The sequence below is a fragment of the Camelus ferus genome, chromosome 30 (assembly GCF_009834535.1).
Source record: "Camelus ferus isolate YT-003-E chromosome 30, BCGSAC_Cfer_1.0, whole genome shotgun sequence".
Taxonomy (NCBI): Eukaryota; Metazoa; Chordata; class Mammalia; order Artiodactyla; family Camelidae; genus Camelus; species Camelus ferus.
Genome location: NC_045725.1, coordinates 13739308 through 13999000, shown reverse-complemented (window position 1 = coordinate 13999000; position 259693 = coordinate 13739308). Strand labels below are relative to the sequence as shown.

The following is a 259693-nucleotide window of genomic DNA, read 5'->3' as shown; positions in this document are numbered from 1 at the left end:
ACCTTTCTCTAAACAAGTAAAAAAACAGACTCTTTTTTAAATGATAGATACTTGCTTTAATTGTTCCCTTATACAATTTCAGTTTAGCAAGAATACTCAATCCCAGTTCATTTTTTTAGTTCATCATTTTAAGTTTGGCCATCCTTCAACCTTTCAGTCTTACTGGTAACTGTTAATTCTCAGCAATTTCAAAGAGATTACATTTTTTTTAAATATATATTTTATTTTTTTTTAGTATTTTTGCGGGGGGAAGTAATTAGGCTTATTTACCTTTAGAGGAGGTATTGGGGATTGATCCCAGGACCTTGTGCATGCTAAGCATGTGCTCTAACACTTGAGCTATACCCTGCCCCAAAGAGATTACGTTTTTCAATGATTTTTTAAAACCTCCATGTTCGTGGTCATTAACCTTACAGCTGATATTATATGATATTCTTTATAATTAGAGGGACCAAACAAAGTTTTAAGCAGCGCAAATCCCCCAGAAGCCAGTATAAGTTTTATCTGTAGGTCCCTTTAAAATAAGACCCATGGCTTTAAAGCCAAGTAATACTGACTTAGGGGGATGGTAGTTTGGTCAAAATATTACCTACTCAAAAATATAAATGACAGCATTTTGCTTGCAATCCCAGAGTAAGGTTTTGCATAGCCGTTTTGAATAACTTTAGTGAAGTTAAGTGATTTGAAATTGAATGCAGGGGGCTGAGCTGGTGAGACAGCTGAAAGCCACTGCAGGTCAAGGAAATCACGGGAAGTGGAGTCATCCCCGATTTCAATCCCTTTCATTGTCGAACCGCCAGCACCATTGGACTCGGAGCGTGGCTGCATCTTGTTATATATATAGGAGTTTTAAAATCAATTTGATTTTCACTGGTATGATTCTCTGGTGTACTTAATATGCTTACGGACGGATTTCTGAGAATAGTGAGAAGCAGTTACACTTCTCATGAATATATAGCGGATGAGGCACTCTGATTTATTATTCCATTCTATTTTAGAACATGCTTATGATTTAAAAAAAAAAGAAGAGGAAAAATTCTAAAAAGCACAGACTAGTAGATCTGAGTTGTAATTCTCTCACTTACGAGATGACATTGGGTAAGGCTTTTAACTCTTTTGAGCCTCAGTTTATCCACCTGTAAAATTCCTACAGACATTTTGATGAGCAATGAATACTGAGATATTTAAATAGATGTAATCAGAACTAAATAATCCATATGTTTCAGATACCAGTTTTTCTTTATGGAAACCTTTTCCTTCTTGTGATTTTTAAAAATTTATAGGAAAATCAAGGAGACAGGGACAATAGAAAACTCCTCGGGAAAGAAAAATAGCATTAATTGACAACACAGTCTAAAACTCAGGAGAATTCTAAAGGAACTAACGATTGTATTTGATATACTGATTCAAGAAGCAACGTGTATGCAGCTCACGATAAATTTCGATCATGAATTGTGAAGTTTGCTCTTAGTTTACTAAATCTACCGATATTAATCTTACTTTTGTTCCTTTTTTTAGCTAATAATATTTAGTTAGTTTATTCTGTAGCATACCCTCCCCGGTGGTATTGATTTTCTTTTCTCTTCTGTTCTGTGACCTCACTACAGGGCCAGACGTCACAGGGGAAGAGTTTAATGTAGAATGTAACACCAAGAAATTAGCAGAAGTCCGTGTCCCACTGATCGAGGAGAAAATTACTTAACCTTGCTTTCTGTGTAATTGATTTTTTTAATGCCTTAACGCAACGTGTTCTTTAAAACCTCTCTAAACCATACATTGTGCTCCATTTTGGTCAGTGTCAAATATGCTCGTTGTATCAACTGTAGATTAACTATGACCCCATCCAAATTGTACCTCTAAGGTAGATTGCTAGGGAAAAAGAAAATAAAAATTCCAGAAATTTTAAAGCCCGATGATAAAACTGAGATTAATGATTAAAATTCAGTGTTTCTTTGAGAGTTCAACGTCTATAAATGCAGTCTCTCTCCTTGAACAGACGCCAAGGCCCTGTGCTGAGGGCAGGACCTCAGCCCAGCCCTGAGGGCATGACAGGGCCCTGGGAACTGCGGGCAGACACTGTGGCTTTGTGTGCAGATCGTGCCTTCCCTGCCAGGGTCTGCTCCCCTGCACCAGAACACACACACTGGTGGCACATAAGTCCCCGTGAATGATGGAAACATCTGGAATTGTTTTATTCATCCAAATGTTATCATGCATGTGTATCTCATGTAAACCAAATAGTTGCATTGACCAAATTTACCCTTCACTATGCATTTTCTGAAATGCATTTTCTCCAAATGTTTTTCATCGAGTGTCTTCAACAAGAATCCCGGGAGAACACAGAGTATCTTTCAAGGGCAAGCAACTTGCTAGACCCTGGGGCTGCTGGCTGGGGTAGTGCCCCTGAGTGCTGGTGGCAGGCTCAGAGGGAAAATTTAAAAGGGAGACAGCCAAGATAAGGAGTAGGAAATGGAGTGGGGTTGAAAGGAGGAGGAAAGGGTGTATTTCCATGGAAGGGATGGGCGAATGCCCAAATTGTTACTCTTCACCCAAATGTCAGGCATTTTGTATTGTACCCTATATGCTCAGATGCTCTGTACACAGACAGGATGTAATACTTAAATGATCTTATTTATTGAATTCAAGCTTAGCTTGAGAACAGTAGTATATATTTAATCAGCTTTTCCTCCCATCTCACGACCACTAACAGAACAGGTCATCTGACCTCTTCATGTGGCTCTTAAAGTTAAATGAGTTTTAAAAATATGTAAGGTATTTTTGCTATCGGAGGCCACAGCAGACATGTATGTGAATTAGTACTTTGATGTCTCGGTTAACATCCAGTGCTATGATTTTATTTGTCTCTGAAAGAAATTTTCAAAATGTCAGATAGGAACAGAAATTGAAACATCACAAACTTCCCCAGTAAACTGAGAATATAGAGTGAGTCTTAGAATAGACAGTGGATCAAAATGTGCTGTTTTCATTCATAGGAATGAGTTAGTGCTTTAAAAACCTTATGACAATTGAGGATTTATAGTAGCATTAGTTTGTATTTCTTTCACAAACTAGATTGGATTAAATGAAGCACAACGAGTGTTTGTGGAGTGTATCTGTACCCTTCCCTAGGGTGGAGGTGACGGGGATTATCTATATGGCAGGTTCTTCTGCCTTCAGAAAGCAGATTTTCTAGCTGGGGAAGACCAGGCTAACATAGGTAAAACGCTAGAGTACTGGGTACAAGTTAGCAGAGTGAAGATGATTAGGACTTAGAACTTCAGCCCAGGAAGGAACAGATCTGCAGAAGTTGGGAAAGGCTTAATGAAAAGGCAGGTGCCACTTGGATGGTATTCTGGTTCTGGCTGCACAGGGAGAAGAGGGGAGGCACCTTAGACAAGAGAAGCAGCATAAGGCAGAGCCAGCAGATGTGAGAAGTAAAGGCGTGACTTGGGTAAAGTGTTCGTGCTTCCTGACAGGTTGGCTCAGCCGGAGGGGACAAGGTTACGGGAGAATGTGGAGGCTCCAGGGGGAGGAATTGAATGGATTCTGCAGTGTAGACCATGGGGAACCACTGAAGCTTCTTGAGCAGAAGTGTGCCATGATGTTTAAGAGAAAGTAATTACCCTTGTGCCTTGAAACATAGTACTAATGAATCTGTTGGCTATTTCTTTGGGTTTTTTTTTTTTTTTTCCTTTGGATACTCCAGCCTCCTCCTCATCTGCTGTTTACTGCTTGTGTCTGCTTTGCCTTGATGTATTCTCACAGCGATCCCTCTTGCACTTCCAGTTTCTGATGGCTCTGTGAGGATAGAACCAAGGGTGGGGTGGAGCATTCACCTGGAGTGTGGGACCACCTGGTCCCGGAGGACCCTGGAGAGACAAGGGAAGCAGGAACCATGCGGCTCCAGGCTCTCTGGCCTCTGCTGTACTCAGCAAAGCTGTGGTTTCTCTGATGTGGCATCACACTGCCTCTACCCTCCTGGGACGAGCAGGATTCACGGCAACGATGAAGGTCACAGTTAACTGGCCCCTTGAACATGCACTTGTGGAGAACTGCTGTAGACTCATCTCTGAGCAGCAGCTCCCCGTCACATCAGTCCACAAGATGCATTTTAGGCCCTAATTTTTCATCAATTTCCAACTTAAAGCCACCCAACTAGTTTGTCTTACAGTCTGACTTAATATATACTTTAGATCAGGCCTCCAAGAAAAATGTTCTTTCCACATTTTAATTTTCTCTCCTATAGATCCACAATTAAGATCTCTATGCCCCCTGCCCCTGGCGTTTTTTGTTTTTTTAAGAGGGGAATATAATGAGAAGGAAAGTAAACATTTCAGTTTTAGGATGTCTCCATTCATTCATTTTAGAAAAGTAAGATGCATTTAACCTTATGGAATATTTATAAAAATGAGAAGCTCATTGTCAACTAAATCTCGTGTATTTAATCTAGTATTAGACTGCCTTTTTTTTTTTTTTTTAACCAGATGGAAAACATTAGCCGTAATAGTGAACAAACACATCCAGGCTCCCAGAGGTCATTTTTAACCACCATTAACAATCTGGTTCTCGCAGATTAGTAATACACAAAAGGCAACGGTCCAGTAAAAGACACACGAAAGGCAACTGAAGCGTCTGTGCGCCTTAGCTACCTAACAGTGATCCACTTTTTAAAACCCCTTGTAAGTGAGACATTTGAATCTTCTAAGCTCAAAATTGGCAGCTTTTTCTGGGAAGTTGTGGCAAAATCTCTGTTTGAAATAGACACTGGTGTAAAATATTAATAAAACCCCCACAAAGCTGGGGAAAAGAAAAGTTTATTATTAATGTCATCAGTAGATTCGCCTGTGGTTAATATAGTTTTCATTCACTTGCTATTTGTTTAATGCTTCATATCTAGGTAAACCTCCTAACTGTAAAGAGGAAAAAATGTATTTTTGCATATTATATATTTTTTTAATTGAAGTATAGTCAGTTTACAATGTTGTATCAATTTCTGGTGCACAGCACAATGCTTCAGTCATACATGAATATACATATGTTCATTTTCATGTTCTTTTTCACCATAAGCTACTACAAGATATCGACTATAGTTCCCCATGGTATACATTTTAATTGTTAAAGTTAATTATCTGGTTGAAATGTAATATAAGGTAAACAATCCAGAAAATACACTAGTAGATCCAAAAGAAGCTGGTCTATAATGTGACAAGGAAATAGCTCGTAGAGTTGCCTATTCAGAAACAAACTATCTCATTTAAATCATGTCTTGAGTGGTTGGGAAAATCATAGGATGATAAAATCTCATTACGCTCTGTAGATAGATGTGGAGATGTTTGCATGTGACTTTTCTTGTTCAACCTCAACATTATATCTGGGCATGAAACATTCATACATTTAACTGGTTAACTGAGACTAAAGTAAACATAGGCAAACTGCACATAATATACATTTAGCTTCATTTAAAAATAACCATTTTCTTGGTTTATATGTTTATGATTTGTTATCAACCTTCATGTTAATCTTCTTTTGGATAATGATAGTTTATAGGAATTACGTTGAGATCAGTATTTAAAATGCTTCACAGGTATTTCCTCCTTATTTTATTACATGGAGAAGAAAGCCAAGGCATTAATGTGCAAAAGTCTTGAGAGAAAGGGCATGTCCAAGCTGAGAGGGAGAATGAGTGTGTGCAAATATGATCTAGATAGTACACGAAATGACTGCCATCAAGGAACTCAAGGATGCCCTGGATATTATATGCTAACGGTGGGGAGCCAGAGGAAGTGCCTTCCCATAACTATGCACATGATTGGAAATATTTGTATGTGTATTCACATGCACACACATTTGCACACCTGCACATACATACTTCTGACAGTCTTCAGGTAGACTGTAGGATCGCTGTTTATAATATCATGTTAAGGATTTTCCTGCCTGTCCTTGATACTATAGGCTCCTGCTTTGGGAAATTCTGTTTCCCTCTTTGTAGAAATTTTTACTTTGACAGTGAAATTTCCCAGTATTCCTGCAAGTGCCCAGGGCCATTACTTTCCATTTCCTGCTGAGGAAGGGAAATGAAAAAATAGTGAGAAGAGGACTGAAGTGATGCATCTGGTCTGTGCTATAATTTAGAATTTATGACCTTCTAAGGTCCCTCCCTTTCAGTGACAGCTAAAGACACTTTACTGAGTACCTAGTGTGTGTCCAGCACTGCGCTAGGCACTGGCCATACAGAAAAAAACAGAGCCCCTGCCTCCAAGTAGCTGACTGCCTAGTAGGTTCTGAAGGCTAGAAGCAAACAGCACCAAAGACACAGAAGAGCTAACCTGGGGCGGGAGCAGGGGTGGGAGAGGGAGCCGGGAAACCTTCTCAGAGCACCTTTGTTTGTACAGCCACATCTTTTTTGATGAAAGTGGAAAGCTTACTTGAATTATGTAGGTAACTGCCAATAGCAAGTTGAAATTTTTTTAAAATTCTGATATTTGCATGATTACATTTCTTTGGTTTATTTATGTTTTCTGGATTATATAGACTCAATTTATGACTGTCAATATGTTCATTTTCTTAGCTAGCCATCATTCAAGTTAGCACATAAGCAAAATAGGTAAGAACAACAATCTAACTTCTACCCACAATGTAGTCAAAGATAGGTAGTTAGGAACCATCGTCAGCAAGCATGTGAACATTACAAAGTAATGTACCTTATTTCAAATCTCTTTTTGGTTGATTTCTTTTTAAACCAACTATCAATTATTAGGAAGCCACTCCAGGTTTATAAATTCTCTCCCAGGGACAGCTAAAGCCTCTTCCTACTTCTTTTTCAACACCCCACATTTTGGTGGCCCAAGAAGGCTGGAGGCTTTTGCTTCCAGTCTTGGGGGCCTTCCTGTTGACACCAGGCTTCGATACTTCTGGAAGGAGAGGGACTCTGATCAGGTTTCTACAAGAAATGTCAATTGTTCAACCTCCTCTTTTCCATTCTGGCCATTAACTTCGTTGTAAAAGATGGGTAGTGGTGAGGGCTGGGAGGAGGGCTGACATCAGGAAATTTGCTTTCAATGGAGCTGCCATCACAGTCTAGGAAGACTGCCCTCATCTTCCCCTCGTTGTTCCCCTCTGTGGGAATTATACACGAGTAAATGAGGACAGCATTTGACTCCAAGGACTTCCACTTTGAAGTTATATTAAACAAACTCTTTCGTAGATATTAAAAGATAGTGAAAATAAAAACTTGCAGAAAATAGCCTATCCAAAACTAATATTTTTTTCTCCTTTTTTTTTTCAAGGTGAGCACACGCAAGAGACGAATTCACCCCATTCACTCAAAAAGGATGTAGAAAATATGGGGAAAGGTAAAGAAAAGTTTTAATTCTGTAGAACTGCTCTTAGCTTTAAAAGACTAAAGAGATAATAGGAGGATATTTTTGTTCTACACCATATTTTAAGCTTGACAAGCAACATATGAATAATATATGGACCATTGGGTGGATATAATTGAGATTAATGCATACATATCAATCAATACATGACATTGTAATATAATACTTTAAAATAATATATTACATTGATTTATATTCATGGATTTCTGCACAAAATCTATCCTATGTCTATGCAACACTTTCTAAACTGGTAAAATATTTTGTCTTCTAATAATAAATTGCTATATATAACAGTTCCCTGGAGAGTTATTTGTAAAGATTAGTAAAATGACTCTTCTTTTTTTCTTTATTAGAAGAACTTCAGAAGGTTTTATTTGAACAAATTGATTTACGGAGACGACTAGAACAAGAATTCCAAGTGTTAAAAGGAAATACATCTTTCCCAGTATTCAGTAAGAAATCACTTTTATTTCATTGCATCATGAGATTTGATAACATTTCTATTATTTGGCTTTAGCATATGTTTCTAAGTATTAAGGGCTGTATGAAGTACCACACAGTCTTCCCATGGTCTTTAAGTATTTGGAAATTTTAGTCTATTATTTATGCTTTGAATCAGCTCGCAGATAAAATTTCTTACAAGAATCTTTTGGTATTGATTGTACTGGTATATGTGTATCTGTGCATATGTATTATGTATACTTAAAATGTATATGCAAATGTACCATTAAATATGCAGATATATTTAAATATTCAGATATATTTTGATTATATATTTTAAAACAGAAGAATTACTCAGGTATTTTTATTCTTGAAGGCAGGAAAAACAGAAGAACAATTAATTCCTATTCTCGGATAGTGCCAGGGAGCTGCGTGGTGCTTAAGATATGAAGATTTAAAATTTAACAATTCAATGTGTACATATTTTGTTAATTGAAATTAGTATAATTTTAGTAGGTTTGAATTCTCCACTCATATTTAATGTTAAAAATCCACTCCAAATTTGGTGGCAAGAGATATTATAGCATTAAAACCTGTTGGTTCTTCTCCCAGAGTCCTGGAATTTCAGAAAGAACTTGTGACAAGTTGTCCAGATTTCTAAAAATCACCAGTTCTGTTCTGAATCACATTTTGACAGGTATTTCACAGTAGTCTTTTTCAAGTTCTTTGGAGTTTTGTTTAGTCACATTCCTTTCTCCAGAGAGAGGAAAGTGGGAAAGAAAATAGTATGTTAACTTACATTTTAAATTATATACATTTAAAATTAATTTGGGGGTGGGGGAGCACCTTTTTAGAACATCAGTGTCCTTTGTTTATTAATCCAAGCATCACAAAACTCGTGTTGGCAATTCCTGTGCTAGACCCATAAACGAGCACGTGGAGAAAGGTGTGTTGGTAATTGTGGCAGGTTTAATAGTATGAGCATGAAGGTCTGCACTCACCAGGGCTTCCCAAATGTAATCATCAGCACAGGGGAAAGACATGCCCTCTTTGGTAGCATTTTTGAATAGTACTGTGTTCCTGGTAACATGTCAAACTAAGTCCCACCAGAACACTTAGCAGGGATTAAAAATAAGGAGGACTCATGATGGAAGAGAGTTCTGGCCACAAGGAGCAATAGGTCGGCCAAGTTTGTGATCTGTCAGTACCCACAAAGGAGATTTGCAGCTCGCATTGCTTCAGTGTTTTGAATTTGGAGGATGCCCACTGAGGCTTAAAATAAGATCAAAGAGAGGAGAATGGCCACTAGCTTTTGATAGTGTGTTAAGGTCATTATGACGTTTGTAGCTTCCAGAAAAAGAGAAGCATGTTAAAAATGTCTTTGAAACCTAAAAAACCAGGTGGTTTCAGAGGATCCAGGATTCTCTAATTTCTAAAATGGCATCTTAAGAAAGACTGCACAGTTCCTTGCGGCAGTGGGCAGACACTGAGAGATTTGTTCCCTCTAAGCTGACGTTAATCTATTAATTGAGTTTGCAGATCTAGCAGAGTGGGTCCCAGTCCTACTGAGACCCTGAAGTGCCCACCCAACTCCCTGAAAAGCCAGTATAGCCATAATTTATCTCATTAATAAAAGCTGATCAGGCATTGTAAGGAATTAAGTAATTTATAATAATTTATACATTTTCTTGCTAATTACTCTACGATACAACAAATACATGTTTCTGATTTTTAAGATATTAGAATGTTACAGTGCAACCGGCCGGTTTCCATTCAGATCCATCACTCATCCATTTGATGTGAATGAAAATGACTCCTCTGTGATGGCCATGTATAAGAAACACTTCAATGAACCAACAACAGAAAAGTTTTCCTCTCTTTTATCTGTAGTGTACTCCACTGACCAAGGAAGTGGTGGGTGCCCAAGTTTGAATAATGCGTGGTTTAGACACACCGCAAAGAGGCAGTTAATTTCACACCAATGAAAGTAGCAAGTGCCCATTATGTGCTTGTTAACTAAACGTGAGAGGCCGTGAGGCTGGCAGACAGATTTAGTTTCTCTCAGATGGAAAGGGGAGGACGGAACTTTGTAAAGCCACATCAGAGAGGAACCCCTGCCAGAGCTTTTTACCAAGAGGTGGACTCATGGCCAGGACACTTTAAATCCGGTTCACTTAGAACATGGGAGAGCTAGGCTAAGCTATGGTGTGTGACAAATAGAAATCCAGGCTCAAAACCCTCCAGACCTGACATATTTTGAGGCTCTGCTACTTCCTTGGTTGTAAGACCTTGGAAAGTGTAACATGGGCCAGATCATTCCTGTCCCGTAGGAAGAGGAGGGGACTAAGTGAGAGGCTCCCCAGGAAGGTCTGTGAGCATCCCCAGCACAGGACCAGCGCTCAGTAATGTCCTCAGCGTTGGTGATGGTGATGACGAAGCAGGAAGAGAAGAGAGTCCTAGAACTGAGTTCTAGAAAAGAATGAGTCCCAACTTCTGAGTTTCTCTTGGGCTTCTTGTTGTGGTTCTGGGGGTTAATAAGGACCACAGGAATGATCCTTGGCACAGAAGAGTGAGGATAAAGATTAGAGGAAGGAGAAAGAGGAAACCAAGGGGAGGGAGGGAAGGAGGGGGGAGAAGAAAGCAATTCTCCTTGCTTTGGAGGCAGAGGCTGGGAGAAGGAAAAAGAATAAGCAACTTCTCCATTTGCCAGGACAGAGGCGTCCAGAGCTGCAAGACCCTGATGGGGAAATACAGGAAGGATGACAGGAGCTAAAACAGCAGGGCAGCGGGGCAGGCAAGCGTGGACGTTAGTAGCCGGAAGGGGATGGGGGACTCTGGGTTTGGGCACTGACTCCCCCACTGAGTAACCTTAGGCAAGTTTCCTAACTTCCTTTTCAACAACTGCTACCTACCTCACTGCTTTGCAGAAAGGATTAAACGTATTAAGCATTTATGTGAGTTGTTCTAAAACACGGTACGGATCAAAAGTTTCTATTGTTGTTTAAAAGCAGTGATAACAAAATGAAGATTGTGGAAATGAAATAAGCCCCAAAGCCTATTGCCTGATGGCTAGGACCTACCGGGTCCTCTTACTTCTGGTACCAGGAATGTAGGCAGGATACTTTTTGGTGCTGTTTCAAAACCTCTTCCGCTTTTCAAACTGTCCACGTTTGCAGAGCACAGCCCTTGCCTTGAACTTCAGTGCTTTTCCCTATTACCTCCCTTTATGCTGTCATCTTCCAAAAATAGTTGGGTTTTAAGTGATTCTCACTAGAGAAATCAGCTTAATGATGTTTTCATCTACAGTTAAATTGTGCTTTCATTAACCTTAGAACATAGGAGGGAAAAAAAAGTAGGGTTTTTTTTTCCCTTTTGCCAATTAACAATCTTTCTATCACAGAAGCTATACGCATGCTTGTTGGAGAAAAGTTTAAATATACAGGAATATAAAGGAAAGAAAATTAAAATCACCTGTAATCTTGTCACCTAGAGGAAAACCAATGTTAACATTTTGGAATTTCAATTTTTTTAATGCCAATTAACTCATGCTTTCAACAAAATGAAGTATTATACACACCATTTTTTACCCTCCCTTTTTTCACTTCACTGAGCGGCTTTTCATGACTACACAGCAAACTATAAATATACTCTTAGGTTGGATATTAAAGTTTATCCAAGTTTTAGACATCATTGTTGCTAAATCTTCACACAAATCCTGTGATCATTTCCTTAGGATAAACTCCTAAGAGAATTACTGTGTTAAAGAGTATGAACTTTTCAAAGCTCCTGATACATAGAGTTACGTTGCTTTCCAGGAAGATTGTACTAATTTATACTCCCATCCCTGGAACACCACGCATCATCTTTTCTTTAGAGCTTTGCTAAGTTTGGTGGAAAAAGTGGTACCTCATATTATTTCCTTTTCTTTCGTTGCCAGGGATACGGAACACTTTGCATGTGTCTTTTGTCCATTGTAGATTTTGTGAATGCCTATTATATTCTCTTATATTTCTTTGGACATGTTCATTTTCTTATGGTTTATGTGAACTCTTTATGTACTAAAATATTAATTCTTTGCCACGTTGCAAATATTCTTTTGTTTGTAACCCTTTTTTTTAAAACATTGACTGTAGTGCTTTTGTATTTGGAGAGTTTAGTTTGTTTGTAGTGTATTGTCATACTAAAGTTTTAAATTTGTATCTAGTCAGACTTACTGATCTTTTCCGTTTGGTGTTTGTCTTTGATGCCTTTTCCCACTCCAATTTTATAAAAATAGGGCAAGTTATATGTCAGTGGTAGAGCGTGTGCTTAGCATGCACAAGGTCCTGAGCTCAACCCCCAGTGCCTCCGTTAAAAAAAAAAAAAAGATTCAATAAAGCAGATCAAATAGCAGATAGTAAAAAATTTTTAAATAAATAAATGAAGCAAAAATTTTTTAAAAAGGAGGAGTTGGGGTATAGCTCCGTGGTAGAGCACATGCATGCATGAGGTCCTGGGTTCAATTCCTAGTACCTCCATTTAAAAAAATTTTATAAAAATATTCACCATTTCTCTAATGCTTTAATGGCTTTTTTTTTTTTTTGGTTTTAACTTAAAGAATTGTATTGTGTACCATCATAGAGCAGTGAGCATGAATTAAGTAAGGACTAGTTATCATCGTTCCACTCTGAATTGCCTTTAGCTGTTTCCTCCTTCAAAATCAGACTCTCCTAGAATTCCAGGAAGGTACCACAGCCAGCTTCAGGCAGCCCTTCATTCCCAGTCCATCTCAGTGGCCACCCTGATCAGAGGCACTGCGGAGCCTGAGAAGGACAGAGAAGGCTGCCGAGGCTCAGAGGGCAGGTCTCTCCTTCGCAGACGGAGACCTGCTTGGGATGTGCGCTGGTGTCTGGAAAACATACTGATCTTCCTAGAGGTGGCCTGGCCAAGGGCACTGGAACCAGGGCAGTTTGTGGAGCACTGGTTCCTGTTGCCTTGTGCCCAGCCCATGGGCTTTGACCCACCTCCAGAGCATCCTGAGGTGGCAGGTGAGTGCCAGCCCCTCCTAATTGTTATCATTGTAAATCAAGATTACCCACTTCCCATTTTCCAGCACAGGAAAGACAGAACTAGGTGTACAGAGCCTACCCAAGTCTGTTTACCTTGTCATTATATCTTGAAGCACTAGAACAAGAAAGGACCTTTGCAAGCACATCGTTCCACACCCTTGTTTATTCAGATAAAGGTCCGAACCCCTAGAGTGTGGTAATTACTGTCCCTGGCAGAATCCAGGCCTTCTGGTGGACACTTCAGTGCTTTTTTAATTCCTCATTCATTAACTAACCCCTGTGGTGTTGCCAAGCACTGTGATGGGCTTTGGAAATTTAAAAAGTGTCTAAAATTTATCTTCCTGCCCTCCAAGAACTCACTGTTTAGTTGATAGACAGATGTATAACAACGAATCATAGTACAGATTATGGTTGCATTAATGGAGGTACATACAGCGTGCTGGAGGAGTACGGGAGAAGTGTGGCGATTTCGGCAGGAGGAGGCAGGAGAATCAGAGAGAACATCCCAGAAGAGATGACATTAGCGCTGGACTTTAAAGAAAAGGGAGATGTTTGCTGTAAGGGCAAAACCACAGCAGTGGCAAACACACACACAGTGTCTAGGAGCACAATGCATGTGTGAACGCTGGGGTGTGGTTTGATGGGTGGGGTCCACGGGGTGTCTTCCTCCCTTTTTGATGCAGTCAGTTGAGCCACTTGCTGTTGCCCACTCCTGCTCCCACATCGTAGGGAAGACAGCCGATCACATCTCTGCCCAAGGCTTTCCTCCCCCCACCCTCCAAGGGAACGAGGACTCCTCCCTTAACCCTTGCATCGTACCTTGCACGTGTTTATTATAGTCACATTAAATTTAGAGGTGAGGGTAGGAAATGGGTCTTTTAAAAATTTTATATACTGGGGGGAGGGTATAGCTCAGTGATAGAGTGAATGCCTAGCATGCACGAGGTCCTTGGTTCAATCCCCAGTACCTCCATTAATTAAGTAATTAATTAATTAAACCTAATTACCTCCCCCCAAAAATAAATAAAATATATATTATAAAAACCAAAGCTATGGAGACAGTAAAAAGATCAGTGATTGCTAGGGGTGGGATGGCGGGGAGGAATGAATAAACAGAGCACAGAGGATTTTAGGGCAGTGAAAATAGTCAGTATGCCATTGTAATGGTGGCTGTACGTCACTATGTATTTGTCCAAACCCATGGAATGTACAACACCAAGCGTGAATCCTAAGGCAAGTAATAGGTGATAATGAGGTGTCAATGTAGGTTCATCCTTGGTTACAAATGTACCATTCTGATGAGGGATATTGAAAATGGGGGGAGGCTGAGGGGGGCACAGAGGGTATATGGGAAACTCTGTACCTTCCTCTAAATGATGTTGTGAACCTAAAACTGCTCTTTAAAAAAAAAAAAAAAAAAAACTCCTAAAACTAATTAATTAAAAATACACACTTGATGCAGGGTTTTTACATTTTAATACAAGACTGTTTGGTAGTGTTTATCATCTGAAATCCAAACCATATCAGCTTTTTAGCTATGATACTTAAGATCTGTGTACTGTAAAAAAAATTCACACAGAATAAGAGAATACATTGAAATACTGTCACAACAGCACAGTGATGGGCCTTGTTGGGTTTGGTTTTGTTTTCTTTTTCTTTTCTGTAAAGCAACCCATAAATAATGAATTCACTTTATTCCCAATAAAAAATAGACACACAGGGTCAAAATGAGTATTTAACGGTGGCTAAATTGCAGACACTACTCAAAGCCGCCTTTGGACACGTGCACCTCATTACATTACTGGACCTTCTATTATAATGTTACTTACAATGTCTAGTGTGTACTTTATACACAACGTACCAAACATCTCCGGCAGCCAAATGTTGCTGCATTCTTAGAAAATAGGAGTGAAACAGGAAAAAACGAGCAAATTCACTGTTCTCAGGACCTCTTTTTTGCTTATTTTGATCCTCAGGTCACCTTGTTTCAAAAGATACCCACCTTCTTTCTTTTTTCACTGGAAAAAAATTTCAAGTTAATTTACAATAAAAAGTGAATAAAACAAAGCAAAACAGAAATATATAATTGAGACTGGGGAAGAAATTCAAATCATATAGAAAAGTGGAAGTCAAAAAAAAAAAAAGAACAGTATTTTTAGTTTCTAAGTATCCAGAATCTCATGAGTGGTAAAGGACGTATTAGCCTGAAAGTGATGGAAACCATCACAGACTTCCAAGCAGGAGAATGAAAGGAATTTGGAGGGGTAGGCACTGGAGGCCAGGTGGTCAGCTGGGAAACTATTCAGGGAAGAGGTGTCTACATTTGGGAGGTGACGATGGCAAAGAGAAAAGAGGATGGAGGTGGAATGTGCAGGATTCGCACCAGTTTCTTTCTGGTTTCTTTGAGCTGTTGCCCTGACCAGCCACCGCAGGTTCATATGAAATCATGTTAACTTCTCCTTTAAAACAGAAAAAGCCAAAGTTAGCCAAGCCCATCTTGTAAAGAAAGATCACACAGAGAAGATGCAACCACAAGATCTACCTTAGGAAGTCAGTCCTTTCCGGAAATACAATAAAAACGATCAGTACGTAGAATTTCAAAGATATTTTGCACAGCAATATCTCTTCAAGTTCATTCCTTCTCAGATGGAGGCAAGGTCTGTAGACCCACTGTGGCCCAAGGAGGAACATAAAATAAGGCTGATGCCGGGTGAGAGAGTTTGCAGGTTGGGAGAGTCTGGCCAGAATACATTTATCACTCTCCTAGGTGTGAGATGAGCTGCGGTGAAGCCAGGCAGGCATATCTAGCAGACTTACGTCTAATCTCCCAGAAGGCGTTACATGCACAAGGGTCCACGTTTCCTGTGATCAGCTCTCTCTGAGCTTCACTGCCTCCCTAGCACTAGACTTCCAAAGACAGTGGAAGCTGTGACTTGCTCAAGTGTGCAGAGACCAGTGAACGTGATTGCCCTCGACATTCCTGAGAGTTATTCACAAGGGATGACATTAGATGGCTGTGAGCTACTGTGAAATGTACAATCTAGACCTTAGCCTCTCCGAATTTACTCTATTCTGATTAAATTATAGTCTTGAAGAAAACATCTCTTCAAACAACCATATTATTTACTTAAAAAAAAAAAGAGGGATGCGGTTTTTATGGGACCATCAGTAATATTTTTGCTAAATATACCAAAAGTGGTTTTTGTGCTTTAATGAATTTCTTTCTCTTTCTCACTCCTACCAGATAATTTCCAGGATCAGATGAAACGGGAACTAGCCTACCGAGAAGAAATGGTGCAACAGTTACAAATTGTAAGATGCATTTCTACTTAAAAATGAGTGCAAAGGGGTGGGTTTGTCTGCAAACCACCTGTATGTAGGAAGCTGTTCGTGTTTTTGCCTTGAAATCCATTGGTCCACTTACCTCTCAGCTGGTTTAGATGCTAATTGCCAAGAGATTTACTTAGACACAGAATAAACAGATGTGTGGGTACGTTTCCTCTAAATGTAACTACTTACCATGTGTTAATAGACAGATGTGTACATTGTCCCCGTGGATGAACCAGAGGTACTTGCATTGTCTTCCACTGTGCAAACTTCCAAACACGGTCCTGGGCTGCACCAGCAGCTCGGAAAAGGGCCATAGTCTCCTGTCTTCCCCATCCTTTCACCACCCAGACCTGAGCCAGGCCCTCTGCTGTCAATAGAATGTAGTATAAACACAATTAATCAATTAAGTTCACTTGAAGGATGATGAAAAGAAATGAATTATCTCCAAATGAAGTATGTTACTCACTCTATCCTAATCATGTCTGAAAGTGGACACTAAGCTCTATTTAAACACAAGCAGGGAAACAGGAAAATGAGAAACGGAGTGAGGGGTTTTTTTTTTTTTTTTGGTTTTCATTTTTCTCAAAAATTTTTTTTTCTGAATTCTTCACCCTCTGTCCCCACGTAGATACATCTGGTATTATTCATTAGTGCTTGGAAAGCAGTCTCCCAAGCGTCCTCATTTTCATGAGTACAATGGGGAAATAATTTCTGCTCAGTATTTGTAGATATTTGTAATTACCTGGGTCAAGACATACACTGATCCTTAGTGTTATTTACAGCATGATTATTATAATTTGGGTTGCTTGGCATTTCTAGGCAGGTCCATGTGGTCCTCATACCATTAAATGTGTATCTGTGCCGACCCTCTTTTCTTGAGAGCCAGGCATCTAGCCTTCTGTCAGGATTATTCAAGAAAGATGGTTATTAATGTTTCCTTTCTGCGTGGGAGAAATCATACTTGTGTTAATGGAGATTGCTGAGAGTCATTTCGAAAGCGTCCTTGTATTTCACGATGTTTTCCCCCGCTTCTGGGGGCTCTATTAAAAGTGCTACTTCTATCTCTGCTGAGGCTTTCCTGGCTCTCAAATGCTGTAACAACTCTCGGTTCTGAAAATCATCTCAACATAAGACGCCTCTTAAACAGGATCTTTCTTCTTGTTTTGGTTTTATTCGTACCTAAATCCGCTGGGGAGCAAAAGGATTTTCTTAGTCAATTGATGACTAATCCCCTACCGAGGTTTAAAAAAAAGAAGTATCTACTATTCTTTGCTTTTGATACCTGAATAATAGGAGCTGCTCATCACTTGCTGTGAATTTATTTATTGTTTTATTCATCCAGAGGCAGGCTGTGAATATAGAATCAGAGGCAGAAGGATATAAAACTTTAAGACCTTACTTATTTAACATAGGATATCATTTTCAGACTCTTAAAACAAAAATTGCAACACATGCAGCCAAAAATGTGTGATTTCAGGGTGGTGACGAGCATAGCAAAATGGGCATTAGGAAAGGAACCTATTCCAGTGCCAGTTACTTACGGCCAGTCATGTAACTTTAATGTGTGAAATTTCTTTGCTATTTGGTTTCTTTAGTAGAAGAGAAAACGATATTACATCCATGTAATAAGCAGGCAGTATTAATAAAAGAAAAAATGTCTCATGTCTTTTGAGATATTTGGTACATGGAAGATATAAATTGGTATTACAAAATACCTTTATTATACTGTATTACTAAATATTTTATCATCATGTATTTATTCATTTATCTAGACAAGTGTTATTAATGCATTTTCCTCTAGATGGTAAATTTTCCTGGTTGCAAATTAAAGTCTCTGAGAGAAGCTAGAACTTTTTCCCCCAGCCTTCTCTCTACCTAATTCCTGAAATTCACAAAGGCACACCCGTGCTACTAACATGAAAATTGGCGAAATAGACATGATTTGTCCCTTCTGCTCCTTCCCCTTCTTTTGTGTCCCCCACCATAAGATGCCCAGGTCTTCATGCTGCCTTCAACGCCTAGCCTGGTGTCTAATATCAAATAGCTCTTAGTAGACATTGTTGAATTAATCACCACCCGTGGATGCCCCCGACCAACTCTGATACTCTCATATAGCAGCCGTCTGAATTCTTTTCCAGATTTCCCTGGCTTAGTCCTAATTTCCTCAAATGTTCTTTTGTGCTAAGTAACTACTACCAAAACTACTAAAGGAAGGCATACTAGTAAATTACCAGGAGCTTATGTATTACTGCACTGTCCTTGTGACTAACAGATAATAAGCTTTAAGGGTCTGCAAACTTGAGTTCAAGACTCATCCCACAGTTCATTAATGTCAGTTCCTAAACCAAAGGAACCTGTTGTAAGGTCCAACCTAGTACCCTGGTAGGGATATAATAAGGCACAAGTGTGTAATAAACATGAAATCACACGTAAATCATAAAATGCTATGCCAGTATGAGTAATCACTTTAATGGCGTGCTCCTCAAAGTAGCACTTCTGATAGTGGATCTGTTTAAGCCCTGCTGACCAGAGACATGTTTGTGCCGGAAGGGCCTATGTCCATACTATACCATTGCTTTAGATTTGAGGCAGCAGACTCAAGGTTACTTGAACAGAAACTTACCCCGTCCCTTATTCAGCTTGTGGTACCTGGGGAGAAACGTCTTTAGAAAATTATATCTGAAGATTATCAAGAAGTTGCCAGGTATCACAATTACTGACTTTCTCAATATTTTTAGTTGAATGTTCTGATTCATCAGTAAATATGGTTACATGCTTTCCTCCTTGAGAACAGAACGATTCACTCAAAATTATTTTATTCTTTTATGTTTAAATTATTTTATATTTAAAGTTTACAGAGTATATTACAGACTAGTCATTTCCCTACAGAATAGGCATTTTTTTCCTTCAGATGAAATAAAAACCCACTCTATCCTGCAATCAAGAAGAATTCAAATATATTAAAACCATCATATTTTGTAACAATTCCCATAGACCCACAATGCATTTATCCTATGCTGTTACACAGTGTTCTTATTCAAAAGATTATATCAAAAGTGTCTTGGGTATCATTGCCATAGAAAGAAAACTTATGAATTTCTTTGGCTCCTACATTTTTAGATTCTCTGCTGACTGTAATTTCTACACCATTGCTTCCTTCTCCAATTTGTTAAGTGCAAAGTTGTGAGGACTACAAAGTCGTATGAATGTGCATTTATCCCAATGCAAAGTTTAAAGTACATGCAGTTTATTTAACATTTGTACATGGACCACAAGCTAACATTTTTCACAAATAGCTTAAAATTAGAGTTTTGCAGTCCTGAACACAGTTTGTGTTAAAGTCCCCCACTTTTGCCCTGGGTTTTCAAATGCTTAAAATGTTTTCATTACCATTTCATTGATTTATTACAAGCAAAGAAATACATGCCTCTCACTAGGAATCTCAAATCAAAAGTCTGAGAATTTAGCAAGTTCACAAAGATGTTAGTGTTTAGTACAATAAAGAGCAAACGATTGCTCCTTCACAAGTGAATTGTGATTCTAGGGGAAATGTGTTCCATTTTTAAAACACAATCCATTACCCCTAAGGAGTAAGAAGAAGGTGAAAAAACCATTACAACGTTATGTGTAAATTATATCTCAATTTAAAAACTTTTTAAAGAAGAGAGTGAAAGTATTTTATTAAGTGTATAACCCTTTAAAGTTTTTCTGAGGACTGGAAATATAATATAATTTTCAACATAGATTTGTTGAAGGCACGTCATAGTTGAAGACATAGTTACTTAAGACATTGGTCATAGTTCTTGAAGTACATTACGAAGCTCAACAGAAAACACATGATAAATGGCTAAACCCAGATTCACATCCTTTGAACTTGCTGGATTGTTACCAAAGGGCGCATAGATTGAGAAAAACGTGCTAAAAAAAATGTGCTAGTCTTGAAGTGCCCTCTGCTGTCTTTCTAGAATGCTGCAGTCACATGCAGCCAGGGGGAACTGGTCTCAAAGTTCTTCATTAAAAGACTCAATTAAAATAATGTTCAATCAATAGATTTAGTACCAATGTTTCATTCACTGTGGACTTGTAAAAAAGCAGCTTACCGCTTTCTGATGGTGTGAGCACTGCGCTTCCTTGCAGGGAAAGGAGCGATGACAGGTCTTCACCGTTGCTGGAGGAGTGCTCTCTCTTTGGCAAGGGCACAGCTCTTCAGTGATATATGGTCTTTTCTTGGCAGTTCTCCAGTATTTATTAGGATGGGAACTTGCCCAGATTTCTACCATCTGAACCCAGAGAGTTTTTAAAATATGTTTTACATATTTCTTAAAAGATAGATAGAGCACTTTATTTTTAGGAAAAGTGCTGGGCCACTAGAGGATTTTGGTTTTGTGACTAAATATATAACAAAAAGAGGTCCCGGCAAGTCAGAGGATTTGATGTAAGTCTGAACTTCCATAGAAGCTGCTTTAAGATTTTGCAGGAGACAGACTTCAACCACAGTGGGTCCTTTTCCAATTATTGGCCTATTGCCTGGCATGCTGACGATGCAATCACTTGTTTCTCAGTTATATATCCTTTTTTCCCCTCATCTTCCTCCTTTTGAGGCGTTGACCCACCTTAATGTCTGAGCTCAGGCTGACTCTCTTGGCACAAACTAGGCAGTTATCTTTTTCGGTAAAAATCACAATACTTTTGATAGACTAGAGCCAACTGGATAATTCAGAAGTTACACGGCAGCTTTGAGGGTTTCTTGTCCGTGCCAATCTTGGTGATTTCCTAGCTGGTCAAAATGAAAAGAAACCTTTTGTAAGTTCTGTTATAGGACATTCATGTGGGATAATTATCTTAAATGGAGCCTCTGAGATCCTGAGCTCCCCAAGTTGGGAAATACAGAATTTGAAGCACCATCAATTGTAGGAGCCCTCATTATTTGATGTGTCACAAGAAAAAAAGCTTCCAACCATTAGTCTAAGATACCATCAGTTATAATACACCCAACTTCAGAAATGTTAAAATGTGAGGGAAAAAACGTACATCTTAGAATCAGTGAAACAGGATAGCGTCCATGAACCACTGGGCCATGTGCTAATATACTCTTTATTTATCATTCATGATTTAGGACTTAGAATTAATGATTCTCAGCTTACAACCTTTGCTTTTTTTGTTGTTGTTGTTGTTCAGCTTTTATTTCATTTTGTTTTAATGAAATAAACTCATCAATCAGTGTTCGATTGGGGAATCATTCTTCACACAGATTTAAATTTCAGTCTGGAAATTTGGGGGGGTCAAATGTGCTTATTTGGAAATGTGTTTTTTTCCCTGAGTACTTTTTTTATTTTCCTTATCAGCTTCCCATCTTAATGAAATGCTACATTGTTATTTCTTTAAAAAAAAGAAAAAGAAAAAGAGAGAAAGAAAAAGAAAAAGTAGTGCCCTTCCAGCAGTTTTCTTGGGTTTAGAATGAGTAGATTACTGGCTTTGATGAGATGGCTCATGATGATATTAACTTATCTCGTGTAGTGCGTGGCACAGAACAGACACTTACTTAATCTTTGTGGCATCTAATTTTGGTGTTGCGGAACGCTTTCTAAACGTGAGACTGGCACAACCACATTTCACTAGGTGATTCCTCACACCTCAAGGTTTACGTTGTTTCTGCTTGTTATCCTCGATAATAGAATTCCATTCAAAGCTCTCTTATGTCATGCATCTAAAGAGAGAGGTGATCCATGTGTTTTGCCATTGCAGCATACACCATAATGGAAAATCAAGATTCAGATATGTCTCTGTTAATAGCAGGTGTAGCATAACCCAGAGTGGAAAGAAGAGGTAACTAGAGTAGGTCCCAGTGTAACTGTTCTTGTCATAATTATCAGGCTGATCTCAGCTCTCATCCTAAAATGTGACATCAGGACACTGAACATTTTATGGTCCTCGATGAATCATTAATTTCAGTGCTGCTATTATGACCTTTATCAGGTATGTCCCTGTCAGGTATATCCGTGTTGTGACTGTGTATCAAAATAGTGAGGTGGTTGTTTTTGTCTTCTCCCTTTTTTTCCATTAAAAGGACTTTTTGTTTCAACTGGCCAGTTATGGCAAAAAGGTACAGCTAATCTTAGTCACTAGCATCATTGTAGATTTGCAGCTCCTCCCCATTAATAAAGTTTCATATTTATGGGCTGCTAAACCAGGAGAGAAAACATAAATATCCTGCGAGTGTGAGGAAGGCATCTAGCAGTATTCAATATATTGCCTAACTGAATGACAATGATTTTATTTCCTTTACTGCTTGTATGTAATATCAGCCGTATTTCGTGTTACGTTCTAGAAGGCTGAATATTTCTTTAAATATAAAATGGATTTATATCTTCCGCGTCCTGAAGTTCACCTTGTAATGATGAAGGTAAGTAACGTACCTGGGGTTAATGAAGAGGCAAATCTAAATAATACATGTGGTCCAGTTTCAACCATTTGAATTTTCCAATGAAAAGTAGCATACCAAATGCGATAGGCTTCCATTCAAAGCCCCAGTATTGAAAAGGACTTTTCAGATTTATCCAGGTCGAATTCCCAAGGGTCATATTTTCCATTCCGTGCAGTTATTTTATTGGGGAATTACCCAGAGTAACAGCTTGTGTTTAGATAGTTAGTCTTATTTGTGGTTTGTAATGATGGCATATTTCATCACTCTATCTGAATGAAAGATGACATCGCTCTGGTTTGTCACCACATTCTTATTTTGTGACCTTGGACATACATGATACCATCATGAGTTAGTTTTCATACCTAAATTAAAAAAATAAGAATACCACATTATTAAATACATTTAAAAAACTTCTTAAGTGAAATGTCACCAAGGAACCTCAGAGAGTAGCAGTGGCAACACCCTAGTGTCATTACCTGGTCTGTCCTTAACACGCTTTCTCACGGGCCTTAGGGAAGCTGGACCCCAGGAACCTCATACTGCTTCTCTTTTCAAGGCGGATCCACTGGCATTCAAATTGCTAGGCATGATGAAGGATCTCCATCACTCATCTGTCTCCAAATTTAGCTTACCCAGAGAGTTTTGCTTGTTTTTATCTTGCAGATCCCCTATGCAGCAAGCTTGATCAGGAAAGAAAAGCTTGGTGCCCATCTCAGCAAAAGCTAAAAGGTGAGCTCACCAAGGGAAACAGACTTTCCATAACTCTCTGAATAGCTATTGCTCAGCTGTATTCTCTGATGTACTTGAAATAGTCCAAGGGACTGGGGATGCTGCATCTTGTGTTTAAGCCAAGATGGTGAGAAATTTCATTCTGGGCCTGAGACTTCCTAAATGAAAGGGTAAGTGTGCCTGATAAATTCTGTGGAAAATTCCTGTAACTAAGAAAATCCTCGATTCGGTCTGCCGACATGGTCTTCATTCTGTTTGGAGGTTTTCTGCTCTTTCTTGGTTCTTCCTGACACCCTGGTTCCTGGCCCTCTGAAGGGACCATGAGTGTCAGAAGCCATGCTTATTGTGTCCCCTCTCCTCCTCTCTCCTTTGCTTCCAAAAATTTCTTCCTGAAATCTGACTTTCAGTGAGTTACTGACAGATGGTGCTGTAAATAATTGCTGACAGCGTAGACCTTTGAGAACTTCTACTGCAGGAGTAATCATTCATTCTTCCCCTAAGCCAATCATCGCTTCGCTACAGCTGAAGCCAGAGCCAATGTCCCACACCTGGCAGCAATTTAAAGGACAAATATTCAGGACTCCTAAGGAAAAGAAGACAGTAAAAATTCAATGACTATATTCAGAATATACCTAAACATTTCAAAAGCAACTTTTTGATTATATGGAAGAAGATATATATAATTGTTAGAATTGAAGGAATACAAAAACTAGAAAATTGCTGTTTCTGCAATAAGACATGAGGATGACGTAGCAATTGGAACTGCTAAATCAGGGGAAAACTCTTATGTTACAGAGGGAGCATTTGTAAGTGCTCATGGCCAACTAGGATTGCAGACATTTATCAGTTTTATTCATTCCCATCAGTACAATTCTTCCCACTCCTTCCCTCTGGAACATATTTTCAACTCAAGAGAATTTAATGGCAAAAAAAAAAAAAAATCCTGTACAGTGCAGGTTCACGGTTCCTTTTGTTCCCTTCCTCTCTTCCGTGGATCACAAGCCGCCTCTACAATGTGCACGCGACAGTCCTCCTTCATGCCATCATCTTTATTCGTGATAATCTTCAGGATTTCTCTTAAATAATTATATTTATGTCACATTTCATTAGGAGCTCAAAACTCTTTCCAAACCAGTCTCTCATTCATACGCTTCCCCTTAATGTTATTCACAGGAACTTGAGGAATCCTGTTTGTTTCAAATCCACAGGCAATCCACTTACAGTGCAGAGAGCTGTGATGTTTTGTCTCTGTTGCAAAGCCACGAAGAGATTCCAGGGCTCCTGACTTGCAGTGCAGTGCCTGCTTGCCCCTTATGCTTGGACTTTCCTGTCTTCTCTGAGCAGATATTTCACAGCAGAGTTGCCCAGATAATAAGTCATTCTGTTTTCATCTCCGTGAAGTCATACACAGATGGACCTGTGAGCTTGGCTTCATTAGAATTCTGTATATTCAAGTATTTTTCTTAAGTCTGAAGTTGACTTTGGGCGATTTCTTTCTCATTATTGTAGACCAGGTTTGTGCCAGCAGTGTGAAATAAATAATTTTAGAACATTCAGGCTCTAATATATCTTAACTCAGCATATCAAGGTAATCAAACAAGAATCACCCAAATTAATGCTGATAAACTCCTATGTATAAAAGTTTAAAAATGTCAAACTCGTTTTCTTTCAAATCGAAGAGTATATATTGGAATTTCTTTTTAGGTAACCTTTTTATTGAAGTCTTAACACCTAGTCACTCAAGCCTATAAATCATCGTCATACAAGCCATGAAGTCTGCAAATCAAAACTCAGCCAACTCGCTTAAGGTTTCCAACATCCAGAGAGTTACCTGTGCTCTTGCCCAGTTACTCCCCTGCCCCCAAAAGATTGGGTTTGCCTAGTTTTAAACTTTAGTAAAAGACGTTACATAGAACGTTCTCTTGTTATCAGGTTCCTTTTACTCCACTTTTGTGATTCATCCATTAGAATGCAGTTTGATTTATACTTAGGAACTTCAATAAACTCTTTTCACTCCTTCCACTTCCCCAGTTCATCTTCTCTGCTTGTCAGACATGAGCTGTTCTTGCACCTGCAAAATGAAGACTTACTGCCCAGAAAGCGTGCCTTCGATGGTGACAGAGTATACAGCGAGGTTGGAAAAAAAAAGATTGATTTGTGTTTAGTAACTAATGCTTCCTCCATGCTGATTTTGTTTCCATCCTTGCAGACAATAGGGATTTCTCTAAGTAGACCCTGGTGCTTTCAGAAGATTAGTGGTTACTTAAATGCTGAGCTAAATCAGCCAAGCAGAGAATCACAACCATATTGTTAGAGACAGTATTTGATTCTCAACATGCCAAGCCTGCAAGGAATTACCCCGAGAGAGATTACAAAATAAAAATCATTACACCAAGGGAGAGAGACAAATTCCGTCTTGCTGAGTGACCACAGGTTTCCAAATTAGGGACTGATGCATTAATGTCTTACGCAAGAGTGACCCTTAAGGTAGTGGGCTGTGTTCTTGCCACCCAGTGGATTCCAACATGACTCTTAAGAGGAGGAAGCTTTTCAAAACCACAGGCAATCCACTTAATAAGCTGAGCAATTACTGCCACATATCACTGCTCTACACATCTTTTTTGCCTACAGTAGGACGTAAGAAATTTCACGTTGAGTCAAAATAAAAGTCCACCCATCCCAGGGTCCTAACTGCAATTCCATGAGAAGAGCCAAACAGTTATTCTTAACAATCCCAACCTCAAAATGTAGACCTCTATATTGAATACTCTTAACTTTCCCTTGATAACTCCTTGAAGATCCATTATCCATGGATTTACTTAAACCTTTCTTCCACCTAAGCATAGTCCCCTTTGGGGCAATGAATCCTATTTGTTTAGCTACCAGCTGTGTAAACCGTAGTTTATTTTATTTATCTTCAAACTCCCCGCTAAAACAAGCCCTAGTAGATTAGAAATTGTACTGCTCTGAGTATTTGCTTCATCACGAGCTCACAAGTACAAAGGAAGTGATTTGAAAAAAAAAGTTTTTAAGAAAAGGACTTCAGAATGTTGTGTGTATTATCCTTTCGTCTGGAAATGTTTTTTTAAACACCAGGATTATTTTTCATGTTCTTCCTTACCTTTGGTTGTTTCTGTACCCCAGCTCCTACACAGACACTCCAGTATAATCTGTGCAAAATCTGCACCCCAAATAATAATGTCATGATGTTAACACCAATTTCATTATTACTTTACATTCTTTTTTTCCCAAGCGCGTTTTAACATTCTGCAAATGTCATGCCTGTAACTGGTTGAAGCATCTATGTCTTTCACAGTGAACGTGATCATTTTACATAAGTGGAAAGTGAATCATGGGATGTGAGTCATACAGAGTCATACAGAAACTTGTGGAACAAGCTGGAAATAAGAACTATCACTTATAGAGCATTAACTATGCCAAATACTGGGTTAAGTGTTTTGCCATGTTCTCTCTTTTGATCCTTACAATCCAACTCTGTGTGGTAGGTCCTATTATTCTCCCCATTTCATACATGGGAACACCAAGGTTCAGTGAGGTCACTTAGCTAGGAAGTGACAGTGCCTGGATTCCATGCAGGTCTATTTGACTCTAAGCCCGTCCTCTGTCTTTCTAGAATCACTGGACTGGTTTTAAGCGAGTCTGGCTTAAATCTGGCTTCTAAATCTGACACTACCTCCCTATGTTAAGAGATTACTCTTGGAGGCTCTTTCTTCTATATAAATGTGGATGGTCAAACCTGATCAAAGGCTTTGCTAGCTCAAATTTTTAAATTAAATTTCTTTTTTTAAGGGTGGGGTTGGTAATTAGGTTTATTTATTTATCTTTAGAGGAGGTACTGGGGATTGAACTCAGGACCTCGTGTGTGCAAAGCATGCACTCTACCACTTGAGCTATACTCTCCCCACCAAAATTTCAACCATCACTCTTTCATGCTAGTCTTCTGCCAGATTCTCCCTTCTTTCCCCAAAGGGGGTGCTTTTATTAAAGTCTGCTCAGAACCATCTATAACACCCAACGGTGTAACCCATCTACTTTTTGCCTTATGTCTGCATTTTCTTCATCACTAATTGCTACTTTGCATCCTTCTGGAGAGTTTGAAACTGCGATTTTTTTTTTTATGCTAACAATATCTACCTCTTTAGTAAACTCCTGTTATTCTTGTTTCACTTCTGGGAGAATTTCTAAGAGACAATAGCAATGAAAAGGGTGTGGAGAGATTCTCATTGAACACTCTTGTGTCTTCCTTTTGCAACGATAAAAGATAAACACGGGATGATGGTGTGTCCATTTCTCTCCTCTGCAGTCAGACAAAAGAGGACCAGTTTCTTTCAAGAGGCTCCAAGGGCAATGACAAGGTGCCCCCACACTTCTAAGTGCTTTACACCAGTTATCTTGTTTAATTTTCATAACCGCTCATTGAGAGACACACTGCTGCTGTCACAGTTCATCCACTGAGCAAACAATTGCTGAGATGAGTGAGTTGCATGTGGTCTGACTGCTAGCAAGTGACAGGATCTGGACCATGCTGCCTGGCCCTGCAGCCCACACTTCATCTGTCCTTCCCTGATTTGTCACCTGCAGTCGTGGCCTCACTCACATCTTCTGCTATCACTTAGAAACATGAAGTCAGTAACCAATCTGGTGCTTTCATTGATGTTGAATTGCAAAACCTCCAGTCACACTTCTAGAGCTGCCCTAAGACCCCAGGACAAGAAAAATAAGACATAACTTGGACCAACCGGCCAAAGCCAGCCGAGCATCAGTGCATGGAATTCTGTCTGCCCCTTATACTGCGGGCTGCCTTAATGTTTGCCCAACAACAAATCGAAGTTTCCAGAACCCAGCAAATGACTTGAACTGTAAAGAAGGCATAGCGAACCATCACACTCTGATTTAATAGTTCGGGTTTGGCTCAGTGTCAGCAGAGATGCATAACTCTAAGACAGCAGGCCAACAAATGTAAAAAGGAAGATGCTTTCGTGATCACTGTTTAAACATTTTTATCCAAATGGTACTAAAAATGTCTTGTCTTAAGGATATACTAAATATTACTTTCAGTACTTTTCAGTTATCCGATTATATCATGCTGAGGTTGTCATTCTGTGCTTTTTCGTCATATCCCAGGTGCCCAGAACCCCTTACTCTTGTTCTCCTGTAAGATACAGCCTGCCGCTGAGCACTTCTGACCCGCACAGAGACTGCAAATTGAAAGGGCTTGGGAATCGAATACAAAATCAGGTTTGGGAGAACCCAAGGACGAGTGACCTCAAAGCAGCATGGACAACCATGTAAAATGGACTGCAGCGGCCGTTCATTGGTGGGGGGAGGGGGGCCAACCAGAGCAGTCAATGCTTGTCGCATCTTTTGGTGGAACCAAAGTTTGAGTCTTTGTGTTTTTAAAGGCCAGCTGGACCCAGAGCGTGGGAGTGCTGTTAGCCAACCGGGGTGGGAAATCCATGGACGGTCCCAGGGCATCTCAGTGCCGCACACTTGGAAAGAGCAGCTCACCAAGACTGTCTTTTACATTTGAAGAAGTGATTCTCGGTGGAAAGAAAACACAAGACCTGTCCTAGGAGTGGGGGTCACGTTTCGATGGCTAGAATGGGGTCAGCCGTACGAACCTGCTTTTCACAGCAAACTGGACAGACTTACGTGTGGCCTCTTCCTCTCTGCTCCTTTGCCTGCTGTATGAATGAAGATTGTATTCCTCTGGAAATATTTTACAGTTTAATATTGAGTGTAATTAAGAATATAATCATGTTATCAAAAATGGTATTTAACTCTGTTGTAGTTTCTTTAACATTCATGTGGATAAAAAAAAAGTCTATAATAAAAAAAACTATGAAGTAATAGTTGTGTTCATGTAGTTAAATGCACATTTGCTCGAGAGTAACTAATAGAAACTTACTTTTAAGAATTATTTTGGCATAAAATACTTGAATAAATTATTTTTGAAAACGGAATTCCTCCAAAAATGATTATTAATGTCCAAGTTAGCCTTTGGCCATTGTCAGCAGCTGGAGTCCTCCCATCATGGTAGGATCTTTGTATGGGTAAGGGAAGGTCCTAAATTCCTGCTAGGTCTTCTAACAGTACTGGTTAGGGAGTTGATAATATGCCTTCCTCCTCACTGTGATGTCAAATCAAAGTCCATGATTATTTTATGCCAAAAATCCTGCCTCTCAGATGAGATAGAAGAGCCAAAATGGGATTTCTAAAGTAATGCTGGGTTGGGCAGAAGTCCACTGTGGATAATCTACCCTGGAGCTACCAAGGGCCATCCTGACATAAGAGGTATCTCTCCAATGCCAGTTTCTGAAACTGACCGTTGTGCTTGGCAGGGGGCATGGCTGGTCAGTCCAAGTTGGTGGAGCATTTTGTTTTATGTAAGCTTTAAATTACAGGTAGGGATGGAAGCCTGAGCATCCTTAGCTTTGTACTCAAAGCCGATAACACCAAGGGTGACAGAAAATTACCAGGGTGGACATAACCCTGGCTTCATGACTAGCCACCAGGGGACAGCAGAGGTCATTTTCCGCAGAACCCAATACAAACTCAGGGACCAGGTAGCTTCTCAGAGCGAGGGCAGCAGCTCTGGAAGGAGAAAATAATTAAAGATTTGCAGATGAATTTAAGGTCTTTGTCCTGCAGCTGCATCAACTGACCATTAACAAGCCTGAAAGGTTGTTCTTTACTTTCCAATTGCAACTTTAAATGTCTCAGAGTTCTTAGTGCTAAAACATCAGCAAATGATTTTGAGCAAAAGAAAAAGGAGAGCCAGATAACTTGACAAGTAGGTCTGAGAGCCTAGAGGAGTTAATCGTGGCATAGCTGTGAACTGAGTTCACAGCCAAGTTCAGTGTGAAAGTCCATTTGCGTCTGCTGCTAGAATGTTGAAAGTACATCAGTGCCTTCCTGTTCTCCACCTAAATCCCAGGCTCCACTGAAGCCCCTCTGTGCACCTTTCCCTGGAGCACCAGGCGACTCCTGTCATCCTTATTGTCATGGCCTTAGCACCTCCCCATTTCTTGAGGTATTTTGTCAGACTGAGTCTATTCCTTTACAGCACTGGAGCCATTCAATCCTCCATGCAACCATGAAGTTACACACCACAACCCAAAACCTTCAGAAGGAAATCCAGCATACAATATGGAAGTGTCACTGACCCATATATTTTCTCATTGAGGGGAGGAAAGACCTCTTCTCTATTCTAAGGGATGCTTGATGCTTCTAAGTTGGAACAAAAAGAATTTCTCCCTAAAACTGGACGTGATTGGGTTATCTGACCTGCTGTGTAGAAACAGACAGGACATTCATTTAGAGCACTGCATGGAGCTAAAAATAAAGCCACTCTTTAGAAGGACAAATAAAATTCTTGGCTCTGTGAAATGACAGCAGAGAAATGCTGTGTTCTTTCCTTTGGTTGTTTTATCATTCCGAGGCTGACCCAAGTATCAGCTAATGAAGAATATAAGCAATACAAATAGAATTTTCTATTTTAATTCCAAATGAAATTGTAAGGTGAGAAAGGGCCAAAGCAAATCAAAGCAGAAATCCAGGCCCATCCTGTTGGGATTAGACTAGACATTTCAGACTGATGCTTTTGACCCTCAGAATGCCTGAGTCACTGCTCATCCCTTTGCCACAGGCAAGGAGGGTGAGGTATCATGTCCCAGTTTCCATAGATTGTGCAGTAAGTGTAGCCTCAGCTCTTTGGAAAACAGAGACGAATTCTCTCCCAGTTACAGGGGATATAATCAAGCAGAGAGGAATCACTTTCATTTAAGGGTAAGGGTTTGAAACAGCCTTGGTCAGCAGTAGGAAAGTTCAGAGAAGAGAAACACCACTGCCATGCTAAAGATGTGTAACCGTGTCATTCAGTGGGGGACTTCCAGTCAATTCCAGCCCCGACAAGGAAAGCTCCTTTGTCTCCCTCTACAGAGTTGAGTTCACAAAGTTCAAGTGTGACCTTCTTGCAAGATTCTCCATATACTCACTCCACTACAATATGTAATTATACCCTCTTTTGTGGGAAGGAATACACTGTAAACTTTATGAAGGCAGGAGATGTTTGTCTGAGCTCACTACCATCTCCCTCGTGTTGAGACTGGTCCCTGGCATGCACTAGCTAGACAAAACAGTTTTGTTGAATGAGTGAGTGAATCTCATTTATTTTATTTGGGCCAGTCGTTAGAGCAGCTCATTTGGCTGTTATCCCTTTAAACTCTCTAAGAATGTTGACATTTCGTTTGATTTCACATGACTATCCGTGGCAAGTTGCTAGTTGTCATCCAACAGTATCCACTCTCAGGTGGCAATACCCCGTGAATAAAAGACTACATTTCCCAGGCTTACTTGCGCTTAGATGTGGCTGTGCGACAATGCTCTGTCCAATAAGATGTGTGTAGGAATATGTGGGACTTTCAGGAAGGTCACTTCAAAAGAGCTTGACTTACACAGTGTTTCTCTTTTTCCTCCCCTTTTCCTTTTTTTTGGGGGGGGGGTAATTCGGTTTATTTATTTATTTATTGAGTGATTGATTGATTGATTTTTAGAGGAGGTACTGGGGATTGAACCCAGGACCTCATTCATGCTTTGTGTGTGCTCTACCACGTTGAACTATACCTTCCCCCTGCCCTTTTCCTCTTTTCTGGTGTCTGGACTGTGGGTGGAGCCTCAGAAGTCATCTTGGACCGTGAGGTGACTTTTAGGACAGAAGCCATACGCTAACACAGCACAGAAAGATAATAGAAGCCTGGGTCCCTGACAGCTACTGAGACACCATTCCAACTCTGAACTGCCCAATCCCAAACTTCTTCTATATTGAAGAGAAACGAGGTTCTATCTTGTTTGACCACTGTCACTTTAGATTTTTCTGTTAACTCTAACTGATTACAAAATCCTTTTTTCTATTTGGGGGCTCTGATCAGCCAACAGTAACACACCTTCCTATTTGTGTGACAACTTTCCAATGCATATCTATGCTGGTCACATTATTTTATGTTGTCATTAGCCCTGTGATTTAGCTAAAGGAGGTCAGTGGTTATGAAATCTATTTAGTTGCCAAGTCAAGCCTCACATCCAGTTCTTACTGCCACCGTGAGCTTATCCTACTCAACCTCTTGGCCTCATCATCACAACTGAGCCGGTCTGTAACATCTCTGATATCCCCCACTGCAATGTAGACAGGTAAAGGTGGGGGAAGGGGCTGGGCCTGAACCTGATCTGCTCCCCAGAGTAGGACAGAAACTGAGTCAGAAAGGTACACTGTCCAAAAGGCAAGCAAAGCTGTGACCAGGTGTACAGCCTGGATCCCACAGGGAACAGAGCCCAGTGGCACAGGCTTCTTGGCATCAGGAAGTGGTCAGTCGTCATTACCTGTGGTAACAGGTGCCTGCTGCTCACCTGGCGTTCATGGGCAGGTTCCAGCCTCGGGAAAACACACCACTGAGAGTAAGTAGTGTGGCGAGAAGCAAGCTCAGTCCTTGGCTCAGGGATGTGACAGGCAGAGAGGAATTTGGCTCAGGAACCCATATGGGCATTGGCTCTACCAGTCAGTGGGAGAGAGCAGCAAGGTGGGCTTAGGAGATCACATGGTAGCCCCGGGACTCCCAGACTTGGGTCAGAAACCATCACACAAGACTAGAAGAGGGCTAAAGCTTTCTAAATGCCTCTTGACTCCAATCTTGATTCCAGCTCTGAAACAGTGTTGCAGCTTTAGGAGGGGGAATGGAAAGAGGACTGGTTTTGAGCTGAGAAAAGGTCAGAAGAACCCTAAGAGCTGACAGTACTTTTCCATAGCAGGCCTAATATACAGACAATTTAGAAGTAATAAGCTCAAGTTACCTAAAGGAAATAATCATGCTGAAAATTCACGTCTCTGTACTAAATTAAGAACTTCCCTGAAAGCATTGGTAACGTCTGGAGTTTTCAAATAATCAAATTCATTCTTCTCATCCAACTTTTATATCATCTCACTCTTAAGGGCAGTGGCTTCCTGGATGATTGTTAATGATGGCTTTCTTTATTATATTTTAGACCATTTAGCAAAGTTTATTGATTTATACTTCCTTGTAATTAGTTGTAGTGATTAAAATAGCTTTTATGGCCCTCTAGAGATTGACTTTATAAAGAATCAACATTTCCCCCAAATTGTGTGCTTTAAAACATGGTTAAATACTGTTTGAATTCAGTACTAAACCATCATTGGGGAAACTGTGATTTTATATGCAGCCTTCTCATCCCGCCACTTAATACAGCGCTATCACCCAATTACTTGGCAGCCAATAATAATCACAACAGCCAACTTTCAATGAGTGATGGAGCCAGACATTGTGCTAAGTGTCTTAATGCATTATTTTATTTAATTCTTTTAACAACCCTATGATGCCAGGACTGCAGTATTTAACTATTTAATTGAAACTTGAAGAAGTTAAGTCACTCTGCTGATAAGTGAGTGAATAAAGAATTTGAACCTTCAGCCGTTGTGACTTTGGAACCTCTGCTTTTAACCACTAAACTCCACTGCTCACTGCCACGTGAGCCGAGCAAGACCTCTTGTACACCTGAGTGAACTGGCAGTCCTTCGACTGACACAGATTGAAGGGTGCTGGAGATCTGTCTTAAAAATACCTCCCCTCACCAACCTCATTTGAAGCTGAAATTCCACCGATAGTATGATTCTTTGGACTAAGGTATTATGTTCCTGGAAAGATAAGTGCCCAGAACTTGCATCTGTCACTGCTTCCACATTCTACTAGTCAAAGCAAGTGCAAAGGCCAGCTCAGATTCAGAGTGGAAAGAGGAGCAGCAAGGCGGTTGTGGCCAGAATTAATCCATCACACATACCACATCGTGGCATCACCTCTGAAATCCAGCTCTCGTCATTGAAATGTCCTTTCTAACCTCAGTCACCCTTCTTTCTGCATTTGTCTTCAAGACTTCCATTCCCTGACCTCTCGATTTTCTCAGTCTCTTCCTAACCTTTCTTCTCTCTCAGGGTAAGTGGTTGATCTCCTGAGCTCTCTTCTCACCTGCCCCCATCATTCCTACCCAGGGGATGGGAGGGTTGGGACTGACAGATTTGCCTCCCCTAGTCTTAGAATCTCAGCTCTCAGTCCCACCTCACAACATGTTCACCTGTTTTTGGTCAGTTCCTCTCCAACCATCCTCTAAAGCTAGTCCAGCCCTCGACTGCACTGTAAGCTCCTTACACAAACCTTCTCCCACACTCTCAGCAGACAATGCTCCTTCTCCACTAAGGAGACATAAGTCATCGCATATGACCTCTCTCAGCTTCCTGCTCCCGACTCACAGCAGTATCTACCTCACCTTCTCCCCTTCCATCTCAGAGGATGAGGTTTCCTCTCATTCAATTCAAATCTCAACTCCTACCTCTGCCCTTGACCCCAGACCAGCATTTGGATTCAGGGAATCTAAATTGAAGACATACAGAGGAGTGGCTGATGGCAGGGGCCAGAAGCCAAAATAGAGAGAGAAAAAAAGGTAATAAGCAGAAGTCAGGGGGCAGTAAGAGTAATTAATAAGCAACGAAAAGGAAGCAGAGGCTATGAGTAATCAGAAGCAATAAGGCAAAGAAAAGGAGAGTTGAGAGAAGGTGGTTGTCAGAGGCAGGAGCAGTAGGAAGCAAAGGCAGCAAAAACCAAAGTAAACCCTTTTTTTAAAATTTACTTATTTATTTTTTATTGATGTATAGTCAGTTACAATGTGTCAATTTCTGGTGCACAGCATAATGTCCCAGTCATATGTGTGTGTGTGTGTGTGTGTGTGCGTGCGCGCGCATATATACATATATACTTATATTTGTTTTTATATTCATTTTCATTAAAGGTTATTACAAGATATTGAGTATACTTCCCTGTGTTATACAGAAGAAATTTGTTTTTTATCTATTTTTATATATAGTGGTTAACATTTGCAAATCTGAAACTCCCAAATTTATCCCTTCCCACCCCCTTTCCCCTGGTCACCATAAAATTGTTTACTATGTCTACAAGTCTGTTTCTGTTTTGTAGATGAGTTCATTAGTGTCCTCTTTTTTTTCTTTTTTTTTAAGATTTCACATATGAGTGATATCACCAATTTTTCTCTTTCTGGATTACTTCACTTAGAATGACAATCTCCAGGTCCGTCCATGTTGATGCAAATGGCATTATTTTATTATTATTATTTTTTGTCGCTGAGGAGTATTCCATTGTACACAGATACCACAACTTCTTTATCCAGTCATCTGTTGATGGACGTTTAAGTTGCTTCCACGTCTTAGCTACTGAATATAGTGCTGCTGTGAACACTGGGGTGCATGTATCTTTTCAAGTTAGAATGTAGTTTGGTGCAGCCATTATGGCAAACAGTATGGAGGTTCCTCAAAAAAACTAAAAATAGACTTACCATATGACCCAACAATCCCACTCCTGGGCATATATCCGGAGAGAACTCTAATGCAAAGTCAAGTCTTAATCAAATAAAGAGGCCTGTAGACTGGTGTGGCTCTCACACTTTGGTAGCTTACATCAGCAAACGAAACCTAAGCCAGTGTCAACGCACTTGAAACCAAGAGAGTGAAACATAAGAACAACCACAAACAGTACTTTTCCCAAATAAGGCAACTGCTTCAGCTATAGCCAATCAAATAATTGCTTTGCTCTTTTCAGCATCTTCTCTGCAAAAACCTTGGCCTCTGTCCTGGAGTACTCCTAACCACCTTGGTTTGGCACTGCCCTATTCAAAGCAATGTCTGGTCAAATAAACTCTTGAAAACAAATTTTAATGTGCCTCAGTTTACCTTTTAATACAACATAACAGCCAAGCATTGAAAGAGGGAGCCACAGACCCACTGCTGGGCTGGAAACTGAATATCCAGGTCACTATCCAAGCTCCATCCCTGTCTTTGTGACAATTGTGCAGCACTCCAGGGTCCTTGTGAGGCCTGGGTGCACAGACAAGATTCCTGTTCTCATTATTGCCAGGTATAAATCCTTCAGTCAACTCCAGGTACCTGAAATTACTTGGATCGGCCTCTACCAGTAAAACCTACAAACATGCTTAGCCCACTCTCTGTGTTGCTTTCTTATAGTCCTAATTTACTTACATTTATGTCTAAAGACATAAAAGACATTTTCTGGATTCCTTGCTCAAGGAAATTACGGTACAAGAAAACCATGCATTTTTTCTACTACTTAGAAAAAGGAAAGGCATCCCCTAATATAACAGGTCTTCAGAGCCCTGCCAGTGCCATATCCTATCTAACATCTGTAAGGCATCCTTCCTGATATACTGTGGCTTCCCTGCCCTCCCCGCCTGTCCCATCTTTCCTGAGTGTATGAGGTTGATTCAACAGAGATTAATAAGGTAATGTTTGTAAAGAGAGCTCTTTTCTTTAATAAGCTACATAAATAACAACAGGCATAGGGAAATCCCTTGGGAGATACTAATTAATTCTCAGAACGCCTAAGAGGTTTCCTTCCTTTAATATTAAGTAACAAAGAAGGAAAAATCTTGGCAATAGCAGATGGGTGTTCCATCTTCCGGAACAGAACTTTTTATTCTTAACTCAATAAGCCAAGGCTAATTGACCCTTGTGGCTGCCCCAGAACCAGACTGAACTGGTATCATATTCTCAGATATCTGAAGGCTTAAAAACTAATACTGGAAAAATAATACAGTTTAAGGTTTTGTACCACCGCTCTTACCTTGAAAATTTTTGATGCAAAATAAATCCCAAATCCTTACCTGTTGTTCAAGGCCCTGTGTACAGGCAGACTGCCTTGCACTGTGCTTCACTTTACTGCATTTTGCAGAGATTGGGTTTTTATTTTTAAAAATGGAAGGTTTGGGGGCAACTCTGCACCAAGCAAATCTGTCAGCACCACTTTTTCCAACAGCATTTTCTTACTTCATGTCTCTGTGTCACATTTTGGTAATTCTTGAAATATTTCAAAACTTTTCATTATTATTCTATTTGTTATGGTGATCTGTGATCAGTGATCTTTGATGTTACTATTATAATTGTTTGGGGGGGGCACAAATATGCCCACATTAGACAGCAACAGACAGAAACAAAATAAAAGACATAGATATTCATTGCATGTATTCTGACTGCTCCTCCTACCAGCCATCCCTCCATCCCTCCCCCTCTCCTCAGGCCTTCCTATTCCCTGAGACACAGCAATGTGGATACTAAGCCAATGAATAATGGCCCCTAATTGTTCAAGTGAAAGGAACAGTTGCCTTGCTCTCATTTTAGAGGCTAGAAATGAGGAAGCTTAGTGAGGAAGGCAAGTTGAAAGCTGAGACAGGCTAAAAGCTAGGCCTCTTGTGCCAAACAGTTAGTCAAGTTGTGAAGGCAAAAAAAAAAAAAAAATTAAGAGAAATTACAAGTGCCACTCCAGTGAACACACAAATGATAAGAAAGCAAAACAGACTTATGGCTGATACGGAGAAAGTCTGAGTGGTCTGGATAGAAGATCAAGCCAGCCACAACATTCCCTTAAACCAAAACCTGATCCAGAGCAGGGCCCCAACTCCCTTCAATTCTGTGAAGGCTGAGAGGTGAGGAAGCTGCAGAAGAGAAGTCTGAAGCCAGCAGAGTTGGCTCATGAAGTTTAAGGAAAGAAGCCATCTTTGTAACATCAAAGTGCAAAGTGAAGCAGCATGTTCTGATGTAGAAGCTGCAGCAAGTTATCCAAAAGATCTAGCTGAGATAACTAATGCAGCAGGCTACACCAAACAACAGATTTTCAATGTAGATGAAACAGCCTTCTATTGGAAGAAGATGTCATCTAGGACTTTCATAGCTGGAGAGGAGAAGTCAATGCCTGGCTTCAAAGCTTCAAAGGACAGGCTGACTCTCTTGTTAGGGACTAATGCAGCTGATGACTTTAAATTGAAGCCAATGCTTATTTACTATTCTGAATATCCTAGGGCACTTAAGAATTGTGCTAAATCTACTCTGCCTGTGCTCTATAAATGGAACAAAAAGGCCTGGATGACAGTACATTGCTTTACAACATGGTTTACTAAATATTTTAAGCCCACTGTTAAGACTTACTGCCCAGAAAAAAGATTCCTTGCAAAATATTACTGCTCATTGTCAAAGTACCTGGTCACTCAAGAGCTCTGATGGAGAGGTACAATGAGATTAAAGTTGTTTTCATGTCTGCTAATACAACATCCATTCTGTAGCCTGTGGATCAAGGAGTAATTTCTACTTTCAAATCTTATTCTTTAAGAAATGCATTTCATAAAGCTATAGCCGCCATAGATACTGATCCCTCCAATGAATCGGACAAAGTAAATTGAAAACCTCCAGGAAGGATTCACCATTCTTAAATGCCATTAAGAAGATTCATGATTCCAGAGAAGAGGTCAAAATGTCAGACTTAACAAGAGTTTAGAAGAAATTGCTTCCAACCCTTTTGGATGACTTTGAGGAGTTTAAGACATCAGTGGAGGAAGTAACTGCAGATGTGGTGGGAACAGCAAGAGAATTAGACTTAGAAGTGGAGCCTGAGGATGTGACCGAATTGCCACAACCTCATGAGAAGACTTTGATGGATGAGGAGTTGCTTCTTACGGATGCGCAAAGAAAGTGGTTCCATGAGATATCTGCTCCTGGTGAAGATACTGTATAAGATTGTTGAAATGACAACAAAGGATTTAAACTGTGACATAAACTTAGTTGATAAAGCAGGAGGAAGATTTGAGAAGATTGACTCCAGTTTTGAAAAAAGTTCTGCTACGGGTAAAATGCAGGCTACAGAGAAATCATTCATGAAAGGAAGAGTCAATCAATATGGCAAACTTCACTGTTGTCTTATTTCAAGAAATTGCCACAGCAGCTCCAACCTTCAGTAGCCACCACCTTAAACAGTCAGCAGCTGTCAACACTGAGGCAAGACCCTTCAGCAGAAAAAAGATTACAACTTGCTGAAGGCTCAGATGATGGTTAGACATTTTTTAGCAATAAAGCATTTTTAATTAAGGTATATACACTGTTTTTTAGACATAATACTGTTGCACACTTAATAGACTTCAGTATAGTGTAAATATAACTTTTATATGCATTGGGAACCAAAAAAATTTGTGTAACTCACCAAACCCACAATATCTCTGAGCTATTCCTGTAATTTGGACCCAACCTGCATCTGCCATCTCACAGCAGGACTCTTTTCCTATGCTGGCCCTCAATTCCTACCTTCTTGCCTTGGCTGACACCATTTCTCCACTTGGAATGCCCTTCTTTCTTCCTCTTTTCTTGCCTAAACTCTGTCCAATCTTCAAGGTTCGGCAGCTGAAGTTCATGCTTGGATCTGGCTCTAAAACTTTCCGATTTTCTCCATCCTCTAAACCCTACAAAGGGAGTTGGATTTCTGCACCAGTCACCTGGCCCTCCTTATGTGCTGCCTTGGGTTTCTCATTACTCTTTTCTTAAGCATTTAAACTACTCAGTACCCACGGAGTCTTCTCAGTTTGAACATTCATGCACTTGTCATTTCTGAAATTTTTAATTGTTTATTATTATTTCTTGTGTCCTTCATTTCTGTTCTTATGAAACCCTCACTTTTCCTGTTTTCTATCTTTCTGTCTCTATTTTCTTCTATATTCTTGAATATTCCTTCAAGTGTATCTTCCAATGAACCTTTTTGGAGGGCTACCATATTTTAACTTTAAGAATTCATTCTTTTTCTCTGATTCTTCCATTTTAAAAGAAATTTCGGGGGGGGGGGGACTGTTTAAATGTCTTTCAAATCACTTTCATTATCATTAATTGGCCTTTTTTCCCCCTGAATTATCACTGTCCTCTTCTGAAGTCAGTTTTACTGATTTTTTTTCATCTTAATCTTTCCTCTCCATGTTGCTGGTTTTCATCATGTGTCCCGGTTACCTGTTAATAATGAAGCTGAGTGAATATTTGTATAATGGTGTGAGGAGAAATATCTAACTGGAAGCTCTATGTATTTGGAAAAGGATGTAATCAACAACCTAGCTGTAGACTGGACTCGTAAGGAGTGAGTAATCAAGCTAACAGCCTCCTCCATGTCAGAATAAGAACGGCCCTACCCTAGAGCAGCCCTATGCACACGAGAAGCGTGTAGCTCTCCTCGGATAGTTTAATTTCTTAAGAGGAAAGTACTTTTAGTCTTGCCTGGTGGGAAATGCATACTGTTTGCTATATTGTCCAAGTAGTTTGGGAGTCAGGGTTGGGAAAGTTGACTATTTCATAAGCAGATCATCAATCAGTCCACCTGTTTTCAGCCCCGATTTCCCTTCTGGATCTCTGTTGTACCTCTGAATCAGGAGCTTTCATGAAATTCTTCAGGACAATAACTTCCACTTGCACGCAACCCCTTCGTGGTTCATTCTGGGCTACAGTTTTAACCACTGAGTGTCATTTATTGCTATGCTCTCTTCCCTTTTTTTTTTTTTGTCTTCCAGAAATTGTTGAAATTTCTTATGTTCCTCTATATCTTTACTATTAGAAATGTATTTCACATTTTTATTCCTTTATAATTTAATGGAGTCTTAGGAAATAGAGAAGAGAAATACATGTTCTTGATGTGCCATCTTTTTTTAAATCAACAAATATTTTTATTTCAGTAATGTAGGTAACAAAAAATGGAAGTAAAGTAGGTGACCATACAATTTATCATCTGAACTGGGACGATTTTGAGAATGAACGGAAGAGCTGTTAACAATAATGCAAGGACATCACATATAAACCAGAACTGTCCATGGAAAATAGAAATGTTCTCTATCAATGGGAAAGTGGTTAAATGAATTGTATTATATCTAAGCAGTGGGATTTTATATAGCTAGAAGAAAGAAGATCTAGGTAACTACCAACAATTTATCTATCTTCGTAGAAGCTGCCTGTATACAATTTTGATTGAAAAAGAGACATGGAGCCATATATACAAATACAAACAGGCTTGTGCAAGTAGCCATTTCCAAAAGGATAAAACCTTAGCTCTGGGACATGGGATATGGAGGGAAAGGAGAGAAGAATTTTAAGTTTTTAAATGTTATATTGAATTTTGGAATTTGGGGCCATAAGCACACACAATAAAAAGCTAAAAATAAATCTATTCTTTATATATTCTGGTCTGCATTAAGAAGATCCCATTGAATGGCTCCTACATATTTTTTCCCTTTTGTCATCTCATAGCTACTGGCTTCCTTTCCCTTCTGCCAAGAACGTGTATTTTAATTTCACTTCCACTGTCTCAGGTCAATCAAATAACACTTAAAAAATACAGTGGAAGCTCTTTAAAATAATATCCACTTAAGTGGCTTAAATTATCCAAGTTTTCCATTTTCTTAGTAAAACTGGATCTTACTGCTTGCAGGCAAGGTAAGCCAGTTTCTAGTATACATTGTGCCCCCTTGATCTAGAAGAAAAGCATATATATTTAAAAGCTCCCAGGCGATTCTGATGATCTGCCAAGTTTGGGAGACACTGTTCCAAACCATCTTTTGTTCTCACTTTCCCTTTATTTTAAGCACTGAGCATTTACTGCTTTGCAACTCCTTGCATTCTATGGCTCATTTTCCCCATTAGCTGATAATTTTCATCAGAGCAGGATGTCTGATTACTATTCGTGCTTAGCCTACTGCATCTTACCCCACCCCTTGCACAAGGTACGGCACATTTTAGAAGTTCAGTAAATTCGCCTTGAGTAAAAGAATGAACACATGAAGCAATGATATGCATTTGAGTAAGCAGTTTCTCTATTTTTTTTTTAAATTCTGCTTTCATTTACTCAGATTTTTTGAAAATAGAACTAGTCAACTATATGTAGCCATTTAGGATTAATTCCCTTTAAAAATAGTTACAGCGACTTATTTTTATTTTTTTAAAGAAACTTTCCATTTTTAAGAGCCCTATTTCCAGAAACACTTTATAATGCACAAGCTTTCAGCTTACAAATGGTTCCATTTGAGTCTCATACCAGGAATAGCTTGTATGAATCCATAAACATGAATGAGGCTCATCTTGTGGGATTTTCCTATTTTAGTCCAATGCTTACCTCAAATAGAATCCATGTGGGTGAATTCTGCTGCCATAAATGCATTGAAACTGAAGGTAGCCATTGTAAATAACAGGATTAAAAGCAAACATACCTCAGTCATCACTGATTCATACCTCACACGTAGACAATAAAATAAATATATCTATGAAAATATATTAGGCTAAACATGTTAAAACCCAATCATCCATTTTTATTCTTCATGGTGAGTCTAAATATTTAATAAATACTATGCCTAATCCTTATCATAATGAACAGTTTTTTAATGAATGCAGAAATAGAAATGCTGAAATTTAAAAAAAGGAATGGAAAAAGAGCAGCTAACACATTTATTAAAGAATTATTCTAAGAAAGATCTGACTTGTGAAATTTGTTTCCTTACAGTGTACCTGTTATTCTTCATTGAGTCAGTAAAAGGTTTTAGCTTTAAACAGTGGCTGTTATCTTCAGTCAGCTGGTGTTTTTCCATTTTTGCAGGTGATTCAGATACTACGCCTAGCACTTTAGCCATCCAGGACAAGGGGGATGCAATCAGCAAAATCCACAATGTGGGAAGTTCTCCAGGACAAATGACCCAGTTCTCTCAGCGAGTAAATTGTTTTTTTTGCTTGGCCTTAAAAGAAGTACTTGAGCTACTCTGGGGAGAATAAGCTTCAGAGAGGCACTGGTGGAAACACAGAGACGTGTTAGGAGCTTTTGCAGTACTCTGTGCAAGAGGTGATCGTGAGTTGGATCAGGGTTTTAATGGTAGAGAAGGTGAGAAGTAGTCAGATCTGGACATACTGTGTGTTGAAGTTTAAGTCAAGAGAATTTGCTAATGGACTGACTGTATAATGTGAGAGAAACAGCTAGAAGAATGGAGATGTGATTACCTGAAATGGGATGACTGCAGGAGAAGTAGGGTTCAGAGGGAAACCAGAAGCTCAGTTTGGGGCAAGATGAGTTTGAGATAATCTATTAGACACCAAGTGGTGCTCAGCTGGAACTGCCGGCCAAGAGTTCACAGGTGAGTTCTGGGTAGGAGATATAAACTTGGGAGTTTTCAGAGTAAATAAATGTTTTCAAGCCATTACAGTAAATTAGATCACCAAGGGAGTAGGTAGAGTTCCTCTGTTCCTTCAACAACAATGTGGAATGAGCAACCCCAAAATTTAGTGACTTAAAACAACAATCATTTATTCTCACCGATCTGTGATTGGATGAGGGTTTGCTGATGTAGGCTAGGGTTGGCTGGGATGACTTTGTTCTGTTCCAAGTGCCTCTCATTCCTTCTCCTAGAACTGGTAAACTAGCTGAGGCTTTTTTTTTTTTTTTTTTTTCATGATAATGTCAGAAGCACAAGAAAGAAAGCAGAAATATGTAAGTTCTTTTGAGGTCTAGGCTCAGAGTCGGCGCGGCATTCTATTGGCCAGAATAAGTCACATAGCTGAACTCAAAGTCAAGGACCAGCAAAATGGTAGGCAAAGGCATTGATACAGGGAAGGGTAAAATTTTGAGTTCATTAACACAGTCTCTCAGAAGTCCAAGGACTGAGTCCATCCTCGGTCATTTGAACTTTAAAAAATAAGTTTGAATTCTGCATCTATTCTGCTCCCCACATCTAATCAGGGGCCACACATAAAAATTACCCTAGACATAATCTTAACCATTACTCCCCCTGGCCTGAAGGAACTTTATTGAAGACATCCAATTTTTTATTCCCATCAAAGGAATAAAAACACTGGCTCCATATTACTAGTTACAAAGAAAGTCTATAGCAAGATGGTCCAAGATGCTAAGGTGAGTCATCTAATAGAAGAGAAAAAAAGCAAAACAAAACTTGAGGAAGCAAATGATAAGGAGACATCTGTGTCTAAAATTGGAAAAACAGTTTCATCCTCAATAGTAGTTAGGACATCTGACATGAATGTATTAAAATGTATCATACACACATCAGAAGCTTGGCCAGTTCTAATTTTAAATAGGCCATAGCCAGTAATTTTTTTTTCAAGCTACTAAGATGCAGAATATACATTTTACCCAGTTCTTTGTTTGGAGACAGCTTTTTTTTTTTTTTTTTTTTGCCTGAGATAACTATTTTATAAATATATTTTAAAATTCCAGAATTAAAAAATTCTGGAAGTAAGATCAGAGGGAAAATTCTTTTTTAAAGCCACAATCTGCTGTTACCAGCTTAGGCTACAAACCTGGATTTTTGAAAAGTAATGAATCAGATAACATGGTACTAGTACTTGTACACTATCTTATATTTTAAGCTGCTTTTGCTACATCTAGAGATTTTGGGGGGCTGAAGCAGCCTTAGAGATCATAATCACCTAATTTTATAGATGATGTAACAGAGGCCCAGAGAGGTTAACCTGATTCTTTTGACAATAGAAGAATCGGATTATGTGAGCTGTAACCCAGCGGTGGGTGGACAGAAAGGGGTGACTCTAAGGTGCTTTACTCCCACCTCCACTCCATCCGTCCGTATAATCCAGTCATCCCTCGTTACCCCCTCTTCAAGAAGCATAAATCCAGTAAAACCTGATTCACTGATCAAGCAAAGCTTCTAGACAAGGCCCCCAGGGGCCCCCTCACTGACCCCAGCCCAGTGTAGAAATCCTGGAGTGGTCACTGTCCTTTTACAAGAACAATTTTCCTTCTCTATCATCAGTGTCTATAGAGCCTTGTGGGCCTTGAAAAACTGGAGAATTTGTTGGCATCCTGTTGTTTCTTTTATTCCCTTACTTTATTTTCTTGTGTTCCTCCCTACCTGATTTGCACTAAGGCCGATTCTGGAGATAGTGTTTATGTGTATCTGTGGGAAATGGTACATCTCTTCTTCCCTGTAGGCACTAACTAGTTGTCCTCTTTAAGCTCAATCTCTTCTTGGGAGTTTAACTAATTATTCTTTTTTTTTTTTTTTTTTTTTTTGCTGATGTCTCTTCCAGCAGCAGCAACATACAGGCTTCCAAAATCCTTCCTGAGACTAATGTGCTGCTTTTTCCTTTTTTTTTTTTTTAAGGGAACCTGAGAAATTCAGGAAATGATTATTTTGCATACTTGCTTTCAAGAAGTATCTAAAATTTGCCATGATTGAACTCAGCCTCTTACTGCTGCTGTCAAAGATAAACAAAGCTGGGCATCAGTTACAGTGGTAAAGACAGACTGTAATCAATAATATTCTATTGCAATTTTCATTTGTGCAGAGGTAACTGGGCGTTTTAAAGGGAGAATGAGGGAGTACATAAGGGAAGTGAGCAGGGCTCAGTAGAGTCAGGGAAGTGAAAAATTACCAATGCGTGGTCAGTGTAAATGCTGATTAGGCCAGCGGTGTCTGTCAGGGGGCAATCATCAAAACTAGGATTCTTCCCTCCCACAGAGGCTGGGAGACGGAGGCCTTTCTCCTTCCTCATGATTACACTTCAAAGGAAATGCTTTCAGGTACCCGAGAAAGACACTCAGTGAAGTGTAGGAGATGCATATACATCTCAAAGAGACAGAGGAAAGATTCACAATTGTAAACCCATTTTTTAAATGGTGATTAAATCACCAAGACCTCCGCACTCTAACCACTGAGCTATACCCCCATCCCATGTGAACTCATTTTAATAAGTGCTAATGCTCTAAGAAAGGGTGGGCAGGACCCTATTTGCAGGTCTTTACTATAACGAACAGTAAATTCTTTGGGAGCCTTGAGCTTTCTCAGGGAGGCACTTTAAGGGGGGCTGGGGCCATCCTAGGGATGACTTGAGCTGTTAGAAACTATGTTAGGTTTAAGCTTGTTAATATGGGGTTAAGGGGAGTGGATGATATCACTGAGTTGAGAATCTGTAGTTTTTATAGTCCAACGCTGAGATCTAATCGAGAAGAGGGCTCAGAGGGCCTGCTAGAGTTTGATCAAGGAGAGAATGTTTCTCACTGAGTAATTTTAAGACATACTAGTTTACTTTAAATTTCTTTTAAGGTTTATTTGCCAAAGCCTTCCTTTCTTCATCTGTGAAACAGGAATTACGTATTGACATCTCATACAGTTCTAGGGCACATCTAGTATAACACTGTCCAACAGAAGTTTTGGACATGCCTCACATGTTTTTATCAGTATCCTCATAGCCACTTTTTAACAAAAAAAGTAGAAATAAGTAGTAAAAATTGATGTTAGTAATTTATTTTACTTACCTAATATATTAAAACTATCATTTCAACATGTAGTCAACATTTGTAAGTTATTGGGAGATTTTCCCGTTCTTGTTTTCATCCTGTGTATTTCACATTTCCAACACCTACATTCGGGCAAGCCACAGTTTTGAGTCTTCAGTACCCATTCGTGGCTGCTGCACTGGCCCGAGCAGATCTGGACCACTAAGCAGCCACGCCTTGCTGACGTCAGCGCAGGGCGGGTCTTAGCCGGGTGAGGGCGGGTCTTAGCCGAGAGCGCGTTTTGGGCCTCACTGGCTGCCGTAGCAGAGCGGCGGCGGCGGCGGCGGCGGCGGCGGCGGCGGCGCCACGTCCCCGGCCGCGGCGGGAGCGGCATCCGTTGGGCCTCGGGGCGGGTGACCATGGCCTTTACGCTGTACTCGCTGCTGCAGGCGGCCCTGCTGTGTGTCAATGCCATCGCCGTGCTGCACGAGGAGCGCTTCCTCAAGAACAGTGAGTAGGGCCGCGGGGTCGGGCTGAGGGGCGGCAGGGGCGGCGCTCCGGGGGCGCGGCCCCGGCCCCGAGTCGGGCCGCGCGAGGGGACAGCCTGGGCCGGGAAGGAGGCGCGGCCGAGGGCTCTCCGCCTGGGGCCCTTCCTTGGGTGGGGAAGCCGAGCCACTTCCTTCTCACCAGGTTTGGGCTCCACAGTGGGGTGAAGATTGTCCAACAGACGCCCGCTGTGTGCCGGGCCCTGGGGGCGGGGCGGGATGGGAGGATGTGGAGATGAGCCAGGGACGCCCCTCTGCCTGAGACCAGTTCAGGTTACGAATTTAATGCACTTTTCCTCTTTGACGTAGTCGAAAACCTGGGGCATGAGTTTTCAGTTCAAGAGGGAGGGGCGTGGCTCGTTTTGGAGCATCGGTAATTAGAATGAGGTGGTGGAGGACCATAGGGGTTCCTGGGCTTTGGGAATAAGAGGAAAGGGAAAGTGTTGGGAGTATCACGACATCCTGCCATCCACGTTTCAAGAAAAGCTTATTCAGCACAGTTTATTGGGTGCCTACGATGTGCCAGGCTAGAATCTAAGAATACAAAGAGGACAGAAGTTAAGCCTACCGGCATCCCAGAATCTAGAGACCTCCTTGCCTCCTGGGCAGCCTGCTTCGTTCCGTACGAGGCACAGTTAAGGCAGGATACTGCATGATGTGTATCATATGTCACAGCTTACCAGATATGCCTGTGGGGGTCACCGAAACTCAAACCCATGAACAAGATTGTTTTATTTCATTTATTCCTTTAAGAGAGATTTTTTGAGCACAAATTACGTGCCAGGCCCACGTAATAGGAGCTGAGGGAGGCTACCCTGCCCTTCTAATAGAAGTTAATCTAAAAAAAAACTGAACAAGCACCAATAACAAGTATGCAGAATGTTATGGAAGAGAGGTGCTGGGAGATAGTAACTGTGAATCTTTGGAAGCTTGGAGGAAGTGTGTCTAACCCCAAATCTGATAAGTAAGTTATATGAATGAAGTGAAGGGTCAGGAGGTGAGGAGTAAGAGCTGATGTGAACACTGGCATGGAAAAAGCAGGGCAGTGACAGGACCAGATCTGTGTTATTTGCCAGATCATTCTGGTTACTGTGTGGAGCACAGATTGGAAGTGGAGAAGAGTGGATGCGGAAAGCACCACTCCAAATTGGGCAGGGAGAGATGGTGGATATAACCTAAGTTGAGTGCATATAATAAAGTAACTAACACCTAGCACGTTCCAGGATCTGCATCAAGTGCTTTACACGTATTCATTTGTGTGACCCTCACAACAACCCATGAGACAAGTCCTGTTTTCATCCCCGCTTTAGTGATGGAAAACCTGAAGCACAAGAGTAGATGACTTTCCTGAGATCACACAGCTAGGAAGTGGCAGAGGCAGGATTCAGTCTAGGCAGCCTGATGCAAGAGTCCATCTCTTCACCACTACGCTGTCCAGAAAAGTAGAAGGAATCATGTCGTGTGTTGAACTGTATGCCCCTAAAAGACATGTTAAACTCCTAACCCTTGGTTCCTGTGAATGTGATCTTATTTGGAAATAGGATGTTTGCAGGTGATATCAAGTTAGGATGAGGTCATACTGGATAAGGATGGACACTAAACCCAATGAGGTGTCCCTGTCAGGAGAGAGATACAGAGACACACACACCCAGGGGGAAGAAGGTCTTGAGACAACAGAGGCTGAGACTGGAGCGATACAGCCATGAGCCAAAGAATGCCAAGGACTGGCAGTAACAGCCAGAGCTAGGAGAGAGGCATGGACAGGATTACCCCTCAGAGCCCCCAAAAGGAACCAGCTCTGCCAACACCTTGGTTTTGGACTTCTGACCTCTAGAAGTGTTAGAAAATAAACTTTTGGGGGGAGGGTAATTTATTTATTCATTTTTCTTTTACTGGAGGCACTGGGGATTGAACCCAGGACCTCATGCATGCTAAGCATGCACTCTACCACTTGAGCTCTACCCTCCCCACGAGAAAATAAACTTTTGTTGTGTTAAGCCACCCAGTTTGTGGTGCTTTGATATGGTAGCTCTAGGAAACTAATACAAATCAGAAGATATTTTAAAGTTTGAAAAGACAGAATTTACTGATGGACATTGGAATGAGGAGAGAGGAAAAAGCAAAGGTCTTTCTTGGTTTTCTGGTGTAAGCAAATGAGTGACGATTAGTACCTTTACTAAGGTCAGTGAGCCCTGGAGGAAAATTGGCGGGGTGGAGGTAAGAAGGTGAAGAGATAATGAAATAAGTTTTGGACATGCTGAGTTTGAGATTTCTGGGAGATAATGCAAGTGGAGATGTGGACTAGCCAGTTGGACTTGAGTCCGTAGACCAGAAGCGAGAGCCAGAGTGGAGACTGAAATTTGAGATTGTCAACCACAGATGATAAATGAAGCCATATGAAGAGATGAAATTGCTCAGGGAAGGAGTAGGGTACTTTGTTCATCAGGGCAGTCCTAAAATCTCCAGTGTGTAATGTTTAGGTAGAGATAGGAGAGCTGACAGGAGAAATGATGCGAGAGCGAAACAGGGAGATGGGGAAATCTAGACAGTGGGGTTTCACAGAAGCGCCAAGGAGTATTTGAAGGAGGAGTGGAATGTTCTGACAAGCCAAGCAAGATAAAGACTGAAAGGCGTCCTAAGGGTAGTAGAGGTCGTTGGTGATTTTACAAGAGCAGCTGCAGCAGTGGGCGAAATCCACATTGGAATGGGGTTGAGTGAGAAGTGAGTGGAAAGTGACAGAATGGAAATGGGAGGATCATCCAACTGCATCACTAAGTTCAAGGAAATGAAGAAAGGATGCTGGACGGGGATGCAGGGATATGTTTTATGGTGGTTTTGTTTTTAGGTAGGAGAGCTTGAGCATGTCTCGGCAGTGACAGAGCCAGCCAGGTCTCTTCAGCAAATCAGTGCCATGAGAAAAGTGGGGAGGAAGTGACCACTGAGGCAAATATACAAAATACGAGAAAGACAAAAAGAGATGTAAGGGAGATATTCATATGCAGCATGTGGGCCTTGATTGAATTCTGGCTTAAACATATCAACTATAAAAGATGTTGGGAACATTTGATAAAATTTGAATATGGACTAGCTACTACATGATATTAAGGAATCACTGTAAATCTTCAGTGTGAGGAAGATGCATACTGAAATATTTAGAAGTGAAATATTATAGCACCAGCATTTTATTTTTAAAATATTCAAGCAGAAAAAAGATGAAGCACATAAGGCAAAAATGAACAATTATTAAATCTAAGTGATAGGTATGTTTTAAAAGTTAAGTAATTAAAAGTAAAAAAAAAAAAGAATTGCTATGGAAAGGATCTAGTAATGAGAGAAAAATGAAAGATGTAGGACAGAAGTGAGATATTTGGTAGTTCAAGGTTTCTAAGAAGGTGGATAGGGATGGGTTCTAAGGCACAGATGGAGGAGATGGCACCATACTTTCTTCACTGAAAAGGAGGAAGGATTAGCTGATGAAGTGGGAGGTTTCTAGAGTTGGTGGCAGGCAGTTTTTCTTTTCTCCTTGTAACAAATAGGCCAGTCACTGTGACCTCGGTGGGAGAGAGGTCGCAGTGAGCATGACACGGCGTCTTTGTTTTCATAGCTTAGAGTCGGATGGTAGAACAGTCTAATGGCAGAACGCAAACAGTTGAGTCTAGGCTAACTTGTTTGAAGGAAGAGAATTGGGTAAGAACCACGGGAATGTAACCTGGTTGAATCAGGACAGTGTCAGTTCCTAGGAAACAACATTAAAAGCTGAGTCCTGAAATAGGAATAGAAATTAGCCAATTTTTAAGTACCTTTAACACTTTGAAGAGGTGACACGTGGGCACTTGCATATACAGGTCTGGTGCCCAGAGTGGCGATCTGGGAAGGACTTACATGTGGGGACAAAGTATAGCACATGTATTCTCCTTTACAGATACAGAAACTGATCTCAAAAGATGCTGAGACTTGCCAGGGTCAGCCAGTTCTCAAAACTGTAGCAGATACTGTTTTTCATCAAAGTGTATCTAGCTGAGCATTGTTAGCTGAACCTGGATGGATTGCCATTTTGTGTGTGACTTTTTGAAGTCCCAGCAGTGGAAGAACGTGTGTGGTATTTGCAGTTAGTAACTTCTATTTAAGTTCATTCCTGAAATTACGGCAGCAACTACTGCTGCCTGGTCTGATCATTTGTTCTCTGCTAGGCCCTCTAGCTGTGGGCAAGAAAGCTGAAATATTTCTCCTTAAAAAAAAAGAAAAGCAAAGCTCTTTAAAGGTTTGGCCAGGTTCCTTGAAAAACAACTGAGACTCCCTAAGTAGCAGTTGGAGAGAAAACAGATAATTTACTCTCTACCCAAAATTCAGTTTTCTTTTTCATTCTACTGGCATAAAAATAGAGAGGCTAAAATTAGCTAATAACTCTTAAAATTATTTCAATGCTGATGCTTAAATTATGGTACTCCCAATATTGTAGAGTTTTATCCTTTTTTTGTTGAAGCGCAGTTGGAAGATAAATTTTTTTCTGGGAGTCACTCCTCTCCTTATGTAAAAATATAATTTGACAAAAATATATTTAAACATCTTTTTGGAATGGGTCTAAAAGAGAAAAAAGATTGTTGGAAATCAACGTCTCTATTTAATAAAAATTGAGTGCATAATCTACAAAGTACTTAAAACAAGTCCTTTAACCATCTAAGAGACTTCAGCCACGGAGGGAAAGGATTGGTAATTTGAGCAATGATTAATTTCCAGAAAGTAAGTAAAGGAAAGGAAACCAACAATACCATATAGCAAGGTGGTTTTAAAACAGTTTTAAATATTCAAAGTGACTCACGGTGGAAGCCCCACACTTGAGGAGCTCATCCCTGCCCTCAGGCTGTGCCTGTTCGGGAGAGGAAGGCCTCATTCCAGAGGGGTTTCTCCAATAGAGGAGCATCTCTGTAGGCTTTTTTTTTTAAAGTCGTTTCTCTTTTTATGGAAGCAGGGTATGTATGTGGTTTTAAAGTCATAAACCTCTTCAGTTTATAGAGAAAGAGAGAAGCCTCCTGCCCCATCTCCTCAACCTCTCCCATTCCTCAAAAGCAATTATTTTCAACTCTTCCAAGTTCTAAGTCATGTACTTACTCCTGTGGAAGTGTTTAGCACAATTATATGAGCAGCAGCACACTCATGGTGTGTAAGCACAAGTGCAAACATACCTCCCTTCTCCCTTTCCCCCATCTCCAGCAGACTTTCATTCCTTCCACCTTTCCTGGACATCCCCAAGTCCAGAGCTCCTGCGTTCCGTGTGTGCTGAGAGTAAACCCCTGTCTTCTGAGGGGGTGACTCTTCCCATCGGTTCAGTCTAGGGAAGGGGCTGGGAGGGGAGGGGGGAGCAGCACTCACTACCCTTGTAGAGACTTGCAGTTAGTCCTCCTGTGTTTCAGCTGTGTCGTCCTCACTGGCGTTTTAAAGTTTCTCTCAACTTTCCAAGGTTCTCAGCACGACTCACCTCAGTTTTTTGTTGTGTCCTCCCTGAAAGTTTAACCTTCAGCTTCCCCTGCTACATCAGTTACTCTAACATTTATTTTTTATTCTCCCAGTTTTGCGTGGAGTTTTGCCTGGAGACAAAACTTGTTATCCTACTCGTGACATTAAAAGAGGAGATAAAAGTGTGTATCCATTGATGGAGTTCAGGACACACTACCCCAAAATAAGGCACCTTGGCATATTGAATATCTTAAGCTGTAGGAGTTTGAGAAAACAGCAGAAGCAGAGATCACTGCCCCTCTCCCTCCCTGGCCCTTCTTTTCTGAAAGCAGGAGTGAATCTCCCACGTGAAAGATGCCTTCCTTGTACCAGGAGGAAGGGAGACATTTTTATCACTAGAGATGGGGAATTTAGGGCCTGGAAGTCTGTGTTAACAGACTGTACTTTTTCCCCATTTACTACCCATAGTGTACACTCCTTTGTATTGTTAATTCTTCACAAATTTATTCCTTTGTCTGAAATTCATAAAAGCTTCCTGCTCTAGTCACTTTTTCAGATCTTTATTCTCTTGTGAAGGCTCCCAGATATATTTAAAAGCTTAATAAGCTTGTATGTTTTTTTTTTCCTGTTACTCTGTCAGTTTAATCTTCAGACCTAGCCAGGGATCCTAAGAGGGTCAAGGAAAAGTTTTTCCTTCCTTACAGTAACCACTGTGTTTAACCAGAACCAGGCTACTTTCTTATTGTGCAGAGCTGTCAAATAGGTTTATATGAGTAAGACTAAACTAGCTTAGAAAATGATACAGCTGGTGCTGGTGGTCATTTGGGGTTTTATGTCTGTCTAGTGACGCTAATATGAAATAGTTTTGACCACATTGTAAGTAGTTAAAGGCTGGTGCTATGCCTTTGAACTTAGATTATAAAAACAGGACTGCCTTGGAGTGGAAAATGCTGATTGAGCTGCCTGGAGGAGTGAGACAGATGTGTGGAAGGAAGAAGTTCTAGTAGAACCTGTGATACGGTAAAAGTAAATGGAGAAGCAGCATGAGTATATTTGCTCGAGGGAGAGAAGCAGATCTAGTAGGAAGAACGAGGCAGGTGGACCAGCTGGAATTGTTTCCAGCTTCTATAGTGGTGTGCACGTAATCCTGGAGGATTTCTTTTCCCCTCCCCTAAAACTGCAGTTGAATGATTGGTTCATGTTATACTTTATGTGTCTTAAAAGTAAAGAAATAGGGTTCTTTGCAAGTTTTATCTATGATCGTAGAATTTACCCTAATTTTCTTTATCCAAGATTAACTCTGTCTGCTATAAATTCACCTTAATTCCACAAACATTTACTAAGTATTTGCTCTGGGGTGGGGTAGAGGGGAAAGTGAAGACGGACTAAATTCAGTTCCCATCATCCAGGAATTTATAACTTTTAACTTACAATCTAGGAGCAAAAAGAAAGGTCTATTATGGCATGGGAGGGACTTAGGAAAGGCCCTGACATTGATGTCAGACAGACCTAGACTGAGAAGCTGCGTTTAACATGTACACCAGTTAGTGGGTAACTGAGTGTAAGGGGGAATACTTGGAGGGTTGCGGTATGATACGAGACTAGCCTGTCAGTTTAAGGAGTTTTTTAACTCCACTCAGTAGGAAGTGGGAATCATCACACATTGTGAGCTAGAAAGATCTGACCCTTGAAGGGAGAAAACTCAAGAGGCTGAGGTAAGACTGCTGAGGCCTCTGTTGAAATAGTAGAGACAGTAGAAGCTGTGACAGTAACCACTGTGATGAAGGCTGCCCCACAGGGGCTCGAAAATTGTCCACCCCTGTGGGCGGCCGGGAAGCTAGGCCTTGAAGGGTGAGTTGGAGTCAAAACATATCAACTCAGTTGTGAATCTGAACTTTAAATTAGTTTTATACCACAACATACCTCAGTGTTGATGTGACAAAAAAGCAAGCAACCATTATTTAACCTTGATTTCAAGCAAGCAGAAGCTGATTAAGCAAAGTAAAATCTTGTTACCTCATACTTGGTTCTTTCATGTACAAAATTAAGGCTTGTTCTCTGTCTTCAAGTTTAAGGGTTAGCATGTCAGGAATTAATTAAGCCCTGTAGTCATATGAGATTAAAAAAAATACAGTCATATGAGATATGGAAAGTGGACCTGAAATGAGGACAAGAGAAAGACATTGCCGAAACGAGGACATGGCAGCCTCTAGAAGGATGTAAGGCAAGAAGAAAAGAACTAGGAGATAAACGTAAAGAAATAATGACTCTTAATATCAGGAAAATGATTTAGAAGAAGGTAAAAGACTCATTTACAGGAAATTAAGTTGGGTAGTAGGCTAAGTTCCTTACCTCAAAATTGAGAAATCAGGAGGAATGATCAAGTTGAAAAGCTGTGCATCTGCTGGCAGGTTAGAGCGCGCCGTGAGCCTAACCAGGCTGCGACCAGGTTGACATCACCGTGCCCCCAGGAGGTACAGACGGTGGATCTCAGCTACAGTGCTTTTACACTGATGCCGATGTTGGATTTTATAAATTCTGAGTTGAGCTCGTTAATTATTCAACTTGACAATATTCTGTGGTTTTCAGTTCTCACCTGAAAAAGATGTTTTGTTTGATAGTTTTAAAAAAAGGAGAAAGAAAACAGTCAGGGTGTAACAAGTCATCTCTGAACTAAATGCCATGGAATAATTTATTAGACTAGTTATTTTGTAAAATCAAAGTAGAAATTAAATGAGTTTATGCTACTTGTCAAAAGTAAAAAAATATACTGTAAAGTTTTTAAGTCCTGTGACTTTATTTTATGTTTTTAACAAAGACTCAAGATCGTCTTTCAGAAGGTAACTAATGAGAGAGCAAGGTGAGTACATAATACATTTTCACACAGCTAATCATCTTTATATTATGCAGTTGGCTGGGGAACAGACCAGGGAATTGGTGGATTCGGAGAAGAGCCAGGAATTAAATCTCAGCTAATGAACCTTATTCGATCTGTACGAACTGTGATGAGAGGTAAGAAGAAAAACTAGTGGAATACTCTTAGGTTTTAATTTTGTGGTTTGATTTAAGTAACAGAGCTTCCAAGTGTGACTGCTGTCACATACCATTTTTGTAACGGGAACTTCTCTTTAACTTGGCTTTACTGCTTAAAATTTCCTGGTTTCTTTCCTAGCTTGCCTCTTCTCTCTGTCTAAGCTGTTTGATGCCCAGTGGCGTAATCTGTTTATATGTTACCTCGCAGTTGAAAGACAGTGGTGTTCTTGCCTTTTGGAAACTATTGCTTCCAAGGAGTAGAGTCATCTAGAGTCTTGTAAGGCTTTCAAGAGAAAAACTAAAGGTCCCATAAGTCCCCTTTCAGATAAGTTTTGGATTTTATGATCTAGTGCATGTTTGAATGTTATAAGGATTTGCAGTGTGATTATGATGACATATTATTAAGTATTTCCATCCTTCCTGGATGCTAGTAACTATGACTTAGTTTTTTTTCTGATACATTCTTTATAATAAAAAACTTTTTTTTCTTTGCAGTGCCATTGATAATAGTAAACTCAATTGCAATTGTATTACTTTTACTATTTGGGTGAAGATCAATGGGGGAAGTGGAGACTCAGAAGAAGAGCTGCCAGAAGTTACTACTTCAGTCTTTATTGGAATATACATATCTTATTTACCTGGCTGTCCTTGGACTTGACAAAAATCTAAACCTGACAATAAAACCCACGTCCCTATTTATCTGATTTTTTACATGTTGCACTTACAGTTTCGTTACAAAAAGATCAGATCATCAGAGGCAGTAACTATCCAGGATTGGATACATTTGATTGCTAACTATTAACAAGAGTTCATGCTATGGTAAAGATTGTTTAAAGGGTACAGGACTGTCACTTCTGTGTTTTTAGAGATTTTTCTCTTTCGCTTCTCAGGGATGAATTTTTTCTTTCAAAGTTTTGAAGTTCCTTGTGACTTAGCCATGATGTAAGAATGACTGTCCTCCTAGGTAAAATTTAAAGGATTTTTAAAAAGTAATTCCTACATATAAAATGATAAATAGGTAATTTGGATTATTTTATTTTAACTCTTTGGTTAAATACTTTATCTGTATACTGTCTCAGCCATGAAAAATTCAAATTTGTAGTAACTATTGAGGAGCAATACTTTCTGACTTCAGGGAGATTCCTAATTTTGTAAGTCAGAGAGTCACATGATGATTGTGTTTTTATTTTTAAGTTCTTTTCATGTGTTTGTTGTTTTATTAATTGGCCTGAATGATGAGCCCAGATCAGTATCTACATATTTCCATTGGTAAAAAAATCTATGTGGAAAAGTCTATGCCCTTTTAACAATGATGACTTATTTTATAAAATCAGCATAAAAGCCTGCAAGAGCAATCCTAAACAATCACCATTGAACCATACTGTGTAAGAAGACTTTATTGTCATATGTTTACTCCCCCAAATTATCACGTTTCCATTTCTTGGAGTAGCACATTGAGGGGTGTGATTTGTAATTCTTCATTCTGTCAGTCAATAGAACATTCATGGTAGATAAATTGTTTTTTGTTTTGTTTTTATGTCTTAGACCATCCCATGTTTGTTTATCTCATAATACTGTTTTATACAGAAAGATTAAAACTATGTAAATGGTTTTTCTGGAAATTAGTTATAATATGTTAAAGGGGATGGAATGGCATTTTTGTTTACAGGAGAACATTTGTAAATAAAGTTAAATTTCCAACTCAAGCATTTGTTTTTGTACCTTAGTACATACCTGTCAGTGTTAACTGAATTAATCTCATTTTGTGTGTAATACTTCATATATGTATTCTTTGCTATAAAATCACTGAACACAGATTTAAGGGAAGTAAACATTCATATTCCATTTTTTTCTTCATGAATTAACTGAATTGCTGTCATCATCAAGAAGACTCATGTCAACTTTTATTCTGTGACTTAAATTCCTTCTGAAACGTTGGAACAGGTATTGGATGCCTGTTGGCCATGCCTCAGCTGGAGGGGTGGAAGATCCCTGGGCCGTGGGGTCCTTGCAACTGAACCAGAGAACTGTACCGGGAACCCTTAGTTGATTACTTGGCTCATGTGAGTAACGTATTTGGCACTTACAGGCAATGTTCTTCTGGCCTTACAAAGATCTGATGCATGAGTCTGAGTTTAAGCCACTAAGAAGATTTAAAAGAAGCAGTTAATTGAGGGCACTCCCACAGTCCATGAGCCAGACAGAATTTTAAAAAGAAAGAAAAGAGAGACCTTGGCCTGATATTTTCATGTGAGCCATTACAACACACCTTCATGCTCATTTAGTGTCAGGATACTGTTCATATTCCAATGGGGAACAGTCCCAGCAGGGCAGGATCAGAGAATTCTGTAGCAAAGCGGTTCTAAGCAGTGAAACATGAACATCAAAATATTTTATCTCTTGAGACCACTTAGAAAATTGTAGCTTTACTGTGCCTGAAGAGAGGTCTGTAAGCTTTCACAGGTTAACCATGGTTCCCCCAGAGCAGTTGCGACTCTAACTACAGCACCGTATTTTAGTAGATAGTAACTTAAGTGCCTGCTTGCCTGCCCACATCCTCTCCCTTAGCCATTCCTAGGATTAACAATTTGTGATCGTTCTGAACTCCAAATATTCATGATGTTAATGGTTTTATGTATTCCTGAACGGTATCTATATGCCTCTCTCCTGTGGTGAAGACTCTTTATCAGTGTTAACCAGATTAATACCTTAATCCGTAATCAAGTACAGTGGTTTTCAAACTTCGATTGTTAACAGCAGGACCAGATTGTCAAAGGAATAGTGACAACTGTAATGCTCCAATATCTAAAACAGATGAGGCAGGTCAATTTCTTTATTTCAGTTGAATCAGGGATAAGGCCCAAAGACCCACTGTTCAGCCTCCCCCTCACTTTGATCAAGCTTCCTAGAGTGCTTCCACAAAACCCTGAGCCTTCAAAAACATGATTAAATAGTAATTTTTTTTAATCCATGCTTTATATAGAGTAGGCAAGGTAATCTGTGTTCTATAGGTGTATATAGTGGCGTGTGTATATGGGCTTGTGAAATGACTTGAGAAAAAGCAGTATGTTTAAGTACAATAGGCAGGATATTGCTGAAATGCCAACCAGAACCTTCTGTCATGTAACTTAAATAAACTTCCTAACTCCTCCTCAGTTCTTGGGTGCTTCATCTGTCAATAACTGTTTCAGAACAGAAGTCAGCTCCAGGTGATATATGTCTTATCTTTTCCAGGTCACCTTTGATTCTAGATGTACCCCAACCAAAGGGATGTTCTCTTGAAGTAAAATGTTTTTGGTGAAATGAATCATTTTCTTACTGACTTACAAATTTATTACCAATAATAAAATTTTGATACCCAGCAAAATGGAGTTCTTTTTGCTAAAATTTTCCTTGGCCCTTGTTTGGTCATTAGACGTCATGTGTTGTGAAGACATTCTGTGCAAGGACCTGGGACCTTGAGTTGGGCATTGTCCATGGGTACTAATGATCAAGATAAGTTTTGGACTCCTACTCTTTGTTTCAGTTCTGATACTGTTTTCTTTACATGTCCACTCCCCTGGGGTTTTGCCCCATATTTTTCTTTACTGAGTTCCCCTTTTGAGGTCCCATCCCATCTTTACTAATCTTGCTCTTTGGCAAACAAAGCCATTTGAGTCTTGTTGAGGAGGAAGCCACCAGTCCTATTTCATTATCCCACATCATAGTGGATGACACCATCAGTTACAGTGCCAAATTGCCCAAACCTGGGACCTAGTAATTATCTTGAAGCCTTCCTGTCCCTTACCCTTAATCTAATCTACCACCAATTTCTGACTCTTACCTCCTAAAGACCTCTTGAATTTGTCTTGTTTGCTTTGCTTCCCACATTTTAGTTTAAACATCTCTCTTGTAGCCCTGCAGTAGTTTCCTATCTGGTCTCATAGACACTTAGGCACCTCTCCCGTCTATCCTTCACATTGCAGCCAGAGTAAGCATTTAGAAAAATGACTGTATTAATGTTAATACATGCTTAAAATCCTTCAGTGGTATTTTAATCATGTCAAAGACATGACTCCTAGTTCTGAAGTGGAAACTAGAAGCAGGTTCCTTTTCCTTCAACCAAATAGGCCCTCACACAGAAAACTTAGACTTAAACATAAAACAAAACCTCCAGACCTAGTGAGGAGGAAAAGCAGAGGGTCTCTAGTCCGGGGGACAGAAAGGGTTATAGCTTACAACATGGCTGACTGCAGCAATGGGCAGAGGGGGTATTGGTGTTCTAGCAGCATTTAAGTCCCCAGTCAAGGGCGAAGCAGCAGTTTTGTCAAAGGGTTCCCTATGTGTAAACCAGAATGTGTATTTTGTTATGTCAGACTGCTCCTGAAGGTTTTTCATTTAGTCATTTTCATAGAGAGTTCATAAGATGACCATTTCTGCACTCAAGGGGTTTAACTTATTTGGACCAAAGGGAGACAAGTAGAAATTCCCAAGATGTGTGTGGGAAAGGAGCCGTGAGAGAGGTGGTTCTGTGCATCCCAAGATACTTATCTCTCTCAGGCAGGCTAGGAAACTTGACAGTGTAAATTTCCTTTCCAGCGTCGTAAGGGATAGCTGATGCAGGAAGAGAAGGCTGATGCGGGAAGAGAAAGCTGTTGCTGCCAGTGGGGGTGGTTAATAAAACAGCAATAAGTATGCTATTAAAGTAGTAAAGCAGGAAATGATGGCTTCAGAGATTGGGTATTTCAAGGAAACTATCAAGGACACACTTCTGAGATAGCCCTTAAGAATAAGCGAGAAGTGTAACAGAGAACAAACCTGAACAAACCTGACTCCATATTAGAGCTATTCTTTTATCTCTAACCTTTGTGCTCTGTTGCCTGTGCTTAGTCATGCAGGCTCTGCAACTTTGTAAAGGAATGTTGCCTATAGCCTGAAATACACATAATGGCCCGTTCTCAAGGCTCTGCCTCCCAGGCTTGACTTAAAGATACAACATTACATTCATACATAGATAAAAAGTTAAGAGTACAGAAAATAACACTTGTCTCGTTGGAGGAACATTCTTACAGGACCTATGTAGACAGGTGAAAGAACAGAGGATCATCACATCCATTTCAGGGTCTGGCCAGCACGGAGAAGTTTGCAACAACCAGCCACAACCTAACCGTAACCCTTTCAATGTAAAATAAGTCTGAATTATAACTCAAGTAAGATGGTTCTCTGGGACACCAGTCCACTCTCTTCTCCATTTGCTGGTTTTCCAGATAAAATCTATCTCTAATCCTCGCCCCAACACCTGTCTGCCTCTGGCTTGTTCTGAGGCAAGGAATACAAACTTGGACTTGATAACAGAAGTGATGGAACGAGGGCGGATGGCAGCAAAGAAAGTTGATAATAACTTAGTTTAGCGACACTGTTGTGGAAAGACAAACAGATGCCGAGCAAAGGCAGAAGCTTTTGTTTTCCCTCCTGCATCTAGGCCCAGTAGGCCCCGCCCTCGAGGAAGCCGGTTTTAAAAACAACTCAATCTCCTCAAGGGTGGTGAAGGAGTAGCAGCTGACCTAGTAGTGAGCGTCCTAAACCCGGAAGAACTCTAGGCGGGTGGGGCGGAGACGGGAGCGGGGAGGCGGGACTTCCGGTGCGGGCCGGGCCATTTCCGGCGTCATCAGGGAGCTGCCCAGGCTCCCTGGACTCGCGGCAAGGACGCCGCGGAGGGCGCGGTTTTGCTGACTGACTTCCCTGCTAGCGGGGCCTTTGCTGAGGACGGCGTGCGGAGTCGGGGTGAGGAGCCGCTCCGAGGCAGGGGAGCGCCCGCCTGTCTGGAGGCTGCATTCCTTTGTGAGCAGGCTGGGGACATACCCGTTGTGTCTCTAGGCCACCACCCTCCTGGGGCCTGGACCAACCCGCGCGCTCGCTCCGCGAGGACTCACACCCCTCTCGGCCGGGGCGGCTCCTCGGCCGCGGCGCTACCGCGCGTGCGCGGAGCGGGGCCGGAGGCGCTTCTGCGGGGCGGAGGATGCGCGGGTCTTCTTGTAGCCCAGGGGCAGGTGGCAGCTGCGCTGCGTTAGTTCTTCCTGGGGACGTTCCTCTGGGCTGCATTTCTTAGCTGGCGTCCCTTCTGGGCAGCCGGGCGTTTGCCGGGCGTTGGAACTTGCGCAGGGACAGAGTGCGGGACCGGTCCTGAGGTCCCTGCACACCCAGGAGAAGGAGTGGGTCTCAATTCGGTTAGATTGTGGACGCCTTCCAGTTACAGAGACGAATTCAAGAATTGAGTTAATTCAGAAGTCTTTATTGAGCGATCAGTAGTACAGGTAACACAGCCCCTTTCCTCACAGAGCTCCGCAGAGTGGGCAGAGTGATGAGTGATGGGGGATCCTGGCCCAGCCCTGGAAGGAAGGGAGTTGGACTCAGGAATGCCAAGGAAATGATAATTTGTATGAGAACCACGGACTGAAGGGGTTGACCGGGGAAAGGGAGGATGTAGGGGGCCGGCGGGGTAGAATTTAGGGAGCAAAAATGATTTCAGATAACAGTCCAGGGATGTGGGAGGTAAAGTGTAGATGGGACTTGTGGGCAACCGCAGTGCCATTGAACTTTAGTGCAGGAGTGGAGACAAGTGAGTTGGAGAGGGGTTCTGGGCAGCAGTGTTCATTGTTCGTAATTTATCTTGGGGGCATTGGGGAGTGACTGCACAATAACATTATTTATTGAGTGTTTGCAGTGGTTGCAGACTTTCTGACTGGAATCATGGGGAAGAAAAGAGAATTTGTGCTCGCCAAGGAGTTTAAGAGACATGCTCTGAAGAGCCCTAACCTAGGAGAAGTGATTTTTATTGAACTCTTTTTTTAAATATTTATGCAAGTTTTTTTATTTTATGCCACAATATATCCTTATTTTGGTTTAAGATGTTTTCTCAAATCCAAGTTACACTGATGCCTTAGGATATTGCATCATATTTATCCTGTGATTTTTGTAACCCTTGATACATCCATCATGTAGCCCCCCAGCTCCCAGTACATACATAACCCAAAGCCAGCATCTCTGTGTGTGGAACACTGTTCACGGCACTTTACATATATTACTTCCTTTAATCCTCCAATCAACCATTATACATGAGTGTTATTCTTTCTACTTTAGAAATGAAGAAACTAGGCTAAGAGGTTAAGAAAATTGCCCAAGTTCACATAGCTAGTGAGTCGAGGTTCAAGTCCAGTCATGTACAACTCCTCAGTTCTTGTACTTAACCACTGTGCACTGTTGCATTTCAGGGAATGGATTTGGGACTAATAATAGGGAGAAGTTTCGAAGCAGAGAGGACATTTGGGAGGTATTGAAATCGGCTAGGTGAGAAATGATGATTTCAATACTAAGATAGTTTGAGCAATGCAGAGAAGTGAGTGGATTCAAGACCATACCGGAGCTAGCACGTGATTGGTCCCTTGATTGGGTGCGAGGAAGGCGAGGCAGAGGCTGGTGGGTACATCTGTGTTGATGGTGCTGCCATTCACTCATAAAGATCGCAGGTTGAAGAGCAGCTTTGAGGGTCATGAGAACTTGTTGGATTGAGATACCCCTGGGATATTCAAGGAGAGATGTCCTCTGAAGTATCTTGAAGAGTTCCTTTGGAAAGGAAAGAGAATTTACTTTGTTCTTTGCATTGAACATGTGTCAGTATCAATTGTTTATGACTCTTCCGAAGTGTATCCCACGTAAGTTGTCCAAGCCATGGGAGGTGGTAGGACATGGACTCAGTATAAACACACGCGGACTACCTCTGAAGCCTTCGCAGTTCTACTGGGGGTGATACTAATATTTTACAGTTATAGTTTATCAGCTGCTAACTTGTAGTTCAGGTTACAAGTGCTATTAAAGATTCAGACTAGAAAAGAGATCATGGTCCAAGTGGTGAAGGCCTGCAGGGGGCTAACTGAAGAAGTATATTTTGAGGTTTGAGGGGGCACCTCAGTAATGTTCTCCTAGGCCTCAATTAATCTCTTTCAGATATGCTCCAGAAGAGCATTTTAGGATTTAAAAGTGCGTTCTATGAAACTGGCAAAAGTAAAAATAAAGGCTTTTTAAATGCTTTGGTAACATTAACCCTACATGGACACTTCAGTGAAGGTTAGAATTATCAATATTTTTTATGACCATTCACTGGTTCTAATTGGACAGTTTTGTTTTATTTTAAACAGTACAATTCTTTTGTTGTTTTTCCAGTCTTGTTTATATTTTGTTCTTTAATTACCTCAGGCAACTTTTTTTTATTGAATAGTAGATGTCTCATAAAAGTTAAGTTTTGAGAGAAGCAATTTTAGGTTCCGCGATATGTAAGAAGAGAATGCTTTGTCTACATTTTGCATAGCCTTACCTTTTGTGGCACAGTGTGTTTTAAATTAAAGACTCTAATCGCTACACATCCGCATGGAGCTGCTAGAAACAGGTATTCTTTTGACTAACAAACTGCCCTCTCAGGCAGATAGTGGTTGGTACTACTGTTGATAAAGTACTCCATTTCAAGGTCACAATAAAGATCTGAAATAGAATACCATATGAGAACTGTTATAAAAGAGAGAATTCTGTAGCAGAATCTTTAACCAGAACTCTTAATATCTTTTTTTTTTTTGACTCTGCTCTTCCACCCCCTCCACCCCCTCTCCCTCCAGCAGCTACATTATGAAAGACAAACAGAACTAGGGATTTATTTTAAAATCAAAATACTTGATTAAGGTTATTATACTGATGTATAATGATTGGACTAATTTAATTTTTTATAACTATATTAAATATATGAGAAATGACTGACTAAAACGTAACAGGACTAATTTTTACTGTGAAATATGTCATCTACACAACAGTACGTAAAACGTGTATGAAAGTTTTAAATAATTATTATAAAATAAAAAACACCCATGTACTCACCATCTAGGTCAAGAAGAAGTTAGAGGCGTCCCTGTGCTCCTGGTTTGCGTCTCCTCCCTGCCCCCTGGAGGAGTCACTAGCCTCGCTCTCGTGATAATCATTCCCTTGCCCCTCTTTGCAGCTTGATCACCTGTGTGTGCGTCCCTGTTCCTAAGTGCTGTAATATGAAACCACGCGGTGTGTGTGCTTTTGTGACTTGCTTCTTTGACTCTGTAGTAGATTTTGGAGGGTTATCTAGGATGTGTGTAACTGTAGCTCGTTCATTTCCACTGCCTTTTATATTCTGTGTATGAATATACCACAGTGTAATTGTCCATTCTGCTGTCCGTTGATAGACATTTGTATTGTTTCCAGTTCCTGGCTGTTACAAACAGTGCTGCTGTGGACGTTTTTGTTCATGTCTGACAGTACAGTATGAAAGAATCTCTGAAGGCTATGGTGCCTGGGAGTGGAACTGCTGGATGGTAGAGTATGGGGATTCCAAACTGGTTTCCAAAAGTATTGTAGTGGTTTATTCTCTCACTAGCAGTAAATGGGAGTTGCTTTTGAAAACCTTTGATATTTTCTGACTTTTTTCCTTCCAATTCTTACACCTTTTTCTTGCCCTGCTGCACTAGCTGAAGCATCACTTGCAGTGTTAAATAGAAGTGGTGAGAGTAACATCCTTGTGTTACTCCCTCAGTGCTTTCAGTGTATTACTAAGTGATATCACAGTATAAAATACAAGTTGTATACTGATAAATAAATAACCAGTATATTACTGTTAAGTCTAATGTTGGCTGTAGGCTTTTTACAGATACTCTTTTATCAGCTTAAAGAAGTTCCCTTCCATTTTTATGTTGTTTGGAGTATTTTAGGGCAGAGAGATGCTGAATTTTATCAAATGCTTTTGTGCATGAATGGATTGACATGATCATAATATCATTTTCTTTAACCTACTAAATACTTAATTATTAATTACTTTTTAAATCTATTAGTATGGTAAATAACATTAATTGGTTTTCTAATTTAAAACAGCTTGGTAGTACTGAGGTAACTCCAACATGGTCATGGATTTTTTTTTAATATATCCCTAGATTGACAGTTGTTTTTTCACCACATTGAAAATATTACTCTGACGTGTTGTGGCTGTCATTGTTACTGCTGTGCAGTCAGCTCGCAGTCTGTTGTTCCTTTGAAAGTAACCTGGTCTTCCTCAGCTGTTTTGAAGTTTTTCTCTGCCTTAGTGTACAGCCAGGGTGTAGGTGTGGACTTCTCTTTATGTTGCTCAGAATTCTTTGAACTTTCTGATTCTGTACATTGGGAGTCTTTCATGTTTTCTGCATACTTTTTGTATCTTTTATATTTTAAACAGGCATTTTACAGTAGTCTGGTGATTCCATTATCAGGAGCCTTTACAGGCCTGCTTTCTGCACTATTGTTTCTGCAGGATCTCTCTTACAGCACCTGGTTTCTTTAGGTTACTTGCTCATTGTGCTTAGAATTTTATTTGATCTTATTTGTGGGATTTCTTTGCTGTTTGGACTGAAACTAATACCTTGGGGAGGGTTTATGTTTGCTTCAGCCAGGCACCTGCTAATCAAGGTCACTCTGATTAACATTTTGAAGTTTGTCTGAGGACTTATCTTACACAATGTGAACTTAGCTTGCATCCTGGGTCCAGGGCTGGCTTACAGTTCTGAATTTGCTAAGGTGCTTCCTTCCTTCCACCCCTTCGGCCAAGTTTGAAATCAGTTGATCTTGTAATGAACTGAGACGAAGTGGGCTGCGGTGCCGGCGGTGGGCTTATTTCTGGTTCGTTCTTACAGTGAAGTCTCAACGTTTAGGTTGGGAGAGTGTTTCCTCATGTAGGCCCTGAGTTCTATCTTATTCCCTGAAGGGGCCAAGGAGGCGGCAGGGGAGAACCTCAGTCATCACCTAGTGTGGCAGGTGCTCGTGGGACCAAACCAGGCTGCAGTGTGCTGCTCATCTCCCAGCTTCTTGCTTTTACTGAGATCTAAGAATTCCTTATTTTCTTCTCTGCCCCTGGAAGATACAAATATATATATATTAATTTAGTATTGCTAGGGTACCTTTGGAGAGTTAATTTGATTATAAAAACTAAAAATGAAGTCCCATCCTTTTCTTTTTTGGCTTCTATATTGTTCTTACCCACTCCCTTATTGTCTTTAAACCATACATATACCTTATACTCCACTATATATGTGATACAGCTCATAGTAAGCTTATTTTAAAAGGAAAATGTGCCAAAGGAAAGTTGGACATTCTAAGGTAAGGAAAATGTCTCCTGACCAAAATTACTGTGTAACTTGAAATTTCCTCCTTGTGACCTATATAATTCCTGGTAGCCCTTGAGCCACACCTGCCACTTCAGGATGTAACAGTGTAGATGGGCGATTAGAACATTTTCATTGTCTGTAACCAAAGATGAAAAAAATTTTGCCATTGGTTTAGGGCTTCCGTCCATCTACCCATTCTTCAGAGTACACTTTCTCAAATTCAAAGATAAATAAATGAGTTGTCCCACCAAGAGTTATTTTAAGAAACCTGAAGTAACATTTCCTTTCCTCTGGTTTTAATTTAAGACTTTAAAAACAAACAAAAGAAAGACACTAACCATTATAACGTTTTATGGAACAAATTTGGATTTTTTAATTTTTAAAGCACGTTTTTTTCTAAGAGAGAAATAGCTTAACACTAAGCAGTATCTTTCTAGCTCTGAATGATATTTTGAAGACTTACCAGTTTTTAATTGTCCATTGTTTCCTAAACTGTATTTTTAATTTCATTTGCTCTCTCCTAGGGAATGAAGGATGGCAGCACGCCGCGCGTTAAAAGCTGTTTTGGTAGATCTCAATGGCACACTTCACATTGAAGATGCAGCTGTGCCAGGCGCACAGGAAGCTCTTAAAAGGCAAGCTATCCTCCAGGTTCAGCTGACAAATATGTTTGTAAGTGCCATTTTACCAAGGCAGATCATTAGCTGAATGGCTGGCCTGAAGATGGCATTTTACCAGTTTACCATGTACACGGGAGCTGCCTTGGGCTTTCCTGGAAGATGTATGCGTTGTTACATCTTCCAGACATTGTTGTCCCAGCCTTCATTAGGTTTGGCTTTTCAGTCTCGGCTTTTTGTTCTTTATGTGTGTGTCTTTTTCTAAGTCAGTAATGTAAATTTGGGAATGAAAACTCAAGATTCTAAAATGTGGAATAAATAAGCACTGGAAAAATCACAAATGACTCCTGGAATCACACAAAATGACACACACACATGCACAAAGGCAGTTCTGCCTGCTCCTCCTTCACCTAAGATCTAGCACTGAGTGCGCAGCTGCTCAGATAAAATTTAATTAAGGGACTTGAAATTTTAGAATTATTTCCATTAAGTAAATTGAATGCTCTCGAAAGTTAGAGACTGTCATATTTCTGATGCACTGCTTACCACAAGTCTGGATACGAACCAGGGATACATAGTAAAAGCCTGTTACAGTGAGCTGAATGTGAATGTTTATTTCTGAGTATCCTGAAAGAAAAAATACCCCTCAGTACAACAGAACTAATAATGTTATTAAGCACCTCATCCTAAAGTAATTCAGAGGGTTTTTCAAAATCAGCAATACCTAGCATGTGGTGCTTTATCATTTTCAGACCTTGAAGTATTCATAGTATGCTGTCATTCAGGAAACCTAGTGACTAGTGTCGCGGTGCCAGGTGTTAGGGTAAAGGATCAATCTAGACTTCGCGCTCGCTCAAGGAGCTTACTCTCCAGTTGGGGCATCAACAAGTATGAAGAGATTTGTAGGTCTGGTAGCCCTCAGTGGGAAGCTGCCAGTTTAGCCAGGAGTCCTGATCATTTCTCAGGTGGACACCATGTGGTTTAAAGCCAGAAGAAAGTCAGCTGGAGAGCTGGACTTCTGGCCATGGTCTGCCTCTCTCAGGCTTTCTTGGGGAAAGATGTCTGTTGATCTGTCTGCTGTCCCATTGGACAAGAGCTTCTGCTAGTTTAAAGACACACTTTCTACTTTGGATCAAAAGAAAAATCTTGAGTGACATCTCTGAGTACCTGTGTAAGCCGTGAGCCTGCCATTCTCGGGGGGCAGGAGCCTACAGAGTGTTCTCTCATTGGCCCCGGTAGGTTTAGAGTGTTCTCTCACTGGCCCCAGCGGGTTTCCATCCCAGAGAGTTCACTGTACTGTCCCTGCCAGTTTCGATTTCTGTAGAAACAAACAGACTAAGGGAAGTTGAGGGACTAGTACAAAGAAAAGTTTTTTTAAATCCTCGTTAAAAATATGATGATTTCGGTACTTAACACTTACTCATTTTTAGGTTAATAGTTACATTGAAGTGATCAATTTCTTTTGAGAGATAAACCATCAAATTTAATGTTTTTCAGAAAAGCTACCATACAGATATTATAGAGATAATCAGGATTATAGTGAACTATGTAATCATATAAATTTATTTAATGCTCTTTGAGTGAATACTTAAAAAATCTCTTTTCTATGTTGCTTGCTTATTTTAAATTGTGGATAGTGCTTTTATGCCTTGTGTCCATTTGGGGCAGGCATAAAATAAAAAGCAACAGGGTATTAATATAAAATTTTTTTAATTGTAACTAAATTGCAATTATTTTTAGAGTAAAAATCTCTGGACCAAGAGAATATTTTTTGTTTTGAAAGAAAGCTAGACTATCATGAATTCTTCTCTGATTGCCAGTTTAGGTTCCAAAAGCAGATTATGGACTCAGAACAATCCTATATGTAAGTAGTTAAAGAAAAAACATATTTCAATCTGTAAAAATGGAATGTTTCTTTGAGCGCTCCAGGTGGTTTCTGTTTATAGACTTAGTAGCACATTAGGGTTTAGCCAGTGTCTAATTGGCTAAGAAGAAGGAAGAACTCCTCAGGTGCCTCCTGTTCTCTTAGTTAGGGGGTCAGCCCTGTCTGGACACAGGTCGGGGTTCTTGTCTCAGTCCTGCCACTGCTACCCAGCTGTAGAAAGCTGAGCCCAGCCATCAGGCCTGAGTTTTCTCATCTACGGGTAGAGAAGGTTACACTGGCAGATAATCCCTGAGGTACCTTTTGCCTCTCATGTTCTGTGAGTGTGGTGGTTACTAAGCTTTGGTTTTGTTTTTTGGTTTTGGGTTTTTTTGGTTACACTTTTTTACTAAAACCCTGCAGTAAAATTCAGTTAAAGTATAGAAGGCCCTTGAAAAGGTAGACTTTACAAGCCTTCGGAGATGCAGTGGCCTACAAAGTGTGGACAATTTGTAAGCAATTCTGGGTAGATTATAAACCTGTTGGCCATAAAAACACCTAAACTTGGTGACTTATCCTTCACTTTCTGACCTTTGGCAAGTGTTTCAAAATCAGGAGGTTTTATGGGGGCTAGAATGTTAAAGCTGCCTACTGACACCTGGACTTTACTTTTGCAGGTTACGTGCCACTTCTGTAGTGGTTAAGTTTGTGACCAATACAACCAAAGAGAGCAAGCAAGACCTAATGGAAAGACTGAAAAAACTGGAGTTTGATATCTCTGAAGATGAAATATTCACTTCTCTGACTGCAGCCAGAAATTTGGTAGAGCAGAAACAAGTCCGACCCATGCTGCTGGTTGATGATCGGGCCCTACCTGACTTTAAAGGTGGGGGCAATTTGGAAAGATTTAAAAATTGGTTCTTAAAACTAGATCTTTAAAAATGTTTATTCAGATTTCTTCATATTATCATTGAAAGGTCTGCTGACCTTATTGTAATAACAAAAAATTGGAAACAACCCAAATGTTCATTGGAAGAGACTAAAACTATGATATACCCACAAAATGAAATGCTTTGTAACTGAAACATAAGTGGTGAATTCTGTCTCCTGATAAAGAGTGATCTTCATAGGATATTAAGTGAAAAAAGTAAGGAAACCTTATGCATTTTCTGTGTAAGAAAATGAGAGGAAAATGGATATATATGTATTTGTCTTATGAAAGGAAACTGAAGGAGGATAAATGAAAAACTAATGAAGACAGTAGTCTAAAGGGGAAGAGTGGCTCCGACAAAGAAACAAAAGTCTGTCCTGCCCCTGGGGCCCCTAGATTAGGCATTCAGAGATTTTTACTCCCTAGTAGGTGGGGTCAACACCCCCACTCAGCCTGGAAGTAGTTTCAGAAGATGACCATCGCCCCTCTGCAACCCCATAAGATTATGGGAGTAAAATCTCTGAGGGGGGTATGAGACAGGAGGGAAGGGGGCACAGCACAGCCATTCAAGGAACAACACAATAGTCAACATCAGGATAGCTGAGGATTCAACCCCCAGTTGGCCTTGGGGCTCAAGATGGTGGGAGATTTGACTTCTAGTAGAACTTGAGCTTCATTACATGACTATTGTAATATATTAGCATGGTGAGTAACACACCCACAGGCACCATGGCAGTCCCAAGGCTAGCCACAGAAGACCAAAGAGTGGGCAGTGGCCAACTTCCTGGGAATCCCAGCCCCTTCCCCAGGCTACTTAGACTGGTCCTTCCACTTATTAGCATATGAAACTACCGAGCCCATAAAAACTGGCAACACAGCGCCTGGCAACTGCCCTCCCTCTCCCCGCTCCCCCTTTGGCGACGGCCCACACTCTGTCTATGGAGTGAGTACCTACTTTTACTCTAATCTGAGCACCCAACCCCCACACCTCGTGACCTCTCTCTTGCCTTTCAGTGTATCTCTAAATAAATCTACCTTTACTCAAAAAAAGGAGAGGGTTAGGGAGAGGGCGGGAGGAGGAGAGGTGATTTCCCTAAAAGTACTGTATTATCTAGTTTTGACTTTGGAACCACGTAAATATTTTATATAGTTAAAAAAAAAAAAAACAAAAACCAAGCCCTGAAAACAAAAAACAGATCGAAACAAATGAACTCTGTAGAAAGTTGGTGACGTAACCACTCAGAGAAAATAATTACTTCAAATGACTTTAAAATACAGTATTTTGACAGTTCATTCATAGTGGGATAAGTTCAAAAATAAAAGAACTGCAGAGAAATCTAAAACTGCATTCAGTGGTCTTGGTGTTATTAGCAGTGTTGCTTTATTTTATGATTCTAGATACAGGATAAAGCAAAGCCGTGGTTATGCTAGGATTGTTAGTAGTCCAGATTTTAAGTGTAAGTGAAAGAGATGCAAATATGAAATAGATTTGAAACACACTAGGTGAAGAGTTGATGGGGAACTTCAAAATGCAGGGTCAGGCAGACACCACTTGAACCTGCTGATCAATCTGAACATCACTAGAAGTGCAACAGCCAGGACTCTTGTGCTTCGTGATGTGTTGTACTAGGAAACTCGCAGCATTGCCTATGAAGTAATCTTGCCTAATAATTCATTGTGAACTTAAGAAGCCTCTAGATCCAATTACTAGTTTACAGGAAATAAGAAGAGTAAAGGAACACATTAAATAATATTACAGTCAGCCAAATGCAGAACGTGGGACCTTTTCCAGGATTGATGATCTAGTTGCTCGAGTAAGTGGGAAGGGATGCTGCTGTAGCAGGAGATGTAAAGGATAACAATCAAGAACAATGTTGGGTGCCAGTTACGTACCAGATGTGGAAAGACATTTTGAGACATTTGGAGAAATTCAGATGTGGACTTGGTACTGAGTAATATTAAAGAACTTAACTTTGTTGGTATAATAGTGTTAAGATAGTTATTTTTACGTCTTGATCATTAAAGATACATACCAAAGTATGAAGGGATGAGATGATGTGATATCTGGGATTTACTTTAAAAAATTTAGAGGGTGATAGATAAGATTGGCATCATGTTGGTGACTGCTAAAGCTGGGTGATGGGTACATTAGGGCTCATTATGAGCTAGTCTTTCTATTTTTTTTTTAATATTTTTTGAAATGTCCATGACAGAAAAAAAGGCTGTTTGGGTAGCCCACGGAACTGCCAGGGGGAGCTGGATTAGCGTCAGGCACTGGGCTGTGCGGTGAGCAAGGAGCAGTGTGCACCATCCCATGCGAGAACTGACCGGGTTTCCCTGACATCCCTGCTGAGCGCTGACCTCCCAGCTTGCCTGTTGACCCCAGTGCCGCTGGAGATTGGGTGTTCCGGCTAGCACTGCTGCCTCAGAATTCCCAGGGGGGTTCTCCCTGCTGCTTTGTGTCGCTAGCTCCTGGTCTAAAGCCCTGGGTGGGTGCTTTTGATGGGCAGAACCTCTGTCTCAAGCCAGTATCCGTAGCTGCAGGGAGGCTGGGAAAGTGAGTCTCTGGTGTTTTCATCTTCTTAGGAGAGGGTAAGCTCTGCTTCTCACCAAGCCTAATGAACTAGTGGATTCCCTAGTAATTAAAATGCTATGCAGAAACCAAAAATAATGACAAATACATTCTATAATCCATATGTATATTTCTGGGTTAGCTGAAGCACTGCAAAACAATTTATTCAGATTTTTTACTTTATTTTGAAGAAAGTTAAGATTCTAGTTGTGTTAGCAATGAGCTGGAGTTGGCATATATAAGCAGAATCCCTGGTCTGAAAGAAATCTTTGTTATTTGGTGTAGGACTAAACTTGCATCATCTTTATATACATGAAAATACCCAAACTGGATGGGTTTTTGAAGGGAATGGAAATATCTTTGCTAATATTGAATATCTTTGCTAGCAGTAGATGGAGAGAATAAAAAGAACACAACTTAACTGGAGCCATTGATTTTATTTTCTTCCTTCAACAAACTTTAACCAGTTACTCAATACACTGGCTGCTGGTAAGGAGGAAATTGGAAATCTTGGATATCTGCTCTTTCTGTTTCTTCCCCTCACATTTTGGTAGAACTAATAATGAGAATGCTTAAAGGCAGGCAGTGAGAGAGGCAAATAGGAATTGGCAGAGAGATAATACACAGGACCTTCAGTCAGACCTGTAGTAACTGTGATGGTGAATGTACTTGTTTGGTTCTGTATCTGGAGTCCTGTCATCATGTACCAAGACCTTAAAACATGTTTTAATTGTAAAATAATATTTGTGAAACTAAAAGTGGAATAGACATTATGTAGAAAAGTGTAAAATCTATGGTGCGTTCTGTATTTATCATGAATGTGTTAGCCTTAACGGTGTCAATTAGAGAGTCTAATTTCTTTTGCCTCTTAGCTTTTCAATCCCTCATCAGGTGCTATTGATCTGATGGCTTTAACTCAAGGCTGCTGATTGTAATCAGTAAAGCTTTTGAAGTTAGAAATTGTTACTTGTTAGCATCAGGTTACAAGTTTCAGATCAAATCTTCTAGTTACTAAGGAGGTGTAAGACTATGCAAAAGGAATACACAAAAACACTAGCAGACCTTTTTTTTCTTCTTTTAAGGATTGACTATACTTCCAAACTACACTGGGCAGGATAATCTCTTAAATTTTAGATTATGGTCATAGCAAAAATTTGTACTTGATTGACTAAAATTACTTTATTATAAAATGTGACATTACTGTTAATTGCATTTCTCAATAATTTTTTCTTTTCATTCCCAGGAATACAAACAAGTGATCCTAATGCTGTGGTCATAGGACTGGCACCAGAACATTTTCATTATCAAATTCTGAATCAAGCATTCCGGTGAGTCTTTAGCTATTTATTTTTTATGTGATGACATACTCTCTTCTTCTTAAGTCTTTGTCATGTAAGATTATACGTATTTTACTTTTTGGCTACCTAGATTATACATGAGGACAGGTATCTTATAGATCACTTCAAGATCAAATAATATTTATTACTATCTTGCTTAATTTTTAAAAAATAATCAGTGTATTAAAATATGATTGGGAGGCAGGACCAAGATGGCGGAGTAGAAGGATGCTTGTAGCTCATCCTCTGCCACAAATACACCAAAACTCACATCCGGGGACCCACCCAGCCAACCAGAGCACCTGCAGAACTCTGACAGAACATCGCCCTCTTCAAAAGACAAAGACACCACGAACCTGATAAGAAAAAGGAAAAAAGAAGAAAAAGCAAAACAGTGTGGGACGGTCCCGCGGGGAGGGAGTGGCAAAGGAGGACTGGTGCTCGTTCGCTGGGTCTCCTGCCTCCAGCGGAGAGGCCAGCGGGACGGAGGGGAACCTCCGAGGCTCAGATCTGCACGGAGCAGCCCTTGACCGACAGAACTAAGTTAAACAGGCACAAGGGGTCCTGAGACTCGAGCCGGCAGCTGGGGGCCAGGTCAGGCCGCCCGAGCTGGGCGGAGGACGGGGGCGGCTGCACTGAGGCAGCCCCGGGGGACGGCAGGGTGCTGCTCGCTGTGGCTGGGAGGGGATACGGAGCAGAACAACCTGGGCCCCCCATAAATTACAAAAAAAAAACCGCAAAGCAACAGTGCTGGTGTACCCTGGGGGGAGGGGCACCGTAGCCTTTGTCTCCTCAGACCTGCGCCGCCATTACTGGCGCTTCTTACAAGAGGAGAGGCGGGGCACAGCCACAGCCGCCATCTCCTCCTATGCACAGCGCCCCGGCAGGGGTGGGGCCGAGCCCTGAATCTGCACCCAGGGGCTCTGCAACCTCCTAGGCAGGACTGAGGCTTGTTTATAGCCCGAGGCAGATAGGGTCCTTCTGCCCTGGCACCTCAGACAGAACTGCTGCCAAGACAAGCAAGGAGCTGGGTTTTGGCACGGAGCAGGGGCATGGCTGTTCCACGGTCTTCCCCGAGCCCGCCTACAGAGTGCTGACCTGAGGCCGAGTGGGCAGCTGCACAGAGCAGTGGAACAACCACTGGGAGAGGGCGGTCGGCCACCCGCCTTCCCGGCAGGAACGCAGCGCCTGACCACGGTGCTGGGAGGGGGCGCGATCTGCTTGCCGACAGGGGGAGCAGCGCAGACCAGCACAGATGAGGGCGCCAATGGAGGGCCTCTGGAAACAGCAAGCTGAGTTCACGAAACAGGGCGAAGACAGAAAGACTCCTCGATAAAATCATTAAGAGCATACAGTCTTCTGGAGAACACATCTTTTTTTTTTTAATTTTTTTTATATCTGTTCTATTACCTTTTTAATTTTTACTTTTTTAACAGTTGTATATGTCTACAGTTTTAATTCCTTTTGAATTTTTCTTTTAAAATCTTTTTATTATTACTATTTTTAAAAAATCCACCTCATTTCATTGTTATTTCTCTTGGTTTTGAGCTCCTGTTACTGATTATACACAGGTTTCAAATATTGTTTTCTGATTTTTTTCTCCTTTTTTTAAGGTTTTTAAAAGACGTCTCAACTCAATTGCTATTCTGCTTCAACTTGCTCTTCTATTATTGATCCTACACTGTTTTCAAACCTTTTTTCCCCCCATTCTTTTAAAATTCTCTTTTTTTTGAAGTTTTATTCCTGCATAGGCTTTAGGTAGATAAATAAACTCCTTAAGGACCACAATAGATAACTGATACTCCTTAAGCCACAGTGCCAGAGAGATATGAGCAATATGAAGAAGCAGAGGAACCACTCCCAATTAAAAGATCAAGAGAAATCCCCTGAAAGCACGATCAAGGAAATAGACACTGATGGCCTACTAGGTCAAGATTTCAAAAAAGAAGTGATCAAAGTACTGAAGGAACTAGAAGAGATAGTGTTTAGAGATATAAAATATGTCAAAAATGAAATTGAAACTATAAAAAAGAGCCAAGTAGAATCAGTAAACTCATTTGCTGAGATGAGAGCTGACCTAAAGGCTGTACAAAGCAGGTGTACAAGTGATCTAGAAGACAGGACAACAGAAAGCACCCAAGCAGAACAGCTGAGAGAAAAACAAATAAAAAACAATGAAAACAATATAAGGGACCTATGGGATAATACAAAGTGTGCCAATCTATGTATAATAGGGGTTCCAGAAGGGGAAGAAAGAACAAAGGGGGTTGAAAAGATATTTGAAGAAATCATGACTGAAAACTTCCCAAATCTAAAGAAGGAATCAGATATCCAAGTACAGGAAGCTCAGAGGGTCCCAAACAGGAAGAATCCAAACAGACTCACACCAAGACATATCATAATCAAGATGGCCAGAGTCAAGGATAAAGAAATGATCCTAAAGGCAGCAAGAGAAAAACAAAGAATGAGTTACAAGGGAACCCCCATAGGGTGCTCAGCTGATTTCTCTACACAAACACTACAGGCCAGAAGGGAGTGGCAAGATATATTCAAAGTCCTGAATGAAAAGAAGATGCAGCCTAGTACTCTATCCAGCAAGGCTATTGTTTGGAATAGAAGGAAAGACAGAATTTCACAGACAAGCAAAAACTAAAAGAGTTTAGCATCACTAAACCCATGCTAGAAGAAATATTGACAGGTCTACTCTAAATAGAAAAGAAGCAGGATGCTACAAAAATGAGAAACTCATAACTGGAAAGGAGATAACTATCATGAATTACAAATAAAACAAACATGAAATTGTGAAAGAAGACATCTAAATCATTAAGAGTGGGAGAGGGAAACAAGGAAATACAGAGTTTCTTTTTTCTTTTTTAAATTTTTTGTTCTCTGTAGGATGGGTTTGAGATTATATTACTATTTGTTTAATACAAACAGTTATAGTAATGGGTTAATAGACTTACAAAAAAGGGTAACCACAAGCCAAAATCTTACAAGTGAGTCACAAAAACTAAATAAAATCCAACATAATACAAAGGAAAATTACCAAACCACAAAAGGAAGAAGAAAGGAACAAAGAGGAAATACCAAATCAACTGCAAAAATAAGTTCAAAATGGCAATAAACACACATCTGTGTTTAATTTAATTACTGTAAATGTTAATGGTCTAAATGCTCCAGTCAAAAGATGTAGAGTGGCAGACTGGATAATAACGCAAGAACTTTCAATATGCTGCATACAAGAGACCCACTTTAGGGAGAAGGAACCCTACTTCAAAATGACACCTGTACCCCAGTGTTCATAGCAGCACTGTTTACAATGGCCAAGATATGGAGGCGGCCTAAATGTCCATCAATGGATGACTGGATAAAGAAGGAGTGGTATATTTATACAATGGAATACTATTCAGCCATAAAAACCGACAACATAATGCCATTTGTAGCAACATGGATGTTCCTGGAGAAAGTCATTCTAAGTGAAGTAAGCCAGAAAGAGAAAGAAAAATACCATGTGAGATCGCTCATATGTGGAATCTTAAAAAAAAATAAATAAATAAATACAAAACAGAAACAGACTCATAGATATAGAATACAAACTTGTGGTTGCCAAAGGGTGGGGGGTGAGAAGGGACAGACTGGGATTTCAAAATGCATAATAGTAAACAAGATTATACTGTATAGCATAGGGAAATATATACAAGATCTTGTGACAGCTCACAGCAAAAAAAAAAATGTGACAATGAATATATATATATGTTCATGTATAACTGAAAAATTGTTTTCTACACTGGAATTTGACACAACATTGTAAAAAAATGTTTAATTAATAAATAAATAAATAAAATGTGATTAACATTGGAGCTTTTCTGGCTTATAGGATCAATACTTTGGTGCCAAAATTTTATAAAATTGCAACTCTCAAGCTAGCAGTTTTAGGGGGAGGATGTAGCTCAGTGGTAGAACACAGTGCTTAGCATGCACGAGGTCCTGGGTTCAATCCCTGGTACCTCCTTTCAGAAAAAAATAATTATAATAAATAAGTGAATAAATAAACCTAATTACCTCCCTCCCAAAATAATTAATTTTAAATAAATAAAGCTTGCAGTTTTATTATCACTCCTGTGATTCTTCACTGACTGTGATCTCTGAAGAAAACAGGATCCAGGCTAATGCACCAAAAACGGTAAATGCAATTCTTCCTCCAGTGAGAATCCAGGCTGTTGAAAAAGTTGGCACATTTGAGTACTCTAGCACAGAAATTATTTGATGAGTGATAATGGTAGTCTGAACTGGGTTAGTGGCAGCAGGGATGAAGAAAATCAGGTTCAGGTAGCGTCAGCAGGACCTGATGGACCGTTGGTTTGAGGGGTGAAGAACGACAGTGAGTCAAGGAGGATGCCCATGTTTCTGACCTACGCACACACGCTAGAGAACATTGCCTGTGCAGGGCCCGGGAGGTGATAAGTTTAGGGTGGGGCTGTTCCAACTGGGGGCCTTATCAGTAGAGATGTTCCAGTGGCTGTTGGTAGAAATGGGAGGAACCACAACTAACATGTAAAACGTTACGAATCTTCACTTGTGTGTGCATTTTACTTATATGAACTTTTTGCTGCTGCTTCTAAAAATACTGGTTATCATGATTCCTAAATAAATTAGACCAGAATTTATTCGCAGTTCTGCCCTAGAGTGAAATTGTGATTTTTCTTTTCCCTTGGATTTTTCATTTTTTACTTATTTTTCACTTTTCATCTTGCCTTTTATTTCTTGTTGAACGTTAAACCATGTAACTTGCCTTTAAGTTTATGACAAGTTAAGTAGTTCTAAATACTGCATGGGCATACATTGAACTAACTGAAAAAACATTTTTTTTAATAGCTTGATAAATTTTTGGTATTAAACTGCAAGAATGCTATAAAAACAATATATTCTTACCAGTACAAAGGCCTGCAAGAATCATTCTAACTTATACTTGATGTAGAATTCATTTATTGATGTATATACCCTAGAATCAGAATGTTTATGGGAAACTTTAAAACTCCTGCAAGGTGCACGCATCTGGGCACAGTATTTGATACTGAAGATGGCTGTCCTCGTGTACAGCCCCTCTGACCAGGAATAGCACTCTGGGAATGGTCACCGTTTTCCCGTTTGCACATTAACTTTATATCCTTGGTTACTGAAAACTGTGGCTGCTTAATGCACTTTCATTTGTGGCTCTTAGTCACTGTGACAGTCAAGCCTTTCTTTAAATAAAAACAAACTTGCTTTTTTGTAGCCGCTCCTAGACATTATTTCCCAGAGGTCCACTGCTGTGCCAGATTGCTTGAGTGTTAAAATTTCTTGGCTTCACCAGCTTCAGTTACATGCGCTCGCTTCTTAAGGGACAGGGGGATTATCTCACCTGCTCCTTAGGTAAGGTTTCCAACTGTACCAAAATTACTTTTCAGTTGAAATAGAGAACCTGCTGTTACTTCTTACCTCTGAATCTCCCCCTACTACATTTTATTCATTTCTTGAACCGCAGAATTTAAGGAGAAGGTATTGATTGATTTTAGCTGGTAATTTGGGAAGGACATATTTAATAGGAAGTTGGGAGGTCTCTGTCTTAGATAAATACTAGACTCAGGGTAATAAAAATGTGTGTTGACATAATACTGACTTTGTAATTGCTCGGATGCTGCCTAATTAGTACACTTCCCTGACCATATCGATTTTTTTAAACACTACATTTGAGAGCATTACAGTGCACTTATAGGTCAGCTTTAATTTCACAAATGCACTTAACAGCTGGTGGAGAGTTAACAGAAAGATTTTAGGCCTCTCCCTTCTTTGCATATTGATGTCTCCACAGAGACTACGTGTTCCAACCAATGACTGCAGCTCTTTGGACTGTGAGTGGCAAGTAAAGACATCTCAGATGAACCCCCGGTTGCTTAAATTACTATTCAAGTTCATAATGAGAAGAAACATTGGATTTTAAATCCTGTTGTATTGCTGCCTTGAATACCAGCTTTAGGGGCATACCGGCCTCAGGCAGATATGTCAGCCTTCCACATTACACTGCTTCTTAACTGTATTTGGAATGGGTGGGCCCCACTGAAATGCCCAGTACAGTTTGTCTACAAATATGTCTTAAATGTCTGAATGAAATTGAGAACACTGAATTTTAAAGAATTGATTTGAGGGAAGGATATGAACCAGTTACAGAGAACAGACATGATTTGGGTTTGAATTCTATTAAACATTCTCATCCTGAGAGCCATTGATGGCTTTTTTCTTTTTACCCAATACTAAAAGATACAAAGTGTAATATAATGAATACCCATATGCCTATCAACCAATTTAAGAAAGATAGATTATCAACCTGTTTGATATCCCCTGTGTAGCCCTCCCCAGTTTTATCAAGCACGACCCCAAAATAATCTGAATTGTGAATTTTGTGTTTATCATTGTCTTGCATTTCTCTGTACTTGAAACACATTTCTAGACAGTATATAGTAGTTGCTTGAGTGTTTTATACTTTTTGTGTTCATCAGTTTGCTTTCTCCCTCTAGAAATAAGATTCATCAATATGAATACCTATAGCTCCAGTTCATTTATTTTCACAGTTATAGTAGCTTGTAGCAAGGTCTTTTTTTTTCATCTTCTAACCTGTTAGAAACCCAAAGGTTGAATATTTTAGTAATGGACCAATTTTAATTAAATTTGATGTTCTCTGTTAGGAGAAACGCTACCTGGGCAAGCAGATCACTTAGTCTAACTTGAACTAGAAAGACTTAAAAATAGCTACCCTCAAAAGTAATATGTCATCATTGTGGAAATTTTTAAATGCTCAAAAAGGAAAAATGCATAAACAAAATTACCTGTAATCCTGCACCTAACAGAAATACAGTTAACATTTTGGCACATAGCTAGTTTGTTTCCATGCACATATGTAGTTAGACAAAACAGAGGATTTACATACACTGTGTGGTAACTTGCCATTTAAAACCCCAACAATATAGTGTGCATGTTTTTCTGTATTCTTAAATATTCTAAAACATGTTTGATTCCCAGAGCATATTCCACTTCTAAAAAGTGCAGTAAATTTTGTAGCCATGTATTTCTAATTGTTGGTTATTTCCAGAATTTTAGTTAGTTTAAAAAAAAAAACTGAATGTTTGTTAAGCAACATTTATGTTTTCTTAAGATGTTTTTTTCAGAAGTACAGCTGCTGGATCAAAGGAATTTTGGGGAAAAACTGCACAGGACTGCTAACCTAGGAAAAGTTCACAGAAATTTTTTTTTTTTCTAAATTAAGAGCAGCTGCTCTCCAGCTTCTAGAGGAGCCTATTAAAATGTTGTTACAACTGAAGACAAGTACATCATAACTTTCACATTTACATGCAGAGATGAAGTCTGCTTACGTATAGTGTTTTGAAGCTTTGTTAATGGCGTCTTTCCTGTAATTGTTAACAAGGTACAAGAATCCTCCGAAAGTCTTAGCGGTGCGCATAAATTAGTTTCTTGTGTGTTTTGGGAGGAGAGTCTTATCCCCATAAATGGTTTCTGTTGAATGTTGGCTTCCTTTCTTTTCCCCATCTCATTAAGAAAAAAATAAAAAGTTTTCATTACTCCAGTATATTCAATTCCTTAGAAAGGGAAGAAGAGAAAGGAGGGGAGAAAAACCAACAGTAATGGCCTTGGTTATGACTGCATTTATACAGTAACTCCTGAACCTTTACTAAGAGCCCTGGGCATGAGGAATTCTAGACATGTGTGTGGCAGCAGGGCTCAAATTAAGTATTTCTGTGGACTCTTTCCATTTTGGAAGGATTGACTGCTAAGCAGTCTTTTTAATTAAAGTCCAGACTATAAAAACACTCTGGAGATGAGAAATTGTTGAAGACTTACTAACTTGAGTTATTTAAAGTGTTCCATTAGTATATGTGGGAGGACAACTTTCTGTGCCAATTTGAAAATCACAGAATACAGAATTGAGTTTAATATCACACTACTCATTTTTTAATTAACTAGGGAGATTCTTTTATGGTCAAGGCGACTCTTGCTACTCTAAATAAAAGCTTTAGGTGAATAAACCACATAAATACATTGTTACTGATTTTTTACAATTGTCATGTAACATATACAGTAAGATGTACAAATTGTCAGTATATAACTCAATGGAAATTTACACATTGATATACCCGTGTAACCCCTGCTCTCATGAAGATACAGGACATTTCCAGTGCCCTAGAAGGCTCCCCGTCCCAGTCAGTACAGTCTCTTCCTCAAGGTAACCACTACTACGGCTTTATCAATATTGGCAGTTCTTGATCTTCATATGAATGAAATGACAGTTACAGCATTTTTTGTCTATTTTTGAGATTTATCTAAGTTGTTGCATGTAGCAGGACTTTGCTTTTGTTTTTTTGTTGTTGTTGTTATCCTATTGTATGTATATTCCACAATTTATTTATTTATTCTATTGTTAATAGGCATTTGGATTTTTCCGATTTTGGCTCTTACGTTTAAAGCTACTATGAACATTCTTCTGCATGTTTGGGGGGAGGCGGGGACATACCCACTCATTTCTCTTGGATCTGTGTCTAGAAGTGAAATTACTAGATAATAGGACAAGTACTTACCTTTAGTAAATATTGCCGAACAGTTTTCCACCGTGATTATGCCAAGTCCTACGTTCCCATCAGCTGTGAATGAGAGCGCCGTTTGCTCCGCGTTCTCACCGGTCTCTTGTCAGGCATTGCAGCTGTTTTTTCTGGTGTGTAGAGCAGCTTCTGACTGAGTTTCAATTTGTATTTTCCTTGTTATAATATTGTTGAAGCATTTTCATGTACTCATTGGCCCTTGGACAACTTCTTTTGTGATCTGCCCAGTCGAGTCCTTGACCTTTTCTGATTGGGTTGTAGTTTTCTTAGTCATTTGTTGGTGCTCTTTATGTGTTACGTACAGAAGTCTTTGGTTGACTGTATGTACTGCAGGTGTCTCATCCCTCTCTGGGTTGCCTTTTCATTCCTTTAACAGTATGAGAACATGAAGTTTTTGATTTTGGTGGAGTCCAATTTGTCAGTGTTTTCTTCTGTTCTGCTTAAGAAATTTATGCCCACCTCTGGGTCATGAAAATGCTCTCCAGTGTTTTCTTCTGCAAGCTTTGTTGTCCTACCTTGAACAGTTAGTTCTGGGGTCTGTTTTGAATTAATTTTTGTGAGTTGTGTGAGGTAAATTTCATTTTTTCTTTGCAGATGTCCAGTTGTTTCTGCAACATTTACTGCATAGCTCCACTCTTTCCCTTCCAGAATTGCGGTGGTGTTTTGGTGCTTTTGACATAAATCAAGTGACTATATAGGTGTGGCTCTGTTTCTGGATTCTTTATCTATGTTTGTGCCATTCTTCACTGTCTTGAATAGTGTAGCTTTATAAGTCTTAATATCTGGTAGTGTAACTTCTTTAACTTTTTTTTTTTCAAGATTCTATATCCCTTCTATATAAATTTTGGAATCAGCTTGTCCATTTCCACAAAAAAAAAAAAAAGCCCACTAGGAGTTTGGTACTCATTAAATTTATAGTTTTGGATAGAATTTGCATCTGAACAATAATGTGTCTTGCAGTCTATGAAAATGGAATACAGCTTCATTTATTTAGATTTTATTTTTACATTCAGTGTTTTTCAGTTTTCGGAGTATAGATCTTAGATATTTTGTTAAACTAATTGTTGTATTTCATGTTGTTTGATGATTGTAAGTGGGATTTTATTAAATTTTGTTTTTAATCGCTTTTTGCTAATACATAGAAATGTAATCGAGATTTTCTGTGTTAACTTTGTATTCAGTGACCTCACATTTACCTGCTAATTCTAGTAATTTATTTGCAGAATCTTTAAAATTGGATTTTCTACATAGACAATTGTGTCAACCACAAATAATGGCAATTTTATCTCTCCCTTACCAATCTTCGTATTTTCATTTCTTTTTCTTGTTTTATTATGCTGTCTGGGCCCCCAGCTATAGCACTAAGTAGAAGTGGTGATAGTGGGTAGCCTGCTGTCAGTGAGAATGTCGCTGCGTCAGTGTAGCACTGGAGACGTTCTTAAGGCTTCAGTTAGTGACACGTTGGTAGGATTTCCCCTTGATGTATTTCATGATTTGTTGTTTTAATTTGAACTTTGGTGGTTTGTGTTTGTCTGGTTGATTGGTATTAGTTTTAGATGTATTGATGTCAAAATCTTGGCTTCATCTGGGTCACTGGTTCTCAACTGGGGATGCTTTTGCTCCCCAGGGGACATTTGGCAGTGTCTGGAGATGTTTTTTGGTTGTCACGGCTGGAGGAAGAGGAATGCTACTGGCATCTAGTGGGTAGAGGCTGTGATGCCACTCAGCGCCTGGCAGTGTATCGGACAGACCCCATGATAAAGCATTTTTCAGTAAAAAAAAAAAAAAATTGTCAGAAGTGCTGAGGGAGAAAAGACCCGATCTGACTCAGCCCCTTTATTTGGTAGAAAGCCGAGGCCCGCGCACGTGAACTGATTTGCTGTGACCTGTTCTAAGTAGCATAGGTGTGACACTTGCTATATTTGCAACAGTTGTCATTACTGTCAGATAATGTGAAAAAGTTTGTATATATCATCTCTCTTCCCCAAGAAGATAAACATTTTATAGCTCAAGACACTGAAGCATACGGTGCTTCATCCAGAATTTATTCAATAAATATTTAGTGAGAGCTACCAGGGTTTGGTTTGGTTTTGGGGGTTTTTTTTGTTTTTTTTTTTTTTTTTGAAAGAAATTCAGTGATGAGTAGAGCTGATGGGCAAAGTGGAGATGATATCCTAGTGAGGAAGACAAACCAAACACAGTTAAATAAGCGTCACAAACTGTGGGAAGTGATACAAAAGAAAAAGGGGGGCGAGGCAGAGGTGAAATGTGAGGAAGTCCACTTCACAGGGGACGCTGGGAGTGGCTCCTTCAATGTGCTGACATGTAAGCTGACACCTGACAAATGAGCGAAGACGGCTGTGTGAACAGCGTGGGGGACTGTTTCAGGAGGAGGGAACAGCGTGGGAGGGGTGGGGGCTGAAGCAGTAAAGAACTTGACCTTTTTTAGGAATTGAGAAGACTGTTGTGTCTGGAACATAATGGCAGGGACAGTGACTTGGGCTTGGAGGTGTAGACAGTGGCCAGACAAGGCAAGGCCTTCCAGGCTGCAGTGAGGCCTTTGCATTTCATCCTCTTTGTGGTGAGAGGTTGTGGAAGGTTCTGAGCAGGGCAGGGACATGATCCCATCTGTGCTTCTAACCCTCCTGCTCTTGCCTGAACCGTGGATTGAAGTAACAGGGCAAGTGTAGAACGTCAGACTGTCTCAGAAGTTCAGCAGAGAGTAAGGCTGTCTGAGATGTCTTTATTTTTGTTTTGAACTTGGAAATGACTGGATTTGCTGGTGAATGAGGATGTGGGGCAGTGAGGGACTTCCAGGAGGACTCCTGGGTTTCTGGCCTGAGCAACGGGGTGACTATTGATTTGGGAAAGATTGGGGGAGGGTTGTTTTGCGGAGTGGGAAGAAAAGGACTCAACATTTAATGTTGGACATTTGGGAGGTTTCTGACAGTTACTTAAGCTTCTGTGTAATTTCATTTCCACATGCACCGTCTTCAGCAGAAAAGGTGAAAATTTGATCATTTTTCTAGAAAAGTTAGTTTATTTGGAAAAGTGTTAGACTGGCTTTCAGGAGTCCTGGGTCTGGCTCTCGCTGGTCTTGGCGGGCGTCGCCGGCTGTTCTCCTGGACTATAAAACGGGGCATGTTGGACTGAGTGTTCTTTAAGGTCCCTTTCAATAACGTTCTGTGGCTCTGAATTTAAGTTATTCCATAAGCTTTTCTCTCACTGCTCTCTGCCTAAGACTTTTTATATTCTGTCCCCGCTCCCTGGCTAGGACTTTTTATCCTTTTTTCCCTTTGCCTACGTGGAATTCATACCCAGAGATTTTTGCATCAGGCCTTCTTTGTGCCTCTTTTATCTCACTTCTTATGCCTCAGTGGGCTTATAGTTAAATACAGACAGAAAACTCTCAGATTTCCTGCCGATGCATTACTTCTGGTAACAAAACAACCAACCTTCTGTTGCCCTGTCTAGGAGGTATGAAAAACACTCCCAAGTATTGGGGTGTCGATTTTTGCATATTTTTTGAAAATGTTTAACTATGAAAAATCTTTTAATCTGTGTCCTAGAAAACATTTACCTTTCAGTCCATCCTGAACATGCCTTGGCTCTTCAAAGCCTCAATAAAGCTTATGCTGTGCGGAGGAGAATGACAGAAGCAGGAACCACTTCCGTGAGAGCTGCCTGTCTCCCTCAGCCTCCTGGAGGACCAGTTCCCACTTAGGGAAATGGAGAGGAGCCCACAGGTTCCACCCTTCCAAGGAAGGCACTCCAGTGCTGCCTGGGAATTAAGTGCACACATCAATCAAGCTGATAAGTCTTATCCCCAGTTAATACATTATAAAATATTAACAAAGTTAAATCAAATGAGTTTTTAGTTTAGCTATGTAAGTGGAAAGCAATTTTGAGGTCTGTTGCATAAAGAATTCCAGTTCCGTGGCAGAGCAGCAAATAAATGGGATTGGGGGCGGCGGGGAGGTTGGGGGAGAGGGGAGACGGTAAACCACCTGTCATTCTCTCGTTGCTGCAGCTGTGGTTCTTCAAGGCCAGCATGGTGGCTTTATCAGGTTTCCCAGCAGTTGGATTTTAAGATCTGCTTTAAGAAATAAATTTATGTTAATATTAGTGAATAAATTTTAAGGATCTGTCTTGTGCTGTGAGCAATTTTGTAGTAACTAACAATAAGGCCCTGTAATAATCCAGTATTGGTTTTTACTTAATAAAATAATCATAAATGCCTGAATTCTGCATCTCCCACAGGAAGGCATTTCCATGCCCACTGACAAGAATAATTTAGCAGTTTCATAGTTGAGCGCTTAATTACTCATAATTGTGAAGGGTAAGATGTGATGAATTCTTCCTCGATGGACATACTAAATATTTTAACTAAGTAGATGGCTTAAAGTAAATTAAGCTAGTGAGATCATTTATCACATTGGATAAAAGCAGTTTAAGACGACCGTCATGTCCCGCGTTCCATTAGATGATAGCACGTGCGTGACTGTCCCTGCTGTGTGACTAGGCTGCGCTGTTGGGCTGGATGGCAGACTTCTTTGGGTGGGGTTTGGGGATTTGTTTTATTGTGTTTTGCCTGAGTCACTAACAAGGGTCCTTAGGTATGTGTAGAGTTTGGTTCTCAAACTAACGGGAAATTATGGCGTTTCGCTTGGTCTGAGAGCATCTGTCCTACGTCAGGACAGAGGGCGGGACTTGAGACATGGGCTGTCCCTTACCCTCCCCGTGTGCTCCTCAGGGAGGATGGCCTGATTTGCAGAGTAATGTCAGAAGCAGCCAAAAGGTAAAACGAAGAGGGAAGGAGATTCAAGCAGAAAGTGTCTGTACAGCGCTCCGAGGAATTTCTGAATCAGAGGGAAGCTTGTGTTTTGGAGTCGAGGAGAGAGGAGTCCAGGCCTGTGAGGGGTGAGCTGGCTCGTCCCTGCAGCAGCAGGTGTGCCGCGGCATCAGAGGCTCAGGAGCCACCTGCTTGCCGTTAGGGAGGTTGAAACAACTTTCCTCATTAAGTTAAGCTGCTTCCCTTGAGCGTCTTATTTGGCTTTACTTCTCTTAATTCTCTTTCCCCGGCGATTTGGGTAAAGTGTCTGAAACCACTAAAGGTAAAAGGTTGAAGCAATCCCAAATTTAATAATCTATCACCTTTCTTTAGTGTATCTGAGTGTAATTCCCAGCAGTTCCTAGCGAATTCATTAGAAGACAGCAAGTCATTAAAAGTTAATAAGAAACTATTTGTTTCTGTGAGTGTGACTAAAACCACTTTGTAAGTCTGACATTCTTTCCCAGTCATAAAAGCCTTGCTTTTAGCCAGTTTCCATTTTCTCTGTCTCTCTAGGTTACTCCTGGACGGGGCGCCTCTGATAGCAATCCACAAAGCCAGGTATTACAAGAGGAAGGATGGCTTAGCCCTGGGGCCTGGACCATTTGTGACTGCTTTGGAGTTTGCCACAGACACCAAAGCCACAGTCGTGGGGAAACCAGCGCAAACGTTCTTTTTGGAGGCATTGCGGGGCACTGGCTGTGAACCCGAGGAGGCCGTCATGATAGGAGATGTAAGTAGACGAGCCCAGGAAGTGCCCCGAGCTCCCCTGTCCTGCTGGGAAGAGCCAGCTTCAGATACTTTGAAACTGTAATTGGTGGTATCAGATGGGATTAAGTGGCTGCCTGTGAAACAGGCTTCCCAGTACGTGTGGACTGGTGCTCCTCTAAAGAACTGAAACGCTGGTTATTTCTGACATTCTTCATAGTGTGATGAGATATGCACAGTTCAAGAGACCGTCAAATGCAAGTCACTGAAATGCTTTGTATGTCTTTTTGAAGAAAGCTTCTACACAAATTTAATTTTTTTGAATATTACTTAATTCAGAGAACACCTACCTGTTCCTAAAGAATTCTCCCATTCTTGATTTTTTCCCTCCCCAGTCAGTGTGCCACAGATAGCTGAGGATATTGATGGTCTCGGCCCTCTGAGCGGCAGGGCTGGACCTGGACGACTGGGGGCCCCGAGCCGGTGCCCTCCAGCTGTGGCCCCCTGTCGGTTTACCCCTGTGTACTGGGAAAACTTTATTTTCTATGTGCGCCATGAGGGGGAAAGAGCTAGAAAGCGCACTGCCTTGTGGTAAGGAGGTGGCAAGGATTATATTTCAATTTTAAATAATAACGCATTAGGCTGGAAGGGACCATGGAGATTGTCTGGTCCAAACCCCCATTTTATAGACTGAGAAACTGAAGCCAAGAGAGGTGGATCTCCAGGCCGGCGTCCCCGTAACTCATTAGTGGCGCAGCTGGAGGTAGAACTCGAGGCCCTGGGCTGCCTCCCAGGCCAACTACAGATCCCGTGCCCTCTTAGCTCGTGCTGGGTGAGCTGTGTCACGGTCCTCCTGATTCCACCTTCCCCTTCATTCCACGTCATTCACCTAAAACCCAGTGGGATAATTGCTGGACTCAATACTGTTTTGAAAAACCATCTTTTCGGGAATGCCTTTCCCCCTTGGCAGGCCTTGAGCTGACTTTCCCAGGCAAATGTGTGTTTGGGAAGGTGGATACCTTAGCCTGGGGACTCCAGAATTCTTCATCCCTGGAGATACTGGTCCTGGGACAGAATGGAAGGTGGGAGGGCACACAGCAGCAGCGTCCTGCTGCGGGGAGGGTCGCTATCGGGAGAGTGGTCGTTTCTTCCCTCCCTTTCCTTGTCCACGTGTTCCCACCTCCCTTCTCTCTCCCTCCCCCGTCTCCACAGCTTCAACAAGGCAAGTTTTGACACAACAGAAAACATCTTAAGTTAGACCCTGAATGAAGATTTTGACATTCTAAGACTCATTCCCCAGGGCTGTTGTTGAATAATACGCATGCTTTTTAAGGGCATATTATGGGGCATGGTCTGAAGGAACCCTACTTCTAGACATGAGATGGCAGGATTGATTTTTTTTTTAATGTTTTCTTCCAGTTCTTGGATTTTTATTATGTTGTATTTGTCATCACCGTCCACCAAGTATATTCTCCCCTATCTTGTGTAAGAATTGGAAAAGAAGACTTTCCCTTTCAAGCTGATCTGTTATCCCCTAGTGTGAACTGAACATCAGATAGTCTCACAATCTGTTTAAGCAGCTGATCTGACTTGATTCCGCTTGTGAGGGACGATTCGATGGAAAGTAAGGAAAGTATGTTACACGGGCGGCAGAAAAGCTGTCTTCTGAGCCTCGTTCATTCACTGCCCTGCAGTTGGATCACTCGCCTCAAAAGCTGCCAAATGATAGAATCCTTTTTTTTCTGTGATCTCTTTTAAAGGGAAATAGATGTACATGTGGCAAAACACGAAGCCCTGTAAGTGTGCTTTTCATGTTTGGTTACTAGGATTATTGCTCTGTTACCTCTGGGACGCTTCCCTTTCCAAATGGTATGTTCCCTCAGACTGTTACCTGTGGGGTTGCCCTTTTCTTTATACCTTCCTCTCTTTCATTTTAAGAAAAAAACATGGGGTTACAGTTGGCCATCCCAGCCTAGTCAGTCAGTCGGTAGGTTTTCTTGGCGAGCTGACGGCACTGGACTCAGTGCCTCTTTGTGCTTTTCTAGGATTGCAGGGATGATGTTGGTGGGGCGCAGAATGTCGGCATGCGGGGCATCTTGGTGAAGACTGGTACGTATCTTCTGTGTAAGCTTTCTCTCAAACAGAACGGTAGGATACACAGTTGCTTAAAGAACAGTCTTTGCAAAGCCCACTGGGCATTTTAATTCTCTTTCTGCCACAAAGCAAAAATAAAATGGGCTTAGGATCCACAGGGGAGAAAAAGACAATGTGAGAGGACCTGCACTGTACAAAACCGGGAACGTCCGAACCAAGTTGAGAGGTGCTGTAACACTTCCCCAGAGGTGACCGTCCCAGCTGACAGTGTTTATGGGAGCTTCTGGGTGTACAGATCACCCGTGGGCCGAAAGACCGGCGGTTGTGGGGCTCTGTCAAAATACCTTTTTTTTGCACCAGCTGTAAGATGCTGGCGTGGTCTCTTCAGGAACTGGCTGAGTGATCTGATAAAAATTTTGTGTCAATGTCTAATGTTTTAAAAAAAACCTTTTCTTATCTTTTCACTTACTGTTTTAGTAACTGTTTTCTATACCAAAATTAGGTATCCTAAGTGTGGTCCCTCAAACAAATTTAAGGAAAGGGAAAGGACTTAATGGGAAAGTCTCAGCTAATAGAGTATCATGGCAGGGGACCAGTCGGGTGTCCTGGGTCTCGGTCTCAGCTCTGCACCGTCTGTGTGAGACTCTGGCCAAGGCCCTTCACCTCTCTGGGCCCTTTACGAATGAAGGGGTTAGACTGGTCCCTTCTCACTCTTGGTATATGAGTCTGTGCAGTTTTCCTATGTGGCATGTGATTAATGAAGTCCTTTCAAGGTAAGGACAGAGCAGGTATGAGAACTGTGTGTGGGAACTTAATGAGCCTTTCCGGATAAAATGGAGAAGTCTGCCCCCAAATGGCACCTGCTAAGCTTGGGACGGACAGCACAGGTTTGAGGACGGCAACCAGGAGTCTTGTCCAAGAATTGTCATCAGCTCCTGTCAGTTCAGTAGCAGATAAATGGTTCCGTAGTTGGTTCTGTGAGTTCGTATGCCTTTCGGCGATAGTCTGGAGCAATTTTGTTCCTCAGTGAGTAGCACATGATAGATGCTCAGTATATATTTGCTCCATGATTTGTTAACAGGCTTTTGATTCACTCTAACCAGAATTTATTTCCCGTTGAGCATGTAAAGCAGCCACCTAGAAGAGACGGGAGCCCCCCGGTCTAATGTCATCACGTGGCTTCCTGCATGCGCCCTCCACTCACCATGTATTCATCCAGGGAAGTATAGACTGCCACGCTGAGTCAGGCCTGAGTGATGGGGGCCTGCCTTATCCACTCAGCCAGCATTATTGAGCACCTGCTGCATGCCAGACGCAGGCGAGCTGCTGGAACTGTCACACGTACCTGAGCCTCTGTGTCAGTTTGTACCTTGTAGAAACCCCACTTGTGTTCTGCATGCCCTTGTCTCTGTGGCTCAGGACCTTGATTTTCACACATTTGCCCTTAGACCTGGATCCAGGAAGTGGGCGGTACAGCAGTAGTCAGCCATTAACTTACCTACGCGACCAAGCAGGAATCTTGCAAAGGAGTTTATACTCAGTAGGATTTAAGCTTGAAAAAAATTTAAAAACTAGCAATAGAGTTTGCTCTGTGGACCATCCCGTGGACAGGTGCTTTGAGGACACTCAGGTGAGTGAGGCGTACATTCACTGCCTTTGGACATTTGACGCTGGTTCCCTTCCTGTAGGAACTCAGTCAGGACAGGGCCGGGAGCAGAGGTGTGGGGCAAGGGGTTTTCAGGCTTGGTGTTTGCTGGACAAAGGCTCTTAAAGAGGTAGTTGTGGAAAGTAGAAGGAAGTGTAGAACATGGTGGGTCTATTGCTGGGGAACTGGATGGAGGCAGAGGATACTGGGAAGTGCAGGAGAGTAAACAGTAGGATCACAGAAAAGGGGATGAGAGGGCGAGGGGGCCGGGCGGGCGCAGACGCAGCGCTGCGGCTGCAGGGCGGCTGGCCTCTTCCCCAGCCTCGGCTGAGGTGTGTTCTGCCTGTCCGTCCATCTGTCCATCCCGCCTCCTTCCTTCCATCGTTCTTAAAGAAAATACTGGGAATCGGGTGCTGGGAGTACACTGGGGAATGTCCCGGGCCTGGTCGCTGCTCTCAGAGAATTTATCATCTCAGCCGTGAGACCAACATTAAACACACGTGATTACAAATTGTCATAAATACGGTGGAGACAGAGAACAGGATGCTGAGAGAGAGAAACAGGGAGGGAATCTCAGTTAGATGGGAAGGTGGGTCTGACCCGAAGCGTGAGGGACAGAGTCAGGTGGGAAGAATGTTCCAGGCAGAGGGGGTGGTGGGCGTCCGGGAGCGGCCTGCAGCCCGTGAGAGCGGCACGTGCTTAGGAGAGAGGGGTGCTGGCTGGGGGACCGGGGACCTGGTAGGCAACAGTGGAGACTTGAGGGTCTTTCTGAAGGGAGTTGGGACAGATGAAGGGTATTTAAATAGGGACCATGCGTCGTCTGATTTACACTTGTGAGAGCTCTCTGGGATCCTGTGCTTCCAGAATGGGCTGTTTGGTTGTGGGTCCTGAATCCCAGAGTCCGGGAGAGTTAAGCGGCGTGCTGGGCCCAGGCTGTGAGCACTGAGCGTCCATCCCTCCCGCCCGCCCTCCCCTCCCCAGGCCGCTCACTTGCCGGCTCACGGCTCCTGCTTGGGAACAGCACGCGCCATTCCCGGTCACCCCCGGGATCGGACAAGGCCTCTGCCCTGTGGGGTCTGGGCTTTCGTTTAAAAGCACTGATTTAGTAACCATTCCTATCTAAGGGCTGGTGGGGAGAGAAAGTGATTCCACCAGCTGTGGAGATGTGAAGGCAGCCTGAGCTGTCAGGACAGCCAGACCTGTGACCGGCCCTGGTGACAGACCAGAGGGCCTGGGAGATGCTGAGCACGGTGTTTCTCTGACTTGCCTCCTTGCATCCTGAAGCCTCCATAAAAGCCGACTCTCTGGTCATTGTCAGGGTGCGTCTGTGGTGGCCCCGGTGTGATGAATGTGGCTTCTGAGCAGTGGCCTCTGTTCACTGGCTTTACTTTCATTTCAGGGAAATACCGAGCAGCAGATGAAGAAAAAATTAATCCAGCTCCTTACCTGACTTGTGAGAGCTTCCCTCATGCTGTGGACCACATTCTGCAGCATCTGCTGTGAACCATCATGCGAATCAGAAGCAACCTGAAACGCAGCTTTTCATCATCTGGAATGAGTCCCTGTGCTGTGAGAGCCACCACAGACAGACAGACCCCTCAGCGCTGGTCGCGATTGCGCCGTAACTAGGAGGGGTATTGAGCTGCAGCCCGGCACTAAGCCTTGCTGGTGCCTTTTGTTTTACTTTGTAAAAGAAGATGAGACCCAAAGAAAGGGAGAGCTGAGATTCTGTGCCATTCTTTCTAAAATATTCATCAGGTTCACAGGGCTGGAGGGAGAGTCTGCTGCAGGGAGCCTTACCCTCTGCTGTCTGCTCCCTGGTAAAGTGGGGGTGGGGTGGGGTTCAGGCTGTGAATAAAACTGCATTAAAGGGTGCATTAGGCTATAGTTTTAATGTTGAGTTCAACTGTGAGATCCATTAGAAGTGCCAAGTGGGGTGCAGGACAGAAGCAGCAAAATGAATTGTCCTTTAGCCCAAGCCATCAAGTGAATTTGCTTTAACAGATGTTGAAAACTAGATTAGCTACTGTGTTATTCCCAGCACGGGTGACTTCTTTTTCTCTTCATTAGCCAGAGATGACTAATTTAAATTTAGAACCTGATTTTAATTTAAAATAATATTTCCATTAATAACCTATTCATTGCAGATACCTATTACACTGTGTAACAGTTGTTTTGGAAATTTTATGTAAAATTAAAACTATCAGTATTTTACAGATGTTTTAATTAGACATTGTTATTAACAGGAACAGTGCAGAAACTAAAATCAAGCTTTTAATGTCTTATAGACCATGCATTTTTGAGGTTAGTGTCCACCAGGGTCCAATTAACTGTACATTTGCAGGATTTCATTATTTTTGCCTCTGACACTGTGGGAGAAATCTTTCAGAAGCTACTGGGACAGATTCAGGCTTTTATGCACTTGGTTACTACAGCTGTAAAATGAAATCTCGTCCTGTAGCATGGATTATTCTTCTCGTGTCAAGCCCACCAGAATGAGGGGGACTAAGTAAGTAATGATTTTCCCAGTCATTTGCATACCGTGATGATCCTGGGCCTTTGCAATTGTCTTACAGGGCTCGTGGGCATTGAATTGTTAGCACGTGACTGTGCATCGCTGTAGTGTTCACCTTATTGAAGTGCACGGTGTTAATGAGCTTCGGGTTTTGATGCTTGTTTAGAGATCAGCTTGGTCTTGGATGGGAGGGAGCAAAGCGAAATAAATGGCAGCTCCCTCTTTTTGGTCGTTTGGTGAACACTGTTCTTGTTTTTGCCCCAACTTAGTATTTATACCTCCTAGAGTGGGAAGGACAGCTGTGGTGGGACCACCACCCCGATGGGAAGATGAGTACAGGGGGCAGAGGGCACAGGTCCGGAGCCTCGCCGGCACCTGGCTTCCGTGACTGTGGGCCTCCCGTGCCTCCCTCCCCTGACCTGTGCCGTGGAGATGATGCTGGTGCCCACCCCACAGGCCTGCTGAGGGGGCCAGATGCATAACCTGTATGTTAAGTGCTTGGAGTAGAATCAGGCGGATGCTAAGTGTTCCATGTTTGCAGTGATGACCGTGCAGAGGTAGCAGGAGTGTCGCATTTAACCGCCTGAAAAAGGCTGGTGGGACTCATCTCAGTTCAGTAGGGAAAGACTTCCTGAGAATTTAAAACAGCCACGTCCTGCTACATTTTACACTCCCTCAGGCCAGCCCCGGCAGAGAGCAGCCCCTGGCTGCGGACAGAGGGGCTGGCCGCGCGGGGCCTGGTGCTGCGGGCCGCCCTCAGCTCAGTGATTCCTCGCGAGCTGCTGTGTGCAAGTGCCATGCTGCAAAAGAAGCATTTAAGAAAAGGATTTTTGCCTTGAGGGGCCTTACTAGTTGAGCTGGTGAGAAGACCCCAGGCGGCATGCAGATGCCGTGTCCCCGCTTCTGTGACGCCACCCTGACCGCAGGATGGGGTGAAGTGCTCCCTCCTCCCACATAGCTCTTGTTGGATGGCACTTAGGTCTTCATACCTCTCTTGTCCCCACAGCACGGGCACTCAGGTGGTCACCGAAGCCTGTAAAAACCAGCTGTGAATGTTACAGGAGTTTAATGCTGTGGGGAGGGAGGGTAACAGTTTCATGTTAGACCTACTGCCCGTAGGGGAGGCCTTAGACACTTCAGTAATGGCCGGGGTGCCCTGGAGACAGGTTAGAGCTAGAGCCACGCAGGAGACGTCGCAGGTGGGTGAGTGGCGGGAGTGGGCGAGCTTGCCCAGCCAGGAGAAACAGCTCCTCCGCTCTTCTCCACTCTAGCCTGGCCCTGTAGGCCATTAAAATACTTTTAATTGGGTATTTTATTTATTTAACAAACAGTATATAGATCTTACTAACTGACCCGTCCACAGTGAAGTTTGTGAGGATAAATAAAAATCTTGGTTTAGATCGAGGTTACTGAAAACCTTCCCAGCCCGGCTGGCTGGTCTGCCTTGGGCCTCATGAGGGAGATTTAACAGCTGAAGAATGTCAAGGACTTCACTTTCTAGCCATTTCGTTTCAAGGGCTGCCTGGTGGTATTGACCCAAGGATAGTGTTTGCTTCAGCTTTTCTGTAATCCTGTCCTGACCCCAGAAAAGGGACCAAGTGACATCTTAGGACTTAGAAAGGGCCTTAGAGAGGCACCCACTGTCAGGAGATGGTTGTTGAGCATCCGCTGTGAGGCAGGTGCGCACTGGTGAGGAGGGGGGCGGAGGCGGGCAGAGGGCCAGTCCAGTGGAGGAGGCACGGTTGTTCCAGCCTCTTCACTCTCACCTCCAGAATCAGCTGGTTTTGCGGTGGCTGTGCCCCTGCCATTCTGCACCTGTCAGAGCTGATGTAATGCCTGGGAGGGAAGAGGGGGCTAGCCCATGTCTAAGTGACGGCTCCATCATACACCTGTAGCTGCGGATGTCAGCAGTTCCCTTGGAATGATGGTGTTGTCACCTCACTCTTAGTCCCACGTTTAAAAATTACTGAAGCAAGTTGGACAGGAAAGTCAGAACTCACCCGCGCTGGTCGTGTTCAGCTGGATCAGCGGCGTTCACGGAGGATGAAGCCGCAGCCCTTGGGCACCGACAGTAAAGAATTTTGACAACTGCAGTCCTCTGTGTCTTGAACACACCGACCTCACGCAGCTGAGTCCCTTATTCCTGGCACCAGTTGTTTGCACGGAGCCGGGTTTGTATGATGGGGTTTCTCCGACATAAGTCACAAAAGCCTTTCTCGGCCTGAGTGCACAGGGCCTTTGCTGACTTCGTGTTCCACCCGCCATCAAGGCCTGCACCCCAAGCGTGCTGCTCTCCCTAGGAGGCGACCAGAGCAGGGTGCCAGAGCCCCAGACATCATTTATCCTAGTCCAAACTGCTCATCTGTTCAAATCAAACACACTTTGAGACCTTTTTCCAGTGCTCACCCCAATGTCATACACATCTCAGGGCCTGCTTGTTTCCCTGGCTCCTGTGCCTCAGAAAATCAGACCATTAAATGCCCCCGAGGGTAAAGCACTAAGGGCGACAGAACAGACTGTATCCCGTACTCCTAAGGTGTGTTCTGGTTGGAAAATTGAAAAATAAAAATACATCTTAAAGTCCAAAGGGCTCTGACAGGTTAAAGATGACTGTGTAAAGAAATCCTCTCAGAGAAGAGGGCTGGCGTGCAGTGAGCGAAATACTGTGGACCGGCGATCACGACTTGTAGCCACGGAGCTGCGGACAGTGCTGATGGCCTTTGTCTGCGTCACTATAAGGAGTGTTTCGCTCACTCCACAGCAGGGAGAGAAGTCCCACAGCCACGGCGCTAACCCTGGGGCAGGGTCAACAGACAACACCCACGCAACGCAGGTAGAGACGCTGATGACTGACGAAGACGGAGAAAGCCAGCAAGAGTGAGGGTGCCATCATCTTAGGTAAGTATGGTGCACCCGGGAAAGCCCGACGGCCAGGACGGAGTGCGGGAGAGCGCGGGAGAGCGAGCCGCGGGGGAGGCGGGGGAGGCGGGGGAGGCGGGGGAGGCGGGAGGCGGGGGAGGCGGGGGAGGCGGGGGAGGCGGGCGGCTGGCCTCAGTCGCCAGCATCTGAGTGTCAGGAGGTGGCGAGTGCGGATCAGCGGCTGGTTTTCCTAGGACGGACGGGCGATCTGGCAGAGTCGGGTCTGACTGTCCACATCCCGCTGGAGCTGGGTCAGGTAGCCCTGGCCTCTGCAGCTCACCACGGCCCCCGCCCCTTCCGTGTCTTACTTTCCGTGTGTTACTGTGTTGCAGGTTCCCACAGGCGTCTGAGTGCGACCTCTGCTTCAGACGAAAATACCACATGTGGGGTTAAAGTTCCACCAACAGCTAATGGGTCAATGTCCTGTATCCCTTAAACTCACATACACTTTTAATCTGCTTAAAGAAAAAAATAACCAGAGACTAAAACAGTAGATCAGTCACTCGTGTTTGCTCATCTCTCTCAAAGCCCCAATGAAATGAGAAGGAACAAAGACGGTATAAGCCCACAAGGACAACCCAGAGGAGAATGGTAGAGGAGACCCCCGTGGACGAGAAGCTGCAGTAAGCTGGGAGGCGGAAGGTGGATGGAGTGGCAAGCGGGACTTTGGAAGTTAAGGCCTTAGAGACAGCACGCAAGGTGGTGGGCCGCAGTGAGACACAGGGTGAAGATGGAATTCAGCAAATCTCTGCTTACTCTGCGGCAGTCCTGGTCCCCTTCCCCTTAACACTGCCAGGACCGGAGAGTGCGGGAATGGCACTGAAAGTTTATCTGACATGTTCGGCCATTTGGAAGACAATACTGGTGGGTATGTGACGGATCTGAGAGTGTTGCCAAATAAAGATAAGAATAAATTCTTAGAAAATTAAGCAAATGAAAAAACAAGGCAGTTGTTATTTCTAAGAAAGACAAAACAACAAGAAAGGAAATGTAATCCTAATTCACTAGTTGGCTCTGCAATGAGCAATGTCATAATAATACTGATTATTCCGTTAACCTGAAACTGTAGTAAACCTATTTGGGGATGGTAGGGAAAGAGGTGTCTGTGATGGGACAAAGGGGTGAAAGAACTACATTTCGTTTCATCCAAAGCAGGAAGTCCTTAGAAAATGTATAAAACTAACAAGCAGCCACCAAAATAAAAACATGACCTAAAAACATACATGCATGAGTATTTACAGACTTCCCAAGGGAGGGAGGAGAGAAGGAGGGGCTGTGTGGTTGGATTTAGGTGGAGTGTTGCGGAGATGGAGGACGGACGTGGAGGTGGCTTTGAAAGTGGATGGTTATGGCATTTGCCGTGAGGGATGGCCAAACCACACTGGTCCCGAATGGAGCCAGAACTCCCAGGCAGTGAGCTAAGAGTGCCCAGGCCCTGTCGGCACAGAGCGTGCTGTCCGCTCTTAAGGACACACACGGTGCACACTTACCTGTTTTCCAACCACAGCAAATGAACAATAATTGAGGTTCCGTCCACTTGAGATTTTATGAAACCAGAAAGGATGACAAAGGCCATGAGCAAATGGGCTGACAGCTACAAGAAGTGACAGCTGACAGCCTGACAAAGATAATGACCCAAAGGCACAGAAGGCAGATGCTGGAAACTGGTAACGACAGTGGTCCGAGGCACTCGCGCTTAAGAGACCCTGACACCCCGGGTGTCGGCAGTGCTGCGCAGGGCAAGCCCCAGTGGTCACGAAGTTTCAGTTTCGCTTACACGAAGATGAAATGTCCTTTTGTTTATTTTAAATTTGTTGTATAAGGTATATTTTCAATTTGACTACATTTTCTGTGAAATGACATTTTATGAGGCATTTGAGAATATTCTACTCTAATCAGTACCCCAAAATGTTTTTGCTTACAAGGGTAAAATCCTCTGGACTGTTTAGCCACCCTGAGTGTCCCTTTTCCTGGAACTTTGTCTTCTCTGGGGGAGTCTGCCTTGCAGGGATGAAGAAAACAAGGCGAAGGAGAGAACAGGTGACTTATGGTAGGAAAGTTCTAGGTGGGGAGGGGGTGGCATGACTGAGTGGAAGCCTTCAGAGTTTACCAGGAGTTGAAAGTAGATGCCTGAGATTGTGGGTTTCTGAAGGAGATGCTTCTAGCTGTGGAGGAAGGCACCTAAGAGCAGGGGAGATGGGATGTCTGTTCTAGAAGCTCAGGTACCCCATCCTAAGCTTTGGCTCCACCGGGGAGCTGTGGCAATGGAAAGAGAAGGGAAGAGCACACGGGATGTGAGATGGGAACAAAGATGTTAGTAGGAGCCAGAACCCAAAACACTCCAGCTGGTAGCTAGTGGAGGTGGTCTCCTGGCCCCCACTGCTCTTAGCTCATCCCTGGAGACGGTCGGGGACATTCCTGAGTGGGGCTAGTCTGGGAGGGGTTTGCTGCTGATGAAACTGGTTAGGGTTGGAATCGGGGAGAACTGATGAGATTCAGAATACTGTCTACAGAAGCGGACTCCGTTTCCTTCCCCGTCTTGAACTGTCAGCTGATCAGATGGTCTGTCAGGCTTAGCTTTCCGTCGGCCCCCCAACGCCGAACCACCCTGTGCATCCCAACCCAGCTTCCCAACCACATCCTTCCCTTCCAAATGAAAATACCAGTTCACAAACAGGGAAACTCACAAGAAGTTGTTCATCAACATTTTATGGCCTCTCACCGTGAGAAAAGTCTCCACTGCACGGCCGCACAGCACATGGGCCTGTAAATTAGAATCCTCGATATTTCACCAACATTGACCATGAAAAAACAATGAAACTACTTCCAAAATGATACAGCTGTCCAAACCCGTCCAGTCTTCAAGAGTAGTTTTCTCTTTTCTATTCCAAGTATCACGTCCTTCTATTTACACTAATAAACAGGGCGGCCTCTGCGGTTGTCTCTGTGGCCAGGTCAGGGTACACGTGATTTCAGACAGACTCGAACTCACTTTGCCAGGCTGCGTATCTGTGAGTCAGGTTTTTTGCTGAAGGCTTGCTGTGAGCCAGCACGTCCAGAAAGTCGGCAGTGGTCACTGTGTCCAGCTGGATCCCAGGTAAGTGGCTGCTCTCTAGATAAAAACACAGGCGTCACGGCACACGGATCGACCTAATGGTGATCGATGCTCTTGAAACGCTAATAGACCTTCTTTCAAGACAATGCATAATGCAGCATTCTTAATGGTTAATGCAGCAAAAGGCAAGACTAAAGAGGGCTGAAGCCCATACACACAATGTGACTTAAATATATTGTTATAAAGTATTATTTAATATTTATATAGGGGCCGCAAATGGATCCAGCCCAACGCCATAGTGTGCCAGAGAAATAAAAGCCCGAGCCCAAAGGAGTTTATCATCTCTAGGGGCAAAGTTGATCCAAAACAGAACAGCAGAGGAGGAAGGAGTTGAGTGCAGGAAGGTTTTTGCCCAAGGAAGGAGTGCGCGTGTAAAGAGCCACCAAGAACAGGAGCAGGGCGCCACCTGCTGGTGAGAGTTGAATTTTAAAACACATTTCTCTCCCGGAGCACATTTGCTGTCATCCCAACCATACCTGACTGGTGATTTTCAAGGGCACTGAAGATCTTCCTCACAGGCCGCATGGCTGCCTCCCTGCAGACTAGCTTAATGTCCGAGCCCGAGTAGCCCTCGGTCTCCTGAAACAGCCGCAGACCCAGCCATTAGGCACAGCCAGGGCGCCAGTGGTGGTTACATTCTTATGGGCAGGACCCAGTATCAGAGCCCCTGTTTGGAGTCTGTATCTGTCACCCGTGAACACTGTATGAAAGCTCCCCAGGTAAGTAATGTTTGGGGGGAGAGAGGCTGCTAACGTGTTTGGATAACCTCAGAAGCTGGCTAATGAACACCTGCCTAACAGCATCCACGTGCAAGGGGCAAGTAGCTGGTGAAGGTCTGGACCACCCAAGTCAGCCTGACGGGGCCCTTGTGCCCAAGTCCAAGAACGATCAAACTTGGTAGGCACTTTCCTTCTTGTATGTGAGATCACACCCGCTTCGAGGAACATCAGAGAACATCGTGTTCCAGTGTCCACTCAAAGAGGCAACGGTACCAGTGACAATGGGGGTGACAGGCAGGTACCTAAAGCTTCTCCGTCTGTGAAAGACTTTCACTGAACCGTCACAGCATCCCTGCGGCATATGTGTTACCCGGCTTGCAGGTGAAGAGGCTGAGGCTCAGAGAGTCAGTGACTCCCCTGAGGTCACACAGCTAATAAGCAGTGGGGCCAGGATCTGACCTCAGTTTCTGTAAGTCTAAACCCCATGCTATTTCCACATCATCACAGCTCTCTCTGCCCAAATGTTTCCAAGGGACAGAGCTCACTGTTTCATGAAGGAGAGGCCCATTGCGTTGTTGGGATCTTTTCTAAGTGACTCAAGGCTCCAAACAGCTCACGAGAAGACCCTGCCCCTCAAGAAACTGTCACGTGGCCAGCCCCCTGCCGGCAGAGGCCCCGGGGAAGCTCACCCGGCCCAGCACGCTGTACTCCAGCTCAGCGCGCAGCTCCAGGGCGCTGCTCCTGCTCACGGGGGGCAGCCAGTGGTGGATCATGGCCTGCCTGGCCTCCCGGCTGGGGAGACCGACCAGAATCCGCTTCTCCAGGCGGCGCAGCATGGCGCGGTCCAGCTCCCTGAAACCACGCCAGAGACGCGAGCTGCCTGGGGTGGTGGAGGACTCACTTCTTAAGCAACAACTCTATTTGAAGAACAAATTTAGCATCGCAGGAGACAGTGCCGCCTCTTACCTGTGACTGCGTCTATCCTGGGTGGATGGGGCTGTCACTGCATGCTGTTTGGGAGAAGTGGTTAAAAAGAAGAAAAAAAGAGAGGAAGGAGGGAGGAAGGAGAGAGAGAGAAACAGAGAAAGAGAAAATACCTCCCCCAAATACCCCATGTGAAGGAGGTAATTTTAGGCGACAATTTGAGGGGAAATAAATCGCAACCACCATGCCTGTAAGCGTCCTCATTGCACGTGTCACATCAGTTATTCAGTCTGATCCTGCCAGCGAATGCATTCTTGTTGGCAGTCACTCGGGCACTCTGGGAAGTGCGTGAATCCTTCGCAAACCCATGGGCGCTTCCCATTCTGGCCTGAATGGCTACCTCACGCCACTGCTTTGGTGAACTCAAGAGTGAATGCGCCTTCCGGGGTGCCCAAGGCAAATGCAGCCCTTTGAGACCCTCACTCCTGCTCCTCCCAAAACACTGTCGGGCCAGGTTTATGCACTTTTGCGTCTGCAGGCCATTTCCTGAATGTTCTTAGTACACAAATTTCAAGCAAATAGAAAAGTAGACTAAAACAGCGAATGTCCACATACCTGCCTACCATCCTGATGCAACAACAGTTAACATTTTGCCATATATGCTTCATATCTATTTATCTTTTCCTGCTAAATTATTTCGGTGTAAATTGCATCACGAAACCCCACCCCCAAATGCCTCATATGCATTTCCCCAAGAGGACATTTTCTTACAGAGCTACAATACCACCATGACGCTAACAGAATTAACACTGAGTGCATAATATGTCTAATGCTCATTCCGTAGTCAAATCTCTCCAATCACACCCAAAATATCTTTTCCAACCAAAATTCCATCAAGGATTATGCACTGCATATGATTATGTCTCTTAAATCTCTTGTAATCTAAAGCAGTCTCCTTGTCTCGGCTCCTTTTTGAAACAACAAGGCTAGTTGTACAATGTCCCAAATTCCGGATTCACCTGAGGTTTTGCTCACGGTATCAGGTAAACTGGCTCCTCCATCCCCTGTCCTCCAAGATGGAAGGCTCGATGTAAAAGCTTAATTAGAATCAGGAGAAACATTTTTGGCAAGTATATTTCATAGATGATGATGTTTTCATATTCGTTACATTGGGATCCACATATTGGTGTAGTCCCAGTTAGTGATGTGGTGTTTAATTACTGAGATCATCTGGAGACCACAGATCTGTTCATTGCATGATCTCTCATTCACCTCTGTGCAAGTAAGTAACTATTCTACATATAGTATTTTGGCACCATGTGAATACCTCGCTTCCCATTCCCTTTCAACTAGTTCGTGGTCTTTGAATCAGTTATTTCATGAGAAGGATGCAAAACAGCAATTTAAAATTGTTTCCATTCCAAATGTGTTATTTGGAATTATTATGTAAAGTAGAGTTTTTCCTCATTAACTGGGGCTCTTTGGTTATCTTGAGTTACAATTCCTATTAAAAACAGATTTATGTAGGTATACGCAAGACTGGGACATTGTGCTGTACACCAGAAATTGACACATTGTAACTGACTGTACTTCAATTTAAAAAAGAAATCATTTTGTGCTGGAGAGGGTGTGGAGAAAAAGGAACCCTCCTATCCTGGTGGGAATGTAGTTTGGTACCACTATTAATGGAAAACAGTATGGAGATTCCTTAAAAAACTGAAAATAGACTTACCCTATGATCCAGCAATCCCACTTCTGGGCATATATCCAGAGGAAACCCTAATTCAAAAAGATACATGCACCTCAATGTTCATAGCAGCACTATTTACTTGCTTGGAAGCAACCTAAATGTCCATCGACAGATGAATGGATAAAGAAGTTGTGAGGGGTGTGTGTGTGTGTGTGTGTGTGAGATGGAATACTACTAGTCATAAAAAGAATAAAATATTTGAGCAACATGAATGGACCTGGAGATTGTCATACTAAGTGAAGTCAGTCAGAAAGAGAAAGAAAAATACCATATGATATCACTTATATGTGGAATCTGAAAAAATAGAAAGGACACAAATGAACTTATTTACAAAACAGACAGACTCATAGACATAGAAAATAAACTTATGGTTACCGGGGGGGGAAAGGAGGTGGGAAGGGATAAGTTCGGGATTTGTAGATACTAACTACCACATAAACAACAAGGTCCTGCTGTATAGCCCGGGGAACTATATTCAATACCTTGTAATAGACTATAATGAAAAGGAATATATATATATATATGCAAAAATGAATCACTGTGCTGTACACCAGAAGTTAACACGACATTGTAAATAGACTACACTTCAATTAAAAAATTAAAAATTAGTGAAAACATCATTTTGAGTGTGTCTGTGAACTCCTTATATGTTAAATTTTCAAGTCCCAAGATGGGAGGGAAATCCTTGTTTGATTTTCTAGTATGGAAACTGGAGGTGCCTATGTGTCGGTCTGGCTTAGCCTCTAATAAAGAGGAGCAGTGAAAACACTGTAACCAGATTTTCTCGTTCATGAAGATACCAGGAATTTCCCCAACACCCTCCCGTTTCTCTTACTCTCACCCTGGATCTATGTCGTGATATTTCCTTTTAAACTGAAAACATGAAATCACCTTTCGAGGTAGCGAATCTGAACCCTGAATTGGAGTGGCCAGATTTCTTAAGAGATTGTGACTTTTCATTACTTATTATTCCTCCAATCCTGAGCGAAGAATCCACATCCAAGAGCTTTTTTTTTTTTTTTTACCAGCAGTAACGATTATCCTATTTCTTTTTCCCTTTTGCTTTGTTATCTCTCAGCCTCACCCTGTTGAAATTCATCTCACATCAGAGACTCAGCCACCTGCACCACCACGACCCCTCTCAAGGCCAACATTTATATTGCAGACACAGGGTCAAGGGAACTTTGCAGACCTCTGGGAGATTATTTTTTTATATTTCAAATATTAATAAAAGCTGATGCTTAAATAGCACTCACCGAGTGACAGGCACTGTTTGAAGCATTTCTCAGATATTAATTAATTTGCAGAACGAACCCTATGAGGTAGGTCTCCTATTGTTACCTCCATGTAAGATGAGGAAACTGAGGCCTAGAGGTTGAGTAGCTAGCTTGCGGTCAAGGCTAGTGAATGGCGGCTCTGAACTTGAACCGGAACAGTGAGGTTCTGCAGCCCGTGCCTGTCACAGGGGGCAGTCACCACGGCAACTGCAAGGAGACTCAAAGTCACATCACGGGGCAATCTCAGAACCCTGAGAGCAAACGGAGGCTCATAAAAGCTTCCAGAGAGAAAAAACGGGCTGCACACAATGGATGGAGAAGACTTCTCATCAGCAGTGTGAGATGACCAAAGAAAATTGAGCAACACCTTCAGAGTTCTGAGGAATAATACTTTCCAACATAGACATCTGAATCTTGATCAAATCATCAATTAAATGGAAAGCTAGAAAAAAGAGATTTTCAACATGCAAAGCCTAGAAAGATTACGTCCCATGTCCCTTTATCAGGAAAGTAACCAATGGGAGAGAGAAACCAAACCAAAGGGCCACAGAAAGAGAAGGAAGTCTCCAGGACGACAAGCGGGGTCCCGGGAACAGAGGACAGCCAGCTCAGTCTGGAGCCGGGAAGGAGGCTCTGGAAGACACGTCTCCAAGAAGATGACACCAACTGGACGCCAGGTACGTCCAGTGGGAATCCAGGCTGGCTGTAGCAGCAGGGAGCTGGGCCTGAAGCAGCGGCAGGAGGCGGTGAAGTGAGTCGTGAAGGGCGGGGTGAGGAGAGAGAGGAGAAACCATGAAAGTCACATTTAGGGACTCAGTGCAGAAACGCCGACCACCTGCCCAGGTGCACTGTCACTGCGACATCTCCAGCACACAGGAACGACGACGACGACAAACTCCCTGCTTCTAAGTAAACAGAGGAGAGGTTTGGTCCAGGGGACGGCATGCATGTTGGTCCCCTAAACTCCAAGGATGAAATAAGACTTGAGAACCCCAAACTGAAAACCAGGGAGGAAGAGAGAATAAGGTGAGGAAATGGCAGAGCTGGGGTGACAAGCAGGTGCCGTATTTCTTCCAAGGCCTTTCCTTGGACCAGCTGCCCCCCCAGAAAGGGCAGAGCTGCAGAAGCGGGGCTGTTTGGTAGGAGCACCTTCAGGTCTCCCCATTCCAGCCAGAGTGACTTCGTATTGAGAGGGAGACCAGATCCCCGAACGCACTGGGAAAATGGGAGTCCAGGTGGGAAAACGGTCCCTCACTGCAGATGGTCGTATTGATCAGCTAATGCCCTAAAGCAAGAGATTTACCTCAAAACTGCTTGTGGGCACAAAATAAGTGCAACTCACCGACAGCGGGGCCTGATGAATGCACTTTTAATGACATCAATAACAGTAGAATCATACAGGGGAGGAAACAAAGGGCAAATGCAACGTACCCAGGAATCATTCTTTATGTCAACATGTTTATGTGAAAAATTTAACCTCCGGCAACCAGAAAACAGTCCCTGTAGCTGCTACACTTTGATTCTGAAACGTTCATTATTCTTTTCTCTCATCTCCTTTCGTCATTTGGTAGTTCCATCACCTCAGAGGTCAAAAGCAACCAGCGAGAGTGACATGTGACACAGGGAAGGCTCGCAGACCTCACCACGGGCCACTAGACCCACGCCCACTGCTCTATACAACGTGGCAGCGCCCACTGGCCACCGAGGCAGCCCGCATGGACCACTGAGCACCTGGGATCCTGCCCTAAGTCTTTGGGCCCCTCCCTCAGCCCCTTGGCCCAGCTCCCCTGTTAAACCATGTTGTTCCTGGAACAGTAATCATGCCAAATCTGACAGAATTTGGAAACCAAACACAATTCTCGTTTGTTCATTCTGTAGTTAAAACACGAAGTTCAAACCATCTGAGTGTGGGAAGAGAAAAGCAACCTCCAGTGCTGTAGGCAAAGTCTTTGCAGGACGTCCACAACCAGCATGGAGCGAGTGACCGTGGCGATCCATGCGGAGCAGGTTAAGGAACTGTGGTATCCTCTGGTTGCTGACAGGGAGCCAGCGAAGACCGCGCTGAAGGTTACGGCGTCTCCCACAGTGAGCCCCGCAGAGGCTGGCTCCCACCTCCACCGCCCGCGTGGGCCAGGCGGCTCTGTTTGCTGTTGTCTGAATCCGTCCTTTGCCATCACAGCTGAGGATCTACTCAGGCCTCTTTCTTCACTGGGAACTTCCACTTTGTCTGCCAAGAGCCAGGGGCTTTCTACAGGCCCCGTTCAAGTGCTCTCTGTGCCTTCTTCGTGAAACTTCTTTCATTGGAAATGGCCTCTTCCCAATAACAATTTCATTCTACTTATTGTCGGTACCAGTGCCATGGCCGGCTACAGCCTCACGTCACAGTGATTTGCGCTTGTATCTCATCCACTGTCCCATCAGAAGGTCAGCGTCTAGAGGCCAAGGATCATGGACCATGTATCTTGGGTTCCCCCTTCCCTCCATGAGGCAGAATACTTCCAACGGGGGCTCAATAAATACTACTTAGGTGAATGAAGGAACTTGTGGTGCAGGGTGGCTGGCTTCATGCTTCCTTAAAGCTCAGGCTCTACTGAGGAAGCTGATTCGCTTGGTTGAAAATTAGCATCCTATACGCATCATTCGTTTGAAGTAACAGAGAAAACCAGCATCGACTTGGGCAATGGGAATGAAACATTCTATTTTCATCTTTAGTGAAAACAATGAAAATGATGATTTTAGGGGATGACTCATTCCACTCACTTGGCTGGGCGGTGCTTTTGAAGAGGAGGTGAAGGACGTAGTCTCTATGCGGGGACTGTCATCTTCAGAGATGCCACTTCTCATTCTGAGAAGCGAGCTCACAAGCAGAAGACAAGCTTCAATAAGATTAGCCTTGCAGATTAGAAGTCCCCATCGTGCACCGATGCCATGACACTTCTGATTCAGACTAAATAAGGACAGAACTCCATCCTCCCTTCAGGAAGGTGGAGTCGGGATGAAAATCAGGGAATATGACTCCAAACCCTTCCCTCCCCAACGAATATTCCGCTCGTTCATTTTTGCACCCTATGTAACAACTTGCCAAAGAAACTCAGGGCAGCTGCTCACCTGAGCCTGCCCGCTCTCTACACCCTCACTTGACTTTCTTAACCTCCCTGTCTCTTCTGTGACAAGTCGAGAACCTAATCACCGGCAACACAGTCAGTCACGTGTCTGCCCCGTTGCACCTACGAAACCCTGTACCACGCACTTCTTTCCTGGTTGTATCAGAGTCACTCACCAACCACGTGTGGGGATCACGGACTTAATATTACTGCGTCGGGGAGGGGAGCTTTGTAAGGAGAGAAGCAGTTCCATCACCAGTACGCACAAACGTGCCATTGTTAAAAAACAAAATTCAAATGAGTAAAGGTAAATACCTATTTGACTTTATTCAGTGATTCAGGAATCCAAGAGCATCCCGTCCAGCAAACTGAAAGGAGCTCTATCTGAAACGCTGCAGAAAATGGAAGCCTTTTATAGGCAGAAGGAAGTTATCAGCAAAGAGTGGACTGTTTCAGGTAAGGTCACCTTCCTTTGGGGGACAGCGGGAGTCCTTCGATAGATTACCTCACTAGTGCCCACCAGGTAATTCCAGCCTGACTGGTTAAGGCTACACTCCTGGGGAGGCTGAAACGGCAATTAGATTAGGTACTGAGTCTCAGTTTGGTGACGCAGGCTTAGAACAAGTGACTTCATTTGGGGCCTCTTGTCACTTTTTAAAAAACTATAAAAGATTTTAAAAGCCTGAAAGCCTAATTGAATGTAACTGCATTGAAAGATGCAATCATCAGATCAGAGTGAATTAATGCAAACCAGTTTCCCAGAAGGTTTTCAAATAGAACACCGGTCTGATGAAATGCTCCTTAAGGGAAGCATTCTGGGGTCAAATAAATATGGAACATACTGCTTTCTCATAGCTTTTCTTGGAGAGTCACAACAACAGCATCTTAAAGACAGTGAGAAGTCCTGCCACTGAGGAAATCAGCTGAACTCTATTTAACTCAGTATCTCTTGAACTTATTAGACATTAGACCTATTTTTTGGACTATGCTTACTGACATGTGGGAGACCACTCTTGGAGAAACATTAAATTAGAAGTTAATGACAGTCAAGGCAGGAGGCTAAAAGGTAGGACCTCAGAGAGCACAGCTTCCCCCTGGAGCCCAGGAGATGCATGGAGTTGTTGTGGAAAAGCCCGGGGTTGTACCCGCTGAGCTCTTCAATCACATGTGTACCCTTCTGCAGACATCTCACGCCGGACAGGAGGGAGCTCGTATGGGAAGAAGCAAGTTTACACGGTACATTCCTGCCCATTTCCAGTGCAGTAATCTCTTGGATCTTATGCTTTCTTCTCCATATTAAGTTTTTTTTTCAATCCAGACTTTGGTTATACCAGGCAGGTGATTTTTAAGAGGGACAGTGAAATGTCTAGCCCTTTTGCAAATAGCAAGGAAAAGATGAGTTTCAACACGCTGCACACGTAACAATTTTTGCACCTTATTTGTACGAACTACCATCAAGTTAAATAGACGTCTAAAGATGGCATTCACTTTAATGGCCCTGTTCAGTATTTTGTTTCCCTCTGGACTCCTGGGCCTGAGTTTGTGAATACTCAACAATTGAGACGGGTCAAATTAGTCCTGATTGTGCTTGTTAAACGCTCCTTCCATGGCTGTTACTCTGAGTGGTAATATTAAAGATGCAATCTTTGTTACTCCTCTCATTGCTTATTTGCACATCAAATGACACAGACGGGCTGTTAAATCTTGCTTCCTTCTCATCCTCTCTGTGATGCTATAGATCAGGGAAGGGGCTCCTCAGCGGAGAAGCACTGAATAAACTAAGACACTGCACGCCGTCCCACTGCTGAGAAGGGAGACGATGGCTAACCCTTTGGGACAGAATGGATTTGTTTAGGGGAAGTGATGAGTTAACAAGCAGTAAATGATGGTCAAGTGCCCTGGAAGATGCTAGATGAGAAACACCACTAACCATCAAAAATTTCCTTGGGGATTGTAGGACAGGGTTCTACATAGTTTGTATGACTGAGTTATTTCCCCAAGAAGGACAGAGTGCTTGAATTAGGTAACTTTATTCCCTCATCTAAGACCCTGAAGCCAAAATAAAGGTCTGTCCCAATATTGATAAAAATACACTCTATTTCCTATTAGAAGTACTTGGACAACACATAGCATGGGACTTTAAATAAACATCTCTACCCTTTGATACAGCACTCCGACTTTCAGAACTCTGTCCTGAAGAATTAACTAGATTTTGGTCAAAGATTTTTATTCAAGGAAGTTCATTTCAGTGTTATTTATAATAGAGAAAGTTATATATGTTCAACAGGAAAAGAATGTTTAATGAAATTGTGGTATATTCACATGTGGGAATTTTGGGCAGCCAGTACAAAATCCAATTTTCAAGGATTATGTAATGACATTGGAAATGTTCTTTCTATAATGTTAAGTAGTGAAAGCGGGACACTGGCGGGAGTACAAAATGTACAACCTCTACGGAGCGAAGTCTGGCAGCCTTTGTTACAACATCATGCACACGAACCCTCTGACCCAGCAATTCTACCTCTGGAAACCTACTCCAAAGATGCACCAGCAAATACACTAAGTGACACACACACACACCGTTACTCACACAACATTTCTTGTAACCGCAGAAGAGTAGGAACAGCCCAAACGCCCATCAGCAGGTGACTGGGATAGACTATCATATGAACAAGACGGAAAACACGCAGCTAAAAAGGGAGGGAGGGAGGATGTTCTGTCCTTATTTGGAAAGGTCTGCAGAACATACTGTTCTGGAAAAAATCAAAATACAGCACAATTTCTATAATATGCCACCTTGTGTGTAAGTAAACCAAGTTCAGTCGTTTTATGGAGTTCTTAAAAAGAAAATTGGAGCCTATTAGTGGTGCTTGTGATAGTTTGTCTCCATATAATGTCCGTCATTCCTTCCATTAGTCCAAGAAGTCCCAACTGGGGGTGACTTTGCCCCCTCCCCCAGGAACGTCTGGCAATGCCTGGAGACATATCTGGGTTGTCACAACTGAGGGTGATGTGACCAGCATCTGGTGGGGCGAGGCCAGGGATGCTGGCTCACCGGGGCCCCCACACAGCAGAGTTATCTGGCCCAAAATGTCATGAGTGCTGAGGCTGAGAAATCCCGAGTTAGCTCTCCCATCTCAGTTACGCCAGGTCTGTACCACTGTCGTCATCAAAACGTTTACTGCCATGATCGAGCTGGTACTATTTCTGAAAACTCTTGTTATTGACACATAATCAGCATGGTGGGAGATCTACATAATCTGCATATTAGGATAAAGTGAATAGTAATTATATTAATGTTGTTAAGAACTAAAACCTTCACAATTAGAGAACAGATACAAATATAAAATCAAATAATTTAATTAAAAACCTTGTCATCTTAAATTTGAACGGGACATATTAGCATGAACTCATCTTTAAAATGACGTATGTATTTCCTAGCTCTGCCCAATCAAAAAGCCAAGAAGCAATGATAATCCACGAGCAAGGAACACCCGTAACTGTGAGACTGTGATCTCTAAAAACAGTATTTCCCATTGAAGGGAAGGAGGGCTCTGTAAATCAGTGCCTGATTCCAGGTCTGGGGCAGAATATTCAAACTGAGCCTGCGTCACCTCGTTCAAATAACAAAGAAGCCTGGCCTTGCCACACCTAACAGCAGGCGAGGCTAAAAAATAGAATCCAAAAGTTGGGGTTCTATTGTTAAATTAGGAGGACGAAGTGAACACGGGGAGGCAGTTATCACCCTCTGTCACAGCAGCATGGGGGCAGCTAATTGGCCTCTGGGTCTGCACTGCCCGACACGCTCGCTACCAGCCACGTGTGGCTGCTGGGCACTTGAAACGTGGTTAGTCCCAACTGAAACATGCCCTAAATGTAAAATGTACACCGATTGCAAAGATTTCATATGAAAAAAACCCATAAAATATCACAATAACTTTTATATTGATTCATATTGAAATGATAATATTTTGGCTATGTTGGGTGAAATAGGAAATGTTACTAAATTTTATTTTATCTGTTTCTTCTCACATTTTGAATGTGGCGACTAGAAAATTTTAAGGTATGTGTGTGCCTCATATTATGTTTCTGTTAGACAGCACTGCTGCAGAATAACCAGTTACAAGGTCTTCTGAAAGGCTCGGAGATTGGGAAGCAGAACAGACATGGGACGTTTAGCAAAGGCAGAAAGAGAGAGAGGGACAAAAAATCCAGAGAGGGAGGGAGGGAGGGAGGGCTGACCAGTGGCCACAGAATGGGAGAGCAGCTCTACAAGTCATATATCTTACAGTGGACTTGCATATACATAAAACAGAATATATAAAACAAATCGTATAACTCAATAATTGTAAAGTGGACGAAGGATTTGAAAAGACATTTCACCAAAGAAAGCATGCCATCGGCCAATAAGTACGTGAAAAGATGCTCGGTATCATTAGTCATTATGCAAATGCAAATCAAAAAGACAAGACACCACTTTTCATCCACTAGGGTGACTATAATCAGAAAGACAGACAACAAGTGTTGATGAGGATGTGGAGAAATTGAAACCTTCATCCGTCGCTAGCAGGAATGTAAAATGGTGCAGCCACTTTGGAAAACAGTTTAGTAGATCCCCAAATGATTAAATACAGAGTTTTCATAATGATTCCACTCTTAGGTATAAAAAGAGACGAATCTATAGAAACAGAAAATAGATGAGTGTTTACTTAGTGCCGGGGATGGGGATTTGGGGGTGATGGCTGATGGATATCAGGTTTCTCTTTGGGGTGAAGAAAAATGTTCTAAAATTGATTGTGGTGGTGGTTGTACAACCATAAAAAATATAGCTAAAATTATTCAATTGTACACGTTAAATGGGTGAATTGTATGGTATGTGAACTTTTTACCAATAAAGCTATGAAAAAAAAAAGAAACGAGGTTATAGCAAACAAGTCATGAGATCGTGATAAGACGGAGGTGGGGGGTGGTGATTCACTGGTCACCACTGGAGATTGCTAGGGCAGCAACTCATGAATCTAAAAATCAAAGAGAAGGAATCCTACTTTTCTGCTATAAACTATATTTCAGGGTAGCCAAACGACCCTATTGGATGGGGGAAAGTTCTGTGGTAGAGAGTAACTCCAGCTGTCAATCAGAAGGAATGACAGAATCACACCCCTAGAGAAATATGTGATTTAGGCAAAGTCATCAATGGATGCTAAACCTATGGATGGGAGCTGTGCACTGGAGGAGCCTGACACACCAAAAGGGGGCAGCAGGGCGTTACGTACTTCTGCATGCGACGCAGTGTGATGCTCACGGCACCCCCTATGAAGTATGTTTGCTAAAACACTATACTGATCCTGAATCTAATCAATCTAACTTCTAAGTCTAGAGTAAGCACATACGTATTTACCATTTGACATGAGCTGCAGTTCCTTCAGAAAAGCCTTCCTTCATTTCATTTCTTAATTTTGATTGTTTACTAGCTTTTTTTTCCTTCTCTGAACTATTTTATTTGAGGTTTACCCAAAACTGATCACCTTAGGGAAACTGCGGCAACACAATGGCTTCCTCAGCGAAGACCTAGCTATTCCTGGGGGGGGGGGGGTCCCTCTGTCCCTCGTCGCCACAGCCCTTCCCAGACCCATGCACCAAGCCTTCCGCTTTGCACACACCCTCCTCAGCTGACTCTTCCGGTCCCCTGGCACAGAAGTAACGTGGTTATGCTCAGCTCTGTTTCAAACAGGGGAAGGAATGGAGATTCTTCCTCTAAAGGATTTCACGGCCACATTTAAATGATGGTTCTTTGTTTGGATTCAACTTTCGCCTTGTGTGTAAACACCTCTATCTTCAAAGTGTAAAATGCTGATCACGTTAGCACATTAGAAAAGCCTTCTAAACTTGAGAAGCGGTGGAGCCAGGCTGAAATTATGAATACAGTTAAAATAATAGATTACACACGGAGATCCTATCTCTTTTGAGGGACTTCTTTTTGGGGGGACCTAGAGGACCAGCAAGCATGGACAAAAGAATGTCTCTTTTCATCTTTGAACGTGGAAACAGAAATGGACAGGACAGGGGACGGGGGAAAGGTGTCAGGAGTCCCAGCTCCGTCAGTGTGCTGTTGACTTTGTGTGGATTGACCTCTTCTGACCTTGGTCCCCCTCTGCGAATGGTTTCCTTATCTGTCTCCTGTCTCACCTGCAGCTCGAAAGAAATGATGTATGCGAAAATATTCTTGGAACTACAAAGGGATTATAATTATTTTTTAAAATATTCTCTCCGAGTAGATACTGTTTTTCTCTAGTCAACATCTCTTATTTCCCAGTCCTACTTCTAGAATTGTTCCTACACCACTCTGGGATACAGTCTGAATAAAAGACTCTAAGAGTAGATTGTATTTTCAATTAGAAATCAGTTAGCTTCCTATTTACTGTGCAACATTACAGGTTTTTCCTCCTAACTTAAAAATAAAAGTTTAATTTTAACACTGTTAAAATCCGTATTATTTCTGGAATAGTCTTTAAGTCCTGGAGATTTTAGCATTTTGTAGTTCTCTGCCAAAGTCCTGCTTAAACATAGTAAATCATTTGGCTTTCAGCTCAGAATGTCCGTTTTAAATGTTGTCAGTGGCAACCCTGGCCTATGTAGCTTCTTTCTAGGCAGATCCTTTCGCAGTACAGAGAGCAAGGACTGAGGACTGGACCAAGGCTGAAAGCCAACGAGGAGACTTTGCCCAAAGTGGTCAACACGGTACCTCCATCTGTACTCAGAGGCTCCCGGAAATGTATTCCAAACGTACTCCCTAGATCTCTTACCACGGTAGGTTGGAGGCTGCTAAGACAAACACGAGATCTTCAGAGCGAGCTAGCCCATCCATCTGCACCAGCAACTCCGTCTTCATCCGCAGGCTCCCTTCATGCTCTCCCCTAGAGGAAGACGAGGAGGTGAGGTTCTCCCGAGAGGCAGGGTCTTTGCTTCCGTGACAAGAGTGACACCCACAGCAAGGACTCAGTGACTGCAGCCTGGGTCTACCTCCTGACAATCAGCCCCTTCCCCGCCACCTTCTCGGGAGCTACTCGTCCCAGGGTTGGAGAAAATAAGAAACTGGTACTATTTTCAAACAGAGAGTAAAAGAAAGGAAGTAAATGAATATAATGAAGATATTATATAAAAGAGCACCAAAGATTGGCAGTGAACCAGAAAATAACTGAAGGGGAGACAGTGGTGCTGGTGGGTTAAAGGCAGCCCAGGTGTGTCTACCTGCAGTATTATTTACCCTTTTTAAAAAAATGACTTAATTGAAAATAATCCTTTTTATTTATATAGCAGGCACGAAAGTATTTTACACACACTATTTCTTTTAGCCCAATTTATGGATATAAACTACTCCAGAAGACAGATGAATAAATACCACACAGAATCTGTTTCATTCTCTTCTAAGAGGCAAGAAAATGATGCAGAAACTATGCTTTCCTCACACAGCAGATTAGAAGCGGTTTTCTGTGCAAATACACCCTCCAATTTCCCCGCTGCCACCACTGCCACCACTGTCTGTGACCCTCCCGCCAAGGAACAGCTCCCTACACCACCGGACCCGCACAGCAGAAACTAGCTCTAAACACTGGCCACCTCCAGCAGGCCCTCCTTCCTCTACACTCGTGTAGACTGAGTTAAAAGGACCAAAAATGCCTTTCTAGCACAACACAGTATTCAAATTCTCATCTCTCCATGTATACAGTAGCAGCCCAAGGTTTTGGGTCTTTTAAGAAACGGTACCCGTTACTATCTAAGAGAGAAGCCCGTCTCACAGTATAGTTACATATTTATTTAGCATTTACAGTAATTATTATTCTTTTAACATAATATGACCTCGAAAGTCTTCAGAGCACCTGCTCCTATGCTCTGATCCTTTGAAGACTCTAGTTTTAGTGTGAAACTTCCGGACAAGGAAACTGACACACGCCTGGGTAGCAGATGAAGAGTTTCCAAATTAGCTCAATCAGGGCTGTGGAGAACCCCGGGGACGGAGACGGATAGAGGGCATCTAAGAGCGAGTGTCACCACCGTAAGTTAAAGCGGGCCAGGTGCGCGGGGCTTTGCAGAGGGAGTGACCACCGCGGCAGTGCGGCGGGCGACCAGCCTGGCCCCCGGGCAGCTGCCTGCTCCCACCAGGCCCGGTCTGGAGGGGCAGAGCGCCCAGCCTGGGGCTGACTAGCACCCGTTAAGCCACAGAAACTGTCGCGTTTCAATCACCGACATGAATCCCATGCATCCTGGGTGCATTTCAGTGGTTGTTTTCCCTGCTGGGAGAATGATCTTTAATAAGTAAAATTTCATAAACGGCACTGTAGTTATACTTCCAATGAGATAATTATTTGCTTTTTATTACTATGACTTCTGCCTTGATGACAGGCGTTTAGAGGCCATCAATACATGCAGCTGTGTTGAGATTACCCAGAGGTCTGTTTTTTCAAGCCAGGGACACCAGGTTTAGTAAAAAGGTTCAAAGAACACCCCTGAGGAAGACAGAAAGGCACTCTTAAAATACACACGCGCACAGAGAAACTTACTAGTCTGCGGCATGTTCTCTCCTGCTGGGGACATGAGCGGACACTTAATCTTTAGAGGTAACACATGTGACATATTTAAAATCGAGCAGGCTGAGCCACAACCTGGTGTCACAGAGAAGTGGTGACTTCCCTGGCCTCACACACCCTGTCGAGAACTGCCTCCCGGGACTTGGCCCTTGGCAGCCCCGTCCCCCGCAGGCAGCCCCTCTGGCTCCAGAGGAGGCATTCACGGGCAGCTGTTTTGAGCCGCCAGGACCGTTCCGGCAGCCGGGAGCGTGGGGCTGGGTGATCTTCAGGCCTGCAAACCACTCTGTGGGGAAGGGGGGAGGGGGCAGGACATTTCCTCCGGTTATAAAAACTACTTAAATCAGCTATTCAGTTAACAGGATCTAATTTAAAGACCTTTCCGTGTGTCTGCAGAAAATTTGTGGGCTTATTAATAGGCTCATTCTGCTGGTAAATGTCGATGGGCTTCCGACCATCAAACACACTTACAAGAGGGGAGAAGTGATGACCAAAAAAAACCCTGTCTGTTACCCAGGAGCCGTGCCTCTCTGACTCATCACCGACTCCAGCTCGTCCAGGAAGATGGTGGAGGGGGCGTGATAGCGGGCAAGTTCAAATAACACCTGGTGGGGGAGAAAAGCAACCACATGTTCAAATTCACCTACTTAAAGTCCTCAGATGCTCCCAGAGATTAAAAGCTTACGATGGCTGCCATATTAAGCATTTATGCTGCACTCTGTTATTTCATAACAACTTTATAATCATTATGATTATTTCTCCCTAGCACCACCCCATGGGGTTGGATGGTCCAATTATTCCCATTTATCACTTGATAAAATTAGAGCCAGAGAGAATAAGGGGTTGGCTCAAGGTTACTAATCATAAATGGGAGAGCTTCAGATAAAACTCAGTTCCTGAGCTTCCAATTGGTTAGTTAACCCCTGACACGCCCTGCTAATGACATGTTCTATATGGACACAAAAGCACATGTAAAATCACTTAATGATTTTTTTTCCCTTTAACACTTAGGAACAACAAGAGGGTTATTCTCAGAAAGAAGAATGGCAGGAAGAGGGTGCAGTTTCGGTCATGGGTAGCGAGGCCGAAGAATTTTGCCCTTTTCTGCTCCCCAAATTACTCCACGGGGTCCCCAGCACTGCTGCTTGGTAGGCATAAGTACCTGAAGGCAATTCCCAATTGAGTAAAATGTTCCATCCCAGAATAAAACATTATAGACTGAACAAGAATAGGAAAGCAACCAGCAAAAGAACAGACATATAAAAACAAAATAAAGAGCTCTAAAGGGAGATGCGGTGGTGATGAAAAGAGTATAAAAAACATACCTTTTTTTTTTTAACATTGAAACTGATCTTTTGAGCACCATATACAATTCTTCACCGGTTGATCAGCAAAAGCATTAGAGATTTAGAAAAGAACAGGTGTCCTTTGATAGGCATAGGCGACCTACTCTCCACATCACTTAGCACTAGCAAAGCGTCACAGAGTGAGTAAGAGGGGAGGGGCTCACGAAAGGCCAGACTGTGGTTTTCACGGTAGGAGCAGGTCGTCCCTTCCAGGCCCGCCTGCGGGAAACACCTCGCCTTCCCCCCTGCTTATGTGTGTGGTGCCTCTGTGCTGAGGCCCAAGTGTTTTCCTTTCACAGAGTCCTGTTTCATTTGGCCAAGACAACTGGCTCAGCCTAAGCAGCTCAAGAGAACAGTGTCAGTGCTGGGACACTCATCACCAATGCCTTTTTTTTTTTTTTTTTTTTTTTTGGAGTAAAGGTAGATTTATTTAGAGGGATACATCGAAAGGCAAGAGAGAGGCCACAAGGTGTGAGGGTTGGGTGCTCAGATTGGAGTAAAAGTAGGTACACACTCCGTAGACACAGTGCAGGCTGTCTCCAAAGATGGGGAGAGAGGGGGCGGCAGCCTCACCAATGCCTTTTTGACACAACAGAGATCACCTCATTAGAAGCAGGTAGCTTGTCTTCCCATCACAAAAAAGAAAAGCTCAAAAAATATATATAAAAAATTTATTTAAAAAATATATATACACAAAAAGAATATACCTGTTATTAAGAATAATTACAACAGCAGCAATCTATCCAATGAAAAATGGGAGTATTAGAATTCTTTTAGAATGATACACATTTTTAAGGAGCTCCCTAAGGTGCAGAGAGACCAGGAGACTCTCTGAGACCAAACATCCTGCTGGAAGGAGACCCACACCTGGAGCCCACGACCCCATATTGAAGACACTGCTCTTCCCACGGCCCGAGAATGTAAGTGGGTAAGTGGTAAGTGCTCTGGAAGCATTAGTCTAAAATTTTCGAAAGTACTTAGAGGAAGTTAAATCATACAACTGGGGGTTGGAGGGGGAGTGCTGAAAGACGTAAGCACCAACAGGTGTGTGCATTTGCTAAAGACACCACTCAACTATTCAACAGCATCAACTCCTAAGAGGCACAAACATTAGGGACGAGGGAGAGACATAACCGAAGGGTTCCCTATAAATAACCCTTTAATTGCAATAGAAAGAGAAGCAAATGGTAGGAAAGCTTCTCTGATTTAGGGGAAGGTCTTGAAGGGCTTTACCTGAAAGCTTCACAATAAGAATCTTGACAGCATGACCAAGGTTTTCCATCTAAGGCTCTTTCTAAGGGCTCAGAAAATAGAGTAATTTCTGAAAGGATAAATAATAAGATCCTTCAAGGTTAGCAGAAGTTAGCTGTTCTCCCTTTGAATTATTTTTTAATGTCCAAAGTAAAACTGTATTTCACAGAAAAAAAGAAATACGAGTATCTTCTAAATCTATAAAAAGATGCTCAAATTCATTCACAATTAAAGAAATGCATATGTGAGCACTGAAATATTACTTTCACTATCAGACTGGCACAGATTTTAGAATTTGGGTACCACCTGGTGTTGGCCAGGGTGCAAGGAAGCAAACACACACACCATTGATGGGAGTGTAAGCTGGTACAACCCTGTTGGCAGGGAACTTGGCAATCAGTGGTTTTCTTTCCTTCTGACCCAGCAACTCTACTTCAAAGAAACTAACTGCCCTACACTACACTTATATGCAAAGACCCTTCAGCGTAGTTTTGTTCATAATAGCAAGAGACTGGAAACAACCTAAATGTCACATTAAGAAATGACTGGTTAATCACGTTTTGGTATACTCATGCAATGAAACGCCACACAGACATAAAAGACATGTTCTGTCTATCCACAATAGTGTGGAACAACATTCAAGTTATGTTGTTAAGTGCAAACAGCCCACAAGGTCTTGAATCAATGCCCTGGAAGGCTACACCAGCAACTGCAATAATTTCCTCTGGGGAGAAGGCTCAGGGCTCTATATACCATTTCGTTCTGTAAGAAAGATTACTTTTTAAATATATGGTAAGGGAAAGAAAGAAACTGGGGGCAGAATCATTTCCTAGACTTAGAAGTCTAACAAAAGAATACTGAAGCAGAGGAAAACTTTATATAAAATGCTGGCACAGAATGAAGCATTCTAGTTAAAAGACTTCCCTGGCTATTCAACATTAAACAAGAAAATCCATTTAGTTTAAATCTTTGTTAAGAATAGGCATAAAACATCTAAATTTCTTCTTCTGCCTAGGAAAGTCCTGTCCAGGGGACATAAGGAATTCTTTCTCTGGGCACCTTGCATAGTTCTAAACACCATTTTTCATAATAGGAGATGAATCTAAACAGATTCTGGGGAACTCTTGTAAGTTTTGTTGTTTCTCAGCACACAGAAAAGGAATGTTAAAAAAAAAAAGTCTTCAGGCAGATAAGAATTCTAGTTAGTTAGATTTAAGCTAACTGAAATCTAGCTAACCAGAATCACGTGGAGCAGCTAAGTGTAAACTCCATCTGGCCCTGAGTCAGACTCAAGAACAATGAAATAAAAGATGTCAGCATAGATTTCCACAAATTACAATCTGCTAGGGGTGATAAGAATTTAGAAAAACTTAAATATTTGAAGTAACTTGGGAACAATATCAAAGTAATAAATAATAGACTGTTTTAGGTAAATTAATCCTTTAAAAATATTTCATTATCACTTCCAAATAAGCCATAACATTTTGAAAATGAGTCTATCCAAGGCAGTGTAATTTAAGCAGAATTTTAGAGTAATTTCTTCTCAGAAGATGTATCAGATTTAGATTCTCTTAGTATTGATGACTTATCAGTCACCCTACAGAGCGCGAGAGTTTAACAGGTTTCTGAGAAGGATCCACATTACACTGAGGCATAAATCAAAAACAGGTGTCTCATAAGGCGACTGGAAGATAGAGTTAAATTTATAATATACAATGTACTATATACTATGAAGGAGATATTGCAAAGATGGAAATAGTCTCTGAAGGGAAGAAAAATCCCTGCAGGCTATGGGCACCGTGGAGGAAAGCTGCTCAGAGCATCTGAAAGAATAACGAAGTTTTAAGTTTCTTGATCCTTCCTTGGAGTAGCTGGTATAGGGACTAGCACACCCTCTCAATAAATGTTAACTGAGTAAGGGGCGGAGAGCTTCGCTCAGCGGTAGAGCGCATGCTCAGCATGCATGAGGTCCTGGGTTCAATCCCCAGCAGCTCCATTAAACACAAATAAGTAAATAAACCTAATTACCTCCCCCCAACACACAAAAATAATAACTAAGATAAAAAAGAACAATCCTATTCAGCTTTGCTTTAATAGGAAAAAATGCATAAAAAAGAAAATACATTAAAAAAATTAACTGAATATACTGCACATGCTTAATAACAATAAATGCTTCTTGAACGAAGGAAAAATAGGCCACTTCAGGAACAATCTTTTCCAGCTTGCATTCTTAAGTTGCATCAATCAAAAAAGAGCTGTTGGTCAAATTCCCAAAGGGAGGGAGATCATGTTTGCTGATGGGGGCACGACTGATACCCGCATAGAGCAGTCAGTCCACCTCCCGGTCTCTGGTAATTAAGATCTAGGATGTCGAACATGTAAGTCATTTAAAAACAGATACGACGTAACATCATTTTGTACCACTGTTTTCGGCCGGCACTTATTTGAAAAAACCCAAATCAAGCACCCTTACCCGGACAAGTTTTTCCGAATCCCCTCTCCATTTGCTGACGATGGTAGAGGCAGAGATATTGAAGAAGGTTGTTTTGCACTCTGTCGCCACAGCTTTGGCCAGTAAAGTCTTTCCGGTACCTAGAGACACAGGTGGATAAAAGACGAGTCACCCTCAAACTCCATTCCTCTGCTTACAGACAGAAGTCAGTCGCACAAGCCAAGAACGAGGTGCTTCCTCAGCGGTCACTGAAGTGAGGACAGATGGGGCAGCTCATCCTCTGCACGCACGCTTAATTCCACGGCCAGAACAGAAAGCTTCGTTTACCTGGAGGTCCGTAGAGCAGCAGTCCTTTCCAGGGGGAAAGAATTCCTGTAAACAGCTGTGGGTACTATGGGAACAAGGAACAACGATGAGGTTTGGCACCTGTACGGCAGCCAGCCCGCCCTTAGCCCACCCCGGCCAGCTAGGAAAACCAGAGAAGCGCTGCATGCCTCTGGGTTGGGCCCTCGTTTGTTGAAGGCTGGCTTTCTCTCGATCTCTATGTATACATCTTATTTATCCCAATTTTACCTTCACATTTGATGGGATGCATGGCTTTTTTTTTTTGTGGCATTTCTTTTTGTGTGGGGGAGGTAATTAGGTTTATTTATTTATTTTTAATGGAGGTACTGGGGATTGAACCCAGGGCTTCTCTACCACTGAGCTATACCCTCCCCCCTTTTCGTAGCATTTTAAAAGAGCATTTTAAGGAGAAGAAAGGCTTATGTAGGTACTTTTCCTTTTCATCATTTCTTGCATGCATATCATTTTTCCCAGAGTTCTATATGCAGAGCACTGGGCAATCTTTTGAATGATGTGAAGCAGGGATGCTCTTTAAGATGCACACTAGAACCAACAAATAAATAAAGGTGCATGTGAATGAAGCTCAAAGCTCTGGTGAAGCCTGATTTGGAAGCTTGAGACCATCCAGTGCAGAATATATTATGAGACACTGACTCCAAACAGGACACGCATGGAACTTCAGTGAGTCTCTCCCATTAGTTCAAATTCAGACAATCTGGAGGGAAGGTAGAGTTGGTAGAGAAGGAGGGAGAAGGGAAAATAACAGTAAAATTATAACTAGATGTTTTTAGCTTCTTGCTAAAGTCAAATTCTCGACATCATATGGTACTTACAATACTACGGAGATAACACATCCAGAGAGATTCAGTGAGATGGTCTAGCCTTTCTAGAAGACTTGCACAATAGAGTCACTTGGAGGAAACAGGGAATACACTGGTGCTCATTCTGCACCCCAGTATATTTCTCATCCCCATGTCGGGACACAGGAAGTAAGAAAGGAAAGAACAATCCAAATGTATTGATCAGAATAACTCATTAGAATAGAAGCAACCAGAAGTCCGGGGCTGCAAGGGCTCAGAGGTGAGCATAAATAGATTATTCAAGAAAATCAGTTTGTAACCCTGACTGCGGGAGATGACCAAAAATGGCCACAACTGTTTGCTGCTCCTTCCACCAAGAGGCAGAGTATATTTCTCCACCACCTGAATCCGGACTTGGCCTTGTGAATTTGGCCCATGGGACCTTAGTGAATGTAAGAAGAGACTTGAAAATCAAGACTAGCAAATATGAGGAGTAGAAGAGGAGACGAGCTGGCCCCGCCGAGCCCAGCCCAAAGTGCCTACCCCTAGAACTGCAAATGAACACGTGACTGTTGTTCTGTTGCACTCACTGTGGGGCAAAAGCTGTGTGGTACACTGACCTTCCCATCATCACTGCTGTAAAGCAAACATGCAGAGTCTCATTTTTCTAGTTTTCTTCCTGTTTAGTGAGCCGCACTGCACAAAGCTTTATTAAGAATGAGCAATGAGAGCAACACAATGGCTCTCCTGACTGATGCCCTGGAAGGGGCTGTCTCGTCTGTACAGCCAGCCCACAGCAAAGCCCCAGATGATAGGGGTGTTGGGTGCGGGGGGAGACCCATGCAAACAAAGTGAGATGCTCCCTCCTACGGGGTTATTTCTATATAAGTGTATTTTCAGGGAGGCTGTCTGATTTGAACCTATAGTAACTGACAAATCATATATACTAGAGTCTTAGATCTTAAATTACCACTTAGAGCAGACACCTGCCTTCAGCCAATACATAACATGGTGTCAAATTGCCTAGAATGGACTGGGCCTTGGTGCTCCGGTGTGGACAAAGCGTTGTGATACAGGCAAAAAGTTAACTTGTGGACAGAAAACCATCCTTGTCCTCCTCTTCCTGGTGGGTGTGTGACCTACAGCTTGTCCAATGGAGAATGAACAGAAATAGCTCCCCAGAGGCTTCCCATCCTTACCCTGATGGGATACACAACGGCTTCTTTGACTAACTGCTTGGCTGCATCCAGCCCAATAATGTCATTCCACTTGATGTTCGGATTATGGAGATAAATGTCCTGCAATGCAGATTTCATCATTTTGTTAAAACTAATGTTCTCCTGCACAGCTGTAATAAACACAGGAACAGCAGAATACTGGACTTACAATAGGACACAGAGTGCTTGTGATAAAAACTTTTCATAGCAAATATATGTGTATATACATATAGTACATATGTGTATATATACTTGGAGTTAGTTCAGTAAAGGGATGCCATGAAAATATTCAGTGATTTTCCCTGAAGAAGATATTGCTGATATAATATGGCACTTTTAGGGTGAAAAAAAAAACCATCTCCTAACGACAGACTAGACCTGTCTTCAGTCAATAGCAAATCATGCTGATTTACGACCCTAATCAAACAAGCTGCAGAAGGTGCCTTCAAATTACATTAGCTTTGACTTCAAAACATGGTTCCTAGCTGCTGCCCGGCCTCTCTCTTGCTCCTTGATCTCGAAAACACTTTCTTAATTTGTTGCATAAAAGAGATAATGCTCCTCTGAAACCAATTTCTCTTTTTCCCCAGTGATCGCTCCCTACTTCCATCAGGCGTGATTGCTTCAACAAAATCCAAGGACGCCAACAACCAAGCAAAAGTACAGTTTTCCCCTCGCAGAGCAGAGCCTTGCAGCAACCACCGAGGATAATCAATTACGGTAGCTTTTACTGATAAGTAATTTACAGTTGCCAAACTTCAATTTCAGAAGATGCTCAGAAGAGCCACTCAGGGGCCTTTTTCAGTAGGAGCTATTTCGGGCAAACTGAATATCTAGAATGTTACAGCAAAAAAAAAAAAAAAAAAGAAAAAGAAAAAACTCGCCCTTTTAAAGTCATTCTGAGTGACTACAGAACAATCTGGAAAATACTTTTATGTTAATTTAATTTTTAAATAAGTGATACAATCACCTGGTTCAAAAATATAAAAACATATTTTTTAAATCCTGGTGAGCTGTTAGGCTCCCACTCCTGTTCCCTCAACCTCCCGGTTCCCTCCACCAGGGGAGACACTTTTTATTAGAGAAACTATTTATGCAGGTGATTTTGGTGGTGCAGAATATATATGATCCATTCCTGGGTGAGACGACAGAGAAAGGGCTCAGTCTTCCAAAATCTTGGGAGAAGCACCCTGTCTTTAAAGGACAGACCTGCATGCCGGCCCACTCAACACTCATTACCTCACTTTCTTAGGGAAAGCTTGGCACACAATGGGGATTCAGCCACCTTGGAGTTCAAGGTCTCAGTATTTCTTGCTCTCTCCTAGAGTTGACATTGAGTTCCACATGGGAGTGTTCAATTTCCCAATAGCAAGTTCCTCCTTATATTGATCAAAAGTCATCAGTCAGAACTCAGTAGGGCTGCCTCTCAAGGTGGTGAGCTCCCCGTCACTGTCAGCATTCAAGCAGAGGCTGGCTGGCCGCTTCCCATGGTGCTCTAGAAAGGATTCCAGATGGAAGCATTTCCGGCCACTTCCACTCTACAAGTTCATCATCACTAGTCATGCTATCCTTTTGCAAACACAGTAACAAGACTATTGACTTGGGATTATAAAAAATATTTTTCTCTGCTCTCTTATGTACCCCAGTTACCAGCCTGGCTCAATCCCTCATCCTTGCTCCCTGGTGATAACTTCAGAGCTGGTCTCCCTGTCTCAATTTCTTTGACATCCTTCGACACTGTCATTAGAACAAGCTATCTAAAAGGCACATTTGATTATCCCATTCTCCTGATGGATGCCTTTCAAAGGTTCCCCGTCCCCTACAGCCTGATGCAGCCTGGGCCCAGTTCACAGCGCCCGCACTCAGGAATCCTGGGCTCTCCCTCCCGCCCCATCACCCACCACCCCTTGCGTCCCTCTTGGCTCATTAGAAACACTGCATGAGCTGTGCAATGTCACACACAGGTGTGTACCTCTGCCCAGACTGCCTCCCCTGCCCTCTTCTAGTCTTTTTCACATGGCTATTTCCTGTGTATCGTCTTTGCTAATGCCCTCCCCACTCTTTGGCACAACAAGAACCATCCTTTACACTCTCCAAGTGCACCTTTCTGGTGGGACAAGAAACTCTTGCGGGCAAGGACTGTGTTGGTTGGCTCACCTTTGTGCTTCCAGCCGCCAGCACATGCCTGACACATCAGAGGCATGCAGGGGACAACTGCTGGGCTGCACAGAGAACCAGGGAACCCTTCGTGACCTCAGAGCAGCTCTGCAGTTTTTCTGCATCATTTTAAACATCTGTCTGAGCCTGCCTAGGTTTCAGTCCTTCATTAAATAGGAGATCGCTGGAAATTAGAGAAATCTCCTGTAACTCAGGAATCTACTCTCTTCCCAAGGAACCTGCCCAGAGTCACACAGAGGAATATCTAGACATCAAATCCAGGTCAACCTATTCCAGAGCCTCTGTCATTAACCATTAGACTTCACTGCCTTTAGGTTCTGGGGGCAGCTTGAAAAATCAGGAGTCTGGATGGTAAGAGCTTTCCTGCTAATCTGTTTTCTCATGGAAACTTCCAACTATGAAATCAGACTCCCAACATCCCTACTTCTAGGCTTTGACTATTTCAACAAGACGCAGACGGGCTCTTTCCTTCTCTAAGAGGCTTTCTTTCCTTAACTCTTGGCTCAGCTCTAAAACCTTTCACCTGTCCCTTCCACTCTATGTCTTTTTCTCTTTGGGTTTTCTTGGCCTCTGTAGTGAGATGGTGGGCTTTTTGTATTGTAATTTTATGATTCTATAATTTATTTATCATGCATTATTGTGCCTCTAAACAATATGAGTGCCTTTGCAAGTGGGGGCACTTTATAAATAAATGATCATATTTATTGTTATTAATAAAAGAAGCAGCCCACAATGCTCCAGGAGCCCCAGTCCGCCTCCGTAAATTTGTGAATCGAATATCAGATCTTACCCGGCTCACCACGGCTGCCAATTCTCGCATCTCACTGTTCATGCCAATAAATGCACTCAGAGGCTTCAGCAGCCGTTCCTGATGGTGGGAATAGAAAGCCTCGCATTACAATATGGCTCCATCACTTAGGAAGAAAAACAGGGCATGGATCTCTGTGACACAAACCCTGGCAGGTTGCTATGACCTTTGACTTGATCTCAAGGTTTCTCGGGACTCAAGATTCTATTCCTAAAGTTCGTCTGGATTTTGGCAGTTTGCAAGGGGAATGTCACACGCCACTTACTGAGGGGTCTGGGTTGCAGTTGAAGCTGTTCAAGCCGAGTTCGTTGGTGGCTCCTTTGATGGCATCTGTGAGCAGCCCTCGGAAGTCAATGATTTGGCCCTGAAAGGGAGTAAGGGTTATTTACACCATTAAAACAGGAGACGATCCTTAATGGCTCGGCTTCCTTAAAGCAAGACACATGCATGGACCTCGGGAAGAAGGGCGAACTTGAAGGGAACTTAACTCTGTGCTAATAATGAACAAGACGATTTCCTCAAGCCAGGGCACTCTAGGAAAGAAATACAATTGTAAATAAATTCTTCAGAATGACGTGGGTCTGAATAAAAACCCCCCAGCATTTTTCAGCCCCTGACACACCATCTGTTCCCCATACTGTCTCGTCCTTTACAACGTTTCACACGGGAAGAACTCACTGGCAGAAGAAGGATGACAGTTCCTATTTACTGATTATACCGTACACCCACCACCCACTAGAGTGCCTGGCACAAAGCAGACGTGCGAGGGACCTCGTGAGGATTATTTCCAATTCTTCAGACACTTCTGCTCATCGGGAGTGCCATCCTAGTTTCAAAGATGTGAAGGTTAGGCCAGAGAAGTTAAGTGACCTGCCCAGGGCCACACAGCTAACAAGTGAATTAAGACCAGGATTGAAACCCAGATATCTGTCTCCCATACCCATACTCCGTCCGATGCCACCTGTCTCCCCTAGAGGCAGAAGGAACAAGCAAGGATGCTGTGTAAAAAATAACAATAGCAGAAGCCAACATTTATTGAGTGTTTATTATGCTCTGGGCGTGCCCCACTGTACTAATGCTCTCTGTTCATTATGACACTGAACGTGGGCACCAGTGGTTATTTCCATTTCACAAGTGAGAGAAGTGAGGCTTGGAGAGACTGAACAACTCACCCAAGGTTCACAGCCAGGAAGGCCTGACCCGGGGGTTTGAACCTGGCCAGCCTGACTCCAAAGCATGTGCCTTTAAGAACAATACAGCTACTAAATTTTCAGGGGGACTTGAGAATCATGAAGCCAGGGGCTCCGAGATGGCGACTAGAGACCCATCCTGGAGATGGGCCCCTGATCAGACACCCTCATTCAGCTTATGAAACATTAGGGAGAAAACTCTGCCACATTGTACCCTGAGGACATTTCTGCTGCAAAGAGGATTTATAGCCAGACTCTTTCAAAGGTTAAGTGCTGGGTTAAACAGCCCCTTCCTTGACCTGATCAGGAAGATCCATTCACATCAGTGTGAGATGTTCATGCCAGCAACTGATGCCCCAACACGGCTGGGCACACACGTGACCAGCAAAACAGGACAAAAGTAGGTGACGGCGAGCAGGGAAGGACTTCTCCATGGGAGGTGCTGATTCAACTGTGCCACCTCCAGTGATCACCCCCGAGAGGAGCCAGCTCAGGCCAATGAAGCGGCTCCCTTTGACCTCCAGGGAGACACTCCCAGTGCCCTTAACACGAGAGTTCAGTTTGCCTGAGGCTTGCTGGCCAGAGCTAAGTCAGCAGTCCCGTGTGATGGAAGAGAGACGGATGACTTACAGAAATCCAACCATTGAACTTACAATCAAGAGACACACACTGGTGTCGATGTTGCTTTTTATCTCCACATGACATGTTTTTACCCACCTTTGTCCTACAACCACCCAATATGGGTCTTTTCTGTTTGAGAGACTCTTATTTACGAAATTAGGAAATGAGATTCATTAGGAAAGGGGGAGAAATAACTATTGAAGGTACGATGTATGTTCAGCTGAGGTTTCATGGTTCACATTAAATTACATTCAAGGCTGGAGCCAAGTCTCCAAGGAGGATGGGACACCACTGATCCATTACCACTCTCAGGGCAGGAGAGAAAGAGTATGAGGTCACAGCTCCTTAAATAATGCAGAACAGGTTATCATTGTCATCACAGGATTTTTAAGCCAAAAGGAACATTAGAAGCCATCTCTCCCCAGCCAAACCCTGCAATTTACAAATGGGACACTGAGCCCCTTAGAGATGCAGGCCATTCATTCAAAAACAACAACAAAAAAAACTCCATCTATCCAGAAGCAAGATCCAGACTAGCCCCAGGGTTCTCATCCTCAGCCAGCACTCTTCCCAGTTCACCTCGCAACTAACCTTTGATCATCACATATTAACTTTCCCGTGTGTCAAAAATAACATTTAAAAATGTTCGTTTTCGAAAAGAAAAAGGAATTTCCCCATTCAGTGTAAGGCTCACGAGTTCCACTTACTTTTTGCGGGCGCGCGTTTTCTTCTCTGCTGGCTTTGCTGAGTCCTGATACGCTTAAGCCAAAGTCAGCACTTCCCACGTAAGTGTGATTGACAAGCTGCTGAAGAAAGAGGAAGACGGTGAGAAGTCAGCTGTGGCCAGCAACTCAGAGATGCTGGTTGTAGCTGCCCGTCCCATCTTCCCAGATTGTTCTGTAAACAGGGAACCCCATGTGTGGTTCCATCACTTCTGGGCAGATCCAACAAGATGAATAAACTGCCGGTGCCACTGAGAGGAACCGCCCTAGGAAGCCACGGGCTCCGAGCAGAACAGCCAGTGGAGGAAACTGTTGGGCCTCAACCCTTTGCCACTCACTGGCTTGTCTGTTCTCCTGCGGTCAGGGTGGCTGAGTTTGGAGACACAGCAGAGTCAACAGTCAACCAGCCTCCCGTGCGATTCAGCCTCCCTGCCCGCTTCCCCTCCCTTCCACCCGAGTCGGTCTGCAACACTCAGAAGCACACAGCCTCCTCAAATGCGAGATTCCTTCTGACTTTGCGATGCTGTCTGTCTGTCCCACCGGGCACTCTGACGCCCCTTCTCCCCGGCCCTCTCCGCCATTCCCGTTGGTTCTCTTTCCTGTGAAAGCTGGTATGTTTTGCCCTAAAGCTGCAGGTTCTCGGCAGGGATTGCACGCACCTGCTGGGCTCTCTCCTCCTGCTGCCCATCTCCTCGCACAGGGAGTCCCATGTGGAGGTCTGGAGTGGGGACCAACCATGTAGGCCTTGCAGAAACCCAACAGGAGACTCTGAGCCCAGCCACACCACCCCTGGCTACACTTAGGAACCTGGGGACGAGCTTTGGGACAGGAAGGCCTGGCGCCCACAGTTCCCTCGGGCAGGAGGATTGAGTTGTGCAGCAAGCTGGCCCTCCTGCTCTGATGGGGCCTAGGACTCAGCCCTCAAGGCCTGTCACCCAGCACTCAGACCAGGAGCAAGCCTGTGGGGAGGAAGGAATCCTCCTGCCCAGTGGAAGGAACATTTGGAAGCCCGGGGATCTGCCTGTCACTTGAACCCAGTGTGCTGGATAAAAATCTACAATCTAACACAATCAAATTGTCCTCAATAAACAAATAAATGTGACGTTTTTCTTGGGTTTGCTTCTTAGCCACGTGCAATTTTACCAACGCCAAGCAAAGCCATCCCGACCTGGTTAGGGTGCTCCTTGGGGAGGGGTCTGGCGTCGCCTGTCTTCCCCACTGTGGTTTTGGACCGTGGCCTCTGCTGGTTGATCTTGGGAAGATTTTGACAACTGTCACTCATCACCCTGGGGGAGGGAACAAAGACCTTGGAGGAAATAATTCTAACAATATGTAAATAAATTTAATAATTGAGTAGCTAATCACCTTGGGTAACATGCTTCAAGAGAGTTCTGAGAAGATTTACAGGTGCAAAACCATCTGCACTGTCCTCCCACCCTGCCCATCCTGGCCCCGGCCCTCATCAGTCTACCCTCTGGGTTCCTCCAAGACTGGGCTAGAGGCTTCACCTCCTCCTGGAGGCCCCCCAGCTCCCTCTCTTCATTTCCCTTCACACCACCTGGCCTCTGCAGATAGCTTTATGTCCCCAGAACACACTGCCTTATAAGAATTCTGCCAATGTTTCTCCCCACCTTCCTTAAAGACTAGCACTCAGGCCAGGGGAAAGGTGCAGGAGACAAAGGAGTCCTCTGGCTCAAATGAAGAAACATTAGGAAACCGAGGGATTTGTCTGTCGTTTTAATCTGGTCTGCTTGGGTGTACCCTGCCCACTTAAAGTACCTCTCGGGCCGTGTATAAGAACCATCAGAGGGGGCTCGTGGAAGGAAAACAAAACTTACCTCATCTCTGTTGTCACAGATCATTCACATTTGCTGAACAAGTTTTCACCAAATGTTGTTCACTTAAGGCAAAATGAATTGATGGGGCTAGAAGTCAGAATAGCCAACTGCGGTGGAGATGGGGAGTACTGACTGGAAGGGGGCCTGCTGAGCGGCTGGACATGTGGTGATTACAAGGGTACATACTGAAGAGAGGTTAGAGCTCAGTGGCAGAGCGCATGCCTAGCATGCACAAGGTCCTGGGGTCAGTCCCCAGTACCTCCATTGAAAAAATAATAATAAACAAATAAACCTAACTACCTCCTCCCCCAAAAAAGAACATATATACATTTGACTGTATTTGTGTCATACATCAATTCAAAGGTAAAATAAATCTGTTCACTACATCCTCATAAGTCCATATGAGATTTAGTATTGGAATTTATTTTTTGGGGGGTTTTTTGTTGTTGTTGTTCGTTTTTTCAGTATTGGAATATTCTTAGATAGGAGATGACATCCAGAAAGAGGCAGACATGTGCGGGGGACAGAACCTGAGCTTCCCCAAGAGGAGCTGTTTGGTTCTCTGGTCCTTCACATGTAGTGCATTTATAGGATGTTTGCTGAAAGAATTTCTCCCCGTGTTCTAAGCGGTCTCACAGAGCTGCTATTTCAACTCCATTTCTTCGTGGGAAAGACAAAGTTGTTTGTGTCTAATATAAATGCATAGTTACTTGGCCAGCAATCCCACCACGCCAATACCACCACCCACGTCCGCCCGTGGTGACCCAAGCGTTGGGCACACTGGGGTGGGTGTCATAAAAGGCAGGCACCTGGTGGTGTCTCAAGGCATCTGTTTTTCATCTGTAAACTAAGAAGAAGAAGGTCCGTCCCTCAGGGCTTTTGCTGGTACAGAAATGAAATATCTATGAAACGAGTACCAAGCATTTCACAAGCACAAACCCTTATAAACAGCTTCGAAGCATTGATTTAAATGAAGTAAGGAGATCTTTGCGAAGCTGGCAAGGAGCTAGGAGTGTATTCTCCCACGTTGATTTCCCCCTGGAGGTAACTGACTCACAGACTTACTTCAACGTGACCAAAGGCAAGTGCACTAACGTGCAAAGCAATTCAGTTCATTTCCAGTCAGCTCTATGAGCTGTGAAATCCTTCCAAATACGACACCAAACTCACCCGGCTTTAACTTTAGTCACCAGTCCTTGGAGTGCCCTGCGGAATTCTGCAAAGCAGGCCCAATGCTCCTTTAGAGAGTGAGGACCACGGCTGTGCTGCTGTAGGCCACGCCCACCCTCGCCCCAACACAACCTTCTGCTCTTCAAGCTAAACAGTTGCTCCAAGCAACCCTAAGGTTACCTGGCGCCCAGATGCTTCCTCATCCCCGTCATCTTCTCTTTGTCCACTGTCATCCGACCAGAACAGAGTCACCTCCTACTTTTTGGACACTGTACTCCTATTGATGAAGCCCAAGACCACAGTAGCAATCACATCACACTGTCGACTCACTCTGCGTCTGCTGTTAACTCAGACTTCCAGGTCTTGGATTTTGTTATGACAGAGCTCTCTGTTGTGATCTTTGGTTGGAGCTTAAATCTTATTTCATTAAATTTCATCTTGTTATTTTGGACCCGTCTCCCAAATTGTCAAGATCTTTTGGTGTCCTGATTCTGTCATCCATCACACCGGATGACTTTTCCTCCTTTGGGTCATCTGCAAATCTGTAGAGCGGGAGCTTGCTCTCTGGTGTGAGATGCAAGAATTAGAGAAAAGCCCTTTCATTTGCTAATAGCCAGTCTCACGACCCAACCTCTCACTTCAATAATTATCTCTGAGTATAAAATTAGAAACAAACACCATCCACCACTTTCCTAGTTACCCTTCCTGACTCCAACCACTTGCTAACCAACCTCGATGTGGCCGCGTACAAACAGCTAGCCGGAGAGGGGCTGGAGAAACCCCGAGCTGTCCTGAGCCCCCATTCCCCAGCCCCAAAGGGCAGCAAATTGCTCCACTTGTTCACAGAATGTTCTGCTGGGGAAGGAATGCTGAGGAAGCTCCGGGCATCAACGTGTGCCTGAAAAGCAAGCAGAATCCAAATGCGCTCCAAAGCTGGCCTCTTAAGATGCTCCTCACTGTTAGTATTCACAAGTAGTTCTCATTTATTACTGGAGTTTGACTAGCTTTACGGAAACTATAAATAAAAGAGTAATGCTTTGGTCAAAAAGATGGAACAGTTCCTCAAGAACAGCACAAAGCGAAGGCAGCCTAAGGCCGAGTGTCACTGGGGGTACTATCACAAAACAGGCCGGGCCCCACGACGCTTCTATGAGTGATGCCAAACCTCGTGGCTCGTGTAAGAGGTAAGGTGTCTCCATCCCTTCCTTCTTAGGCTACAGGCCCGGGGCTGGAGTCGCAGAGCAGGGAGCCCAGTGGGGCTCCCGGGATTCACGACACCTCTTGAGGGTCTAAGGAGCTGCTTCCATCACAATCAAAGTTTTCTTCTTTCAATTGCATTCTAAGATTTTTAAAAATTTTGTTCACTGCCAGAATGGTTGTGGGGCCCCTCCCGGAACCCCACATCCCCCTTTCCCTGAGGTCTGGGCTTTATTAGCTGTTTTTTGAGGGGGGACAGTAATTAGGCTTATTTATTTATTTTTAAAGTGCTAAGCACACGCTCTACCATTGTGCTATAACCTCCCCTCCTGGCTTTATTGTAACAGCAAAAACTCACAGGCCTTGATGTCAGAGCTGTGCCGTCCTGGGCATCTCTGAACAGGCGCTGACGACAGGGGTGTGGTCAGAGTGGGAAGAGGGGAACGGGATGGACACTGAGATAAGAGTGGGGGAGACTGTGTCAACTCAGAACAGTCAAGAGACGGAGGGGCTCCAGTCAGATGCCCACAAATCCCAAATAAGATTTGGATTTGAGAAGCTGGAGAAAGAAATAGAAGGTGAGTGTAAGAAAAAAGAGAGGAAAAGACAGACTCGCGTTCCCTCGGACAGTCAGGACAGGTGATCTGGGAGTGCACAAGGTAATGACAGGTACGATCTGAAGAGGGGAAATAATATTTCTTGGATGCTTACTAGGTGCCGGGAACACACCATGTGTCTCTTGCTCTAAACTTGTAAGTAGCAGAGCCGGGAATTGAACCTGGGTCTTTTAATCTCTGAGATCCATACTTTTCGCACCACCCAGTCTAGAAAGACAGAGCATCGGGGATGCAAATACGTGTGGTAAAACCAGAGAGGTGACAGCCATTGGCCCAGGTCCTGGATATCTGTAACATGAGGGGAACCCGTGGTCACATGGCCACAGGCTGGTATAGCTGGTGGGCAGACATGGAGCCGCACTGGAGAATCTTCTGGAAATGGATCTCACAAACTCCTAGAGTTGAGTTGGTCAAGATGAATTACCATTGACTTTACCTTCTGGTCTTCCCTCCACTTCTTTGTGGTAAATTATTTTCTGCTGTGGCAAAACAGATATTGGGAAGAAAAGGAAAGATTAAATTTGTAAGAGAAAGTGATTTTTTTCAGGTATATTTGTCTTTTGCCATTGTTCTTAAAATCTGTGCTATAGCCTTTTAGAATCCAGAAATTCTAAGATTCTGTTCTCACCTAGAGAGGAGTGGAATTACCAGCGAAGGGAAAGAAGTCCGTGTTCCCTAAGCATTTCCACACAAAGACCCCGAAGGCGTCAGATATTAAACGTGTTGGAGACCACAAACTCGGTGGCACCTCCAATGTGGGCTAGCTTTATAGTTTCCATTTCATTAAGTTTTCATGAAATTGACACCATTTTTCTGTGGTCCTTGGGACACCAGGATGATTGCATGAGTCTGGCAGGGAACACTTATCAGTTGCCGGTTTACCTTAAAAGAAAGACATTGCAGTCCAGCATCCCAGGAGAATGTGGTTCCAAGCTAGAACTAGCATTCTGGAAATCAGATCATGTCAATAATCTGATGTCAATAGTCCTGGTGGCCCAGGGGTTAGGAGTCAGTGTTTTTTTCTGCCAAAACCCCGATCCAACAACCAGCCAACGATGTGGAGCTTTGAACCCGGCACTGGAAGGGAGCTCAGATAAAACACCTCTCTCTCGGACCCCTTCCAGCTCAGAGATTTGGCCCTGGCTATTTTTAATTGATGTTCCTCTTGGTTTCCTGGTCCCCACATGAAATGTTAAAGTCTGTGGCTTAACAAGTGCCTTGTAAACAGGACAATGATCTCCCTTGGTTTATAATTACTTCCCCCACTTACAGACTTCTAAGTCAATGTCACTACAAAAGAGGGCCCTAACTTTAGATCTTTCCTCCAGCCAGCCTCCCTGACTGCTAACCTATACTGGGTCTTTGCATTATATTGATCAGTATCTGGATTGATGGCTTTCAAAAGCATTTCATTATCTATACATGAGCTATTAGCCTCACCAATACTCATTTTCATGTTATTTTCAAGATAGATAATAGGTCTTCCTAACAAGAAAAAAGTCTTCTGTCATTTATTGTCTTCCAACAGCTCTTTTCACCTCTCAAGAAACAGTAATGTTGATCTTCTAAAAAGTACCTGTGATACACTGGGGTTTTGCTTTCATTGACCCAAAATATTCCTCAAACAAATGCCAACATGACTAAAAGGATGTCAATGTCCAGACAATCGTGTTTAAATTTTCCTGCACTGGATCTAAGAGCGGCCACCCAGTCCTTCTGGTCTATTCCTTCAGTGCCGGCTAAGGGTTATCATCTATCTGGGAATAAAATGAGGAAAAAACACAAAATTAAAGATGAGATAAAGCCTTATTTCCGGAAAATAGCCATGTACCTGTGTCTGATGCCTTTTTGACAATTTTGGGGTATTTCTGAAATTTTACAAAATAATAGCTCTCGTATTCCATCAAGATAGTTTCAAGATCGACGTTGTCACAAACTTCAAAGCGTCGTAGCCCAAGTTTCGTTTCTTGCTCCAAAGCATTGGCTGCATCAATGTATCTGGCCATTTCACAGAAGGAAAAAAAACAAAAAAATTAACTCTAGGTAAACAAAAGAAAGGCATTAGAAGTCCAAAGAGACCCAATACAAATAGTAAGCTTACATTAAATAGCATGTAAGATGAAAACTACAATGTATGAGTTTTGCCTACAGAATAAAGAGCCTCATGTATGTTAAGTATAACCAAATATTATCTTTCGAAACATTTTGGAAGGACTTACAAGTCAAATACATGAGTCAACTAAGAAAATGTCTTGTGATTCACACTCATTTCTTTTTCGACAAAATGGTTATTTGCCCAAGTTGATCACTTCTTTCTCCACCAGTATTCACTTCAGGTAACACTTGGCAATTGAGAAAACCCAAATTCAACCCCAACAGGCAAGATTTGCCCATCACTGAGGCAATTCAAAAGAAAACATCATGAGCTCTGAAGGGAATTCCAAAACAACGCAGATCGCCATCACCAAGGATCTGCAGTGGAAGACGTCATCTACTTGGATGTATTATTTCTGGTCATTTCTTCATCACTCGCAGACTACACTAGCAGGTACCTCTGTATGTAAGAAGTGTCTTCACCATGGATTCTTGGCTCACTTTTACCCTGCTCCATCCTAAGGCTGTCTGACTCAAGTGGTCTTAGCAGTAAAAGCAAGCTCCTTTCTCACAATCCTCTGAAAGTGGAAAAACTCCCCAGGTTTCAATCTGAGTTCTTAACTTCTTTTAAAACCAAAAACTCTCTCCTGAAAAATGTGCCGATATGCACAAATTAGCATACAATTGCAGGCGCTTATCCAAAAACTTCAGATTAAGAATTCTCCCTGCAGCTGGAGTTTTTTCTGTTTGATTTTAAATCTAGGAAGGTAGGGGAGAAAGCTTTCTTTTTTATTATGCTTTCTTCCCTGCCCCAGATTCAGATCAGTTAGAAGATTGAACTTTCTTCAAAGAGTTTGCCATAATTATTTCCAATGATTTGGCTAATTTTAAAGAATTTGCAAACATCAATTGTCAGTCAGCTTCTATACTTAAGAATGGCTCACTAGGCTTCTGCTCTATGTCTTAATCCTCATTTTACAGAGAGAAAAACAGAATCCATTTTTATTAAAAAATTTTGTTTAGTATGATGTAATACATGTTCATTTAAGATAAACTAAGTAATAGAAAATAGAAAATACAGATAAGTCCAAAGACTAAAACTAGAAAATAAAAAGTCAGAAGAAATCCCATCACTCAGATAATGACTGTTAACCTTTTCCCTCTTTCAAAACATTTTTAATGACTAAATACCATATACTTACTTGTATGAACTTGTTAAAAATAAAAAGAAAAGGAAGACGGGAACATACAGTACAGATTGCTTGTATATGAAGATCGCTTTCCTGCCATCACTTTGTATTCTGAACTTTTTCCAGAATCATAGAATTCTGACTTAAATAAAACTGTAAAAGATAGATGATGGCAGCTGCCGTATTTCCTAACTGACCGACCAGGGAAACAAAACCATTTCTGTGTGTTTCTGTTCCACTGTCTGAGCTTGAATGAGGTCTGAACTTAGTAAGATGACAGGACAGGACTGCAGGAAGAGGCATGAGCAGTTATGAGAAAGACACGGTAGGAGAGATGGGAGGCTGTTGACAGGCACTCAAGCCAAATGAGATGCATGTGCGGAACTAGAAGAACCCACATGCATGAACTTCCACTGTCTGATCTCACCCATTCACCCTCGCACATTTGGACTCTGGTCCTTCTGTGTACCTGACTGTTCCACTTACACTCTGCCCCTTCTTTCTTGGTGCCCCTGCCTTGAATGTCCTCACATCTTTCCATCACTTCTGTCTATCCATATTCTACACGTCTTTCGAGAACAGCTCACGTCACCTTCCCTACAAAGCCTTCTCTTGGTTTATTCCAGTCCACAGTAATCGATCCTCTTCACTGAATTGTCAGTTTTTCATTAAAGGAAGGTCTATTTTTCTGACAGTGATATGCCCTTAAAAATACCTAGAGTTGACTTTTCATCTTGAAATAATCCACTCATAAGTCCCTTTCCCAGCAGGTCTCAGGAAAATGATCAACTCTAGTAGAATTGTCATTGATTTGATGTGTAAGAGGCCATCTCGTGGCTGAAAGGGGAAGTGCATGCTTTGTAAATACACAGTAGACTCCTGAGGCCATAAGAGGAGAAGGGGATAGCTTTGTGATTTTTCTTTGTCTTTTTGTTTTGACAATTCTCCTTTCTGACACAGTTTCTGGAATACACAATACATTACAATAAAATCAGGAATTACCTGTGTAAAGGACTGTGTCTTGTTCTCTAATTATTCTACCCATCTACATGCTAGTGAGTTCCTCAAAGCCTATTCAAGCAACAGTTATTGAGCGTCTATTAATACAATGTTCACAGTGTTCGGGTCTTGTAAGCAGAGTTCAGGTTTTACAAAGGTCAGTTAATCTGTGAAGGCAGCATTTCTCAAAGTGTTCCATGGAAAACTAGTCTCTGAAGATGGCCTGAGGGTGAAAAAAAGGTTTTCTTCGGCCAAACTGGCTTGCAAAACCCTGACTCCTGTGACTTAAGGACATATACTCCCATTGCACATTAGTAAATCGATGATCTGAGAAGTCCTGAAGTGAGGAAACCTGCTTAACTCAGTTTAACCCGATGTTTGCCAAGCTTACTTGACCATAAAGCTCTTTTAAAGTAACGTCAGTTGACACTCTGCAGAACGATTGATTGTTCCAGTGTTCCACACACTTCAAAAACACTTCCCTGAAGTAATTTAGCTCAGGATTTTTTGAATGGAGCTGAGATTTTATCAGTAGATAAAGTAAAATGGGCCAAACCCACATTCCAGCTGCTTTAAGTCCTTAGCTGAACCAGGTTAGGTATGAAAAGAACAACCAAATCCTACCCCCTCCATAGTGAAAACAGCAAGCACTCATATATGCTTACTTTGTGGCAGGCACTGTTCTAAGCATGTCACATATTTAATCCTCATAATAATAGTGTCTAACTGATACTTAAACACTATTTTCCATTACTCCATTTGACAAGCAAGGGAACTCAGGGGACAAAGAGAGTAAGTAACTTGCCCAAGGTCACTGGCTAGCAAAGAGTAGAGTGGGCATTTGAACCAAGGCAGGCTGGCTCCTGAGTCTGTGTTCTTCCCCAGGAAGCCCTCCCTACCGCGCCAACCCACCAGCCCTTGTCTTAGAGCAGACACTCGGCACTATGCTGCCCTTGGAATTGCTTTCCACGGATGGATGGTGAACAGTGCGGGGCAATCCACCGCCCACATGCAGAATGCCAGGCTCGTCAATCTCAGGAACTCTCTCATATCCCATATAGGGAAACTGAGGCACAGAGAGGACCGAAGTCAGCTTTGCTCTGCTCTGGTTCTTGTTTCCACCTGTGTGTGGACGCAGAGATTTAGCAGTTGGGCATCACCTGACGGGCCTGCTGGGGGCCAGCTGGGGAGGGGAGGGGCACTCATTTCTCTGGTCGGAGACTGGTGGTGATGTGGAAAGAATGAGCCATTTTTTCAATAAAACTTAAATTCCCAGCACCAAAAAGAGGAGTGTCTGATAAAACCCTGTGTTTCAAAGTAAATGGACCAAGAAACATTTTTGTGTTAAAAATGAGGTAAGTTCATCATATTTACCAGTGGGAAAAGGCCGTTTCCAAAACTGCGATGTTAAGGTATTATGAGAAAGGCCACATGTTGTAACTGCAGATCTTACGTGGCCAGGCCAGGGGAGAAAATAAGTCACATTACTCAATAACAAAGCTTGTTCAAACGTGCAGTGTTATAATCTGTCACCAAAAGGCATGCATCTGAAATTCTGGCAGAAAAACAAAAAATACAAATCGTTCAAAGACTTAAGTAATAAAAGAATGCTTAAGTCCAGTTGTAGAGATTTCATTTTCTGACTTTAAAAAAGCCATTAAGAAAAAAAACTCCAAAAATATGCGTTACACGCATTTTGATTTTCCCAAGGTGATCCTCAAATAAAGACAAGTCTTCCACATCGGAGCAGAGGAATGGGACGCTGGAAGACTTTGGGGCTGAGACGGGCCTAGAAAGTGCTCCCACTTAGAGCCAGGAGACTTCCAGAAAGTTCCTTGACTCTTTTACACCTCAATTTCTTCAAATGTAAAGTGGGGACCCTAACAACTACTTCCCTTAAATTTTCAAAGAAAAATTCCTCAAGGTCTCTAGAAGAGTCATCCCCCTCAAGAGGGCGCTGGATTTATTTAAAACAGCTGTTGCGCTGGGTGGGTATAGTTCAGTGGTAGAGTGTGTGCACAAGGTCCTGGGTTCCATCCCCAGCCCCCCCATTAAAACAGATAAATAAATAAACTTAATTACCACCCCCTCAAAAAAAAAGCTTAAAAAAATAAGAAATTTAAAAAGTAAAATAAAACAGTTGTTGCCAGCACAGTTCAGTGAGACAATCATAAACTCTTACTTCTGTCCTCGCTGCCTCCCACCCTCCTTATCTCCTTCCTTCCTACCTCGACACTAGGGTTACCAGATGCTTAAATCTGACTTTCAGTTACAGTAGATCTCCAGAATCATTGACAGCTACTATGTTCATCATAGGAAAAGACGCTCACTCAGCCTTTCAGGAAAACGCCAGCTGCTGGCTGATTCCTCCTGCTCTAAGGAGGGTCTCTCCATCCTACTATGATTGATGTTTGGGGCTGTTTCATGCACTGAAGGCTGTTTAGCAGCATCCTGGCTTCTACCCATCAGATGCCCGTGTGCTGCCCAAAAGGTCTCCAGACATTGCCAGAGGTCTTCCCAGGGGTTCTCCAGGTTAGGAACCACTGCTCTAACTTGAAAGTTTTAAGCCCTAAGCCCGAATCCTGACTATTTTCTTTCTGGCTAAAAATTGAAAAGAAAGGAAACTCTAAAGCAAACGGTAGCCTTTAGATACTTAGTGGGCTCTCTTCCTCTCAACACAGCAGCGTATCAGCAGCCTTCACTGTGACTGCTTGTACATTTTTATTTTTTAATTTTTTAAAAAATATTTATTTATTATTTTATTTTGGTAGGGGGGAGGTAATTAGGTTTGTTTTTATTTTTAGAGGAGGTACTGGGGATTGAACCCAGGACCTTGTGCATGCTAAGCACATGCTCTATCACTTGAGCTATACCCTCCCCACTACACTTGCACATTTTTAAATGATGTAGGTGGCCACCTCCAATACTTTCAATTTTCCTCCCCTTGCCAGTTATAGAGTGGGCATTGCTGAGCACAGGTGGTCCAGGTAAACGCAATACCTTCATATTGAGGGAAGGGAAACTGAGGAGTCACAACTTTATCATTGGGTACATTGGCCAGCATTGGGACCTCGGAAACCCTACTTGAAATGCTTACACTATCTTCAAGTCTGAACCAGGAAGGGAAAGTATCTCATGAATTGGGTAGCTTTGTTTAAAAAGTTTTCAAATGCATAAAATGTAAAAAAATCTATGCAAATGAGGCGATAAAATATGTGTCCAGATTGCTGGGGTGGGGCGAGGGCAGGAACAGGTAAAGCACAAGAGATTTTTAGGGCAGGGAAGCTATTCTGTACGATGCTAACAGTAGTGAAGACACGACATTATGCTTTTGTCAAAACTCATAGACTGTACAGCACGTGTGAACCCTGATGCAAACCAGGACTTTAGCTAATAATAATTTATCAATATTGGCTCATCAATTGCAACAAACATACCACACCAGTAGTAAGACCCTTAGTAACGGGAGATGGGGCAGGGCTGAGAAGTTGCTGGTATATGGGAGCTTTCTGTACTTTCTGCTCAATTTTTTTGGAAATATAAAACTCCTCTAAAAAATTAAATTATTAATTGTTTTTAAAAGCATGTATCTATTACTAACTACCATATATAATATAAACAAGCTCCTTCTGTACAGCACAGGGAACTATATTCAATATCTTGTAGTACCCTATAATGAAAAAGAATATGAAAATGAATATACGTATGTGTATGTATGACTGAAACATTACGCTGTATACCAGAAATTGACACAGCATTGTAAACTGACTATACTTCGATTAAAAAAAAAGTGTGTATCTGGAAAAGTGGAGGTCAGAGAAAGAGAGGAATCATCTCTGTAAATATCCGTAATGTAACGTACCCTTCTTGTGTTAAATAATGCAAGATCAAAATAAGAAGATTTTTTCGTCGTGCTTCTGTCCTCATTTCGCACTGTGAAAAAAAAGGAAAATTTAGATGGAATGACAATGAAATATAACACTCCTCTTAGAGCAATAAACCCTTGAAGGTAAATGTAACCTGTCAAAAGCAAGAAGCATCACTTAAAGGCTGGAAGGCAGTTTGATGTCTCTAAGGATGTATAAAGTTGTTTTCCATTGTTACCGTCTTCTGGAGCTGCCTTCTCAATTGTAAACTGAAGGCACAATGATTTCAGTTGGGATTGATTGCACTTGACTAGTTAACTTCTTATTGCCAAGCTAATTGGCATGTTATTGCTTATAACCACAAAGAAAGAAATATACATGTCTATTTGGACCAGGCAAAGGAAAGTGATGATAAAGATAAACTTGTGAGCCAGAAATCAAGCTTTCACATCACAGGTACCTACCTGCTGCTCCGTCTTAAATTCACTCGGAGTCCCACCCAGACTCTGCACAAGAGAGATGAGGTCCAGTAAACCATTTAGGGGGACCGCACAGCCGAGCATATAGAATACCCACTGAGTAGCAGGGGACTTGAAGGGGAAATTCCTGCATAATGATGTCCTTATTCAACCTGGATGAATTTGTACTTTTATCCACAGTGTTAATGTGCTCCATTACGTTATCTGGTACCTCAGATTCCCTGGAAATGTGTTCATAAAATATTTACTTTCTATAACATTTCCCTTATTTGAAAATAACTTACCTTTATCTAAGGAGAACACTGGTAAGAACTGAATAAAAGCAAAAAAAGAGTGCTAAGTGGCCCATATTATGTCATAAAATCTATCCACAAACACGCTGATGACACACATAAAAACTTTTCAGGCATTCATCCAAGCTTTCTAAAACTTAATGTAATAAAAATTTTAAATGCATAGTTATTTAAAAATCAAATGGTACCATAATGTTTTTCTTTTTAAGTTGCTTTCTTACTGTGATAAAATACACCTAACTTAAAATTTACCATTTTACCCATTATTAAGTGTACAGTTTAGTGGCATTAAGTACAAATTGTACGACCATCACTACCATCCATCTTCAGAACGTTTTTTATCTTCCCAGCTAAAACTCTGTATTCATTAGATAGTAATTCCCCAACCCCATCGCCCGAACCCCTGGCAACCACCATTCTACATTCTGTCTCAGTAAGCTGCCTATTCCAGGATCCTTGGACAAGTGGACTCATACAGCATTTGTCCTTTTGTGACTGGCTTATTTCACTTACCATAATGCCATCTGTGTTGTATTATGTGTCAAAATCACGGTTTCATAATATGTGAATATTAGACATTACACTATTCACTTCTCGTTAAGGTAGACGAGAACTGAGCTGCCTTACACATTTCTCACCCTCTCCTCTTCTTAGAGGTATAAGCAGTATTCAGTGATTACATTATTATGACCATGTAAATACGTTCACTGCTGAATCAAAAAATACTACGGTTACTTTACCATTTCTGTACAACATTATTTACCCTGGAATGAATAATTGCCTTATTTAAAAACTCTGGTTACTTTTCTATATACCTAATGCTAACTTTCAAACACCAATGTACCTCTAAAGGCCCCTCATATCACTTTCCATACCATCAAACACATCAGATGACGCATCAGTTACACTCCCGCGACCCACGGCTCCCCTGAGCCCTCCAGCCTCCCTCTCCACTCCAGGTTGCTGTGGATGCTCATCTGGGGGTTTCCCTTTGAAACTCTGCTGCATTGGATCCCCTAGAAAGCAGTCTTCTCCTTCACTGGTCCCTGGCTTATTTAACAGCACACATCCTCTAAAGTAAAGGTACGTAGGGATAAAGGTGGTTGAGAATTTACACGCCTGAAAATGTCTTTTTTCTACTTTAAATTTGATAGTTTGAAAGGACATAACATTCTTATTCCTGATCCATTGCACGTAAAGGATCTCTTCTTCCCCAGAATCTTTCAGAATCTTATTTTTAACTCTGGCATTCTGAAATCATATAACTTCCTTGGTGCCAGGCTTCTTCCAGTCACTGTGCTGGCCATTGTCAAGCTGGGCATTCTCATGTTTCCATTCTCAAAGTAAATTCCTTTTATTAATTCTTTGTTAAATCACTCCCCTATGTTTTCTCTGGTTTATTTTTAAGAACCTCTACAAACTGAACGGGGCATCACCTGGATTGATCTTTTAAGATTTTTTTGCTTTCCTATAGTGTCCCATTTCTTGGTCCCTTTTTTCTATTTTCTGGGCAATTTCCTTGGCCTTGTCTTTGAACCATTCTACAAAACTTATTTAGACAATGATAATTTTTAACTTCCAAGAGCTTGTTCTTATTCTCTGATTGTTCCTTTTTCACAGTATCTTGCTCTTATTTTTTGAATGTACTATTCTCTTATGATTAAAAGGCAGTTACGTCCAATATTTGCTGTACATGTAGGCAGGTAAAACACTATTTTATAAAGGTATCCATCCAAAATGATTCAAATAAAATTTTGCTGCTTAAGGTGATACGCTTTTATTTAGATTTCCAAAAAATACAGAAAATAGAGCAACTTGTGTTTCAAAGAGCTTGTGAAGGAAGCACAGTTAAGTACCACCTTTCCAACCAAAATTTATTTTGTTTTCTGCCTATTTCTATTTTGTTTTCAAAAGATAGTAACTGCTTTTTTAAAAAAACTAATTTGCATTTTATCACATAGCTTTGTATACATTTGGGGGTTTTTTGGGGGTTTTTTGGTTCTTGTTAGTTAAATGTTTTGCTTTGAGTTCAGGCTAAAATAAATAAAATCAGGGATATCAGAAGTCCAAGAGAAAAGGAGATAAAAGGAAAATTATAACATAGTAATAAAAGATAACACAAAACGTAATGACTTGTACTGGGAGAAAATGTTTACAAATGACATAGCTAATAAAGAACTATTATTAAAAATATACAAAGAGGGGGAGGGTATAGCTCAAGTGGTAGAGCACAAGCTTAGCATATAAAAGGTCATGGGTTCAATCCCCAGTACATCCTCTAAAACTAAATAAGTAAATCTAACTACCTCCCCCCACCAATATAAATAAATAAATAAATAAATAAATAAATAAATAAATAAATAAATAAATAAATAAAAAATATACAAAGAGTTCTTTAAAGTCAACAATAAGAAAACAAACAACCCAATTAAAAATGGGCAAAGGAGATGAAAAGACATCTCACAGAAGAAGATACACAGATGGCAAATAAAACACTTGAAAAGATGCTCAGCATCATATATCCTCAGGGAATGGCAAATTAAAACAACAAGATAGCACCGCTCACCTATTTGAATGGTGAAAATATAAAACACTAACACCACCACGTGCTGGTGAGGATGTAGCACTGGGAGCTCTCACTCCTTGCTGGTGGGAATGCAAAGGGCTACAGCCACTTTGGAAGACAGTTTGGTGGTTCCTTACAAAGTTAAGTATGCTCTTTACCATATGGTCCAGCAATTGCTCTCCTGGGGATTTACTCCAAAGAGTTGAAAACTTATGTCTACTCACAAATCTGCACACTGAATTTTTGATACAGCTCTATTCATAATTTACAAAAGCAACCAAAATGCCCATCAGTGGCTGAATGGATAAATAAAGTGTGGTATAGCTACAGCATGGAATATTAATCAGTAATAAAAAGAAAAACTGTCAAGCCATGAAAAGACGTATCGGAAACTTAGATACACATTACTAGGTGAAAGAAGCCAATGTGAAAAGGTTACAAAGAAATTTTCACAGACCGAGGTATGGGGAAGTCATTCTGGCTTGTATATGATTTGGCTTCATCTAGGATACCCTGCTCTGTGGCCTACCACACATACATTGTACATCTGCTTTAACCATTAAAGATAGGAATGCAGTTAAAAATCAAAAAGGAGTAACTGTGGTTCAGGCATTCAAAAATGGAGCCTGGTGGCCATTGTAGATGTGGTTTCAGACACGTTCCTGCATCCCTGAGAACTTGAATTTCTGAACTATATCAGACTCAAGGATACAAACAGCCATTCTCAAAACAATGTCTTCTATCAGATGCAACCACTTTGGACCCCAACCAACCCTTACTTAACAAGCTCCCTTGGAGAATTGCTTGTTTAGGTCTTCTGCTCATTTTTGGATTGGGTTGTTTATTTTTTTCTTATTGAGTCATATGAGCTGCTTATATATTCTGGAGATCAAGCCTTTGTTGGTTTCATTTGCAAAAATTTTCTCCCATTCCGTAGGTTGTCTTTTTGTTTTACTTCTGGTTTCCTTTGCTGTGCAGAAGCTTGTAAGTTTCATTAGGTCCCATTTGTTTATTCTTGCTTTTATTTCTTCTAGGAGAAAATTTTTGAGATGTATGTCAGATAATGTTTTGCCTAAGTTTTCTTCTAGGAGGTTTATTGTGTCTTGTCTTATGTTTAAGTCTTTGATCCATCTTGAGTTGATTTTTGTGTATGGTGTAAGGGAGTGTTCTAGCTTCATTGTTTTACATGCTGCCGTCCAGTTTTCCCAACACCATTTGCTGAAGAGATTGTCTTTATCCCATTGTATATTCTTGCCTCCTTTGTCGAAGACTAGTTTAACAAAAGTTTGTGGGTTCATTTCTGGGCTCTCTATTCTGTTCCATAGTTTTTGTACCAATACCATGCTGTCTTGATGACTGTAGCTCTATAGTATTGTCTGAAATCTGGGAGAGTTATTCCTCCAGCCTCTTTCTTTCCCTTCAGTAATGCTTTGGCAATTCTAGGTCTTTGATGGTTCCATATAAATTTTATTACGATTCAAAAGGCACATGAAAAAATGCTCAATATCACTAATTATCAGAGAAATGCAAATCAAAACTACAATGAGGTATCACCTCACACCAGTCAGAATGGCCGTCATTCAAAAATCCACAAATGACAAATGCTGGAGAGGCTGTGGAGAAAGGGGAACCCTCCTACACTGCTGGTGGGAATGCAGTTTGGTGCAGCCACTATGGAAAACAGTGTGGAGATTCCTCAAAAGACTAGGAATAGATTTACCGTATGACCCAGGAATCCCACTCCTGGGCTTATATCCAGAAGGAACCCTACTTCAGGATGACACCTGCACCCCAATGTTCATAGCAGCACTATTTACAATACCCAAAACATGGAAACAGCCTAAATGTCCATCAACAGGTGACTGGATAAAGAAGATGTGGTATATTTATACAATGGAATACTACTCAGCCATAAAAACTGACAACATTAACGCCATTTGCAGCAACATGGATGCTCCTGGAGAATGTCATTCTAAGTAAAGTAAGCCACGAAGAGAAAGAAAAATACCATATGAGATCGCTCATAAGTGGAATCTAAAAAACAAAAACAAAAACAACAACAACAACAGCAAAAAGCATAAATACAAAACAGAAATAGACTCATAGACATAGAATACAAACTTGTGGTTGCCAAGGGGGCGGAGGGTGGGAAGGGATAGATGGGATTTCAAAATTGTAGAATAGATAAACAAGATTATACTGTATAGCACAGGGAAATAAACACAAAACCTTATGGTAGCTCACAGAGAAAAAAATGTGACAATGAATATATATGTTCATGTATAACTGAAAAATTGTGCTGAACACTGGAATTTGACACAACATTGTAAAATGATTATAAATCAATAAAAAATGTTTTAAAAAAAACAAGCTCCCTTACTTCTTGCCAGCTCCAATTATAATTCTTGATAAACACTCATGTAACTAGTTGTAACCTTGCAGTTTCTGCCTTTATAAGCCTCCCCATTTTGTAGTCCTGCAGGATACAATTCAAATGCTTCTTGAATCTGTGTCTCCTGGACTCTAGCCCTCAGTTTAGCTCAAATAAAACTCTTTTCTATTCCTACTATAGATTGTTTCTTGATTATTTGTATCAATAGTTTGCTACTGTATGATTCCAACTATGTGATATTCTGGAAAAGGCAAAACTATGAAGACAGTGAAAAGATCAGCGGTGGCCAGAGTCCAGGGGAGAGGGAGGGAGGCAGAGCACAGAGAATTTCAGGGCAGTGAAATTATTCTGTATGATACTATATTGGTGGCTACATGTCACTATACATTTGACAAAATCCATAGAATGTGCATCAAAAGTGAAGTCTAATGTAAACTGGGGACTTCAGGTGATAATGACGTGTTAGTGGAGTTCCATCTGATGTAGGATGTTGATAATGGGGGAGCACGTGCATGTGTGGGGCAGGGGGTTTGTGGGAATCCTCTGTACTTTCTGCTCAATGTTGTTGTGAGCCCAAACTGCTCTAAAAAATAATGTCTATCTTTTTAAGTATTAACTAATTTTTAAACACATACATCAAACCTAATATATTTAAATGGAGTTACCATTCCAAGTAGTCACCTTAGCAGGTCATGCTTTTATTTCATTGCTCAAAACATTTCTGAAATTCCTCATTTAAAAGTATCTTCAGTATAGGTTAATGACCACAGTCTTTCCCCAGCCCATATTTACAAAAAGTATATGTGGCTCTGGAGAAAACTGGCACACTGCATAAAGGCACAAGAAAAAAATTAAATATTTTAGTCACATTCTTTCCACCTTCTTACAAAATAGGCTTCTCATGTGTTTTGATAACCTGTGTGCTTTTTTTCTTAAAAAGACTTTGTAAATATTTTACCAAGTCTTTAAAAGTTTTTCTAAAACATGACTTTTAATGACTGCACAGAAAGCACAGCCCTCAGCTGTGGAGAGTCCTGTTATGTGAAATTATGCCTCATCAAATGTTATTAGTAGATTTGACTGTTTCTAAAATCCAGATTTGCTCTCAAGGACAGATCAGATAATGTGAGAACTTTTAAAAGTGTATGACAGACCATTCTTTAAAAATGACCCTGGGAGCATTTCTACCTCTGTCCTTGAAGAAATCCCTTTAGTCAGGGTGAGTTAACAAACCAGAAGCAACTTACCAAGACAAGATAAAGAATAAAGAAGGCAATTATATAGTAATCTTTGCTGTGTTTTTATGGTATTATGAAATATATAATTCATACAGAAGAGCGTATAAAACATCCATTTAAAATTTTTTTTGTTTTTTTGGGGGGAGGTAATTAGGTTTACTTATTTATTATTATAATTTTTAAATTTAACATAGGTACTGGGGCTCGAACCCATGACCTTGTGCACAGTAAGCATGCGCTCTACCACTGAGCCATACCCTCCGCATCCATTCATTTTTAATAATAATTATGGTAATAATAACAAGCATCCTGGCTAAGCCCCAGAGCACGTTCAACATCTCAGAAACTCCCTGGTGTATTCCTTTCAGATGTTTCCTCTCCTTCCTCCAGAGGTAACTTCTATCCTGAATTTTATGCTCATCTTTACTGTTTTCTTTATGGTTTGACCAACCATATATATACTATACATCCTTAAAAAACATATTGTTTAGTTTTCACATTTTTGAACTTTATGTAAATGGAATGTATTTATTTTTCTGACTACTTTGGTTTCACAGTATGTCATTTCCCCCCAAAAAAGTTCATATCAAATTAAAAGCTTAGATGTGATCCAGCTATTCCGGAATATCTCCACTTGAGTTATCTGCTTCCGCAGTTACTAGTTTCCTTGTCTGTAGGCACAATTTCACAGCGTCTTACAGGGTTGTTCGCTAATGTCTCTCGACACGTAACTCTTCTCTTTCTCAGAAAACAGAAGTACACTTAACTATTTCTTTAAGTCTCCCAAAGTACCTAGCACGGTGCCAAGTGCTAAGCAAAGGCTGGTATTTCTCCATAAGGTCACCAGATAATTGTTTTTTTTAAACTACAGAACATGAAATCAATTTACTGGGTCACACGCTTCATAGTTCAATGCAAGAGAATTATCACAGAATGCACAACAGGTAAGAAGGCTTAGTACTGCTTCATGAAACTTCTGTTGCTTTTGTGTGTGTATGTGAACTGGATCCCAGTCTAAGACGTCTTACAGTTGGTCACAGGAAAAAAGAAGAAAACCTTGAAAGCCACTACACAAAATGACGTTATCCTATTAAGATGTCCAACACTGGCAGCTTTCCCTCATCTTGCTGAAGATGTTGACACAACTCCTCTTGGTGAAGACTGAAGCTTTTCTAATTCTCCAAAATTGGCGCTGAGAGTCCAAGTCTTTTTCGGCAAATTGATTTGCCTTGCCTATAGTGCCATCTAGTGTATGAGGAGGGGGAAATGAAATGTAGGTGTTTCCAAATTACGATTTCCATGATAAAGACGACAGTCATCACAACATACAGTCCAAATCAAGTTTGCAAAATAAAAACAAAACTGCATATTAAGCAGGCAGTAATAAGATGGATGATATATATTTCTAAATGTACACATTCTCAAACTCATGCTCGGGGGTTGGATTCAGAACCTAGGTCTCTGGCTTCCAGGCCAATGCTCTTCCTTCCCCCAATTCCTCCCCTGCACTTACCCCTCCTCATCATTGTCCACGCCCATCCCTGCATATTCACAGCAGACCAGAGAGAAGCTGCTGCTCTAATTTACCAAAAATTGTGTGCCAAATTTGCCAAAATTAAATAACTGTGGTTACCAGTCTCTCTTAGCTGACCTCACATAGCAACGAATGGTGTCTCTTACAATTCCTCAAACCTAGTATCCTCACAATTTTAGTGACCATTTCAAAGCAACTACCGGCTCAGCCTCAGTCAGTCACCCAGCTGCACCTGGAGTAGTGTGTCTTATAGGAGATCGTGCCTTTAATTCCTAAAGAGTCACAGTCCTGCTGTACAGAAAGCCAGTCCATCTCTTTTGTATGCAAAAGTCTTTGGGAACAAAGAAGTTGGATTAAAGAGCCCTGAAAGCCATGAACATTCCCAGAGGGACGGCACGGATGCTGAGCAGGGACATTTCTACCTGCGCAGTGTTTTGCAAACTGTCGGGTGCTCTGCCAGCATCATTCTCAGTGATTAGCAGGTGCTCAACAGCTGTTCGTTGCTTTGTTCACACAGTTCAGAGTCCCTCCATCCTTCCATCTGGAAGCGAGTGCACTAATGCAAATGTTCCTATGACTAGGACGCTGAAAGAAAACAGCCAGGAGTGTTTTGTTTGTGTTCCTCAGTAGGAAACTTACTACACTGGGTTTGGCTGAGAGCCCTGAATTTCCTAAAGATCATCTGGGTAGAGTCAGAAAATTTTTAATGTAGTTCCAGATTTATACAATCACCACGATAATTTTAAAACATCTTCATTACCCCAAAAAGAAACTCTGCACCCCTTAACTGTCAACCCCTGCCCTTAAAAGCCATTGAATTGTACACTTTAAATGGATGAGTTGCGTGGTATGTGAATTATATCTCAATAAAGCTGTCTTAAAATTAAAAAAAATATGGTGAGGTAAAGGGGGGAAAGGGCTAAAATGAATGTAAATAATTTGAGTAATTTTTTGCCCTGATATATAAAATAAATGATATGACTGGTAATAGAAATAACTCCATGAAATCTTCTGAAGTTATTCAAAATGGTAATGGTGGGGGCGGAGCTGCGTATCACCCACACAGCCACCCTGATGGTAAAGCCCAGTCTCATCTTGGGATGTAGCAATGATGCTTCTTTACTTGCTCCGATGAATTGACTGTAAAACAAACTTGCTGGGTCAGTGTGGCTACAGGGTAGGACTTATCGGCCAGAAAAGAAAACACAAAATCATCTCGGCAGATGTTCCCTTTCTACTTTCTCTTTTCAGTTTTATCCTAACTTGCAATGCACAGAAAAGCTGAAGAAAGCACTTGAATTAGTACTGTTAATATTTCTTCAGTTCACCTGGACAAAAATAAGTTTTTTTCCATAAGAATCTCAAATTTTAAAAAATGTAGAAATGAAAAAAATGTACCCATATAATATCGAGTTGGCAAGGTGTGAAAGAAATGTACTCAGATATAATTGGTCGAAATGTAAACTAGCACAACCGTTTTACAGAGCAAAATGAAAAAGGCACATGGCTACTGAGCCTGCAATTCCACACCCAGCAATTTATGCTAGATCAATTACACTATATTATAGAAGTACTCCATGTGTGCAAAATGCCTAATGTTCAAGGATGTTTAATAATGCATTATGTGTATTTCCCCCCAAATTAGAAATAGCCTAAAATGTCCATTGGTGGTTAAGTAAGTTATGATACAGCCTTCCTATGGAACATGATGCCCCAGTAAAAAGAATGAGGTGGTCTAACTACACTGATGAGGAAAGATTTTGACAAAGCCGTATTGTCTCTCCACCCACTCACCACCCTCTCCCACGTATTGTGTCACTCAGGGATAGAATGTTTGAATTAAAGATAATGTTTAAATTTGACAAAGAAAAACTTCGATTAGTACAAAAATTTAAAAAGTTTCTCTCTTCACTCTATGCGCCATTGTTAATTTCTCATGTAATAGTTCTGAAAGGGGTTTATGAATATATCAATATATACACAAACTTTTTTAAATTTGCAAAAATGGAATCATTTCGTATATACTGTCGGGCATCTTGCTCCCCCACCCCCCCACTTAATTAATAATATGTCTTGAACATCTTTCTATGCGAACATATGCAGATCTACCGAATGCTAAGACGTTGTAATACGAGAAATCACAGCAAGACACATCCACACTCCTTCGCTCATAGAAAAAGAAAGAAATAAAAGCCTAGATTATGTGGTCACCTTGGGGTAGAGGAATGGGATGGAGCACAGCAACTTAGATTTTTATCCACAGACTTCTGAATTGTTTAATACTTCGGCAAGTAAAAAGCAAAGAGATAGGTTGACTTGGGTCAACTCTTCACAGATCAAAAAATTTCTAGGCTAAGGAATTCCATCATCACCTTGGCAGATGAGCCGCTCTGACATCCGGGTCCCCTGCTCCTGCCTCAGTAGGTATGTCCTGACACTGATGCTGGCCTTGGATGTTCCATTCACTGGAAGGATCCATACAAAGTCACCCCAAGGCACCTCCTCCACACCACACTTCCTACTCCCACTGTCCCCTGACCTCACCTCCCTGCCTCCATGTGCATAGACACCAATGCAGAGAAACCCAGGAGCCTTATTGTCCATAAGTAGAGCTTGGGTTTCATAGCTGGCCCTACAGAATTTGAGCTGGAGGATTTGTCAGAATAATCTCCCTCAAATTCCTTTTAGAATCCCTGGAGAATTGCTTAAACAGTGAACCACTGACCTAGTGAATCATGGTACATCAGGGTGAATGGGCAATACTCTCATTCTTAGGATGGAGGGACTTCTGGATCCTGAGCTGATCTGAGCAATGTTGACCACATCCTTCAAAGACTATAAATAATCTATCAGAAGGGCTTGTGTGGGGTTTTTATTATATTCCTGGAAAATGGTAGTTGTCCCAACTCCAGTCAAGAGTATTTCTAGGGTTTTTTCTCTGGAGTCACATACTTTGGCAAACAGTCCTGATCTCTATGGCAGATGATGGGGAGTGAAGGACACTCTTTGGGCCAGTGACTTAGAATCCTGTTTAGTAATGAGGCTACTTCAGCAATGGCTTTCTCACTACGCAGCTTATACTTGGGAGCGCCCAGGCCTTGAAAGAATAATGCTACTTTTTCTTTGAAATAAGTTTGATGGAAATTCAGAATTTGGTAAGAATAGAAAAGAGAGATAAGAAAACTCTATTCAGTATCTAGTACTAAATATTTGAGATGTATTTCAAGATGTTACTTGAAACACAGAATATGGTCTCATAAATTTGTTAATTTAAAGTATAAAGTTGGCCAGATCTATAACACCTTTCTACTCATGCCTTTCAAATTAGCATAGCAAATTGTCTTCTGAATTAAAAAACTAATAACCCAGCACCAATGGTCAATTTAAACTGTAAAGATGGCACTCCCCTGAAGTGGACACAATTAGATGCTCAATTAATTTCTGTCTACCCAAGAAAGGAGGCCCAGAAGTGAACGTCTAACGGAGGCGTCTCATTTGTCTCTGCTTCAATAATCTGGCTGTTTTCTACCTCCTTCATTTCCTTTGTGGGCTATTGTGCGACAAAAGTGCCTCTATTATCAGATTCAAAATTGAATCCTATGATACTGTAGCCTGAGGAAAAGGAAGCATTGAATATCATTCCTACTTTTAGACCCAGAAGATATTTAGGAAATGTTACTGTATATACACCACATGCAGCATTAGTGCTTTTAATTTCTTTTTTACGGGTGCAATGGAGATTAATTTGCATGAGCTCGTTTCAATTTTCTGTAATAAGATCCAAATTTTGCATTAAGCTTTCCATCTCAAAAACAAACAGTTAAAAAGGACACATTTCTTCTTTTCAAATGTTTTTATTGTAGTTCTATTTTACAGTCCCTGCATCTAATACTCACTTAAAAGCTTGACTATATATACCCATAGGTTCTAATTTGTTTTTTGTTCATTTCCTGATTACCTCCGGTTTCTACCAGGAAACTTCCTAAGTTTTCAAATGCTGCACAACTTGACAAAGCACTAGAATTACCGAAAGGGGTGTCTACAGATCCAGGAAAGGCATTCACTGTACTTAGTACAAAGTCAGAGCGGGTCAACTATGCTCAGGAACAGTGTTCCAGAAAGGGAGGCGTTTGTTAACCCCAAGTATGAACTAGTTATAGAATTTGGGATTTCAAAGAACGATAAAGCTTACTGAAATACAGGGGACTTTGCATACCAGGCTATTGTTATTAAACACCGAAGAACTAGATGATGGGATTATGACATTTATGTTCTTTTCAGAAGCCCTTGCTCACACAGGCTACTTTCTAGTTGCAACACAGCTACTGATGGAGAGATCAGACTGCCACCACACCACAGTCTCCTGACGTGTGCAATGTGAACTTCCCAGTATCACCTATGAGGTCAATTAAACGGTTTAACTTAAATCCATCAAGCCTCTAGTACCAAGTTCCAGTTCACCAGGAAGAGAACAGCAGGTGAACCCTCAAGGAAGCAGTTAGACAAATCTAGATGGGGAGAAGTTCTGCAGAACAACTGGCATGGTTTCATGAACAGTGTCATTAAAAAGAAATGAAATGAAATGAAATGAAATGAAATGAAATGAAATGAAATAAGAGTAGCCAAGGTGGCGGAGTAGGAAGACCTTGGCCTCACCTCCTCCTATGAGCACATCAAAATTATAACTATTTACAGAGCAACTACTGATGAGCAAGATTGGAAGACTAGCAGAGATCTACAACTAAAGATGTAGAGAAGGAACCACGACGAGACAGTTAGGAAGAGTGGAGATGCTGTACAGACAAGACATAACCCCCCCAGATGGACAACCCACAAATGGGAGGATAATTACAACTGCAGAAGTCCTCCCCAAGGAGTGAGGGGTTTGAGCCCCATATCAGGCTCCCCGGCCTGGGGGTCCTGCATCAAGAGAGCAAGCCCTGATTTCAAACTATACTACAAAGCTACAGTAGTCAAAATAGTATGGTACTAGCACAAAAATAGACACACAGATCAATGGAACAGAATAGAGAGCCCAGAAATGAACCCACATTTATTGGGCAATTAATCTATGACAAAGGAGGCAATATTATACAATGGGGAAAAGACAGCCTCTTCAATGAATGGTATTAGGAAAATTGGACAGTTACAGGCAAAAGAATCAGATTGAACTACTTTCTCACACCATGCACAAAAGTATATTCAAAATGGATTAAAAAGTTAAATGTAAGACCTAAAACCATAACACCTCTGGTAGAAAACATATGCCCTATGCTCTTCGACACTGGTTTTCTATTTTTTTTTTTTTTTTTTTTTTTTTTACTATATCTCCTCAGGCAAGGGAAACAAAGGCAAAAATAAACAAATGGGACTACATCCACCTAAAAAGCTTTTGTACAGTGGAGGAAACCATCAACAAAACAAAAAAGGTCATCTTCTGAATGGGAGAAGATATTTGCAAACATTATATCTGGTAAGGGGTTGGTATCCAAAATATACAAATAACTCATGCAACTTAACATCAAAAAAAAACAACCAACCAGATTTAAAAATGGGCAGAGGATCTGAATAGATTTTTTCAAAAAAGGCTGCCAGAAGGCCAACAGGCACGTGAAAAATTTAAATATAAAAAATTTTCTCTCCCCTTTGCCCCCCTCAACATTGTTCATCTGTATTTTGCATCAACCAAAATTTCCCCATCTGCAGAAATACCTGCTCCACCATAAAGGGCACTATTCTCCTAGTATCGTAAGACAACCCCTTAAAGATAACATTCCTTCTCGATCTCAGGAGTCACATGGCGCTTAGATCTGGATTATGTAAACTGCCAATTATAGGTCATCTGATGTACAGTCCTCTGTCTCAAAAAGCTTGTGTAACTGCTCATTGATTTCTAATGAGCAGAACAGTTCTTGGAGCTTTCTGAGTTGCTATTCCTAGATTATAATCCTCAAATGTGGCTCAAATAAAACTTCCATTTCTTTCATAGATTGACTACTGATTAATTTTCATTGACAGGTAACTCCTTAGTGTATCTGGGTTGTAGGACTGTGGTGGTTTTATCTTCTTACTCTGCTACTATCATTTCTTTAAACTTGATTTAGAATTATGTAAGTAATCATATGCTATTAGAACTGCCAATTTATACTATTGAGAACATTGAAAATAAAAATAACTGTCAAGAATTCTTAGATCTAATAAATTCTAAGACTTTGGATATCTTTAATCCTAGAATGATGGTGGGAAATATAGATTATTCAATAAAAATCTGAAGACAACTGGGGAAAGTTGAAGGAAAAATTGATACCTCAGATTGTATAACTAAAGAATTGTTCAAGAGGTCAAAAATGTAAATATAGAAAATAAAGAAAGAGCAACCACTGGGTTTTTCTGATTTGGGCAAGAGGTCAGGCCAGGTGCATTCTTTGAGATCTATCTAGGACGGAATTAGCTCCTGATCTAACCAAAGGAGATGCAATCAATACTGGCATTTTAAGTCAGGTCTAGTTGTTATTTTTAGTAATAATAGTAATAAATTTAGTAATAAATAATAATAAAAATGAATCTAGTTCTTCTAAGATAAATTACCCTCAAGGATACCTGGGGTGTTTCAGACTGATGTGACTCAGGTCCTACTGCTGCTGTTCAGGTAATTAGAGCAAATGGCCATTCGATCATTATCAAGAATTACTGAGGGGGAGGGTATAGCTCAGTGGTAAAGTGCATGCCTAGCATGCACGAGGACCTGGTTCAATTCCCAGTACCTCCATTGAAAAAAATATACAAATAAACCTAATTACCCCCCTCCCCCCAAAAAAGAATTATTGAAGACTTTGTCAGACACTTTGAGGGCAAATCAGACACAGGGACTATTAATGAGGAGGCTAAGCTGTTTGATTTCAGACAAACCCCTTTGTCTCTAATTGGCCTCAGCTTCCCGACCTAACAATAGGCGTGTGCTCACAGTGGGCTTAAACCACCTCCACTCAGATTCCGACTTCACCTCTTCCTGTTAAGTGACCGCATACAAGTTACTTTGTCCCCCAGCCCCCAAGAAGCCCCAAGGTTCCTCAGCCAGTAAAATGGGGATAATACACCAGTCTTTGGTTGTGTTGAGGCTGGAATTAGTCGACGGCAGACGCACAGCGCTCGGGCGGTCACTGTGAGGGGCTCCCACTGCCCGCGGACCCCTGACGGCAGGCCGTGCGATCCGGACACCGCATCGCGGCCGCCACGGTAGGGGGGCGCTGGGGCTTCCTTCCGTCGCGGACGCCTCACTGTCCCCCCAGCGGGGGGCGGGCCTGCCGGGTGGGCGCGGCGCGGACAGCCGGCCGGGCCCGCGGCGTCGGGGCACCGAGGTGCGGAGGAGCCGCGGCCGCGCCCACGCTCGGCCGCCCACACCGACCCGAGGGGACGGTGGGAGGACGCGAAGCGCCCCTGGCCTCGCCGGGCTCAGCAGCCCTTCCGGCGGAGGGCCGGGTCCGCCCGACGGCAAGTCGCGGGCGCGAACGGCGGCGCCGCGGCGGGCCCGGCCAGTGGAGGCCCCGAGCCTGCTGAAAGCGCGACGGCGATTCCCGAGAGCGCCCGAGGGCCGCTCCTCTGGAGGAGGAGGAAATGGAGGGAGAGGACCGTGGGGACCAACCGCGCGGCCCCGAGCACAGACGGAAGAAGCACAGAAACCCCTCAGAGATGGCCAGGTCCCACCACAGGTCCCGCAGCCCGGAGAGGGGCGAGGACAGAAGGCAGCGCCACAGGGTTTCTCCAGCTTTTTCTTCGAGGCCAGGATCTTCTGGTTACGGCCAGTCCCCTCCATGGTCTACGCGTCCTCGTCTGATGACCGGGGACCGTCACAGACGCCCTGCCGAGGCCGGCGCTGCACACCGGAGGCCCGGAGAAGGCCCCTCTGATGCCCCTCACCTCAGACGGGGGCTCAGTCAAGACCACCGCCTGGGTGCATCCCACGGCAGCGGGGCTGGGAGTCAAAGCAGAGGGCACCAGCCTCATCATGGGGACAAGCGCCCGGTGGGTGCCAAGGGACACGAGACGTCCTCTGCTTTGATCAGCAAGAAGTCAAGCCTTGACTTCTCCAGACAGAAAAGCCCAAGGCCGCCTCTCTCCTTGGGCCACACGAAGGAGAATCCGCCCTCTAGTGGTGTCAAGAAGGAGAAGGAAAGAGAAGGCCACGGCATCCAGTTTTCACCTCCCTTCTGGCGACTTTCCCACCATCTTAAAAAGCGAAAGCACGAAGACTCTGTGAATACCAAATGGGACAAAAACAAGCGAAGTCTCGACCGCTTAGACGCAGCCGAGTGTTCTGGAGGCCTTTTGCCCAAGGTGAAAGAGAAGATTTCTAATAACCAAAAGATTCAAACAGGAAAAATGAGACCTCCTGTTTCGGATGGAAAGCCAGTAGGGGGCTCCCTCTCTGAAGATACGGATAATGAATTCAAAGCCGCCCACCATGTCTTTGGAGTCACACCTCAACCACGACCAGCCCAGGGAGAAAAAGATTAGGAAAACTTCAGCCACTGCTCTTGAAGAAAAAGGACTTAAAAAAAATGATTCAAGTGAAAACCTGGACTCGGTTCAGGAACTATCTAAGGTGAATAAAAACAAATCAGGGAAGCTGCCGCCACCTGGAAACGACTGGGCCAAACTGAAAAAGGTGCCCCCTGATGCATTACCAGTATGGCCAGACCTCCCGTTACCCAGGGTCCAGGCCAAGTACCGTCCACTTCCAGCCTTTGAATTGATGTCCTCTTCCGGCCAAAGCAAAAAGCACTGCCCTCACCCCAGAAAGAGGAAGCCGTTGGATTTACTGGACGCAGAATGAACTCTAAGATGCAGGTATATTCTGGTTCCAAGTGTGCCTATCTCCCCAAAATGATGACCTTGCGCCAACAGTGCATCTGGGTACTTAAAAACAACATCAATTCAATCTTTAAAGTGGGAGGAGTCCCATATTCAGTTCTTGAACCCATTTTGAAGAGCTGTGCACCTGATCAGCTGTATCGCATAGAGAAATACAATCATGCACTAGTCAAAGAAACAGATAAATTATGGAAAATTCACTGTCACCAAAACTTTAGGAAAGAAAGGCCAAAAGAGGATGAGTCATGGCGAGAGATGTACCTGCGGCTTCAGGATGCCCGAGAGCAGCGGCTTCGAGCGCTGGCAGTGAACATCCAATCTGCGCACGCCAATAAGCCCAAAGGCCGACAAGCACAGATGATCCTTTTCAACTCTGTGGCCAGGCCACCTGCTGACGTTCGAAGGAGGCAGAAGTTTGAAATAGGAGGAGCAGCTGTCCCAGAAAAAGTCAAGATCAAGCCAGCCCCATACCCCACAGGAGGCAGCCATGCTCCCTCCAACAATAGCCTTGACCTCATCCACGAGAAGCCGGCCTATGCCTGCCCAAGCACCACTAGTACCCATTTGATGCGTGTGGTCAGCAGCAGAAAACCTGCGAAAAAAATTGCCCCAATGATGGCCAAGGCCATTAAAGATTTCAAGAACAGATTCTCCCGATGATAAATTGAGGCCTTGCCTTGGAGATGGAATTCAGGGAAGAGGAATATAGAGGCATTGGGGGTTAGGGAATGGGACTTCCAAAGGAGACCAGAATCTTTTGCTTTGTAAAAACTTTTGGACTCTGACTCCTGTAGTTTTCAAGTGTTGTACCTGTGAACGTTCATGCCACAGCCACGGTCTCCCTGCCTGGAGAACACTTTAGGATTCTGAAGATGAGAAGCCTCATTCTCACTGAGGATTTTAAGATCAACTGTGCTTTTGTTGTTAACTAGCCTCTTTGTAAACAGTAAGGCATAGTCTTAATAAATATTATCCCCAGATTGTATTTCTATAATTAAATAAAAGTACTAAACGTGAGATTTTTTTTTTTTAAATCTCTTGAGTAGATGAGGCCTTCTTGGACACAAACCCAGAGGCCATTAATTTAAAAGACTGATATATGTGACCGTATAAAAATTTAAAAATATACAGGGAAGGGTATAGCTCCAAGGTAGAGTGTGTGCTTAGCATGAATGAGGTCTTGATTTCAACCCCCCAATACTTCCATTAAAAAATAAATAAACCTAACTACCTCCCCCCCAAAAATTTAAAATATATTAAAAAAAAAGGTCAAAAGATAAATAAACTGGGAAAGATATTTACAACTCAGTTAACATTCAAAAGGTCAATTCCCTAATTATATATAATAAGGGCCCACAAATCAATGATTAAAATGACAATAATTTACTATAAAAATGCGAAAACATAGGAAAAGATGGTTTACACAAAAGGAAACACAAATGACTCTTAAATATATGACAAGATGCTCAGAAATAGACCTACAAATATATGGTAACTTGAATTTTTACAAAGTTGCCACTGTAATTCAAAAAATGTTTAAAAGGTGCTGGAGCAACTGGATAACCAAATAGGGAAAAAAGTGAAGCTTAACCTCTATCTCACAAACACACAAATTAATTGAACAATCTTAAATTTCTATGTACCTAATAACATGACATCAAAATAAATAAAGCAAAAATTGATAAAATCAAAAGGAGAAATAGGCAAAAAGTATAATCAGTGCGAGATTTTCATATGCCTTCCTCAATAATTAATAGAACAAGAAGAAAAAAATGTGTAAGATATAAAAGATTTAAACAACACAGTTAAGAAATTTAAACATACACTAAGCCATAAAACAATTCTGGACAAATGTCAGAACTGAAATCATGTAGAATATTGTTACATAAACACAATGCAATTAAGCTAGAAAACAGTGTAAAAAGGTACCAATAGACTTCCTATACACAAATAATACGCTTCTAAATACTTATGGATCAGACAAAAATCACCATAGAACTTAGAAAATATTTGGAATTGAATGAAAAGGAAAAAATTAAAATGCTACATATTAAAACATGTGGAAGCAGGCAAAGCAGTGATTAGAGGAAATTTTATATCTTTAAATGCATCTGTTAAAAAAGAAAAAAGGTAAATATTAATAAGCTAACCAACTATATTAATTAGAAAATAATAAAATAAATCCAAGGAAAGTATAAGGTCATAATTTTAAGAATATAAAAGCAGAGAAATAGAAATCAAACTTACAATAGTCAGGATCAACAAAACAAAAGTTGGTTCTTTGAAAAGACCAATAAAACTGATAAACCTTTGGTAATCTGATGGAAAAAAAAAGAGAAGGCACAAATAACCAATGTTAAGAATAAAAAGGGAAGATGGTTACAGATCCTCCATATATTTATTTTTAAAAGCTAGGATATTATGAACAATTACGCCAATATATTTGAAATTTTAGATGAGATGAATAAATTCCAAGAAAACACAATATACCAAACTGACACCAAAAAAATTTTTAAAGTATCAATAGTCCTGTTGAAAAGAACTTGAATCTGTTTAAAAAAAAAGAAAACAAACAAACGAACAAACAAAACCCTTTCTATGGGAATTCCATACCTAGGTTTCTTTTAAAGCAAATTCTACCAAACATTCAACAATAGCAACACAATGCCAATCTTCATGATTTCTTCTACAGAATGGAAAGAGGGAACATTTCTCAATTAATTTTATGAGGACAGCATATCCCTTACATCAAAAGCTGACAAGGACATTTTAAAGAGAAAAGTAATAGGCCAGTGTCACTAATTAATACAGACGGGAAAACCCTAAGCAAAATATTAGCAAAGTTAATCAGCATTATGTAATACCAAACTTCAGGGGCCCAGGAGTGAGGTAAGGTTGTTTTAATATTAGAGAATCAAGCAATATAGTTAATGCACCACATTACAAAATAAAGAGAAGTCATATGATTACTTCAACAAACATAGAAAAGTGTTTGATAAAATTAAACATCATTTCCTTGATTAAAGAAAAAAAAAACAAAGAGCAAACAACTCAGGCCGACTAGGAATAGAAGAGAGCTGCCTTAACTTGACAAAAAGATATCTACAAAAAAACTTCACAGTAAACATCGTAGAAGAGGGTGAAATGTTAAAAGCTTTCCCTTTGAGATTGGGGAAAAGACAATAATGCCTCTTATCCCCACTTCTATTCAACATTACATTATATTGGATGTCCTAATCAGTAAGAGTAGGCCAGGAAATAAATGGCATCAAGAATCGAAAAGAAGGGAGGGGATGGCTCAAATGGTAAAGTGCATGCTTTGCATGCACAAGGTCCTGGGTTCAATCCTCAGTATCTCCATTAAAAAATAAATAAATAAACCTAATTCCCTCCCCCCAAACAAATAAAAAAATTCTTTTAATTGAAAAGAAAGAATTAACTCTGTCTTTATTCATGGATAATTTGATTGAGTATGTAAAGATATCTAAAGAATTCACAGATAATTATTAAAAGTAATCAATGAATTTAGCAATGTTGCCAAAATAAGGTCAATACACAAAATCAGTTGCACTTCTACATATCAATAACAAACATAAAATTAAGTTTAAAAAAACAAGAAATGGGGGTGGGGGGAAGGTTATAGCTCAGTGGTAAAGATCTGGGTTCAATCCCTAGTACTTCCATTAAAAGAAAAAAAAATAGTAATAATAAATAAACCTAATTACCTCTTCCCTTCCCCCCCAAAAAACAAGAAACCATTTACACTGACATGAAAACCATTTAGAAAGTATCAAGAAACAAAAGGTATTTCTAACAAAAGGTGGGCAAAACCTCTATGCAGAAAACTCTAAATCGCTACTGAAAAAATTAAGGAAGCCAGAATAAAGAGACACTATATTCTTTGATTGGAAGACTCATTATTTTTAAACTGTCAGTTCTTCTCAAATTTATCTTCAGATTCACTGCCTCCCCAATCAAAATCCAGCAATCTTTGTGGATTCTAAAACATGTAAACAGATGTTGTCAAAACTAGTGGCCATTTGACAAAAAAGAACAAGCAGAAGTCTTTGCTCAAGTGGATACTGAGAATGGATACAACTACAGTTATTAAGACAGTGTGGTATTGGCATAGGAAATAGACAAATAGACCAGTGGAACAGACTTGAGGACCCAGAAACAATTCTGCCTCTTTTTCAAGTCTCTAAGTTCCATTTTATTCTTCTTATATCTTCTGTTTTTCTCTTCTTTATAATCATGTTTTCCTAAATGCTTAAACATATTTATAATAGCTACTTTTAAAGACCCTGTCTGCTAATTCTGTCTTTTCTCATATTTCTGGATCTTCTGTTGACTGATTTTTGTCCCAGTTTTGCCACATTTTCCTGTTTTTTTTAATGACAGCTAGTAACTTTTTCTTGGATGCCAGTCTTGTGAATCTAGATTTTATTGCCTTCTTTTAGGTGTGTTGAGGGGTTCTGGAGGGCAGATAGTTTAGTATTTGCAGGTAAGTCTGATCCTATCAAGCTTTGTCAGGAAAGAGGTTATCTCAAGTCACCAGTATTCTACAGTTTTAAGTTTAGCTTTCTCTTAAGGCACTGCCTTCCTGGAATCTCTACAAAATGCTCTGCTGTTCCACAAGGTGTCTCCACTCGGTTTGGTTGGAATGAAATTGTCTCTCAGTGTTAATGTGAGCACTGTAGTTGTTCAGTTTAGAGAGTTCCCTGGTAATTGGTTTTTCCCCAGTTTCAAAACGTTTTCACTCCATGTATGCACAGCTTAGTATTCAGCCCCAAACTCAGAAGTATGGAACTGTTTGCAAAGCTCCCTCCTTTCTGGTCCTCCTTTCCTCCCAATTCTAAGCACCTAAGTCCTCCCAAACTCAACTCTCTGCCTTATCTCTGCAAAACTGCTGTGCTCTGCTTAGATATTCCTTGTGTGCTGGAACCCATCAGAAGACCTTCTCTCATGATCACATTGTCCATTGTCTGAAAACAGATTATTCATATATTTAGTCCAGTTTTCTAGTTACCTAGAGCAGAAAGGCTAGTCTGGTACCATCTACACTATCACATTTGAAAGCAGAAAGCCATACCAATTTTTTTTTTAACATTTACAAGATTTATCTCTGTAGTGAGATATATACTTTCTGTACTTAAAAATAAAACCTAGTATAATTAATGTTATTTTTACAAAAGAAAGGATCTTTAAAACCCAAAACATCAAATATACAAATTCATAGCTGTAGATTCTCATATTCTCAGTTAGTAGTTAAAAAGGAAAAAAAGAAAGAACAAATCTCTAAATGTAGCAATGTGACACGAGCAATATGTCCCAGGTTTTCTGATCAGTTTCCTTTTCTTGGTCCAGGCACAGGAAGAAAGTGGTTCAACAGCGGCCACAGTATTTTTAAAGACGCCCACAAGGCTACAGCAGTGGTCAGCAGTGAAGTGGTTAATCTTTCTTATGTAAGAGAGAACTGATCACTTAAAGCATAAGAGTTACTTAAAATTCAGCTTAGCTTTATGGTGATTTAGAGTTTGTTTAATTAGTATTTAGAACTGCACATTGTTTATAGCTATTGGTATTTCAATAGATCCTTTAATGTTGGATAATTTAAAGTTTAATAAGCCTTAGTTCTCTGAAGAAAAACATAGATGTAATTAAATTTTCAATTACTCTAGTTTTTTTTTAAGAGGCCTATGCAATTAATAAAATCTAAGGCATTTAACAACACTCATTTAAAAGCCTAGTCATCCACCTCATTAATTAGCTAACACTTTTACAGTAGATATTTAATATAAAAGTCTCACATAAGCAAAGTCCCATCTTTTGAAAAGTACGTGTAATGACACGAGAATAAATCAAAGCAACTGTTTCAGATTATTTTGTATGTTCACATGAATATGCGGCTCAGTTATGACTTTCTAAAAACCATTCTTCTGCATTGGTACCAATTACTGTTTGTGTTTGTTCTTGGGTGGTCAAATTAAATACCCTGAAGCAATTGCTCCTCACAGATTCCTTGCCCTTAGCACAGTTTAGAGGATCTTACATTCAAGTTGAAAAAAAAAAAAAAAAAGGAAGTGGCAGAGGTTTACAGATTGAAAAGTCTTATTTTAATTAAACATGAAATTCAAAATGGAATAGGAGCAAATTCTCTACTCACAGGTCTTTGCTACCCAGAGATCACTGCAGCATCAGTACTACGCAGGAACTCATGACACACGCCCCGCCCCAGAACTACTGGATCACAATCTGAATTTTCAAGACATCCCAGTTGAGGGCTCAGCAAAGAAGTCCAGTCTAGAGTCAGTTTGGGGGAGTTGTTGGCATACAGGCGGCACCAGGAGGTCATGACACCGTATGAGACCACCTAAGGCAGTAGTTTTCAAACCTAGAGTGTGCATTTACAATGTAAGTTTCAAGACCTCCATCCCAGAGAATTTCTGATTAAGTAATTCTTGGCAGGTCCAAGAATCTGATTTATTAAAAGCCAACCCAAAACGTTCTGATGCAGGTAGTACAGGCTCAGATCGGAATGGGCTTAGCACAGTCCAGAGGTGAGGAAGCAGCAACGGCAAATGCAGCCAATCCTTCCCAGAAGTTGGAGAGAAACTGGAGAAGTTGGAGAGAGGCTGGTAGGTAGAGGGGATGTGAGGCCAAAGGGTTACCTTTTTTTGTAATATTGTTTTTTCCCCCCAAAGCAAATGGCTGCTTTATTTCTTCAAAAGAAGAGAAGGAAAGAAAGTGCTGGAGCAGGGAAGAGGAAAGCACTCAGAGTGGGGAAAGGAAAACGTTGAAGTGGGTGGTGTCAGCCAAGATGGCCAGTGGAGACAGCTCCTGTATTGTTTGTTTTTTTTTTTTTTAAGGTGGGAGTGGTGGTTCATAATTTTGGCTACAGATTATAATTACCTATTGAGGTTTTTTAAAATATCAATGCTCAAGAAACACCAAAACCAGTAAATCATAATCTCTGGAGGTGGCACCCAGATATCAGTGGGTTTTTTTTTTTTTTTTTTTTTTTTTAAATTTTATCCCTTTCCTCCACTAAAGCATTGTTTTTATTTCCCCAGTGACTGGCATACAGTACATCTTCAATTCATGTTTTTTGTTGTGGAAAGTATTGTTGGGCCAGTTAACCAAAAACACACACAACAGGAGAATGCATGTAATCTCTGTGTGAAAAGGATTATAGTCCAATTACGTTACTTTCAAAAGGGGGAACGGAGGCCCGAGAAAGGAATTCAATTCCTAAGGCCTCTCAGCCTTGGTAGTAGTGAATCAGGACCAGAGCCCAGTATTCCAACTCCCAGGACAGTGTTGTCCTGCCTTTTAACAATCTCATTTTGACCACTCCGCAAACCTACTCACCCATCAAGACTCAGCTTGCGTAATAATACCCACCCCTCGACACCTCATTTCCTCAGTCACAAACCAACCTGCCATCTTTCACCAAACCCGCTGTCAAGCCCAGACCCGCCTGGGTCTCAGACCCATTCCTCCCCATCACCGCCTCAACCCCAGCCCCCGACTTAACCGGTGAGGCGTAAGGGCCCACACTACCCTTGCGGCACTCGGGCAGTGGACTCGGTCGCCATAGCAACCGGAGACACGCGAACCCGCCCGCAGCAACAAGGGGAGAGAAGTTCCTGGCAATACAGCTTTTTTCGTGTATATGCCTTCCTTACCGCTTCCCGCGCCTGGTGCGTTAATTTGAGGGTCTGGTAAGAAAGCTCCATCAGGACACTGTTACAGACCGAGAAAAGGGAGGATAGGAGCCTCCGAGGAAGGCGGCTCAGGGAAACCTGACGCTCATCTAGCCCGCTCGCTTTAGGATTGGCCAGAGCCTAGACATGCCAGCCAATCACTGGGCAAAGAGGATTCTTTACTCATGCCAATCAACGTTAAAATAGGCCCGTTAAACCCGACGTTTGCGCCTGTACTGGCCAATCAAGAGACAGAAAGGGGGTGATTGGCAGATCCTGGGGCATTTGCAATTGTTTTCTTTCTCTTAATTCTGTCTCTAAAGTTTATATCCCATGGTATTTGTCCTTTAAAAACATTTTTTTTCTTGAAATTTCTCTTACATATTTTTATTTATTTATTTTTATTGGTGGGAGAAGGTAGTTAGGTTCACTTATTTATTTTCAGAGGAGGTACTGGGGATTGAACCCTAGACCATTATGTAAGTTACTATGCACGTGCTCTACCGCTTGAACCATGCCCTCCCCCTCCAGAGTATTTGTCCTTGATTTCGGCAGTTATTCAGGCCTCTGTGGCCTAAGCTTATGCTCCCAAGTCTATTTTGGCATCCCATCTTGTCTAGGCTCCCCCCTCCCTCCCAATTAAGGTAAAGGTTTGGAAATTCCTTCCTGCTTTACTTTTAAATTGTCTGTACTTAGTCCATTTAGACTGATAGAATCTGTAGGTTTTGGCTGTCAGGAGTTTTCTGGGATACAAACTGTGAATTAAACTTTCCCTTCTTCTCCAACGTCCTCCATATTATACCTACCCTCAAAAGAAGTGGACAAACACGGACTTGACATTTTCCTCCACCTTATTTCCTTCATGTATTAACTACTCTTGTGTCTTCAGTGTTGTTTCCTTCTGTCTCTCTTGCTGTGATTCTTACTCTAAACCATCCCCTCTTCATTATCTTTGACTTTCTTCATCCATTCTCTCCCCTAAGGATACAAAAATATTCAAATCTCCTCAATTAAAAAAAAAAAAAAGTTCTTATCGTATAATTGTTTAATTGAATCACCTGGCTGGCATTCATTTCGAACTTTCTGAAAGGACTGGCCATTCTCTTCATTTCCTCACCTTCCATTCATTTCTCAACACATTTGTCCCTTCTCCTGTGAAGTTGTTCTTGCCAGAGTTGCCAGTAACTTCCAAATTAGGAAATCCAGTTATAGATTATTTTACACTTTACCTTATTTAAACTTGGCACCACTTGAAATTGTTCACCACTCTCCCATTAGTAATAATAGCTATACTTTATTCAACATCTATAGACCAGATAGATAATGTATTATATGATCTACGTGGTTATTTAATTAAATCCTAACACCACATGGAGAAGTTATTAAACTCCCAATTGACAGCTGTGGAAATGGGTTCAAAGCGCTGAATTAACCAATTCTGGGTTATTCAACAAGGTAGTTAGGATGCAAACCTAAGTCTCCTGACTGAGGCCAGTGTTCCTTTCCACTGCACCATGTTGCTACTCTTTCTGTCCAGTTTCACCTGTCATTCCCACCCCGACACAAGCACACTTGCCTAATAAAAGCCTATTTTGCCCACTAAGAGCCAGGTGAGGAATCACTTTCTAGGAAAATTCAGTGGAGTTTATCAGATCACTACACTTACTCCAGGCAGGGCCAAGGTGGAGAGAAACTTAATTCCTGATTCTACTACATACCTTTCATGTTACACTCGTTACATTGTTTTGTCAACATGATTTTCAAAAAGTCAAAAATATGACTCTCTTTGATATGAACAGACACATGTCAAAGATTTTACCTAACTCTTTGAGGGAGCCAGTAAGATGGTAAAGCTGGTTTAAATAGCATTTTGAGGAACTGGGTATTTATAGACATTTTGAGAAAAAAATGTTAGAATAAGATTGCTAGGTTAGATACAAAACTAGTTAACATTCCACAGGGCAATAAAACCTTGACATTTTCTTTTCTAAAGGACAGAGATACATTCTTCTAGTACTAGGGCCATTTGTATTTAAATTTTAACTAATTAAAATTAAAAATTCAGTTCCTCAGTCACATTAGCCACAAATACTCAATTGTCATATGTAGCTAATGCCTAATGTATTGGACAGTACAGATACAGAACATTTCCATCATCACAAAAAGTCCTTTTGGACAGAGTTGGGCCTCTTAAACTTTGCTCTAGTATAACATTGAAAGGACATGCTGTACTCTTCTGCCTTATTTCCAAGTTTAATATAATTTTTTCTAAAGACTTTTCTCTACATTACCACTGGCTTTCAAATGTTTCTGAGACCCACATTAAGAAATACATTTTGGGGGCAAGGGTATATAGCTCAGTGGTAGAGTGTGTGCTTAGCATGCATGAGGTCCTGGGTTCAATCCCCAGTAACTCCTCTAAAAAAGTAAAATAAATAAATAAACCTAATTACCTCCCCTCTCAAAAAAAAAAAGACCCCAAAAAGAAAGGAATACATTTTTTGGTCAATTAGTGTTTGACAAGGGAGCCAAGAATATTCAGTGGGGAAAATACAGTCTCTTCAACAAGTGGAGTTGGAAAAACTGGGTATTTACATGCAAAAGAATGAAATTGGACCCCTATCTTATACCACTCACAAGAATTAACTTGAAATGGATTAAGGACTTAAATGTAAGACCTGAAACCATAAAACTCCAAGAAGAAAACATAGGGAAAACGCTCTTTAACATTAGTCTGGGCAATGATTTCTTTTTGATATGACACCAAAAGCACAAATGACAAAGCAGATATCAACAGGTGGGATTACATCAAACTAAAAAGCTTCTGCACAACAAAATAAATGATCAATCAAAAGAAAAGGCAACCTATAGAATGGAAGAAAATATTTGCCATCTTTCTGATAAGAGATTAATATTCAAAATATATAAGGAAATCATACAACACAATAGCAAAAGCAAACAACCCTTTTTAAAAATGGGCAGAGGACTTGAATAGACATTTTTCCAAAGAAGACATACAAATGGCCAACAAGTACATGAAAAGATGCTCAACCTCATTAATCATAAGGGAAATGCAAATCAAAACCACAATGACATATCATCTCACACCTGTTAGAATGGCTATTATAAAAAATACAAAAGATAAGAATGTAGAGAAAAAGGAACCCTTGGGAACTCTTGGTGAGAATATAAACTAATACAACCACAATGGAAAACCCTATGGAGGTTATTCAAAAAATTAAAAATAGAGCTACCATATGATACAGCAATTCTACTTCTGGGTATATATCTGAAAGAAATGAAATCACTATGTTGAAGAGATATCTGCATACCCATGTTCATTGCAGCATTCTTTACAAGACTTAAGACAAAGAAACAGTCCAGACGTTATAGAAATACATCTTTAAAGTGCTGGAAGAAAACAAAATATTGTCAACTTAGAATTCTATATCCGGTGAAAGCATTCATCAGAAATCAAGGTGACTTTGACAGTGTGACTGCCAGCAGCTGGGAGGTCAAAAAAGAGGCTGTGGAAGTAGTCTAGATGAGAAATAATGGGACAGGGACTATTAGGACCAAGAGGAGAGACTCTGGAAGTCACTTGAACCCAGAGTTATTTCCAGAGTTAATTTTCTAGAATAGAGATCTTATCACACTACTACCTACAAAATTTTATGTTGTGTCCTAGAGCATCCAAATCCCTTATTTACCATGTCTGACCCTCCCCAATTTCATCTCACCCTGTATTTAAATTAGTTTTTTTTTTTAAATTGAAGTACAGTCAGTTTACACTGTGTCAATTTCTGGTGTACAGTATAATGTTTCAGTCATACATATACATACATATATTCCTTTTCATATTCTTTTTCATTATAGGTTACTATAAGATATTGAATATAATTCCCTGTGCTATACAGTAGGACCTTGTTGTTTATCTGTTTTATATATAGTAGTTAGTATCTGCAAATCTCAACTCCCAATTTATCCCTTCCCACCGCTTTTCCCCTCTGGTAACCATAAGTTTGTTTTAATTAATGCCACCATTTTAGAAAGAAAAAGCAAAGGCAGAAGCATGAGTTTTTGTTCTTTTTAGAAAGGAATGCATGTTTTCTCACTGAAATTCTCCAGTGAGATTTGTTGGGCCAGGGCAGGATTTCTCAATCTCAGCCCCATTGACATTTGGGGCCAGATAATTCTTTGTTGTTAGGGAGCTGACCTGTGCATCCAAGGATGTTTGGCAGCATCCCTGGCCTCCATCCACTAGATACAGTGGCACCCCCAAATTATGACTACCAAAAATATCTCCACATATTGCCAAATGTCGATTGAACCCCTGGAGAGCAAAACTGCCCCTAGGTTAGAACTTTTTTTTTTCTCAGAAAGAAAACAAAAGCAAAAACCCACCACCATATTTAATAAGTTTACCATTTCCCCTGATCTAAAGAGAAAGATGTCAAAAGAAAACCGAGGGCATATACATCACAACCACCACCATCCAACCCAGATAACATAAAAGAAAAAAATAAGGGCAAAGTTCTATTCAACAAATTTATCTTAGCTCCTGGAAGATCTTTCCGCATCCCATATCCACATCCTCTTTCTCTCGTGCCCACTTGGGCCTTCAGAATAGCAGTTTTTCCCCAGCCGCACAAGCCTTAGTTTTTCTTTTTCTGCTCTTTACTGTGGGTGCATTTTCCAACATGTCGGGCAAGATCAGAAAGCAGATCTTCCAGCCACGGATGCGCACCTGCTCCCGCTGAGCCACTCAGCCATCTCTTTGGGGGCCTGTGATGCTGGACATCTGGCAGCTCTTGTCCTGGCCTCACGAACTTCCCGTGAGACGCCTCACAGGGTGTCTCACATTCACAATGTGGCCCTTAGGCTAGTGGAGGACTTGGACCCGCACAGCAGTAGACATCTCCATGGGAAGACAGTGTGGCTTCTGCCTCAGAAAAGGACTTTGTCACTCCACGGACTCAGGGAGGGCGTCAGGTGAGTGAAGACCCTACCAGCATTACTGGACCCATTTTTTAAAATGTATCCATTAATTGCCTTCTAAACTATTAATACCTACAGAGAAAAGGAAAACTCCCCTTTCTAAGGAAATGTTATTGTCCTCTCCATTCATAAAAAATTCATTAAATTTCTTGTTCTTGAGTTTTAAAACATTGTTCAAATAATCACCGAAGTAACAAAGTTGTGTCTGGTGTGCACCTTGGTAACGCTTCCAAGTTTTGTCACTGTCACTTGTTTCTCAAGGCATATTATTTCTAAAGTATTGAAAAACACAGCCCAACTTCAGTTGGAGAAAAAGAGTTTTTCCCACTTGTTCTTCCTCTTACAGCAAGGATGTTTTACAGGGTGAATTCTGGGTGTTTTTTAATCATAAGCTTTTCATTTTACTGATCACTCTTTTCAAACTGTGCGTGAATCCATCAGTACCTATCCCTTTCTCTCCACCAGCCTCTCCCCACGCAAACACCTCGGAATTCTGTGTTCACAAACTCACTGATGTCAAACCCCCTCTCCCCAGAGCTTCTCCAGGCATGAGAGAATGAGAGGGAGTTTTCAAGAACGACAAGAAATACACCTGCTTATCTGCCAACCCTGTGACAGGCAACTATGTCATCTCTGAATATATATTGTTAAAATTCCATTTTTCATTGTTGCTTTAAAAGAATGTATCCTGCCATTCCTTAAAAACTGTCAACTCTGTCAGTGAGAAGAGAAGACGTTTTCATCGTATCTTCTGTGTTGGTATAAATCTTTCTCTGCCAAAGGTTGTTGAAATGTAAGAATAAAGATCTTTTACTGGACCTTATCCAAAAATGGAACGAAATCTGGTTTTTACCCCATCACTGTTTTCAGTGTCATTTTCTAAGTGGTATCAAAATCTTTGTCCTGCCTTTCTAACTTCATCTCCACAACAGTCCTCCTGCCGCTGTTCCTGCAGCCACGGAGAGTGATTCAGAGGCACACAGACCAGGATTGGAATATTGCCCCGTCACTTACTGCTCTGTAACTTTAGTAAAGGTATTAGACCTGTTCAGGCCTTGTCTCCTCATCTGTAAAATGGGTATAGTAATATCATCTTATAGTTGGATGAGACCATGTGTGGGAAAGACTGCCTTAGTCAAGTTTCCTTGATTAAGAGATTGTAAGTTTCTTGTTTGTTTCTAGAAGAATGAATCATCAACAAGACAGAGTTACCTACCCATATTACTTTTTTAAATGAAGGCAGTGGATTTTCCTGGAAGAATAGTGGGGGTAACATGCCATTAAGCCAAGGAAACATTGAACAGTGAGGTTCAGAAAGGGTAGAAACCAGTGCAGCTGCAAGGACCGCAGCAGCTGCTCCCTTCACTCAAAAATGTCCTGCCATTCATATGAGTCATCTTCAAACTCCTTTAGCTGACACGTCACTCAGCACAAATTTTCAAGAAAAAGAAACTGATTGCTTTCCCCTGGGTAACAGATGGGCCTTTCTCAGTCTGCCCTCCTCCAAATCTGACCAGCTGTGTGACTGGGGAGTAGGCTCCCGTGTCACAAATGGGTTTGCAGGGCCCATGAGAAGGAGAGGAAAGCTGACATGCACCCCAAAATGTAGGTGGGTCCAGTACTTGGAAATGCCTGGCCCATAATGAGTGCTTAATGAGTCTTAGCAATTGTTGTTACTGCCAATAGAGTACCCTGTAATTTTCAGGCTCCATACATTTGATTACACCGGGTTTTTTTAACCACTGAAATGTCATTCCTCCTCTGTTTGAATGAAAACGAAATAATTCATTTATTTATTTGTCCAGAAAATATTTATTTCATAATTAATATGAGTCAAATGATAGGGACAGAATGGAGAACAAAGCCCCTGCCTTCATGGAATTTATATTCCGTTGGGGTGGGGACTCTGGGAAGAACTGTTTCCCTAAACCATCACTTAGTATAATTTGGGATAATGAGAAGTTCCAAAAGGAAAATAAAACAGTTTGAGGGAATAAATAATGATAGTGGAGGAAGAGTAAGGGCCAAATGGGGGAGATAAAACAGGGCCTGTGGACTGTGGTAAGGAGTTTAATTTTCATCTTTAGAGTGCTGTAAACCTGTTGAAAGATTTTGAATAAGGAGATGGTGAAATCAGATTTATATTTATGAAAAAAAATCATTCTGGCTGTTATACGGAGGATGATTGTAGAGGAACAAGATAGAAAGCAAGATAGAAAGACAGGAGGCTACTGTGGTCATCCAGAACAATGGTGGCAGTAACAGTGAAGTAGTTAAAAATGATCAGATTTAGGATATATTTTGTGTTCTGTTTTATTGTGAAATGTTTCAAGCATACAGATATAGAAAATAATAGATTGGTATATCAACCTTCCAGTTCTCTCATATCTTAACCTTTTGCTGTTTGTTTCAGATCTTTTTTTTTTTTTTTTTTAAAGAAAGAAAGCTTTACAAACACAGTAGAATCCCCCAGAATAGCCTACAAACCCTATTCTCAGAGATACCCACTGTTCTGGTTTTGATTTTCATCATTCATGTGTATGTTTTTCAACTTCTATCATTTATGTACATATTCATAAATATACAGCTTAGTTTTATCTTTTTGCAAAATTTATATAAAGGGTATATAACTTCTTCCAATGATGTTTTTTCATTTAGCATTGTTTTGGGAATTTGTCCATATTCTTATATGCAGTTCTGGCTTGTGAATTTTTTTTCTTACTCTATATTTTCCTACTTATTCTTTTGCAGGAACACACTACAGTGCATATATCCACCTCTCTTCTTGATGGGCAAGATAAGTTGTTTATAATTTCTTGCTGTTACAAACAGTGATGTAACAAATATCTGTACATATCTCCTGGTGCACACGTGCAAGCATAAGAGTTTCTCTAGGTTAGTGCTTCCTAACATTTTTCAGGTCCTAACACAAAGAAAACAAAATTCCTGAGGCATGTTGATAAACTGGAAGGGATTTACAAACATCTCTATGGAGCTTGGTGAAAAAGCTCATCACTTTTTGCCTCATAATTATAAGAATGGAATACTAAAGTATTAAGGAAAATAGAAAACATTAAATTTGTATCCAACTTTCAAATAAAAAATTTCAGAAATTTTAGTGAAGAGCTAAGAGCACTTCTATGAGCAGATTTAATGTTTGAGATGTCTGTACTTCCTGATCAAGACATCTTAATGACAATATCTTCCAATTCTTGCAGACATAATTGACAGGAAATTTTATATTTTTTACAAGCATTCAAAAGTTGAGATTATTTTTTAAAAATCCTTTTTAATCATTGACAACTATAATTTTAAAAAATTTTATGATAAATACAATAGGTTTTAGATTCCAGTTGGGCAGATAGCACAGAGTTCCCATATACCCCAGTTTCCTTTATTATTAACATCTTGAATTAATATGGTATATATGTCACAACTAATGAATAGATACTGACATATTATTACTAACTGAAGTTCATACTTTATTCAGAGTTCTTTAGTTCTTGCCTATTGTCTTTGTTCTATGCCAGGATCCCAAATCACGTTTAGTTGTTGTGTCTCCTTACGGTCCTCTTGGCTGTAATGGTTTCTCTGACTTTCCTTGGTTTTAATGACTTTGACAGTTTTCAGGAATACTGGTCAGGAGGTCCGTAGAATGCTCCTTGTTTGGGATTTGTCTGATATTTTTGCCCATTATTAAACTGGGGTTGTAGGTTTTTTGAGAGGAAAATCACAGTGGTAAAGTGCCATTCTCGTCACATTATGTCAAAGGTACATACTATTAAAATGGCTTATTATATCTCATCAGAACCTGGGAGATGATAAAAAACTGTCTCAAGACAATCTCTGTGATAGAGAAGTGGATGAAAAATAGACTTGTAGCAGCTTCTCACAAACTTGCCATGTTAGTTTTTAGTCATTTGATCTTGTTTTCTGATCATTTTTGAGTAAAGGCCAAGCATAGTGTATGAGTTGTTTAGTTTTCCCTTTTATTAATTTTTCTCTTATGTTTAATATGTCTTTCCTTGAGTTTATTTTTCTGTTCTGTCTCTTAGAGTTGTTTAGATCAACTGATACATCCAGCCTTTTTTTTTTTCTTTTTTAACACATGATTTAAGGTTAAAAATTTCCCTGTAACAATGGTTTTGGATAGAATTCACAAATTTTGGAAGGCAGCTACGCTCATCACTATACCACCAACGGTGCACAGAATTCACAAATTTTGACAGGTAGCATTTTCAGTATCATTCATGTAAATAGTTTCAAAATTTCTTATTGTGATTTCTTCTTTAACATGTAGGGTCATTTAGAATGGTGTTTCTTAATTTCCAAAAATATGGTGATTTTCTAGTTATATATTATTGATTTCTAACTTAATTGTGCACAGAACTTAATCTATATGATTCCAATCCTTTAAAATTTGTTGAAACTCAAAAACAAAAAATCAAATGACCTGATTAAAAAAAAAAAGTACTTGAATAGACATTTCTCCAAAGCAGTTATACTGATGGCCAACAAGCATGTGGAAAGATGCTCAGCATCACTAACCATTATGGAGATGCAAATCAAAACCACAAGGAGATATCGTCTGGCACCTATTATGATGGCTACTATTAAAAACCAGAAAATAACAAGTGTTGATGAAGATGTGGAGAAATTGGAACCCTCATGCACTGCTGGTGGAAATGTAAAATGGTGCAGCTGCTTTGGAAAACAGTATGGCAGTTCCTCCAAAAATAAAAATAGAATTACCATATGATCCAGTAACTCCACTTCTGAGTATATGCCCAAAAGAATTGAAAGCAGGGTCTAGAAGAGATATTTATTCGTAGCAGCATTATTTATAATAGCCAAAAGGTGGAAGCAACCTGCTATTGACTGAATGTCTATGTCCCTCAAAAACCCATATGTTGATCCTTCAATCCCCAATGTGACAGTATTTGGAGGTGGGGCCTCCAGGCAGTAAGTAGGTTTAGTTGAGGTCATGAGGGAGGAGGCCCTATATAATGGGATTAATGCCCTTATGAGATCAAGAAACCAGAGCTCTTTCTCTCCCCATCATGTAAGGATACAGGAAGAAGGTGGTCATCTATAAATCAGGAAAAGGATCCTCATCATTGGTGTCCAAATCTGCTAGCACCTTGATCTTGGATTTCCCAGCCTCCAGAACTGTGAGAAAGAAATGTCTGTTATTTAAGCCACACAGTCTGTGGTATTTAGTTTTAGAAGCTCAAACTGACTAAGACATAACCTAATGTCCATGGGTAGATAAATGGATAAACAAAATATAGTATATACATACAATGGAATATTATTCAGCCTTTAAAAAGGAAGCAAATTCTGTCATATGCTACAACATGGATAAACTTAAAGACATTCTAAGGGAAATAAGCCAGCCACAAAAAGACAAATTACTGTATAATTTCATTTATATCAGGTACCTAGAGTAGGTACAGTCATGGAGAAAGCAGAATTGTGGTTGTCAGGGGCTGGGGGGAAAAAGAGAATAGGGAGTTATTGTTTAGTGAATATGGAGTTTCCATTTTGCGAGATGAAAATGGATTCTGGAGATGGATGGTGGTGATGGTTGTACAACAACGTGACTATACTTAATGGCACCAAATTGTACACTTAAAATTGGTTAAGAAGGTAAATTTTATGTTATGTATATTTTTTCACAATTTTGGAAATTGTTGAGGCTTCAGAAATAAACCCACACACCTATGATCATTTAATCTTCGACAAAAGAGGCAAGAATATACAATGGAGAAAAGACAGTCTCTTCAGCAAGTGGTGTTAGGAAAACTTGACAGCTGCATGTAAATCAATGAAGTTAGAACATCCCTCATACCACACACAAAAATATACTCAGAATGGCTTAAAGATTAAATATAAGATGTGATACCATAAAACTCCTAGAATATAGGCAAAACGCTCTCTGACATGAATCATAGCAACATTGTCTTACATCAATCTCCCAAGGCAATAGAAATCAAAGCAAAAATAAACAAATGGGACCTAATCAAACTTATAAGCTTTTGCATAGCAAAGGAAGCCATAAACAAAATGAAAAGACAACCTACAATTGGAAAAAATATTTGCAAACAATGCAACCAACAAGGGCTTAATTTCCTAAGTATGCAAACAGCTCATATGACTCAATAATAAAAAGCCAAACAACCCAATCAAAAAATGTGCAGAAGACCTAAAAAGATAGTTCTACAAAGATATACAGGTGGCCAATACGCACATGAAAACATGCTCAACTTTGCGAATTATTAGAGAAATGCAAACAAAAACTACAATGAGGTATCACCTCACACCAGTCAGAATGGCCATCATCAAAAAGTCTGCAAATAATAAATGCTGTAGAGGGTGTAGAGAAAAGGGAACCCTCCACATTGTTGGTGGGAATGTAAATTGGTGCAGCCACTATGGAAAACAGTATTGAGGTTCCTTAAAAAAACTAAAAATAAAGTTCCCATATGATCCAGCAATCCCACTCCTGGGCATATAGTTAGAGAAAACTCCAATTCGAAGAGATACGTGCACTCTAGTGTTCATAGCAGCATTATTCACAATAGCCAAGACAATGGAAACAACCTAACTGTCCATCAACAGGTGAATGGATAAAGATGATGTGATATACATATACAATGGAATACTACTCAGCCATAAAAAGGAATGAAATAATGCCATTTGCAGCAACACGGATGAACCTAGAGATTATCATACTAAGTGAAGTAAGTCAGACAGAGAAAGACAAATATATGATATCACTTATATGTGGAATCTAAAATATGATATGAGTGAACTGATTTACAAAACAGAAACTGACTCACAGACATAGAAAACAAACTTATGGTTATCTAAGGGGAAAGGGGGAGGGAGGAGGGATAAATTAGGAGTTTGGGATTAGCAGATACAAAGTGCTATATATAAAATAACAACAAGGTCCTACTCTACAGCACAGGGAACTATATTCAATATCCTGTAATAAACCATAATGGAAAGGAGTATAAAAAAGAATATATATATATTCACATAACTGAATCACTTTGCTGTACACTAGAAACTAACATAACACTGTAAATCAAGTATACTTAATTTTAAAAAATTGTTGAGGCTTGCTCTATTGTCAGTGTATGCTCAGTTTTGATAAATGTTCAATATGTGCTTAAAATAATACATTACCTGCACATTATTTGTAGTCACTGGGTCAAGTTTGTTAATTATGCTGCTCCAAAAATCTCTCTCTTTAATGATTTTTTGTTTGCCTTTTGTATCAATTACTGAAATAGGTATGGTAAAATGCTTCACTATACTTGTGGATTTTGTCTATTTCTCACTGCAGTTCTGTATGATACATTAAGGGCATGTCATTAAGTGCATACAAATTAAAAATTGCTGTATTTTACTGGTGAATTGAACTCACTCAGGATCCTAAGTCCCAAGTATGGGATCCCCATCAGGTATTTATAGGCCACTTATACATCTTCCTGGTCCAGAGACAATTTACTAATCAGAGGTCATTTTATCATAAACCTCTATCATGTTTCCAAGAGTTAGAAAATTAAATGAAAATTAAATGAAGTTTTCATGCAGAATGGGAAAGCATTTTAACCCTTTATCTGCAGTATTTTTTTAATCAGTCTGAAAATCTCAGGCTTTATCTCCACATATTGCTTTTGCCTCATTTTGGTTTTTTGTTCTTTGAGGACTTCAATTAAATATTTGTTAGACTTTTTCAATATTATCTTCTCTGTCTCAAGTCTATGTTTGTCTCTACTATTTTCTTTTGCAGTTTCCATCTTTTCATTTCCCTGTGCTTCATTCTAAATAGTCTTCTAATATGTTCTGGTTATTAATTCTTTCTTTAATTTTGTGTAATACGCTATTAAACCTATCCATTGTGTTCTTAAACTTCTCAATTTTAGAGTTTCTATTAGATTGTTTTTCAAGGTTTATTTATTTTTTTGTAAGCATGCTTTTATTGCAGTCTTTTTCTGATCTTGACTATATGTTAGTCGTTTTATTTGGAAAATTATCTGTACGATAATTTGAGGTTTGGGGTGATGACATCTTCATCTAAAGAGAATTTTTGTTTGTTTCTGCCCAGTGCCTGTGGAGTACCACTCTAGGACCTGTTTATTTAATATTCAGGGAGTGAGATTTCCTGATTACTGTAAAACCTGAATGCAATTTGTGGAAGTGCTGATTTATCTCTGGTTTATCTTTACCCCCTGGGGTCTTGTATTACATATGGGGGTTGTTTATTAGATTTTACATCTTCTATGGCACTAGATTCAGATTTACTTCTCTCTTGCCCAGCAATCCTGCAAAAGCCATAGCTCAGTTCATAGATCTTACTTTTGGATTATCAAATGCCTCAGGACAAATGTTCAGTTTAACTGCCTGCACTACCACCTTCTAAGATTTGGACTGGATAATTCCTTATATTAGGCATTTGCTTTTGGTTTTCTAAATCCAGATTTTTTGATTGTTCTCAGTTGTTGAGTTGTATCAAATCACCAAGTTCTTTAACGTATATGCTAGTGTGAAACCATCCTTGCATTACTGGGATAAGATCCATTCATAAGTTAGATAAGAAATTAATTTTTGTCTGGTTTTGGCATTAAGGTTATACTAGCATTTTAAAATAAGTAGAGAGGTTTTCTTTATTTAAATATTCTCTCTACAGTATAAGAAATCATATCGTTGTTTATTTCTGGCGGGAAGTTTGACTGGGAAGAGGCAGGAGGGAATTTTATGGGGCGATGAAAATGTTCTGTATCTTGATAAGCATTTACATGAGGCTTTAACTGTATATAAATTATACTTTAATATAAATTGTTTAAATATTGAGAATTGTTGAATCTAGTTAGAATGTATATAGATGTTCACTGTGTTATGCTTTCACTTTTTTGTGTTTAAAATTTCAGAATAAAACTTGGAAATATAAAATAAAAGATAAGCTCATTGTTCATTTTCCTTGATACTGTATTAGTTTCAGTAAAGGTTGAGGCCAGGCACTATCTGCAAAGTGTAAAGGAGTGAAGAAATGTGATTAAAATAGGTGTGTACTTGGCAAAAGAAAAACAGTGGCTTGAAATTATCTAGTTGGCTTGAACATGGATATAGTGAAAGAGGAAGAAATCCAGGGAAAGGAAAAGAGAGATGTTGAGATCAAGGAGGATTGATGGGCTCATGGACAGGAAGAGAATGGGTTCACAAGACAACTGCTTGGAAGGTAAACTCAATATTCCATGCATGGTCCAACTAGGTTGAATACTCTTTTCAAAAGATACTAGCATATTTCATATGGGTATATGAGTGCTTCTAAATACTTTTTTGGGGTGTGTGCTTATCAGCTGTTTAAATTTTAAAAAACAATCATCTGATCATCTATCACTTTGTTAGTTTATAAAGTGTACTCACATTCCTTATCTTGTTTAATCTTCCAGCATCCTGAGATTTGAAACAGATCAGAAAAACTAGGTTGGGACTTTGCCAAAGTTAGACAAGTAGAAAAGCTACTCCTGAGACTTGTCAGTCCATGTAGTATAATCTTAGAACACTTTAATTACAATGCTTATGTTTTTTAATTGGGGCCAAATTAAAGGGTTGGCCCAGCTGGGTAACTGCCTAGAACCTTAATCCATAAAGAGTGTTAACACATTTAACCATTGAAAATGTAATGAGAAAATTTAACAGAATTCCTCTAGGGGAACAGTTCTATATGTGGCCTATAGTAATGGTGAGGCTTCCATACCTCTCTCCTTCCCCACTCCCATCCAAGGATATGTTATGCCACATTACAAGGAAGTTAGATCTAGGTAAGTTGCAGAGATTTCTTTTTGATGAATAGTATATACAAATGTGGACCAGAGCTAAATTGTTTATCACAGTAAAGAGATAGACTTCCATTCTACCCTTTACCATTGTCTTTCCTTTAAACAAATATTGAATATTAGGGAATGCAGTTTTAAAAAGATGCCAAATTTGTCATCTGGCCTGGTGAGACAAAGTAGCAACCTATTGCAGAATTCTTTTGGTTGCAACTAATAGAAAACCCATCTCAAACTATCTACAATAGTAAAGGAAAGGGATTGGCTTAAGAAAACTGACAAACAGAGATAGGTGTTAAAGCTAATTCTGATATTTTTTGCTGATTCTTACCTATGAGATGGGTTGGTCTTCAGGTTAGCCCCTCATTGTGGGAAAATGACTACAGTGTTTCACATGCTAGAAAATCTCCTCAACTCTAAAATTCCTGAATACATGTCCCAGACGCTAACTGGTCTACCTGATTAGGCTACCTCGGGGGCATGGGCCCACATTTGATTTAATTGGCCTGGAAATGCTCTGTAGTAGTTGGGTTGACAGCTACAGTCCTGATCTAATCCCCGCTATTACTGGTTTAGGCCAGAATAGGGCACCATCTAGAACTCTTTCCAGTCAAACCTACCCATCCCTACAATGAACACTTCAAACAATCTCAGCACGGCTTTGCTTCTTATAATTCTGTTTGTGTTGGTGCCTCTTATGGGTTGTAAGTTCCTTGGTGGGAGCGCTATATTGTATCCTGTTGATCTTTATATTTACCCAAAGCTCCTGGCCTATATTGGCCTTTATTTAATGTTTGTTGAACAATGTTAAACTCTGCTGAGGTGGAAATCAAGGCCTATGGAGAATAAACTCAGATTAAGAATAAGCCAAGCTAAGACTGCAAAATTAACGGTGGAGATACAGAATTAGGACCTACTCTAGAGACTCTTCATTCTTTTCTTCACTAAACAAGTAGGAAGCCAACAATTTTCCAGGCATTTGTCAGTCATTACAGTCTAATGGGTTTAAAAAATTTTTTTAAGAAAAAAGTTAAACAATAATTATGATTGATTTAATAATCACACAAAGACCTATATAATTACCATGGAAAAATGTCGTGAAGGAATGGTTCAGGTCCTATGAGCAGTCAGAGAGTGATCTGAATTACAATGGGGCATATGGGTTTAGGGAAGGTCTTTCTGAAGAAGTGATATTTAAACTGAGACCTGAAGGATGAACAGGAGTTAGGCGAAGAGGTAGAGTGGGAAGTTATTCTTGGCCCACAGATCAACATTAGGAGTCTTAAAAGGCGGTGCTGCTGATGGTGGGGAGAATCTGATGGAAGAACTGAAAGAAGTTCAGTGCTGGTGGAGTGAAGGGGGAGTGAGAAGAGGAAGCAGGTAGGAACCAGATTAAGCAGGGCCTTGTAAATTGTATTACCTGTTTTAAAGTCTTTTCATGGTTGGGTTCCAACTACCTCTTCAAGAAAATTTAAACCCTGGACTTGTTCCAGTGAATTTTTTGATCAGTTTGATCTAGCATCCCCTCTCATCCTTTGTCAGCACGTCAGGGGTGCCGGGAAGCTTCTTTCCATCTTTTCTGCCTTTGACATTTCATTTTTCCTAGCTATCTGATTTCCCTGACCCCTCGACTTTTCATCAGGACTCTTTTGGGCGCTCTCCTATTTCACTTCTCCAACTTCCCTCCCCTAACTCTCTCAACTCTGCAGTCCATGACATTCAGCCGCCCTTCAAAGTCGGAGAGACCCAGCCAGGTTAGTACTCTGAGGATATTAGCAACCCAATCAGGTCTCACCAACCCTGCACCAGTAGATCGGAACAAAAGCTTATTCAACACGCATATTTAGGTTGTTCCGCCAAAACTACTCAGGGGGATGGCTTTATTTATGGGTGCTCCCTCCTTCCACTGCCAAAGTGGGGAAGGGCACCGTAAGAATTTTCCCGAAATGTTCCTGTCACGGGTCCCCAGCCACCTCTTCTTCCCCTCAGTCACTCCCTCCTCCAGGCCCGCCGGTAACAGTGGAGTCGCGACGGCGCTTTAGGGAATCGAGCCGGGCCTTCACGCCGGGCAGGGAGGCACCAGCTGGCGCTGAGGCGGGCTAGGCGACAGGGCCGGGCGCAGGAAGGAGACCGGGAGGCGGGCACTCGGCCGGCGAGGGCGGGGGCCGAGAGGAGGAGGAGGCCGAGAGCAAGCAAGCGCCGCTCGCGGGGAGGGCGGGCGGAAGACGCGGGCGGAAGGGGGCGGCACGGGTGGGCGGGGCTACGGGAGGGCGGGGCCGCGCGGGGCGGAGCTCCGGCGCCGGTCACGTGACGGGCCCGGCGGCGGCGGCGGCGGCGGCGGCGGCAGCGGCGGCGGCGGTGGCCGCGGCGTCTTTAGTGGCGCCCAGTGCAGGATGGTGCTGGAGGCGGCGGCGGCGGCCGTGGTGGCGGCGGCGTTGTTGGCGGCAGCGGGAGGGGGTGCTGTGGCGGCAGCGGCGGCGGCGCCCGCGGGTGGTATAAAATGGCGGATTTCGAGGAGTTGAGGGTAAGCGGGGCCGCGGGAGTGGACAGCGGAGGCCGCGGGGGAGGGGAGGGGAGGCGGGGAAGCCGCAACGTCGCCGGCCGCCACCTTGTTTCGCGGGAACCGGTTGGCGGAGCCCCGAGCCCCGGCCGGCTTCCTAGCGGGCGCCAGGGCAGGCGGGCGGGGGAGGGGAGCGAGGCGGCGGAGGACGCCCGGGCCGCGCGGGGGTGGCGGGCCTGGGGCCCAGGATGAGCCCGCCGGTGGGTCCGGTCAGGGATCCGCACACCTGGCGCGGGGGCCTGGGGCTTCGCGCGGGGGCCCGGGGCTTCCCTCGGGAGGGGCTCGTGGGGACCCGACTTCCTTCCCCGTTTGTTTTAAGGGATGAGGTGGGAAGCAGGATTTGCTTCTCCACCTTCGCAAGGGGGTGTACGTGTCTGGCGATTCCTAAGTCTACAGGCTACTCACTTGGTGGGTGACTGTTTTCTGAAACGTGAAGTTGCTTTTAGGGATTCTCTCTTCTGTGGCTGACGCGACCGTTTAGTCAGATCTGTCACGAGAAAGGCCCCTTCCTCCCACCAGTGCTTCCTCAACATCTTGGAGAGAAGCATGGTCTTTGGGGAACCCTGCCTTCAACAGTCGGCCTTAAACCTTGATGTTTTCTTAGTGCCGTGGTAAGAAATCCGCAAAGTCCGTGCTGTCATGAGGTTTGTTTGTGAACTCGTTTTGCTCTTGAAAATTTTTCTTCCTCGCCTTAGAACAAGGTCACAACTTTATTGTTGATACCTTTGTATAGTAGACGTTTGAAATGGGCTGTGTTGGGGTTAGAATGGAAAAGATATGTCTCCCTGGGCTGATAACCTTCACAGTCCTCAACTGAGGCAAAACCGTGGTAAATCAGCCAGTTTTTTTTTTTTTTTTTTTAAATCGATCGCTGAATTACTGACAACATAAATGGGATACTTAAGGATGGAAACCCTGATTAAAAAAAAAAAGTCAAAGAAGGGATGAATAGGAACTTGAAGTTAACCGCGGCCAGTTTGCACAACATAGACATGTGTTGTTAGGATTACTTTTTCCGAATAAGGAGGAAGAGGAATCTTCCAAAAGATTCAGTTGGTAGGTTTCCTACAGTTTTTAGGCTCGGGATGGGATTGGGGGAAGGATGTTGGCTGGTTACCTGGCTGATGTGGTGAACATGGTTTCGATCTAAAGGGAAATTGTTTCAGTTTGAGTAATGCCTTCCATTTCCCCTCTGCTGTTTCAGAAATTAATTCTCAGTAGAGAGAAAAGTAGATTAATGTATTTTATGCCTTGTACTAGCTTATATAGAGAACCTTGATAGTAGGTAGAGTGTTCATGTTGATAAGAGCGAGGGTTTTAGTGTCTCAGAGCCTCAGCTGTAGAGCTTTTGAAACAATCAGGCCTGAGCCTCTCACCTGTATACATTCGTTTGTTAGGTTTAGGATGGGTTGAGAATACTGAAGTTTGTAGTTAAATTTACTTTTATCTGCAATATTGTCTTAATTTTCGTGTAATAACGGATGTACACAACTTTTTCTCTTCTAAGATTTTTTTATCAATGAAAACTTTTCCAAGATTTGTGTTAGACTCTATAAATGTTGGTTAAAGCTTAAAAAAAGTGGAGAATGTCTTTATTGGTATAGGGCAGAAAGGGCAGTCAGTGCTTAGGTTGGAATGGAACCTGGAACTAGAAAGTGTTTGGAAACCATAGATTTTCTCACTTTCTTTCTCTTTGTCTCTCTCCCTCCCAGTCCCCGCACTTCGACCTTTTCCCCCTTCTCCACCGTCTCCCCCTACCCTTTCTTCCTCCCTTACCCCTCTTTCTCCCCACTCCCATTTTGTTTTGTGGATCAGCTTCATCATCTTTTTCTATAAATGAGCTGTCTTCTCCCTGCCCTTTATAGAAGATGGCCCACTCCCCCACAGTTCACATAAGGTGAGCAACAGAGACTAACTGGAGAGAGTTTTCAGAGGAAGGGAGGTATGGGCTGTGCAAATGCTGAGTTATCTAACCCAGTCTTTGCCTTAGCTGCTCAGTAGCATCTTCTATGTTTAAAGATGTGCTGTATCTCTCCCCACTCCCCACTGCAATGATGATGATGATGGTGGCAGATATCCATTGTAATAAAGTGCTTATTACATGCCTGGCTCTGGTTTAAGCACTTTACGTACATACTTACTTAGTTCTCACAACAATTCTATGAAAAATTGAGGCACAAGGAAGGTTGAATAACCTGACCTAGATCACACAGCTTGACCGATACTGGAAGTCCTGGGATTTTTAACCTCATAGGTCTAGCTTTAGAGTAGGTACTCTGTACTGCTCTGTTCAGTTTCCTTTGGGTCCACATCGAGCTCCTAGCTATCATCTTGCAATCTAGGAACTAAATTGAATGATAAATAACCAAGCACCCTTCTCATGTGACATACAGTGTTGTAGGGAAAACCGGACAGCTGACTAAAAATCTCCTTAGGAGGAGGAGGTGAAGAAACATCACACGTTTTCTAAATGATCTCTGCTTCAGAATATATTCTGATGATCAGAGTGATAATGAAGTGAATTAAAGGAAAAGGACCAAGAAAAGTCATAGGCATTGGTTTGTTGGCTAACTTCTTGGCAGCAGAGGAAATGGCCAGCCAACCTGGATGCCACATGTTTGGCTGCTGTTAATGCCGCTGAGAGAATTTCCATCATCTTTGTCCATTTTCATTCAGGGTGACTCCCTAGGGCCTGTACAACTGTACCAGGTCACTTCCTGCTAGTGCTGCCATCTCTTGTACTGGAGGTTGGGAATTTGGGGAAAGGTCATCTTCACTGTGCGACAGTGACTCCTGTGCCTTTGCTTTTTAGGCTCAGCGGAGGGGAGTTCCTGACGAGGCAACTCCTGTAGAACATTAAGAAGCTGCCTGGCAAATTTCAGTTAAGACTGCCTTGTGAGCCAGTACCAGAGGTCTTGTTCAGTCACAGCCGAATGTGGCATCCCTACACTTTGCTGCCTTCAGTTCAAGTGACCAATAAATACTAGCACATCTCTCTTCAGTTCTTCTCGGGGAGAGGATCTGATTGGCTGAGCTTAGGTGGGGGGCGGGGTCCACGTCTGTTCTAATCGTCTGTAGGTCTATAGCCGGGAGGTTAGACTCACCTTATACAAACCTGATTCTCAAGATCATCCTGATGGGTTGAGGGAAGGGAAAAGGGGTAAGTTCTCTGTGAAGGGAAATGATGGTCTGTATAGTCAGAGGTGATTATAGTAATGCATCACGTATTAGAAACTTTCAAGGCGCTAGAAAAGAAATTATTCAGTTGAATAATTGCTTGTTTAAAGCGTTTATGTTACTAGGAGTTCGTGAATTAACTAGTTTGTGAATTAACTAACTAGTTGTGAATTAACCTGGGATAGGCTTATATAATCTGACTACCTGGACATCTGTCACTGCTGCCCCACTTTCTTTCCCCAAAATAGTCTCCAGTAGCACCAAACACAGTGAAGAAGGAGAGGCAGAGTAATTGGGGTCTGAAGTCCCTTATCTCTTTTTCAGCCAGAGTGGTTTTTCTACTCTGGTCTCCTGGTGGCATAATTTCAGTCCTTAAAAAGGTCCTTGCTACAGTTTAACCTGGTTAATCCACTTTCCCTACTTAAAGTGTCGGGGGTGGAGGGGGGAATCTTGTGGTAACATTCTTCTTTTTAAGGATTTCTTTCTCCTGTATTCCTCACCCCCTTCCTTTTGTGCATTGAGAGTTTATTATCTCCAGTGAATGTGTGTGCAAAAGTGTAGATATGTATTTGGGCCAGTGAAAGAGCCAGTGATTATAACTTTCTTTATAGATACTGGTAAACCAGACACAGAAGATCTACTGAAAGGCTTAAGTAATTCTGTATTAGAAGATTTTCTGCGTTGAAGGCTTGAATGTTTGGTTCCTTACTTCCCATCATGATAGTTTCAGACACTGTTGGGATACAGGTGGAGAATGGAAAGTTAATAGGGGGATTTGAGGTTAAGGTCTTCATCCCTTGGAGCCCGCAAGTATTGGGTGAAAACTAGTCTAATAGATATGATAGATGTAACAGAATTCACTTTGTAATTCAAAGCTATTATTAGTGGACACAACTAAAATTTCCAGGACTCCATTTGAGATCATGTCAGGTGATTATGTTAGCACATTCAAAACCAAATATGTAACTTAAAATGAAATAGATAAATTTTAATTAGTCAGTAAACCAAGATTTTCTTAGCTGTTTTCATTTTTATGTTTGTTTGCTTCTTGGGTCTGCACCCTCCCTCTGGTAAACATGAATCTCTTTTGTGATAACTGTTGCATTCTCCAGATGTTTCTCTTAGCATTTTTGCCTTGGTTTTTCTGGATTGGATCTTAGCTAGTCTATTTAAAAAATTTTTATTGAGATGTAATTCACATACCATAAAATTCAGTCTTTTAAAATGTTCAGTAGTTTTGGTCTGATCACAAAATTTTACAACCATCACCACTGTCTAATTCCAGAACATTTTAATCACCCCAAAAGAAACCCATGCTCATTAGCAGTCACTCTCTGTGCCCTGTTTCCCCCAACCCTCAGCATCTACTAATCTACTCTGTCTCTATGAATTTGCCTATTCTGGACATTCCATGGAAATAAAATCTTACATGTGGCCTTTTTTGTCTGGTTTCTTTCATTTAACACAATCTTTTCAGGTATATTCTTGTAACATATATCAGTACTTCATTCTTTTTTATGGCTGAATAATATTCCATTGTCTGGGACATACTACATTTTGTTTATCCATTCATGAATTTGTGCACATTTGGATTGTTTGCCCTTTTTGGATAGTATGAACATTCATCTACAGGTGTTTGCATTTTGTATGGACATAGGTTTTCAATTCTCTTGGATAGATACCTAGGAGTGGAATTGATGGGTCATGTGGTAACTCTTAAGTTTTTGAGGAACTGCCAAAATCTTTTCCAACTGCTACACCATTTTACATTCCCACCGGCAGTGTTATAAGGGTTCTAATTTTGCCACATCTTTGTCCTCGTGGGTATGAAGTGGTATCTTAGTGTGGTTTTGATTTGCATTTCCCTGATGACTAATGATGTTGAGCATCTTTTCATGGGCTTATTGGCTTATTTTTTAGAGAAATGTCTATTCAGACCTTTTGCCTGTTTTTTAATTGGGTTATTTGCTTTTTTTGTCTGTTTGTTTAAATTCTTTATATAGTCCAGATACAAGTTCTTTATCAGATACATGGTTTGCAAATATTTTCTTCCTTTTTATGGGCTGTCTTTTTGGTTTTTTGATAGTGTACTTTGAAGCACAGATGTTTTTAATTTTGACAAAGTTTAATTGATCTGTTTTTCTTTTTTGTTCCTTGTGCTTTTGATGTCAAGTCTAAGAAACCATTGCCTTATCCGGTGTCAAAGATTTATGCCTGTTTTCATCTAAGAGCTTTTACTTAAAGTTTTAGCTTTTACATTTAGATTGTTGATCCAATTTGAGGTTTGTATATGGTGTGAGGTAGAGCTATAACTCCCTTTGAATGTGGATATCCAGTTGTTCCAGGACTACTTGTTAAAAAGATCATTCTTTCCCCACTGAGTTATCTTGACCGCTAGTCTGTTTTTTTCAAATATCGGAACTTAAAAAATTGCACAGTCGAATTGAAGTAAAAGTGATATGGAGTCAATTGGTATTAAAGTCCAAACTATTCTCTGTGAATATTCATTTTGAACCCACTAATAACATGGCCTTTACTCTAGACTTTTTGGAAAAATGGTTTGAAACAAATAAGTGTTTTTGTGACTCTGCAGAGAGCAGTATAAACTTAACATAGACATTCAGAAATCTTCATTTGGTTATTCATACAAGTCAGTAAAAAGCAAATCTTGATTGTGCCGCAGAAAGTATTTTTTTGGTATTAGTATTGGAGAGGCATGGTTTTCAACTGTATGACCTTGGACAAATTATGTGACCCCCCCCCCCAAATTCTGGAAGATGGCTTTAATAACATTTTTAAATCTCTTACTTCTTTTCCTCATCCCTTTCTTTCTTTCTTTCTTTCTTTCTTTCTTTCTTTCTTTCTTTCTTTCTTTCTTTCTTAATGAAAGCAATACTTGTGCAGACTGCATAAAAATTCAAGAAGAAAAGTAAAAGTTCTTTCTGAAGTCCTGGATATAACTGCCTTTAACTTTTTTTTTTTTTTTAAGTTTTTTTTCCTTAGGTTAGTCCCAAAACTCAAAAATAAAGCATATCTTTCTGTATCTTGATTTTTCTCTCAACTCTAAACGGTGTCTGTTGCCTGACTCTCTGGTAGAAAAGAAATTTGGGTGATTGTGTTTTCCACCTGCCCTAGCACTTTGATTTCTACCAGTTGCATTTTTGTTCCTAATTCTGTTGTTGAATACTTTAAACTTTTTCTAATAGTTAAATGTCTGTTTCTTGACCTATCAGTTTTAGACAGTATCTCTTTAGTTCCCAGTCTTTCAGAGAAGGATTTAACATTCATCCTTTCCCCTTTGTTTCTGCCTACCTCCACCATTCTCCTTCCTCTAGTCTTCATTTTCTATTATGTTGTCAAGGTTTATAGCATTTATATTATGGTTTATAACTCTTCTGAACTTTCCTGTGCTTCTACAGGAAGATTCTAGAAATTAAATATGAATAACCAGCCTTTCTAATATGCATGTTGATGGAAGTATTAGTTACTGTAGAACCAAGTAGTGTGGCACTCTGGAGGAACTTTGCTTCTGTTATTAAACCTGTGCTCCTTAAAGGAGAAATACAACCAGGTCCTGCTTGATTGTGGAGAGCTCATGGAAATTATTTTTAAACTTTAATATCACAATATGTTCTCATCTTGTAACCATTCATCTTTCCTCGAAGATAGGCTTTGTGGAGCTCTCAACCTTCCTAGGGTGGCTTAGTTCTAGAATCTGCTGCACACCTGTCATCCTGGGATTGCATGGCATTCCCGAGTTAGGTCGGCTGTTATTGGATCTCATGCCTTTCTCTTTTTTAGACTCCTTTTGATTTTACTGGGATATAATCTTGAGTAGTTGTTTTGGGAAGGGTATGCTGATGATACACTTTATAATTTCTTAAATGTTTGAGGGTGGCTTGCCTTTGTTCTTGATGGAAAGTTTAGATAAAAGAATCATAGGTTGGCAGTACAGTTTTCTTCTCCAAATTTTGAATGCTTTGCTCTAGGAATTTAAAACACCCAGTGTTGCTAGTAGAGGTCCGTTGCAAACGTCTTGGCTGTCTTTTTGTGGTAACCTTGTTTACAGTCTTCAAGGTGATCTCCATGTCTTTGGTGTTGTGAAGTGTGTCTAGTTGTGGGCCTTTTTCATTCTTTCTGGTGGGACCTTTTCAGTTCTAAGACTCCTCAGGTCTGGGGAATTACCTTCTATTTCTTGGTAATTTCTTTCCTATTTTCTCTGAGACTCTTGACAGGTAAATATTGAACTTTCTAGATTGATGTTTTTATTTGCTTACATTCTGGAAGATATCCATGACTTTGCCTTAGAACTCTTCCATGGTTCCATAGAATTTATTTTAGTAATTATATTTTTGATTTTTAAGAGCTTTATCCTCTTTTTCTCCCCCTCCTCCTTTTTTTAAAATAAGCAACCTGTCCTTGATTTATGGGGGAAAATAACCTTGAACTCTCTAAGGATACTAATTCCTTTAAAAAATTTTCTTGAGACAGTTCTCTGAATTGGTTTATGTATTTAGGCATATCATGCTAATTTTAAAAATTTAAATATTTAAGTTATTTAATAGGTACAAAATATTGTTTATAATAGATAAGGTATAGGTAAATAAACGTACAAGTTAAATAGTTCATTGGGTCAGCAGGATCCCCTTCCTGATATTGTCCTGCATTATATAGATATATAAAATTATATATAGAAATCACATATATATATTTTTGTGTGTGTGTTTTAAAATTTTATACAAATCAAATAATGCTGTATGTATTTGGGATTTTTGTTGTTGTTGTTTATCATTGTTTTTGAGTTTCCATTGTATAAATGCCAATTTATCTATTCTTGTTGGAAATTTGTGTAGTCCCCCCCAATTACAGGTCCCCAAATCCCTTATTTATACTTTTGAAATCCAAAAAGCTCTGAAAATGCAAAAAAAGGAAAAAAGTAACTTACTTTGTGAACATAGTTAACCACTGATATGATGCTGTTTGTAATCTTTATTAATCTCATTTAATGCGACTGTTTAATAAAGTGTGTTTCACTTTAGGAATTCTAGGAGTAGCATTACTGGGACTTAAGGATATGTGCATCTTCAGCAATACTGGATAATGCTAGGTGGTTTTCCAAAGAGGATTGTATCAGTGTTTGCCTTCTCCCGCAAGCAGTGGTTTTCATTGCTTAGCTTTCTTGCTAATACTTACTTTTATCAGACTTTAAAAGTTTTTGCCAGTGAGTATAAAATATCACCTTTTAGTTTTTTACTTTTTCCTTTTGCTAATGAATTTGAGCATCTTTTACTATACTATTAACATGTTCTTCCCTCTTCTGAGATTCTGTTCATGTCTTTTGCCTGTGTTTGTACTGATTTTTTGTTGCTGTTTTATTTCTTACTGATTTGTTATAGTTCTACAATTGGATCTATCTATGCTTTTTGGACTCTAGTCTCTTAGTCTAACAGCACCATCACATTATTTTAATTACTATAACTTTATAACAACTTCCATAAAAACAAACTTCTATTGCTATAGGGTATTCATAATAGAAAACATACAGATCTTGAGAGTACGGCTTGATGAAATTTGTCAAAATAACTATATGCAGGTCAAGAAATAGAACATTACGAGCACTCTCGAGACTTCCCGTGAGTCCTCTCCCAGTGACTAACTCCTCCTTCTTAAGGACGCTTACTGGCCAGACTAACATCTTACAGTAGTTTTACCTATTTTTTGAACCTTGTATAAATGGAACTGTATAGTATGTGTATGTTTTTGTGTCTGACTTTTTTTCCTCTCAATTTTGTTTAAGAGATTCATCCATTTCATTGTATGTAGTTGTAGTTTGTTCATTCCCTTCCGCTTGCACAATAATAAGAGTTCCAGTTGCTCCACATCCTTTCTCATCTGTCCTTTTAATTCTACAATTTTGGTGGATGTTTAGTGGTTTTAATTTGCATTCCCCTAATGAGTAATGATGTTAAGCCCCTTTTAATATAGTTATTGGCCATTTGCATATCTTGTGTGAGATGCCTTGCTGAATCTTTTGCCCATTTTTATATTGGGCCATCTGTCTTTTTTACACTGATTTGCATTTATTATATATCCCAAATACCGGCTCTTACAGGTTATATTTTGCAAATATCTCCAGGGGAAAAGAGACATTAAATATTGGACTCTATTTTCTAGGCTTCTTTCCATAGTCTTGGCCTCCCAGGTTCTTGCTGCCTTGTAGTGCTTTCGTACTTTCAATTAGATGTTTTGTATATGCTCAGTTTTTTAAGTTTTCGTAGGGAGGATTGGTCTGAAATGATCCAGTCAGTCATTGAAGGACACAGAAGTGGGCCAAGTCCTCCTGCCTTCATCTTGGCGATTTTCTCCTCTGTATAATTCTAGAACCATTTAAAAAAAATTATGTAGATACACACAGACACACGACCTGTTGGAACTTTGATGGGAAATTGAATTTGTAAACAGGTTGAAGACTACTAACATTTTGTTGTTAAGTTTCTTAACCATAAACATAATATCTATTTATTTAGGTCTTTTGCAATGTCTTTCAGTAAAGTTTTATAATTTTCTTCAGCTAAACTATTGTAAATATTTTGTTAGGCTTACTTCTAGGTACCTTATTTTTGTGTCAAAAAAGTATCTTTTGAAATTATATTTTCTACCTTGCTCATATATAAAAGTACAATTTGACTTTGTGTAACAACCTTGCTGTCCTTCTAATTGTGATAAATTGTCTGTAGAGTTCTTTTGGATTTTCTGTGTAGACAGAACTATCTGTGAATAATGACCTCTTTGTTTCCTCCTTTCCAATTCTTATGCTTTGTTTTCTTTCTTTCTTTTTCTTGCCTTAATGTGCTGGCTAGGATCTCCAGTACAATGTTGAATACAAGCGGTGATGGGGGCATCCTGATCTTGTTCCTGATTTTAAAGGGAATGCTTTCAGAGTTTCACAGTTAAGTATGATGCTTGCTGTAGGTTTATTGTAGATAACCATTTCAGGTTAAGGATGTGCTTTTCTATTACTAGTTTGCTAACTTAAAAAAAAATAGTGAATGGATGTTGATTTTTATCAAAAGCTTTTTCTGCATCTTTTGAGAGGATCACATGTTTTTCTTCTGTAACCTGTTAGTTAACACAGTGAAATACATTGACTGATTTTCTAATACTTAAATCAACCTTGTGTTCCCAAGTATAAAGTCAACCCTGGTCTGACCCTTTTTTTCATTACTTGGCTCAGTTTGAATCAAGTTAAAATAGGATTTTTGCCTCTAATAATAATATTGATCTATAATTTAAAAAATATATACTTTTCCTCTTTCTTCTGAAGGAGTTTATTTAAGATTAGAAAGATCTGTTTCTTGAGTGTTTGGTAGAATTCCCTTGTAGAATTGTTACTGTTATTTTCTTTGTGAGTCACTTCATAATCACTGATTCCATTGCTTTGGTTATAGGATTGCTCATATTTTCAATTTTCAAATCAATTTTGGTAGGTTATACTTTTATAGAAAGCTGTCCATTTCATCCATGTTCTTGAATTAAGTTGTTAATGTCTTATTTTGTAATACCTGTAGTTAATGTCTTTTTTTATCTTTTTCAAGATGCCTTTTTCTTGATGAGTTTTAAAAGCTAAAAGTCCCACTTTTTCAAAACTTTTCAAAGAACTAAATTTTTTTTTAGTGCTCTTCAATGTATTCCCCGCCCCCTTCCTCCATTTAATTAGTTTCTGCTTTTTATTTCTTTCCTTTATACTTCCTTTGGGTTTATTTCTGTTGTTTTTCTGATTTCTAAAGTTGAACACCTTGCTTATTAATTTTCAGTATTTTGACAGGCATTCAAGATCATTAACTCTATGTATTTGCTTTCCCGCATCACATAGGGGTGAATTCTTCAATTTATGAGTTATTTAAAAGTTTTATTTCAAAACATATGGGAGTTCCTTTAGTTAATTTGGTTACTGACCTGTAACTGTGTTGTGGTTGGGCACGATGATCGGTATATGGTACAATCCTTTGAAATCTGTTGAGACTGTGTGGTCATTTTTTACCTATTTGAAGAGAATGTTTATTTTCCAGTTGTTGGTGCAAAGTTTTATATATGTCCCATAGTTAAGCTTGTTAATTCTGCTGTTGAGATCTTTTATCTTTATTTTGTCTAGAGAGCAGATGTATGTTAATCTTTTACTAGAATTTTTTTCTGTTTTCTTTGTAGCTTCTCTACAATTTTTATATTTAGAAATTGTTGCTAGTACATGAAATTTAAGTTTATTATATATTGCTGTTGAATTGGAATTTTTACTCTGTGTAGTGACTCCTTATGTCTAGTAATGCTTTTTGTATTACACACTACTGTTTAATATTAACATACCTGTTATTTTTCTATTGGTCAGCTAACTTTGCCTGCTTTTTAAAATTCCCTCTCCCCCTACATTTTTGTGTTCTTTTGTGAATGTCAATGACATTCTTGTGAATGTCATGCTATTGAATTAAAGGAATTAACCTGCTGTGATAGTCTTGGTCTTTGTAATTTTAAATTAAACTTTTTTATTAGGATAACTCAATTCATTCACAGTTGTAAGAAATAATACAGAGATATCAGAAACATCCATATAATCTTTACCCAGTTTCCCTCAATGCTAATGTCTTACAAAACTGTAATATAGTATCACAACCAGGATATTGATAATGACACAAGATACAGACCATTTCCATCACATAAGGATACCTCATCTTACCATTTTTATAGACACACCCATTTCCTTTCCATCTCCTTAATCTCTGGAACCCACTTATTCTTCATTTCTATAATTTTGTCTTTCAAGAATGATATATAAATGAACTCATATACTTTGTCACCTTCTGGGTTTGGTTTTTTTCACTCAGCATAATTCTCTGGAAATACATCCATGTTTTTACATATATCAATAGTTAATCCCTTTTTATTGTCAAGTAGTTTTCCATGGTATCTATTTGTTTAACCATTTACCTTTTGAAAGACATCTGGATTGTTTACAGTCTTTGGCTATTTGAATAAAAGTGCTATGAAGATTTGTGCATAGTTTTTTTGTTGTTGTTTTTTGAACATTAAATTTTCATTTCTCTGGGACAGATGCCCAGGAGAGCAATTGCTGAGTTGTATGGTTATTGTATGTATAGTTTTTTTAAGAACTTGCCAAACTGTTTTCCAGAGTGGCTGTACCATTTTACATTCCTACCAGCAATGTATGGAGTGATCCAGTTTCTCTGCATCCTCGCCAGCATTTGGTGTTATCACTGTTTCTCATTTTAGCCATTCTGATATGTATCTAGTGATACCTTAGTGAGGTTTTAATGTACATTCTCCTAATGGCTAATGATACTGAACATACTTTCATGTGCTTATTTTTTATCCATATATTCCCGTTGATGAAATGTCTCTTCATGTCTTTTGTCCTTTTCCTAATTGGATTTTTTTTTCCTATTGAGTTTTGAGAGTTCTAGATGTATTCTAGATACTAGCCCTTTGCTGGATATATGGTAGACAGATATTTTCTCCAGGCCTCTTGATTTTCTTCTCATCCTTTTAAACATGGTCTTACTTAAGAGTTTTTAATTTTGGTGAGTTTCAGTATATCATTTTTTCTTTTGTGGATCTTGTTCTGAGTGTCAAGTCTGAAAACTCTTTGCCTAGCGCTAGATCTTGAAGATTGTCTTCTGTGTTTTTTTCCTCAAAGTTTTATTCTAGCATTTAAGCATGTGATACATTTTGAGTTACTTTTGTATAAAATGTTAGACTTAGGTGGAAGTTCGTTTTTTTGATCTGTGGATATGCAATTGCTCCAGCACCATTTGTTGAAACACTGTCTTTCCTCCATTGAGTTACTTTTGCACCTTTGTCAAAAACTGGGCGTATTTGTGAAGGTCTGTTTCTGGGTTCTCTGTTCTGTTCCACTGACCTCGGTGTCTGTCCCTTTGTTAATACTACAGTCTTGATTACTGAGCTAAGTTGTGAAATGGGATAGACTGATTCCTCTCTCTTTCCTTTTTTCAAAATTATTTTGGATCTTTTAGTTCCTTTACCTTTCCATATACATTTTAGAATAATCTCATCTATATCTGAAAAGTCTTGCTGAGATTTGGTTAGGAATTGTGTTAATCTGTATATCATTGTAGGGAAAAGTCATGTTATTTTGCTGAGTCTTCCAATCCATGAAGAATCCATTTATTTAGATCTTTTCAGACTTATTTCATTAGCATTTTATAGTTTCCAGAATACAAGTCTTGTGTTTTGTTGTATTTTTGAACATAAGTATTTTCATTTTCTTTGGAGTGATTATGAATGGCATTGTTTTTTAAACTTGTTTCCTCATGTTCTTTGTTAGATACAGAGATGTGATTGGTATTTGTGTGTTGGTCCTGTGACCTTGCTGAACTCAGTTCTAGTAGTTGTTTTGCAGATTGCTCAGGATCTGCAAATATAGGCAGTTTTATTTTTTTCTTTTCAGCCTGTATATCTTTTCTTTTTCTTGTCTTATTCCACTGGCTAGAATTTCTAGCACATCGTTGCTTTATTCCCAGTCTCAGGGGGAAGCATTCGGTCTTTCACCATTAAGATCTTGGTCCTAGATTTTTGTGGATGCTCTCTGTTAAGTTGAAGAGGTTCTTCCCTATTCCCGTTTTTCTGAGAATTCTTTATCATGAGTTTTGGTATCAGAATAGTACTAGCTTCATAAAATGAATTTGGAAGTCTTCTCTCACATTCTATTTTCTGGAAGAAATTATGTAGAATTGTGCTAATTCTTTTTTAAATGGTGGGTTGAATTCTCCAGTGAAATGATATGGGCTTGGTGATCTTTTTTAGGGAGGAGTTTCAAAATTAAGAATTAAGTTTCCTGAGTAGTTAGAGGATATTCAAATTATTTCATATTGGGTAAGTTTTGGTAGTTTGTGTTTTTTGAGGAATTGGTCCATTTCACCTAAATTGCTGAATTCATGTTTGTAGAGTTCTTAGTATTCCCATATTATCTTTTTGATACCTTTTTATAAAATGCAAAGGCATAAATTTTAAAAATTTGCAAGAGCTATATTAAAAAACCTCACAGGACATAAAAGAACCTTTTATCGAGAGGTTTTATCAGGAGTGGATTTTATCAAGTACCTTTCTAGCATTTATCCAGATAATAATATGGCTTTTTTTTTAACCAGTAAATCTTTCTGTATCGTTTTCCTCTTTATCAATTTTCAGAATACTCATGAGTTGGTTTTCCAGTATTTTGTAAAGGAGATCAGTGAGTTGTTTTCTAGTATCATTTTGTACCAATGATTTTTTAAAAAAATGTATTTGATATGTTGGGATCTGATGCAGTTACTGTTCTTTTTGCTGCTCAGATTGTCTCGTCTTGGGCTCCTGGGTTGTTTTCTGTGTCCCGACAAGATTCCAGTGGTCTTTGATGACTTCTTTGCTTTCTGGATAAGATGTTCTAGGCTCATCTTGTGCATTTTTTGTCCAACTTGCAGTTAGCCATTTCCTGAAGCCATTTCCTTTTGTGGGAAATGGTGTTTAGACCACAGTTTTTTTCCCCCGTCTCCAAACAAGTAAAATTTTTTGTTTGGTTAAATCTAGAATACTTTCATGTTAATAGAAAATGTGGGGCGTTAGTACAATGCCATCTATCCTGCAACCAGCTTCCCCTATTCAGACAAACTTTTTTTAATGGAAACATTCTTACTTACAAAGGTAGAGAATTCCCCATGTACCCAGTACACAGCTTCAGCAGTAATCAGCTCTGGTCTTTTTTTGTGTATGTCCCCACCTACTCTCCCCCAAGTGATTTTAAAGGAAATCCCATGTATTTTATAGTTTTATCCATAAATATTTCAGTATGTGACTGTAAGGACAGAAATCATCTTAAGCAAGTAATTTACTAAATTTATGTTAAACCAGTATTTTCGTAGATTAAACTATATTTGGGCACTTCAGGGGCTTTTGTGTCTGTACTGGTAGGAAACATAGACAGTGCTACAAAAAGATTCACTATCATCCATCTTGGGAAATGACAGAGTAAGTGGCATTCTAGGCTCCCTGTTTCATCAGGCTTTTGCCTAAAATTTTGGTTGGATGAGTGGACTCCCCTGGTGAAGTTTGAAAAACAGTAATTTGCATATTAAAAAATTTGTATTTGTGTTCAACAGCTTTTTCCATGTTTGTCTTCTATCATGTATTTGATTTTCTGAGTCTTACTCTCTTGAGAAGTTTAAGGAACAGAATTCCATCTTTTCCTTGAAAACTTAGTAGAATTTATCCATTAAGCTGTCTTGTTTAGGCAGATACTTTTGGAAGTGGAAGGCGACAGAGATAATATACCTCTTGAATCAGATTGAGTAATTTACATTTTTCTAGGAAATAAGATTTGCCTGTAAGTTATTAGAATATAGTTGCATGTGTTTTTCTCTTTGTTTAAAGAAATTTGCTTCGTATTTGTGATCTTTATGTTCCTTTTCTTGTTCTCTAGACTGTTTATTTTCTTCCCTCCTTTTTGGCCTGACTTTACAGACTTTTTGCACTTTGCTTTCTAATTCATGTTTTCTTGCTTTTATCCTTTAATTCTTCACTCTTTGAGGGTGTGTGTTTGTTACTTTTTTGTTTCTTGAACTGACTACCTAATTTATTTTAAATCTTGTGTAATAGTAGAAGCGTTTAGGGAGATTGAGTATCCCAAGCTTTGGCTTGTTTTATAGGTTTCTAAAAAATGTAGTATTCTTTTTATTGTTTTTTTTTTTTTTAATTTAAAGTTGACTTTCAGTTTTGATGCTTTTGGCTGTGTAGTTATTTTAATCAATGTGTTGTAAGGAAGAGATCCACGTTAAGTCTCTCAAGTAAAAAAGGGATTTCATTATAGGGAATACATGATTTCACAGGAATACAGGGCCACCAGCTGGGTCCTCCTGTAACTTCTGGAACTGGAGTGACTTTCTACTTTGCCATATAGTTTCTCTTAGGGCATCAGCTTGATCATACTCTTTGATGTATTGATTATCTGGTGGTTTTTTTAAAATTTATTCCTACTTGTAAATGAAGATGTAGGTGGTTTTCATATTGTAGCTAGGGTAGGCGATGTTAGTAGCATGACTTGTCAGTTTCAGCAGCTCCTCTCCCTTCCCTGTGTTACACATCCTAGCGGATGGAGAACCTACAGGGCTGTATTGATATTTACCACGACTTCCAGCCTACTAGAGCTTCCCCAAAGTCTGTGCTGTTTTTGCCAGTTTTCTTAGCACCTTCAACTTGCCTTCACGCCTGTGTGTAAAGTTTCAATTTTATAAAGTCCCAGCTTTAAAATGTTTTTATAGTTTTGTGTTACTCAAATCTGATAAAGAAGAAGGTTGATTTAAAGTCCTAGTCTTAATTTGTATTAGCTTTTCTTTAGAAATCAGATTATGTATCTTTTTAAAAATCAATCATGCCAACATAGTTTTCTGTAGCTCATGAATTTCCTTAAAGTGGGTCTGCAGACATTTATTGAGAAATTCCTCTTCGTAGAGCATGTAGCAATTGTAACTGAAGTATAGAGGGCAGACTTTGGGAGGAAGCAGGGTAGACTGGATAAAATCCACTTGAAAAAAATTGTACGAAAAATGTAGACATCAGAGGTTGGTGGAAAACATTAGCTGAAATTCATTCTTGGTAGTATTCATAGCAGGCTCACCTTCCTGGTGACTGCTGAAACTTGGTTGAAGACAGAGGTTAAAAAAAAAAAAAGATAAACATCGCTTTAAGAAGTGGGATCCAGCAAGATTTGCCAAGAAAAACATATTCATAGAATTTGACTTCGTAAACTCCTTAGAGAATATCTTAATAGTAAACTCTAAATAAAGGAGAGTTTTGTTGTTGTTGTTTTAAAATAGAAACTGATGACCAGAACGATGACATGACTTTGCTGAGGTCCTCAGTCTTGATGCCAGGACTTGACCTTCAATTACTAATTGCTGGTGTGAAGTTTTCCACAGAGCGCCATTGACTCTCACAGCCATCATCTTTGAGCGAGTGCCCAGCAGTACTTTGTCTTGGCAGCATTTTGCAGAGCAAAGACTGTCCTGTCCTCTTTTGTTTCCTTTGCCCCCTCCCCAAACCAGGGGATTTCTGTTTTGCTTTCAGAATCCTGTGATTCATTGTTCTAAGCCTTTCTTTGTTTCTTCCATTTGTATGTTTATAATAGCTATTAGACCAGTTGCATTAGCATTCTTTGCTAATAAAGTTACCATTGGAAATAAGTAATATCAGACCTTCCAGAAATTACTTCTTGAGAGTCAAGCTTCTTACGGTGAAAAAGAATATGAAAACAAATGTATGTATGTTCCTACACGACTGAAGCATTGTGCTGTACACCAGAAATTGACACAACCTTGTAAACTGACTATACTTCAATAAAATATTATTTTAAAAAAAGACAGTTAAGCTTAGGGTGACCTTTTGCTCTGTTTTGTCATTTCTATAAAACAAATTCCCTTAAAGTGAGAATACGTGAAAATAAGTGTAAGGAGGGAAGCAATATAACGAATTCTGAGTTAGCTTGGTTTCTTTAGAAAGAATCCCAGATGTCTTGTGTCTGTATGACTGCTGCTGGTGGTGGTGTTGGTGTTCTCCATGATGTAATGTTACTTACGCTACTGAAATATAAACAAGCTTCAGACTATGAATCAGTGCCAGCTGTAGGTATCGCCTCAGCCCTCCAGGTTGAGAAGGAACCCCTGGTTGAGAGGGAATCCCAGGCAGCTGTAGAGTGTGCAGCACTGAGGAGGCCTGGGGAAGTTTCCCTAGGGTCGGTGTCTGGAAGGGCTGTTGGTCTGCCCCAGGTCCTACTCCTCTTTCTGGCCTTATGTGTGGCACAGGTAAATCTGACTCAAGTGTGGATTACCTCTGAGCTCAGAATTGACTGAAAATTACTTAAGTAGGTGGATTTACGAGGCCACAAAGTGGTTACAAGAATTTATTAGGTTTTGTTGAATAAATAGAAGGTGAGATGTGGGAGCTACTTAGAATCTTCCTTTTACACCCGCCAACAAGTCAGCAGAGTGGCAAGGAGGGACTCTTGCCCGTCAAGATTTATTTCCACTCATATCCTTGCTCTTCAGAGGTGTTTTTTCACTTGGGCTAATTAGCTGGGAATTTCAGTCCTTTTCCGAAGTTCAACTGCTAAATAAGATGTATGTGATTTTTTTACCTTTAATATTTAAAAATATTATTTTCTTATGTTGTCTGTTCTTTCATATTTGAGTTGGGGTGAAAAAAAGCATTGGATTTTGGATTACAGTTCTGGCTTAATTTTGTCATTTTCCTGCTTAGCATCAGAAGTTGTAGATACAGGGTTGCAAAAATCTAATTTTTGTTTGGTTAATTAGTGATAATACCATAATAACAAATATTACGTTGTGTATTGGTATGGCTTGGTTTTTTGAAAAGGCACATTTTCACTGGTTATAGATTTCATAGTCATATAGCAAATACGGCTTTACATTTGAGCATAATCAGATAATGAGGTGGTTAATAGAAACCAGCAGGTCATAGATCACGAAAATTTAGTACAACAAAATGTAGTTAACACTATAGCATGAATGCAATTGGGTGGAGGGCTGGTGCCTGTGTAAACAGTAACAGTTCTAAGTGATATGTGAAAATGCTGTTTATTAGCACATGCCAATTGATAGAATGCTGGAAAAATCCAATTTTACAGTGTATTTTAAATAGGGTTTTTATATGCTTGGGGCTGACTATTGGTTTATATCCTTTTTTTTTTTTTCTTTCCTTTTAGAATATGGTTTCTAGTTTTAGGGTTTCTGAACTACAAGTGTTACTAGGCTTTGCCGGACGGAATAAAAGTGGACGCAAGCATGACCTCCTGATGAGGGCGTTGCATTTATTGAAGAGCGGCTGCAGCCCTGCGGTTCAGATTAAAATCCGAGAACTGTACAGACGCCGATACCCTCGGACTCTTGAAGGCCTTTCTGATTTATCCACAATCAAATCATCAGTTTTCAGTTTGGATGGTAGCTCCTCACCTGTAGAGCCTGACTTGGCCGTGGCTGGGATCCACTCGTTGCCTTCCACTTCAGTTACACCTCACTCGCCATCCTCTCCTGTTGGTTCTGTGCTGCTTCAAGACACTAAACCCACGTTTGAGATGCAGCAGCCGTCTCCCCCAATCCCTCCTGTCCATCCTGATGTGCAGTTAAAAAACTTGCCCTTTTATGATGTCCTTGATGTCCTCATCAAGCCCACAAGTTTAGGTAAGTGGGAGAGAAATTAGGTATCTTCCAGACAAGAGCAGATAAAGCAAGAGGCCTTCAACTGTTGATTAATGATTTGCTGTTAATATTATAAAAGTGAGGCATTAAAATGCCAAATGTTTAAATGTAGAGATAAAAATATTGGCAGCCGCGACAAAAATCTAATATAAAACTGTTAATTTGTCGATCAAGCTTTCTTCTTGCAACTTAGAACTCAGGTTGTGTGTCTAAGAATAGACAGCAATCTTATTTATTGCCTGTGATTCCACCTTTTGATATTTTTACAAAGAGAGTTAGTTTCTGTTTAACCTCACTTTTTAAACAATTTTCTTAAGAGATAAACCTTTTATACTTAATTTTTTTCTAAAATGGCAGTTTGATACAGGATTTTAGCTTTTTGTTTAATAGCCATTGACTGCTTAGAAAATGTAATACGTTTTATCATATTATTAAATGTTATTAACATGTGTTACGTGTGACTTGAAGGAATTTTTACCGAGGTTGATGACTTCTGTGTTGTAATGGCATAATTCCTTACTGCCTAATGAAATTATTTACAGAGGTATTCGAATTTATTCATAAAATAAACTGTTGGGGAAATAGTACTTCATAGTTAGTTTGGGAGATTATTTTCCTTTTCATTTTAGGAAAAAGCCTTTTTGTTTCAGGTCATTTGAAAACTCTAATATACTTTTTTCGTTTCGTATAGAATTGTACTTGTATATCTTGGTTGAGCCAGAAGGAAGTTTTGAGGGACAGGGCTGGTTAATGGGGTCAGTATGGCCTGGCGGTGCAGACCAAGGAGGCCGTGCCTTTCCCAGGCCCTCTCTCCTGGCTTTCATTGTTTTTGTTTAGCAAAACTGAGCATGCAGGTAGAGTAATCATTTATCCATTCATGACATTCATTCTGAAATAAGGATTCTGTGTTGGTTCACATTTTATTATTTGTACAAAGTCCTGTGAGTAGAATTATTGCATCAAAGAGTAAGGACTCTTGATAACATATTGCTGAATTAGTTTCCAGAATAGCTGTACCAATTCGAATTTCACAAAGTGAGAGAATGAATGTCTCTCATGGCGCTTTTACTTCCTGTCTTTATTAATCTTTGCACTTTTGATAGATGGAAGTTTGTATCTTGTTTAGATTTTTCATTTTTTAAATAAATAACAGGAACAAACCTTTTAAACATTTATTGCCCAGCTGTTTTTCTTTTATGATTTTACTTTAGTTTTTAACCTTTTTTTTTTAATGGTTTCATTTATCTGGTTAAAATGTTTCCATAATTTTTTTATTTCTCCCTTTTTCATGCTTTTTGGTTTATACCAATGTACAGCATCATGGCTCACTCACTTGTTTCTTTCTCAGAAACTATGGCCAGTTTATTTCTTTGTATGTGTTGTGAGAAATATTGAGACCAGTAATACGCTTAAATGACCCTACCTCATGGGACCCCTCAGGAAAGTGGCTAAGGCGGAACTGAGAAGGTCACAGTGGAAGGTGTTTCAGAGCCATGGCTGGTGGCCTGGAAGGAAGATGCCTGGAGATGAGAAAAGACGCAGCAACACGTCTTCTCTGCTCCTTAGCATCGGTGGTGCGCCAAGCAGTGAGCTCTGAAGAGTCTTTGTGCTTTTCTTTCCATGCTTTCCTTTGTTCAGAAACAGAAGTAGGAATTTGTTTACTTTTCTGTGTTCTTCATAGAGTTTCTCTTTCATTATCCTCACTCAATAAGGTTAAAAGAAAAAGTAGTAAGCTTTTTAGAAGTTTACTGAAATAAAACATTTGTATCTCATTTGGTTTAGATAAAGTAATGCCCGAGGCATTTTGTGTTGAAGAGTGGCTAAGAAAAACCTGCCTTTTGCTCATAGTTTAAATTAGAATGTAAGAAATACGTATAACTTCAGGGCTTATAAAATAGCTTTTGGCTCCTGAGCTAAAAAATTGTTGACTCATGTATTTTTCAGGAGTCCCACCTGTCATTATTTTTATAAACTTTAAAAACTGATTCTTGTTTCAAAGCAAGGTTTAAGCATTTCCTCATCCTGTCCTTCCCTAAAAAGAAAAAGAATTTTCTTAGTGTACGTAGTCGTCTTATGTCAGATTGATAACACTGATCTAAGAAAGGCTGTTTCAGACTTTGTAAAGTAGAAAGTTAAAAAATCAGCATAATACCTTATAGTCAGTCAAATAAAAGTAGAAAAATTTAATCCTTTCTAGTAATGACCTTTAACTAAAATATTTAGTGCCATAATATCTAAAGCAATGTAATGACATTCAGAATTTGCCTTAATTTTTAATAATTTGGTTATATATGTCAAAAATACTTACAAAAATAAAAATTCTGGATAAATTCATTTATTTGGAACACTGTTATGGAGAAACCTATTTACTTATGGGAAGTGAGAATTAGAAATCCTCAGGAATTGAAGGAGATACCAAATCTTTATTTCAAAGCACATATTCTTGACATTTGTGGGCCAGTCTGTGTATTCTTGATTTTATATACAGTTCTTAGATGACTTTTATTTCTAAGCCATCAACATATTGTTGAGCAGGAATTAAGTAACAACACGGGAGAGACTGGAAGAGCCCTGGTAAGAAAAAACAGAAACAAAGTCAAAAAATGTCATCCCCAGACCTCTCAGTAATAATGAAACCTATATAGCCCTTTAGTATTGAGGAAATCAGTGTTCAGCAAGACACATGCATTGATGCTAAATAAAACCCCCAAACAACCACGATGAGTAGCTTTTATTTAAGTAGATACATTACTATATAGTTTTGCAGTTTGGTATTATTTCTATTCAAATAGTTTAAATAAAGATATTTTAGCATTTAAAATGACAAACTGTGGCATCTAGAAAACAAGAATGTGCACAGTAATACTGAGGTTCTGTGTAGCTGAGGTTTTTACTGTAGCAAGTGGATAATCCCTTAATCTGAAAGCAAGTTAACAAAAATCTCTTTTCTCCTCCCTTAAATAGCTATTCTAACTTGCTTTCACAGGTAGTATTTTTATCTTCTTTTCAATTGTCTGTTTTTCTTCTTTAAGATAATTTTTGATGAAATCTTTTCTATTTTAAAAGTTTGTCTATATTCAATCTACCTCAAAAAATATATATAAAATAAAAATATAAAAGTATATAAAGAATATCCATGAATGAACACCTGTGAAACCACTACCCAGTTTTTATAAGAAGGCACGTTGCCAGTGTCTTTTTTTTTTTTTTTTTCCCAGTATGTTTGACACCAGTCTCCTTGCCTTTTCCTATCATTATTCTGGATTTTGAATTTCTCTCTTACCGTGTATGTATAGGAAAAGTCATGTTTAATTGGCTTGCTTTTGCGATGACACACTGTATACTGTGTTCTTCTGCAGCTGGCTCTTTTTGTTCACCGTGTTTAGAAGCATCTCTGTGTTGCTATGTCTGGTATTTTGGGAAATACCTTCAGGGTATTATGAGCCTTTGATTCCTTAAAATATCTTCACAGTGTTTTTCAGATTACAGAAGTAATTTTTGCTAATAGTTGAAAATTCAGACATAAGAAATAGAACAAAAGGGAAAGTCCCTCATAACCTCAGTTACCACTCAGCTAGAGTCTTATTGGTAATCGTTTCTCTGCATGTTACGTCATCTTCTTTCTCTTCCCCTTCGTTAAAAAAGCCTCTCCACCTGCAGAGCCACTGTGCCGCGTTTCTGGTGGAGGGAGAAGGGCGTGATTCTACTTGTATCCACTGTGCATAGAGCCTGCAATGACCATCTATCGTAACAATTTCTTGGAAATGTATTATAGATCTGTAGATTATAGTAGATCTGTTATCTTGTACATGTACCATAACTGAACCAGTATTCTGTTGATGTATATTTTCAGTGGTTTTCAATGTTCATTGTTTATTCAGAAGTATTTTAGTTATACCTTGTCTCAGGCACTATTCTTGCAGTCTCACAGACATTGCTTCTGTGACGATTCTTGCATATGTGTTTCTGAATACTTAACATGCATGTTTATGAGGTATAAATGCCTAGATGTGAATTTGTTGGGTTAAGTAGTATGAGTGTTTAGTATTTTGATATTCAACTTTTGTGGGGAAATTTGGCAGTTGCTTCAAAAGCATGGTGCCAATTTGTACTCGCAGTAACATCTGAGTGTATTATTTTCCCTATACATCATCCGCATTTTATTACTGGTTTTTTGATCTTTGCTAATCTGGTAGGTGAAAAATTAATGAGGGTCAACATCTTCTCATATTCCTAAATTCTTGAATGTTAGAAAGTACTCATTAAGCCTCTGGATACAGGTTTAAAATGATATGTGTATTAATGTAAAGCTATTGAAATAGAATCTCACTTCTGAAGAAGTTGGATAAATTCAGACACTGTGTTTCATTTCTCTTAACTCAGTTAACAAGTATGTGGTGAGTATTTAATTTGGATATCTTCATGTAGACTAACTGTGGAGAAGTCGGGAGAACGAGATGGGCTTTAGGAAGTCTGTCTAGTTGGGAAGATAATGTTAACATGAGAGAAAAGTAGCAAGCAGTATATGCCTGTATGGGGAATCCCTGTAACTTGGGAACTAGAAGCTTAGATACCGCATTGGCCTAATGAATGTGGGAGATAACAGACTTCTTGGAGTAGAAGTGAGACTGGAAGGAACTTTGAAGGATGAATGTGCCCGCTTTGAATTGATGGAGTTTATAGGAGAATAAACGTCAAGAGAGGGGAGAACTGTAAATAGTCACAAGAGTAGATATAAAAATGGCACAATTGTGAGACCAGACAGTGAAGAAACTTGCTGTGAATAGCGTAAGACTTGGGGAGACATTGGAAATGGATGTTTGCTAAGGGGTGAAACCACTGTTATGGAGGCTCTTATAGATAAAGGAGTTTTAGACTTGGTTCATTCAGAGATAAGACACTGCTCAGCATTTTTGAGCAGAGGAGTAGTGTTGAAATTGATGCTAAGAATGACCAGCTCCGCACTTGTGTTCTGACAGGAGACTGGCCAACAGGCAGATTGCTCCTTCATTTGTGCAAAGTAATAACAGGTTTTGAATAAGACAGTGGTAATGAAAATGGAGAGGAAGCAGCGATAAGAAAATTTTTAAAAACAGAACTTAATGACTTACTGGATACAGGGGATGAGGATGACGACTGAGTTAAAGGAAATGAATGATTTCTAGTGATGGAACAGCTGGTAACGTTCTCCTCTTTCTTAATTCTGAACTGAGGCCACTGTTTACAAGAAGCATGAAACCTCAGTACTCTGCGTCCCACAAATGGTCTTTGCAGCTGTTATAAGGAAAGAAATATTTAGTATTACACATCACTGGTGATTATTAATATGGTGATTATTTCTATATAGAAAAAAATTCTTTCAGATGATTCAAATTTTCTATATTCTGTTTAAATCTCACAAAATTAGAAAAGATTTGGTGTGTGTATGGGAGTATTATCATTTTTAAAATCTTCACATAAAACAGTGTTCAGTGATAAGTGTAAACAATTGAATATTGAAATGCATGTATGTACGTATTCAGTCAAGGGTCTGTTGAAAGCATTCATTGTTCTAATGACTACTAGAACATCATTAAGTAATGCATCAGTATAATCTGTTAAAGTTCTTTGAGAAGAAAATACATTTCAGTTTTAAATTTTCTCTTATGTGTCTGCTCTGTGTAATTAAGTATTGAAAACAAAACACAACAAAGAAAGAAACAAAACAAAACAAACAAACAAAAAATCTGAGTTGTGGATAGAATTCTCCTGAGGGGAGTTTGACTTCTTTAGGTTTTTCGTTAGATGATACTATAGTCAAAGATGAAATGTAATTTTGAAGAGTTGTGTTATACTTTGACTGTAATTAGTGTGTGAGAATAAAGGATGATAAATGCTTAAAACTGGACCTGGTTTAGAGTGACTTTACTTTCATAATTCTAAGATAAATGTAGCTTAGTACTTTATTTTGGCATATTTTAACCATAAAAATTTCAGAATTTGGCAGACTCTGACCAGAAGTGCCCGGTTACTACACGTTCTTATGTCCTTGGATTTGTTATTGGAATATTATCTTTCTTTTTTCTCTCCTCCCCAGTTCAAAGCAGTATTCAGCGCTTTCAAGAGAAGTTTTTTATTTTTGCTCTGACACCTCAACAAGTTAGAGAGATATGCATATCCAGGTAAGAGGAATGTTTGGGATATCTTTCTCCAGGGTGTTGGTGTGTTAGTTTGTTGGGGCTGCCAAAGTGAAGTACCCCACACTGGGTGGCTTAAACAACAGAAATTAATTTTCTCAGATTTCAGGAGGCTTAGAGTTTAAGACTAAGGTGTTGACAGGTTTGGTTTCTTCTGAGGCCTCTCTCCTCAGCTTGCAGAAGGCCGCCACCTTGCTGTGTGTCCTCCTATGGCCCTCCCTCTGCGTTCCTGTGCTTTCCTGGTGTCTCTTCCTCTTCTTCCAAGGACATCAGGCAAAGTGGGTTAAGGCTTCATCCTTACAACCTCTTTTAATCATTATTACCTTTTCAAAGTCCCCATCTCCACAGCAGTCACCTTGGGGGTTAGGGCTTCAGCATAGGAATTCTGCGGGGGACATGAATCAGTCCATAACAGTTGGACCATTTCTCCTCAAACAAGCATAGTATACTTTGACTAAGATTAGCCACATATTTAATAAATACTCTGTTAGAAAAAAAACTTTTAGATTTTGAATAAAACCCTTTTTGAATAAAACCCTTTTTGAATTACTTTTTGTCACATTTGGCATAACTTTTTTTAAATGAAAATTTTCTTCTAAATATAGCAACATAAAGAACTTGTGATAACAGCTCAAAGATAAGATGATCGTAAACTTTATCATCCAAACGGGCATTTCTAGAGTGAAAGTGGACATTATGAATAATTTTTCTGGGATAAGAACATACACTGGGACCATCCTGAGCTGTATGGTCACTTGGACCAAAAAATTGGCAGAAATCTGAAAACAGTTATGAAAAGTACTCTTAACTTCGCCGTTTCAAAAAATAGGACAAACTTAAAGTAGACATATTTATAAAAAGCAAATGAACCAAGAAATGTAAGAGGAAAGAAAAGGAAATCTGTAGTATATACTTTTCCAGTTAAAAAATAGTCATCTTTAGTGTTAGTAATATATTATTTATGTGACTTTTAAAAATTACATTCTTAAAGATTTAGATAAGAAAGCCAAACCTCCTGGAGGTTAAATGATTTTCTGAGATTGTGGAGTTAAAAGTAGAACAAAGAGTTGAACAAAGAGTTGAGTATTTTTTCAAAAATAAGCATTCTGTGGTTAAGTTTTAGAAATTCAGTATTCACTATAATTACGTAAGTTCTTAAAGCTGAGCTTTTCAGAGTCCTTAATATGTTACTGTGCATTGTCAGTTCTTCCAAGATGCTTGATCCAAATTTATGGGCCTCACATCTCTGGCATCTTGAAGATACTCTGTTGTTATGTGGAAGAGTATGGGACACAGCTTTAGATTTCTTTCACTAATCACATTTGTTTTACTCATATATATATGAGTGAAAAAAATATATATATATGGTATATCCAGTATGGGGGGTGTGTGTGTGTGTATATAAGGAGAGAGGGAGAGAACGCTCTGAACAAAACCTCAAAATAATTTTATAATTTGACCTGGTAAAGTTTGAGCTCCTAAAAAGTAGTGCATAGATAGGCTGGTTCTTCCACAAACAGGAAAAAGACAAAGTGTTGAAAAATAAGATTAAAAGGAAGAAAAAAAAAACCTACTAAGGATTAGTCCGAAAGAGACTCAGTGTCCAAATAATAGATGTTTCAGAAAAAGTAGAAAATTTAGAGGAGGAAATTATCAAATGTAGCTTGATGTAGTTCACGTCCACCAGCGCAAGGCATTGCTAGAAGTTTTTATAAATTGGAAGTAATTTCCATCTTGGGGACAGTAATAAGCCAACTAACAAACAAATAGAATAAATTAAAAATTATATATTATATCTAAAACCATATCATTATTCATCTTTGTTATTCCTTGATGATCCCTTGCTTGAGAATATTTACTAGGTATTTGTTAAGTACAAAGCACTTATTTAAAAAACTTTACTTTGAAGGTTTATAGAAGAGTTATAAAAAGTTAATCCCTTCAGCTAGCTTCCTTTAATATTAATATTTTGCTTAATTGTAAATGCAGTTATCAAAATCACAAAATTAACTTTGGTATAATGCTATTAACTAAGCTGCAGACCTTATTCAGATTTCATGAGATTTCTACTAATTAATTTCTGTTCCTGGGTCCAGTCCAAGATCCCAAATCACATTTCATAGTTAAGTCACTTTAATCTCTTATAGTCTGTGCTGGTTTCTTAGTTTTTCCTTGTCTTTCATAACTTCTGACACTTTTGTAGAGTACTGGTCAGGTGTTTTGTAGAATGTTCCTTGATTTGGGTTTGTCTGTTGTTTCCTTATGATTAGATTGGGTTTATGCATTTTTGGCAAGAAGACCTCAAGTTACACGCACTTCTCCGTGTATCATATCGGGAGCTACATCATAGTGATACATCTTATTTTTGGTGATGTTAATCTCAGTCACTTGGGTAAGGTACTGTTCACCAGGTTTCTGCACTGAAAGTTGCTGTTTTTTCCTTTATTATTAGTAAATATCTTGGGGAAGATACGTTGAGATTGGGCACATATTCTTTGTATCTCTAAATTTTTGCCCACCATTTTAGTGTTCACTCATGGATCTTGCCTTCAGTGATTACTTCATCATCAACACTCTTGTGTTCCAGTGGTGTGATTTTCTGTTTTTATTCTTTTGCACATTGGAGTTACTGTAAGGAAGAGCTGTCCCTTTCTCCCCATTTATTTATTCAATTATTTGCTTGTATCTGCGTGGGCCCTTGAGTGCAGTGGGTTATAATCCAGTGCTATAGTAATTTGTACTGTTGCTCAAACTTCCACCTTGGAACATTGGCCATTCTTTCAGGTTGCCTCCTGTGCCCTTTTGATATGTCTCCACCTGTTTCTGATCATGCCCGTACTGCTCCAGGCTCATCTTGTGACTTCTCTGCCCCTGTTCTGGAATGGATAGCTTCTCCAAGGAGCTCTGGTTCTGCTCTTCGAGTACTTCCTACCACTTTCTTTGGAAAAAAAGTGGTTCATTTGACTCTCTTAGCACATTACATATTCTAGATTGGTGAGTATGCTTCTTGTGATACCTTCTAACTTCTCTCCCTATGGTTCTCAAACTTTGCTGCATATTAGAATCAACTGGGGAGCTTTTAAGAATCCACATACCCAGAATTCATTCATACCAATTAAATTAGAGTCTCTGAGGATGGAACCAGTAATAGTTTTAAAAGCTCCGTAGGTTTTCCCAGTGTGCAGCAAATTTGAAAACCACTGCTGTGCATCCAGCTCCTCCCCTTTGCCTGTAATGGTGAAAAGGTCTAAACCAGAGGCTTGAATACATTCAGCTTTGGGTGGTTTTGTTCTTTTTGTTACATCTTGTGAAGACTGATCAGTGAGTTCCGCTCTGTTCTTGGCTATAGCACTACTCCTTCCATGGGCTACCACTGCCTCCCTAATCACGCGCGCTCATTTTCTCACAGTGACTTCTCTTACATGTTACTGGAATCTGTGTGAATCTCTTCTCACTGCCCTGTGATGGTATCCGTGAATGTGCTTTGTCTTTTTTTATATTGATGACAGCAGAATCACCAACACTTCCCTCTGAATTCCTTTCTCACTGCCTCTACATACATGACCCACAGGCACATCAAACAGCACATCCAGAATGGAACTTGCCTTCCTCCCAGACCTGCTTGTTTGTCTTTGTACTTTAATTTATTCATTTAGTCTCGCAGCATATATTTATTTACTATCTGCTGTGGTCTAGACAATGTTCCAGGCATCCTGGGGTGCAGAGTTGATAAATAAACTGGCTTCAAGGAGATTTTTGCTTAGTATATTTCCTCCTATTGCCTGTTTCGCTAATGGTGTGGAATCTGCCTGGGCAGAGGCTTCTTTGTGTTACCCGACACTTCATCTGCCACATCCCGTCAGTTTGCTGCACTCCAATGATGCTGCTTCTGTGTCTCTTTCAAGATTTAAAACTTGACTCAGCTCAACCTTTGAGGGAGCTAGCATGGTCTTTGGAGTAATACCAATTGGATTCTGAATTCTGACTCAACCACTGAGGTCTGTGTGCCCCTGGGTAAGTTACTAAAGCCTGTTGAATCTTACTTGCCCAGTGTGTAAAGTTGGAAAAATCATCACCACCTCACTCAGTGGTTGGGGATTGAATGCCATACCTGGCTCTGCCTCTTCTTTTCCTGGTGAGCGGCATCGCCGTCTGGCCAGCTGCACCTTTCCAGAATCTGGGCGCCATCCTAGATGCCCTCCTCCCCTTATCCTCCCTTTCTGTATCTAGTGAGTCATTGGGTGCTGTCAGCTTTTAAATATCTCTAAATATCAATTAGTAAATTATGTTTAAATAACTTTCAAGCCCTCATCTTTTGCCTATACAATTGTAGTAGTCTCCTAACTCTCCCAGCTGTTCAAGTGATCTTTCTAAAGCCCATTCAGTTTTTTCTCTCTTGTGCTCGAAAATCCTGTAGTGATACCCCGTGAAGTCCGCACTCCGTCGCCTGGCAGGTCTCCTCAGCATCCTGCTCCCCTCATTTTCTTTCTCAGCTCCTCTCCTGGCTCTCTTCCCCAGCAGCCTGCGCTTTGACTGGGCTCTCCCAGCTCGGAACCTTCGCATGGCCTCTTCCTCCTCACTCTGCTTGGCAAACCTGAGTCATGGTTTAAGGGCCAGTCAAGTCTTCCTCTTCTACAGTGCCTTTCCAGATTTCCTCACACGCATTCTTTGTCTCTCACTGCACTGTTCTTACTTGCTGTTACAGCCTTCCTGCATTTATTTGACTACTTGAATCTACAGACTTCTTGATGAAACCAGCATCTCTTACTCATTTTTTTTTAACTGTCTTACTCATTTTTATATTCTCAAAGCCTGTCCCAGTGTCATACGGTAAATGCCTACCTTATATCTGGTGAATGAGATCAACATGTGGAAGTTTCTAGAACAGTGACTGGCAGGGAAACGGATGTTGGAAGTTGCTTAGTCATTACTCATATTTATGAAGAAATATAGCACATTGCACTTCTCAGTTTATGTTAATTTTCCTTACTGGAATAAAGTGTAAATCCTCAATGAACTATTCAAAACCCCTTTTAATATTGTCCCATTTATCTTTCTAGATTCATCCTCTGTCATTTCTCTTTTTAAAAATCATGTTCCCCACCTAACAAGTTTCTGCCGTGTATCTCTGGTTGCGTCTCACCCCACTAGGGAAGCCACTGTTACTGATGGAAGCCTGTCTCTCTAAGTAGAAATAGGCAGAACCACTGCTGTATAAACGCTGTTTTCTAATTTGTTGGGGCTAATTATGGTAATTGCCTTGAACTTTCAAGACGAAATTGAATTTCCCTCTTTTCCGTAACACACACTTTCCATAATACACTGTGGCACTTCCTACATGTTATTTTAGTTGTATCTGTTTGTTATCTACTAGCATGTGAGACCTTTGAGAGCAAATACTGTGTCTTATTTATCTTTGACTCTCCAGTGCCTAGACTTTGAAGTGTTTCTTGATTTTAAGGAGTGGAATTATATGGGTTACTCACAAGAGGTCAGTGTTGTTTAGGATATTTTGAATAGACACTTGAGAAGTTTGGAGACTACCGCTGGCAAGGGAAACAGAACAGAGTTAACATAATAGCAGCCGGCTGCTCACACGCGTTGAGCATTTCTTATGTCCCGGCACTTTACCTGTGTTACTAACACGTTTGCTACAGTAACTCCATGAAGTAGGTGCAGTAATTTAACGTCTTTAACAGATTTAACTGAAGCACAGAAAGGTTAGGGAATTTGCCCAAGGTCATCCAGTTTGGGACTCAGGCTGGTCACTACAGTGCTGTATTGCCTTCCAGTGAACAGAGAGAATTGGAAACAGTAAGAGGACTGGCCTAGCTGGAGCAAGATGGAGGGCTCTGTGACTCACAAGAAAGGACTAATCTCTTGTGATCTTCTCTCTGACCTAGTCCAGGATTTATAATACTAGCCAAGGACAAGACTTCTTAAACTGTAAAGTGAATACATGTCCTTTGAGGATCTTGTTAAAATTCAGGTTCTAGTTCTGCAGGTCTGGGATGGGGCCTGAGAGTCAGCGCTGCTAACAAGCTCACAGTGACAGTGCTGCTGCACTGCGGGCTCCTTTTTGAGAGGCAAGGGTTCGGAAGGTTCAGTGCCAAAGATATTTGATACGGGACTCTTGTTAGATTCTCATCTAGAAATTCTGAGAGATTCTGTGTCCTTAATTGAGTATGGAATTATGAAATTGCTGTAATACAGAGATTCTGAGACTCTAGGTACCAGTTCTTTATCCTGGTTCTGTGTTAGCTGCAAAAACTACTAATGCTCAGGCTGTGCTTCAGAACCAGTGAGAATACCTGGTGAATGGGTCTTTGTATTAAAAAAATTTTGCAAGTGATTAGAGTGCTCAGCCAAGGTTAAAGAACCACTATAAGCAAACAATTTATTAAACTCTTTTGGAACCTAATGTGCTCCTTTTCATATTAACCAAATCTGTTGTCTGTTGAAATAATAATTGCATTGTGAAAGTTCCCGTGAATTGAACATGACTTGCCGTAAAGACAAATGAGGGCTGTTACCACTGCAGCATCTTGATTAAGGCTTGTGCCGTTGGTGGGCAAATGTTCATTTTCTAAGGACTAAGAATAAAAATACCAATAATGCTTTTTTCTGGCGAGAATGTTTCTGTAAATTCCAGTTGTATTTTCTTAACCCAGTTTTTTTCTCTTTTCCAACAGGGATTTTTTGCCAGGTGGTAGGAGGGATTATACGGTCCAGGTTCAGCTGAGGCGAGTTGGAAATTCTCTGTTACTTTAATTTTATGCTTTCTAACTATGTGCATGTAGTCTTGAATTTGGAAATACATAGTGTGTTTGAGTACACTAAGAATTTTTCTTTCTTTTTTTTTTTAAATGCAGGCTTTGCCTGGCGGAGACAAGTTGCCCTCAAGAAGATAATTATCCTAATAGCCTCTGTATAAAAGTAAATGGGAAGCTATTTCCTTTGCCTGTAAGTTGCTTTTTATTCGCCAGCCTTGCATGTAAGTTTAGTAGAATACTAACAAGGCCTAGAAATAGTGACAACCAGTGAACAGTCCTGGCATCCAGACTGAATACTGTTTTCCCCTAGAGAGATTCATGGCTTCTTGGAAGAATGGCGGTTCCAGGGCTGGGGGAGATGAGTGAGCCTGAAGCATCTTGTGCCAGGAAGCAAGGAAGCTGTGAAAGAGTCTTAGGATCACGTCACGTGGCCTAGTAGCAGGGCAGGACATGCGTATATAGATAGGGCAGCGTGTTGTGCTGGATGTCTGAATTTAGTTGGGCGCCAGCCATGGATGAGATACAGTTAGAGGCTGCTGAGAGTGACTGGACGTGGAGGCTAAGGATTCCAGGCTTGGGTCTTGATGTACACACATGGGGAATGGATGCAGCGGTATTTGATTGACAACCTGTTGTTTAAGCAGTGAATTAGTATCCAGGCTTCGGCACCTGGCACACTCTTTATGTGTATAGCCTGTTTCTGACCTGACAGATAGCTCCAGGCTCTTCAGATCCTGCTGGTCAAATCTTAGAATAATGCTTCATTGTTCAACTGGACCATGTATCTGTCTCCACTGAGGTTTGGACTAAACTGCAAATTTGGTAGAGTTATGTAGAAGGCCAGCAAAGCCTTAATTAAAATAATAGTAGAGAATGGCCAGTTTCTCGGGAACTGCAGAGTGGAGGTGTATCTAACTGAAGAAGTGCTGTGAAAACAGTGATTCCACCATTAGGCTAAGTTGCTGTTTCAGCAGAGCCGAGTGACTGTTGAGAAGGAGATGGGCAGCTGTTTAGCATCCCTGGTGAGCACAAGACGTGGCTCTGGAATAAAATACCTGTGAGCAGCTGAGCAAGCCAGACAACATAGTCTAGGACTGGGCTCGACCAGAGCCAAGCAGTTGTTACTGAACCCCACAGTGAGGATGGCTCCTGGCCAAAGCCGACCCTTGTCGTCAAAGACCTGACTTCTTGGTTGTCAGGAGTCTCATTTTGCTCATACTTAGCCTGCGGACTTAGAGAACTGAGAAATAACTGCTTCATGAAATTTATCGGACTTGAGCAATATGGCACCCACTACCTCTTTATGAAAGGTGTCTGTAAGGCTGAGGTAATCTAGGGACGAACAGGGAAAGTTCAGAGGCTGAGTAGACATGATTGGGAGGAATGCTTACGTGCCCTCAAGCACATTCAAAACCCAGGTGGGACATTTTGCCTCTTGGGTTTCTGGCAGTAAGCAACAGGAGATCTCAGGAGGTTTTTTGGCTTTTATCTGGATTGATCATACAAAGATCTAAACCAAGGGAAGAGGCAGCCTTACTTGGAGCTGAAGGATGCCAATGGGTGGCCAGATGTGTGGCAGAGGAAACCTGGAATTTTGGAATGACTCTGCACATTTTCCATGGCTTTTCAAATCCAATTTTCTTTGTCCACAACGTGCTAAGATTTCTTTTGACCTTTACTTTTGTTGCTGTTTAACGCTCTCATTCTCTTGGGAAAAGATCTGTGATGAACTTCTTGGTATCTGTAGACCCACCTTGAAGATCTGTCCAGTATTAAATGACAGTCCCAATGAGGGGCTGAGTCTGAAATGTGTGAGGTTCTACCTAAACTCTGTCATTGCTGCAGAAAATAATGGTAGCTACAGAGACGTATACACACAGGCTCCACAGAATTTTCCAAATGGGCCAGTGTCGTACTTTGGTATGAGATTTTCATCCATGAGATTTGGAACACCACAGAGGATAGCTCTGAATTTGTCACTCTCCCAGGACTTGAGAGAGAAGAAATTAGGCAGCTAAGCCCTTGCTCTGGGATGTTGTTAGTCAGTCATGCTGGTTTCTTTCCAAAAGCACTAACCAACCCTTGAGTGCTTACACTAGGCTGTTTGTGAACATACCAGCTACCACGTGAAACACCCTTTGTCTGATGAGTCAGGCACTCGCCTCTGCAGCCAGGGTCCTGCAGGGGCACTTGTGAGTGACGTGAAGAAATGGAACATTAGAACAAAGACAAAAACAGATTTCAGGAACAGAATGCAATAAGGGTGGTGGTGGGGGCAGTGGGAAGCTTGCCTGACCCTGGTAGGATCATCCCAAAGATCAGATGTCAGCCTTTCCCAAAGAGGTTTTTCCTCTTCAGCCCTGCGAGCCCCTGTGGAACAGCTGATGTAAATTTACATGCAACTGATGGAAAACCACTGAGACCTCCTCTGGACCCACAGTTTCTCTTGACTGGGATACTGACATTTGGCGCCTTTACTAGCATAAAACAAGTTGATGAGAATCATGTGAGTATACTGCAGCCTCAGAAGAAGAAACTAGTGACCCTGTGGGAGCTAATATATTGATCTCTTCACCACCATGGAGATCTTCAGAGACTTGGTTCCAGTTGTAAGAAGCATCAACAGGCCATAAAGGAGTTTGACCTGTGGTCCTTGCCCATGATCCTGGTGTATTACAGAACAAATCTTGGAGGAATAAACTGGACACAGTCAAGGGATTTCCAACTAGAGCCCTGAATAAATTGAAATTTGTGTCCTGGGACAAGTCCCTGTGTGTATGACCTTGTTGCAGTATCCAGTCTTTATGGAACTACGATGGTTAGCTGTTAATGCTTCATGAACAAAGAATGAACTGAATGGGAAATGGTATTACTCTGGTGGTAGCAATTTGTCCCTCTCTTCTTGTCTAATAGTGATGAAAGCAGTTTATGTGCCATTTTACCACATCGGGATGACGAGTTTTATAAGACACCTTCATCCGTTGATTTTTCCAGAGTCTCTCGATACAGGAATGACAGTAAGCAGCTCATAACAGGACTTGTAGAGTGCTGAGTGCAGCGTGGACAGACAAGTGCAGCTGCCTTCGAGAACATTCCCCACACCTCCACCTTTGACTCAAGTGCTGCCAGTGGACAGACTGACGGCCAGATGACAAAAATTACATCTTCTTAAGGGCAGAAGAGGGAAAAAAAAACCCTCCTTGATTGGAAAGTTATTTTGAGAGGCTGAATTATTTTTCCTTTTAAACAGATTTTGAGAAATCTTGGTAAACCTGTGGAGTGGAAAGTTTGCGGGGTCTGGAGGTGGATTGACAGGGGAGTATTTCTTGGAAAGATTCAAAAAAATGGAGAGGTTGTGTGCTACAATTCTGCTGGCAAAAATCTCCTAACTATTTCCTCTTCGTGCAGCAGAAAATTTATCAGTACTGGCACCACTAGTCTATAAATTCTCTTTCTGAGTTCGTAGATTTCTTTTTCCTGATATATTATCTTTTCCCTGTATATGTTAGTTATACCAGTGGTCTGCCTCACAGTAAATCTGGATTGAAGTAAAGTCAACATTTTCTTATTTTAAAACACATGTATACACACATGCACACACACAAGCCAATTTGAAGAGATTCCCTTGGCCTGAGTTGGGATAATATTGACATCTAAAAAATACTATGGACTCAAAACCTTCAAATATATAAATGAGTCTATGATCATACTGAAATAAACCATTGGAGATTGCACTAACTCATTGCTCTAAAAATTGATAAAGGGGGAGAACTGTTGATTTCAAGGTAACCAAATGTTGATGTGGTCAGGTTCTATATGGAAAGATTTCAACTAATACAAGCAAAAGACAGAAAGAGTGGATTAGAAAACCTTTTTTTTTTTTTTTATGCAATCCATAGTCATATAATGGATCTAGGTAACCATCATATATCATCAGTGGATACTAGAACCATCAAGTCAGAGCTGAATGGGGAACTGGGTAGTGAAAGCATCAGGCTGATGCCAGCGGAACTCCTGATCCATTATGACATCACTGAAAATGGGGCAAACAGACATGTACCTTGTGATGTGGTACAAGAGGAAGTGTGCAACATTCCCTACATAGCTTTTGTGTCTGAAAATTTAAACTTGAATCTGATCAAGCCAGTACAACTAATTACCAGTTCAGAACATATGAGTGTCACATTTTCATACTATGAGGAAGCAATCTACCAATCCAGGAGATGCAGTCGTTTTTCAGGACAAAAGCCCTGGTGTCTCCAATAAAACAACAGCATTGGGGAAAAATGGGGTGGGGTAAGGGCAGGGGGTGGGAGAGAATAATGCCCCTAGTATTTGAATGTGTTTTGAATGAGAGCTCCTAGAAAGAATCAGTGTACAGGGGTGCGACTTTAGCTTTAAAAAGGAAACAGATTCATAGCCAATATGGCGGGATATCAGCATCTTTCATTTTCTTGATGGAACATGGATTTTTATTGTTGTATTTTTCTGAAGTTGTGAAATATTTTATAATGTTTTGCAAAGGTCATTTTGGCTTGGTGACCTGAGGGTGAGGACTATATGATTTCCAAGGATAAAATAAAAATAACTTGATGTAACTGAAATTAGGCAAGATATTGTACCTGCCTTGGCAAAAATGTTTATTCTTCTACAGAGAATTTAAAGTTATTTTTCTTTCTTATGGTTATAGGGCTATGCACCACCACCCAAAAATGGGATTGAACAGAAGCGCCCTGGACGCCCTTTGAATATCACATCTTTAGTTAGGTTATCCTCTGCTGTGCCAAACCAGATTTCCATTTCTTGGGCATCAGAAATTGGAAAGGTAATGATTCTCTTCTCTGAGTAGCATGACAGTGATGCCACTAGGTGTCGGTTTACTTTGTTTTTTCTTAGGCTACTAGCTCCGGCTTGTTCAGTTTTCTGTTTGTAACCCCCCAAAAGCAGTAATTTTCATTTCAGGGCAGAGACTTGGAGATTCTTCAGGTTAAAAACTACACGTTTCTTGCGTATGATCCCCTCATTTTCTTATAAAGGAAATAAATATAATTACAGTATTTAAGTTAATGGTTAATCACAATTGTATTTATGAGTGTGTTTAGTATTTTTAAGAAACTGGGAATTTGGGGTGATGTCGTGTATTTATGAAGAGAACAAAGGAAGCTTTATCAGGCTTTGGGGAAAATGGTTAAAGGTACTCAAGTTGTGATTAGAAATAACCTGTTCCAGCCTTTATATGAACAGCTGACACTTCAGATGACAAGTGGGCATCTCGTATGGGCATTTCATCAAGTATGAAAATATTGACTTCGATTTATATTGTTTCTTCTATACTTTTTTGAGAAACCTGACTTTCTCCTGATTCTTGGTCTCAAAATGCATTTTATCACTTATGAGATACTGATTAATACAACGGGATTTCCATTTTAGAACTGCTTGTTTATATAACTGAAATAATAGAATTGCAAAAGAGATTTCAGTTAATTTCTGAACATTAGCTTAAATGTTGCTATTTCATAGAAGTAAAGGGTAGTATTCCTATTTATGTATGGAGTTGAGTCATGTTTGTAGCCGAAATTATGTGGTTTTATCACCACGGTAATTGCAGAGCTGGATATGAAGGATAGTTTTGTATTAATCTTTGGACTATAAAAATATTGCTCTCTCTTTAACGATTGTTCTCTTGAGCTCTCATTTCTGACTTTTTACCAGAACTTGTATTATCATAAGACAGTGATCCTTAATACTTTTCATTTGCGTGAACTGAATGTACAGTGATAAAGCATTATAAAGGAAAAGGATTCGGGAAATCTTGGCTTAGTCTCAAGTTGGCCAATTTTGTCTGATTTTGGCAAAATTGCTTAATTCCCTGAGGCCTACTTATTATATAGAAGATGAAAAATCTTGAGAATAGCTGTTATATACAGATGTAAGGCGCATTGTTAAATGAGGAAGTATAAATGCTCTTAAGCTTAGCAAAGAGAATTTGAACAGAAGAGTAATATATCTTTTTTAAACGATTATTAACTTACAGAGTTTCTGAGTAAATGATTGCAGACTTTGAAGGCCTGGCAGGGGTTCTCTGTGCCCCCACCCCCCGGCCACATAATGGGAATAAAATTCTTTCCTTGCAATTATGATGATTAATTGACTTAAAATTTGCACACCGTATTGTATATTCAGATGTTGAAAGGACTATTGGCAAGACATTAAAAATGATATTTCAAATATTTGGTTTGGCAGCTATTAAATTAAAAGTGTTTTGTTTCTTGTAGAATAGATTGAATGAATATATGTAGTGAAATGGTAAGGTAGATTTTTAGCACTTAGGCAAAATTATATTTCTTCTTTTCATAGCTCTGTAAATAGCTAATGAAGATGCCAGATCTAAGAGGGTGTGATTGGATGCTGTTACTTTCCGGCCTTGTCTTTTGTATATTTATCATTTCTTCATGTGTCTTACCTGCTGTAGTAGCTGCCCCTGCCCCAGTAAAATAAATGCCCATTTGGGAACAGAAATTAATGTCCTAATTTTTCTCAAAATAAAGCTGATTTGGGGTTCATATGAATGATTTGCCCAAGGCCATGTAGCAAGTGTCTGCCAGAGTTAGAACTGTGGGACTCTGGATTTGAGGTGTTAATTTAGACCACTGGTACTTGAACTTTGTTTCAGTGGTGGAACTCATTTTTCAAAGAAAATATTATGGGAGCTCTTTTACATAAAAACAAAATTGTACTTGGAAGTGGTCATGGGATGGTATATTCTCACTTACACCATGGTGGCCCCGGTTTTGCTAAATTAGAAACACAGTTTGAAAACCACTGATCTGAGCCATCTTACTTTCACATAGATGTTTTAAAGTGATAAGTGATTGAGAAACATCTTTAATATGATTAAGCTTTCATCTTCCCTGAAGTCGCTGAGTTGATTTTGTTCCTTTCCCAGTCATTGACCTTCCTGTGGAAGTTACTTTGAATGTTATTTTTAGAAACCAGAATTTCTTAGACAAATATTTTATGTAAATAAAGAGACTATTGTCTCTCATCTTTAATACAGATTATCTTTCTTTGTAGAATTACTCCATGTCTGTATACCTTGTACGACAGCTCACATCAGCCATGTTATTACAGAGATTAAAAATGAAAGGTATTAGAAACCCTGATCATTCCAGAGCACTAAGTAAGTAATGTTGGTAAGACTGAGCATATGAGATGTTTTAACGGGGGGAAAAAGCCTCACGTACACATCCATATAGGAACAATTTGGGAACAATTATTAGAAACCTAAAATGAATTTTAAAATGCTCTAAGAACAGAGCCCTATAAATTGAAAAACCCTCCTCTTAGAAACCACTCCCAAGAGGATTAATTTTAAATCCCAACTAGTCTGATTTTTTTTTTGCCTTTTTATAAGAAGTTACTTAGATAAATGTCAAGTTGATGGCAATTTTAATGCCTACTTTGGCTTGAGAATAGGAATGCGAGTCTTCAAAACCTCCATTGTGTGGTGTGATGTACATTTACAAACTTCTAACTAAGAAGAAGGTCTTTTTGCAAAAGAAATGTTGATATCCATCCAATATTTGCCTTCTGAGGTGTTTTATTTTGTACTTTGCTTTCATACTGTATAATAATAGGTAGAGAAAAAAGTCTAACCCAAACCAAATTATTTTCAGCTTAGTAACTAAATTTAAGTGAACAAAACATTTTTTGGGGGAAAGAGTGTATTTTTCCCCCAGCTACTCCCATGTTACTGAACAAACCAGAAAGGAGATCTGTAGGTTGAAAGGGGAGCCAAGTAGGGCTGTTGAAATGGTATTTTGTGTTTTTATGCTGAAGCCATTTCTCACTTCACACAGCACAGTATTGATCTTCCTGCCTAGAGCTGAGAGCCAAGGAAGCTCTTCCCTAATTTTTCTTACCCTGCTTCGGTTCCACTGTCTTCACTTCCAGTCCTGTTCTCCTTGTGGTGGTGTTGAGAATTAGGCATCTACAGGCAATATATGTATTTATTTGCTTGTATAGACAGTAACTTGCATGCATTACCCAGTGAATAAGATCACAGACACATGTGTACATCCATAGTAGATTTCATTTGTCAGAGGAAATATAAGAATATCTTACCTTTTCTGTTTACAGATTTGACAGTTGTTGGAAATTACCAATATTCCCTAATTAAAACATTCGTGAATGTGTTTTAGAAAAGCATTGAAGCTCAGAGTACCACTGCCTTCCAAGTTCCTTTCCTAATTGTATGGTTCTGAGGTCTTAGACAGCTTTCTGTTTTGAAACACTTCCTTACCTGCAATTTTACTTTTAAAGAGGAGTTTTAAGCATTCAATTAAACATTTGATCTAGAGTTTGCAAGTTTGTAATTCTTTAACCTAATACTGGAAGTACTGTGTTTGCAGTACATTAATACTTAACACTTCGGTTTTTTGTTTTGTTTTTGTAGTTTCTTGACCTATTTGAAGTGTTTGGGAAACTTTAAATAAGATGATATATATTTGTATAATTCTGTTTATAAGTCACAATTAATTTTTTTTTTTAATTTATTTTCCTCTTTTTCAAGTTAAAGAAAAACTTACTGCGGATCCTGATAGTGAAATTGCCACCACTAGCCTTCGGGTCTCCTTGATGTGCCCTGTAAGTACAGTGATGGAGCATTCTGGGGCGTTCTACTTCTTATAAATTACTAATTTTCCTATTAGAAAAAGTAAGTGTGGGAATGAGTGATATATTATGATAGAATTTTGAACTTTTTTCATTTTCCTGTTAAGGACTTTGTGGTTAAGCATTGTAATTCCAAAGAAAGCAAACATTCTTCAGGCAATGACAAAGCAAGGAGAGGTCTAGAAGGATGTTATATCCAAGAGGGAAGAGAGATTTAGATTCAGAATAATCTGTCACTATTAGTGTAGATAATCCACAGCCAATACTGAATATATAGAGAGAATTGGCTCCTTTTTATTTTTTAGAGGGGGACGTAATTAGGTTGATTGATTAATTGATTGTACTGGGGACTGAATCCAGGACCTCCTGTACACTAAGCAGGTACTCTACCACCCTCCCCGCTGAGAGCTGGCTCCTTTTATCAGAATATAAATGGTATTCAAAACTAGCAATAAGATTATTAGGAGCTAATAAATGCTACTTGATAGTTCTGGCTTAATGAATTAGAATGTATGAAGTGTCTTAATCTGTTTATAATGTACTTCTAAATTGCATTGTTTTTAATTTTGTATTTCCTAACATAGAGACTGTGAGGGAGAAAGCAGTCAGCAGCTCTGAGATCCTCCTGTGTGCTTGGTACTGAGCTAATTGTGGGAGAAAATACGGAAGACTTGATAAGGAGTCATCAGAAATTAATAGCCTAGTTTGAGAGATAAAACCAACTCCCGTGAAAAAGCAGACCTACCACGTGTAACTGTGCTGCTGGAGGACTGGAGAAGAGATGAGGGGTGTCAGGAATAGCGGATGAGGTCTTCTTTAACATCAGTACTGTTGGAGGGGACCCCTTCCAGACGAGAGGAACTTCATGAGAAAATATGTAATATAGCTTGGGGGGGGGGGTATTTGGTAACCAGCTACTACTGTGAGAAATGAGTAGTTTTTCAGATGGAGGGAGAATTGGTCAGAGAGAGAACGGAACCGTTTCTTGAGCTCCTATTATCTGCCCCTTATGCTTTCTCCTTAGCAAGCCTGTATGGAGTTGTTCCCATTTTGCAGATGAGAAACCTGAGACTGAAAGAGGTTGGCTAACCCACATCACACAGTTAGTTTGTAGTTGAGCAAGGATAAAAGTTTTGCTCTTCTGACATTATTCTGATTCTCTTAACAATATACCATATTGCCACATTGGGCCAAAAATACAAGTATCCTGACTATATGTCCACCTCTCTGCCATCCTGGAAAGCAGTGTTTACAAATACTGTTCTTTCTAAAAGCTTTATTTTTTATTATCATTAACTTTAGCTTACCTTTATGGAAAAGGGATAGAATTACATGAACTTGGGATAGCTTTGAGACTGGGAACCTGTGGTTATGAAACAGAGGTCTGCAGGAGGCCACTGATGCCCTGAGGTGGTGGCAGAGGCCACGTGTTTCGACCTGGGGCCACCTCTACTCGCAAGCTGTGTGCAAACCTTCAGGCATGAGGTCTTTTGAGTGTTTTCACGTTACCTTTCTCTTCCCTCTTGAGTTAAAATTGATACTAAGTTGAAACATGTGACATTGCCACTTTGGTCAAAAAGTTAGATATTAACAGTTTCTTAGGGTTTAACTGCAGTAAATTCAGCAAATGTTAATTGCCAGCTGTTTGGGGCGGGAACTCATGTCACCTGTATTAGTATGTCAGACTATTCTATCAGGAAGAAAGTGCCTCTACACAATTAACCTAAGGAGCTGTACAGTTGCACAAGGCCATTTTCTGTAAGTCTTGTATTCTTGGAACCTGTTTTTTGCTTTTTTCCTTCAAAACACTGTGCCATTCTACATGAGAACAACCAGAACAAAACACAGCAAGCAAACTAATGGATTATCAGACTTTCAAAATAGTGAAAATGATATATGGAAGTGGTTATATAGGGTTTCTTCTATATAAAAATAGGGAGCATTCCTTTTAAATGTGTCAATTTTAATAAAACAGTTTTAAGGAAATTAACATTTCAATTATTTGAAGTAATGAAGTAACAAGATTCTGTTTTCAGTTCATTAAATGTTTTCTTTCTCTTTACAAGTGAGAACAGGGCTGTCTGTTTCTGAGACTGTCTTTCGAGCTTTATTGCAGCGTTTATCCTGCCTGTTTTTTCCAGAGGACTTTCTGAGGAAAGCGCACGCTACTCTTCCGGCTGTACTTGTGATAAAGTTGGGTAGCTGATTGTAGGATGTGGTATATGTTCTTGGAAAACTCGACACTGGTGTTTTGATCAGATTTAACAGATAGATTGATAAAAGTTAGATGATGAAAGTAGTTTTGGAGGCAGAGACAAGTACTAGAAGCAGTTGAAGAAAGCAGAATGGAGTGCAGCTGGCTGACTCTGGAAATAACTCAGGGTCCTGGGTGGTTATGGGAAATGGAGAAGGAAAAACAGGATCGTTGGCGCCTGGAAGGATAAGCGGTGACCTGTGGGTTTATCAGGCAAAAGTGAGAGAAAATGCTAGCTTAACGTGGTCAGAGAAATGTTCTATTTCACAATATGTTTGTAAAGTGATTTAGGATAGACACGAGTCTGGTTGGTGAGAGCACAGTGCAGAAACCTCTGTCCCTGGGACGTAAGGAAGGTAATTTTACGGTAGTTGTTGAAGAGGGATCTGATTGAGTGTGTATAATAATATTTTTGAACACAATGTCTGAATTTTACACAAGAGTGCCATCTTAGTGATATTAGCTAGTGATTTTCATTCTGTCCCATAGGGTGGGGGAGACAAACTAGATTTGATTTTTATGGATTAAGTTTCTGACTCATATATTTAAAACAAAATAAGGTTCTGCTTGCTTCTACAAATAGTTTGGAACCACTGATTCGGGCCATTTTTACACATACTATACTCTTAATTTAGACAGATACTAAGTAGTCTACAATGAAGTAAAAATCAATTTAGATACTACCTGCTTAATATTAATTTAAAAAGTTTCATATCCAGTGTTAGATACCATTTTATTCATAAAGTCAATAAGTTTCAAAACAGCACCATCATCTGACTAAATAGAATTCAGCACATTCAAATCTTTTTTTTAATTAACATGCCATAATAAATATTAGGAAATTGGTCAGATTTTGCCAGTTTGTAATAAATGCTTTCTTAACTTGGGGAATGCTCATTAAGTCTTGTAAAACACTTGAGTAAGATTAAATGTAGGATCAGCAACTTTGTAGTCCTGAATGTTTTCATTTCTTTGTGCTGTGGAAATTCTAAAACAGTGACAGGAGAGATGAAAATGGCATAGAAGAGGAAGAAAAAGGAAAAAGCAGCACTTTGCAAATTGCAGCCCAGGGATACTTGGGGATCCCTGAGACTCTTTGAAGAGCTCCTCTAAGTTAAGACTATTTTTATAATAATACTGGGACACAATTTGTCCCTTTTTTTGCTCTCATGCTTTCCTGGGTAGACAGTGGTATTTAACAGGTGTTACCTGACAGTGATGATGCCATTGCTGTGCTGTCTGATGGAATGTGTACTTGTGTATTCTTGTGTTTTAAAAATGTCTTTAATTTCTAGTACAGTAAATATTGATACATACAACTTAAATGCATAAAAATTCTTAGAGGTTCTCAATTTTTAATAAGAGTGTAAAGGGATTCTGAAATCAAAAGTTTGAAGACCAGTTGGCTGAAAAAACCATAGTAGGCTTAGTTAGAGGATTATTTTAAAGAAACAAATTATAAACATTGACAGATGATACTGACTTTATTATACCATTGTTCAAACAAAAATGAAAATTTTAAATTACTAAGGTCTATTTGGAAGTAACATTATTAATAGTACGATATGAAAAATCCTACCCATTAGGCAGAGTTAACGGTGTTACAGGTTTGCTGTGACTTCCTTTGTGATGTATGTAAAGAAGTCCTTCCTTTTCTTTCTCTTTGCCATTTACTCAGTCTCTCTCCATTCATTCTGCCATCTGGCTGACAGATACTGAGCAGGTGCTGAGTGCTTGGTAGTGTGTTGTGACACTTGGATTACAGTGCTGAACAGCATCGTAGACCTTGTCCTTGCAGGGCTTGGTGTGTGGTAGGAGAAACAGATTTTCTATCAGAATAAAAGAGCTGGTAACAGTTTCTGTAAAGGGAATATACAGGGAGGTTTGAAAGTCTGTACAGAAAGACTTCATCTGGTCTAATCTCGATGCTGTGTATGTCTTGTTGATACTCTTCTTCCAGTTGGAATAAGAATCCAACAGAGCACTAGGTTATATGAAAGTATGTTGAAATATCAACATATATGATTATATAAAAGTAAAAAATTTTCATAAGTGAAAAATGTATTTGCAATTTATATTATATACATAAGGCTGATTAATATAGGTAGCCAAAGATTAGTAACCAAGTGGAAATGAGAAAAGATTGCAAATAGACAGTTCTTGGAAACACAAATGACCTTTAGAAGTTAAAAAAAAGAAAGAAGCAGCAGCTCAACTTCACTTACAAAAAGAAATGTATTCCCCAACTATAATGGGGTATTTTTCACCTGTCAGATTGACAGAAATCGAAGGATTCAGTAGCACTGTGCTGACAGTGTTGAGGGGAACCAAGCACATTAGTACATGTACAAGTGTAAGTCAGTAGGTAACCTACGTGGAAGATATTTTGTCAATGTGACAAAAATCACAAAACACTTTTTATTTGACCCCAAAATTTTACTTTAGGAATTTATGCTAAAGATAATTTATTGCAACAGTATCTGTTGTGATAAAAGATTGGAAAGAGTTTAAATGTCCATCACTAAGGAGGGTACTGGTTAAATAAATAATGACTCTTCATATCATATACTTCATATCAGTTACGGTACCTTCATGGTAACTTCTTATGTACCGATACATGTGAAACAGGCAGCAAGTTATATTATGTGACAAAGTACAGAATTGTGTGTATTGCATGCCACCATTTGTGGGAAGTATTTTTTAATTTGATTTGCATAGAGCATCTGTGAAAGGACATGCAAGAGATGGATAAGTGGTTCCCTCTAAATAGGGGAACAGATGAGAAAGACATGTTTTCGTTGTATGTGTATCTTTTTCCGCCTGTGAATTTATAAGTTCCCTTCTTTAGAAACTTGAAATAGTCTTTTAAAAATCACAATCAGTGAAACCAAATGAAATGTACAGTGATCTTGATAGAAATAAATTCTAGTTTGAATTTTTTTCATTTTGGTCTTCTTCTGTGACTTCTTCAGACTTTTATGACTGACTGTTCCTATTGAGGCTTTATTTTCCTTTCTGAAACGTTTCCCTGTTGTCTTCCCTGTCCTGTAGTTAGGGAAAATGAGGCTGACAATCCCGTGCCGTGCAGTGACTTGTACACACCTGCAGTGTTTTGATGCGGCCCTTTATCTGCAAATGAATGAGAAGAAGCCCACCTGGATTTGTCCTGTGTGCGACAAAAAAGCTGCCTATGAAAGTCTCATTTTAGATGGGTAGGTATATCTCAGCATATACTTAACTACACTCAGTCTTAGTTTTAAACTGTGGTTAGTGACCCTTTTATCTTTACAATATTTGTGTTGGGGGCAAGAGAGTGAGTAGTTTCCTTTTCTTTTTGCTTTCCATGATCAGATTTCCTGGCCCATAGGAAAGAAGGTAAAGTCACCTTAGTGATGTCATTTTGCCTACCTAGAACTTCTTGAAGAGCAGTTAGGTCTATGGAGAAATGCAGAGCAAGGGGTAGGGTACATAGAGTTTTGTTACGTAGCTGGTAAGTTCAAAACTGGAATTCACTCCCTAGGTATTACTTTAATTTAATTCATTCCCAGGGTATTGATTTGTCTATATTTATGTCAGTACTGTGCTGTCTGGAAATCAGGGTAATGTGGATCTTCCAGCTTTGCAGCTTTATTTTTCCAAAATTATTTTAGCAATTATAGATCTTTTGCATTTCATTGCAAATTTTAGAATCGATTTGTCAATTAGAAAAAATCCTGCAGAGTCTTTGACTTGTATCATGTTGAATCTATAGATGGATTAAGGGTGTATTTGTATCATGTTGAATCTATAGATACATTAAGGGGTAGATTAAGGGTGACTTTGCAGTATTGAGTCTTCTGATGCATGAATACGATACATCTCTTGAGTTAATTAGGTCTCGGTAATGCTTGGTAGTTTTCAGTATATAGGACTTGCATGCTGCATGTCAGATTTATCTCATTCTGTATTTTTGATGTGTTGTTTTTATATTAATTCTAGCTGTTGTATATTGAAATATAATTGATTTTTGTATATTCTATCTTGAAACCTTACTAAATGCATTTTTGTAGTTCTAGTAGTTTTATTGTACAGCATAGGATATGCTGTAAGAATAGTAATTTATGAATACAGACAGTTTTATTTCTTCCTTCTTAATCTGAATGTCTTTTATTTCTTTGTCTTGCTGTCTTGAACTGACTAGTCTGTTAACATGGTGATTGATACTGACTTTCAGATATTAAACTAACCTTGCATTCTGGGGGTGAACCCCAATTGGTCATGATTTGTTATATTTTTGTATGGTTTATTGTTGGATTTGTTTTGCTGAGTTCATGAGAGAGACTGGCCTGTTGTTTTCTTATAATGTCTTTGTCTGGTTTTAGTATCAGGGTAATGCTGGCCTTAAACAGTAGATGAGCTGGGAGGTGGTGGTATCATGTCTCCTCAAATATAGGGTAGAATTTCCTAGTGAAGACATTAGGGTCTGGAATTTTTTTATGTAGTAAAGTTTTTACAAATTCAGTTTCTTTTAACAGACATAAGGCTAGGCTATCTTTTTTTTTTTTTTTTTTTTGAATGAGCTCAAGTCTGACTAGAAGTTTGTCAGTTTTATTGATCTTAAAGTACCAGCTTTTTGGTTTCATTGATTTTTCTCTGTTTTCTTTATTTCTTGTTTCATTTGTTTCTGTTCTTTGTTATTTCCCTTATCTAGTTTACTGTCACTTTAATTTGCTCTTTTTTTCCTTCCTCGTTTCATTTAGGGCAGAAACTGAGGTTATTGATTTGGGTCTTTCTAATATAGGAAGATTGTACTGCTTTAACTTCCTTCCACAGATTTTGTTATATTTTCACTTCAATTCAGTTCAGAATATTTTCTGATTTCTGTTTTTATGTTCTCTTTGTTTCATGGTTTTCGTTCCATTTCCAGGTATTTTTCTGAAGTTGATTTCAAATTTAATTTAACTTTGAGCATAGAACATAACTTGTATGCTCTGAGTTACTTTCAATTTATTGAGACTTCTTTTATGTCCCTGTTTCTACCTCCCTTCCCTACCCCTGTGATCCTTTTTTCTTGATAATAAGCTTATAAATTATTTTTATTCAGTGATTTTTATGTTTGTGTAGTGTTTATGTTGAAGGTGGTTCTTCCCTGCCAGTCCCCGCCAGGAGGTTCCAGGTGTCTGTTTCTGTTTAGTCACTGATTATTTTAGTTGATACTCAGTAAGTCACTGAATTCTTTAGTTGCTCAATAAAGATCTAGAACCTAGGAAGAAGGGGGTTATGATACTTGTTATAAAGTGTGATGTATTAAAATATCAAAACAAACCAAAAAAGCATGACTTTTGTCTCCAAGGTAAAATGTATTACTTTGTTATTTCACCTTTGAACAAAGCCATTTGATTATATTTATGTACTTCTTAATTGGCTTATAGGCTTTTTATGGAAATTCTCAATGACTGTTCTGATGTGGATGAGATCAAATTCCAGGAGGACGGCTCTTGGTGTCCAATGAGACCGAAGAAAGAAGCTATGAAAGTATCCAGCCAACCGTGTACAAAAATAGAAAGTATGTGCAGAACGGCAGCAGAGAGCGAAGCAGGGAGGCTCGTGCAGCGCTGTCTTTGTCGTTAACCTTGGCCGCTAGAACTGCCATGTGGAGCTCAGTTTGCTCACTTTGTCTTTTGATCAGCTGTTACATATGTGATGTCTCCCTAGTGATTTTTATTCTTACGCGTGTTAAAGTTTATACCATATTATAATCAGTCTTTTCATAGTATATTTTTCTTACATAAAGTAAAACAGTCACCTAAAAATCACTTTAATATATGGTGCTTGTTACAACATGAAAAGTTATAAGTGAGATTTCTGCAGTTTTTCAGAATTGTTTTCGCAGCACCTGTTAGAGGAGCCCCACGGGTTGGAGGTGTGATTAGAGAGGTGGCATCATCCATTAATGGAGGGTGGGAGGAGGTGGTCAGAGGTTAGTTGCTAAAAAGTAAACAGATTGTCTCCATCTCTTTGTGGGAAGACATTTGACCATTGTCATGGTTACCAAGGATTTATACTTAACTCAGCCTTCAAACTCCCTGTCCACACTGAGTAAGGAAACTAAGGGCAGTTTGAGTAATTGAAGCCCATAGGTAAACTTAAACTTACTTTTTATCTGACATAATCCACGCAACTGCATTTGAGTTTTATGCTGACTATATTTAACATTTCTGGTAATGTGATGAATATAATAGGTTCAGAGTAAGAAGTGAAGAAAATATTAATCATTTAATCAATATTAATCATTCCCCTGTGATTGTTACTGACCCTATGGGTGGAATGATCAAACTTTCCCTCATTTTTCAAGAAAGATCATAATTTACTTAATTGGTTGCTTACTTAGTTTTCTGTTATCAAGTAGCATTCGTTTTCTAAATAGAACGTAGGGCATAATATACCTTCTTTGAATTGGTGAGTTAACTTACAGTGTGTGATATCTTGGGCAGAAAGGATCTAAGTGATTAGTAGAAAGTTGGTAAGAAAAACTTTAAATGTCTGAGTGACTTAAGTGAGATGTTTAAGGTTTTTTTTCAGCTTATCAGTGTGAAAATTTTTATCAAGTTCTGGCTTACAGTGAAGAGCCATTCTTTGATATGAGCACCATCGATAGCTTTGCTAGAATGCAAGTGTCTGATTCTGACTTGACAGCACCACACGTCTGTGAATACGCAGCCGGTAAAGCCATGTAACTCTCGTCCATGGCCAGAGCGTAGCCCCCGGACTCCAGCTGTCTAACACGAGTGCTTACCTGGGGAGGCGTGAGGAGCACGATCTGCGTGTGTCTGCCAGCAGTGCTGGGGAGGTAACAGAGCTGCCTTCGGAAGGAGGCTTCTGATCCTCTAACATGGCATAAAGCTCACCCTACCTCCGTCAGTAACTAATTTTACAGACAGGCGTCTGGAGTTAGGGAGTTGGTTTCTGTCCATGGGCCAGAGTATGCGGTTTTACTGGCTGTGAATTCTCTGGGACGTGCTGCACAGTTAAGGCTCTTATGGCTAGAGTTTGTGTGACATCCATGGTTTTTTTTTTCCTTCTGTTTCCTACATGCAGCTTCAAGTGTCCTCAGTAAGCCTTGTTCAGTGACTGTAGCCAATGAGGCGAGCAAGAAGAAAGTGGACGTTATTGACCTAACGATAGAAAGCTCTTCTGATGAAGAGGAAGACCCTCCTGCCAAAAGGAAATGCATCTTTATGTCAGAAACACAAAGCAGCCCAACCAAAGGGTTTGTTAATTTATAGTTCACTATTGTTTATTACACGTGGAACTAACTGTTCTTGGGGTAGGTTTGTACATATCTCTGAGAGTTGCATAACCATAGAAGGCTGTTTTAGTTTGCCTTTTGTTTAGCTGAAATATTTTTAAGTGGGCATGTTGTTTATAGGAAAGCAGATTTTGATGAAGAAAATATTCCCATCTTTGGGAAGAGAGAGTTGAAATCTTCTCATGTCTAAGGATTTATTTCGCATTTGATACCCATTTTCTTTAACCTATTTGTAACTAGTAGATTTGGCATCAGAGACCAACATGAGCAAGCCTAGAGTGTGGAGCGTGGAATTGGAAATCTGATGAGTGTGGATTCCAGTTTTGTGACACCATTGCTTACGTTTTCTGTGATCTTGGATGAAATACGTGTTTGAGCCTCCTTTTTTCTGTTCAGTAAAATGGGGTTAAGTAATGCCTACCTCATAAGCTTATATTCAGGTTTCAATAAGATAGTGAAGGAACATCGCCTCAGTGTCAGGCACGTGGTAATTTTCTCAATAAAAATTGATTGCCTTCCGATCTCACTCTCTCCAGGGCAAAATACGAGCAAGTAAATGCAGTCCAGCGTGCATTTGTGATTTATCTGGCGGAAGCTGTTGCTGACCTGTAAGTCAGTGACAGATTTGAGTATTTAGCAAGAGGTGCTTCGTAGAGATTTGGAGCCTGCAAAAGAGTAGCAGAGGGTCCTCTTGACATCCCACGAGCATATTGTTTCAGTTGGGTGTGCCTGTCTTGTCTTCTTGGCCTTTCGGTGCACTTTTCTCTAACGGCTTTATTGGAATATAATTTACGTACCATAAAATTCTCCCATCTTAAGTATTCAGGGGCACAATTCAGTGATTTTAGTAAATTCATAGAATTGTACACTCATCGTCACAATTCAGCTGTAGAATATTCTCAACACCCAGTAAACTCTTGTGTTCATTTGTAGTTAATCCCCATGCACACCCCAAGTCTAGGCAACCATTCGTCCTCTTTTCATCTATAAATTTGCCTGTTCTGGACATTTTATGCAAATGAAATTGTATTCTCGGTGCACTTTTGCAACATTCTTTGTTTGAAACCAGGAGAATTAAACTTCTTGTGCTGCCTTCTTCACTGTTAAAATACTTGTATTTCCTGATGTGATTTACACATAGTAAGGTGGGTTGTTTGTTTGTTTGTTTAAGCAGAACAGAAAATGAAGTAAGTATTTCAAGTGGGGTTTTTTTTCTGGGATGCTGATCGTTTATTGTTCCTTTCAGACAGTTTGGTTGGCACTTACAGAATTTAAATGGCAAACAAAAAATGAAAATATAATTTTGAAATGTTTACTGAAGTGGAGACTCATGGGAATGAATAGTTAGATGTGGTATTTCCCGACTTTATACTCTAATGATATCCTTCAGAATATGCTGGAAACACATGAGTTACACAGGACTGTGGTTCGGTGGATTCATGCCAGGTTGAAGGGTCATGCATAGCAGTGTGGGCTCGTGAATTACTGTGATCTTGGAGGGTGTCTGTGGTGGCTTGCCATCAGTGTCTAGCCTCTCTGTGACCTTTAGCACATTTTACCAGTACTTGATGAAGACTCAAAACTGGAGGACTGGCACTTACATCAGGTAACAATCTGAAGTGACTTCAGCACGCAGAGGGATCAGGATGGTTCACCCCACCACAGAGACAGCCGCCATAGACAGATGTCAGTCTCCTCATCTAGGGTCAGAAGACAAGGAAAACTAACATTGTGAGTCTAAGGTAGAAATTTGTGACTAGACCAGTAACACATGAAAGTTTTGGTTTAAAACGTCTATAAATTGAAGCCAGCCAGCTCATTCCACAAAGTCGACATAACTCCTGATATCCAAACTAGACTTACACATCAATAGCCAAACAGAAAAACCATTATGGAACAAGCTCACATGACGAAGATCGGTGAAAATTCTGAATTCAGTTTTAGGAAATCATTTAATTATATATTAAAGTGGCATTCATGACCACCAAATAGGATTTATCCAAAAATGCTTTCTTACTAGGAAAATACATTGATAAAATGGATCTTGTCATAAAGACAGGTCAGCCCTCCGTATCTGTGGGTTCAGGCAACCTGAATCATTACAAATATTTGGGGGGAAAATTTTTTTTAAGGTCCAGAAAGCAAAATTTGAAGTTGCTGTTTACTGCCAGCGACTATTTACATAGCATTTACATTATACTGGACATTAAAAGGTATAAGGTAATCTAGAGATGATTTAAAGTATATAGGAGGATATGCAAATACTACACCATTTTGTATAAGGGACTTGAGCATCCATGGATTTTGGTACCCATGGAGCAGGTGTGTTGCGGTCCATGGAACCAATCCCCCATGGATACCGAGGGGCAACTGTGTATAATCATCTTAATAGATGTCGGAAAGGCATCAGTAGATTAATGGCCATTCCCGATAAAAACTATTTAAAATGTCAGAATTCACTAAGCGGTTTGACGGGTTCACTACTTGAGCTGATTTGTTCTTAGACTGTATTGTTAAAGAAGCAGTGTCTAGGATACATACCCGTGCCAGTTCTGTTCCATTGTAGGTGAGACAGCGTTCACTTAGACCATTTGAGTGGGTGTCAATCATCAGGAAGGGGATTAACGAATGAGTACAGCCAGAGGAGAGGGGCAGGATGGTCATAGTGGGAACTGTAGCCTGAGGGGTGAATGGGTCCTAAGGACTGAAGGTGTTAAGCCAGGAGAAGAGAATGGGATATAGTTATCTTCTAGTTCTTGAAAGGGAGTCATTGATTAACTGGGTTAAGTTTGTTCTTTGTTATACCATCTGGCAGATCTAAGTCCAGTGGGGGAAAGATACATGGAAAAACTTTCCATTGGAGTTTTCTGAACACTAAGAAAGTTGATGTTTTGTGCTAAACTCACATTTTCTGTTTGAAGGGAGAGTGGATGCCGCCTGTCTCGGTGGAGACTCGTGCTGTGGTTATATCATCTCTGTGATCCCTTCCAGCTCTTAGGCTTCGATCAGGTTTTGTTCCTGTCATTCTTCTAATATCCTCTCTTTTGCGTCAGCATCTAGAATTTTTATGGTTTTTCTCTGAGGTGTAAGTTTATCATAGGACTTCTTGGTCAATGGTAGTAAGCAAAGGAGAAAGAATAGAGAAAAAACCAGGAAAACTTATTTTAAGTTACAGTCCCAAAATCATCTGAGCATTATTGTTTTTCAAGACATATTGTTTAAGAAAAAAATTATAGACAATTTTACAAAGCACCAAGAAGTAAAAAGTATTCTGCCCAGAGATAACCACTGGGAACATTTTGATGGTAATTCTTCTAGCCTCTTAACCTGCATGCCCTATCAGAAGAAACTGGCCCCTTAATCTTAGACTTTTAGAAAACCTCTGATAATTTTTCTACATTAAAAGATAATTTTAAATATTATGCCCCTACCCCATTCCTAGAAAATTGAATGACTGCTTTGTTATTAATAACGAAGTATTCTAAAGACAGGAAACTAAGATTAGAGCTAGATTAAGAATCATTAAGAATTGGTATCAGAATTGAATCTTTTAAAATATTTGTATGATCATAATGTGGGAGCACCCAGTGAATTTCAGGTTTATGGATAAAAGTTCAAGTTATTGAATTTTCAAACATCTAAGTCTGGGCCAAGTATGATGAACTCAGTGATCCGATACACAGTCTGGAATACCAGTGTATGCTGTCTAGCAGCGTTCCAGCAGTTCACCCTTGTGCTGTGATATTATGGATGACGCTGTAAAATTTTAAAACCTATGTACACGTATGCCTGTGTATTTGCTGATCCTGTGAGGAGGAGGTAAAATATAAAAACTTCTTAAAATGTTTCATTATTTTATAGCATCACATTTTTATACCCACAATTCCACCAGACATAGCCATTTACATGTCTCCATGATTCCTTTTACTCCATATCTATATATCTGTGTTTTGTGTAAACATTAGAATAATTTACCTTTCTGAGTGTGGTCCTAGTGAAGATTCTGATTCAAACAAAAATCTGCTACCACTAGGTAATTTGATATCCTAGCAAACAGCGAATTTCACCCATTCTATATAAAGTTGAATTTGTGTTCATGGCTGCAAATTTCAGGTAATGGAAATTAATCTCCACTAAATTTTTCAGATGTTTGCTGAGGCTTTAGATGTTAACTTAATAATTTGCACTGTCACTGGATTGTGCTATTTTCCACACATTGTGACAGCATTTTGTATTGGAGAAACAAGGAGTAGTTACCTAATCACTGAAGGTTTCATGTTAAGAGACATGTGTGATGTGTGTTGGGACATTGACCTCACTCCTCTACAAATGTAAGTGAAGGGGCCAGGGTGTGAAAGTGTGTTTTGTTGTTGTTTTCTATAGGTCTGATCCAGGTTGAAGGGTCAGCTCAGGATCAGGACAAAAGACAATCTCCAGTGTGAGTTATCAAAGGAAGAGATGGGGAGCAGAAGGAAGGCAGCCATTGTCTTTTTCTTGTAAACCTGAAATTTTTCTTTCAGTTTCTTTTCAGTATCAGAGAAAAAGTGATTAAATGTACTTTTAAGTAGGAACTCTTTAAAATAAATGAGATCAGATGTATGTTTGTATGTGTGTGTGTGTGTGTGTGTGTGTGTATCTTCTTCAAAAGCTTGCCTTTTAAATTTAAGAAAGTGTATATAATTAAGATTTATTAATTTTGTGAGGAAGGCAGAATAATCAGAGCCACTTCTAGAAAAACTGCTTTCTCAGCACTAACATAAAGCAGTCTCTTTCTTACCCCCCTGCCCTATCCCCTCATTTCTGATACGAATAGGATCATGTGTGATTTGAAAACACTTTCGGTCATCTCTTGTTCTGCTTTCATCCTTATAGAGGGCCTGTGTCTTCAAACGTCCAGAAAAAATGTGCTTTAATACAACAGACTTACTTGATCTCACTTCAGGTTTTCTCTTTCTGCCTCCAGAGTCCACCGTTGTGGTTTTAGGTTGACAGGTAACCCCGGAAGCCAGGAGACCTCTTGATTCTGACCGAGGCAGGTGGTTCTTTTTTCTGTCTTCAGCTATGTCTGGAAAATGTTTTGAAATACCAGGCTTATGTTATCATCTCAAGCATATTATACTTCCTGTGCCCCCTTAATGCATCAGTTTAAGGTTTGTGAACTCTGACCTATGTTGTTTATTCACTTTTCTGAGACTAACAGTTGCCAGCACAGCCTTCTATGTCCTCTCAAGGTGACTTCATTTTCTGCATTTCCAGCGACATCTACACTTTTGACAAACTACAGAATAACAGCCGGACAAGATCCTCATGTCATAATGCAGACTAGTGTTAGAAGGACTCTAGTGTCTGTGTAAGTTGTGATTATTTAAGTGGTTTGAGATTTAAATCGAGGTTATGAAATAGTTTTGTCAGGTGTTTAGAGTATGAAGAATGTTATGCAAATAATGTTATGTCTTCATTTCTTATTACTAGTATTTAAAAATCTGAACAATAGGAGGAATGGACATCTTAGAAGTCCTGCTTGTCATCTTGGTCTGACTTCGATGGTTCTGCTTTTAAGTTTCTGTCGGTTGTGCTTCATGTTTGTAGTGGTCCCTTCCAGCTGCAGAATTCTGTGTGTGTCTGATTAAACTCGCAGTGGCAGCACTTTGGAATGTTAACCTTAATGTCTCTGTGCCCATCCCCTGCCTCCCCATTTTTATTTAGTAAAGTTTATTTTTCAAAATGTACCGTGGTGGGACCTGTTCATGCGTCTTTACTAGCAGCTGGGACATCTCCGCCTTTGGTGTTTCTGGTAGAAATTACTTGAACTCTGTGCTTTGAAGCCAGTTTAATGAGGCCTTTACGAAGGCGCTCCTGAGGGCTGCCCCCAGGGAACTGTGAACCTTCAGTCTCTCAGAGATGGCAGCGGGGGTTATAAGCTTGTAGTCGGGAACTTTCTTACAGAGTTTGTCTTACGTGACGTTGTCAAACAAAACTAGATTATTGAGCTTGTCCCAAATTTTGCCTTTGAATCACTTCTTTTTGGCCTTGCCTTCAGGTTTGTTCACTGGGTCTCTGTCTATCTTGACTCACTTCCCAGCGTCTCTCTTTCTCTTGTCACCCTCAGGTGGCATTGCAAAACTCGGAGAGGCTGCTACCACTGCAGCCATGCTAAGGTGTGGGACCAAGAAATGGTCCCCATCAGTCACAAAGTCAGGAACATTGTTTAGTTTCTTGTATATATTCAATATTTTCTTGAGAACTTACAAATTGCTTACCCTGGACTAAGGTAAAATGAACGTTAAGTAGGAAGAATGCAGAATCATCTCTTTTTCCCTGAACTTTTTCAAAAATATGTTTAATTATACTGCTTCTTAAAATTATAAAGCTATAATTATATATATATATATATAGTGTGTGTGTGTGTGTGTACATATATACAACATACCAATTATAAAGTGTATCTTAAGTGTATTTAATTTGTATTTTTAGTAACATGAACAGCTAATTTCAAAATCATAAGCCCTCTTAGAAGAGTAGATGGTATCATGGTAGCCAGTGTTTTTCTTTCTGGATGTTATATCTTAAATCCTAAGTGGTCATCTAATTCTAATTTCTATCTGCTGCCTGTTGTTATCAGGCTGGGTGGCTTTAGCATTGACTATCTTTGCTCAGGTGAAATTGCCGGATAAAATTGCTAATGACAGACACGATTCACGTTAGAATAGAAGAAATTATGGTTGAGCTATATAGTAAGTAGCTTCACTCATAAAGATACCCTGATTTAAATAAAATCATCAGAGTCTTTTTTACTAAATTCCTCTCTATAAAATTACTAATATCCACATACATGTTACACATACATTAATAAAACATACGTAAAGTATATTTCTGTTGTGGATCAGAGTTTTGTGTTACTCCAGCACCGTTCATTATGTTTTAATGCCACCTTGCTCTTACATCTTAGCTGCTGCTGAGCGCCAACGTTTGTCCACGTTAGAGTGAATCAGACTAAGTTTTGACAGGCGAGTAGCTGGAGCACTGTGTAGTGAGTAGCGTCATTTAGTTGTTTTGAAACTTAGCGAACTTACGACTGAGAATGCCCAGAGGTACAGCCCTTCTCTCCTGTGAACTAACAGCCAGACTGTTTGTAATTTCCCGTGCTATTTAAAACAGGGTTCTCATGTATCAGCCATCTTCTGTAAGGGTGCCCAGTGTGACTTCGGTTGATCCTGCTGCTCTTCCGCCCTCATTAACAGACTACTCAGTACCATTCCACCACACGCCAATATCAAGCATGTCATCCGATTTGCCAGGTATGTGAAGCGTTGTTTGGTTTTTTTTAATCAAATTTTATCTTTTTATTTTTTTCAATCTTAATCTGTGGAGCAAATATAAATATTTTAAATAGAAATGTGAGAAAATTTGAAGGGTTCATGTAAATACAGTACCTGTTTTAAATATATCACATTCAGTTCCTGTCATTTTAACTATAATGCAATCTATGGATTCCTGCTGAGAGGAAATAAATAAGTAGGACACTAGGAAAATTTTGCAGAATTATTCCCCCTCATAGAGAATTTATATTCAGGGACTTTTTCTTGATTTACTGATCATGGAAGCTTCACAGGTTAGGGAGGATGTTTTTCATACCTTTTTTTAAGTAGTCCATCACTTCTTGGTAGCCCATCACTTCAGAATATAGTGGTGTATGGTGGGGTCAGTGTTGCCTTCCAGCTTTACCCTGTGAAAATAGGGTCAACCTGCTGCTTCCCCAGAGCACTGCTGATATGTAGGGACACCTTTCATGGATATATTAACTCAACGGGTAAAAACTTCAAGACTACTTGAATTACCAAGACTTATGCAACCAAGGCCATATTATAAAACTTAACCTTCCCCCCCCCCACTCTTCTTCCCTCCTTCCATAGCCATTGTTTCTGCAGACTTTTTTTTTTAATCAAATTTGAACAACTTAGAATCAGTGACTCTTAAATTTGTGACTTCCCTTCTCTGTGAATGCCCCTTTTAGTGGGAATACAGCGACCTCCTCCTGTTACTAATTTTCTTTTCTGGATTTACAAACTTAATTTTGACCTGTGATTTATTCTTTTACCCTTCTTGATAAGGTCTTTATTTTCAGCCCACTGTATATTCTGTTGGACAAAATTTGTGTTGTTGAAACAGTTGACAGTTGTGTACTCAGGCCCAGTATAATTTTGCCACTTGAAATTTGTTCAGAGTTTATTCAGTTTGAATAAAATTTAATGGAAAAGAATAGACTAAAAATAGTATCCATCAAAAAAAGTTTAAAATACTTTTTACTTCTCAAATACGTTTACTCCATATGTACTTCGGGAATTGGCATTTTAAAAAATTATTTGTAAACCCAGCAAACACCGATGATAAAGTATTTATTGTGTACAAAGCTTGATGCTGAGGTACAAGTGAGGTCTCATGGTCCATAAGAAAGATGGAAACTCAGAGATTCTTAATTCCCAACTGCCGTATTTTGCTTTAACTGTGGCTAGTTGTAAATGAAGTTAAGGAGTGTTCATTTGTCATCTTAGTGTATATTATAAACAAGCATTCCAGAAGGATTCGTTTTCTAAGGATTTTGAATGAAAAATTAATTCTGAAAAAAGGAATGAACATACTCTTTACTGAGTGACTCTGGCCATTTAGCCGTAGAATAGATACAACGTACAAGTCACTTGCTCTGTCAGTTTTCAGGTTATGTGAGTTTGGATGAATTTTTAATTTCAGAGAATTTACATTATTTCAAAATTGGGGCATAAAGTAAGACTGTTTATTTGATAACGTGCGGATTTGAGGAAAATGCAGAAAAATATGGTAACTGTATTTCATAAAATACATTTTAAGCTGGTATTAAGGAACTAAGACTAATATCTTGGGCTGATTATTAAAATGTAGAAATGCTATCTTATCAATTGATAAACTGCATAGACTGCGATCTGTTGTACTTAAGAAGAGTTACCAGTTTATCGTCATTTATGAATTATGTAGCAGTTACTACACCTAAATAGTTTTTACTTTGGTTCTACTGTTAATGTGCTCTTTTGTAATTAGTAATTACTTTGGGGTTTTTGGTGCATACTTTTGATGTAATTAGTCATACTGTACAGTTTTGATACTTATAAATTTAATAGTTTATAATAAAATATTAACTAGAACAGCAAGAACGGAGAGCTGACAGACTTTTACTACATTTCTTAACATTCCTTTTAAAAATCATAAACATGAATCTTCTGAATCTGCAGGAGAACAAAGAAGAAATGATATTAATAATGAATGGCAGCTTGGAACATCTTCTGATACTGTGCAACAGTGAATGCAAAATAAATAATTTGTATTTATGGAATGGAAAACAGCTTGATTATTTCACGAAAAAATATGACTGCCTTATTATCGGTAGTGCCATATTGTCAGATGTGAATGGTGCCCAAAAGTTGTATCATTAAGATTTGGAAATGCTAAACATTTACATATTTAATCATGTAGCGATTATGTTTTGTTAAAGTTCATGGCTCAAGTAAGGAAAATGTGTTGTTATTAATAAGACTAATGTAGAGTCAGTTTGACATCAAGAAGCATTTAAAATCTAAAAACTACAATTCAGTTCGTATTAATAAAAACCGTACCATCAGAATTTTTAACACTACCTGCTTTTCAGTTAAAAATAATTGAGCATTTTCAACCATAAAATATTTAAGAGGCCCTAAAAATGTATCAGTACAACATATCATTGCAGTTGAAATGGTGAAATAAGAAAACAGCATTTTACTAAACTTATAAAATAAGGCAGTAACATTTTAATCACTATTCATGAAACTTTATGTATTTCATGTATAAGAGTTTCAGTAGTCTGCTTACAAAGTATAATTGCAAGACTTTGATAATAGTTTAAAGTTTTTTGCTAGAAGGAATAACATCTGAAATACTATATCAAACTTCAGTGTTACCGTTTGAGAAAAAATGGTTTCAGTGAGAAATATTTACATTGAAACATTATTAAATTTTGTATAGATAGCGTCTGTAATGCTAGGGGAACAATGAATGGGTTTCAACCAAAATTTTAGAAAATGCTATTTATTTAATATGGCATTGTGTAAGTCACCATATTCAGTTAATCCTGAATGAGGTGTCAAAAGATACAGGTCAGGTAATCTCTTAAAATCTTTTATCAGTAGACTGTATACAATCTACTGCACACACGAAATACTTGTCAAAGAGAATTACAGTACCTCTGGAGAGCTGGGAACTGAAATAATGAAAATACGGAGACACTTGGCACCTTGATGGGCAGCCTTCAGTGCTAGAGCTGCAGAGACAGGTTGAAAGTTCTATCACGCCTACGTATTTATTTAAATTGAGGTCATGAAATGGGACTAAACATTTAGAAAATGTTTGGATTCAGTATATGGTCTTCCAGCAGAAACAGCAATACTTTCTGCAGCTTTATTAAGAAAGTTTCACTTAGTCAAATGGACTGAGTGATTCAACAAACATTAAAAGTGATTGAACATATAAAATTAAACTATTCAAAGCAGAAGGTATTATATAAAGAAAGATGTTATATACCATTTGAAGCAAAACAGTTAATAAAATTGAGCCAATTGATTAAATGACATGCCAGTAAGCTATTTTTGTGACTTAGTCGATGATAGAAATGTTGACTGTGTAAAACTCTCAGAAGGTATTATAAGGGCTAGACAACTTTTGTATTACTGTTCAGCTGAAGCAGAGAGAGGATTTACTGGACAGTGTAATTAATGTGAAGAGAAGCTCTGCGTATCTGAGATGTCACCTCCTTGTTACCAGTTTAATGGGGAGCTCCTGGGAAAAGTCTGTTGTGATTCCCTTTCTTTGTCCAGTGTTGGCTCAGACCTTGCTGTGTCATAGTGCTAGTGACAAGCTTGTGAAATGAAAAGTCGTATCAGCAAGTCTCAAAAATGCTTTAGAAGTTGGATGACTTCTTTCAATTGATTGGTGCTACGGCTTGTATTTCTTGATACGTATTTTTTTATCATACCTTTATTTAGAGATTATAAAGGAATACATATACTTTAATATTTTGAGTTATAAATTGTTCACACTGGCTACTCAGTATCTTAAATATTTCCCACTGACATTCTCCACTTAGAGTAACAGTCTAGTATCCGACAACACTCTGTGTGATCGTTATATTTGAGGTGGCATTGACTCCTGACATATAAAAATTCATTGAATGAACAGAAATTGGCCTGTCTTCGTAACCTATACCTGCTGTGTGATTTTTATTATTTTTTTTCAATTTTGAAATTTAGTCAAACAGGTCTAGGGGACCTGACCTTGAAGTTAATTGCTAGACTTTTCAGACCTGAAATTATTATTCACTGTTACAACTTCAGTATTTCAAAACAGTATTACTGGGCAACCTTTACCACATTCCTGTTTCTAAAGCATCATCGGAGAAGCCCAGATGTTTGGTTTAGAAAACTGCATTAGCTTATAACCCAGTAAACCTTGGTAAGATTTAGCATGTTAGTGAGCATCAGTTACCAAGTGCTTGCTTTGTGCAGAGCGTTGAGCTGTGTACTTACTACTCTTGTTGTGGGAACAGGGAGATGGAAGGCTGTCCATGAAACAGACATCTCTCTGTCTAAGAAGTAGTATTTTAGGTGAAGCTCAATGTGGTGTACGTCTAAAAAATAAATGTGAAGTATCTGAAGAGTCTAAGTATGTTTTTTTTAATGATCCAAATCCAGATCATTATTTCTTCATCTTATGGCTTCTCATTGTGCTGAGTGATGAAGGAGGAAAGTTTGTTTTGACTAGTTCTATTTATCTGAAAACTTTTGGACTGCTCCCTGTAAGTCTCTGGGAGGTGGTTTTTCCAGTTGTTTTGGCAGGAAATATGTTCACTTTTGCATTTTATGTGCATTAAATGTCCTGAAAGAGCCTGGTCGTGGTATAGCTCTTGCCTACAGCAGAATGGTAAGAACTTAGCCCAAATGTTTAATGACTTACGATAAGTAAAAAATGATTTGGGGAAATAATTCTTGTCTCCAAAATACGAGACACCTATTAACAGAGCATTTTTGTTTTAGGTTTGGATTTTCTTTCCCTTATTCCAGTTGACACCCAGGTATGTATCCTGAATTTAAGCAACTAATTTGTATGTGATTGTTGGTTGTGTCATACTAACTCAAAATGACCAGTTGCATAAAATCAGGACAGTCACCTCTCAGTTACTTAAATTGATGGAAAGGAAGTATATAAATATTTCACAATTTTACTGGTGGGATAAAATTGCTATTTTTCCATTTATATTTCAGCCTTAATACTGAAATTTTAAATTCGATTTTGTTTAGTCTAATATAATCAGTTAGCATTCCTTACAAGCATTTGAGTGATTAAGATAAGGAGAAGCAGTGCTAGATGACTGGAGGTTAAAACTTTACGGAGATTAAAAAAAAAACTTTACAGAGATAATTTGTTAAACACTTGTTCTATATAGAGAAGTTAGCCGAAACTGATTAAACAGACTGAAGCATTAGCTTGATTCTCCCTTGTTTTTGCAGGCAGGCAGATTCAGACTTTGGGGATGCCCTGATGTGAAATTGTTATAAACCAGTCCTTCCTGTTTTCTCCGTCAGGGATAAACTCTTAGTATCCCAGCCTCCCAACGTGAAGGCCTTGGCAGTGAGCATGGACTCTACTGATAGGCTTAGAGCAGAGGAGGAAAAGGCATGGGAAAAGCAGAATGGGGAAGCAGGACAGAGAAGGAGACTTGGAGAGCAGTGTTGAGAGTAGGGAGGGGTAGAGGAAGAACTGTGGACCACTGCTTCAAAGGCTGCTCAGAATCCGCTCGCCCCAGGTCTCGCCTCAGCTTCCTGGTCCAGCACTCTGTGTCTGAGCGCGCAAGCAGCCCTGGAAACGGGGGCCCCAGGTGGTGTGCCCAGATTGAGGGGTTTCTTCTTCTCACCCCAATCTGACTTTGTTTCATCAGTAGTTTCAAAAGCCACAAAGTGTCTATTTTCCTAGGAGATAGATTCTTCAGGCTTAAAGTAGTACTGATTTGTATGCGAACCGTCCTATTTTTAAAAAGTGACCTTGGAACCGAGAGGAGTTTGTTTTTCTAGGGCTGTTTGGCATGCTTGGTGTCAGCCAAATGAAGGGTGAGGTGGGGCCTTTAGTTTTGCTTGGAATCCTTAGATTTGATCTGCTTTACCTCCGTATTTCTCCCTTATCCCGGTTATCCTTGGACGGATGTGTTCAGATTACACATAAAGGATGTAGAGTTAATAAATTGGCTGCAACCTGAGTATTGTTAAGATTTCAAAGCATAGAGGCTATTGATGGCAAGGCTGTATTTGGCATTCATTTTATGAACCAGAAAGGGGACCTTTCTCCTACTAGGCAGTCAGAAACTGCCTGCGAGCTAGTAGCAATAAAATGTTAAATCTGGGGGCTTCTTCCAGATTCTTGTCTTAATTTTAGTGGAAAATTAGAAGTTGATTTGATTTTAAAGTTGTTTAATACCTGATAATGCAACTCTCTTTAGAGCTTCTTAGAAGCTCTTCAGGAGCTTCTCCCCCTTTACCAGTGTCCCTGGAATCTCTCTGTGCCTGGCATTCATTTTATTGGTGAACCAAGACAATTGTCCGCCCTAAACTTGACATCACTTTTTGAAAGGCAGCCTGAAATTTAGTCGTTGCTCTTCTGCTGCCTGGCAGCCTTAAACGTGAGGTGGTGATTCCCATCTTACGATCTTTTTGAAGATCACGTAGTCTAAACAACTTCAGTTTTTTAATTTCTGTTCTTAATATCTCTGATCATAGGCTGAAAAATATATAGAATTGATAATATTGGTCAGATATCCTTACTGATCTTTTTTTATACAATCTAAACACAAACTTAGGACCTCTCTTGTAGTATATACAGGACCTCGCTTATCTCACTAAAGTCAGTGCAGTTGTTTCTTACATAAAATATTTTGTGGTGATATAAAATAAAGCTTTTAACTCTGTCTCTCTGTTCCTTCTGGCCAATATTAAGAGTACTAACCTCAGGTTGGAATTTGTTTGGAAATCAGCAACTCAGATGTTAAGGAAACTAGAAGTATGAACTCTTAGAGAGGGTTGTCAAGCAGACATCTCAAAGGAAGATTAGATTAGATAAGATCTCATCTCCTTTAAGACTTATCCCAAAGTTTTGTGAATACTTGTGGTAATTCTCGTTCTGAGCATCCTGTGGTAATTAGCTACCATGTAGTCTCAATATTAGTGTCTGCTGCCTTCTGGTTACCCAGGTACTGTTACATGTATGTACAGAGGAGTCAGCTGCTGCTTTTCTGCTGATCAGTCTTAATATTGCTGAAGGGTGTGATTAATATTAAATTTTGAAAGAATTATTGAATTTTGCATTAGAATTTTTGCTTAATACCATTAAAGATAAGTATTACCCTTTTACAGTGTGCTTTAAACCTGGTATAAATACATTTAGTGAACAGGTTCTCTTTGAGACTAAGTTATGAGTCGTAATTCTGGGGCCAGTATTTAGTATTAAATAACTTCAATTATTGTTGACTTTGTACTTGTTCCTTCATAATTTAGTCAACAAATTCTGTCAGTTTTGAGAGAATCAAGAAAATACTGCGCTCACTAGTAAATATTAAATTCATGCCACCTTCCATCCAAAGATGTGAAGTTTTGAGGAACGTTTAAACCCCACTGGGATTTAAATATGTGACTATCGCTTGTGCATACCTAACAATTTCTAGTCTCTTTATTTAAAAATCAATGTAGCCTCTTCCTCATCGGCATCATTGTTTGTTTCAAGCAGTACTGTCCTCCTATGTTTTTGGATAGTCTCACCTCACCCTTAACAGCAAGCAGCACATCTGTCACCACCACCAGCCCCCATGAGAGCAGTACTCACGTTAGCTCGTCCAGCAGCAGGAGCGAGCCGGGGGTCATAGCCAGCAGCGGAAGTAACATTCCTGACGTCATCTCGTTGGACTAAAGGAGGACTCACTCGATTCTGGGAATCATTCGTCAGAACCTCCCTTTCTTGGATCTCTGGTCCGTGGAAGCTATTTTTTTGGTAACAATTACTTTGATATTTATTGAAATGTCAGACGGATTCTTTTGCCTTCTGAAAGATGAACACAAATGACTACAGCAAGAACCACATGACATGCGAGGATTTTTCCTATTCATGCTGTGCTCTGAGCATCCGATGTGTTCAGCCATTTAACTGTGTCTTCAGAGATGGATTTCAGTTTCACGTGTTACTGGACGGATTCTACAAATCAGTTAATTTTTTTGTTGTTGTAGTAAACAGCAATAAAATTATGTAAATATTCAAGTAAACTTTTTTCTAATTAAAAAGATGTAATCAATGATTCTAAAATGACAGCAACTTTTGTTTAACCTGATGTGAAGGAAAAATACATGGAAAGAAGTTATGTTTGCCGAATGAGTCCTTTCCACAGAGATTTGTTCTGTTTTCGTTGAAGTAATGAAGCCTTCATACGTGCCCAAAGCTTGGGTTTCACTTTTTTTTCCTGCAGCTCTACTCTTCTTCCTGATTCCATCAAAGAAAAATGGCCTTTGTGTTAAGCATTTTCCCTGGTTTTCGTTTAATTTTGATATTGTGTGCCGATGGATGCGGAGTGAAGTTCTGGGATTGGCTGCTGTTCACGAGTGTTTATGTTGAAGAATGCTATGCAGAGTCTGCCCTGTGTATGTTATTTTTGGTAATTGTACATTCTCATTCTAGAGATTTCTATAAATTGGGAGCTTACCTTCTCAAAACAAATTTTCTGCAGCCATTGAGTGAAATGTTTTTGGAGTAGGGTGTGGCTGGAGTGTTAGGATTCTGTTCACACTGTCCGGAAATACTGAGAGCTTGGAGACAATGGAAGAACAGATCTAGGGGCAGTAGGAATAACAAAGTTTAATATCTTCCCAAGAACTTCTTTTGCTCATGCGTTTTATAGAATAATATACAAATCTGCATTGAAACTTGTCAGTTCAGTAACACTGACAAAGGAAACATATTTTAGATCTCCTGTTTCTCATAGCAGTGATCTTCAAACTTGAACAAACAATTACAGGGGTTGGGGATGGCATCAGATTTCCTTTTCTTTTTTTCTTTTAGAAGGAAGTCTTTCCTGTAACCACAAAAAGACAAAACAGAATTGGAAGTGTTTGAATATAAGAAAGGATTGCAGAGGATGGGCCTGAAACCCACATTGAAAACCACTCTTACTGTGTGATTTTAAGTCTCTCAGGAAACTGAGTTTTACCCTTAGAGAAACATTTTTTATCCAAATTTTCTATTCTCCTTTGCTTCATTTGGCTTCCTAAATCATTTTTGAGTTCTCAAGGAGTTAATACTTCCCTAATGTTTAGCTTTCTCTCCCTAAGCTGTATCTACTTTAAAAATAAACCTTTTTGTTTTTAATAAAATGATTAATCTGATTTTTCAAACTGAAGTGCCCAGATGAAGAGTCTGCCTGTTTCAGTTAGAATAGGAAACACACTGCTTCAGGTCTGGTGCAGCTTCAGGAGCTGACTGGTCACTGCTTGGGTTTTTTTTTTTTTTTTTTTTTTTTTACACTTTCTCAAGTTTTCTTGGCCTCTGTGCTCTTTTTGTACTGATTTAATTCCCTGTCATTTTCTGCATCATCCTTTCTTCAGCTGCATCATCCCCTTAAGTGTTTTATCCCTTTCGGAGAGCTGCTTATTATGAAAAACACGGAAAACAAACCTGCATCTTCTCACAGTAGTAACATAGTTGCCCGTTTGACCTTCTTTGTCCAAGTTACAGCTCTTTGGTCCAGACACAGAATTTCTTCCTAGTAACATTTTATGTCGCTGCTCTAAATATGGATGCAAGTTCTGCTAACTCTGTAATCAGATAGAGAAAGGAAACTGATTTCTGTGGTATAATTTGTTAATAAAGAAATGCTGTATATTTGTTATCATTTTGTTACCCTTTGGATTCTCAGAGACCCTCCCCTCCCCAGTTTAACCAACGAAGTTTTCTAAGGTAAATGAGAAAATTAATAGAAACGAGTTAATTTACTTGGTCCTTGTAGGTGGTACCTCTGTGCTTTTACAGCTGGGCTTTGTTTCCTGTTCACTATTTTACGCGAACAGTTTTATTGCTCATTTTTGGTGCTTTCCCCTGAATTACGTCAGTTTTTAATTTATCTCATGCAGGCGACTAACATTTTTAAAAATATACTTTTAAGTTTATAATCTTAAAATTGGGACTTTTGTGTATGTGTCTTTGAAGATGAGTACTTTTCTTTATGCTTTTGGCCCTGTGACAACAGCGTGCTTATTAAGCCATTGTCCTTTGTTTCAGTACAGTCACTAAATATTTCTAGTAAGACCCTGACTTTGTAGCAGTTTCTCTTACTAGCCCAGCTGTCTGCTCAAACAAGTGTGATTCAGTTTCAGAGGAGGTCATCTATAGCTTTTACTTAGATGTCAGCCAACCAGTGGTTATGTTTAAGGAAATAAGCTGCAATTACGAGTCTGTCATTTACACTCAGCCGACCTGTTTCTTTCATCTTTATTCACATAGAAACGTTAAGGGATTTCCTTCTTTGGTAACTCCTGCAGTGTGATGGGTGCCAAGTCTCGCTTCACACCTAAGGTCTACTTGAACTTCACTAACTTTCTGACCCTTAGGTGAGCCACTTCAGGGCTTTGTTTCCATTTCTACCCAGAAGGTATAAACACTTAGTATCTGTCATAGGATAATTATAAAGGCCAAACAGAACAATAGAGGTAAATTGAAGCTTATGGGACATCTATCTGGTAATCAGAAAAGCTAGAATGAAAATGCCATGCTTAGGTGAGAGATTGTGAGTATAAATAAGGAGAACCATAACTCTTGGTATAAAACAAGTTCTCCTGGGCTAGAATCTTAAGGAATTTAAAAAAAAAAAAAAGGTAAAATGTCAGATTTTAGATGAATGATACTCAACAGAGCTTATTCTGACTTTAGATTCAGTCCTTTCAGACATTCTCCCTTTTCATCAGTCCTGGACGTTCGTCATTTAGTAACCAACTTGTCTGCTTTTCTTCTGCCAAAAGGTATTCATTAGTTAACAGTCTGTTTTTGTAAGTAAAGTTGATTTTTGCAAAGCAGCAGTTCTCAGGTATGCCCTTTCTCCCCAGCCCCCAGTGGGTAAACACACATACACACACAGCGGTTTCATTTTTTTCCCCCACCCAAGTAAACACTTTTAGTTTTCTATTCTTTTTCTACTTGGAAAATGTCAAGCCGTGTGCCATTTAAACTTGGGATCTGACATAGTGTTTTGTGGCCCTGGGCCTCTGGGTTGTGGAGTTGTCATTTAGATCAGTGACCGATGACTAGACCTGGCTGACCACCTATTTCCTGTAGCAGTTCTACGTGAATGTGGTAAAACTTGTGGAAACAAATTTAATAATTTCTCTGCCTTTTTAAGAGTCTGATGCTCCAGTCAGATGGATGACTGGTTTGTAAGCCCCCACTTTGTTGTTAGGACCCACGCTCCGATTCCCAGCAGAAACAAACAAAGCTACATAAAAATGCCCATTTTTCTTTAGTGCTTGCCTGATTCAGTACTGTTCCGGTTTTTTCTGTTTACGTTAGTGATACATGCTTCTGTGAGAAATCTAGGTAATACAGAAAAGGGGGGAAGCACCGTATTTCTTGCCAGTCTTTGCTACTAGTGTATGATTTTATATAGTTTCATTCATTCTCAGTATAATTTGTGTCTTGATTTTGTTCTCAGGCTACAGGCATTACTCCACGTCATTAAAAACTTGTGTGGATGCTGCCTCCCTGTTAGCTTTGCCCGCTGGACGCTTTAGCTGCACCTCATGGTGCAGTGTTACAGAGCACGTCTCTGCACAGGAATTACTTCCCTAGGATAAATTCCTAGAGGCGGAATTTCTGAGTTGAGGGTTATTATAAATATGTAGTTTTTGATTCATATCACTTTTCCAAGTGGCTTTACTAATTTGTACTCCAGCCGTTTGGCATGAGAGGACTGTCTAACCATGTTTTCCAAGATTATGGACCATTTGTCCCTGCAGACGTCTGCGTCGAGACCCTCTCTCCCTCCTGAGCCTGGGGGTCTGGGCTGACTGATCTGGAGATGATTGGCAGAGATTTTCCTGGGGTGTCTCAGTTTCAAATATATCTATCTGATATGTTCCAGAAATACCTACACAAGGATACCGAATGATTTTTCACTTAGTTTTACTTGTACTAGTCGGAAGTAGCCCATTTTCCATTTTTAGTTAGAAAATCTTTTCTTCTTTTCTTTTTTTTTTTTTTTTTTTTGGAAAACTTTGTGCCTGGGGCCAGCCCCTAGTAGCCAGCTCTTTTCCTCTTCCCGTGTGCTTCACTTCGGCCTTTCTCAGTTCCCAGCGCCAGGGTCTTCTGAGCCAAAAGCAGTCCAGCTCAAACTGGAAAAGTGATAAGGCTAGTCAAGTGTTCAAAAATCAGGAATTCTTAACCTACCAACAGATGTGCTGAGAATCTTACAAAATGTCACATTCCTTACCACAGCCCTTCAAGGGAAGTCGTAGTGTCTCCATTTTGCAAATGAAGAAACATTAAATTTCGCAGTGGACTTGGGAATCTGAAACAGACCTACCTCAAAAGCCTTCTGACTAAATTGAAGTGACCCTGGTCAGGTGGGCTATTTAGGAGACTGATGGGAATCTAGACAAAATTAGGAAAAACTGATTTCAGATAATGGCCACAGGGATAAGGAAATAGTGGATACTGGAGCCATTTCAAAGGAAAACTCCAAGATTCATGTCTGAGTAGATACAGGAGTTAAGGGCTGAGTCCCTTTCTCAAGCCAGTGGTGCTGTTACAGAGACAGGAGGCGGTTAGAGTGGATGTTAGTCATTCAGGGAAGACAATGATGAGTTTGATGTAAGTGTGAGATTTCAGAAAGGAAGCGTCCAAGAAGCTCATGCTTGTTTCCTGCAGGCTTCCCCTGCCCCCATTTTCACCTTCACTTGCCTCCCGTCTGTATCTATTCTAGTCACTCCCAATTGCCTACCCACCCTCCCTTCCTCCCTAAACCCCACCTGGCTGCGTCTCCATCTTTTCATTTGATTTTTCTCTTAATGGCCTTCCCACCGCAGATGTGGCTGTCCCCCGAAGTCCTGCCGTGCCCCGCGGCTCTCCCCGGTGTGCGCTGTCTTCAGGCTCCACATGTCTCTGGAGGCGCTGGCTGCTGCCCTTCCTCTCTATTGTGATTTCTAAATTTCTCCTGAGGCTTCTGACAAAAAATCTGCCCCTTTGCAGCCCATGCTGAGAACTTACACTTCCGGTGACCTGTACGCTTATCGAGTAACGTCCTGATCACTCCCTTTGATCTGCTGAAGACCTCACTTCCTGGCTCACAGTGTATCTTACCATCTCTAATTCTGTTGTTTTCTCAGTATCCTCATTGATCTGGTGGATGGTCCATCCAACACTTCAGCCAGTGAGATTTTTGGTTACCTCACCTCCAACATTTTGTTCTATTGAAACTCCCTACCACTATTTCACCCTTTCTGTTTTCCTCTGTACTCTTTGTCCAACTTAGACTTGGCCCTTCGTTACCACAGCCTTCAGCATAATCTCAGAGCCCTTTCTCAGAGTCACCCACCAGTCCTTTGACATGGCATTGCGCTGTTCTTCTGCCCATTCTCATCAATGTATACACGTGTCGGCACTCCTTTTTTTTCTTGTTTTACTTGAAACATGGTTGATGTACAACAGTATGTTAGTTTCAGGTGTGCTACATGATTTGACATTTGCAAACGTTATGCAAGGGTCACCGTGATAAATGTAGTAACCATCTGTCCCCATACAAAGTTATAATAATACTGACCATATTCCTTATGCTGTATGTTTCATCCCTGTGGCTTATTTATTTTATAACTAGAGGTTTATTCTTCTTAACCAGCCATTAGTTCTCTGAGTCTGCTCTCGTTTCATTTGTTTCTTTAGGTCGCATATAAATGACATTTGTCCTTCTCTGCATTGTTTCACCTAGTGTAATTAATACCCTCTAGATGTCTGTTAAAAATGACAAAATTCCTTTGTTGTTGTTAATAGCTGAGTAATACTCCATCTTCTTTACCCATTCATCTACTGACAGGGCACTTAGGTTGCTTCCATATTTTGGCGATTGCAAATAACAGCGTAGTGATCATGGGTGCACAGGTATCTTTTTGAATTCATGTTTCTTGCTTTCTTGCTTTCTTCCAGAAGCGGAATTGCTGGGTCACAAGGTGGTTGTTTTTAAACTTTTTGAGGAGCCTCCGTACTGTTTTCCATAGTGGCCGCACCGACATACGGCCCCACCAGCAGTGCGTGAGGGTTGCCGCACCCTTGCCGACACTTTTGTTTTCTTTTTGGTGATAGCCTGCCCCTCCTTTTCTAACTACACCCTTCTCAGCAGGTGATACTGCTTCCTGGCTTCCTTTTTCCAGTCTCAGAGGGTGAGGTCAGCCAGAGGCCAGTTTAGCCATGTGAGCCTTTGATTCCTCTGTAACCTTCAGGACCTTCCTCTATCAGACTTTCCCTCTTTCCTCCATGTCCTCCACCTCTCTACTGCTGCTTTTGGCTTAAAAAAAAAGTATCAAGTCATCACATATTTGCAATCCTATTGCATATGCCAGGCACTGTATCAGGCACTTGGAACACAGGATAGATAGATGCCTACCTCTACCACAGTTGTAATCCAGTCAAATATGCAGATAAGTGAATAGGGAGATGACAGTGCAGTGGTAAAAGGCGGGGCACGGGGTGCTATCGAGCACACAGGTGGCGGGGACTGAAAATGTTCAGAGCAGCTGGAAATGTGCTAAGGACTGTTAGAAGAAGTATGTAAGGAATCATGAAAGGCCTTGTCAAGCGTCATGAAGTCATTGAAGAGTAGTCACGGTCATTCACAGTAATGAGCATCTGCGGGGTTTGGTGTGATTATCTCCATTCTACAAATGTGGAAGCAGATTCGGAGACGGTAGGTGACTTGCCTAAGGTCTAGTAGCTTGTAAGCGGGGAGCCAGGCTTCCTACCCAGTTTTTCACTGCCTTCTCAGAGAGGCCTTCCCTGACCATTCTATCTCAAACGTATCCTTGTCCCATCACTGTTGAGATCCTAATGGCACATTGCACAGCCTGTGTCTGTTTTATGTATTAGTTCTGTGTGTTGTCTGTTTCCTCTACTAGATTGTCAGCTCCATGAGGGCAGGGGTGATATCTTACTTCACTTGCATCCGGAGCCTAACATGGTATGGTGCATAGTAGGTGCTCAATAAATATTTCTGAATGAAGAAATGGTGGATTGTCATTTATATCTGACTTACGCTGACTGTGGAAATCACTTGATATCTGAGCAGCAGATATTCACAAGGGAGGGAAACAAGAGGAGATACATGTTTGGGGCAAATGGATGAAAGACGGTGGGGATATGGGAGGAAGTCAGCACATGGACATTTAGACTTCAGACACATGGGGCAAGGGCTGGGAATGGGGGGTTGGTAAGGCCGTGCACAGTGGAGATGATAACGTGCGAGTAGGTGTCAAACCTGACAGCCTAAGTGGCCCCTCGTAGACTCGGCCTCCTGTGTATGTAAGGCTGGGGAAACTCTGCATGTAATCTCTGTATACTAAGGTCAAGTCATCTGGGCCAACTATTGCTGCTCTGAGTTGTGCAAACACAGTCGAGGATGTGAACATTGCAATTTGTCTGCCTCTCAAGGCTAACAACTTCACCTAAGTCAGTATTGGACCCTACTTTGGAACTGGAACAAGAATCAGTTAATTTGATGTCTCTTAAAGTCATGCCCACCTGCTGTTAGACGAGCTACAGGCTTGTCCTATGGTACGTGAGTAGCACTGAAGCCATGGATGTGCAAGGGTTCATCCAGAGAACTTGATGAGTGAGAAGAGGGCTAGACAAGGAACACGACAAGGCGACTGAGAAGGAGCAGCTGAGCTCTACAGAAGGGAAATGAGAGAGACCTCAGAGGCCAAGAGCAGACCATTTCAGGAAGAGGATGTTCAATGAAGTTAAAAGCGTCTCATATAAGAAATAGACTATCCATTTAAAAAAAAAACAACCTTTAATTTCAGAAACACTATATTTGATTGAATCTGACATCCTGATATAAACAAAAATCTGGTAATTAAACTATGACCCATTAACTACATTGGCTGTAAGACATCCATTAAACTGTGGGGGAAGAATGAATACGCATATTTGAATTTAAGGAGTCGTAATCTATATCTTCCTTTTGTACTGATGAGGGTAAATCCAGGTTGCAGTGGGATGAAGACTGCAAAGTAAAGGAGTGAGGTGGGCAAGATAACTCAAAAACTGGCTGTGCTGAAGGGTGAGGCTGTAGAAAAGGACTATGTGTGGTTGGGGGAATTTTTTTTTTCAGATGAGAAACGAGTCTGATGCTTAAATGCTAATTTGGAGAGTGGGATGGAATCAGTAGAGAGGGAGAGGTGAAAATGCAGGGGTGAAGGAGGGCTTGGCCAAGGATCCATATGGCAGATGAAGGATTGGGTATGGTCACAGGCGTGTATGTCATCTGGGTAGCAGAGAGTTTAAAGTTTTCACCTAATGGTTTTACTTTCATGTCTTTGAGAACCAAGTGATACGGCCAGTCCCAGAAGTGGGGAGAGGGGTAAGGATGGAGGTACAAAGACAACAGAAGTGGTGGTTCTGGAGACTGGGAAAGAGAATGGACTAGAAAAAAAACCAGCAGTGA

At 40.4% G+C, this 259693-nt stretch overlaps 6 protein-coding genes, 1 long non-coding RNA gene and 1 pseudogene across 17 annotated transcripts in view; 5 read left to right on the top strand and 3 right to left on the bottom strand.

Annotated features, from left to right (window-relative positions):
- The window catches only part of SKOR2 (SKI family transcriptional corepressor 2), a 37873-nt gene extending 8667 nt beyond the window's left edge, over positions 1–29206 (top strand). Inside the window, 5 exon segments of the mRNA XM_032470566.1 lie at positions 7287–7352; positions 7733–7831; positions 16113–16180; positions 23286–23351; positions 28497–29206. Of these exon segments, the coding sequence (XP_032326457.1) occupies positions 7287–7352; positions 7733–7831; positions 16113–16180; positions 23286–23348 (296 nt within the window). The 3' untranslated portion in view covers positions 23349–23351; positions 28497–29206.
- A 17656-nt stretch (positions 29207–46862) lies between these two features.
- Positions 46863–58730, top strand: IER3IP1 (immediate early response 3 interacting protein 1). Its single transcript, XM_032470372.1, has 3 exons — positions 46863–47053; positions 55453–55554; positions 56071–58730. Exons 1-3 carry the CDS (start codon positions 46963–46965, stop codon positions 56124–56126), a joined length of 249 nt encoding a protein of 82 aa, XP_032326263.1. The 5' UTR covers positions 46863–46962; the 3' UTR covers positions 56127–58730.
- Positions 58731–61195: 2465 nt separating this feature from the next.
- Positions 61196–98375, top strand: HDHD2 (haloacid dehalogenase like hydrolase domain containing 2). Of its 5 annotated transcripts, none has more exons than XM_032470736.1 (8): positions 61196–61338; positions 67280–67390; positions 69911–70119; positions 73980–74064; positions 88069–88285; positions 90306–90369; positions 93399–97412; positions 97766–98375. In XM_032470736.1, exons 2-7 carry the CDS (start codon positions 67290–67292, stop codon positions 93500–93502), a joined length of 780 nt encoding a protein of 259 aa, XP_032326627.1. In that variant the 5' UTR covers positions 61196–61338; positions 67280–67289; the 3' UTR covers positions 93503–97412; positions 97766–98375. The 5 variants fall into 5 exon arrangements, with proteins under 5 accessions (XP_032326627.1, XP_032326629.1, XP_032326628.1 ...); XM_032470737.1 differs by having other exon boundaries at positions 61203–61395; XM_006183805.3 differs by lacking the exon at positions 61196–61338 and adding an exon at positions 61561–61868.
- A 1751-nt stretch (positions 98376–100126) lies between these two features.
- On the bottom strand, positions 100127–167964 carry KATNAL2 (katanin catalytic subunit A1 like 2). Of its 4 annotated transcripts, none has more exons than XM_006183804.3 (16): positions 167867–167964; positions 142802–142872; positions 136488–136654; positions 135093–135135; positions 131003–131120; positions 129820–129918; positions 127567–127665; positions 127284–127361; positions 124298–124396; positions 122281–122344; positions 121975–122093; positions 117418–117509; positions 115126–115236; positions 101957–102119; positions 101025–101127; positions 100127–100545 (listed from the first exon to the last, which is right to left on the bottom strand). In XM_006183804.3, exons 1-16 carry the CDS (start codon positions 167915–167917, stop codon positions 100406–100408), a joined length of 1617 nt encoding a protein of 538 aa, XP_006183866.3. In that variant the 5' UTR covers positions 167918–167964; the 3' UTR covers positions 100127–100405. The 4 variants fall into 4 exon arrangements, with proteins under 4 accessions (XP_006183866.3, XP_014413944.2, XP_014413945.2 ...); XM_014558458.2 differs by having other exon boundaries at positions 129820–129915; XM_014558459.2 differs by having other exon boundaries at positions 135093–135132.
- LOC102518191 (elongin-A) lies at positions 153688–161328 on the top strand. The gene is given in 5 exon segments (XM_032470674.1): positions 153688–153731; positions 156003–156037; positions 158878–159755; positions 159757–160063; positions 160066–161328. Coding segments are annotated over 5 exon segments (2037 nt in total). The 3' UTR covers positions 160839–161328.
- Positions 167965–185031: 17067 nt separating the features above from the next.
- Positions 185032–258247, top strand: PIAS2 (protein inhibitor of activated STAT 2). 4 transcript variants are annotated; one of them, XM_032470645.1, is made up of 15 exons: positions 185032–185254; positions 195328–195416; positions 204249–204723; positions 210818–210902; positions 217610–217660; positions 217790–217880; positions 222381–222515; positions 224765–224870; positions 226263–226336; positions 231669–231829; positions 234029–234162; positions 235695–235866; positions 243064–243203; positions 247998–248035; positions 250732–258247. In XM_032470645.1, the coding sequence occupies exons 3-15, from the start codon at positions 204252–204254 to the stop codon at positions 250912–250914; spliced, it is 1842 nt and encodes a 613-aa protein (XP_032326536.1). In that variant the 5' UTR covers positions 185032–185254; positions 195328–195416; positions 204249–204251; the 3' UTR covers positions 250915–258247. The 4 variants fall into 4 exon arrangements, with proteins under 4 accessions (XP_032326536.1, XP_032326537.1, XP_032326535.1 ...); XM_032470646.1 differs by lacking the exon at positions 195328–195416 and having other exon boundaries at positions 185033–185254; positions 250761–258247; XM_032470644.1 differs by lacking the exon at positions 195328–195416 and having other exon boundaries at positions 185033–185254; positions 250735–258247.
- Positions 218413–219354, bottom strand: LOC116660669. The gene is made up of 3 exons (XR_004316250.1): positions 219277–219354; positions 218985–218987; positions 218413–218424 (listed from the first exon to the last, which is right to left on the bottom strand). It is a non-coding gene; the product is annotated as an uncharacterized LOC116660669 (long non-coding RNA).
- LOC116660668 lies at positions 241651–242021 on the bottom strand (annotated as a pseudogene).
- Positions 258248–259693: the final 1446 nt, after the last annotated feature.

Coding starts and splice junctions, on each gene's coding strand:
- HDHD2 (XM_032470736.1), top strand. CDS start 67,290: ATGGCAGCACGCCGCGCGTTAAAAGCTGTTTTGGTAGATCTCAATGGC. Junction 74,065..88,068: donor ATTCTGAATCAAGCATTCCG/GTGAGTCTTTAG, acceptor CTGTCTCTCTAG/GTTACTCCTGGACGGGGCGC. Junction 88,286..90,305: donor AGGCCGTCATGATAGGAGAT/GTAAGTAGACGA, acceptor GTGCTTTTCTAG/GATTGCAGGGATGATGTTGG.
- PIAS2 (XM_032470643.1), top strand. CDS start 185,231: ATGGCGGATTTCGAGGAGTTGAGG. Junction 217,881..222,380: donor GGAAGCTATTTCCTTTGCCT/GTAAGTTGCTTT, acceptor TTATGGTTATAG/GGCTATGCACCACCACCCAA. Junction 226,337..231,668: donor GGGTCTCCTTGATGTGCCCT/GTAAGTACAGTG, acceptor CCTGTCCTGTAG/TTAGGGAAAATGAGGCTGAC.
- IER3IP1 (XM_032470372.1), top strand. CDS start 46,963: ATGGCCTTTACGCTGTACTCGCTGCTGCAGGCGGCCCTGCTGTGTGTC. Junction 47,054..55,452: donor GGAGCGCTTCCTCAAGAACA/GTGAGTAGGGCC, acceptor TATATTATGCAG/TTGGCTGGGGAACAGACCAG. Junction 55,555..56,070: donor TGTACGAACTGTGATGAGAG/GTAAGAAGAAAA, acceptor TTTTCTTTGCAG/TGCCATTGATAATAGTAAAC.
- KATNAL2 (XM_006183804.3), bottom strand. CDS start 167,917: ATGGAGCTTTCTTACCAGACCCTCAAATTAACGCACCAGGCGCGGGAA. Junction 122,094..122,280: donor GCTGCTCTACGGACCTCCAG/GTAAACGAAGCT, acceptor CTGTGTCTCTAG/GTACCGGAAAGACTTTACTG. Junction 102,120..115,125: donor GCAGCCTCCAACCTACCGTG/GTAAGAGATCTA, acceptor GCGTGGTTTCAG/GGAGCTGGACCGCGCCATGC.